This window comes from Ixodes scapularis, unplaced genomic scaffold (genome assembly GCF_016920785.2).
Source record: "Ixodes scapularis isolate PalLabHiFi unplaced genomic scaffold, ASM1692078v2 PGA_scaffold8__174_contigs__length_109621045, whole genome shotgun sequence".
In the NCBI taxonomy this organism is placed as follows: Eukaryota; Metazoa; Arthropoda; class Arachnida; order Ixodida; family Ixodidae; genus Ixodes; species Ixodes scapularis.
In genome coordinates this window covers 62,322,281-62,550,869 of record NW_024609883.1, presented here as the reverse complement: position 1 = coordinate 62,550,869, position 228,589 = coordinate 62,322,281, and the positions used below count along the sequence as shown (strand labels likewise).

General features: G+C 44.4%; 3 protein-coding genes and 1 pseudogene across 3 annotated transcripts; 1 reads left to right on the top strand and 3 right to left on the bottom strand.

The window, feature by feature from the left end:
* Positions 1–77,774: 77,774 nt before the first annotated feature.
* LOC115308909 lies at positions 77,775–81,592 on the top strand (annotated as a pseudogene).
* Positions 81,593–84,165: 2,573 nt separating this feature from the next.
* On the bottom strand, positions 84,166–119,813 carry LOC115318333 (4-coumarate--CoA ligase 1). Its single transcript, XM_029978043.4, has 10 exons — positions 119,685–119,813; positions 111,530–111,731; positions 105,474–105,577; positions 104,256–104,455; positions 102,292–102,300; positions 99,195–99,354; positions 95,037–95,306; positions 91,146–91,290; positions 85,121–85,372; positions 84,166–84,287 (listed from the first exon to the last, which is right to left on the bottom strand). The coding sequence occupies exons 1-10, from the start codon at positions 119,811–119,813 to the stop codon at positions 84,166–84,168; spliced, it is 1,593 nt and encodes a 530-aa protein (XP_029833903.2).
* Positions 119,814–140,482: 20,669 nt separating this feature from the next.
* LOC120840280 (multidrug resistance-associated protein 5) lies at positions 140,483–172,709 on the bottom strand. The gene is made up of 9 exons (XM_042287008.1): positions 172,550–172,709; positions 165,618–165,928; positions 160,153–160,476; positions 150,575–150,676; positions 149,350–149,541; positions 145,302–145,460; positions 141,845–142,011; positions 140,961–141,155; positions 140,483–140,612 (listed from the first exon to the last, which is right to left on the bottom strand). Exons 1-9 carry the CDS (start codon positions 172,707–172,709, stop codon positions 140,483–140,485), a joined length of 1,740 nt encoding a protein of 579 aa, XP_042142942.1.
* A 5,052-nt stretch (positions 172,710–177,761) lies between these two features.
* LOC115308988 (ATP-binding cassette sub-family C member 2) lies at positions 177,762–212,112 on the bottom strand. The gene is made up of 10 exons (XM_040210719.3): positions 211,915–212,112; positions 206,036–206,239; positions 203,931–204,077; positions 201,652–201,745; positions 193,805–194,007; positions 192,462–192,638; positions 191,058–191,225; positions 184,090–184,271; positions 177,903–177,978; positions 177,762–177,782 (listed from the first exon to the last, which is right to left on the bottom strand). The coding sequence occupies exons 1-10, from the start codon at positions 212,110–212,112 to the stop codon at positions 177,762–177,764; spliced, it is 1,470 nt and encodes a 489-aa protein (XP_040066653.3).
* Positions 212,113–228,589: the final 16,477 nt, after the last annotated feature.

Sequence of the window (228,589 nt, the reverse complement as noted above, 5' to 3'; positions counted from 1 at the left end):
AGGTGGTGTCGTTTAAGCATGCCTGCAAACAAACAAAAAAACTATGTCGACCGTGTTCCACGAAAGTGCTGCTATTTTTTGGTACGAGTGCATACTGACGCTACGCAAAGTATACTTCAGGTATCAGCTTTAGGAAAAATGCCCTGTTAGTATTTGCTGGCACTAAAGAAAAACAAAGCCGAAGGCGCTTTATGCACGTAATTCTTGCTGGTACTCGAAAGATTCCAGTGACACAGGGCGACGAAGAGTCCCAGTAATGGAATTTTGGTGCTATTGCAGCACGCTAACTCTTAAACCTTCACGCAATTCTAAAAAAAAAAAAAGGACTCAAAGAGCGAGAACGGCAGAGAGAGTCTTTCGAACGCCAAAACTCCAGCATGCGTTCCATGCCTTCCGCCGTGCTTTTGCTTCTCGCACGCGCTCGAGGTGCTCGAGACGCTGAAGAGTTGTCTAAGGTAGGAGGTTACGAAGATCACGCCTGAGGTTGGACACAACTGGAGTTCTTCCCGGAAGTTCTCAACCTGTCAGTAACCATAGCGTTTCTGGTATTTCTCGATCATATGTCTTACTGACACGGTCGAACAACAAACTACGACAACGAAAGTAGCTTCTACAACGACGAGATGATCACTGAAGTGCAAGAGACCAACAAAAAATATAAAGGTGGCTCGAGGCAGACGTGGGGGTGATCGTTTAGTTTGTTTTTATATCAGTTCAGATTTATTGCCTCGGTGCATGCAGCCGTCTTTAGTTTGAAGCGGTTGTGGTTTGGACTGGACTGGACTGGACTGGACTGGACTGGACTGGACTGGACTGGACTGGACTGAACTGAACTGAACTGGACTGGACTGGTTTCATGAGACCGCGGTGCGGTTCCAGCCCTGCTCTTTCGCTCCATTCGTGTGCTCGTTACGTCCTTTTTCCCTCATAGGTTAAAGCGCAAGTGTCTTTTCGCGCCCTTCCAATGACGCGCCACCCTTGACGTGTCATTGGATGGCACCAGACGTGGGCACGTAGTTTTCTTTTTCCCCTATGCGCAACGTAGGTGACCTCGTAAACACCGAGGCGCAGCGGCGACGCCGTTTGCGCGAAACGGCCCGCCATTAGGGATGAGAGATATGCTCTCTGATTTGATGTGCTTGCACGTTATTCAGCTATCTTGCGGCTGTTTCGTATACGGACCAGACAGAACCTTTTTTCGCAAAGTTCGGAATACTTGCTGTCGGGAACATGTGCGGATACCGTTGACTTTGTGCGATTTGTTTTTCATCTGAGGCATTTGCACATTTTGTGCATTATTTCAGGGCTCATAATGAACCAGTCATGTTAACACACGCCGTACAGAGATAGTGCTTCCTCAATCTCGCAGAAACTATAACTTTCAGTCACTATAAATTATAATGTACCATGCTTATTAAACAAGTGTGTTACAAACAACATTAACATAAGCCCGTTAAATAAAAAAGACCTCCATTTGTAGTGTGTGTAGCTTCGCGTAGTGGGATTTTGAATTATATGCTTATGTTGTGATCTTTTTTAATTGTTTTATTTTTACGTATTATGTGTTTTTCAATGTCAAAGCTGCTGCTAATGAAAAGGAATCCAAGACCCTGTCGAACTGTTTTTTTAACAAACTTTTGTCTGGCGATTCTTCCAGTTTTCTGGAAAATAAAGGTTTGATTTGATTTGATAGAGAAAAGAGTAAAATCTCTAGATCTTCAGAAAGTAGCGTCAAGCTCTAAGCTTGGCACGAACTATGATTTCCATTTTGTTTCATAGAATGAGCAATCTCTCGTTGATCTCTCCCTTCTCGGTTAGCCAATTCAAATTCAAGATGACAGGTTACTTTATGAGGACACTTCTTGAATACCGAAATTTTGTTATCCGCACACCGACGAAGCAAGCTTACACCTTCGCACCATCACCTCATGGCGTGTAAATGCCTGAAGGCATTGAGAAATAATTTGCTGGTGTTGAAGCACGTAATAGCAATACCATTACAATATATCTGTGGAGATAAGTATTATTTCTAAGTGGACTACATGTACAGTGCCAAAGACGTTTATATTAGCACGGAACGCTGATAGTGCGATGATGCCATTTGGCGATATTGGCGTGATTGGTTCAGAACGATCCTTTCCTCGCTTCGAAGATTTGAATGGGTCGAAATGGCGATTGTCATGGAAACTGAGACCAGTGTTTATTTTTCTGTATATTGGTATCGCTTGTGACAGGTGAGCAGTCAGGGAAGGCAATTGCGCTAATTTCTAAGTATCCAATGACTTCACAGAAGAGGGCTTTCAACACTGCACGTCCAAAAAGAAAGAAAAAAGAAACCGCTTCGGGGTTTGTCTTTCTAGTTTTCGCTTAGTTGGAGCCCCTCGTCTGAATTCTAACGCATTTCGGCGAGATTCAAAGTAGAGAGAGTAGCTGTTTTGGCATCATGTGTTTCATTTGTTTTTTATAGCACTGTTGTTTGTCTAGACGGTGGAGACGCTGTCGGCTTGGGCTGAGGCTACTCTGGCGCGCCAGTAGAACTTTACTTTGTTTGTGGATTTTTGTTGCCCCCGACTTCAATGGTGCTCTTGAGAGTCACAACTTTAGATTGTTCTCCTTTCCTGGTGTTTGTACATGCATTTTTTTATTGTATATTAGGCGTTGATTATGGAATGTTTATTATGCTGATGGCGTTCATATGTGTATATGTCGTTGTATAAGCAATATGTGTGGTTGCCATGTGTTCCTTGTTTCTCATATGTATAGTTTTGTTGTTTGTATGCACCCCACACCTGCAGGGGCCTGTTCAAGGCCTGAAGTATGTCTAAATAATAATAAAATTTTTTTTTTTTTTTCACTTCGGACAATATGCTTCTGCACCTCACCATTTAGGAGAAACTGCCGCCAAGCATTGACTGCCGACAACACATTCAGTTTCTTCTCTTTTTTTTTTTTTTTGATCGGGGCTACATTTGGATGTACGGCTTGTTGCCCAACATGTTTTTGTGCTTAGTTGGTGACGTGTGAGTGTAATAAACGTTAGTTAATTCTGCATTACTCCTGTTTGCGAATAGGGTCTGTTGTCTGTCGCTCCAGTGAGATCTGTGCAATGTGCCCTACTGAATTATGTAAGAAATCGTTACTGTTACTTGATGATCGAACTCAATCTGATTGTTAGCAATCTTGAATAACCTTGTGTAGTAAAAAACAAACAAAAATATGTCCACGTTCTTTTCCGCGTCCTACTAGGGATCTGCGGCGAGAGCCGCGACGGTGCATACTTCCGTAGACACTTAAGTATAATTCACAGGTAAGCGATTTGGCGAGCGAAGAGACAGTCGTCGGCAACGACTACCCGCTGTCGCTCGGTCAGTCGCGCGACAAGGAAAACCGCATGAACGCGACGGGAGAAACGACAAAGCCGATGAGCGACGTTTTCTAGAACTTCGAGAACCAAGCGAAGCAACGAGCGACTATGAAAAATCTCCGTCTTTCGGCGCTCACTCTCGTCGCATATTGCCGTCGCTTGTTTCGTCGCTGCCCAAATCGCTTACATGCGGTTCAGCCTCCATCCTGCTGTTTCTAAATTTAACGAACTTACGTCGCGCTACATTTAGTGAACGGCGTTCATGTGGCACGGTGACGCTTCATGACGCCATAAGATCACGTGACACTGTAACTTAACGTTGAACCATTAGATTACGGGACGCCATAACATGACGTGGCACTGTGTCATCACGTGATATCATGACGTCACGGGACAAAACATTACTGCTAAATCTACTGCACACATTTTTTGGTAAGTTTAGTGATCATCCTTCTTCCCACAAAATATAGCGGGAACGTTGTGAACTCATGTGACATGACGTCACGCGACACTGTGGCGTCACAATGTCATGACACTCTGGTTCTCCTCTGACTTTAGCAGGCCGCGACGTGTACGTACAGGAAGCACACACTGGATCCGCTGCAAAACCTCGCCAATATCAGCTGTTACCGTAAGATGCTCTTGAAATAATAAATGTATAAGAAGTAATTACTTAGTTTTCGTGACTAGCGAATAGAGTCTGTCCAACATTAGGGAGCATTGTAGGCGCTGGCTGAGTGTCGGAAGATCTTCATAAACGGTCTTGGAGATCACAATGATGTTCTTGATGTGCCTGCAGCGTGGAGAAACATCAAAACGAGCTACAATATTTTTGCTAATTAGTCTTGATTTTTGCTTATGCATTCTTGACCTTAAAGCCGGGGTTACACTTCTCATACACCCTACAAACGACAGTCTGCAAACACGAGTCATCACAATATCCGTGATTCGAATGCCGCGTGCCAAGTTTTGCCATTTGGCGTGCCAATTGCCACTTGGCATTCCAAGCACGGATCTCGCAGTGACTCGCGTTCGTATCCTTATGTGGGCTGTCTTTTGTATGGTGCTTGAGGAGTGTGATCCCGGCTTAAGGAGTATTCGCTTTGCTTTTTAAGTGTTCATTAACTCGCTGAGATCCAGTCATGAAGGTAGTGATAGGTTTAGCCATGGTGCCTGGAGCGCGTCGTTGACCGCTCTTTTTAATGCGTCCTCAAACGTTGACCCTCGATTCTTGCCTGATGGCACAATACACCTGTGAGGCTGTTGTTTGTCGCAATCCTCGTGATGGCAGAACAACGAAGGGGGGTGCGGCAGATGCCTATTCTGTTGCAGCTTAATCTGCAGCCAGAAAGTCTATGGACGCCAAAGCGAAAACGAGTTGGGACACCGCGATGACGTGACCCTTGCGTCCATTCTGCTTTTTCGCCAGCGCTTCTACAGACAACCCGGACGGGGTATCGACATCTAGCAGCATGACACGCCCGATTCTGTGATGCAGTTTGTTGGCACTTCGGGACCATTTTTGTCGCATGGGCGCGACAGAAGGATAAACACACCAGGCAAAAACGCGTTTCAGGCACCGTGACATTAGTAACGTCTCAGTGAACACGCTGGAAAAAACCCCGACTTGGCCCCAGTTTGGCGATGTTAGGGGCCTAAGTTGAGTCTGATATGGGTTACTTGTAAGATGTTAGGACGAAAGCACTTTTGCTTGGCCCGCCAGAAAAATGAAAGTCTGGCTTTTTCTCCGCTTCACGAAATAATAGCCAAGGTGATAGAAATAAGCGAAGGATGCCGCGTGGCACCCGATAAACCAGTGGTAAAGACTGAACCTGGCATTTTCTGGTACACTGAGGTTTCATTGATAACATGACAACCAAACAAGGGCAGTGAAGCCCTTGTTTGGTGATTTATGTTCAAGGAGTCCGAGTTGAAGCCAATGGTAAGCCGTCACAAGAGGCTTAAAAACCGGTCTTGCTCCAGTTGGTCATAGTCGAACAGAGGAGTGCGAACGGGCCTTAATTCACCAAAACAATCGTGCCTCCAATGTCGCGTGCAAGGCTATCTTCCTGAACCGGTAGGCATACTTAAAGGCTGACGTAGACTTCGCGCTCTCCACTCCTGCCCGGCTCCTCCTTTCCTATATTCTCTCCACTTTTTACCTTGCCCCCACATGACTCCCCTCGCAGCTTATGAGAGGGGAGCGCTAGTAGGACTATCTTCCCTGCAGAAAACCGAGGTTGCAAGTCGGCCTTTAATACTAAGCACATATAGACCGGAGACTCGTGGCGTAAGCAGTCGTAAGTGTTTCTAACGTAACGCAACTTAAGAAAAAGGGGCTGTGTGGACTCGCCTTTGTTCCCGCTCGTCAGCCAATAAAATTACGAAATTAAATAATAACAACGCCCAAGAACCAGTTCCGAAGCAACGAAACGTGAACGTTATAAATCCATGTTCGACGTTTAGCTACGCTGTGAGTGACCATAGCGAGGGATTGCGTTGTCACAAAATGATCCGCCGACTGGAAAATAATTACGGCAAAGAGTGAATTTTCACAGCTTTCTTACTTGTAGATAGATAATCCAATCAGGATTCCAAATGGCGACCGGTTACCCTCAGACGTCGACATTTCAAACTAAAAGAGACAATAAAAGAAAAATCGAAATTAAACATGTGGACGCTTTTAGGCGGCCGTGCATGTGCGCCTCAATAACTGGCGTTCAGTTTTCGTTTACTCCTATTCTATATACTTCAATTCATCATTACGATAGCGGGACAGATTATTTCCATTTTAGATTCCTCTCTGTCCTTCTCTCCTGCATTTGTCTTTCTAGAGGCTCGTCAACGCCCGTTTCAGTGGCTCGGTATCTCGGTAGGACAAGAGAAGGTCAGCAATGGCGGCTCTAATAAGGCGCGTGTTTAAAGCGTCTATATCTGGAGAAGCAGAAGGACAAAGCGAGAGAGGAAGAAAGAGGGGGAGCAGTCTTCACAAATACATGTTTCAACTCAAGAAGGTCGGGCGAAGAAAAGGAAGGCCGGGGAGGGGGAAGCAGATGAAACCATAATGAGAGAAGGATTCCCCACCTCCTCTCCAGCGTTCCGTCTGCTTCCTCCTCCGCGACCTTCCTTTCCCTCTCCCTACCTTCTTGAGTTGCGACGGACTATAGGCAATACATTTTACTCCAAAAAAATTCAGTGGTCTCGGAGCCGACAGCTGTTGCGTAGTTGGAACGGCTGGACGCTAGGCACGTTGGCGTGTTCCTCTTTTAATTGGAAAGGGCGGCTGCCGCCATCTATCCTGGATGAAACCCGCCGGAACAGCGAAAACAACCGTCTCTGCTGTCTTGGCAAATCTAGTATTTTGGTGCGTCGGCGACAGCCCACTCTCTCGGCACAGCACGAACGCGCGACAGCGTGGACAAAGAGATCCGCAAGCATTCTTTAGAACGCAAACTGTCCCCACGCTAGAGGAAGACTCGATGCTGCTGGCATGCTGTCGAATGAAAGTGATCGGGGTAGAATGCACTCTCCTGATAGAGTTTTCAGTTGACATCTTTGGGCATCAGAGCACTAAACAAGCCACCTGCGCGCTTGGTTTAGTACACTCTAAGAAAGTCATTGCGTCTAATTTCCCACAAAACGCTCAGAGAGTCAATCACCGCAACTTACGGAGGCAGCACAGCGCATGACAATGCCGGACATGTTTAGACCAAAAAAGGCACTTGGAGTCGTGACATTAAGCAATGCAAAACGTCACGCTTGCATTGCTTAATGTCACAACTCAGATTGCGTTTTTTGGTTTAAACTAACGTTTCGGCATCGTCATCGCTAAGCTGCCTCGGTAAGTTGCGGTGATTGGCTCTTCGATTGTTGTGTGGAAAAGTAGACACCACGAACTTTTCTTATAGTGAGTCGTGTATGCGCTTCGCTTCTCGGTTGATTTACATATATAGAAGATTCACTTCATAAAGGGTTGAAATGTATGGTTTATATTATGCACAAAAATGATTTTAAAAAAATCTTCAGTAAAATCGTACCTTTTTTGACTTGCTGTTGTAGACTGGCGTGTCTCGGAGTCCAGAAGCGAGGAAGCATCCCAGCGCAGCAATTGCAAGCACAGCGTTTATGGCCACAACATGCTTTTGCAAGTATAAGTCAGACACGACGATCTGGGAAGGAAGTCGACATGAATTGTTCTGGTTTAGCCAGAAAAATATACTGTACAATTTTGATCGCTTTTGAATATAAAATAAAATGTCAGGCGATGTGCCGCTATAGCTTATCAGCAAAGGACCTGCAAGAGCTGCTCAAGTAATTCTTTGAGTTCAAGTGCCCGTGAGATTTAAGTGCCATATTCCCTCAAAAGTCACCGAGTGCGTGCGACACTCTCACCGCACTTAATAGGGAGGGACAACTTGAGAAACGTCGAGCCTGGTGAGTTTTGGGCTTCTTATTATTGAGCAAGATTGCGCCATCAGCCAATCAGAATACACAAGATCAAATCACGAGACAATAAGCGGGAACATGTCGAGCCATCTCATGCGTTTCTGAAACCCTCAGGGACCCTAATAATAACCGATCTTCCTGAACCAGTTCAACAGCTAAAACAATGAGTATACATAACACGCCAACGACATTTCAATTTTAGTGAAAAAGGGACTAGAGCCTTCTTAATAATAAAAACAACAACAACAATACGAACTTGACGAGCGTGTTGCGGGCTGCGTATTCAAGGTATCTTTGCAGAGTGCAGGATTTTCTTTAAACTTTTTACCTGTGAAAGGTACTCGTCGAGACGTGATAATAAATTTTTATGGAACCGTTTGACATCTCCGATCGGTACGGATACCATTGATACGATCGCCAAACGACGTGTGTAAAAACGCGTCCTCGTTTTGATCACGAAAGCGCAATTTCGGTCTCCGAAACAGGAAGAAGGTGCTGGAAATAAAGCCTAAATCAATCGCCGTCGCGTATTTAAAGGGGCCCTTCAGGGACTTTTTTACTGGTTTTTAATTTGCACCGAACCTGAACGCACTGAACGTAGTAACTTAATTAAACTTTTCTTTTCTCGAATTTCGCTTTATTTTAAAAGTTATAGGCAAATTAAAATTACAAAAACAAGAAAAAATAACCTCCTTCATGACGCACTTTTCCGCTCGAGTGGCCGTGGACTAGAAAGGGGGGGAGGGGGGAGGGGGGATAATGAGCTCAACGAGCGCTCACGGCTGCCGCACTGCGTGTTGACGGCTCGAGAGGGCGCCACTAAAGCACGTTCTGGATAGGCTGTATTAAGCGGGCAGCCAGGGCGGCTCGCATTGCATTTGCTGCGCGATTAAACACTAATTCAGCATGACACTTCATCGGCCACAAATGACAGCAAACACGGGGTAAAAATCAGTTCGGAACGGAAGTTACTTTGCGCTGCCATATCTCCAAACGGCCAAACCGCAAGTTAAACTTTCTCGCCGAAGGCCTTCGGAACGATCGGAACCGGTCGGATCCTGGAACCCATATGCGATCGCAGCGCTGCCGCGTACATCCGGGACCTTTTTACGCTCGAAGCCCGTCGATGCCTGATCCCACACCTCTTTCTAGTATGCGCCGCCTTTTCCACCACTTACTGGGGTGTATGTCGACGGGTCATTTGTTGTTTCCGTACTTTATAAACTGCATTTGCTTCTTTTGTGATCTAGAATAGTGAACAAAAACTACTTTCGTAAATAACTGAAACGGTTCGCGCCTCTTATATTTTGTATTTCGACTAAAAAGAAGCTTCTAGCGGCTCTGACCAGTAGTAAGGCCAAGACCAAAGACTTCACATATCGCGCGCTTTCGGCACCGCGGGTCGCCCTCGTAGGTGGAGGAGGTTCCCGCGTCGTCCGGTTAATATATGACGCACTGATATTTAGTAACTCTCTCCGTGCTCGCTGGCTTGCCCGAACCCCAAAAGACGTGGAAACCACAAAAAAAAGTAGACGCTCAAATAGGATTGCAGGGCCCCTTTAAGGAGCGACACGCAAACTTTTGGCCGAGAAGTATCGTCATAAACAAAGATTATCGCCTACACAAAAAATGTCCAAGGTTTAAATTGGTGAAAGTCGTTTATTTGTACACTAAAGAGCCAGGGTTAAGTCTTATTTATCGCTTTCTTTTGTGTGTGTTTTAATGCTAACGCACAACCGCATACTTTAAATACTAATTCCCGTTCGGAAGCTTTTATATTTATTCTTTATATCTTCTTAGTGTTCTCAGTAACGCCTCGGTGATGCATACCTGATATGATCTACCGTACGTCCATATACGATTGGTCGCAGCGCCCAAAACCGGTTGGGTAAGGAAATGGAGCGGTGTTACAGCTTGGAAACGCTGATCTTCAGCTTATTTCGAACGACCATTCCTACTGTCATGACACGTTGTCTTAATTTTAGATTGAGGGAGCTACATATATATGATAGCAACAAAAACTGTGTTAGAAACTCCCCTCATGAAAGTGCTACTGCAAGCACTAAAGAGATACAGGTAATAAATATAAAAAGCTTTCGAAGGTGAATTCGTCTTTAAAGGAGCGGTGCAACGATTTTAACGTTGAAAGAATTGACATCTTCTACTTTTGAAATTGTTCATCTTGTCACAAAGGGAAGAAAACACACCTCCTTTCACCGGAATGTTGCGATTCCGCCGCGTAATCGCGAGGCAAAAATTAGAATATTCCCCGACCTGCAGCCGCGACCGGCGGCCATGAGAACAACGCGGCATGAAGTCAATGGGGGACTTGTAAGAATATAGCAAGTTGTGCGAATACCTGCTCGATAAAAGCTAACTTCTCTATAAATCTTGCCGTTCCAAGATAAATATAAATGCGTCAGAAACCTGGTATCATCGACAAAACGTTTATTATACGGAGTTTTGGTGGCGCCATCTATCCTAGGTCCACAAAACCGTCAGCTCTATCTGCTGCAGCGAACAGCCGTGAGAAGCCGGAGGGGGTCAGAGCCGGACGGGGTAAAGTCCTTGACGTTAGGACGGGGATGACCAGACCCGGATGTGACTTTCCTTCTTTCACCATATTGTTCGCGCTGCGGCAGCACGTGGTCACGCGGTCGCGAGCGGATGAGTTCTCCCTGCACACTGATGGCTCTAGAGAGAGATCTACACCGGAACTCCGCGCGACCCCCATTGACGTCACAGCACACGTGACTCGGAAGAGGGGGAGGAAGTTGAGAAGTGCCAAAATCCTCAATCTTTTCTATTTTTAAAATGAAAACTAGGACATGCCGGCAAAAGCGGTTTTTTCTTATTTACTTCAGAAAGATCGAGACACCAACTTCCAAATTATTTCAGCAAAGCACTAAAATTGTTGCACAGCTCCTTTAAAGTATGCGCATATGCGCTGGATAAAAAAGAAACAAACAACAACAACAAGATAGGCGGCCCTCGGCGGACTTAAACCTAAAACTACGCGTACATTAAATCGAGAAGGCGACGGCTCAGTCTATTAAACCGCGCGAGAGAGAAAGGGATTGAGAGATGACTTGCAAAGGAGGAAATACTAACATGCATGTCATAGCTATGGGTTTTTTTTTTTTTGTTAATCATTGTTTATTACTATCTTTCTTGTCTACAACCTTAGGCGTCGCTCCTCACGTACGCCAGACCTTTTAATTACGGTCCTATTTCCAGCCTCTTCGTCCTGTTTTGGAGGGCGAAATTGCATTTTTGTGATCAAAGCGTGGTCGCCTCTTTGCACAGGTCATTTGGCGATCGTGTGGATTGCATCCGTACCAATCGGAGATGCAAAACTGTAGTGAAAGATCATAACCTTACTGTATTTTCCGGACACCATAGCCCGCGGGCTATACATGTCGAAAAGCTGAAGTTTTAAGCGGAGCGGATTATTGACGTCAGGGCCGTACAATAGTTTTGTTTTTCAGTATCGCCATTACGACGAGACGGGACAAATTTCGTTAATAGCAGGTTATGTTGGTAACGCTCTCTGTAAAGTACAAGCTTTTTTGTGTTCAAATAAAGCGAGCGTTTTTCAAGGTATGCTCTGCAGAATGTTGTAATTTGAGCAATATATGCGCCAGGTTATGATGATAATTAAATTAATGTAAAGGTATAACCAAGCTGAACACGAATGACAATAGAGATTATTATCATCATGTACTAGGTGCGGGCAATGCACAGTGTGAGAACATTGTGCCAAGTGTTAATAACCTTACAGAATGTTTTTTTTTTATTTCGACATTTTGTTTTGCGGACTTCACATCGAGTGCGGGCTATAGCCCGGTAAATACTTCATATTCCTTGTTTATTTAATGTTTATGTAGTTCCTCAAGTTACTCCCAAACGCGTTTAAGAAAGTTTTTGTTTTACTGGAAGAACGCCTTTTTGAAAATGAGACCGCATCTCTGCTTTTCAGCAGAACTGGTAGCGTCTTCCACATTGACTACACCCATATCTGGATGATAAATGATTGGTGACCTGAACATTGCAACCCAGCAAATGTACATATGATATGTCGTGCTAAGTTTAAACCATGGTGTAAGGACAGCGTGAGAGAGAGAGGGAGAGAGGTGTCTGAACAAGACCATCCAAAAAGGCAAAAGTACGCTCGGTCTTCGCCAATAAACACTGTCTGCTTATCGGCGATCGCGCACCGCGCGGCCTCGCAAACGTGTGCACGAATAAGCACGAGTCCTTGAGTAGCTCTCATCGGCCTCCTAATGCCCATTACGATGCCCTTAGATATGTAGGCGGCCAAACGCCTCGAGATGGCGACGCATGCGCCATTCAGGCAGGTGCCTTTGCCATACTCGCACCAGATGATGCGGTGCCGTTCATGCTCATCCTTATTCTACCAACGTTCTTTATACTCAGTTTAACTTTAAGTCCCACCACAACCGACGCTACGATTCAATGGAGCTACTTAAGCAGCGCTAAAAGGGCACAGTCATGGCACTCAATGTCTTTATGCGTCGGGATGCTGCACTTTTTTTGTGTGCGTGATTGGTTTAGCCGATGATAGCAAACCTACAAAGGCAGCGAACGCCATGATTCACTTTCTGCGCTACTTGATTGGCTTAATTAGATATTAGCCTAGACTGCGGTCATATTTAAGGTGAAGCGAAGCATATACATTTGCAAGTACGGCCATTGGGCGCCGCCATCTTGCTGCTGGTGTGGGTAGATCGTCTGATAGTCGAACATTGCTGAGTCATTGAGTATGCCTAGGCAATGCTTGGCTCTCAGACGATTTGCCCACAGCAGCAGCAAGATGGCGCCGCCCAGAGGCCGTACTTGCGAACGTCTATAGACAAAGCAATTTTAGGCAACGCTCAGTTCTGACGACACATATATTTTTTTCATGGCATCACCAAGGGTCATGCAGCATAAAAAAGAGTTTGATAACAATATCTTCTTTTGAATAGATTACACTTCTTCACTTCCGTCAGAACAACGCACAGTATTCCTAAACAACACTGCCACAACTTTGCTGGTTGAATTCCGCAGTTTTACCTCATTCTTAAGCAGCTCCTCTTCTGACATGAGAAAATCTGCTGTCGACGTCGTGAACAAAATTCCAAGCACGACGCAGACAAAACCCGAAGGCATGAGACCTTTCCGTTGCCTGTGTAGGGAAATGAAGGCTACACCTAGCTGTAAAAAAGAAAACAAAAAAAAAACAAAAAAAGGACAGAATAATTATGTAGCGCAAAAAGTGTTGAGCAGCCTAACTTGTAAGGTCTCTACAAATGGCGTATGAATCAAATACTCACGAAAGCTATAACTACAGCGAAGCTGGCAAAAGCTTCTCTAATTATCGCTGGACAGCGAGGCGCCAACGTTTGCTTTTCACAAATTAGAAAGAATCCCTTGACGGAAGCACAAGTGGCGGCTCCAAGGGTCAGAATCTAGAATATCAGACGGGACAAACAAAAAACAGCATGAAGACCCATTTTCAAAGTATCTTTTGACAATGTTTGACCATAGGCGTTGTTCACTTGACGCTATCTATATTCGAGTGTATTCTTCACAGCGCATGCTCCAAACTGGCTTTCATTTAAAGTCTGTCAAGGAAAGCGATCCTGGTTGGGTGAAATGGCTGTTAAACGAGCATAAATGCTCATAGCATATAAAACGCTTCACTTCCTGCCCGAAAATAAGTGGGAGCTAGTACTGGGCAAGCGCTATGGCAACACACTCAGATATGGCATCCATACCAACACTAAGTTTTTGTTTCCCTATTTCACACCAAGTCCGAGATATTGAGACATCATCTCTCGATAGCTGCAGAAGGCAGTCAAGGGTGTGCGTGTTTCATCGCTGCTCCTTGTTGCAGATGGCAGCGAAAGTGACATTTGTCACTAACTTGGTCGTCTGCGAATCACGTTCGCGATTGTTTCGAAGATATCTTTGCACTAAAGTTTTGCAGGAAAAAAACTACGCCTGGAAATGTCGCAAAAAAGCGGACCACTTTAATACAAGTTCGATTAAAGTCTGAGTTTTCTACTCCCTAGCGTAAATTTTTCACGGCTTGTCTTACAGCAGAAGATTCACTGTAGCCTCCTTGTGTACATGAACGAAGTTCTCGGACAGTGCTTCTTACCTAATAATGGCATCAGATATTTCCCTTCTCCCCCGCTCCCCCGACCCCCACGTAAAAAAATGCCTATACTGGTCACAGTATTATTTCACTCCTCATAAAAAGAGAATTTGAAAGCTATGACTGATTCGATTTAAGCCTTCCCAAAATCAACATTTATCAGGAAGAGTACGAAAATATCAGAGTCAATGTGACAATATAAAGGCCAAGCTGCTGGTGTTTTTTTTTTTTTGTTTTGTTTTTCTTTCACTGCTTTTTCCCAATGCACTGTGAGTGAGAAAGCCACGTTTAATAACCGCCCGTCGCCACCCCACCGATTGGTGACTCTATTCTATTGTACAGTGCAGAACAAACTTATCCGCAATTCACGAACGGGTCTTATCTTATGAAGGCGCTATGGTGACAGCTGACGAACTTCTTCATAATCTAGCGCTTCATGAAACAGTCCGAGCAGGGGAGGACGCTCACTCAAGGCCAAAACCTTAGCTGGACTGCGGGCTACAGAATAATTATGCCTGTATTTACACTTTTCGTACACTTCACTAAAAACATCAAGCGCCTACTGGCTGAATCATCCAATCACTTACTTTTTGACCAGTCACCTATACGTTTTCGCGAGAAAAGGTTGCGATAAGTATACACTGGTCGGCCGGAAAAATACCTGCGATGTCCACGGTTCGTCAAGCGACCTTCCCTGTTCAGGCTGCGTCATTGAGGTCAATGACAAAAAGGAGTTCTTCAGCTGCCACCAGGGTTTCGGTCTCGTTAGATAGGGCACACCGCTCACGTATTCAGAATAAGTGTGGCTGCCACAATGCCTTCGGTTCGCGAAACTAAAAAAAGAGATTTTTAGACACACTGGAAGAGCATAGAAGGATAAGAACGCGTTTCAGCCACGCTGAGGACGGTTCAGATCATCGGTCTTTAAGTACAGCCGTGATCACTCACAGCAGCTTAAGTTACAATTTTAACAAAATGTGTTTTATGAGCCGAATTTAATGAGAAAATAATGACGAAGAACCGGTATATCAATTCCTCCGATGATCATAGCCTGAAGGATTATGGTCACGTGATGTCGATTCCCCGCTAAGTTGAGCGGGAAAATTGACGCGACACGACAACGTTGTGCTGCTTCCGGTCACGTGACGTCGATTACTGCGTGGTTCTATTTTGCGCTCGGCGCATGCCATGCTCTCAAGTCTTGGTCAGCGGGATGAAGCTTCTTCTATGACTGTTATTTACAGCTAGATGACCCGCTCAAAAATACTGTTCGGGTGAGCCGGGCTTACAAAAAATACGAGGTCCAGCAAAGTCCAGCATTGCCGCGGTCGAGCTGCGGTAATTTTCTTCTGCACCAATTCCAGGCATCCAATTGACAAGGAGCCCAGTGCCACCCACTTGAGGAGCTCCGAAGCCTCGGCAGGGAGACTGTCGCGACTCGCCTGCAAAGGAAACATTTTGCAGTCCTGTGTGAATACATAGTACAGTCACACTGATAGCTGTTACACGTCACAGGGAAGTCGTTGGGCATCGGCATCGTGTTACCGTACTCTGAAATGCATAAACAAAAAGCGTCAAAAAAAAAAAAAAGCATAGGCATCTGACTATTTTCTTCTGAAATTTTTGTTTTTCGTTCCTGAGCACGCAGTGCTGCGACGGCATTTTGTTGTCATCTATTTTTTTTTTTCTATTTTTCCTGATAGTACTTTAAGGGGGAATTACAATCAGCGAGATTTCGCATAAAGGGAAGTGTTCGAACGATAAAGAAAGTATAGATTATGCTTTTGTCGAACATTCTAAAGAACTGTCTAGTTACCACGCGCAGAAAAGTATTTTTTTTTTTTTTAATGTCGAAATCGGCAGACAACCAGAAAGAAAGGTTAGAAGAAACTATCATGCTCTGCGAAGTCGAAAACGCTATCGACAATTTGATGGTGGGTAAAGTGTCTGGACCCGATGGTTTAGGACCCGAGTTTTGAGAGGCATTTCAATGCCAGGTGGCCGGCCCCATTGTAGAGCGCAGCTCTTAGGCGCCCATTTTCGTGTTGAGCGGCGTCGCCGTCGGCGTAGCTGCGCGTTGCATTATAGGATGTTTCCCATAATGACGCTACAAGGAATAAATATTCCCACTAAATTTTGCGGGAAAATGTTTCGCTAAATTTGGCGGGAATTTTTTCCGTTTAATTTGCCGGAAAATATTTCCGCTAAATTAAGCGTGGAAACTTTTCCGCTAAATTTATTGAGGTAATTTCCTGCCAAATTTAGCGCAACATTCTTCCTCCAAACATAACGGGATAATTTTACCCTCGTGACGTTACACGTGACGCCACACGTGTGACGTTACGGGAAAGTGTAGGACATTTAGCAGGAAAATGTTTAATTTACCACTAAATTAAGCTAGATTGTTTCATCGCTAATTTTAGCGGGGAAATTTTCACTAAATTTAGCAGGAAATTTACCAACATTTTTTGCTCAATAGGAGGAGAGCAGGAGAGGAGGAGGGTAGGGGGTAGGGGGGCATACCCTCCCCTCCTCCTCCTCAAGAGCCACGCCATAATTCGGCGTTACAGAGAATTGTAAAAATTTTCATTTTTTTTCTCTGTATATTTTCAGAGGCGTACCAACATAAAGGCGTTCACAGAGTTCGTATTATCGGCCCCCAAAATTGAAAAGAAAAGAGAATTAAATGGGTACCGACACGAGCGCGCGTCCCTCTAGTTTCGGCACAGTATAAACATTGCGTGCTATATAGGATCGCGGAACGCCTCTAGGACGTTGAAACAAAAGTGGCACCGCCCGTCGGCAGACTCGAAGCACGTGCAGCTATCCGTTTACTCCATTTGAAAGGAAGCAATTCCAAGTCAAATTTGAAGGTTTTACGTGCCAAACGAACGACGGGCATCTGGCACGCCCCAGCGGAGGACTGAGGATTAATTTGGACCACCTGGGGATCTTTAGACGTGCAACCGAAAGCTCGGTTACACGGCGCTTTCTCCGCAACAAGCCTCCGTCAGATTACGGGCACCTCGGCCGGGATTCGAACCCGCCACATGGGGATCCGTAGGCCGGCGCTCTCACCTCGGAGCCACCAGGGCGGCTAAAGTAATCCCCAGGAGATTCATTCTGTGCTGGTGGCGGTGTTCGGGGACAACGCCTCAGTTTATGACATGGTGGATAAACGGCGCAGACGCTTCCAGTGTGGTCAAACAAGCTTGGACGACGAAGAACGGAGTGGACGACCGTCGCTCATTCATGAACCATAAATTGCAGCGCAAGTGGAGGCCCTAGTCCTCGCTGACCGGCGGATAACTATCGAGGAGATATCGCAGTAGGGTAACGTGAGTTTGGGATCAGTGCACAACATTCTTCACAAAAACCTGCGTACGACGAAGGTTTCCGTGCGCTGGGTTCCACGGCTGTTGACTCCTACACAAAAAGACCTCCGGAAGGAAGCGGCGCGAAAATATTGCATCTGTGCAAGAGCGACCCTTATAACTTTTTCGACTACTTCATCACTATGGACAAGTGTTGGGTCTACCACTATGATCCAGAGAAAAATCAAAAAGCAAACAGTGGCAGCTTGTGAACTCACCAGCGCCAAGAAAAGGCCACGAGAGTGCCGTCTTTGCGAAAGGTCATGCTGAGCGTGTGTTGGGACTGCCGTGGTGCTCTCTTAACAGATTATGCTCACAAAGGTCAAAGGATCACAAAAAACTAATATCCTGAACTCCTGACAAACTTGCGAGAAGCTATCAAGTCAAAGCACAGAGGGAAGCTCACGAAAGGCGTCCGTCTGCTTCGTGACAATGCTCCGTCTCACTCGGCGGAGGCGACGTTGTCACACGCCTCTTCTCCAGCTAACAAAATTTTGCGTCATCTCCTGTATTCACCCGACCTCGCCACCTAGTGACTTCTTCCTTTTCCCTCGCACGAAGACTCCACTGCGTGGAAAGCATTTCAAGGACGACGACGAAGTGATAGCTGAAATGGAACCATTCCTGAACACTCAAGACGAGGAGTTCTATAACAATCACCTCCGACAGCATGTTCATCGCTGGCGAAAGTATGTGACATCAGGAGGTGAATACGTAGAAAAAGACTAAACCGCCGAGTTTCATTGCTGAATCCCTATTCGTTCAAGACAACAATACGAACTTCACGAACGCCCCTCGTAATGCTTCGCCTCCGTCATTCTTGTGTACTAATTTTGTTTAGATTCCGAAGTGCGAGGATCAAGTGAGACTCCGCTCTGTTCGAACGTACCACCCAATTACTGTAAAGAAAGTCGGTTATAAAATATTTATGAAGGTTTTGGCACGATAGTACCTATTGTTACTATCGTGTATTTAGCGCGAAGTATATGAGAGTGCTGCGATGCCTTCTACCGAAGGGTTGAAGTATAAAAGGTCGACTCCGACAAGTCATCTGACCTTGTATCCCACCAAAAATAAATTTCTTCCATTTTAGAACATGTTAGTGTAAAATCAGCAATGTGCGACGGGTTGTGCATAGCTTACCGTAATTGTGCCAACAGTCTCGTAGGAAACAAGTGTGTTAGCTAGAGCATTTCCCTTTTTCTTCTGTGCAGCAAGTATGCCCGCTTTCGCAGTACCTCTTTCGTATTTTCCTTGAGCCTTTGTGTTTAAGTGTAATCCGAAGCAATCAAATACTCAGTTATATCTTAGAACTCAGCGAGGGGCGGTTTTTGGCGTACGCATATGATGTAGCTACTTTTTCTGTTGAACAAGAGACCTTAAAGAAGACCGTACAACTAACAGGGAACTTAAGCAAGCAAACGTGCCGTGTCGTGAACTGGCAAAAGTGTCTAGGTTTCTGGCACAGGGACTGGCCTTCAAAACCCAATTTTTTAACTCGTCGTGTGGTCTGATGTGCCGACGCGCCCTCTAAGAGTTCGGCTGAAAGATTATCGCGACTATGAGCAGTTTTGGAGCGAAGAAACTAAAACGTAGTGCGCAAATGTGGATAAGTGTGGGGGTAGGTTTTTATTTTTTTTATTTTTGCACGAGCAGCAGAAGGAACTTTCTGGCCGCGAATGTATGGAATGTGCTGCAGGTGTTTGCTGTTTTTGTGTGGAGCTCGGTTGCGAGAGGACCAGCCGAACCAACGTGTTTCGATGTGTGAAAGCCGGCGGTCGGAGTCTCTCACATCTGTTTGTTAAGCAGCTGGTAAATACGTGCATGTTTATAAGAGACTAAAAGGACCTATTTCTACGTGTCGTCATCCAGGTGCGGCTACGAACTGTATTGCCTGAGTTTATTGTTCCTACGTAAGGTTACTTCAGTTCTGATGTACAGGTTGTCTTAAAACAGGTTGTTGCTGCGAATCGTTTCTTGGTAGCGTGTTTTACTCTCGAGTGTTCATTCAAACGAGAACCTATCAAGTCTTTGGTCAAGCGCTTGAGCGGTACGCGGAAGCGCTTGACCAGACCCCTTGATACGCTCTCTTCTTTCTATCCCGCTCTACCGTCCACTGCACAATGCGGGACAAGGGCAAGTTGTTTTAAAGTGGGTTAAACGAATCATGTTCCCACTTACACCAAGACGTTCTCGATTTTTAATGTACACAATGAAGCCCTGGCGGTGAAGGTATGGTTGTAGGAAAAGGTATCCCTATCGCATGGTCCGTATATTGGCTACTATGCAAAATGCCAGAATCGATTGAACACGTGTGCCTAGGCTGCAGGCCACAGAGTTTTCTTTTTTTTTTTGACGTCCTTCAAAGGGAAGTAAAATAATACCTCCCGTTAAGGCCTCATGGTATTCGCTATTTGCTTCTGAATGAAGGGGACAATCTTTTGTTTTTCCTATGATATGACAATGCTTGTTGGGCTTCACAGTCTGCGGCGATGCCGTCTAGTTGTGAGGCACGCTGACATGGACGCTCGGCTGGTGTGGAAAGGCTTTGTTGAAAAAGTGTGTTATTTGAAAATATAGATTCCGCTTCGCCAAACTCCTCCTGACTGGTCGCCACTGCTTGAAACGCTGGCGATTCTTAAGAATCTGTAACTCGTTGTAAATGTTTTATGCTTCATTCTAAACATTAGCCACCTGATAAATTTTTGATGTTTCATTCAATACACTGGCCACGGCTGATGGCTTTAACCCTTTAGTATGTCTGTGTTTTTGCTTGTTTAACCTTAGTCAAAACCAGGCAATAAAGAAGAAGAAATAAACTCTGTGGCGTAGTTCTGCGATAACGTCTCCGCTTTGCACACTGCGGACCCATGTTCGATTCCCGCTGGCGGCCGGCTATCTTTTTCAAGGATTTGGTAACCCCAACGACGGACACCCTCCGCTCTGCTACGCCAAGTAGAACATTACCGACTACGGCAACTAAAATTAGAGCATCAATTATGGACATCATTTCCAGTTGTGAGGAGAGCCGATAACAGCTAACGCTTTAGAAGTCAGACTTTGAAGCATCCCTTACAAAAAATTTATATCTGGCCAGATCTGAAGATTTCAGATATGGCCATATCAAAAATTGGCCACATATAACCTGATATGGTATATCTGCAAGATATAGCCTTATAATGCCAGATATAGCCTGATAACCCTGGTCAGGTATGGAAATCCCAGATCTGGCTAAGTAAGGAAATCCCAGATCTGGCCAGGCATTTCAAAAGGACACAAGCCTGAAATCAGCACTTTATAACTTTTTATTGTCTACAATTCTCCCAAGTGCCCCCGCCCGCACTCGAGGAGTTATGGAAACGGTGATCCTTCCTTAGTGATCGCTAGTTTTGACAAATTCCATGGTTACACAGTTTAGAGTGTAATTCGTAATCACCCTGAACATGCGTCCCATAGGGCTCAAGTACCTGTCATATCACTTTTAAATTTTCTCGCCAATGGCAGCGTTTATGATACTGTGCATTCTGTCCAACCTTCAAACAGGCTGAGCCGCCGAAATCTCTTACCATATTATCATTCTCGTAATTGTTGTTTTAGCTGGAATTACTTAAAAGCCGAGAAATTACAACAAAAACCGGGATTTAGCTCGGATTCAGCGGAGCTGTTTATGACATTTTTAGCGTTTCTAACTTAATATAAGCGTCTTTGAAGTTGTACGAGAATGGTAATAATATAAGAGATATGTCTGCAGCTCATCCAGGTTGAAGTTTGGACAGAATGCACAGTACTGACATTGGCGGTACTTGGGTTCTGTACCGCACGTGTTCAGGGTGACCCCGAATTACACTCAAATCTGTGTAACCATAGAATTGCTCGAACTTTTCGATCACTAGGCAGCTGAAGAAACACCGTCCCCATGATTCCTCGAGTACCGGTCGAAGCGCTTGGGGGATTTAGGAAATCGTCTATTCGGGCGTAATGTTAACACTTTGAAATAAATAAACTACATTGAAATCCTCGTGAAAACTAGCACAAATAATCTCAAACTTAAGCTTGTCAAAGCTGAAGTTTGGGATTATTTGTGTTGATATTTAGCTCGCGAACAATGAGTCATTCAAAGTTTGCTAACAAAAAATTATTTTTTTACTTTTTTTTTACTTTTTGTTATATTGAAAACCGGCCGGCCAGATAAGTCTGTAAATACGCCAGATAAGTCTGTATGTACGGCATATCAGGCTGTATATACGCCAGATAAGTCTGTATATACGCCAGATATGTCTGTATATACGCCATATCAGGCTGTATATACGCCAGATAAGTCTGTGTATACGCCAGATAAGGCTGTATATAGGCCGTATATAATCAAATAATGTTTGATATGGCCAGATATGGCCCAGATATAGGATTTCCATGCGGGATAGAGCCGTAATGATCATTAGTCGCGACGGGTCGACGTGTTATTTGTCACATTTTGTCCCATATGCCTGCCACAGTTGAATAGCTGGTGACCATGATAAAACGTGTTTAAACAAATTCTCTTAACAACCGAACACACAAAAAAAGATTGAACTTCAAGAAACGATAAGAATTGGCATGCACCAGAGAGTGAAAGGTGGATACAGTGAGAAGAAATAATACAGTTCTCAACGTCCTCCAGGTTGAATGTCCTCCTGGTGGAATCGAACCAAACATCACGCAATTCTTAACTCGACGCTCAACCGACGCAGCGAGAAACATTTTTTTTTAAATTCTTTTTGAAGCAATGGTTATAAAATGCGATAACCTTCCTTTTGCCGACAGACAACGCGGAACATTGTGGCAGCGCGAGTGGGTAGTTTCGCTTTCTCTCCATTTACCCGAAGACTACTTTTCGAGGCGCAGTCGAATGCAAGAAGCTCGCGCTTGTGTCCTTTGTTGTACAGGAACACCACTGCTTCCAACACACGACAGACTTCGAAAAAATATATATATTTTCGATAGAAGTCGTAGGCTTGCTGGAAGTACACCGGTCGTCTCCACAATGCCTCAGAAAAAAAAAATGCGCGAATCGAAGAGGACATCGCTCAACAGAAGCGACGGCCAAAACTCTCAGCGTGTTCATCCTGCCAGTTAGACGCCAGAAAAAAACAACAAAAAAAAACAAAAAACACAGGGTTTGGTTAGGCAAAATGAAGCGAGTGCGTACAATTAGGAATTGCTTTATTCCGCTCCGCGAGTTTTAAAATCAACACTATCATTTTCCTAACGCGCATCATCATTTTCGTCACCCTTTACATGCTCATGTACTGACCGCGCTGTATTTCTAGCCGAATAAATAAATTGGAGCACACTGACCAGCGTAAGCGAGCAGGCGCACGGAAAATCCCGGAGAATCTATCCCGGTCATTTGCGCCATCTTGCCACTACCGCCCCACCGTTTATATGGCGGTGAGGTTAAGAATGGTGGGCGGGAAAGGTGTCCGTATTCTCTATATATGAACCGCAGTGTAACGGAACTAGGCATGGCAAGGAAATGTCCCCTCAGTCTCTTGGCCAGTAGGAAACGTAGTTAATGGCCGTCGCCATGGGAATAGGGGGCAAACAACCGCGTCGCCATGGCACTGCCATGGCAACACGGTGGTTTACCCCTCATTTACATGACTACGTTAACTCAATCGGTATTGAACAGGTGAGATTCGGAGCCAAACACTTGCCCGATCAGCATGAAGTCGGCGTGTAGCGTACGCTCTAGACAGGGTGCCGAGAGCGTCGTCTAGAGCGATTCCCTGTTGCGCGGCTTCGTAAAGTGAACATATCAGGTGCCGCAAACACGAACGCTGAGAATAGAGACTTTTAGAAAGCCGTTACCGTGATCCGCGTACCGCACTACTGGAGCCTTTGAAGCATGCCTTTATGCGCGCCCCGCAGTTATACGGTATCACTCAGGGCGCGCGCTTAAAATCATTCTTCATAGGATCCAGTAGTGCGGTACGCTGAACACGCAAACGTTTTGATAAAAGTCTCGAATGGCACCGTGTTGAGAATGCCGTAGAAGCGCCGCTTTTATAACGCGTTCGTTGCCTTCCGTCATGCAGTAAGTGCCCGTGCTCTTTGAGGCGTCTTTGGGAGTGCCGATCGTATCAAAGGCCAGCCGTGACAGCTTGCAGATGAAGCAGACCGCAGGCACGGCGCAAGCTTAACCTAAACCTAACGTATTCATATATATAATACAAAAGGCTCGAGGTACGCCTATGCACTTCTTATGAGTTGTGAATGCAAAAGCATGCACGCCGCTCTTCCGCTAACTTCTTTCGTCGACGGTCGAGCGCGCGCGCTGACCTTGGGCATGGAGCGGTGAAGCCGCTGTTTTGCGGACACGCAGCGCCAAGGGGTGGCCGGTAGTTGAAACTGGCGCGAAGCGGCCAATGGGAGCCTCGTCTAAGCGCTCCAGCCAATGGGACTTAAGCCGAAATCCATCAGCTTTGCTCCTCTCCTTTGGGACCGGGGAAACAACACTCTAACAAATGCCTGCGCGTCTACTTACCCGCAAAACAGTCGAGGAGTCAATCATTGCTATCTAGGAAATCAGCTCAGCGAATGGGGCAGAACATCTTTTTAGACCTTAAAATTAAGTCTGCGCTATGGCATATCACGCAAAGCAAGCATGACGCTTTGCATTGCGTAATGCCACAGCGCAGACTTCATTTTTGGATCTAAACAGATGTTCCGCCTCATCATTCGCTGATCTGATTTAGTATATCGTGATGATTGGCTCTTTGAGTGTTTGGTGGGTAAGCAGACGCGCAGGCATTCCTTAGAGTGTAGGGGCCGTTTTCTAGGCTTTTCTCGTGGTTTCATATCTGGGAGCTGGCTTCACTTGGAGAAAGGACTTAAGCTGCCGTTAGGCGCGGTTTTAAAGCTGATGACGTCGGCTCGCTCGATGGGACAGTTTGCGCTTTCGCATTAATAATCTAGAGGAAAAGGTTCAATGCATTCGTGCCGCTTCGAAACGGCGGGGCACAGACACTGACATCGGGGGTCCCGGTTGGCGGTGCCGATAGACTCATATCGCTGGCGACGTCTAAATATACACAAATCAGCAATATACCACGTGTATTGCCTGTACCGTGTACTTTTTTTATATTTTTTTGCAGAAAAGCACCGGAATCCCGCATTGATAAAACTAAATAGAGTTGACAATTGCGCTCGAGCAACTTCTACTCTTCGCACCAAAACGAACACGCCTAAAATTTCATCTGCTTTCTTTCTCTGTTCTTCCGACGCTCTCTTTCTCGTTCTTGACTTCGGGGTTTCCAAAGTTCTGCTCAGGATTTCCCAAGTTCTGCTCAGTCTTTACTTCCCTGAACGCAGCCTACTGATTCCATTGAGCGGCTGGCATTCAATCAGAGGAGCCTCGTCGCGCAAGGAAGTCTGGGATCGATTTATTTTGCCGTTGTCGCAGAGCGTGGCGTCGTGTCGGTCCTGGGGTATTTAAACGCGCTCAATTTCTCCGCTGCGACCGAGGGCCGAGTTAGAGTATGAGGTTTGTTGCAACTTAATCAGCGAAATGTGGGTTTCATAGAAAGAACGTGAAAATGCTGGCGATTCCGACGTAGGTTGGAGAAATTCAACGCGGGCGCAGCCCTTTTATTTAATTGTTTTTTTATAAATATTGTATAGATGCTATCTTCGATGTTCATAATATGTGGGATGTGCTAATTGTAGTTCGAAGCACTTTCTGTTACAGAAAACACCGCTTAAAGTTGAGCAACATTGATCGTGCTAAAATAAAAAATAAAAAAATAAAAAAAAACGCAGGGAAATCGATACTTTGGAACAGGAGGGGCGCTGACTGGCCACTAATATTTAGTGTGAAACAAGAAAGAAGGAGTCTAGTAACTTGGAAGTAATATTAAAGAAATAGTAAAGGAAAAGCTAAGAGAAAGGCATGGCTTTAATCAGATGCTTGATGAGCGTCATCAATTATCACTCGTTTTTAGAGGGACTCGAAGCACTAGGGAAGCGTGGAGACGCGCTAAAATTACTACTCCAACAACGGGCGGAAGGCTGGCGGTCCCAAAGCGCAACTGAGATTCATGTCACCGGCGTTTTCTGACCGACAGCCTTAAGACAGTCTTCTTCACGTGGTAACTCTAGCGATAGCCTCCTATATACTGACAAATCCTGGCAGATCGCCACGAGAAGCGGCCGTCGGAATGGAAAAGGTAGACCGGCAGACAACGGATAAGAGGAGAGCCACGTGATTGGCGCCCCTCTGTGGCAAGACGCCGAAACGCACTTCTCCCGAGCGTAGCCCTGTGCTTCCCACGTGCAGTTGAATACCTAGAGTGTGGAACGGAGGAGGGGAAGGTGGGGGGGGGGGGGGGGGGCGTTGAGCCGATGAGAAGGAATCCCCAAGTTTGGATGAGAAAAAAGACACGGCGGACTGAGAGCTAGGACAGCTAGTGCGGAGCGCAATCTCCTTGGTGCCAAAAGATGGCGGCCGCCCGGGCACCAAGGCCTAGGTATGCCAGGGCGCAACACTAGACGACAGCGCCCAGGGACGCTTTTACCTCTCTCTTTCTCTCTACTGTAGCGCATCCCTATCCGTAGCCATCCAAATATAAAATTTCGCGTCGCCATTCAGGTACTGCTAGCCATATCGATTTTCATTGCTGGTTGTAAGAAGTCGTTCAGCCAGTTTAAATTAAAGTATAAACAGCATGTAAGCGATTCGGTGAGTGGCGAGACAAGCGACGGCGACCCGCTTCGCTGTCGCTCCGTCAGTCGCGCGATGAAGCGAACCGCATGAAAGCGACGGGAGCGAACGACCAAGACGATGAGCGATGTTTTCTAGAACTCGAAAAACCGAGCGACGCGATGAGCGGCAGTGAGAAATCTCGGTCACTCGTCGCCGACTCTCGTCGCCGGTGCCGTCGCTCGTCTCGTCGCTCGCTAAATCGCTTACACGCGGTTGATACCTTAATACTTTCGTATTCGCCAGCTTCCAAGCGACAGGAAAAAACTGTGATCTTACTTTTGCTGAGTGTATAAAGAGAAGGAACTGAATAAACCAAGCTCGCTTCAGCGAAAGTATTAGTGTTTACGCAGCTCCCCGATGTGTTAATCTATTTTTTATACTTGTACTGTGAATAATTATAGGAGGTAATTAGATGTCAGAACCCCAAACAACAATGTTCTGCTGATATTATGTCTATAACATTATCTAAGCTTCTTCGTGATTTACCATACTTTTAACGTGCCCACTTCGTTTTCCCCTTCTGTGTGGTTCAAAAGTATTAAGAACCAGTTCAGTTGTTAAACGTCTAGTACCTTTTTCTTTTGCCTCAAAATATCGGCCCCAGGTGAGGAAGTGCTTTGACAGGAGCTTGTTGTTTTGTATCTTCATTCCATATGTATTGTGTACAATGCGATGGAATTGTTGTGCTGAGACCAGACTTGTACATAACTTAAATACTCTACTCAAGTTACTGTATCTTAAATACTTTTGTGAGTAACTTGGTATCTTGCAAATACTTTCGAACGTCAGTATTTAGTACTCTAACTTAAATGCTTTTTCCAAGTAACTTGTAGGCATTTTAAAGTTACTTTTAAGTTGCTTTCTATTTTTTTATTTTCTTAGAAGCGGGAAGCTTGGAAAATATTGAACTCCAGTTATTTTGGCTAGGCGCCCGGCCATTGCAGATACATTTTGTGCCAGGTAATACAGTGCACTTCCATCTGCTGAAAGAAGTGACACGAAGAAGCAGGTGTCGCAGCCTCAATCCGAGCGGACGTGTGTCGTGTCTTCTAACTGGGCAAAACGTCAAAGCACATGTTCTCACAATTTGTTTTTGGCCAAGTCCAAGAGCAACAGAGATTCCGAAGCAGAAGGGCATGCGGGTGAAAGCATAAGATGTGTACAAGGCTACAAGCCAGAGGGAGGGCACTTGTGTCGGAGAGAGGGTGGGTTCTACAAGTGTCTGGTAAGAGTCGACAGTAAACCGGAGTTTATTTTTCTATGTTATGGAGTGAGAGCATATAAAAGAAAGCCTTCCAGCTTCAGAAATGCCTTTGCATCCGCAAGCAGTCGCACACACCGCTCGTTCGTTTCATTATAGCCTCTCTTCGCACACAAGACTCGTAAGGCGCGACTACACGGCTCCAATCCGGCGGCCCGTCAGTGGCGGCGTACGCAGCATTAGCAAGTTTTAATAGACCGTGTTTCCCCTCCGCTAACCCTCCGCTACGAAGAAACTGCCACTGCGCCTGCGTGCCGATGGCCTTGGCTGTAGAGTTCCTGGTAGCAGAGGGGCTTAGCGGAGAGGGAAACACGGTCTACGAAAACTCGCTATTAGAGAGTTTTAGGGAACGTTTTTGCACATCGGATATGGTACGATGGGTCCTCCGGTACGAACTGCGCATGCGCTTGTCTTCTGCGATCTTACCGTAATGCCCTGGCCGAACCGTAAGGCACGACCGGCACGAACAATGGCCGACATGGACAGTCTCGCTTGGTTAGCAAAACGGCGATTTCGGTGGCGGAGAGAGCGTGCCGATGCTCCAAACATGAAGAAAATAAATCGTGGCAGTGCCTGGCAGGAGCGCCATGTGTGACAGCAAGTCCATAAAGTTTGAGTCAGCAAATAAGAAAAAGAATAAAGAACAAAACGCAATAGGAATTTCTCAATAGAAATAAATTCGTATTTATCGTGGTCAAAAATTGTCTTCTCGGTAGCTGAGTGGATTGGAGCGCCGATTTCTTGAGCTTGTGGGGAGCGGTAGTGGAGAGATCGAATCCCACTTGCCCATCCTTTTTTTGTTTTTTTTTTGTTTTACATATTATAATTTTTTTTTTTTTTTTATACAAACATTGAATGTGCATTTCGAGCACTTATCAACCGTTTTTTACAGCTGCTGTTATGACTGAGGATTATCGGTAGTGGCAACAGAGTGAGCAACAGCCTTCTGCATCAAGGCTCTGGATACTTTTTAGTTTAAAAATGTTGCATGAATTAAAAATTTCTGTACAAATGCTAATCACATATATCCTATAGGACGAGCCCTTTGAATATTGGGTGATAGCTTTAATAACTGCACAGCAGTAAAGTTACAGGTTTTCCTTTATATTTTATTCGAGGTCGTACCGTACACGGCGCAACGATCGGTACGCGGGCGTACGACCGTGATCGTCAGCTATCTGTACCGTAAGAGAGCAACATGAGCGCCGCATCTACCTCCGTCCCTCCGCCTCCTCCTCGCAAGCGGTTTACAGCAGAAGACAACATCTTTCTACTTCGGGAGGTGCTAGGCGCTACTCCTTTTTCACTCCAGCCCTTTGGAATGACCCAGTATTGAAAAAGAACTTCTCGTTGCGAGGAGCGAAGGAACGGATTGACCTCCTCGTAAATAAAAATAGAGATTTGAGACGCACTGAAAGACACGTCATTCTAAAAATATACACACTGTATGGAAAGAAAAACAGAAATCATTACATTCCTTCCTTATTTAACGAACTCCCAGAGTTCCTTATGAATATAGAATCCACTAGGGGTACTAAAAAGGAAACTAAGGAATTGGTGTCAAGCATCTGAGCTGTAGATATCGTAGCCTAACCGTTGGAGATATTTCGTACTTTTATTTCATGGTTGCGTGAGTAGACTTGGCTATAAACACCTATATTTCATGCTCTAAAGTGTTCCTTTCTGTATTTATTTGTGCTGCTAATTTTGTGTTCCTTTCATTTCTTTTTTTTTTTGTGCTGCGGAGTGTTATCTTTTTTTTTTTCTTTTTTTCTTTTTGTAACAACATATATTCTAGCATGGTCGCCGGGCCCCACATACAAGCAGAATGCTGCTTTTGTGGGCCAGCTCTTTATTTTGTATGTCTTGATCTGAAAATAAAAATTGAATTAAATTTAAAATTGAATTGAATTAACTTTGTACACGAAAAATAACCCCATCAACTTGATAAGGTGTGTATGTTTTGGTTATTTTTGTATTTTCTTCGAGATTTAATATTTCTAGTTTTATTTGTCCTTAGCTTTCTTAATACTCGATCCTGCATTGGGCCTCGAGGGAAAGAGACAGGATCGCTAGCAGACGACTTCGAATGTTGATGATAAGCGCGCGCGAGCGTGTTCTTGTGCCAAATCTAGTTTGCTTTCGGCAACGTTTCAGCATATCAGGACGTGGTTGGTGTAAACATCATATTTGGTTGATGTAAAACACCAAAGCTTGCCCGCTGAGAACGCATGATTTATTAGAAAACAAGCTACCATGTACGGTCTAGGCATTATTTTATTCCTTAAGTATATAAGTCTGGTAAACTGAAAGAAAAAAAAATACGCTGGCACATCATTCGTGGTATCCGCACATCATTCCTGGTATCACAACTTTTTTGTTTTCTCAAAAACTACGCCAGGTTGAACGTCCTATGCCTTGCCGCCAACAAGCGCCTTCTCTTAGTGTATCGGTGCTCGGTGGCATCCGAAAGAAATGCGACTGACTCCGTGTCACGGCAAACCAAAAAGAATGTTTATTCACTCATGCCCCTGCACAAGTCACGGGCACCACGGTACGCGCGTACGTGCCTCGCTTATAGAAAGCGGGAAGTTCAGAAGCGGCTGACGGCACAGTTAGTGCCCAGAGAGTCGTACAAAATCACTTTTTATAAATTGTTTTCACTGAATAGAGCCAACTCCAAGTCATGGTCAAAAAGATCGAGCACCATTGTTGTCAGAAAGCTCGTCTGCTTCTTTAGGAGACGAACATTTTAGAACTTCGCTGTGCTAGGGGCAACGTTACTAAAACACTCAGTTGGGAAACTCGCCGTCGAAACCTGGGCCGCTGGCGTCCACCGAGACCGAGCTAAATGCGACAACAGCGCCACTCTTTTTCGTTGGTCTGTACTGTGGTCACCTTGAGGTTTTTGAAAGCCTGTTTTTGCGTAAAAACAAACGAAACAGACTTTTTTTGTATGAAATTTATTGGAGTTTAGTACCAAAAGAGGGGCGCGTTATGTTTTTAAAACTTTTAGTTTGCAGGGTTTTGCGGCACAATTAATATTTTTTTTATACAACCATGCCTCAGCGGGCCTTTCAGGTAGCACGTCCCGCCCTAGGTGCTTTTTAACTTCGGTATCTCAACGCGGCGCGTCCGCCGGGGAGACGGGGGTGGCACCCCTGTAACCTCTACCTAGAAGTCACGTGCAGTTCTTCGAGTGGCCGCTGTGGGAGAAATGGTGGCGTTGCGTTCGTCATTAGCTCGGTGCTCGGAGACAGTTTAGGGACACTTTTTCAAAGCTGTCTCTATGGGAGTTTCCCAACTGAGTGTTTTAGTAACTTTGGCTAGGGGCGACACGCCGTGGTGCGCCAGGTTTTGTATTACGGAAGCGCATTCATTCCAGTAAAAAAACGAGACGAACTATGAGTAGGTATACAATATTTCAGGTTCTCTATATATTTAGGGTGCGATTTTTATTTACTTGAGTTTCTGCGATTTGTACAAACACGCTTAAATTTGTCTTTTCTCGATGAGGCGGATGCAGGTTTCCGTTGCCAGGGGGCGCGACCTGTACCGATCGTCTGCTATCGTCTGCAAATACGGTTCCCCCAAAGCCGTTTCAGGGCACACGATCGGTCCCCCGTCCGATCCAAGGTATCGATCATTTTTGTTTATCGATCGTATTTTGTTCCGGTTCCCTAAAACTCTCTATTGCCTTCGGTAGCACAAATGACCGCTGGCGCCCAGCACGGTGGAGCCCGCTCCCCAAACCTCGACTGCACGGCACCGCCAGTGCACTGACGGGGTAAGCGGAAATGAACACCTGACACAAAGGGAGCGTCGTAGGCGAGCTCCTGTGTAGAAACTCCCTCCGCATGGCGAACGGGTCCCGCACTGTCCTCGCCTATGTCCTCGCCATAGCAAGGGTATAAAAGAAAAAAATATCATTTTTATTTTTGTTTCATTCGTAATTACTTGGGATCTCCTAGAAGCCTGAGTGGCAGCCAAAGTCTAGCTAAGAGGTTTCCAGGCGATTCCATAGTAGCTGGGAGGAAGAATTTTTTCTGACTTTTGTTGTGCTTGACAATGCATTGCAGAGAAAATTGTAATTTGAGAGTATCTTGAAAGTAACGATTCACTTTTTTGGAGTATTTTGTACTTTACTCAATTACTTTACAAATTTGAGTATTTAGTACTCTACTCAATTTACTATTTTTCGTGGTACTCAATAACTGAACTTAAACACTTTTAGTGAGTATCTTGTACAAGCCTGGCTGAGACCGAGCCAGTTCGGTTTCGTGGACACACGGTATTTGACATAAAAATAACCACCACAACCATCATTACGATCATCATCGTCGTTGTCGTCGTCGTCAACATCATCATGATTATCATTCATCATGGGCACGAAAAAACAACTTTCCACATGGTGCCATCACCCCAATTTACGCCCACGGCTTGAAGAATATTAGTCTTTGACGACACTCAGAAAGATTCTTTGTTTGAGATACTGTGTATTAATAATAATAATAATGATAACAAAAGTGATGATATTAATCCCTTTATTTTTTAAACAAAAATTTGAAAGGTGACTAGAATGAAAAGCTGTAAAAACAGCTTCACTGGCCCCTAGCCATCCCAAACAAGCAGTCGCAAAGCAAGCATTAAGATAATTATACAATGAAATCTTACAAATTCATACCATGAGTGGAAAATCACCAGACAAAAGAACAACGTTTTACAAAGGAATAACATATTGAATCAACACGCACGCACCCAAGGCATACAGTGCATTCTAACTAAGCTCAACACAATCAGCGCTCATTGTTGATAATAAAGTTTGAAACAAAATATTCCTGTAAAGTGCTCACCGATGTGCTGCTGATATATACATCTCGCCAAGTCAGCTGATTAAGGTTAGTTGGTACGATATATGCTATATTTTGATTACCGTAATTATCTCTTGAAAAGGCTACTTGCCCAGGGTTTCTTAGTTTGTCTTGGATATCTATATACTTTTTGTTTTAGGTTCGCTAGGTTTTCATGGTGACGCTGGGGTATATTTGTTTTCTATAATATATTTTGCGCATAAACAATATTTATATAACTAAAAAAATTTTATTACACCAAGTTGACAAAAAATTTATAATTCATCTTCACCACTTAAAAAATAATAAAAGGAACTCACTTAATGCTTCAACTTATGGCGACGACGTTCCCCTTGCATTGTGTCCCCCTGGCCGTAAGTTCTCGCCTCCAAATACCGCGTTAATTACCTCTACCGAGCTTTTCTATATAAATTTTTGAATAAACATTAATCACATTGTATTTTCCGATGAACGAACCCTCTCAAGGTCGCTACACTCTGATAGAGAGATGTAATGGATGAAGCGCCAGACAACGTCCGGTAGGAACGCGCTGTCAGTTGTTGATTGTCTGCGTTACGGCAGGTCAATGTGCACAATGACTCACCACAAGCACACACACACAAAAACTGAGCTGATATTCGCAGCAAAACATAAAGACTTCCGGCAAATAAAAATCTCAGAATAAAATTAAGCTAAAAAAAGAAAAGAAAAATGGGGTTGCGTTTTTGTGGAGTTTCTCCACAGAATACGTCGAAATGCGAGAGAATTTTGTCGTTTCATGAATGAGGGCTGTATTCCGCCGATTAAATTGAGACGAACCTCGTTCTTTAACTCAGCTTTTGGTTTAGTAGAACGACCTAACCCTGCCTCTTTGTCTCTAGCGAGAACCTGTTTCTATCCTTCCCGCATTTCTCTGACACGACGAACATGCTGAGCATATGTAGGCCGCCGCTTTTCTTTGGCGATGCCCCGTTTCGTCTGCTCCTTTCTTTTCCGAGACATTGTGACGACAATAAGTGCACCTTCAGCAAGGGTGCGACTTCAGTTATGGACCTCTTTTGAAAGCATGCCCCCTGTTGGAAGCAGCGGAATCTCTGCACCTCGCCTACACGAGGCCTCGTGCAGAGGGAGCAAAAACAAGAACCATTCACTCGCTCACCATGCATGTTCAGTGGTGGTTGTTGGCAAACTAAATGTTTTCAAAAGTAACGAAGAAATAAATAAAGGTATCTGACTCAGCACAGCGGTTGCGTCGTGCTTACAACCACGGAATTTTGGGTTCGATTTTGCTTGAAGGACATTTAAAACTTTGTCCATTCTTCAACATTTACGCACCTTTCACTCTCCCTCTCATACACATTGCTTCCTTGCAGACTTGTACGTAACACATTACAATCTGCAAGTTACTTGCGTACGGTTACTCCTTTTGGTAAGGAGGTAACTATCTAGTTAATTTTCAAGAGGCGAAGCAAGTCACGCATATTTGTTAATTTCTGATGTAGTAACAAATAGCAGTAATTAGATACTTCTGCAGGGGAACGCGAAGAGCACACGTACACAGCCCAGTTCTGACCCCAGCTCGCGCGTGTAATTGGCACTACAATAAAACGTTAAATGAACTATAGAACGATTTTGACGAGGTATATGACATTGCCCTAGTCATTCCTGTATGAACTTTATTGAAAATGGCTCCTGCATTATTTAAAAAAAAAACCTTTTTAGCATAACGAGAAATAACGTTTTACCTTCACGCTGAACAAACGCGTTCCTTATGAATCACGCCAACGCCTAACCTACTTAGCTACTTTCTGAGTGAGTGAAGAGTCACTTTATTTAGTTGCATCATCTCACTAACTCGTACGTGTCTCATTATCTTGTAAAAAATGCGAACTTTTTTCGGGAAGGGCCAAATCAAGTTATCACATTTAAGATGCGAGGTACGCAGAGACGCGAAGAAATTGAAATGTCACGCTCATTGTCCTCATCGGTACTTTTTTAGTCAGATAGCATTTTTGAGCTACCTCATTTACTATTGGGTCTTGCCGATGCACCGGTGACCTAAACCGATAATAATCGCACTCCGATGGGCGTGTATTCACGGACGTCACACTGCCTCCTTTTCGGCGTGGGAGAGAGGTCTTCCATTTTTACCCAAGCCTCAAGTCGTGGAACCGAAATGAGCCGAAAGGAGAATGACTTATTCCACTAGTTTTCGCAAATGCGTGTCCCGGTGATCAACTACACACATGCCCATGCCGACAAATTCGTTCTGAGGTCTAGTTTACTTGACGTAGACTTTCCGAAACCTTTCGACGATATTTGCTGTGACTAGGACTGCTTTGTGCCCTCCCGTTGTTAACTCCTACGATTTCCGGCACGTGCATTGTTCGCACCCTGTCCTCTGTGAAAACATAAGGTGTGACCTGATTGGTCGGTGGCAATGATATTTACTATAGAAGCATGAATGGTGCACAGTCATTTTATGAGTCAAGCGTAAGCGAAACCACCGGATGATCGGAAGTTTGACGGCTGTCCCGGAAGTCGGGTGTTTACTGTTCTTCTCATTGCATTCAGTAAATCTTTTGTCGTACAATTTTTTTTTTTTGTGATTTGAATATACAATTTACGTGCTCATAGGGACAGTTGTGGTCGGTTGCAAGTCAGTTCACGTCCCTCCGCGCTTTGCAAGTGCTCGCGACAAGAAAGTGGGCTGGTCCGCCGATTGCTAATGGACCTAAGTTAGAGGCATCTTTATGCTGGGTACTGTTGGTTTTATTATTTAATCCCCTTAATAATTAATTCCTGAGAATAGGGCACTTGAACATGGGACATGTAAACTTGATCAAGTGTAGAGCGCTTCTACGACGCCATGATGCCATGATGCCACGCTGCTTCCGGCTTGAAATCGCCGGAATGCCTGTCGGTGACACGGTCGCCTGCTTTCGTTCTATGTCCGCCATGTCTTGTTATGCGCGGAAGCAGTATTTTCCAGATCGCTCGAGGTCTTTCGCGTCGTGATCCAGTGCGCCAGCCATAGTGATCAAGAACACAGAGGAGCATCGGGCGGTACTATGTTGTTAAACGTGCCTGTGTTTTTTTTTTTTTTTTTCATTCAACTGCCCACCTCGAACGACGATGAAGAATACGACGAAATCTGTGAACTTTGCTGCATCCCACTCATTTCGTGCAAAACAAGATCATCAAGGAGCACTTCACCACGAGCGAGAAGATTGCCGGCGGGTGATGGTGCTGGCTGGATCGCGGCCCTCACACCTGTTGACATCGAGGCCGCCCTCGTTATTGTCGGCCGGCTTGCCCCGAACGCCAACGCCAAACACTAAATTTACCACCAGAATTGGCTAACGTCAGGCTTAGCGGCCACGAGATGTAACCACCCGTTAAACTTTATACCCTCACAAGCAAAAAAAAAAAAAAAGACTCAAACGGTTCTGCTACGTCCACGTAGAAGCCATGGAATTCCGGCAACGATAGGCGGTTCTGAAAACGATGGTCAGCCACCACCCATCGCTAAGGCCTCAACGACCCCCCCCCCCCCCCCCCCCCCCCCACCGGCGAGTGGTGACCAAGAAAGCACGCCTGTCTTGGCCACCCTAGCATCACTTCCTGAGGCCACTGCTCCCAACACAACCTTATCGTCGATGGAGGCTGTGCAGTGACTGGGCACACGGTATCACTATGCTCCCTGCCAACAACTCCACAATCGTGACGTCTGCTTTGGGAAGTGACCAGTGAAAACCACCTGCAAAAAAAAAAAAATTCTTCTCTTCTCCCCCTCCCCCCCGCCCCCCCCCCCCCCCCCCTCCCGAGAGGGGAATGATGTGGGGATGTATCGAAAAGAAAATAATAAAGATGGTTGTGAGGCGGGTGAAGCTAGCTCGCGCTCATCACGAACGCAGTTCAGGACGGGTGTGGATACCAACGCAACGGTTGTCGGTTCTTGAGTCTCCACAAAATTCAGAGGATCAGGTGCTTGAGAAGTCGCTTTGTTCGTGGTGAACATTGGCCTTCGCAGACACGACCAAAAACACCGAAGAAGAGACAAAACTAAAGTAAGCTTGCGTTTAAGCGTACTAACCACGTTCCCGGTTTCACTCTGAGTTTCCTCGTTGACTGAGCCAGCTTCAGCGTTTTACCAACACAAATGTCGACGTTAACGAGGAATCGCTTACATGCATGCAAGTAGGGAAAGTGGCGGAAGGTCTCACCGGCAGGGCCACAACCGGCATTGCTCATTGACGGTGGATTCTGTTCTATTCGAACATGCTGCTTCGTAGAATGTCCAGAACGGACGTCAGATGCAGGAGCCCTGTAGTTGCCCCCAGCTTAAGAAAGGCAAGTATGGCTTAATATGCTTTCCTCTTTTGCTTTGTGAATCGTTGAAGTTTTTTTTTTTTTTTTTTTTTTTTTTTTTGTTATATCGGCTAATGACGCCATGTTGTTGGCTACGGAGGGAGTACAATACTCTAAAACCGTTTTTTTTCGAGGCCCTACTTTTAGCGAATCGGTCATGGAGGACATAATTGCCGCCACTAAATTTCTCGAGTTCCAGACGCCTGCATTGAAACTCGTAAGGATTGAAATTTTCGCGTGCCCATAAATATCGCGAATTTTTCAAGTCGCGAAATTCGCCAATATTAAGGGCTCAAGAACATTAAGGGTTTTACAGTATACTCCAGGTTCATCACGCACCGCGTTTGTTAAACTATCAGTGACTATTGGAATCTCCAATTCCTCATACGCGGTACGGCATTCAGAAGACTTCTCGGGTCTTTGTCTACTGTTTTTGCGCTACGAACAAAGTATCGTGGGATAAAAACAACAACAGCAACAACTAAAGTCTTAACCATTTTTCGGACTCACGCTCGGAACAGTTAAAAAGCTTGTCAGAACGCTCACGTTCAAAGAACCTGCTTACTTAGGGCGGCTTCGTAACCCGCGTGCTCAATCGAAGCCACTTTGAAGACAAGATGCATCTCTATGCTTCATTCCCTAAAGGCAAGCGAAATGCTTGGAAGGAAGACATAACCGACATTTCGCTCGTTTTCGGAACTTGCGAAACTTAGCACAGCACGATTGAATATTTTGAGCAAACTCGTATGAAGTTGGTGGAGCTTTTAATCGTGCAACGGTTGTTCAGATATTGCATCGCACACCGACCTTCACGCGGTGTGTGAACGCGAGGTAACGATTGCGTTGACGTCAAAGCTATCCAATTATTTCGTCAACAACGATGCGTTACGTGGAACATGACACCGCGGGATTCGGTTTGGATTCAGGGTGCTGCGGCACTGCTAGGGGTGCTTGATCTTTTCTAAAGACACAAGCCAATTGAACCCAAAGATTTTAAGTCGAATACTGTTTACTACGTGTATTTTTTCTTTGTGCGCTCTAAAAAATGCCTGCGCGTCTACTTATCCGTAAAACGCTCGAAGAGCGAATGTGTGTGATCTACGAAATCAGCTTAGCGAATGATGAGGCGGAACATCTGTTTTGACCTCAAAATTAAGTCTGCGTTGTGGGATTAAGCAATGCAAGCATGACGCTTTGCATTGCGTAATGCCACAGCGCAGACTTCATTTTTAGTTCTAAACGGATGTTCCCCCTCATAATTCGCTGAGCTGATTTCGTAGATCGCAGAGATTGGCTCTTTGAGTGTTTTGAGGGTAAGTACACGCACAGGCATTTTTGGAGTGCGCGGCTAGAAAAAGTTATTTTTTGGTTTCAATTTTGAGTAGGGTTTTAAGCTAACAAAGCATGCACCATGTTCTATAATTTTTGGAATCATGCGTAGCGCTTTTGTTGTAGGGCACATATGACGTGCAATTCAATTACTTGCGGTTACCTCATAAAAGCAAGCAAAGCGCCGCTCTAGCGATGTTTTATTTTTTGTGTTTTGCTGATACTGACCGCAGTCGCTCCAGTACGATATTGCGCTGTTCCGTATGCCAATATATCATGTTTTATGTAGACCTAGGCAGCACTTACGCTGCCTACTTGTTAGTTTCTTATTGGCGTGTTATTTTTCATAGGTTCATCGAGCGTTTAGGTACTTGGCAGTCTCAGTAGTAACAATAATTCAAATTCCTTGCGAACAGGCAAGAAGCTGTTGCTGCGTGGATTTTGACGCTTAGGAAACTCGACCTCGGCCATTCTTGAATGTGTTGCTTGACTACAAAACAATAAAGTTACGTTTGACTTTAATTGCAACGTTTGGTTTTCTGAGAGTTCAGTACGCTGTATAACAAGCAGATCTGCGCGAGTAACCTTTCATCAATAAGTTGCGATTCGCGGTTTACCACTTTAAATCCAAGATAATAAATATTTCTGAAGAAACCACTATTTGTCTATGAATTGCGACAACCTTCGTCCTGTTACGAGGCCTTTTGTTACAAGGCCTTGAACGATGTCAAGGACAGCATATCACATGCCATCAATTTTTCAGCTTAATTTGGCGGAGAAACTGAGCTTGTCTGTAGATCCAGGGACGTCAGGTCACGTGACATTGAAATTTATGCTAAATTTAGCGGGAAACCTTAATTAGATTGTAAGTCCCGTGACTTCAGGTCACGTGACATAAGCTTTTCCGCTAAATTTATCGGGAAAACTGAATCGGAGTGTTGGTCAAATGACGTCAATTTTTCCGGTAAATTTAGAGGGGAAACTGAATTGGTTTGTAGGTCACATGACGTCATTTCACGTTACACCGATTTAGTATTGGCTGTAGAGCTCTGCACAGGGCGTGGCCAACCGGAAAAGAATTCATTCCAGATAGCACGGATTGCTTCCGGGCCCAGGGCGGTCGCGGGCAATGATACAACAAACTTTCTAAAACGCCGAGAAGAAAATGCCAACGCGTAGATCGCTTAGATCTGAAAGAAACAAAAAATCCGAAGGGCAGACCAGGGTACGACGTCATTAAACCATCTTAGAAATAAAAGAGGCTGTATTAGACTGAGAAGCCAAGAAAGGCTCTGCATCCCAGCCAAGAGCGCCATCAGTGAAAGAAATCTCAGCGCAGCTGGATATGTCTTGAATGAAGACGAACCTGTCTGAAGCAAAAGTCTTTGGACCCACCTCTTGTTTCTACATAAAGCTACGTAAATGCTGAACTTTTCAAAGCCATCGTGACTTCATTTCTTACTAAACTGCGTAGAATCTGTGACTTCTATCTGCTCTATAATGTCTCGAAGCTTTTCTTCATATTTTGAACGAGTCCTATTAAAATCTCTGTGTTGTCGTTCGTATTTTTACTTCGGCACATCATGTTTTGACAGTGTATTTCATGTAAATTAGGCTTAACAAATCAAATGCACCAACAACTTCTTAAGGTACCTTTTAATTTAAGAGATGAGGTACGCCTTGGCATCTCGCCGGGACGGGCCCGGGCCAGGCGTTATCAGGCAGGCATCTGATTGGGCCGGGTCCGAGTCGAGTAAGACTAAGAGTGAGTGGGGACCTCAAAAAGTACACCCTAAAAAGCAAGGGCGTATACTTACTCCCTTTGTCCTATATAATACATCCAAAAACTTCAGTTCGACGTACAGAGCACTGCTGTCGATCGGGGGGTACTATGTTTCACGAAAGGTTTGATAGCCGTGTGGTACAACTTATTAAAATAGTTGATGTACGTAACATTCTTTACAAAAAAAAAAAATGATCGAGGTTTTCTTGGGCCTACTGCAAAACCTCAGTGTTTTCTTTCTCTGGTCTTTGATACTTATTTTAGCTACGTAATAAGTGATATCGCACCGTTTTCAAGTCCCTCATCTAATTTGGTCCGCCTGTTCGACCATATTGCGCTCTGCGTCGAACTAAAATTTTGCGGTGCATTATATGGGACAAAAGGGTGTAAGACGATATCCTTTTTTTTAGAGTGTAGGCCAGTGCAGGTGCTCTAATCGGGGGTTCAAATTGCAGGGACTAAGAATAGGGCCACGACGGTTGCTCCTTGCCCGTTAGTCCCCGAGGGGACAAATGATGGTGGTTTTCTCCCCGGAGGGACTACATTGAGCTCCCTTTTTCTTAGAGTGCACCTCTTTCGGAGTTGACGCTGCGTAACCGCTTACGCTCGGTAATGTTTAACCTCCTGAGAAATCAACTCCGCTTGACTGTTGTTTAAAGAACAACAACAACAACAACCACATTGCAGTCCTCTTTAGTATCTCCAAGGAAGACCACTCATCAGATATTAAGACCTACTTATGTCTAAATGTTTCTTAAACAAACTGGCAAACTTTTCAACTCGCCAAGTTGCCGAACTCGGCTCACTCGAGCGGGCGAATTGAGGCGTAACCAACAGCGCAGTCAAGGCTACGGCTTGGGGGCAGCCAACATTGAACTAAACGTCATCACAATTACCCCTTCTTGTTTTTTTTAACTTCTCCGGGCAAGCCGGGGAAAGCGTAATGGGTGACGTTAGCAATGTTCCTCTCCGAGATCAGCAGTGTCCACGCCATTGGAGTAACGCGCCTGAGCACCGCGCTTCCTGGGAGTCGTCCGGCCGACCCGCCGTTACCGCCGTTTCCAGCATGGTGGTCTCCCGCGTCACAGCCGCCGTCGTCGCCTCACCGTTTGTGATTATTACCGCTCGGAGTTTCGTTCACACTACGCGAGCAGACCGATGCTGGAGTTGTGCAGACGTCGTCGAATGTCGTAGACACCAAAACGTGGTAAAGATTACGGTGCAGACGAAACATGCGTTTGGCATATTGAGGATCGCGTGAAATCTCCTACCCGAGGCCAATGTTTCCAGAGGAAGCCCAAGTTTCGGTTTCAGGTTCTTTGAATATATAATTTAAGAAAAGAAATATATACCAGTTTTCATGAAGCAAATGACAAATCTTTTATTAGTGCTTATTAATGTAAAATCATTCATTATCCCGAAATTTTCGGAATTGAGCGGAGTTGCCCTTTAACTGGTTAATGTTACAAAAAAAGAGATAAATGACCCGACTTCCGTTTGACAAATCCCCCACTGCACTGCGGAGCGCGGTGTCACATCTGGATTCGCTCGCCATGTACCCTGTTTCCTTTTGTGCATCCTTTGCACCCTGGAAATGTTCCAAAAGACCATCATTCACTCTGTGCTATCTGTCTCTTTCTATAGCACCATCCAGTACCTACGAGGCATAGTGTGCCGTTTTAAATCGCCAGCTTATTCACTGTGTGCAAAACGAAGTTTTACACATTTTTCAAACATACACTATGGGATTTACGCGAAATTCATTTGTGCTCCTATGTTATGTTCTAAGGTTTGCACGGTAGTGCCACGACAATTGTAGAAGTCAATTATCTAATTACGTAACATTTATTACACATTTTCATGAATGTATTAGATATGTCTTTGTATTGGAAAACGTCAAGACAGTCGTATTTCAAGACTGTGAAGTTACTTTTTAAGAATTCTCGTAACCAGTTTATGGGCCAAGATATACGTCTTTCAATTTGCCATTCAATACGTTAAATGATGCATTCAAAATAGCAAAAGAAAAAAAAAGGCGCAAAATTTTCCTTTGGTGTAGCGGATGTCGTTGCGTATGATATTTGTGCATACCAAAGTGGCGCAGCTAACAACAGAATCGTTTTCATTTGGGGAAGAATTGTTATCAGCTCCAGCTTGTTTTCATAAGAGAGTTAAACGCAATGACATCCGGCATACCGACGAACGCTTTGCAACGTTCTTTGCGGTTTTGAACGCTTAACTAGTCGGATTGGCTGGCAAATGTGGTGACGCATGTCTTGGAACACGGACTGGTTACGAGAATTGAGCATAACCTATGAGCGAAAACGGACTTCGCGTACACCCAGCTTTTTTTTTTTTTCAATTTAACGCACAAAAGACAATTCTAAGTGCCCCGAAGAAAAAAGGAACTATTTTTAAGTTTAATTTCATGCATAGCATTCCACTGTTTGACACTTCGGCCACCAGGGCCCGCCGGGTTTTGCTACACACTTGTAGCTGTCGCCACTTTACTTCGCATTCTCTCCCCTGTCAGGCATAACCTACTTTGGGGTTATAAATATTGGTAACTGACTAATATAAAGTGTAACTTAATTTTAACACTCACCATTTTTTGTATAACTTGATACAAAATATCAAACGGACTGCAATTGCCTAGATTACATGGAAATAATATGTGAACAAATAGTAGTTTAACAAAATCAGGAGCTAATTAATTTTAGTTAATGAGTTTGAGGAAAGAAGAACCACGGGTGCAAGGATGCACTCCGATAGGAAACCGAAACCGAGAAATGGGCCCAAATTGCGCGATTTTATGGAGTGTCATAAAATGCTGCTTTCGGCATGTGTCTTTCTAAAAAGAGTCGATTTAGTGGACTTCGATGACGCTTCGAAAGTTTCTTACTGAAACCCTATGTTTATTTACACTAAATTATGTAATAATTAGTTAATTCTAGGTATATATTTTGATAATTGGCATGTTTTGCAATACTTGACGTCCGTCAAGGCTGGCGAAGAGAGGGGGAAAGAAGAAGAGGAGGCATGGTCATAGCTTAGAGCTCACACGCAAATATACAAAATTACGGGCTCCCAAACGAACGCACAGGAGGCAAGGCAACAGGAGACATCTGGTCGAAACAAGGTTGCAATACATAAATATAGAAAATAGTAACGACCTCCTTGCAAACTCATACCCTGAAACAAATCGTTTCCGGATGCCAACCGACTGCCAGCAGCGCAGCGCTCATCCGCGATACTCCAAGGCCAGCATCCCCTACAGTCGGGCGCACCGCTACAGGCGGATCGGCTCAAACGACGAAGACTTTAACTCGAACACAAATTCGATGCGTGACGTCCTTACTATGCAGATGTATCTAGAACAAGTGATTAATGACGCAATCCATCGGGCCGAAAATTGAGGTCGAGATGGCATTCTCACACCACATGACATTGACCATACTAGACCCCGCAAAACCAACCTGGTCCTTATCTTCTCGGCGAACCTCCCAGACATAAACAATATTCTGCGCAGGCACCGCGATATACTGAAGCAAAGGGATCGCATAAGAAAGGTGGTACCAAAAAAACCGCGAGCCGTCTTCCGACGAACGAGGAACATTGGCGATAGTGTAACCTCCTCAAAATTAGCAACTACTATCATAAATGGCTCCGGACCCTGTAGCAGACGTAGTTTGAAGGTATGTTCCCCATATGGTTCCCACCAGCACAGCGGTGAGCTGAAAATTAGATTTTGTTTATCACAATAAAGAATGACTTTATTTGCGACTCAATAACAAAAAAAGTCTTTTTTTTTTTTTTTTTTTACATTGTATGCTCAGCCGCGAGCAATACATCGGTCAGACAGAGACTCTTTTCCGACTGCGCTTCAACCATGATAGGTCACACATTACATATTTTCCGAGAATCTGATTCTCAAGCTTCCAGAGCACAAACACATAACGACCACCACCCTGCATTCAGGCTTTTCGCCACACGATGACCGCGAGGACCGCGATGTTTATAATATTTATAAATTTAAAACCCAATTCGATGGAAGGAATCGTTGCCGAGGAATATTTTCCATTCGCAGTGCTCACCCCATAGTTGATTATGGTACAGTGCCTGGACGCGTCTCCGACTGGTGTGTTTACCGGGTCCAAAAAAGTGGTCCCTCGATTTCCGCCTGATGACGTCATAGAAGTGTTATGCTGTCGCCGGTCGCGAACCTGGCGGCGTCCCAATAGCTGTGGTGTGTGTGGCAGACGCCTGTTCTGCTGCAGGTCGCTCTCCAATGCGGCAGTCCGCGGAAGCTAAAGCAGCCGGAAGTTGGGACGCCTGGAACCCCGTGACGACAGCGACACTCGCGTTCACCTGTGGTTTTCGCCAGCATTTCTACGACCAACCGCCAGGATCGCGACATGCAACAGCATGACACTCCGGCTTCTGTGACGTCATTTGTTGCCAATTTGGGACCACTTTTGATGTATGGGCGGGGTAGGACGCTAAACACACCAGTCGAAGACGCGATCCAGGCACCATAATTATGGGACACGGATATCATGTTTTATTGATAGTCATATATTTAATTCTATCTTTTAAACATTTTTTTAGGTATTTTCGAAATATTATTTTCTGGTGGCGCCCGTCCTCCCTCCTCCGCCAACCGCCTTCCCCCACGTTAAAAATATGCATACCTTATTCCCCCGTTTTTGTCTCTCCGACACACTTGCAGCGTTCCTAACTTCCTTTGTCGCGCCAGTCACCCTGAGGACCCCGAGGACCCCGAGGTACCTTGCTACCCATGTTGCGACGAGACTAGCGAAAGGCACCCGAAAGATATTTCTTGCTTAGCGTTTCTTGCCGCCGGTTTGCCGTTTAGATGGAGCTACCCTATTTTGTCGAGCTTTGTTTTCCAGCCCTAATGCGCCACAAACGTCTTCGTTCAAGCCTTTAAGACTGCTTGTCGCCGTCGCCTCCGATACCCTAAATTTGTCACGTCGGTTGTCTGAGGCGCCCCTCATACAGCACATGTCAACCAAAAAAAGGAAGACAACTGCTCGCGTACGAATGTCTCGTATGCTCCTTTTGTTTTGGCGTTGCTCGTCTGGGGCACTGGGAGAGCATCCGTTTAAGGTTCGCAAAAAGGTTTTTATTATTATTTTTTCGTTATTTAAATATTGCAATACTGTTTCGGCCATATGTGTCGTGTTGCCTTCCCTTCGGTGGGTTTGCTTGTTGAGTTATTGTTATGTGTGTGATTGTGTTATACGATACGCATTCTCTTCTCGACTTCCTTCTCTCTCCCGTCGCAGTGCGGCCATTGAACTCTCACTTTATGCCAAGCCCCTAAAAAAGCCCGGCCCTCCCGGCAAAACTATTGGAAATAAATTTTTTTAATGCCGTCTTAAGGTGACGCTTTTTATTCCATGAGTTATGCTGCGTCCGATATTGACTTTCTTTTCCTGTGTACAAACCAGGGTGCCGAACCGGAACCGAACCGAACCGAAAACCGGAACAGAACCGTTATTTTTAGCCGAACCTGAACCGAACCGAAACCTTCGCCGCCATCTTGGAACTGAATCGGAACCTAACCGAAAAAAATATAACGGTAACCGGTTCAAAACGGTTCAAGGTAATATTTTTTTTCTTTTTGTTAGTATCACAAAATGAACATATGGGTATAAAAAATTGGCGGCTGCAGTGTGTTTCTATCTATGGATCAAATCGTCATATACAGAATTGAAAAGTATGTTAAGTTGTGGGTTTTCATGGCACTATGATTAACCATGCGTCACGTTCTCACGTGACGTCATGGTGTCAATACATGACCTCGTGACGTCACGTGATCTCGTGACGTCATGTGACTCACTGCGTCAACTCGATTTAATTTGAGGAAGTCACTAGATATATTAACATTGTTGACAGCATGACGTCACATGACATCACGATTTCGCACCGAGAGTCACGTGACACCGTGATGTAAGCTATTTTCATAACCCCTAGTCGAGTGCTCGGGTTCATGACAATCAGCACCGCCAAACATTCAGGAGACTGCTCATGTCAATTACATATGATAATAGCCCAACTCTAACAATATCTGAAGCTGAGCCCAAGCTTTTTTTTTCCAAACCCTAGCCGCCTAGAGCATGACTGTGATGAAGACTGGCGGGACCAGATCACGTGGCCGCTTGTTTAAATTTCGAGTTCAGGAGATATCGACAACTGTCTCCTTCCTTTACTTTTTCTTCATCTGCTATTAGGGGAAAACTAATGGATGTTGCCGCAAGCTATCAACGTTAGGAGTTATTTCTTAAGCCTATTTATTAAAAGTACGAGAAAAAATGTTGCAAGACCCATTTTACTTTATTGGGGCACCCAAATATTTTTGCGTTGTTGCTGAACTGCATCCGAAAGATGTCCCTGAGAATAGAAGTACTGAAATTACTAAATGCGACTTATTAATGTGACGTTACAGAGAACTACAGGTGTGTACGGAAGGAATGCTGTGTTGTAAAGGTTCCTCTTTCCTGCATCTTTGGCGCAGACCAAAAAGCGTGACTCCGGAAACCACTTTGCTTGCAAAAACGCTCTCACCAAAAAGCACGTTTTTGTCGTGCCAGACGCTCGCGCCGTTCCTAGTGAAAAGCGTCTGACTCGCAACTAAAGTGTCGTGGGTTCGAATCCCGCCTGAAATTCTTAATTTTTTTTCTTTAAGGAAAAATAATTACTTTCAAAAGTGAAATCCTTTGAGACATACGGCGACCTTTAATTCACATTACATGTCATGCTTTACTCACTCTCATTCCACGCGTGATGTCACGTTTCACGTGAGCATTGTGGGTTGCTTGAAATTCTTGCGTATCTAGCTCTGACGTCATGAACCTATCGACCAATCAGGATTTTCCAGTCACGCCACCGACATTGGCTTTTCTGCGACATGAGCTCCTTAACGCTATCGAGTTAAAATCATCAGTTAGCAAAGGTGATGCTCATTTGCAAATTAAATTGACCGGCATCTTGTCAAGAACAATCATTCCTCAACAGCCAGGCGATGCCAGCTTATTCTGCATAAGAAAATGTTCACTAGGGCAAGCGCCTTTTTGGGCCAGATTCGATCTGAGTGCGAAGGTGCGTATAAATTAGAGTCAGGGATGGGCAGAATACATGCAAATATGTATCGAAATACAAATACAATATACTTCGTCAAAAATGTTTTAATTACAGATCTAATTACATTTCCAAAAAAGCATTTAAGTACAAGATACAAATACAACCAAATGCATTTGATCTCCTCCAAATACTTTTCCAAATACATTCCCCAAAATTTGCTTTAGCGACTTCAGGGCACCTGCAACGGGTTTCTGGGTATCTCATTTTAATTTTGCATTGCACACTTGGGAGTTAGTGTGCGAGGCTCTAGTAATGTGATAGAAATATAATCACAAAAAAAATGTAATCAGCTTGGGCGTAACAGGTGAAAAAAGTACAGAGCTTCAAGCAGCTTTTTTTGTCGATTACATTTTGGTATAGACCAGGGGTGGCCAAGCTGCGGCTCGCGAGCCGCATGCGGCTCTTCGCGTGTTAAAGTGCGGCTCGCGTCTCGCTCCCCAGAACCCCCCCCCCCCCCCTTTCCTCCCGGTCACACGAGCACTTCCCCCCCAAAAAAAATGGAACACGTTTTAAATTGAGAGACAGGTTGCGGTTTGGTAGTTGTGTTCTACTGCAATCTTACATACAGTTGGGCTACTTTTGACTAGGATAGATTGAAAGTGGTTCGAGTATCGTTTGTTGCTCTGGACGAAAATTTGCCCCCCCCCCCCCCTCCCCTCCCCTCCTTTCTTCCTTCCCCCCCCCCAGCGGCTCTTGGAAGTTTCGTGGTTTTGTTTGCGGCTCTTAGGCCAGGTCAGCCTGGCCACCCCTGGTATAGACCAACAAAGAACCGAGACGACCAAGACGCGCAGCACTAGGTAGAGAATTTTTTATTGTTGCAACTCGCACCAGTTACAAAAATTTGGACGACGCGCGCATTTAGAATGTTCCAGGCAAAATATATGGATGGAAATCAGGCTGGAAAGCATCACAGGTTGTCACAGGCACTTATTTAGCCAGTCTGCTTGTGAACGTCTATTTCGTCACTATTCTCGCCCTGGACTAGCACCGTAATCACAAAGTCACTAAACGCTTGTGCTTGATTTAGAGACACTTCATTCGGTGCAAAACGTAGTTTTCTTCCTGCTCTGCACAGTGACAATAAATTTGAGGGATGTATTTTCGCCCACAAAATTGTATTTAATTACAATTGCATTTGAAATACCCACGTTTCAGTATATAAATACACACGTCAAATACATTACCTAATTTGTAATTAAATATAAATGCAAAATACACAAACTATTTGAAATACATATTTCAAATACTTGTATTTGAAATACTGCCCATCCCTGATTAGAGTGAACAATTGCGATTACTTCTTGCTGCATGATTAGTGGCATGCATGCGGTGCTGAGTGTAAACAATGTTTGGTTAGAACAACAAGCATTGGGATTGCCGCTCGGTGCTTCTATAAAAAATACACTGAAAGGAATTATCCTAAAACTTTTGTTACATTCTGAAAATTTCATTGCTTTGAGCTCAGTTTTGTCGTCATCATATACATATATATATTGTGAAGAGTATTTCGTGAACCTGATTTCATAATTAGCATAAGCACCGAGGTGCTCATTTCATAATTTTATATGATGTATTAAATCCTTAGTTCAAGGACACAATCACGATTTCATTTTTAACACTGCGACACAAAGTTGTACCGATCACGGGTATATTAGGCGACCTACCACACCTACCACACCACACAATATTTTATACCGTGTAAATAGGTAAGCTTTAACTTTAGAATTTTACTTAAACACGAAGAAACCACAATAAAATACAGTATAGTTCTAAATTTGAAGCTGATCTATTTACAGGTATGTACCAAGAAGCTCAACTCTTTACTCCTGTACTTAAACATTTTGATTCAGGTAAAATATATGTTACTGGTAAACAAAAGGATGTGGAGTCGTATGAACACGACGTTATGTATGTTAATGTAGACTTTTTTCTACTCTTGCGTCGAAATTAAATAACTGAATTTAATATTTTTGGCACCTAAAAGCAAAAGTAAATTGCACGGACGATCGAAGAAACTATATAGTTAATCGTTTCACGGCGTAAATAGTGTATATTACCAGAACAACGCGAAAAATATATTCTCAATTTAGCGGTTCGAACCGGTTCGAACCGGTTCGAACCGGTTCGAACCGGTTCAAACCGCTAAATATTTGCTCCCCGGAACTGAACCGGAACTGAACCGAAAGCCATGAACCCGAACCAGAACCGAACCGATAAAAATTTCGGTTTGACGCTCTGGTATAGACCAACACGCGGCCCTGACGTCACTCCGCTGCGGTTGCGCTGTCGACGGCACTGCGCATGCGGAGACGCTTCACTTCATGCGAATTCGGTTTCTGTGCACGCGCAGTGCCCACACCTTGTGTGAGCGAACGCGGGCTTGTTTGTCAACAGCGTGTTGGTGTATATGTAACAGTGTGTTTCAACAAGCAACCGCAAATTGACAGTAGTTCAAGAAAGAAGCAGTGCAAACTTTTCAAACTTCTGCGCAGGGAAGATACATTTTTTAGAAGATACATTGAAATAGTCCATTGCTTGGCGGGTCTTGCTTAGAGGGAAGGGCAGCATATGCAAGCTGGCGGTGCCCTTAGCTATTTCCACCGTCGAGGAGCAGTGAGCAGTCATTAAATTTTTGTGCTCGGAGGGTGTTAAATTTCAGAAAGTAGAATGAATAGGGCTATAAGCGTATTTGTTATGTAATGTTACATCTCACCAAAAGAAATACACTCACGGGCAAGGGCACACTAACAAATAACACAGTCGCTCAGCGCTGAATCACAACTCTTGGTTTGTATGCGGAGCACAAGTTTGTCTGCTTCTTTTGCGGGGGTTGGGATGACGCGAGAACGCCGAGCTCTGATTGAAGGATAGTGGGTAGACATCAAGGCAGCCTGCTTTGAGGTCTACCCACTCTCCTTCAATCAAAGCCAATTGGCGCTCGGCGTTCAACAAGAAACCCTTTAAAAAAGAGCAGACAACACTGATTGAAGGATAGTGGGTAGACATCAAGTCAGCCTGCTTTGAGGTCTACCCACTCTCCTTTAATCAAAGCCAATTTGCGCTCGGCGTTCAACAAGAAACCCTTTAAAAAAGAGCAGACAAACTTGCGTTCCGCAATAATTAACTTCTTCTACTTACAATGAACAACTCTTCTTCTATGCAAAACAGAATACCAATAAAAAATTGAAGAAAAAAGAATTTAAAAATGTATAGAATTCACAAAACAAGATGACCAGTGGCAGTGCCGTAGATGCATAAGTTCTCTCATAGCCTTAAGAAAGCAGCGAATAGGTTTACCGTGGATGTAGTCGTTTCAGCCTCTAAAAAGCTGTATAACATGTGCAGAAAGGTAAACTCGCCATAGTTACGCAGTAAGCTCCTCCAAGAAGCACAAACCAAACGTTTTTTGTTTCATGTGTAGAAGGTCATCTTTATTGCTTCCCACTTTCCTGTGGGAGAGAGTACGTTGGGCAGACTGGACTGTGTCTAAATGACCGACTTCGAGAGCATGGCAACAGCATCATAAACAGCAGCTCGGGACATTTAAAAATACACTGTGGGAACTGCGGGCGTTCGGCTCTTTTAAATAATTTTACGGTACTCGGCACGGGTCTCAACTAACTCACCAGGAAAATTTTAGAAGCGGCAAGCATTGAAAGACGGAATGGCAAGTGCATCAGCAGCCCATCTATTACTCTTTCAAAAAGGGAACTATATTATTTTGCCAAAGGGACTCTCAGGCTGCAACAGTGAGAATTCTTTAGTATTTTTCAGATTTATTTAACATTTTTAGTTTTCATTTTTCAGCTTTAATTAATTTTTTATCTATCATGAAATTCTGTAATCTTTCAATTTTTTTAATTTTTGGATTGAAATTTTGCTTTGAGTGCATTAAAGAAGAGTTGTTCATTGTTAGCAGAAGAACGAAATATCTATGCAGACCAAGAGCTGTGAGTCAGCGCTGAGCGACTGCGTTATTATTTTTAGTGTGCCTGTGTCGGCGTGTGTTTTTCCTTTGGTGGGCTCTAACGTTAAATAACCCGAACCAACAACTCGCCCGGTCAGCAGTGCTACAAACGCATGGAGATGTCTGCGTTAACGAGAAAAAACGTGTATGAGTGGTTCTACACGCCTAAAAATGGGCGAATATTAGTCAGTGATAGGCAACGCTCAGTTCGTCTGACTTGTTCGTTGCTGATTGTAGACGGATATTAGCACCTGCTCGTAGATTCTTTAATGCTGGCATCTACCTACTACTATAGCGTCCTTCTATAAATTTCATGACGTTTTGCGCTCTCCGACCACGAAAATCCGACAACTGCTGAATACTCCTCCACGCTGTAAGCAGCTGAAGGCACCGCCATGTTTTATATGCTGCCCCTTCTATTAAGCAACCTATGCCACCTGTGTGCCAACGTCAAGATTGATTTTCTAAATCCATATTGTCCTTGGGGTGGAGCTTGAAATGCCTGTGTTGTTTGTACGTAAAGTAAAATGAATTTGCTGCTACTCTTTAATACACCATCGAATATAACAAATATAAAAAGCCATCTGTATTGTCTTTTAAACATTGACGATACAGGGCGGCAAAAAAGTGAGTACGAATGTCATGGCTCAGAATTCCATTCCTCCCTGCAAATTTCCACCTTTGTCGTGCGTTTCAGGAGTATTCCCAACCGTTCCGTTTTCATTATCCCGATATATAGCATCATCGTTTCTATGTTTCAATACTCTAGGGTCTACGATACGAAGAGCGTGTTCGTATAGTCATACTACTGAAGGATAGTTTTCTAGCGGTGAATGATTCGGACGTTATAGTCAAACTGATGAAACAACTGACCATACACTGCCAGTAAATGATATATTGCGATTATTAACGTGTCTGACCTCTCATATGTTGAGCTGAATCACCAACCAGCTATTGCGCAACCGTGCCACTCGTCTTTAAATGCGAAGTGTCGCATCGCCTGTTAATGATTATGTTTTGGCCTAGCGTGAAGGGCAGATACATCTAAATAGCCCTAAAGTAACTGATTTGCTTAAGAAACGCAGGGTGCGGATTACGATGTACAAGCTTCTTGCTTCGTGATTGGCTCTTTTGCGTTCTTATCCGCAATGATGGAATCTCATTGGCTATGGAGCAATGAAAAGACGTCCAGGACTAGCCACGTACCGCGCTTGTTACGATATCCATGACTAAAGGCAGCCAAAGACATTTTCTGAAAACGGGCACGTGACAGAGTTCTGAAAGGCTGTGCTCCTCAGTGGCCTTGTACACGTGCTTCGCTCTGACGCTCTTACTGGTTGACCAGGTGCGTTACTTCCGCCGTTTCCTAACAGGACGCAGCAAGTCGTTGCGATGGCAGTAGCCCCCCATAAGTATGTTCTGCGACGCCACTACGCTGACAGAGATAACACGAAGGTTTTGCAGTAGCGTATGCAATGCAACGTAACGTGTACTGTCCATACCAGCGTGCGCCAGAGAAACGCCAAACTAGACCCAAGTTTGGAAATCCCAGGGGACAAACTTGAAACATACAAGGGTTTGGCCCTATTGTAATTGTTAGTGCCAGAATAGGCTGTTTTGCATTTTTTATAGCTTTTGTCTGGTTCGTCACAAAACGGCCCAAGTGCCAGACAAGGGCAAACGTTGCTACGTATAAACCAAATACCTAGCAGTGAAGCCTAATACTGGAACTTCTCTAGCAATCGAGGGCCAAATTTTCCAGGTGAAAACCGATCAACCAAGCGTGAAGCCCCATTCCGGCATTTGTTCGGGAACTGAAGTCCTAAGAACCAAGGTGGCCACTGAGAAATCAGGCAGTAAATCCTAATTTTGGCCCTTGTTTGGTAATTAGGTGCCGAAATTTCCCGACTCTAGCCAAAGAATATCTAATTTTGTCATACTTTGACTTTTTTTTTAGCTTTCGGGGCCCTAAATGGCCAGCCATAAAGACGCGAAGAACTGTGCTGCTGGTAGATATTACCAGATCTCGTGATCGACATCAAGGTGACAAAGCGGGATTTGCGAAACGGCCATGCTGTCGTAAAATTGAGTAAAACAGAAAACCTACTGCTTCGCAGACGTCCATCGTCGTCTTCGTACGGCTTCTAGTCTCGCAGCAGTCGACTCACATTTCCATCACGACACGGACCATGGGGCGCTTCGATGTTCGCACTGAGCGTGTACGTCACACTTTCATGCGCTCTGAGGCAGCTGCAACGGTTGGAGTCAACAGCCACCTACACGAGGCTCAGGCTCGCAAAAAACGAAAGACAAAAGTAATGGAAAGGAAAAAGAACTGGGTGGCCTCAAAACTACAGCTGCTTGATTGAGGACTTGCAGCGCTGCTTCGCTCCGCCCTCTAGCATAGCGTATTAAATGCGTGGAAACATGAGAAATATGCTTACTCACAGTTCGATCTAACACCCTCGTTAAAAAAATTGCAAATAAAAACGAAACAAAAATCCTCTGGGGTTTAATAGGCATACACATTCAAATTTATCTCCCGTTGATTCTGCTAGCTTTTATAATATCATTGTTCGATCAATCGGTCAGTCAGTGCTTACTATAGTGTCCAAGAACAACCTACAGCAATTCTTCGTGCTGGCACAGTTCTATAAAAATACATAGCCAGACGCAAACAAAAACTGAAGTGCAGAGTAGAAGTGCAATCCACATGTCTGACAGAAACACGGGCATTTTCAAATGGCAGGTCAATCTAAAAAAAATAAAAAAAATAAGAAGAAATAATATTTCTATTTTTTATTTATGATGGATCGAGACCAACCAGACATTTCCACTATGCATCTGAACATGTGCTTAACCAACCTTAAAATTGAGCAACAGTGGCGCCAACAACACAAACAAAAACAGCAACATTAATGATTTTATCAGTTCGTAGGCACATCTACTTACGACACATAAACAATACAATATTTATTATCAGGGTTGCTTACATTCATTAACACTTGAACAAAAGTGAAGCAAATATCAGCTATAACAATAGTACGAATGACAAGTATGCGCCGTGAAAGTGAGAGAGAGGAGGAGAGGAGAGCGCGCGGGGATATCAGAACGCGCAGCTCTGATTGGAAAGATTAGTGGGTAGCCATAGGGAGCCTTCATGTGCGCATGAAGGCACCCTAGGTAGACATAAAGCTGGCTCTCTTCTACACTACAGTCGTCGAAAATAACCGAAGGCGGAACGCCGGCGTCCGGCGTTTGGTTTTTGCATTCGAACGAGTTCGACGAGTGCAGGAGAGGCAAAGGCACCTACCTAGCTTTAGGTCGAATCACTATTCTTTCCGATCAGGGCTTGTCGTTCTGACGTCCTCGCGCGCTTTCGTCTTTTCCTCTCTCTCTCTCTCACACACTTTCTCCGTGCATACATTCCCTCATCATTACGTGTAGAATATGCTCAAAAACAGAAAAAAGAAAAAAAAGCTTTTTTTTTGTTCGGAAATTTGGGTCATGTTCAAAAAAGATTCTCAGATTATTTTTTTGTTTGTTTTTGTAATGATGGTGTTGGAGGTTGCATGTTTTGAACGTTCACATGACAAAGAAAGTTCGGAAGCGCGTTCTCAAAACATACGCTCATCATAGGTTGTTTTAGAAATGAGACGTCTCAGTTCTTTTTGTACTTTGGCATGAGTGTGATTGTAATTTTTTTTTCGTTCAAGACTTCATCACTAACTTAAATCTTATTCATTTTCAACTTAATTTCATTTTGATTTTTTTTCATATTCACTATATAAATTACTTACATTCATCAAGTTCAAACTTGTAAAATGAGGTGATCATACGAAGATTTACGCATAATTTGGAGGGTTTTTTTTTTTTTTTGGGGGGGGGGGGGAGACACCAATATTTTGTTTAGATTACTTTTTATGTATTACACTAAAATTATGTTTTAAGCTAATTCTGTTTTACACTAAAATATCCTCGTATTTGACATAACTCAACGCTAAGTAAGCGCTTGGCATTTAGAGCCCAGGCTCATAAATAATCATATTTAATTATAATTTAGCGAGCTTTACCAAGTGGCGCAGTGACAACTGAACCCAGAACCGCCTGTTCCACAACCCGACGTCTTTGCTTTGCGTCACGAGGAAAAGTCGAACGGTGAACAGAACTTGCCTATGTATGACCCTATGACCATGGAGATCCTGCAGTAGGCGATTTTAAGCGCTCGCAGCTTGCTTAAAAAAAAAAAAAAACGATGCGTGGTACCCCACGTGATCTCATGACACCACGAGTACTGAGTGGATTTAAGTTTGTGTCTTGGTCATGCTAAAACGCCCTGGGATTGCATAATCGTGTCGTGCTTGCAGCGTATCCGGAACCACCTAACAACATTTCGTAACCGAACATAGCAATTTAGTGCACAGGCTTATTGCATGCACGATATATTATGCGGTCCTGGGTGTTATAAAAATAACTGGGACACATCTGTTTTTATGGTGCTGTGGGAAGACTGGACGCTGCTGAGTTCCACATATTTAGTCAGTCAACCCAGTTGTGAGTACAACATTTCGTTCATTTTCCTGAAGGGTGCTAGATGCCACAAAGTTCCTGAGCAACATGAGTTTCCTCGCGTGGCTGGACTGAGCAAAGACACTGACATACGATGGAAAACGTCTGAGAGACCAAACCAGGTAGCAGAGTGCTTTGGGCAAAAACGCTGTTTTTCTCTTGGAAGTTTGGACCTTAGAAAGCCTGAAGAAGCCAATGTAGAGCCCACACTTAACCAACTTTGACTAGAGCAAGTACCAATGTGAAACTTCTCTGTCTGTTAGTTTGGTTATCATCTCGCACCTTCGTGCCTATTGCCAAAATGAGTGGCAGAGTTACGATACACTTTTGTTTTGTTCTTCAATTTTCTCGAGTAAACTTCCGGGCAGAAGAGCCAAACACGTGCCATAATTAGGCTATTACTGCAGGCTGTTTGGTTGATACGTGACATTTTTAACCGGGGTCTAGAACTTTGGCAATTTTGTAGTGAACCAGTGTAAAGCCATAAAAAGTCAAAGAAAACTATTTTGGCACTAACTGCCGCTTTTTTGGCACCCTAATAGGGCCAAATTAGGCCCTCAGGATTGCCAAACTTGACTAAGTGAGACGTTTATCTGGAGCGCTACCTGAGCATGGAGGTAGGAAACCTCTGGAGGCGATTTGACACCCCCAGAGGTGAAGCCAGCATTGTTGAGGGATACACCCCAATGATAACCAAAACCGCTCCAGTTTTGCTCAACCTTAGGGGCGTGTCCCTCCAGACTATTGGATTTACCTCTGGTGGCGTCATGTCACCTTCAGAAAATTCCTATTTACACCCAAGTAGCACAGAGTTGGCCATTCATCGGCCAATGGCTGTAAATGATCCTTGGCCAAGTGGCCAGACAGTGGCCAGAGACTGGCCGGTGACTGGCTATTGAGGCAAACTTTCGTACAGAAACTTGGAGAAAGCCAGCATGCCCCACTCACCATACGCCGGCGACAGGAGGGTGACTGACACGAGGAGTTGCACTATCGCTTCTTTTATACAGCCGGTACGTTCAGGAGTGCGCTTAACCAGAACGCGCAATGACCGCAATGAATAGGCTGGAACGTTTAAGAAAAGCCATAATTATTGAAAGAGAGAACTGGGCCGGGGAAACTAAAGCTTGAACCTCCGCGTGTCAGCCGCGTGCACTGCAAACTCCGCCACGCACGCGGCATTACGCCCTATCTACGAGCAGTGCTGTGCCTGCTATCGGAAATAAGGAGAACAAGAAAAGCGTTGCTCGTTAGCTTGGTAAACGGTAATGCGTTACTGTGACTCGGTACCGTCCTTTGAACCTAACGAAATAACAATACCGCTACTTCGAGCATCTAGCGAACGTTACGTTTTCGTTACTTTAGCATTAAGTATAATGTGGCAACGGTAAGACGCCCAATACAAACTTCGAGAACAATTAAACTTTCTCCAGTCCATAGTTTGTAATATAGTTTTAATCAATATTGTGACAAGTATGTAGCGCCCCCCTCCAGTCCGCCCGTCTGCGGCCGCCTGGCTCGGCGGGCAACATTGTTCACCGCGCTAATAAACACCGTTGAGCACACGTGCTCCGGTCAGTCATCGTCCACCCTCACAACCAGGCTGCGTGTCGTCTCTCCTCGGCGGGTGCTTCGGCCCCTTTCGTCCGCGTTCGAGAAAGATCGTGACACTGGCGACGAGGAACCGTGGCACTGGAGCCCACCAACGTGCACGGTTCGGCCCACGCCGCCGAGAGAGTCGCAACACCACCCCCCGCTCCTGTCGCCATGCCGCTGTACGGGAGGCTCGAGCCGTACGAGGGAGATGGGTCCGCCTGGCCAGTCTACGAAGAACAGGTCCGCGTGTTCTTCCGGGCGAACGACACGCCCGAGGCAAAGCAACGGGACATCTTGGCCAGCTGCGGGACCCGCGTCTTCAGCCTCCTGCTCGACCTCCTCAAGCCGGCCACGCCGCACGTCAAAACGCTGGGTGAGCTGCTCGCCACGCTGCGCTCGCACTTCAGCCCGGCGCCGTCCACGCTTATGGAGCGGTTCCGCTTAAACAACCGGAGCCGCCGGGACGGGGAGACCCTCGGGCAGTTCGTCGCTGCGCTACGAGGGTTAGCGAACACCTGCGCCTTCGGCGACCAGTTGGACTCGCTACTCCGGGACCGGTTCGTCTGCGGCATCAACAACCCCGCCATGCAGACGCGACTCCTGGAGCTCCCCGACCCCTCGCTGGACGACGCGGTGAAGGCAGCGCTGGCGATAGAAGCCGCAGCAAACGACGCCAGCGAGATTGCGCGTGCGGCCGGCTCACCGTCGACGGAAGCGGCGGTGAACAAGATGGCGGCAAGGAGCGGTGCCTGCAGCCGCTGCGGTGCTGCCCACTCCCCCTCACAGTGCCAGTTCGTCCACGCACAATGTTTCCGTGCTGGAGAACTGGGCACCTCGCACGTGTCTGCCGAGGGGGGAGGACGAGCGACGGCCAGCAGCAGCAGCCTGGTTCAAGCCCGGGTTCCAGCCAAGCCCGCGGCCAGGGTGGTCGTCGCAAGAGAACGCGGCGGGGACGAGCGGCACCAGGTCCGGGTACCTCTTCAGCCAGGGTCCACGTCGTGGCCGAGGAACCGCAGATTTTCGACGTGTGGCACACCAACAGACTTTCATCGTCTGTGCCACCTTACATGGTGTCTGTCGAAATCTGCGGCCACCCCATCACCATTGAGCTGGACACAGGGGCCAGCGTGTCGGTCATGCCCGGGAAGCTGTTCAAGCGGACCTTCCCCGGCGTGTCCATCGAGGCGTCGGACGTCATGCTGCGCAGCTACTCCGGGCAGCTTTCCCAGGTCCAGGGTCGGGCCCAAGTCAGCGTTCGCCTTGGCGACAGGGAGGCAATCCTTCCCCTTTACTTAACCAAGGGGTCGTCGCCGACGCTGCTGGGCCGGAACTGGATTCACTCGCTGGGTGTTCGGCTGCCGGAGTACCAAGAAGCTGCGCTGTACGTGGTGAAGGACGTCCCGAGCCTCCTGACCGACTTCCAGTCTATGTTCCAGCCAGGGGTGGGCACCTTCGCCGGCACGACGGTCGGCATCCACGTTCCCGAGGGAGCCCGGCCTCGGTTCTTCAAGCCGCGTCCGCTGCCGTTCGCCCTGAAGGACGGGGTCACCCAGGCGCTGCAACGGCTGCAGCGAGAGGGAATCCTGGTGCCCGTCAAGTCTTCCGAGTGGGCCGCACCAATTGTCCCAGTCCTAAAGCGAGACGGCCGCGTCAGGATCTGCGGCGACTTCAAGGTCACCATCAACCCCGTCGCTACCGTCGAGAAGTACCCGCTGCCTCGGGTAGAAGATCTCTGGTCGGCTCTGTCCGGGGGACAGAAGTTCTCCAAGCTCGACCTTCGAGATGCCTACCAGCAGCTGGTGCTCCAGGATGCCGCCCGGAAGTATGTCACCATTTCGACTACCATGGGACTCTTCAAGTACACGCGCCTACCGTTCGGCGTGGCCTCCGCCCCAGCCATCTTCCAGAGAGAGATGGACAACCTCTTCAGGGGCATGAGGCACGTGGCGGTGTACTTGGACGCCATCCTGGTTACCGGTACCGACGACGGGGACCACCTGCAGAACCTGCGCAAAGTCCTGACACGACTACAGGACGCCGGTCTCAAGCTGTGGCTGGACAAGTGCGTGTTCCTGACCCCCAGCGTGGAGTACCTGGGACACATCATCTCCCAGGCTGGCCTGGCCCCGGCACCCCGCAAGATTGAGGCCGTGCTCAAGGCGCCGAAGCCCAAGAGCAAGAAGGAGCTTCAGAGCTACCTCGGCCTCGTCAACTTCTACAGGAGGTTCCTGCCCAACCTGTCGACGCATCTGGAGCCGCTGCATCGCCTGCTTCGTGATGGGCAGCAGTGGGCCTGGAAGAAGGAGCGGGACTTGGCCTTCCAGCGCAGCAAGGAGCTGGTCGTTAAGGCTCCAGTGCTGGTGCACTTCGATCCGGCCAAGCCTGTAGTCCTCACCGTTGATGCGTCACCGTACGGGGTAGGAGCCGTCCTGTCGCACCGGGGTCAGGATGGTCAGGAACGCCCTGTGGCGTTTGCTTCTCGTCGTCTCCATGCGGCGGAGCAACGCTACAGCCAGCTCGACAAGGAAGGCTTGGCCCTCGTCTTCGGGGTCCAGCGCTTCCATCAGTACCTGTGGGGCCGGCAGTTCGAGGCAGTCACGGACCACAAGCCGCTGCTGGGACTGCTGGGACCTGACAAGGCGGTCCCAGTGCAAGCATCGCCTCGTGTGGTACGCTGGGCCTTGACGCTGGCAGCCTACAGGTACAAGCTGGTCTACCGCCCTGGGAAGGACCTGGGACCTGCCGACGCCCTGAGCCGCCTGCCCCTGCCGGAGGTGTCTGCTGCCGTTAAGAGCCAGCTGACGTATTCCTGCTAGAGCGGGCCTACCCGGGGGTGCTCACCAGGACTGCGGTGGCGCAGGCGACCAGCCGGGATCCGGTCCTGTCTCAGGTGGTCAAGGCGGTTGCCCGAGGGGAGGAGCTGCGTCACCAGGCGTACAGCCACAAGACCGCCGAGCTGAGCTTGGAGCAGGGCTGCCTCCTGTGGGGTTCCAGGGTGGTGATTTCACAAAGTCTCCGGGCCAAGGTGCTGCAGTTGCTGCACGCGGGGCATCCTGGCATTGAAAAGACCAAAATGGTGGCACGGTCGCACGTTTGGTGGCCTGGCCTGGACCAGGACATCGTGCACCAGGTGCAAGGCTGCCAGGTCTGCCAGGAGAACCAGCGAGCCTCGCGCCACGTGGAGATCACCCCCTGGCCGTTCCCACAGAGGCCGTGGTCCCGCTTGCACGTGAACTATGCGGGACCCTTCAAGGGCCACTACTTCCTGGTGGTAGTGGACGCCTTCTCCAAGTGGGTGGAGGCACTGCCAGTCACCAGTCCATCGGCAAGCGCGACCATTGCGGCTCTGCGGCAGGTCTCTGCGGCGCAGGGATTGCCGGACATTATTGTGTCCGACAATGGTCCCGCTTTCGCTAGCGCCGAGTACCTGGACTGGCTGCAGAGGAATGGGATCCGCCGGATGCTGGTTCCGCCGTACCACCCCGCTTCCAATGGTGCAGCAGAGCGGGTGGTACAGACCCTCAAGAACAAGCTCAAGAAGAGCCAGCCCGGGGATTTCCGAACGCAGGTGGCCCGGGTACTATTCCAGTGCCGGACCACACCCCACGAGGTCACTGGCCGTGCCCCCTGCGAGCTTCTGCTGGGCCGGATGGTCAAGACACCCTTGGACGTCTTGCACCCAGACCTTCGGTCCACGGCGCTCCTGAAGCAGCTGAAGCAGAAGCTGGCTGCTGACCGAGGGTGCCGTCCCGGGCCTTTGCCGGAGCCGGGAGCGTCGGTGTACGCCAGGAACTTCCGTCCTGGCCCACCCTGGTCTGCCGGGCGTGTGGTTTCACCAGCGAGTGCCTCGTCGCTGCTCGTCCGCATGCCCGACGGGACCACCTGGCACCGGCACGCCGACCATGTCAGGCCTCGCTCCGGGACCTGGCTTCCACCCTCGGCCGTCGCTTCAGAGGACCAGCTTGCAGGGGGCCCAACAACAGCACCAGTAGCGGCCAGCGGAGCGCCATCCACCCCGGAGGCGACAAGCGTCGCCACTCCTGTGGCACCAGTTGGACCGGTGCCACTTCCCAATTCGGTCCCTGCAGCTCCACCGGGTGGAGCGCGAGCAATTCAGGCAGCGCCCGGCGTTGCCACACCTGGCCCGTCGACACCAGTGCCCAGGCGGAGTGCACGGCAGAGGAGGCCACCTGACCGCTACTCGCCGGGGTGACCTTCATCGTCGACAGGCCAGGACTTTGCATGACCAGACGCCGAGATGGTGTCGGCCGTGCGCGTTGTGTATTTAGTTATTTTGTTTTTTATAGAAACAAACTGGGGGGGGGGGGGGGGGGAGGAATGGGACAAGTATGTAGCGCCCCCCTCCAGTCCGCCCGTCTGCGGCCGCCTGGCTCGGCGGGCAACATTGTTCACGGCGCTAATAATCACCGTTGAGCACACGTGCTCCAGTCAGTCATCGTCCGCCCTCACAACCAGGCTGCGTGTCGTCTCTCCTCGGCGGGTGCTTCGGCCCCTTTCGTCCGCGTTCGAGAAAGATCGTGACAAATATGGTCGAATATATAGTACTTTCAGTCTATTTTGAATGTTAAAGCCGAAGGAAGAAAATATATTTATCCCGCATTTTGGCGCAGATTTACAGAAACCGGAATAGTTTGTTTAGGCTGCAGCTAAAATCATTAATAATCAAAATTAACGTGCCATAGCTTTAAAATAACAATATCGTAAAATATGAAACAAATTATTTACTGCTTAGTCAATGATTAACCTGCGGAGCACGTTACTTAATTAGCTGAAAAAAAGGAACACGATACTTTCATCACTGCTATGAAGCAGCGGCCATCTTATTAGTCAAAGACGAGCAACATGAAAGGACAATAAAGTTGCAAAAAACGGTCACACAAAATGTGGCCCAATTATTTGCTGCCCTGATTTTCGCTCGCCAGGTGGTTGTTCACGCACTACTCTTGATAAGCGGGATAGGCCCATGACAGGGACAAATATTTTCTTGTATTAAACAACACATCACACAAATATCAAATCAATATACTATTATAGCGTTTATTTATTGAGGCACATTCCGTTTAAAGGCCGACGACCAGACTCGAGATTCTGCAGGGCAGAAGATCCTCCTCACCATGGGGGAGGAGGAAACAGGCAATGGTGGACAGGGTAGGAGGGGGGAGAGGAAGGAGTGGGGGAAAAGTGGAAAGCGCGAACTGGTCGTCGGTCTTTAAGATGATTAGGTTCTTATTTAGGTTTGCACTCTAGGCTTTTTGGATTGTGCATCTAAAGAGAAAATTACAATTAACTTTTCTTCACATTATGACAGAAAAAAACTAAGTAAGTTATATTAGCAAATATTTAGAGCGCGTGCGCCATTGTTCTGGGTCGCGATGATGCAATTTGATAAACCCGGGAGGTTTTCCGTCACGCACCATTTGTTGTTTGTTACTTCTGCCTTGCGCGAGAGTTACACAACGGCAAATTTTGAGTAGTAAGATACCGAATTAATTAATGGTTTTTGATAACGCTGATTAAGTTTCTGGTTCTTACCATATCATTACTTGGCCTCAACAAAGTTTGAGTATACAAAACTATTTAAAATCCCTATTATAGCAAATTCGATGTAACCTGCGAGAAACCATTTGTGCGGAAACCACATAAACGTTCGCACATTACCTCAAGAACGTTCTGGCAGGCGTCAAAACGTGCTGCCTGGATTTGCTTAGGTTAGTTCATCACAACTGCTACATTTGATGATATCCCTTTTCATCATAAAGAAGACAAAAAAAAAACCTCCATCGCTTTTTTTTTAAACAGTGTTATTCCCAATTTACATGGTGTGATTTTAGTAGCAACGTCTGCGGCGGTGAGCACCGCAGCTTCTCCAGACTTTTTTTTACAGCACAAGCGACGTCGCAACGGCGAAATCACAAGTAAACTCGCACCATGTCAATCAGTGTTTACGCTGTACACCTCACACATGAAGCCGCTCTGGGAAATTGCTGTTTCAAAAGTGTCTGGTCTGAAAATACACCAGCTTGTTCTCAATCGAGCGCGGACACTATCTCAACCAATGAAGCTAGAACCTGGTGATTCCATAGACCTTTAGTGACCGCAATTGGGCTCACTGAAAGTCTTTTTGGGACTAATATGGCTTCTTCTTTGGCCACCAAGTTTGTTTTAAGGCACTTTTTGCCTGTCGTTCCAAGTATGGGCATTGCTTTATCATTTGAGTCATAGAACTCCGTCTTTCGACAGGTGGCGCAGGTTCTATCTAAAATTGTGGATTTACCACTGGGCTGTGACTAATGTAAGGTACGAATTGTTCTCTTTTTCGACGAGCAGTTTTTGGAGGGAACGTTTGAGTATGTTCGGTACACTTGGTATACTGGCATAGAGATCGTACATACTAACTCTAGAGGAAAAGGTCCGCCATTTTTCCATGCATTCTGGCTGCCGCAAGAGGCGGAGCATGCAGGCAGACCCTCGGGGTCCCACAAATTGTTACCAACTGCCTTCGATTTCACGAATATAATTATATCATCAGAGAAGTTTCACGAACTTCAACAATCCATGAACTTACCGGTGGAAAGATATTCGCGTTCCTTTCGAAGCTTTCATTTTGCATAGCGCGCAGATGTACGGCCTCCCATCAACGCTAAACTAAACCAGATAACTGTCCTCGTGGGCGGGGCGCGAGTGGGCGCGCCCCAGGAATACGAAAGCGAGCAAGCACCAGATTCCCGAGATTTCAACAGAAGAGAAATTAATGCAGCGTAATGAGTATACTGCTATTGTAAGCGTCAGAATAGCTCAGAATTCAGTTTACAACGTTAGATTATCACTGTTTATATTGCTAAGAGTTTTCAGTCTTCGCGATAACCATTGCGACTGCCGTCCTTCAGCTGGCAACATTGGTTTCTTTCTCTCGTGTTCTGTCGCTCTCTTTCGCGATCTTTCACTCGGGACCCAGGATGTCGGCGCGCGGGATTGGCCACTCCTCCTGACCCACCTTTACCCCCCTGTATTCCGGTGTCATCTGCGAACTACAGGCGGCGTTCCTTTCGCTACCGTCATCATCATCGTTTTATATCTGGACAACTAGATTCAACGTGCAGAGCTCCTGGCCTGCGAGTTCGCTTCATATGTCGTTTAGCACGCGCAACGATATGTTACACCCTTCAGGGTGTAAAAGGCATGTTTTAGAAACTTTCGCCCATAGCTAGACCCTCTCAGCGCCCTTATTTTTGGTTGTATACAGATATCCTAAAGGAGCACTGATAGGTTAAAATCACGTTTTTTCATTATTATTCGAAACGAATGAAAACGGTGCCTGGACATTAACCTCAACATTTGGAACTTGGGAACTCAGTATTTGAGAAGTAAAAAAGTTTTTTTTCGCAAAGCCTAATTTGAAGTTCTCGTGTTATCCGCGCCAGTACAGTGACGTCCAAGATTGAGTAGTCCTGCAACTCGAGTTTTTCTTACGTCTCCGAGTCATCCCGACCCAAATTGTCGTGCTCGCCAGCGTTCTGCAATCAAACGCTCTTCTTCGTGCCTGCCGCCTATGGCTGTGAGCAGACGACGCATCACTTTCCACATTGGAGTTTTTTTAGGGCCCTTTCAGGCGATCTCAAATTGTTTGAAACGGTGTAAGGTCGAAGAGAACACGCAGTGGACTTTTGTGGGTGACGCAAGAGACCACGCCGCGCCGGTTCTGCGTGAAAGGCTGCGCGGCGGAGTCACAACCGAAACTACGGTACACAGACAGCAAACCCCGCTGTCTTGACCGTTTGACAATTTACTTTCCGAAATCTGAGCGGTCGGCGGGCGCCTAAAAAAGATAATTTCTTTCGATTCCCCGGTTCACCGATCATCCTCAGTGCTACATGTGCCGAGCGCCGCCAGCGGCTTCATGTTCTCCGGGCCTGATAAAAAGCCAGGAGGCGACATCACTCCGGACTCCGATTTTCCGCACTACAGCGAAGCTGTTTATGGCTAGGGTTCCGTACATTTTTCGTGTGCGTCAACAAAAACTCAAGTCCCGAACTGGATGCAAAATGGCTTCATTCTATGCAAAAGCTTATACGTCTCATTCCTTGAATACGCATGTTCAGTAGATTAGTTATCAATAGGCACCCTTTTCAAGCTCAGTAGACCCTCAGGTAGATAATAAAGGTTTCTCGATGATTTGCCACTTTGCGACCCGCGTCGGCCATGTCTACGCTCGCACCAACCTCTCTTTGTCGTCGTTCCAACACTCTAAAAAAAAAGGGTGTCATGGGGTACACCCATAGGGGGTGTAAGTGCTTGTCACATATACTACACCCTTTGGGGGAATACAAGTGCACCCCAAATATGGCACATGTACACCCTTCTCTACAGAAACCTCACTCGAAGGGAACACAGGTGCACCCCATTCAATGGTGTACGGCTACACCTCTTTCTACACCCAATGAGATGAAAGGGAGCACAGATGCATCCCATTCGATGGTGTACCATTGCACCGCTTCATACACCCGCCTCACTCAAAGGGAACACAGATGCACCCCACTCAATAGTGTACCATTACTCCCCTTTCTACACCTACTGCTCTCAAAGGGAACACAGGAGCACCCCGTTCAGTAGTGTACTGTTGCACCTCTCTCTACACTCACTGAATTCGGAGAAAACACAGATGCACCCGATTCAAAGGTGCATGGTCGCAGCACTTTATGCACCCGTTTCATAACTTCATAAACCTATTTAAGACATCAAGGAAAACAGTAAAAAATGTATGGGCCCCGATAATTGCAAAAAGGCAGGAAAACGGACACACGGTATTGTTTTCAAATATCATAGAGGTTTATTAGACGGCCTATTTCGTAAACAAGTACAAACTTGCAAGCAATCTGTCATATCTGAAGACGTACAAAGAAGCTTTTACACAACTGAAATGATTACTAAGCAAACAAGAACCGGGGATGAGTCTTAGGTAGTGTCCATTCTGCCAGCAGCCGGTAAAATTATTTCCACAAAATTCCACCGGCAGTCACCATTAATTCATCGAACGACGTTTTGTCGACAGCTCAGATTAGCTTTTCTATATTAGCTTCTCTCCTTTCTTTTCTTGTAATGAGCCGCCCCAGAATGTATCCGCGAAGTGACGTGTATGGGTGGGACAGGTGGGCTAACATTTTCGTAATGAGCCGCCGCAGACTGTCGCCACGAAGTAGCGCGAACGGGTCGGCTGGGTCGGTGAGCACGCGCCTCAGAGATACACGCGCGACAAAATGTCCCTACAGCGTGCATTTTGCGCAGCGAGTGACGATGAAACGTTAAGGCCCGTTCACACTCTTGCGACCGAGTACGACTGAGAAATACCAGACCGGTTTTTAAGCCTCTTGCGATCTCTTAGGACCAGCTCGGCAGCATCGCTTCCGGTCCTAAGAAGTCGCAAAATGCTTAAAAGCTGGTCTGGTCTCTCTCGGTCTTACTTGGTCGTAAGAGTGTGAATGGCGACGTAGTGTCGATGAAACGTGTCTACAAAACGTGTATCGGCAAAAACGTGTTTTCACAAAACGCCAGGAGAATAAGAAAGTCAGTATTATACCTGCGGTTGTCACATGATTGTAGTCAGCTGATGGCAGGCGACTGCCGATAGAATTTCGGGGAAATTATTCTCCCGGCTGCTAGAAAATAGACACTGCCTAATTCTAGAAGTAATCCGGAACGGAACTGTCAATTGTTGCAAAGGAGTAGGTTGCAGAGCACTTACGATGAAAACGCCGGGCTCGAAATATGTAATCCGAAATATATGTCGACACGGGCACTGCAGAACAACACAAAAACGAAAGGAAAGGGGTCCGTGAAGATCCAACACAATGTAGCAGAAGCAGTAGTTCGCCGAACCGAACACTAAACTCATCAGAAGAATTCCTTGGGCTTTTCTGAAGAACTCGCTTGTTGCCGATATACTCGTAGGACTTTTCAAACACTAAAAATCTTGACACACTCGAATACATCGTCGCGGACGAAATCTACGGCAGCCCCGCTGGTCGCGGCACAGCGCACAAGAAACTAGGCCGGGAAGCACCGAGATAAAAAAAAAAGAAGATACTAAGTCGTCCATGAAACCTTTACCTTCTTCCGTGGTTTCAGCTTATGGAGAGAGAGAAAAAAGAAAGGAGTATGAAAATTGCAGCTCCTTCAAGGCCAAAAGGGGGTGCCCTCGCATAGGCTTATCTTCAGGAGCAACCCAACAATGAACACAACGAAAGGATTATTCGCTTATATCCTCTTGAAAGTTCGACCCAAAGTTAATAGTGCAGTGGATGCTATCCGTGGCCTTGGCCTTCAGGCAGGTGCCGTGCTCTGCCTTATCTCTAGCTTGGAGACTATAGTCATGTGATACTACCCGTAGACCCAATTGGCCTAAAACAAGCATAGCGCCCACTCTACTGTCTATACCGAGTGAATGGGATAGCTCCATACTTCCTAAGAAACTGCCAAACCCAACAAGTGACCCCCAAAGGGGAATCCAAGCACAAGCTGATCGGGACGCGCGGCTAGCGTGGGGGTGCACTGATACACCTAGAGGTTTTTAAGGGAGAGGAGGATGCTCATTGTCGGTGTACAAGTACACTGGCTGGGAAACGCAGGGTGCATCTTTTAGGAAAAGGGTGCATGTGCGCCCGATGCACCCGACTACACCCTTTTTTTCTTAGAGTGAAGAGTTTGCGTGCCTAGCTTCTTTTGCTTCCGCTCTCCCGATCAAGAGAATAATTGTGTTCGTACCTTCGTTCAAACTTCTGCGTCACGTCTTTGTCGTGCGCCAAACAGCCTTCGCTGGTCATCCCACTTCACAAAGTAGAATGGCTCATGATTTTTCAACAAAAAAAGAAGGGTCGTAGTGGGTTCGCAATTGCGTTAAGAAACATGGTTTACGAAGGCCGTTAATAAATTTTATAGAAATGTCGCTTACAAGGCTTCTAAACTTTATAATCGACTACGCCACAAATAAAAGAAGGGACGACGTTGGAAAAGGAAGAGAAAAGTCCCAAGAATAAAAAGGTGCGCGCGCGTAAGAAATCCTTTTTTTCGCGTTGGTATCTTTTTTGTGTGTGTCTATAAGTACAACTTGCATAGTTTTAGACAACAACAACCAAAAATACGCCATTTGGGTGTTTAGTGCTCCCTTAATTCTTGTATAGCATGTTGTTTCATGCAATACCCTCCATGTATTCAAGGGTGTTGGAAAATATGTTGCTGTAAAGTGAGTTCCCTAGCAAAAAAAATCATTTGTATGAGAAATTTCTTGTGTCCAATAAACACATATGAATCATAGAAGATATATAAGAACATATAAGAACCACATAAGAATTATGTGAGAACTATATAAGAATTATATAAGATATATAAGAACCCCATAAGAAACTTATAAGAAACTTCCCAGTAGTTTCTTATATGGAGCTTGTATGTTCTCATGTATCTTTTATAGTTCTTATATGGTTCTTATACGGTTCTTATATGTTCTTATATATCTCGTATGATCCATATGTGTTTATTGGACACATACATTTCTTATACAAATGAGAATTTTCAACAGGGTTCCAAACCCCCTTTAAAGGGAGTTCACCTTCAAGAACAGCTTCAGTAGAGGTTGTTTTTGTGACAATATCAAATACTTTTGGCTTCTACCAATTTTTTCTTGGAGATGCATTCCTTGAAGTTAGCTTTACGTAATATGCTGACCAGAATAAAGCAACTTACTTGTAAGCTTCGTAATTGCGGACAATCACCTGCAAATGAGTGTCTATGGATCGTCCAGTGTATAAGGCGGTAGAATGGTCAGCAGGGTTGTTATTCCTCTTTCGTGCAAAAGCTGCTGCATCTATATCGGCTATTTTTGTACATTTGACAACTGAATGTGGTGCTTGTTACTTTTTAACGTGGTGCTCGTAAATATGCATCTGTGGAGGGCTGCAAGCTCGCTACATCATATTTGTGTTGGTGTTCACCAGGAGTGTAAGGCTCTTCCCGTAACCAACTTAGGCTCTTAGCACAAGCTGATATGAACCCTTAAAAGAATAAGTGTGTTTAGTGCTCATGACAAAACTTGTTTCGCACATTGCATTTTTTCGACTAATACATGTGATTTTAGATTTCACAGCAGTTCCAATGCTTGACCGTACGCATATTATTGCTAAGGACATCCGGGCTTGTCCGATTTTCCTACATTGCCCACGCCACCTGACTGGTATTAAATTAATGAGCGTAGCCTATCTCAAAACACATACCGGAAGTGCACTGCCCTGAACATTTATTTGTCTACCGCGCGACACGTTTCTGTACAGGTGAATGATGGATCGTGTCGATGAACGCTTTATAGCGCTGAGTGTGGAATTTCTAAGATTGCGGTGTACTGTTGTGTGCCCTGTCCGAGACTTGTCTTGGTGAACAAGCTTTAAGTTTCTCTCATTACCCGAATGAGAGAGGACTGAAAAAGCAATCGCTTACCGAGCTTGAAATTGGAAAAGCTAAACTCAAGATACTACGTCTTTTGCAGTAACAACTTAGATGAAATCGATTTCATTTACACTAAGTATTCGAATGTGCTCAATAGTTGGAAGTTATTTTTTTTTACTTCGAGTTCACCCTTTTTTTTTTTTTTGTATCTTGCGAGCAAGTAAGGAAATGCATTCTCTAAACGGCTCGCTGTAAAACGTAGTGGCTGGCCCCCGAAGTCGCTCTAACTATACTTCCTTCAATATCGCGCGGTCGGCACGGAGCGTGCGAAACCCCCCCCCCCCCCCCCCCCGGGATTGAGTGTCCCAATAACTTGTTATGCACTTAATATAAATCACGACCGTTTGTGTGCTTTCATTTTTGCGAATCCAAATACTCGTAAAAAAGTGTAGTGCGCTCTTTTGCGATACCTTCTTAATTCAATATTAATTTCAATATATAGTTCATTTAATACAAAAACAATTTTTTTTCGCTATTCATAAAGATGTGCAAACTTCAGTCGCCGATGTGGTAATCTCTTTTTCAACATGTATATTGATGCTGGGGACGGCGAACTTTCACTGCAAAGATACAACACCTAGGAGATTATTTCCGGACAGTGCCGTTGCTGCTCGCCAGCAATGATGATACGACCACATTATACCTGTAACAACTTTTTGTCACAAAAATTACGCTAGATTTATAGTGGCGACAGGGATGGGGGGCACTTACTGTGTTGGAAAAGAGGTTGGCACGTGCTATGTTTGGCGTGACGTGGCGTGACGTCATAAGTTCATATGACTGGCATCACACGAAGTCAAGATGTCATGTGACGTCTCGGCGTTACATGATATTACGCCACGTGCATCACAAAGTCAGGATTCGTCATACACGAGCCATGGTTCAATGCAAGCCTTTGTCAGCGCCTGTCGATGTGCGGTAAAAAGCGACCACAGAAACTAAAAAAAAGTCAGAATAAATATGCAGTTGTTTCAGTTCTTATTTTATTTTTGTTGCACAACGTCCCGAGCAAGGTTGGTGAGCGTCATGAGGCACAATAAAAACGCAACCTAAACGTTTGGCTTTAGCACGCCAGGTACACTGCTCAAAACTTGAGAAGTACTGGCCTTCAGTAGGCGAAATGAAGGGAAACATACCTGGACAAACATGATGCGAGGCAAACGCCCGATTGCTTCCAGCGAAATAGCTCGCCATTTTTTACTGTGTACGTTACCTTTCAGTACTGACAGCATAGTAGTAATCATTGTGGTTGCACGATTCTCAGAGTGGTGGGGCCGTTTTTAAGCAACCCGGCACGTTTATTCGAATTCAAATTCAAAACACGCAAACTAACAATCAAATCAAGCCAAATAGTTGACGTGGGACGCTACGCTTACTCTCGTCGCGCTGCGAGAACTGACACCAGTGCAGCGCTTCCGAAGGCCTGTACATGCGATAGCTGTTTGCTGAAACTGCGTCGGTTGAGGTAATTTTCCTCTAAACACATGGCTGAACGGCAAACGACCCTCACTCATAAAAGCGGGCGACCTCAACGAGATTCGCGCTGCGTGAAACCTCTGGCCGGAAACGGCGGCAGCCATGTTTGTTATTTTGTGAAATCAAAGCACAAAAGCCGATCTCATGATGTTTTCGAAAACAGTGATGAATCCAGCTATATAGATTGTTTCTCAAGCATAAAAAAAGTACAATATAAAAGACCGCCATGAAACAAATGAACAATTTTCCAACGAACCTTCCACACGTCAATCATCTCTCAAACCAATAAGAGCCTAGAAATGGAGTGAAACTAACGCCCTAAATTTCGTCTAAAAGCATAAACATAGCGCAATTATTTTTTTAATTCTCCATGAAAAAATTAAAATAAGAAATATGTGTCCCCAATTAAGCCCTTTCATTGTTATTTTATTTTAGAGTTCCTTTACTTATGTTAATATATAGACTGACACCCAAAATTTGCAATACCAATACCTGAAATGTTTCATTATTTTAATTTTTCAGGTGTCTTGTTCACAGAGTATTTCGCCTTTGCCCAAAATGACAATCCTTGCCATTGCATTAGAGTTGATCGTGAGTTAAGGATGATTTAAACACAGCTAAGGTCTAATGGCTGGTCATCCGTGATGTAAAAACAAAGTTTTGAGGTTAGTGAGATATCACAAGAGCAGATTGTTCTGAATGAGGTGCATTGGAACAGAACTCGAGTTTTACTTTTGCTCGTTTTCAAAGGTATGCTGCTCTAGATGTGCTCTTTGTGGCTAAAATCAGATGCACCTGCAAACATTTTCAGTTTTTTGTTATTTGCTTCTGTTACCGTGTCTAGCAAAATCAAATCTATTTAATGACACTTAAAAATGCATTCTATCACATCATTATCAATGACAATTTTAGTCTTTTTGCAAATTTCACTAAATTATAACTTCTGGAGTTTCACTGGTGGTGAATTGTATACTGAGTTTTTCAGCTTAAGAAATGTTTTTTGAATCAAAATATTTTTTGCGGAACCCAGACAAAATGATGACAGAGGACGTAGTTGCAAACTTTGCTCACTATTGCAGAGATGCTTGACCATAATTGAGCATATCAACTTGAGTTCTGTAGAAAAAAAGTAAATTTTGTGGGCGAATAATATATTTTATGATCCAGTATATTACGCAGAAATAAACTCCACAGTACAATTGTATCATGCATCTCTAGAAGCCATGTTTGAGCGCCCGGGTGTTTAGGATCTGTGGATATAATTAAGCGTAATGGAAAATACCGGTGGCTTGCGGGAAGCATTTGTTCCATCGCGCATTTGTAAGCACATGCGAACATGTTAGAAGTAGTAGTATACACGATAATTCGCCTGTATTGCTAACGTAGGCTATGCCAATATTGTGAGACCTGATTTTCGACTGATCTCGCTGCACCGAAAAAGATCGCAAGAGTAGCTCGTGGTATCTCAGAGCAAGCTAAGGTTGTTGTTTTTACTAAAGGTATAGCGTTAAGCGACCTCCAAAGAAACTTTGGAGATGTGCCTGACGTTATGGTAAACACAGATTTCGTTCCCGCCCTCAATCACATTTAAACCCTTGTCAATGACGATACCGAACAGACTGAGCCTTTAAAGTAAGGATTTCGGTCGGTTTTTCGGTTTCCCATTCACGCGCGATAGATTTAAATTCTTTTGTTGAAACCAGTGTTAAGTCTGAAGTTGAATTTATTGGGGGCTAATTTCAATCCGTCGCGTGCGTAACTAAAACACACCGAAATCGACTGGCGGAGATGATATTCCTGCCGGTGGTTTGAAAAAATCGATTTAGTTTACTGTGCCTGATCTTCGGGGTCGTGCATGAAACGTTATTGTGGTGTCGTCATTATATTTAAATTTCAAGCTTGGTCGCAGAATACAAGTGCAAAAATCTTTCCGCAGGGAACTACCGACCAATGTTACCACGTCTGTGGCGAAGTTGATGACGCACGCGACTGCTCCAAGCAGGAGCGGAGTTCCCCACTCCTGTTAGCTCCCCTCGGCCCGATGAATATTTTTTTATCTATGAATATTTTATGGAAAGTTTTAGACCATTCTTAGCTGATACCGTGTGTTCTGGTTCTAAACGTTCCTGAACATACCACGTGTACAAAAACAGCGCTAACCTACTGCTTTGGGACAATCACCCTTCCGTTGCCGACGCAGCATGATCGATGCCTTTCGTTTTAATTTGTAGCACAAGTTCGCCTCATTAAACATTTACTTTCAGTTTTACTTTCTATTCCTTTTTTTCATCCGTAGAAATACCACTCACCAGAATTTTGTTCAAGACTATGGGGTACATCATTTATAGTATCATTATTACCCATGTTTTCGTATTTTAATTATTTGCATCGCTCACAACACGAGTTCTGTCCGAGTTTTATTTGTAGAGAGCATTTAGTTCAATTCTTTTATGTCTTTGCGATCAGTATCGACAAGCGACGGAGTGTTATTCTATTTTTTAGCACGAGTTTTATTACTCTTAATGATATTTCGACGTCTAAGTTCTGTGTATATAAAGTTGAGGAAAATGTTAAGAAATTAGTTTAAGAGGCGTTATACCTAAGAAAGCAGGATGTGGTTTCTAATGGCTTCCGATCGCAGCCTATGGTTGCTAGAGGGGAAAAGTGTGACAAGCGGGAGCGTGATAGCGAGTTCGTTTCACACGCACTGGCACCGTTTGAGTTCTCTCCCAGAATGCATCGCACCCGCAGAGTGTTGCACGGAGAACTGGACTCAAACGAACTCGTCAAATGCACCGAATGCAGAAAACTGATGCCGCCATCTATGTTGTAGAAAAGGTACCGACTTCAAACCGAAACTAGCGCCTTTCTGTTCGGAGTGATTGTTGTGAATGCGAGAGTGTAGTCGCTATTAACGTTTATCTACAAACGTTGGTCGCTGCAACCTGTAGCTTATAGGCGCGATGACTTCAAGTAACTTGGCTGTCGTAGAGATAGTTGCAGACGGCGTAAATTTCCGCAACTAGCTGTCTACAGAGAAGCTGATTGCAATCTTTCAATTCTTATAACCATTTACACGGAAGAAAACTGAGTATGCTGTCCGAGCAGAAGCTTGATCCGTTTGAGCATGCTATTATGTGTGAACCAGTGAAATGGTACTGCTTAAAACAAGTCTGTTGGAATATCCAGCAAAACTTTTCGTGGGACTTTCAATTTCGATCGTCATTACAGGTGGATCAAATATTAGCCTTGGTGAGGGCGTCGAGAATGAGAGCTTTCTCGAGCAAAATACGACGGGGCAAGTTAGCTGAGGTAGGTAAATGTTAAATATGATGATGTTGTCCAAGGCTCGGATAAAGTCATTATGTTTAGCTTTCTCTGATGCTTATTGGGCAGTCAAAGGTTTCTGCTGGGAAAGTTTCGTCGACCAAAAAAAAAAAAAAGTCAGGTTTGGAGGTTTTAAGTGCCAAACCAACGACGGGCATCTGGCACGCCCCAGCGGAGGACTGCGGATTAATTTGGACCACCTGGGGATCGTTTGACGTGCAACCGAAGGCTTGGTTACAGGGCGCCTCCTCCGCAATCAGCCTCCGTCAGATTGCGGGCGCCTCGGCCGGGATTCGAACCCGCCACATGGGGAGCCGTAGGCCACCACTCTCGCCTCGGAGCCACTGCGGCGGCTGTTTTGTCGACACATTTTCAATTTTTCAGCCGCACACGGAGGTGATAAATATCTCGCAGGCCGCTGATGCGTTTGTTCTGAGTATTTCTTGACACACTGGTATATTTCAGCGTCTGTACGGCAACAGAGCAACTTAAAACCTGCAAATAAAGCACGGATCACGAAATAGCAGAGGCTCACAGTTGAAGCTCGCGTTTGATTCCGTTGCCCCCTCGGGACGCGATTTCTATCAGAAAATCTAGATTTTTTCCCTTTCAGTTCCGCGACACATCATAGAAGACGAACCCCCGTCGTCTGCTCCCGCTCCTCGCCAGCCTTGAGGTCTACCAACTATTTTTTTTTTTCAATCAGCGAATAAGAGTTCGGTGTTCTGACATTTTCGCAACACCTTTGCTAGAAACAGACAAACTTACGCTCCGCATGTCTTGTGCTGCGTGATATTTTCTTTGCTTAAAAATACAACGGCTATTTCTTCTTTAAGTGGGCGGGGAGAGCTGCTTGTACTAAAGTTCAGTTACTCAACTGAAAGGGGAAAAATCCGCTTTCCATTTACATTAAGAAAATACTGTCTGTCCGCAATGCGTTTGTTGAAAGGTCACCTAACTTCATCTTTTGACTCAGGTTTCCGGAATAAAGTTCACGTTCTTGCATGTTCCTTTGGTGCCTAAACGTGTATGACTGCATATTTTTATTTGAGTCAACTACATGAATCGCGTTGTTTCACCTAAATAGATTGTGCGCCTAAATTCCGCTGCTTGACTGAAGGCTGCGATTAAGGAAAAATGCGAACACGGCACGTGACGTAGGGCTCACTTTTATTTATTTGCAAAGAAACAGCACCAATAACACAAAAATAAGTACGAAACCAGTAGCTTGAGAGTGTTTTCTGCTTCATCACTGCACACTTTTTGCGTGATAGCATGATGCGCAACTCTTTCCTGCTACTCCACAAAACTCGTCGGGGGTTGGTGACAGCGTTTGGTATTTTAATTTCAACAAAGTCTTTAACATCACTGCTGTCAGCATTTCCATTCAAGCAATACATGTAAAAAAAATTAACGTGAATAACAACCCAGAAACTATTTGGCCGTTTCCATTGTGACATCTGGTTTTGCACCAAGCTTCCTTAGGTATTGACAATGAATGCCCGGAAGCGTATTTTTACGCGTGAGTGTGCATCTAAAAGAAAAGTGAAATTCGGCGATTGATCATCATTTGCCAAATAATGATCATTCGCCACCCCAAGTCAAAGTGCGACATCAGATACTGCGCGCGCTTCGTCTGACGACAGCATAGCACACCCCAAGTGAAAGTTTCCCCTCGGGAACAAAGCAGACACTAGCCCCGGCTGCGTTATTAACCTGTTTAAATTTATTCAACTTTGACAGCAACGTATGGGTCACCTCCGCTTCCTTGTGCTAGCCAAGGTCCAAACACAAAGTACCCAATTTCGCAGAAAAATGGTACTTGCTTCAGCTGGTGTCTGGTAACATGCCAAGACGTCTTATCGACAAAACTTGTTTCAGTAGGGGTCTGGTGACATGTCGAAACGCCCTCGAAGGGGGGATCAGACTTCGAGCACGTGGGAAGCTCGTTGGGGCGTTCAACTTTGCACTCGTGCTACAGGTGCAAGTCTGCCGGTCCGGAAGCGCGTCCGAGCGGTTTTATTTTACCTATTATTATCTGCGTTGTGCATCACCAGCCTTACGTCTGTTGCCCGAATGGTAGCTTTAACAGATTACCGCGCTTCCTACGCACTCAAAGTCTTCATAAACTTTACTGACCAAGTGGTGTTCGATGACGCCCTATTGAAAATAGCTCTGATGGGACTTCAGGATTTGTTTAAAGGGTGTGAAGGGGACTTCAGGAATTTCTGAGATGTTTGAAGGGGGCACCGATATTTCCTGGTGGGTTCGCTTTCCCCGTCAGAGGCTTTCCTGAAATGTCTGAAGTGCCCTTTACAATGCCTTGAAATGTCTGAAAACCTGTCAAGAACATCTCTAATGGGGTCGGGAAAGCCTTCAGGCTTCTTGAGATGTCTGAGGGCAACGGCTTAGGTAAAGAAAACACATTTCGCAGAATTAGAACATAGCTGCTTATTGTACGCTACGCGGAAAAAGTATTTGGAGAATGCCGATCGTATGTGTGTACGGTCAGATTTTATTACTGCTCTTCTATCAAATACTAGTGGGCTCCTGGACCCATCTGTCACTGCCCGGTTGTTCGGTCGCCAAGGAGGCCACTGAGGGCGAACGCCCCATGTGGAGAATTGACGAGCCGCGGGCCGAGTGGTATTCGCCGAGCGGCGTTTTGATGCGAACGCAATCCTGTCCGCTCGAGGCGAAATCCGTGCAACCATAAATAAAAAAAAAAGGCCGAGAGCAGTGCGCGCTTTCCAGGAACAGGGACGCACGCGGGAGCGACTCGTTCCGGTAACCGGTTCCCCCACGGGGGACGGTCCCCAAAATCAAAACCACTCGGCGCCTCTCTCCGCCCGGCGATGGAGAGAGGGTGCAGGGCTGCATTCGGGGAGGCCAGCCGCCAGTATAGCCATTTTCTCTCTGTTCGTGGGCGGTTCGCAAATTTCTCAGAGTGCGATTTTTAAGATATTTCGCGGGCATGAATTTCTCGCATTACGAGTGGCATGATGATATTCAGCATCATGGGATTGTTATTCGAGGACTCAATCATTTGCGGTTATTTTAAAACCAGAAATAAGCAGGAGCTTTTCCATTGCTTAAGCCGAATAAAGCAGTCGATACGCGCCTACGCTGCTCGAAGCTCATATGGTTTCGCAGTTCGAGGCTGCAGTAATCCCCGGGGCGTCGTGCCGTCCGGGTACCGCCGAGGACTTGGACGAAGGTGGTCGAGTGTACGACCCGCATACCTAGATGACTACGCCGTATCCTGGAACACCTCGGTTCCGAAGGAGTCAAACACCAGGATGTCCTTTCACAAAGGCCTCGGTCACAGAACTGACCTTTTTAAAGCATACAAACAACGCATAAATACAAGACGGGCTGCAACGCCCTCTTTTGTCATGTCAGTCAATCATCATTCCGATCTTTTGACGAAAAACTACAGGCATTCGTTGATTGTTTCTTGAAATCTCTAAGGTTTGCAAGCATGCCCCCTCCTCTTAAAAGAACGTCCTTGGACGAGTGGTTGCAGGGCAATGCCGCGAAGAAAAGAAAACACAATGGGAATTCTTCGACAACAGTGCCATGTGACACTGAGCGCAGTGTGGGTGACAAGGACACGAGTACTGCACATTCACCGGGATCACGAACAGAAGTGGAGGAATCCCAAACCCCACAATCGTCTCGAATAGGTTCTGTTGCAAGCATCGTAACGAAGTTTCATCCAGCCAGCGACTATCGGTTTCCTAAAAACTCTCAAGGGAGAGCCTGTTTGCCTGAATGGTTCAAGAAGTTCAGATGGCTTCACTATTCGCAACTCCAACGCCCTATAGGTGGCGGGGCGGTAGTTCCAATATGGCGGAAGAGACGGGGATAGATTTTCCATAATACCCCGTGCGCCTGCTCGCTGACGCTGTTCAGCGCGCTAAAAACGATTTATTTGTGTACAAATGCGAAGCGGTTAGGGAGAGATCATATAACAGGTGACGGGGATGCTGATGCACGTTAAGAAAACTATCATGCTGTCATTTAAAATTTGCAGAAACCTCAAAGTGCGAAACTTTGTGGTGAGCGAGCACGTTTTAGGCACTGGCCACGGTACTGTTTGTGGAAGATTATTTTTGAGGGTGAGGAAGATGTGTTTGCGCTTTGCCTGGCCATTAGTGCTCTAAAAAGAGAGCCGCGAACGTTGACCGTCAAGCCTCGAAAGAGCAGCAATACGCAGTACTAGTGTCTTCGCGTCACAGCCTCACAACTCGCTGCTCACCGTCTCGGTTTTAGTGTATTGCAACACGTAATCAAACTGCTGTATGGTTATTGATAAAAAGTTTATTACCGCAGGCTGCCCTGCGGTGTAGCATTCCAACCGTAAGCTCGCCCTGCGCCTTTGAAGCACCATTTTCAGTGCGCGCCAGGGGCGTTGCCGTGCTCATCACTCTAAAAAAAAAAATGTTGTAGTCCTTACACCGCTTGTCACATATACGACACTCCAAAACTTCAGTTTGCCGTGCAGCCCACTGACGTCAAACTGACGTCCCCAACTTTTACGAGAGGCTTGATGACAGCACAGTATAAGATATTAAACAGCTAAAGTATGCATCAAAGGGTAACGAAAAACAAAACAAAAAATACCGAGGTTCTGCAGTAGGGCCGAAAAAACCCCGATTGCTTTTTTTTAGTCATTTACGCTATGCAAAAACTGCCTATTAATATAATCGGCGTGTTTAGAGATTTTATTTATTGCTCTATCATAAAAAAATATTTTAATATACCGTATATTTGTTGTACTGTGTTATTTGCTGCATTGCCGTCCCTCTGACCAAAACTGTGCGTTCGAAGCTCTCGTCACAAACGGCTGGCTAACACACGCGCTTAAAATGCTTCGAGCATTTTTTTATTTGCTTTGTAATTACCTGAAAGCAAGTACGAGTATTCTCTCTTTTTAAAGTGCTTGGAATAAAGGGTCATGTTCCTTGTAACGGCCTTAAAACGCGAATCCATTCCCGATTTGTATTGCTCGTCATACCGTTGCGCGACGAGTTTTCTCCTACTTATGGCAAAGAATAGACTTTCCTTAGACTGTACTGCAGAGTTCTTCATTATTAAGGGGAGCGTTTTCCGTCACGTTGGGCACATATTGAGCTGGCGGCCCTGCACTAGACCAGAAATTCGCAGCGTATGCGATACACGAAAAGTCCCTAAGGAAATTAGACCTCCCGGTCCTTTGTGCAAGGCTGTTGCAAGGCGGAGCACAAGAATTCCTTCTTTAACGCGCTCACTTTTTTCGTTAAAACGACTTCACGCATCAAGGCCGACAGTCCCTGCCACCGTTACCGCGCCGCCGTCGCCGCTGCCGTCCCCGCTCCTCTGGTTCTCCGTTCGTCCGCGGGAGGGCGAGCGGCGCGCTGGAGTTGCGAATAACTGCGATAGTGACAGTGTGCTGTGCTATGAATGTGTGGCATTGTGCACTATGAAATGCGAAAACAGTGTTCGTGGTACCGAGGTGACTTTCATTTCATCCGGTTTCAAAAACTGGAAGAAGGTCACTGAACTCATGAAAAAAGTGAATGCCACAGCCGGTCCCTGGATAGCTTGTTGCAGAGACTGCAGAGAGCACCAGTGATCAAGCTTCTCAGTGAGCAGAGCCTGAAGGAGCAGAATGAGGCGCGAACGGCACTCCGTGTTGTATTCAGTTCCATCAGATACCTTGCACGCTCGGGTCAGGCCCTGCGCGGACATTCCTACGAAGATGGAAACCTGTGGCTTCTACTCGACGAAAGATCTCAAGACCTCCCGGCCTTGGAGATGTTGATGAAAAGGCGGGACAAGTGGCTGAGCGCTGACGTTCAAAACGAAGTCATTGAAATCATGTCTCACGAGCTGCTGCGGGACATCATACAGGAGGTAAACCATTCAACCTTCTTCAGCATCATTGCCGATGGCACGACGGACGTTTCATCCTGTGAGCAGTTTTCGCTGTGCATCAGGTGCGTGGATCCAGACACTTTGCATGTAAAGGAGATTTTTGTTGGCTTGTACAACCCGAGTGACACCACAGCCGCAACTCTTTTTGCTGTGATCAAAGACATGATCATGCGGTTGGGTCTAGACTTTCAGAAATTTCGTGGACAGTGCTTTGATGGTGCTGCAAATATGTCGGGAAGGTGAAACGGGGTACAAAAAAAAGTGACCGAAGTGCAGCAAAAACCTGTGTACGTTCATTGCAGCAACCACGCCTTAGATCTTGTTCTGCAGGAGGTTGGACGAGGCTGCGAGCTGATTCGCGACGCGCTTGCCATCGTTAAGGACGTTTCGGGAATCATAATGGAGTCAGCGAAGCGAACGAAAGCATATAAGAATGTTGTGATATCTCTTGGCCACGAGAGCGAAGAAGGTACCATCGCCAGTGGAAAAGTATCCAAGCTGCTTCCCCTGTGCCCCACCCGGTGGGTTGTTCGAGTAAAAGCGATGATGTGCTTCGTCGAGAACTACGAAAGGGTGCAACTAACCCTGAAAGACATTTTGAATGACAGGGGGTATCCGCGAGACGATAAGAAGGCAGCAATACACGGCTTCTTGAAGAAAATGCAAAAGTTCGAGACCGTGTTTGGTCTCAACTGCGCCATCACAATATTTGGACCATGCGAAGAACTTGCAACATCGCTAAAAAAGCCAGATACTTCTGTGGGAGGAGCGCTGAAGGCGACAAAGGTCCTGGAAGCACACTTGACAAGGCAAAGAAAGGAGAGTGGGTTCCAAGAAGTGTACGAACGTACAAAGGGGGCAGCAAAGAAGCATAAGCTAAAGGCCCCTTCAAACAAGACCACGCGATGCGGTCCTCCAATAAGGTTCGAACACAGCAGCGAGCCCTGTCAACAAGCGTTTCTAGACGCGGTGACAGGCCTTCGGAAGGAGTTCTACGAAGCGTTAGATTGTGTTCGCGCCGAGCTTGCAAGACGATTCAAGCAACCAGGCATGCAAAGTCTCGCACAACTAGAGCAAATAATTTTGTGCGCTATTCAAGAGAAGCCACAAACTGCAGAAGAACTTGAAAGGAAGTTAGGATCCCAGGCTACTGATTTTCACCTGGAAAGCCTTTCAAGGCAGCTGGACATGGTTCACTCGCTCTCAAGCGGTCAGGTCGGCTCCGTACCCGAGTTGTGCCGTGCTCTGGGCGGACAAGTGCCAGAGGTCAAGAGGATGATGACTGAGGTGATGCGCCTTGCGGCACTTAAAATGACAGTGCCAGCGTCAGCGGCATCAGCTGAACGAAGTTTCAGCGCACTTCGGCGTATCAAGAATTAACTCAGAGCTACCATGTCACAAAAACGACTGACTCAGGTAATGCTGCTGCACGTAAATAGTGAGCGAGCAGCAAAACTTGATCTGAACTCTATCATCAGAAAGTTCGTGTCGAGGACGGCTGAACGACGAACCGTTTTCGGGCACCAGTGAGCTCTTTCTTATTTCACGCTGTTTGAAGACGTCAACATGGGCGAAAAACAAGATCACCACATTCCAAAAGAGGAAAAACATATATTCGTTCTAAATAAACGTTTGTGAGCGCTTCGATTTTATATATCCATATTGTTCTAGATGCTTCATCCCCCCCCCCCCCCCCCACCCCAATTCCGTTGCCCCCCCACCTCAGAAATACTTCCGACGCCACTGGTCGGGACAATCTAATCTTTCATGGGTTTGTTGATTGTCCTTCATAAAACTGGGCTCAGACTGAACAAAAAGTTATCGCTGCTCTTTCCACTTTGAATATCTCTGCCGCTCACATAATCAGCTATTTAAAGAAAGATAAATGTCGTCCGGTAATTGTAAAATTTGAATCTTTCAAAGCGAAATACAAGTTTCTGCAACCCAGACCTCTCATAAAAGGGAAATGTTTGTCTGTAAATGAAGATTTTTCACCTGCGACGCGACTTGCGAGATCAAAGCTGATTGATTTCTGAAAGTCACTGGGATCCGTGTTTTCCGAGCGTTATAATAAATTGCACGTTAACAACAAGGTATATTCTTACGATCCGAGGGAACACTTGGTTCACGAGGTTATTAATTCTGGCGTACGGCGTATTATTCGTAAGCATGGTGACAGCCATGATACGCTCGAAGGGACATCAAGCTAGGTAAGAGCGGGGTCGGGTCGCAGCGTTCCTTCGAAGCACGTAATATTTCAGTTCTTATTGGTAATGTTCGCAGCGTCACGCGCTGTCGAGAGGATCTGAGTTCCGCAATTGATTCTAGTTATTGCGACATAGTGGTTCTCACGGAAACGTGGTTATCCAGCGAAACTCAAAACAATAAAATATTTAACTGCCATAAACGGCTCAATGTATATCGATATGATAGGAGTGGTAGACTTGGCGGTGGAGTACTCATTGCCGTTGTGAATAACATTGCATCTTCAATCATCGGTGTATGTAGCCAAAATGAAACTGTCTGGATCGACCTATGTGTAAACCACAAGCGACTAATATTGGGTGTCTGTTACCGCCCTCCAAGTGCGAACAACGTTTTTTCTGAAGATTTACATGACTCACTCAATAAGATAATCACTGGCTTCCCTACTTCGCCCATCATTCTTATGGGCGATTTTGATTTCCCTATCATTGTGTGGACTGGAATTTCCCCAGTTGCTTAGCCACTTTCTGGGGAAAGTAATAATTTTGTAGATTTATGTTTTGATTATAGTCTTTCGCAATTGGTAGCCAAACCTACCCGCACAACCAGCTCATCAGCAAATATACTAGACCTTATCCCAACAACATGCCCGAAGTTAGTCTCGTCCTTATTACATTTACCGGGTCTAAGTGGTCATTGCCTATTACATTTTGATATAAAAATGCCGTCGGCGGCTGTACCTAATACCCTCAAACGTGTACGAGACTAAGGTAAAGCTAACTTTTGGGCAGTTAATAGGGACCTTTGCACTTTTAAGGAAACTTTTTACCCTGTTTTCATGAGCGTTCTGTTAATGAGAACTGAAACTTGTTCAAGATGGAACTTGATCGACTTTTAAATTTGCATATCCCTCTGAGGAAGGTGTATACCAATTCAAACGCGCCATGGTTTAATAGAGCGCTCAAGAGATTGCGTAACACGAAGAAGCGTTTATTTCTTTTCTGCGAAAAAAGATTTGACTGGTCGACGATGGGTCGCTTATTACACTGCTGCTGATTCAGACAAAACTGCTGTATATCAAACCAAAATATATTTTTAACTGCACCTTACCGTCTATGTTAATAAATAATCCTAAACAGTTTTGGAATGTCACGAAAGGAAACAGAAAAACTTCAGTGTCATTGAAGGCCGATGATGGTAGTCTCATTGCTAGTGTGGATTGCGCTAATATCCTCAATGATGTATTTGTAAGTTGTTCCTCGGTTCCTTCAAACTCTCCTACTTCTGACTGCATATCTTATGACTACCTGCCCAATGTATCCGCTAGCGGTTGATCCTGAGGGTATTGTTAAAATAATTGATTCCTTTAAACTTTCATCATCAGCAGGAATCGACGATATTAATACGAACTTCATAAAATACGCGAAGATGTATACGTCAATTTTTCTCTCTGCTATATTTACCCAATACCTACAGTTCGGTGTTTTACCTGACGACTGGAAGGTGGCCAGGGTGGTTCCTGTTCACAAGAGAGGTGATAAACATAGTCCTCTAAATTTCGCCCTATATCATTGACCAGTGTCCCACGCAAACAAATTTCACATGAAGCTTTTATTTGAACGACTGGCCTCGGCTCTTTAGTTTCGAGAATGTAAACTGTATTTTTTTATCAAATCTATCTATATGATCTTAATCCTTACCATCACAAGAGTTATAATAGTACGGGTGGCAGACAATGACGAGTGACATTAGTCGTCCACTTGAAGGAACTCTCGCAATTTCTTTCTGATGATTTTACCGAAGTCGTCCCTTGGTATTGCGTGAACAAACTTGACTCCTCCGTGAAGGTGCATGTTGCTTTCAAGTTGATCTGAGGAAACATAAGAAGGCACAAATTATCTGCTGGTTACACTTTCCAGGAAACATAATTACTGAAAACGACCCTGCATTACCACTTGAAAGCCACGGGACTACGGGAACACACTTTGCTCTATCTTCCTTAAATGCTATATAATTATGTATTTATATTTGACAGGCAGAATTGCCCAACAAACCTTACTGTTAGAGAAGGTAAAAAAATACGCCGAAAAGTTTCGTCAGACAGGGAAAAAAGGTAAAAGCTCAAAACGCTAACATCAATTCATAAGCAAACAGTGTTCAGTGCATATTTTTAATCCCCTCAGATTTATATTTAACGCGGCTATTGCTTATTTCATATTTCAATATACAGGGTGTCACAAAAGAAAATTTACACGGTCTTTTTTACCGCAAAAATAAACTAGGCATCGCCGAACGCTCATTCTCCGACCAAAGATAGCCCTAGAGGTCACAACCAGATGCCGAAGTTTCAGCCCGATCCGATAACTTAATCAAAAGTTATGTGATTTTCTGAAAATTTCAATGGGAAAATGGCGCTTGATGGAGTTTTCAAACACATGGGGCTCTATGGCACCAGAAACCGAAACCGGGCAGAAATGGGCTCCATTTTCCCATTGAAATTTTCAGAAAATCACATAACTTTTCAATAAGGTATCGGATCGGGCTGAAACTTTGGCATCAGGTTGTGACCTCAAGCTCTACCTTTGGGCGGAGAATGAGCGTTCGGCGATGCCTAGTTTATTTTTGTGGTAAAAAAGATCGTGTAAATTTTCTTTTGTGACACCCTGTACATCCAGTGTAAATGATATCACGATCGATATTTACCTGCAACGAAGTTCTGTATTTCTGCTTCGTTAAGTGTGCTATGAGATGTCTTCAATACGACACAGGCCATGGCTACTTCCTGATACCTTGGATGAAAAACACCAATTACCGCAGCGTCTACAATTCCTTCGTGGCTGAGCAACACACTCTCAATTGAGGATGGCGCCACGAGGATTCCATTGCATCGCAAGAGCAGGTTTATCCTCTCAACAAAGAAGAACTGTCCATCTTCGTCGTAATAGCAGATGTCCCCTGAAAGCACCCCTTACTGATTAGCTCTGAAGTGGGAATTCATGTAAATTGATGTAAGGCATAAACTATCGGCTGTTAACACTGCATTTAGTAAAACAAGGTCACATTGATTGCAAAATTTTTAATTGAAATATCGTGCGGGCAGCAACGATATGTGCTGGCGGTACGGTGACTTATTCATGAGCCATGTGCACACATCACTTTGATGTTTATTTTTGGCCGCCCAATGTTTTAGGGACAGCATTTTGCGAGGCGCATAAACTGACGTATTCAGTATGTTCGAACGAGACAATGAACTATAGATGTCATTGCACAACGAGCAGTTTGCGCCTCTTAATATTTTTGTTTTCCAATCGTAATACAGTAGCAGAGCGCACTCTGGATAGAAGGCGACTCCCTAGCTTTTTTTCCAGCGATCGCTTAAAGTATAAGCGCTGAAGCGCGCTCGAAGGAAGAGCTTTTCCTGGTTTATTTTTGTTTGTTTATTTATTACATTACAATCAGCACCTTGAGAACGTTAGAGAAAGCGTGGGTCCAATGTTCTAAAATGCATAAACAAAAAGTTCAACGATAAAAAAAAAAACGAAGCGAACTAACAGTTGCAGGATTAAAAGGGTGTTCAGTCATGGCGAACTTGAAGGATGAGACGTCTTCAGTGGAAGCGTCGAAGGGGAGAATATGGTTTCAATTATAGCTGGTCTTAAGTGCGAAGGTATAAAATGCAGGTTGTGTTGCAAAAAAAAAGTGGTAACTCAGGACGGGATGAAAATATGAAGGCTGAGAAACAAGTTAGTCTTGCAATGATACGTTATAGAAGATGATTTTATGAAAAAAAAGGAAAGGCGTGACATATTTCTGCAGGATTGCAGTTCAGGAACATTAATATTAGATTTCATCAGTGAAACGCTGGTGAAACGGACATAAAAAGTAAAGCGCGCTGATTGATTTTCCACAGATGCTATGGAGTCCCAGAGCTTAGTCATTGTCTATCGTTTGCTTGGTTTGCCTTTCCCGCGAGAAAACAAATAAGACAGAAGCGAAGATGAAGGGTTTGTTTCTTCGGGGCATTTCGGCGATAGGTTACATGCTTTAACTATGTGTCTCAAGGCCTCGGACGACAAACCTGAAGACCTCCATTGCGATGCTTAAAGGGGGAGGTGCGCTTTGCCTGCATCGATTGAATTTAGTGATCCAGGACGGAAGTAGATGGCGCAGTAATTGAATCTGATCAACATATTCCCCCAGAACCACGCGCCTTTTGCCTCGTCGCCGCATGTGCTGGTATTATCTGGTGTTGTAGCTATCAATAGTATTCAGTTGCATGCTGCCGCTCACCGCTTTTCCTCCAATTGCATTTTATATCAATTCATATAACGGTCTCTCGCTGCGTAACCCGTAAGGTTACGTGCCCGGGCTCTCAGAGTGGTGATGTCAACTAAAATGTATCTTTTTCTAGATGTCCGCTATCAGCGGAAGCGCGTTGTATTTCTTTATAAACGCATGGACTCCTACAGAACCTTTCGAAATGTTTTCGTTTTGTGTTTCAATTTGGTAATGGTTGAAGGAAAACCAATCGGATTTTGCAAACGTCTAAATACCAAGAGGTCTATCAGCCTCCGAGGTTCGGCGGCATGTTTCGACGCTGTGGAGGGGTAATTTATCGAGTGCAGACTGGGACTGTTAATCTGTTCCGTGCTGCTGTGATTTCATGACCAGATGTTTGCACGGCTCCTTTCCATGTCAAAACAATAATGGGTGTGGCTCGAGTAGGCGATATGACGTTTGCATCAGATTCAATCCCAGTGCCCCCCAGTCGTCTTTAAGCAGTTAATCATTTGTCTCAATATGGTGAAATTAAAGTGGGTTGGGTGGAAACATACGATCACAGCTGGCTGGGAATGGCTGGTCAATTCAAAGTGTTTATTGGCGTTTAGAGGAGAAAGAGAGTGGCAATGATATTGGTGGCTTACAAGCCTGAATCTATGGCTGGGGGGTGGGGGGGGGGGGGGGTGAGAAGGTTTACAGTAGGCAGGCAGTCATTCCTGATCGTGAATGAATTCCACAAGCATGTTCATAACAGTCGGATGTTTGTCGGCAGGGGCCCCGAGGGTGGGCCCATTCCTCCATAGTGGAGACGTTTCGTGGTGTGTGTCTTCGAAAAATCTCTTCCATTTGCGGGCAGCACCAAAGTACGTGACGTTTATCGGCAATAAGGATGGCGTCTTGGCAGGACCGGCAGTGGGGTGATATTGGTTGCGTGGTTCAATGCGCCCTGCGCGCCGGCATAATGAGGTATTACTGACTATCATCCGGCGCAGCACCGTGGATCTCCTCTCCATTCCACTCGAGAGAGGATTTACGCCGGGGGTCAGGGCCGCCCGAGGGGTTTTTCTTCAGGTTTGTTTGACGGGTTGTTTTCCATCCTCTGGGTCGTAGTCGAGTTCTCCGCTATGTTCGCCAAGCTCTGGCGTGAGCGAGTATCCGCGCTTTTGTAGATGGCTTGGCGCACTACTCGGCATGCCGCAAATTTAGCTGCGCACGGGCCATGCAGGGAGCTTGTACGTTTTCCTGGGTGTCTGCGTGGGCAGATATTCAGAACAATTTGATTGTTATGTCACCTGGAAGTAGGTCGGAGGCCACCCGTCACATTGTGTTAACGCGCTTGGGGAGTGGCGGGAGCGGCGTTCTGTTACAGCAGCCGTAGATTCAGTAAAAATCTGGAGGTGTCTTTTTTGAGCCCCATCCTTGATGATGGTGCGCAGCACTAGTTGGAGAGCTCCAAGTTCTTTTTTTTTTTTACTGACGTTCCGCCGGATAAGGCTACCACCATGAGGATTTTTAGGCGGGAAATCACAACCGCGAAGGAACAAGGCGGTCAGGGGATGATACGAAAGCCGCGTCAATGTATACCGCGAGCTTCTCATTGGTGTCCGTCCCGTCTTAGATGATTGTGCAGTGCTGTCGCACTTGGTAGGCTTGCATATCAGGGTGAGGGGGCTCGGCTCCCCTTGGGACCAATCGGTCGCCCATAATTCACATGTCATCGCTCCATGGAGACCAATCTCAGGGAGGGGGGAAAGACTCTGATATCCGAGCTGATCATCTACAGGATTTGTCGTCCGGGAGCTGAGTGTTGAATTGGCACTAGGTGAGCTCACGCCATTTCCTCTACGATTTCTCGAGCCGTGTTGAGCTTCGCGTGTGCATTGAGCACATGTCCAGCGGTGTGCATCGGGCAAGGCCGGTAACGATCCGAACTGCGTTGGTATTGAGGATCTCTAGTTGCTTTCAGTGTGTTGGGAGTTGGTTGTTGGGGGGCACCGTAGCAGGTGCGAAAGGCGATCAAGGTTTTTACCAAGCGGAAAGCACCCTCAACGTCATCTCCTCCTCTTGTACCGATACTCGTTTTAATGATATTAAAACAACTTCAACCTCCTATTTTATTTCTGGTACTAGAAAACAAAGTTTATAATAATCAATGCGTAAAACTGAGGCTTCCCTTGAGGTGAGTGTGCATTTTGTCAGCGAAGATTTTAGTTTCGGTTTCCTCCATCGGGCACCGGTCAGCCGCAAGCGGACAGCTGGGGCCTGCCCCAAACCCCTCAATGCAGCGTACCCAGCCGAATCTTCGAAGGTTGACCAAATATTAATGTGTTCTGTATATTTATACAGTCAGAAGTTAGTCAGCCTTAATGGGCGTCTGGTGTCTCACCTGTAAATATTTAGCCAGTGAATTACCACCGCTAGCCTGAGGTATTTTACGTGCACCGCGCAGTAGTGATCGATATACGACAGCACGCCATTATGATGCTCATCGAGATTGAAACGGGCGGGGGTGGCGATTGAACGTAGGTTGACCTACGTGTACATGTGATGCAGTAACCATACTTCTCGTGACTGTATCAGACGGTGACTTATTCAAGACCAAGTATGTGATTTCAGCGAAACTAAGCCTCATGTCAATCGGCGTACACTGCTCTACGCACTGCCTCCTTGTTTGTGTTTGTTTTCGTCTTGGACAGATTTGAGGAGAATCAGCGTTAAGATTAGCGTCTTGGTTTCACAATGTTTTTTTTTTTTTTCGTGTTTTATCTACGTTTTTAAGCTACCTTCTTTTTTCTCTTTCATTGCCTCGATTCATTTGGCCACTTGCTGCCACATCGTATAGCTCTTTCCCGAACATTATGAGAAACATAAAGTGATCAGGTGAAGGGAAGTATATTTACTTTACCGCATGCACACATAGGTCAACCTACGAAGATTCGTCAAGGCACGCTGCGTTGAGGGGCGTGGTGCAGGTCCGTGGTGACCGCTTACAGGTGGTCGCGCTCCGATGGAGGAAGCCGAAACTAAAATTTTCGTTGACAGGTGTTTCCCTATACGTATCTGAGCGGCTAGGGGCACCTCGGTTTTGCACACTGTTCATCGGCTAGAACAAGGTGTCTTGTAACACGCGTCATTTTACTGACACCATGAGCGCCGCCATCCGAACCCTGCACAGCAGTGTTTCTGCCACATTGCGGACAAGCAAAGAACACTCATACATTACTCCCAGCCTAGTTTGCCGGCAGGCAACGGGCGCTCTTCCCCTCCGGGCCACCATCACATTTATATTGTAGATAGCATCATCATCAACCTTGGCTTTCTCGTATTTGCGCGTCACATACCTCGCGCTAGTGAACAGATCACGGCTCACTGTTGATTACCAGTAAAACCGTCTTAGTTCGCCGTTCTCTTTTCAAATGTTACACTACACGGTTCTTGTGTACCTTTGTGAATAAATCTAAGGAGTAGAATCTTCCCTCTCCATTCGAAAGGAGGTTATATTACGGCAGCGTAAACTTGAAGCGATCCAAGACAACAGGATGCGTAAACAGCGTAAGCGGTATTCGTGATCTTGACCTTGATTTTGCTATTTCGGGCGTCTCAACTTATCGAAGATTTTGCTGGAGAACGGAGGTGTCGTATTAAAAAAACATAACTCTGCAATGTCACTGCGGCATGCACTGTCAGACGAAAGTTCGCCCACTGAAACTTGAAGGCGTTTTTCTTTACATGTAGCATCCTTGAGCAGTGACCCCACAAAGCTGAGGTAATATTGGAAGGGAATCAAAGCATCAAGCGTGTTTAGAGAAATAATAAGAGTCTGTATTGCTTATTCAAATAAAAAATAGGTAGAGAGAATATCTTGGTACTACTAACTAAGCAAGGATAACTAGTTGACTAAACATCGGCGCAAGGTTCAGCTAGCTATAAAACTACTCCAGGAGTTGCATCTTCCGCAGCCGGCGCCGAAAATATTCTGGGGCTCTGACCTGTACTCCTTGTATAAGACCAACACTAATTTTGATTTTATTTATTTCTACTGTCCCTTGTTTGGCGCCTGCTCCATTGCTCAGGTTTGTTACTGATTGAGTAAATTAGGTTCTGGGAACGTTTTCAGTACAGCTCATTGACCAACTGTCGTCAACCAGGGTGGTTTCTTTTCTACTTCAGTAAATAATAGTATTATTTCATTACTCGATGCACTGAAATTCACACTACGAAAAATCGTTGCCACCAACTGAAACACTAAAGCGAAAAATGCGAATAATAACCGCGAATTCACAGCGGTATTGTTTCGTCTATTTCCGAAGTTTCGAGGATTGTTAGTTCCTAGGCAAATGCATTTGATAAATGCTTTGTTAAGGTATACAAGCTCAACGCACAAATGTTGAATTAAGCACTTAGCTTTGTTTTGCAAAAATAACCAAACATATATGGCCTCAACTACCTGTTCGTACCCAGCCATCAGATGTGATGGCCTGCGATGTGGCTTCGGGGTTGCCGTAATATCCCCTCATGGAAGTCGGCGTCTTGACTAACGCCTCTCCTTGTTCGTTCGGTCCAAGCACGTTCCCACTCTTTATATCCACAATCTGACAAAAAAATTGTAGTTAAGGCTCTATTAAAAAAAATCTCAAAGTGGCATTTCAGCATAAGATCAAATGTGAATGTTTTTTACTTTTCTGAATTTGCGAGACGTTCTCGTTCATTTTAATACTCGTACAGTTTCGTTTAACGTAGACGAATAATATAGTTTTATATTTTAGTGTGGAAACACTTAACCATTATACATTACTATTTGAATTTTATGCTAGCAACTCTTGCGACATTATTAACCCTGTTTATTGTTACCTATCGCCAAGATAGGCAAGAATTGATAAATTCTGACACCGGTTTATGTTTGAAGTTGCTCCCGGAAATGTAGTTTTAAGTGCGTGCTGAAGGACGCAGCATTGGGACCCCGCAGAGGAAAAAGATTAGTCGAAACGTTCAAGTTTTGTGTGTTTTCTATTCAGCTGCAAAACTAATATCACTGATGAGATCTAAACCCTTTGACTTTTCAAAAACTAACCAGATAAAGGCAAGTTGACGTTATTTAGAATATAATCATGTATTAAAGAGTTCTTTACATTCTCGTTCAAATGAAGAGCGGAACCCTCGAGCAAGAGTGGGTAGTACATGGTTTATCCACAGAGTTATTTGCGAAAAGACCTAGGTACGTCACTAGCGGTGTACAGCTTCATCAGCATGCGCACCTAACAGGCCCGTCGATATATCTCTTTTGTACTTTTCATGCATTTTGTGAATCCGTTTTTTGTTGGTATGCAATTTTTCAGTCCTGCGTGTCACAATGTATTGCAAATTTGTTAGTTCTTTAGGGTATCATGTTTCGTTTTAAAAATGGTTTACGCATTTGCCTATATTACGATGTATGGCATTTTGTAGATGCGGTGAAAGAATTCTCATCTGTGTTAGGTTTTCTTGTCCAATATTCGTTTTGGTTTTGAGATTGTTTTCAGTAAAATACGAGAAACTGCAAAAATAATTATTGTATCTTGAATGAAAGTGTGATCAAATTATAATTCTGTAAAGAACTTTGTTGCACCGAGGTTCTGAGCCTAGTCCATCTTTTCTGAATAGGCTTCTCGCTTTCAAACAAATGTTTAGCTCAGGGGACTCGGTTCGCTTTAAACGAAGATTATTTTTTTTACTTCAGAGTTCCAGTAATCTAATCGATTGTTTCGCATTATTTTCCCCTAGGTAGATGACTACAGCCAACTAATTCCTTTCTACTTGGTCTCGGGCGGCATTAAAGAAGTATAGTTTGGAGACTTGTGCTGCTTGGGGAGAAAATAATTGAAGTCCTTTAAATACGCAAGGTTAAAACATAAAAAGAATTCCCAGGACACCTAAGCACTTCTTATGAGTTGTGAATACGAAAGCATAAATCTCGTTTTTCCGCTCCCTTAGTTTGAATGCGGTGTACTGGCGTGGACCGCCACGTTTCGCTACTACGGAGGTGGCGGCCGCCGACAATATAAATGCCTCAGGCGCCGCGATGTTCCTCGGCGCCGAAAGGAGCAGAAGCGGCCGCAGTTTCCCCCCTCCCCCTCCTGCAACGCTTGACGCAAGAGCGGCGCCGGAACGCACTTCACCCTCTCCCTTTCACCGGCGTGCGAGCCGCAGCGCCACTAAGAGGGCTTCTCTGCGGGGTGGCGTTCCTTAGTACTATGACGCGTCGCGACCAATATCTCAATAGGAGCTGCTTCGTTGGGAATTCCGTGCAGGTTTTCAAGGTTAAAGACACCGCAGGGATAATGAAAATTTCTTCCAGGTTATTCGCGGTTACACACGCCGCCTGCTCTACTCGATGTGATAGTTAATGAGGTCGCATTAATAAAATCGTTATGCGTTCGAAGTGAAAACGTCCAACAAAACAGGAGATATTAGGCTTGGAGTTTACCGATTTTTGGAGGCTCATAAATCACAAAAACCATTGAGTCTAGTTTAAAGACTACTGGTACAATCTACCTACCATAACAATTGACCATAAAAGGGCCGTTATCAGTACCTGAGTCTAGAGGTCTACATTTGCGGCTCAACTTACTCCTCACAGCAAGTACACAATAATGAGATAAGAACTCCTTCACCCTCACGACCACACTCAACTTCAAGTCATCACTCACGAGCTAATTAACTCAACGAAGTCACACTCTCGCCCCTCGCTGAACTCGTGAGCATTCTGTCACGCCCTTCACCGAATGCACGAACTCACTTAACTCATAAAATCACATAAATGAAACTTCCGAAGTCACGAACCCACAGACCTCACAAACTCACAGAACTCATGAGCTCACGCCATCACAGAAGTCACTGACTCACCGAAATCACGAGCTGACCCTCCCGAACGAGCTCATGAACTCACTGACTAACCGACCTCGCTCACTCAAAAGCAGTTTTCGACCACGCCGTAGCCGCGGCGCTGGCGCTCTTGCTGGGAATGTGTTCCGCGGCTTTTACAACCCCGCCATGGTTGCTGTCGTCGTCCGCCGCTCCGGCGCCAGTCGGCAAAACGCAAGTAAAGAAATGTTTTGTATTTTTGTTTGTTTCGCTTCAACTCCTTCCGTGCGCTTGCCGAGCGCTTGATAGAGACGCGCTTTGTTGGGTTAAAAAAAAAAGTATAATGGCGAGTCTCGTGATGAAGTATTCCCTACGTATACACTGTTCGCCTGAAACCTTTGCGACAACTTTGCTCAAGTATAAAGTGAGCGTCTGCATCGTTGTTAATTTCGGCGCGAGTTATAATAATTCAAATATGCACCACTGAGGTATGTATTTTGTATTTGCATGAACACAAACTTGCGAACTTCTCCTTAAAATAAGACGGTATGCTTGCTGAGTAGAACTATTCCGAAACGGCCTGTCTTTATATTTATCGTCGTTCACACAAAATATTTCGCCTAAAACAACTGCCTGGTGCTTATTTTTTTCTGAAGGAGTTTACGTGTAGAGCTCCTTATGTGTACCATATTATTGTATATTAAGTTTGAAAGCGTTCGAATTAGTGTGCTGGTGCATGCGCTGACCTTGGACTTCGTTGGGGAACACGTATTCGACGGGATGGCACCACAGCCCCCGGTAACAGCTTGCGTCCGAATATCCCCGGTGACGCCCCCTTTAGCCAATTTCGGCTCCACGCAGTCTGGGACGGCGGGTGAACTCACGAACAGACGCCCCTCACGAAACTCATGAAGTCAGCGAACTCATGAACTGTCCTACCTAGTGAGCTCATCGAACTACTGCCTCTCACTCAAGCTCAAACTCATGAGTTTACAAGACTAACGAACACACTCACTCTGGACTCGCGCATGATTGGTGAGGGTGAGTGTGTGCACTCATCAGTGAACTATGCCGAGGCATGCCCGAGTCCGAAAGGGCCAAAGGTTAAAGAAAGCATACGAGCTCCAATACACCTTTATATTTACATTTGATCGTTCGTGTAAGCATTAAGCGAACGTATTTATACAAACTGAAAAATAAACGACTATATTTCTTAACACGTTGGAGCAAAATAAAATTAGCTCTTATTTGTTTCAACTGAAACCTGATAGGTAACGCTCTAGTAATCTATCCAGGTTTCAAACATGTTACCATTTCTCTGCTGTGCCTAAAAATAACTTGCATTTTCATATCGTGGCTGGCTGCCACGCCAGGTAAAAGAAACTCAGAATCAAACTTTGTCAGGCTCCAATAAACAAAAATGAATTACAATTACAGCATACATTCTTAGAAGTAAAATATTAATATTGTAAATACCAATAGCATTGACTAACTTTACCTTAATTTGAGCCATTGGAGATGGAAATCCAATGCCATACCATTTGGAGACGCCCATTGGAGGTTGACAGATCCAGCCAATTTCGTTACTTGCATAAACGTTTTTCAGGGTGGATGAGTCGAACGAGGGTTCCAGTTCCTTTACTTTTCGAAGCGTGGTTTTTATGCCAGTAAAAATTACGTTCTTGACGAAATTTAGCCGAACTCCTTCTTGCTCAATTTTTTTGGAGAGCTCTAATATTGTTGTGTATCTTTCTACCACCGTCGTCACCTGTATCAGGACGAAATATGTTATTTCAATAATGGGATTCACAAGTTTTATTGTTGAAGCTATAATTTCTGCATGCAGAAAATGTACTAGTAATTCAACAAATGTATTTTTACAAGAACTCCAGAACAAGAATAAAAACAAAAACAAAAAATAAATACACGCAAGATGCCTGTAGTTTTCAGATGTTTTTCTAGCAATATATGTCAGAAAATATATCTGCATATTTTAGAGGTGCACATTTTTTTGTCGAAAATACGGCATATTTCAAGAGTTCTACGACTAAAAGAGAACATGATTCAAGGTATTTTGAGTGGTAATTTTTTTTATTAGCATCAACTATTTGAGAGCTCACAATCCTTGAGTTCTGCGGTTCTGCAAATAAATAGCACCGAGGTGCCTGCCCAAGTAGCACAAAGGGGGCTCTAAAAGGGGATCCACGGGGGTCCCGTGTATCTTGCAAGTCTTGCCCAAGCGGTGTCCACTTGAGCAACCCAACTAGGCTGCCCTAGAGGCACCTATAGGATCTCCCCTGTAATAATACATAGACCCACAGGAGCTCCCCTGTGAGAATCTCTAGACCCACAGGAGCTCCCCTGTGAGAATCCCTAGACGCACAGGAGCTCCCCTGTGAGAATCCCTAGACCCACAGGAGCTCCCCTGTAAGAATCCCTAGACCCACAGGAGCTCCCCTGTAAGAATCCCTAGACCCACAGGAGCTCCCCTGTGAGAGTCCCCAGACCAACATGAGCTCCCCTTGTGGTACCCGCTGCGAATCTACTTGGGCATCCTAATCGGGCCCCCCCCCCCCCCCCCCCCCCCCCCGTGGGGCCCATAGAGCGTCTAGGTGGGCAGCCCACATAAACTTCCTTCATGGGAACCAGCGTGGGCCTATTTTGGCAGCCCACATGAGGTTCCTTCTGGAACCTCAGCTTGTTCGGGGTCAGTTGATAATTCCGCGAAGGGTGAGGCATGTAACAAATAGGACATGTCTCACTTTCTGTGTTTGCCTACCGGAGAAATGATCACTATTATGGTACTTGTAAGAATCTCCATGCCTTGATGATCGATTAAACGTCTTGGAGAAGACAAAATATTTTCTCATTTTACGTGTGCTAAATAAAAGCCAAAACTGTGCAGAGTGGGTTTCGAAGAGGTGATCGGGTACACATAGCCAGCTTGAGCCGGCTACAACTACCGAATTTAAAGACAAATAACGACATTCCGAGAAACTGAAATTCAAAACCCTGAGTAAAATATTACACCCACGTGAAACGGCCTTCTCTACATACAGGCTGAGAAGTAATTGAGTAATAAAAAAATGCAAATAAGAAAAATATATTTCGCGTGTTATACTACACTTTTCGGTGATTTGGTAGCCCCTAAACAAAGCACCTATGTAAAACTTTCTGAATGTGCACTCAAGATCCAAGGGTTCCAGACCCAATCAACCTATCTCAACAACTTTTCCAGTGTTTCTGGAACATAAAGGTTCGATCAGGATTTGATTTGAAAGATCCGCAATGTCGCCGCGTGCATGACCGACAAGGAACGCTTCTTCGTTCATATAGATTCTAGAAGATTCGCGTATACTCTAACACCGAGCGTAAATGATAAGTAGTCCGTAATGGCCTCGCCTAGTCACTCTCGCCTTAGCTCATTACCAAAAAATCTGAGCCGAATTTTTGAGAAGCCTAGTTTAGTAGATAAGGAGCCCAGCCGCAGTTTTGCCCCGATCCATCCAATGATTCTCTTTCGCGCTGGCCAGCTGCCACGCTGATGCACCGTCGCTCACTGCTGCCGCCGTCAACGCTCGCTGCTGCTTTCTCGCAGTTTGTTCTTCCTTTTGTTTCTGGCAAACGTTCCCCGATTAAACCTGTACTTTCAGTTGAATAACCGTCGTGTTGTCGACTTCATTCGTTACAATATCATAAAAAGTTTAATTTCGGGAAATGCACAGGCAGTTGAGTTAGGCGTGTCCATGCTTTGCCCCCCCCCCCCTCCCCCCCCTTGAGCCAACTTTTTCGCAAACTCTGCCCTTGCAGAACCGAGGGGACCCACGGGGAATCGCACAAGCAGCGTAAGGTGGACATGCCTACGGGCTGCACCCGTGGAGCCCATTTAAGACATTTATGCTCACTCTGCCCCAGCTGGCTCGAGTGGGACCCACAGGGGTACTTCAAGGGCGATCCAAGTTAAGGCATGCCCTCTTGTCGCCGATTTGGGGCCTACAGGGGTACTGTGCCGGCAACCCAAGTGAGTGTGCCCTCGCTATGCCGCCAAACGGTCAGTATGCAAAATAGTAGCACCCCCAGAGGTTTGTGCGCACTCGGGATCAAGAGACTGTAAACGGGTAGTTTTTGGTTTCGGTTTTGCCGGCTTGTGCATCGGTCGTCTGCTACCGTATCCGCACAGCCATTGCTCACGTCGTCGTAAAGTGCTCCATACTTACGTGCGATGCAGTAAGTACCCATTCCTTCCAGCGAATAACGCAACAATTACGACTTTGCTGGCATGGAGAATGAGCGAAAACCCCGCAATGGCTAAGTGAAGTGAACGCAAAATGAGGTACGCCGAACTTCGTGACAACTCACTGCGTGCATTTGTTTGCAACATGGAGAACAGCCATAGAGACTAGTACTCCAGTTTTATGACACCCTTGCTTCGCCGATTGCTATTTTCAATCTGGCTAACGTGGTACATGACAAACCTCGCTTTAAAAGAATGCGTTCAAGCGAAAAAGAAAAAGGTAGTCACTGCTTCGCGCCTAAGTGTGGAGCAGTCCACGACGATGTGAGCAATGGGGGTACGCACACGATAGCAGACAAGAGATGAACTACCCGGAAAAAACTGAAACCGAAACTACCCGTTGAAAATCCCCTGCTCCCAGAGCGCACGCGAACCGCCAGGGGCGCTTCTGGTTTGCGTATTGCCGGCTCTGGCGTATTGCCCATTGGGCATGCCTATGTGGTACCGACGTGGGACCCAAGGGTGTATTGTAGGGGCTGCCCCATCCCACTTTGCCCACGTGGAGACCTACGTGGGCCCCTCTAGTGCTACCTGCTTTGGATCGACAGGTTTACTTTGCCCTCTCAAATATATACAATCAGCACAGCTCGGTATCTCCTTCGCATAGCTGGCATCAAAATTTGTGCCACTCCTACGTTCGAGTTAAATGTCAGATCAGGTTAATATAAAAGTTTTTTTAACATGTTAGGAATAATGATATAATATTTACAGAAAATGTGATACAATGTGACCCTTCATATTGCTATATTTTATTTTAGTATAAAAAGAGTGCAAATCGGGCCAGCTCGTAAACGTTGTAAACAATGGCAGGGAACAGGTCAAAGAACGCCGATGGAGAAAATACACCTGTCGTGTTTTTTCATACACTTTTAATAGTAGAATTTAACTTGGTTTGTTCGCTAATGCACGTGCTTGAAATCTGGGACTGTACATTTTCACAGTCGAATTATCATTATATCCCGTTTACCTCAGACCTCAAAATTGCCAACAATTACGTAAAAGCTGTCCGTGGTTCGGTTTTACATTGTGACAGTTAATGGCGGAAATAGCAACTTTGTTATTGTATCACACAAATAAAAAATATAACTTATCAAAATAAGTTAGAACAAAATAAATATCTTTGTGAGAAGTCTCACGACTAAATTACCTATATTTTGAAAGGTTCAGCATGTATTATTTTTATACTATTTTGCCATTGTATAGGCAACATTGAAAATTCCTCTTGGTTTCCAGCAAGATATGAATTGTTTAATTAACGGCACTGAGGTACCATTGGCAAAAAAAACAAAAAACGATAGGCTAAATTATGTTGTATATCACATACGATGATTGTTGCTACTGGGGATATTGTTTATGACATACCTTGTACTTTTGTATGGCGTTAATCATTTCTTCTGTACTTGCCGGTGAGGAGAACAGAACGGCCTTTGTTCCGGTGTAGGATGCGCTCAAGAAAATTCGAAAGCCCAACAACGATGCAATAGAAATTCGGGAAGCGACAATGTCCTCATCAGTGAAGAAGCTACGACACGGTAATCAGCAAAATAAAAAATTAAAATGTTAGATGCACTTTATTAGTTTGACGATTAATACTACTTTATCATTGACAGGTTAGAAGCACGCTCTCGACGTACATTTTAGGCGCGTCATCATGACTTTCTATGTCGTAAAAAACACAACGTTTTTGTGGGCATAGTGACACATAGTAGGTGTTTAGAAATTATCTATACAAACAAATACACCACAAATACTTAAAGAAACAAATGGAAGTTCGATGGCCGAGTGTGTTAACGCACCGGAGCTCAGAGCACACAAACGGAAAGCTCTCACTGCTGAAGCCAGGGGTCCTGAACTCTATCACCAACTCTGCCCGTTTTGATCTGAATGATCGTCGTTCTTGTATGTTCTCTCGTATCACTACTAACTGATGCCCGTTAAAGAACCCATGCTAACAGTTTTATTTATCCTGTTATATCTGGTATGTAGTGTTTAATAGTGTCGCCATACACTGACAGACTGAATTCGGTTTTGTAGAACCTTACGCCCTTTAAATAATGTTTATAATAATGTTTATTTTCCACCATAAGATGGTGGCGATCAGGGAAAAAAGCTGTCAGGTACAGCTTGACGGGTCCCTGACCGCCTACAGAAAGCAGCAACAGAGCCGGAAAAAACGATATTCAAGAGGAGAAAAGAAAAAAAAATTGTACAATGATTGTCGCTATCACACATTTTCAAACAAATTTTAGATTTCTTTTCCCTTTTTTTACATTGAGGCAGGACAGACAGCAGAGATAAAATTATGCAAAAACTAGTTACAAAGATCACAAAGAAAGAAAGGCAACTACCTTCAGCTGCTAGAGAAAAAAGATGATTTTACTTCTCTTAGGGATAGCTTATCCCAATCTATACTTTTAGTCCTATACGAATTGAGTAAATTGGGGAGAGTGTATTTAAGCATTTGTTTGCCATAGTTTGTTCTTGGTGTAGCCACCTCCTAACATTCAGCACCTCGGGTAGGGAAATTATGAACATTTTTTGATAAATTTCCAAGATCTGTTAAAAAAGTTGAGTCTTTAAGTTGCTCTATTTTAAGGCTAGTGCTAAGCCTGTAATCATATAATGCATGCGCGTTTAATACGCGAAATTTTTTAAATAAGCCAGCTGTGTGAAAATCATACGAGACGGCAACTATAGCCCTCAGTGCTTTTGTTTGCAATACATGTAACATTTCTAGGTTTGTTAAAGTTGTTGTTCCCCAAACAAAATGGCAATAATTTAAGTGAGAATAAAATAGAGAATTATATATTAATAATTTAACGCTTGTTGGTAAAATATAACGATGTCGATTTAACATGCCCACAGTTTGGGATAGCTGCGGAATAAGAGAGTTTATATGACTTTCCCACGACATATTTTCAGAAAACATGACACCTAAGAGTTTAAAACAATTCACAATCCCGATTTTGGTTGAATTCAAAACTATCTCCTTGGTAATGGTAACGAGTTTATTTTTAGGACGAAAAAGCACGGCTTTGGTTTTATTTACATTTATTTGTAATGCGTTGTAATGACTCCACGTTTGTAACCTAGACAGGGCCAGATTCGCCATATCGAATAATAGGTCAGGATCATCTGCGGAAAACAGTATGCTCGTGTCATCAGCATAGTTTACAAATTTTGCGCTTACATTAATATTGACTATATCATTCACGTACATGTTAAAGAGGAAGGGGCCCAATATACTACCCTGTGGTACACCAGAAAGAATAGGTTTTATAGTGGAAGAATTCCCATTGATATAAACATATTGTGCTCGATGCTTCAGATAAGATCTCATCAGCTGTAAAGCGTGCCCTCGAATTCCATAATTATCTAATTTAGATAGTAAAATTTTATGATTGAGGCAGTCAAACGCCTTGTGAAATCTATAAAGACTACAAGAACCATATTTTTGTTTTCAAAGCTTTGTAAAATAAATTCTTCTAAAACAAGTAAGGCAGAGTCTGTCGACTTGTGTTTTATAAATCCATACTGTGATGGAGTTATCAAGTTATACTTATTTGAAAATTTAGTCAAACGTGTATGAATAACCTTTTCGAGCGCCTTGGAAAACACTGGTAATATTGAAATTGGCCTGTAGTTTCCCATTTCATTTACATTTCCTTTTTTATGCAATACTGAAACTTTGGCAATCTGCATTCGCTTAGGAAAAATTCCAGTAGATAAAAAGATATTAAATATATGAGTTATTACAGGTTCTAACAGATGAATAACATGTTTTACCGGTCTTATCTGGATGCCATCGCCGTCACAACTAGAACTATTTTTAAGCTGAAGAAACACGCTTATAATTTCTGGTTCGACGACGGGATCTAAAAATATCGAATCACTGTTTCGTTCATCATTTAAAACCAAAGGAGTTTCGGTTTCAGTAGCACCCATAATATTTACAAAATGTTCGTTAAAAGCATTTGCCAGTGAACATCCAGTAAGTTCAGTACCATTGCACAGAATTTTTTTCAATTGAACTGAAGGGACGATTACGATAAAGAAGATAATTTAGGTAGTTCCAAATGATGTCAGTGCGTCCTTGTGTGGCCTTGAACAAATCAAAATGATAACGCGTTCTGGCGCGCTTTAGTTCTTTTGTCAGGTTGTTGCGATAGTTTTTAAATACTTTAAGGTCCTTCCGGTCCTTGGATTTTATGAATTTACCATATAAAGCGTCTTTTATCTTAATTTTACAGAGTAAATCTCTCGTTATCCAAGGCTTCTTTATGCGCTTGTTTGTTTTAATAGAAGTGAAAGGAAAATATGTCTTATACAGTCCAAGAAATAACTCTATAAAAGTGTTATAAGCCCCGTCAGCACTATCCTCACACAGTACCCGGCTCCAATTTGTATTTGAAAGAGCGGTCTGAAAAGCGTTGAGTCGATCTAAAGTTATTTTTTGTACTAATGTCCGCTCTGTCCTACAATTTTTTTTCGGGAAACTTTTGAGAGAAATGAATATTGGGAGGTGGTCACTCAGATCGCAAACAATGACGCCAGCTTTTATATAATCGACTGAGCTGTTTGAAATAAACAAATCAATTAATGTTTCAGATTGGAGAGTAACACGTGTAGGTCTATTAATAACATTTGCACAACCATATGTCCTGATTAGCGAATCTAAACTTTTTTTAGCTACGGTTTCCGCGCTCATATCAATATTAAAGTCCCCACCACAAATTACATTACATTTTTCTTCATTAACAAAAACCAAAAAAGACGCGAAAAATTTTAAAAACGATTCAATGTTGCCGTTTGGTGGTCGGTACACCACAGCAAAGATATTCTGGTTATTGCTTATACACATCATTTCGTAATCTTGAGTAATGCAACTATAATCACCTATTACTTCACCAGAAGCACTTTTTGTCAAAATGGCTAAGCCACCACCACGTTTCTCTTTACGATTTATGTAAAAAGAGTGGTATGTAGGGAGTTGTAGTACGTCAGTCTCTTCAGTGTACCAGGTTTCTGTAAGCATGATGACATCGAAAGAAAAACCAAATTGATCGAAAAGTAGCTCAAGATCTACAGCTTTGCTTTTCGCAGACCGAACATTTAAATGGAAACAGGTCATGTGTGAAATATAATCCGCACCAAGATAGGTTATCAAGTCTTGCGGAAGAACGAACGCGTCAATCGCCATAAAAAAACAAAAAGAACAGAGGATATTATCATTGACCGCCCTAAGATAGAAATTCGCGTATAAGATCCTGCAAAAATGCCCGTCTTTATCATCGTTAAAGTGACTTTTGAAGATAACGCCGTCGCAATAGCCGTACCCAGATTGTTTTTCTGCCACGCGGCAAGTAAACTTTCGGGTTTCATTTTGCAAGAACTAATAAAACAAAGATGTTTAGCGCTGGTAGTTCCTATTTAATTTTTTCAAGATCGCCTTCGTGCTCAATCCGAATTGTCGGTGCGCCTTCTTGTTTTCTCACGTATGAACAACCTTCCTTGTGCCAAATAAACTTGTAGCTGAGGTGCTTCGCCTTTGCTCTAACATCGTAGAACAACTTCCGGTTCGACGCCGTCATGTTCTCTTGCAGGTACACGTTGCCATCATCGGCTTCCGACCTTAACTTTTGCTTGTTTTGAAAGCATGCATTTCGCTCATTTCTGTTCACAAAGCGCACAATCACCATAGGCGTCTTCTTTGTCCTAGTTGGAACGCGGTGGATTGCCTCTACGCTATCTTTCGTTAGGGGCGGAACTTCTATAAAAAGAAACACTTTGACTTTTTTTTTGTTTTTAAAAGTAAACCCACTTTTAGAATAACAAGACTGCTTTTCTCTGCTTGCATCTAGCACTTCTCAATTAAACATAGCCACTGAGAAAAGGGCCAATGAAATGCCAAAACCAACATTCATGTTCATTAGCGCTGTCTAGTGGGTTTACGTCACATGTCGTAGAAATTGCAAGTCGAGCAAGCAATAAAAAAAAATACAGAATTTTGCTTATTTTCTTTTGCCTTGCTGACGTGAGTTTGTCCAAAATTCATTGCATGCCCTCAAACTTATTGTAGCTTGTCGGAAACAAGCTGCACTGCCCCCACATTACAACATCTGACCTCATGTTTTCAGTATTGACAGTAGATCTTCTCAACTTAACAAACGAAATGTAAAGATTAAAAAATTTCGCGGAAACAAAATACTGAGTTGCAAGTTATGTTATTAGTTCAGGTGTGTCTATCAATTTGTTTTAGTAATTTTAAGGCGAATCGGTGAAGATCAAAATTTCGCCATTATTGACATGCAAACCTCGGGATAATTTTGCTTCGTTTTCCATGTACGTCCACCTTATCACAAAACCGCCTGAGGGCGCCTAGAGGTTTGGTACGAGCGCATAACCACAAGTTTGAAAACTCACCAGGGAGGTAACCTGGCCACGATGCCGTAGTGCGTATGTTCGACGGCCTTCGGGCGACCCGTTGTCCCCGATGTGTAAAGTAGCATAATAACTTCGTTCTTCACGTCCTCCACCGGGAATTCCTTGTACATGTTTTCATTTAGCTTCTTGAACTCAGTGACGGAAACACACCCTTCGGCTGTGCCGACGGTGAAGTAACCCTGAAAGCAATGGTCATCCAACTGATCAAGAGACTCTCAAGCATGATCACCAATGCTTTGTTAAATAACCGCAAAACGATTTAACGTCTAGACCGAAACAAAGAGGGCCAGACAATTCCGTCCACGTGGACAATTGATGCATTCGTGCATGTATATTTTTTTCTCGTAAACAATATTTAAAAAAATCCTTTTTTTTTATTATGAGCGACATGAGTGAAAGAGGAATGTTTTCTACGTAATCGGAAAAGCCACTCTAAGCTGGGCTAACAAAATCATAAGAAAAACAACCTGAAAGTTAAAAGCTGATCATTGACATAGAACAACATTTTCGAAGATTTGCTAACACTGTATAAATTAACCGCCTCTACTGTGTTAAGGGTCCAAATTGACGCTGTGCCTTTTGTGTTGCTCAGTAAAAAATGTTTGCCAGCCAGCATTGCTTCTTCAGTTCATGTTTTGTATAAGGTGGAGAAGAAAAACTAGTGCACAATGTACGACGTGAAGTTAGTTTTTGTTTTGGCGCTAATTGCACAAAACACTACTGAATAATAAAAAAAGGCAAGAATAAAGACGCGTACTAATAGGCAGTTTTTGAAGGACTTCATTTATCTCTGCACAGTATCAAATATTTAACCGCTATAAATGCATCTTTAATGTCATAACGAGCTTTTAACACTTAGTACAACGTCCATTTTGCAACACCTACTTCACAATTTATGTTGAGAAACGTACGATATTTGCTATAATGTAAGCAATTTGGCCAATAGTTTGGTACGACTGTTTTCCCAGATGCGAATAGTTTATAGCGTGAGCGTTTCAAAGCTTCTTCCTCGCACTTTCTTCACAAATTTCCACTTCACATGATCACTTAAAAATAGGCGCCACGCTGGCATAACTTGTGTTTTTTTCGAATTCGTATTTTGCCCCGAAACACTGGATTATGTTCAGTTAAAGGTGCAACAATTAATTCCGGCGAAAATTCATATTTATTTTTCATGCGCACCTTAAGCCAACGTACCTTCATGTCCAGCTCCTGTAAGAAGTCCTTGAATCGATTAGCTTCGCTTGCTGTGGTGAGAATGTAGGTAGCGTTGCTGCTTCGGATTTTGTAGAGGAGATCCCCTTGAAAAGAATAAGATAGGTTTTAACCCCGAGTAATTTGAATGTTCAATTATAGGACCTCTTTTAATCTTCACTTTCCGATTTATTTAACGTCTCTTATATACCAAGAAACAAAAATTGCGCTCTTGCATATTTTATATAATTTTACGAAGATCTTAGAATCTAGATGTGAAGCTCGGGCTTCGTTTTCGTGTTGGCCTTTGAATTTTTCGCAACGCCATATACGTTCGACCCGGTTACCTTAAACGCAGAGTACAATTTTCACTGGCCTGACAAGGGCTAGACAAATAATGAGATGCACATTACACGAGACAAGACTGTAATCAGAAAATGCACAGAAGCAATCATAAAAAAAAAAACTACAAGTGAACTTAAGACTGCTAACGCGTTGGAATGCGAAAGCATTCGTATACGTAGCGTATTCCTACAAGCTGCGCGCCCTGCTGAGCTCTGCCATGCTGCCTCTCCGGAGTCTGCCCCGGGCGGGCTCTGCGGCGGCCGCTCTCTCTTACCGGCTTCACTCTAAGAAAAAAAGGGTGTAGTCGGGTGCATCAGGCGCTCATGCACCCTTTTCCTGAAAGACGCACCCTCCGTTGCCCAGCCAGTGTGCTTGTACACCGACAATGAGCATCCCCCTCTCCCTTAAAAACCTCTAGGTTCACCAGTGCACCGCCACGCTAGCCACGCGCCCCGATCAGCTTGTGCTTGGATTCTCCCATGGGGGTCATTTTTGGGTTGAGCAGTTTCTTGGGAAGTATGGAGCTATCCTGTTCCCTCGCTATTGACAGCAGAGTGGACGCTATGCTTGTTTTAGGCCAATCGGGTCTCCGGGTGGGATTCCGTGACTACAGTCTCCAAGCTAGAGATAAGGCAGAGCACGGCACTGAACGCCAAGGCACTGAAGGCCATTCCGTGAAGCTGCTCCATGGAGAGGGCTTCTCTGTGGGGCGGCGTTCCCTGGAACTACGCGACGCGCAATCCAAGGGGGTGGCTGCTACTGACTACAGGCTTCGCTCCATGAGACAGGGGAATTTAGGTGCCGTTTGGCGCGGCTTAAAAAGCTGATAACGCCAGTTCGCTTCATTGGACAGTTAATGCTTTCGCTTTCAAATGTTCGAAAATGCTTAAGCTTCGCCTTTAAGAGTGCAACGCGATAGCGTTAACAATCCTCGGCCCGCCCCTGCACGCCTAGCCTTTGTTTCCGCCTTGTTGACTTCAGTCTTACGTGGCCGACACCGTCGCCGAGCAGGAGCAGACGTAGATCCGGCATCCGCACGCGTAGAAGACGGCGACTTAGAAAAGCGCCCTGCAATGGTAGACGGGACCGCATCCATCGCACACGTGTTCTCTCCCAGCGCCCTACGGCGGCCCCGTAGCGGGGCACGCACTCCCCACAAACGAACGATGACGGTAGGATCGCAGCGCCACTGGGAGGACTCGGCAGCGGACGGAAACTGTACGCTCCTCCAGACAGACGAGCATAGGTCATGTTCCTATGACCCAGGCTCGTCACGCCTGCTTTCCTGGCACGGCACCGAGGCCGGCGCGCCACATGCTCTTTAAAGATAACGCCGTTAAAATACATTTTCTAAATACTCACATTAAAATATACTTCTGATAATAAGTTTGCGTGTAATCAATCGTTTAACTGTTATAATATTATTCACGATTTCTGGTATTGGAAGGAATGTCGTTTCGCAAAATGGACTAGTCTAATAAAGAAATATATGTGAGCCCCGGATTCGTCACTCAAGGAGTAAAAAAAAATATAGACCTGTATGAGCACACATAGAAAGTCTATTTTTGTGACCAGCTCGGGCTTTGGCTTGGCGTTCTTTCGCTTACATTCAGTTGCCCGGCATATTACCGCGAACAAGCGCGCGGTACTTGCAAGGAGCGTAAACATGGCCTCCAATCCCGGAGGTTAGCCCCTGATGTCCGACGTCTACACCGTACTTGGACCGAAATTGGCTGGTTTAGTTCCTGCGTACAAGGTACAAGTTTTCTACCGCCTACCTCAACGACCACTAACACGAAGAACACCACGTTGACGCGGCGTTTACAGAATGTCTTCATGAAAGACCACTTTTACTCACGCGGTGTACACAGAACGAATGTAATCCGCACTATAACGAAACTTCCAGAAAATAAAATGTTTCATCTCAGGAAGGAATCCCAGTCGGTGTCAGGGGCAGAAAACGTGTATGGGCGCATTGCCTTTCCCTGAATACCTGCACAGGCGGCACTGTACAATAAAAGTTCACTAAAATACAATACAATACAATACAATTCAAGAGGGAAACGTCAAACACGTGCCTGTCTGTAATCGTCTTCGATAGAGGGGACGTTAAAACGTCCCCTCTATCCTTTATTTACGCTAGTCGAGATTTCAAATGCCGTAATGTTAAACAAGCCAGTGAAAGAACGACCATTTGACGCAGAGAGCGGGAGAAAAGAAAGAAAACACACAAGACACACGAGTGCTGAAGTGATGCCCCGCTGGTCTGCGGTGAAAAGTTTCTGATTTAACAAAAATTATGTTGCATGACTGGAGCCTAACCGTTTCTGGTTAGGTGTCAGAAACTCTTATTTGTGACGAAACTCGTACTTCAGTGGCAGAACCAGGAAACACGAGCGCCATCCGAACGCTGACGCCGCGCTCGTCTCTTTTCTGAACGCCAGCCGCGCATCTTGCTCCAGTAGATCCGGGCTGCTATCGCGGGTCACGCGACGTCATACAGCATATAGAAACGCTAGCGACTACCTCTACTCCTAGTCCACACCAAAAGGAGCGAGCTCTTCCCGGTTAACTGCGCGCAAGTTCCTTTCACTTTTTGTCTTAGTATGTGTTTCCATTTTGGTCCGCTTTCTATACCACGGCCAAGCTAGACAGCGCCATTTTTTTTACGGACTTTGTTTTAGGTTTAAAAGCAACAGGAGTTTTTCTACCGCGTGGGGGCACGCCAGCGCCACCCCTCTGAGTGCTGCCTGAAACACTTTGAACAACTGTTCCGACCACCTTGATTCAAACTCGGTGTTAGTGTACTCATATGAAAAAAAAGTGCAGTGCGCTGACAAAAAAAGCAATTTTGGCTTCCGATAAATGGAAACACGTTTATAAAAATTAGTTTTTTTGAGAAGACGACCAAGAAAAGGTGTTCTGCATAAGTACCTGCAGGCAGGCGAACTCAAGATTAGTAGCACAAACTAGTCTGGACGTTCCTTCAGTTCAACCCCGGAGGCCAAGATGCCAACACGATGAGAATAGGGTGCCATGCTAGAACGAGTTAAAGCGCTGTAGGAGGGGCGTGCGCTGCCTATTTGGGCGATGCTGACACCGCGTAACGCTTCCGCCACGTTGGGGTGTGCTAGGAGCACGTCGTTGGGGTGCGCGCGTGAACCAAGCAGGAAATGCAGTAGCCATGCAGAGTTCTGTGACGTGTGGGCATGGGGAAGAGAAAGACGTTGACGCGGCCAACGACGCATGAGGGCTGGGCCCGGCAATGGATTGCTGGTCTTGCTCGGAGAAAGGTCTGTTTTATCTGTGTGCAGCCTTTCTTGTACTTCTTGCGTGTAAGCAATATACACCGATCCACCAAAAGGGCAGCGCAACGTGCACCTTGGTAGCGGACTATTTGCCATTTCGGAGGAACACTGGCTGGCGGCAATGCGGCATGGAAGGAATGTCTTGCGCATTCTAAAGAGCGCTTTTTAAGCTTCAGATATTTTAATAAATCTGCGGTTTGTTAGTAATTTCGTTGTTTTCATTAATTGTTTGTGCACGTTCGAGCTCTAAGACAACACTGCTTTATTTATCGTTTATGAGAGTCTCTCAACCGTGAGTGGCGACTAATTCAGCAAGAGACCCCTGGCAACACTATACGACAAGCAGCAAAGATCCCCGAACCGCACGCCTCACCCCGGCGCGCGGTTCGAGGTTAGGCCGGGATCTTACTTGCGTAAATGTATACATCGTATAAGTATACGTCTCTTTCCTTGGCACTTAATGCGTTTGTTTACCCTAAAAATTAGCCCACGGGCTGTTGTTTTCCCACGACTTCAATCCTTTCTATTCGTCGAAGACGGATTTGCGAACACATGCTCGGCTTATACGGTGAGCAAGTGTTTGAAAATTCGTCTATGGAGCATTATAACGAAATGAGGGCCAGGTCGATTAGTGGGACAACATAAAGAGCGTGAACGGTAAGCGCAGTGACGACGCATCCAATAGCGCGCTGTCGTGGGCTGAGCTTGAGGGAAACAAGAACATGCGGGCGCATTAGGAGAGTAAAGGCCCGTTCACACAGTTGCGTTCGGAGCGACCACTATGCTTACTAACGAATGCAACCGCTGCGACTTCAACGACCACTGTACGCGACGTGTACACACACATGCAACCGCATGCAACCACACGAATCACCAGCCAATGAGAAATGAGCTTCAGCTCTTTCTCCTAGCCAATAGTGAGCAACCCAGCTACGCTTACAAACATGGCGGACGGTTTCGTGCCCGACGCGGGGTCCTCACCGGAGCAGCCCGAGGTTTCGGCTACGGCGTACAGTCACGAAGATCTGTTGTGCGCCTACAATAGCTTTGTAAAGGCTGGTTCAGACCAGAGTTCAGACATCTGAACCGAACTCGTTATCCACGACTGCGTCCGTTGTGACCGGAACGACCGCTCTGCGCCGCGCGTACACTCCTGCTACCACTGCAACAAGCGCAGCGGGTAGGCAGCACGGCGACCGCCTCTCCGTTGCCGTCAGCTGTTTCAGCGGTGCCTCTAAAAAGAAAGGGACGCGCTGCCATTCACTTGCGTAACAGAAAATAGACAGAGTAATGACCTAAAGCTTCATTACTCTTTTTTGCAGGATACGCTTACAGGGTAGCGCATTAAGAAAAGAAAAAAGATGCAGTACGGCGTCTTGCACGATCACGACTTTAATACACGACTTCGCCAACAGTACAAATCTCGCCACACGCCTTTTCTACGATTAGAAGAGATGATGTAACCTTAGCAACGATATAGCAACGTAGAAATATAGTTTGACAGACGTAGCGAGCGTTCAGGATTGCTAACACTAATCACCTTTTTCGGGTGATGAAAACGCGTGAAAATTGGCATTCTTTATATGGTACGCACCAGTAATACCTTGAACTTGAGCACACGCATGCAATGCGCCAAAAAAGAAATCTGGGTGATGTTCGAGGACACAAATGCTAAGAAAGCACCACTGTAGTCGAAGTAAACAAACACGCCGGCACGGGCGTTTCTGCTGTCTTGAGAGTGCCGCCACGAGATCGCCGCACGAGTAGGTGGATCTTCCCTTCTAGTACGTGCTGGGTTATCATAACGCCACGCGACGAAAATTCACAATCAAGGATAGCGCTTTTACGGAGAACGATGAGCGCCCACCACGCCGTCCACGTCGACGATCACCACCGACGCCATGTTCGCAAATCGAACGCGCGCGACCGAGCCCTCTTCGACCTGTGATTGGTCTGTCGCTCCCGTCGTTCCCGAACGTAACGAAAAAGTTCAGCCCGGCTCAACTCCTTGCGTTGCGAACGAACACGAACGAAACGACCGTTTGGCGCTTCGTTGCTATGGTAACTCGTCGTTCCAAGCGGTTGCATTCGTTCGTAAGCGTAGTGGTCGCTCCGAACGCAACTGTGTGAACGGGCCTTAAACAAACGCACGAGGTGCTCACGGAGCTGACAAACTTCCAAGACGTAGAGACAGGGCCATTCACGAGAAAGAAGCAGCGCGGCGTAAGTCTTTCATCTTCTCGGTTCCGCAATGGCTCGCTTCCGGAGCTATGATGCCGGAGTTTCCGCTGCGCAAGAAACGGCGCGCGGCGCTGCAATTGCATCTCGCTCGACGGTGCATCACATTATTTGTTACCACTGCCTTTGGCACAATGGAGTTTACTGGTCACTATCGCAGCTCCTCACCTTTTGACACACCTGGGGAGGATAACACAGCCACTCCTCCGGCAAATATAACGCTGTATATGGCTATCAGGTTCTCCAGGGAATTGTCGAGATGCACCAAAACTTTGTCGCCTTTCTTGATGCCGTGCCCCTGGAACCCAGCTGCGTATCGCTGGCATGTCTTGAGAAGGTCCTCGAACGTGATCTCTTCATTTTCCCAGACCTGCGAAATGTTTATACAGTTTAGAACTAATGTCTTGTGGGGAAAACAGTTAGACTATAAATATTTGGGTAAAAGTAACACGATATTGAAACTAGCCGGTGTAAAAACAAATTGTCTAAATTTTACAGAAAGTTTTAGCAGAATCAAATAAAAATCTGTTCACGTAGTACAACTGTTAGGGCATACAGAAATTTATTTAGTAAAAAATATATATAATAAGAGAACTGTGAAACTTTCATGCTACTTTATGTTAAAAATACATCGTTTACAATGTTGCAAGAAATCCCAAAGCTGGTTGCACGACCACGCTCCGAACCACATTCATGTAGTGCAACAAAGCTGGTGTTGCCAGGCCCATCACTAATGTAACCAGCATAAAAGCTCTTTAGCAGGCGCTTGATCACATCGAAGAGCAATGTGTGACGCTCTCTTCCAAGGAATTATTGTTTGCTTTCCAAGAAATCCAGTTTGGCGGAAAAAATGCATAATTGTCAGAAAACGCAAGGACCACAAACAACTTCTTATAAAACGCACGAAACTGCCCATATGTGCGCAATTATGTGCGTTCCCCTACGAAGGAATATCGCCATTTCAACCAACGACGGCTCGAGGTAGCTTTCAGAGACGAATTTGTCGCTAAGCCACCGTTTGTTTTTGCTGTCGTTAGGACGGCACAGTACTTTTTTTTTTATCTATTTTATAAGGCTCTTGCATTTGATTTCATTGTCGAGGACACTAAGCAGTGTGTTCTAAAACTTCGACATCCAACGTTAATATGAATGCCGGTGACACATGGGGCCCTGCCGGTGACGCCTTCTGCTACCTTTCTTATTCCTATGCACGTAAACGATTCCTCGTTAGTGTCGTATTTGGTATTAAGCGCAGAAGAAAACAGACGGTTCAGTCAACGACAAAACTTAAGAAGTACAACGTGCCCCCCCCCCCCCCCCCCCAAGAAAAAAAGTGGTTCTTTTTACACGCAAAAATGAATTACTTATCCCCTCACGTTCATTCCCCGTGCAAATGTAGCGCCAGCACAGAGAAAGGGATGCCAAAATTCAGCACTTAGGGTTACTGTAAGGATCAGAGCGTATGTTTTCCTTAATTAGTTTTCTTTATCCTTCACCGCTTGCCGGCATTGCCGAGAGGGCTGGCGGTGCGCGGGAGCGAGCAAATGGGTCGTCCGCGAGCGTGCTCGGCGCCATCGCGCGGGGGGAATGTTTCTCCTTGGGGGACGGAGGCGGACCCCCGGTGGAGCACGGTCGGGGGAGTTTGAGCGGGAGAAGTCCCCAAGTTCGTCGCGGACATGTGTCGTCCGCCGGCCCTTTGTTAATAAATGTATAGTTAACAAGCATCAAATCGTCGTCGCTGCCACTGGCTCGCCATCGAAGTCACCTGCCGCGATCGGAGAGAGGATCCTCGACAACTGACGCCTCTCCCCACACAACAAGAATCTTACTGTTATCTTATTACAGAGTTTTACGTGATTTTCTGAACAGTTCAATGGAAAAATGAGGTCAATTTTTTTTTCCGTTTTCGGTAAATGCCGTTATAGAATTAGATATATTCGATAACTTTGCCGGGCTCCGGTTCCCCAGTAAAAATAAATATAAAATCAAACCTATTACTTTTAATTCATAAACGGTTGGTGCCGAAACTTCAGCATTTGGTTCTGATTACTAACACTATATTTCGGCGACGCGGAGTTTATTTTTGTGCGAAAAACACAGAGACTGAAAAATTACTTTTAAAAAGTAATTAAATCACATCACTCATCGCCTTTTTAAAACTGCAAAAATGGAATTAAATTGCATCGCAGGCTATTTAATGACATTACACTACAATTACTTTCCAAAATTAATGCAATTACTTTGACATTACTTTCCAATTCATTGAGACAGCCATTCGTGCTCATGTTAAATGTCTTATGTGCGTTGAAGTTAACAATACTGAACAGCCGTTTCGCTGGCATAGGAAACAGGTGTCAAACATGATGAATAGCTTCTTTAGATGTGACTCAAAGACAGTCGACTTAACGATTTCGCTATTCATTGAATAGTGAGTGTCCTCAGATAAAGGTTGATATGTCTCCGTCTTTCTGATCTTGAAATAGTCCGTGTGAGTAAGTTAAGTCGGGCCATGGGAGGCTCGATCTTACAAGAGATTGTCATCTGAAACGGTTCCCTACCAACTAGGACGCAACTCAATCCTATTCTCCTAAGCACACTAGTTGACGCCTTCCCGGTCATTGCTCTCAAGGAGTAAGGCTCACAAACGCACGAAGAGCTCAAAGTTATTGCGCGTTGCCACACAAGGATTTTTATTAATCGGAAGCGTTGCCAGTTGAAGAAAGGGATGGCGCGAGCTTCCTAAAATGTGTGCTTTCCCAACAAACAGGTGGCAGTGTCTGATCGCTTCCTTATTCGCGAATAAACTTCGCAAGGCAAGCCAGAGAGACATAGCGGGAGCGGTACCCGGTTTGCTCGATTCCCGTCTTTTCCGACTACGAAAACACACTTAGCAAAGCCAAAGAAAGCCGCACAAAATAGAGTGTCTTTATATTACTGTCATGTGTTGTTCATGCTAGTCAAAGCTTGCAGTTTGAAGTTGCATGACGAAAGAACAGGAAGGCTGGGGATCTGCGTGTCATTTCCGCTCGGGTTTTGAAGTCTGTTGACCTCACTGGGGATGTGCCTGCTGCCTTGTAGCCTATAAGCCGTTCACCCCAAATCTGACAGTGCGGCGGAGGGTACGTGCTCGTTGGAACAGCCACACGTCTACATTTCGTCACGTAACCATGCTCTCGTTCATACAGACACACAGAGGAGGGGTCGTGTCAAGTGATGATAGGAAGGTGGTTCATTGGTTCCGGTGTGCTTGTAGTGCCGACCCCACTGTCAGCTTAAAGATGAACGGGGGGAAATGCCTCTTCACGGCATTTCACCTTGCAAACTAATTTTTTTCTTAACGCTCGCGAACGAACTTTTTCACTCTGGACAAAGATAATTTAAAAAGTCATGAGTAATATTTTGGAAATTGGTGCCTGCAAGTAATTCATCACATTAATAAATCGCCGACCAATAAGAGTAACTCATCATTCCTCATTGCCACAAAACGTAAATTAATCACTTTATTTTTATTACAGTAATCTTATTACTGCCATGTCTGGAGAAAAAAAAAACTTTTTTCACACCTGGTACGATTGCGAACGTATTTTAGGCCGCAAACCCGGCGGTGTCTGCTGAGGAACTATTTTGTCCGCCAACGAACTTTCTTTTCGACCAAAGTCAGAAACTTAAATAAAAACCGGAATGTAAGACAAAAAGAAGAATTAGAACCAGTTGATGTTTCATTACGTTCCCCACCAACGACTCTGACACAATCGATTAGAAGGGAACAAAAGAATAAACTCTGGTGATCTGGAAAACACTACTTCCGGCAGAGAAGGACACAATAGACGTTTATTTATTTATTTGTTTACCTATTTATTTATTTACTTTGAAGATATTGCCGGTCCACTTTTGAAGGGAAAGGCATAGTGTAAGCAAAACAATAAAGATAATTATAAAAGCAAGTAAATACAGATAAACATCTAGTAAACAAAGAGTAAGCAGTTTAGACCTTGGTGTACATTCTTACGAAGAAAAGTTAATCAAGTTCACTAGAAAATGTACCAAAGAGACAATTCCCGTCACGATGTGGAGCAACTCGTTGCGCTCGTGACAAAACCAGACGAAAGAAGCTCGTTCCACATGAGACGAAAGCAGGTGAATGTCGGCGACATTGATTGCGGGAGCGATTTTGAGCTGGAAGCTATGTAGCACCAAGGTCTTGTGCAAGCACCTTATTGTTACTAATACGAAGTGACGGCTAACTGCTGCCAGAATTTGGCTCCGTTGATCGTAGGGGATGGTGTTACCTGCCCAGCCATCAGACTCGCTCTACGGTGAAGGCGAACATAGTCACGGGTGGCTGGAACGCGTTGAGATAGGGACAGGTCGTAGGCCTTCTAAAAACAGCTCTTTCATGAACAGAACGTCAAAGGTTGCGCCCGGTCGACCAGAAGAACTGCGATGGACGCTTGCATCTGTATTTTTTTAATGCCCGACGTCGCTCACCTAGACTATTACGAGAGAACAATTGTGTTCTTATTTTTTTTTTCTGAATGATATGGCTCGGAAGATGCTCCTCGCCTAACAGGACCTTGCTGGCAAGCCTCGGCAGCTTCTTACTGGAACAAACCAGCCAAGCGGGACGCCGTTTACCGCATCATGACCAGCGGTCAGCCCGCTAGCGCTAGGTTCCGTCTACTCGCGCAGCAAAAGAGCCATCGCACAGCAAGAGTTCCGGTTCACATGATCAAGATCGGCGCTGCTCGCCCATTCTCCAGTAGCTGTTCATCTCCCCTCCTCCTCGTCTCGAAAAACAAGCAGGCAATTGGCGACCCTGCGATGACTATCGCAACTCAAACTTGGTGAAACTTCTCGACCGCAGCCGATCTCTCCTACACTGTCATCGCGTCTGGTACCAACGTAAATTTTTATGAACTCGATATCTTGAAAGGAAAACGAAGAAGACACGCGGAAAAGAAGGTGCGCCGGGTCAACTCAGCCTAAAATGATGAAATTTTGTGCACAATAGTTTTGACGTAATCGAGAATGAAATCAAGATGAGACATTGATTGCTGCGTCATCCGAACGCTGCGTCATCCTTCGGTTAGGCCTCGTGTCCAATCAACGAGTCGAATGACATTTGGTGTCGGGCTCGCGTCCTATTGCATGGTTGGCGTCATCTTCCTGTGATGTCGTTTTATGAAATAAGAGGAACATGTTCATTGGCCTTGATTATTCTGGGTGGTGTTTGCCAGGCACCCTATTTTAATACTTACAGTAAGCAGAAGAGCTCAGCAGGTCTATCCAATAACTGTCCCGGTACCAAAGGGCTGCTAGTACGCACATTTTTGTGCTTGCATATACTGCTAATACGTATCTTTAAAGAAGCAAGGGTAAAAGCACAGGCGAGCTGGTGAAGAACTTCCATCGTAAACCGGAGACACGGAAAAATAAAAAAAAACGGACAAAACAACAACAAGTCTCAAACAAAGCTTCTAGTTTATTTGAACACCTCCGCTCTTATATATACACCACAACCCTCCTCTCCAAAGATCGACACACCTCCTCTCCACTCCATCAACGACATCTCAAACTGAACCAATGACACATGCTACCTCCCTTCCTTTCATACCAACCAAAAACTGACCCAGACGACCTCCTTTCCAATCCATGATAACAGGCACTCAAACAACAAACCCTGCTAACGATGAAAACACCCCACCCCCCCCAAAAAAAAAAAAAAAGAAGATAGATTTTTCGGAAACGACCAGCCACAGCCGATAACAGGCCTATCCAACAGACACGGTGTTAACATTCAAACACCCCTCAAAAAAAAAAATTTTTTTAGAGACACAGAAAGCGTTTCAGTTCACTTCCGAAAGCCAAGGACGGTGTGCTGACACAATTGCCACGCTCCAAAATACACAAAGTGTCCCTCACAACTCTCCTACCATTTTCTTTCTCTTTATGCAATACCTGGGTATCCTCCCACTCAGGCTGACAGTGATTGCAGTCTACAACATGTTTAGCTATTTCTGAATGCTGCGCCTTGTCTTTTACCGCCCTTTTATGTTCCAGCAACCTTTCATTCAAACAGCGACCAGTTTGACCTACATAAGACAATCCACACCGCAACGGAATGTCGTATACCACTCCTACTTGACAAGTTAAATCAGGGTTTTGGTGTATCTTTAGGCAACCCTGACGACCACCCGAAAAGGGGGTTAAGCTTTCCAATTTATGTTGTGCCTTGAAAACTAAATTTACTCCGAACCTCTTGGCCACTGACTTCAAATTGTGAGATATTCCATGATAGTAAGGCACACAAACCACATTTTTCACAACCGGTTTTGCCGGTTGTGAAAATCATGGATTATCTCACAATTTGAAGTCAGTGGCCAAGAGGTTCGGAGTAAATTTAGTTTTCAAGGCACAACATAAATTGGAAAGCTTAACCCCCTTTTCGGGTGGTCGTCAGGGTTGCCAGGTCTTTGAGCTCCAACCCGCCAAACGTCTACGAGATATAGCCCAAAAATAGCCAAAGGTCGATACAGCAAAATAGCCCAAAAATAGCCCAAAAAAACTTATCATTTGAAACGTTTCTTTTTAGCAGAAAAGACACATATTACATTTTATCCATCAAATTCCCCAGATATGACGTCCCTTGCACGTTCGGCGAACTTCTTGAAACGCTCGTACAAGCGCATGACAACATACCTTCCACTATATTGGGACGCTTTTTACTGTACACGTTTGCAAGTCCGGTCTCAGGGCGCCGCCATCGTTCTCCGTGGGGTGCGCTCTTGGGCGCTGCCATAATCCGATTACGACGCCTTAGCAAGGCTTCGTAATCGGGTTATGGCTCGTCCAGAGGCTCTGGGCTCGCCCAAGCACACCCCAGCCAAGCAAGATGGCAGCGCCCTGAAGCCGTACTTGCAAACGTGTATGGTGACCAGAATGACGTCACGGGAGAACCATGCAGAATTCAGACAACCTAAAGAATGCGCAAAACAGGTGCTGTTAAGGCCACAAGGAATCACGCCGTCACTTGTTGAGATGGAGTAATAACAGCACATGCTTGCATTCGGAAGGAAACAATTGCACAAGGCGCGCAAAAAGAAGACGAATTTGTTTGCTGTAGCAAACTTATCAGGGTTAAGGGACCGAAGCGCCAAATGTTCACGCAACTTACTCTAAAAATACATTCGAACCTATAAACCCAAGTGCTTTCAAGCATTTTTGTTCCAGCACAGGTCAGAAATTGCCCAATGCGCAGGTCAGAAATAGCCCAATGCACAGGCTAGAAATAGCCCAATACTAGCCAAATAGCCAACTACCATTTTTTCCCGCCAACTGCAAATAAAACTAGCCCAATTTGGCTATTTATAGCCCACCCTGGCAACCCTGGTGGTCGTCAGGGTTGTCTAAAGAAACACCAAAACCCTGATTTAACTTGTCAAGTAGGAGTGGTATACGACATTCCGTTGCGTTGCGGTCTTATGTAGGTCAAACTGGTCGCTGTTTGAATGAAAGGTTGCTGGAACATAAAAGGGCGGTCAAAAACAAGGCGCAGCATTCAGAAATAGCTAAACATGTTGTAGACTGCAATCACTGTCAGCCTGAGTGGGGGGATACCCAGGTATTGCATAAAGAGAAAGAAAATGGTAGGAGAGTTGTGAGGGACACTTTGTGTATTTTGGAGCGTGGCAATTGTGTCAGCACACCGTCCTTGGCTTTCGGAAGTGAACTGAAACGCTCTCTGTGTCTCTAAAAAAAAATTTTTTTTTGAGGGGTGTTTGAATGTTAACACCGTGTCTGTTGGATAGGCCTGTTATCGGCTGTGGCTGGTCGTTTCCAAAAAATCTATCTTCTTTTTTTTTTTTTTTTTGGGGGGGGGGGTGTTTTCATCGTTAGCAGGGTTTGTTGTTTGAGTGCCTGTTATCATGGATTGGAAAGGAGGTCGTCTGGGTCAGTTTTTGGTTGGTATGAAAGGAAGGGAGGTAGCATGTGTCATTGGTTCAGTTTGAGATGTTGATGGAGTGGAGAGGAGGTGTGTCGACCTTTGGAGAGGAGAATTGTGGTGTATATATAAGAGCGGAGGTGTTCAAATAAACTAGAAGCTGTGTTTGAGACTTGTTGTTGTTTTGTCCGTTTTTTTTTTATTTTTCCGTGTCTCCGGTTTACGATGGACGTATCTTTAATAGTTTTCTTTTATTTTTGGAGAAGCTATGTATTCCGACCAATTTTGCAACAAACGCGACTATATTGATGATCATCAATCCGATTTGAAGGTGGTCTAGATGAAGGAAACATATTCAGAAAAATCGGCATGAAACCTTACCACAGCAGTTCGGTTGCCATGTTGCTCGAGGTGCTGTTTTACAGCCTGGTACAGTGACATCTCTGGCACGGCTTCCGAAGGGTAAGGGGAATAGACGATTCCATTTTCAATCCTTGCCTTCAGTGTCATCTTTTTAAATAAGGGTTAGATTGACCTGGATCAAGAAAATACACATTTTTTGTTTAAATATTTAAGTGCTAATGAAACCCACAATTTTATCATTGATTGCGTCATGCGTGCGTGGCAAAGTCAGGACACATTCGCGGGCCTCAACTTATTCAATTATTGATTATGCTGAGGAATGCAAAGCCGGATGTTCACGTGAATCATTGAAACATTTACAGCTGTATTTCGGTGAATAACGTCATATCCAAAACTGCATTGTATACACAATTGCGTATTTTCGACACCTTTTTCTACTAGAAAACTCTGATAAATTAAGTCACGTGATGTGACCAGACTACATAAAACCTGGTCATGCGACGTCACTGCGGTAGATCGTAGTGTCACGCAACTTGATTACGTGACAGGGACGGTTTCAAGTTATATAGTCAAGTGACGTCATGTGGCTCAATGTCACGGGACACCTTGACGTCAAGTAACCTCACGGCACGCGGCGAGGTCGTTGCGTTAGGTCGTGGTGGCGCGTCACGTCGCATCACGTGGCACAGTGTCAGGTGACGTTCCAACGTCACTTTCACACCACAGCTTAACACTCAACATTACTAGATTAAAAAAAAAAATTTTGTTTGGTACCTTGACGTTTTATGACGTTACGGCTTCGAAACTGCGGGTCGCGTGAGGCCGCGACATGTCGCGCAGGCTGCGTAGTACGGATGAACATAAACTTTTAGCTAGCTGCAGCCAGAATCCAATTATACATTCATAAACAGTGAGTATCCCGTGCGCGCATGCCTAAAATACAGCACCTCCATGACCTCATGCAGGTAGCAGGATGGTCTAACTCAAACAACAGCGTATAGCGACTCGTCTCCAAAAACTACGATAGAGAGACCTCCACTAGACCCTTTTTCGAAACCCCATCGAGCAACATTGGCGGTCGCCATTTTATGCGTACCAAGCGTGTGATGTATGGACACCCTATGCAATACATGCACAGGGTGTCCATACAATGGCGGGCTCGTACAGTTGGCGCATCAGCTACTCGATGGAGCGCACCTTTCGAAAGGGTTCTATTCAAGAGCCCACCACCCATACTCTCGTTTCGAAAATAGCAAATGTCTCTATGCTAGATACCATACACGATGCTACGAATATACGTACCAGGAACTTCGTGCACTCTAGAAAGAATCTGGAATCGGAAAGATCCAGTCGATTCCGCCGACAAGCCAGCAAGCGCTAAAAAAGGGGGTAGTACGAACAAATGTTCATAAGTTGCGATCAAAAAATAACAGCTTTACTTTAACGCTCTTGTTTTCAAAGAACGCCATACAGCTGTTTAGAAAAAAAAAGTAGGGTGATATGGAGAGCTGCCATATCTGTCGTCCGTAATTGAAGTATATACCAAAAAAGAAGTTCGTACGAATGAAGTCGTATCACATGAACAAAAAATACCATCTGTATCATAAAATATACCTCGAGTGGGATATACGCATCTCCCTGTCGTTAACTTGCAAGCGATGTCAGCAAAAAAAAAAAAAAAGCCTAAATCGGTGTCCTCGGTCGTAGCTAGAATACCGATTTAGGCAGTATTGGCCAAGTGAATGACAGCCTTATATACATACTCTATACATAAAAGGCTGGCATCGGTATACCTAATGACCAAAATTCTCGGTGTAAGTTTTAATCAAAAAGTTATTATAGCCAGTGTTGGGTAAAGTACATCTAAAAGGTGCTTCAAGTAAAGTACAAAGTAAATGAGACGTGGTGCGCTTCAAGTGAAGTAGTAAGTGCACTCGGTGCAATGTATACTTGAAGTAAAGTGATATAAATACAATGGTACTTCCAAACAATCTTTCATGGTGCTCTTTCATTTCCATGTACAGTGATTTTGTAACTGGTATGCATTGCCAAAGGTTAATCAGGGGTGCATGACCTTATTTCCAAAACAGATGCGAATATTTGATAAAGCCAAATGGCCATAGAGTAGTTTTTCTCGGGATTAGATCCGAATACAGATGTCCCGCTTCTCAATTTGGCGCCGCTTGCACTGGCTAGTTGCACCCAAGGGGGTTAAATGTACTATGAGAGAGCATGACATCAGCCCCGTACCTTCCGCAAGCAATCTTCTTAAAGAGAAGTGTCCTCTCCTTAGTAAAAAAAAATAAAAAAATAAAAAAAGAGCAGTGAGTGTGCAAGCGAGCTGGTGATAATTCATCATATTGTGACACCTGAGATTGGGGTAGGAAAGATTAAGCAACTTTCAAGTCCAAGAGAAAGGAAAAAGGGAATGTCTCAAAACATTGTGGCGTTCTCTGTTGTCTTTTTCTTCGACTTAAGAGTTTAATTTCTCCGCACCACAGTCTCAAGTAGTACATTATAAATAATTATGCTCTCCTAATATTTTAAATCTCCTCGTTTGCGCTGACCTACCGAGAAGTAGCGAGAGTTCCGGAGCAGTGCCAGCAGCGCTACGTACACTGACTAAGATGGCCGTCATGGTCGTCTCCGGATTGCGGCACCCACGCCGAACTACAGTAGCGAAACCACGCGGAACTGTGTCGACGTTTTTAGCGTTATGGAAATCGCAGGAACTGCGTCCAACACAGGCAGGTTTTGTTGCCTGCTTCCTGGGTGCCTTCCGTGCTGAGTTCGGTTCTGTTTTCCAATGCCGAGTGCCAACCGGCGTTCAACGTGGTTCTGTATTTCTGCGTGTCAGCAACATAGCACCAACATCGTGATGGCAGTGTTGTGGGTTGTGAACAGAAGACTGGAATTATCGGCGATGTTACCGTATGTTCTCGTGTCAGTGGTGTAACAAGAAGATGAGATGACGTAAACTGTCGGGCATTGATGACGCTGGTCGGGACGTGATCGGGGGGGAGGGGGGGGGGGGCGGGGTGTCGCAGGTTGACATTCCGCTTTCCATTAAAAAGTTTAAGACCACTCGAGGGATTAGGCACGTGCGATCGATCGACTTAGGGATAGTCATGTTGGAACGCTGGTCTGAACAGTAAGCTCCTATCGTACAGTGGCCAATGGGACTGTCAGTTGTCTCCTCGCCGAGGGCGATTGCGCTCTGGGGAAAGGACTTAACAGTACAAAATTATGACGGAAAGTACATATATTTACAGTGTGGAATTTTAGCAATAAAAAAGAATAGTAAGGAAAAATCCAAAAAAAAAGCTACCCTTTATTTTGCTGTTTAAATACACTACTGTTCCTCGAGAAGCTGCCTTTTAAGTGGCGCGCTGGGATGAGCGCTTGAAGTTTTCGAGCTCGCCACGGCGTAGCTCCGTACACTAAACACCTGCCGCAAGTCGCGGCTTTGATTGCATTTATGTTGATCAAAAAGCGATTTCTCTGCCCGTGAAGCATCACTTCCAGCTGAGTGAATATTCGCTCTGCAGAAATTAATTAAAGACGGCAATTGCAGCCAAATAGAAAAAAACACACACTACAATAGAAATACAGGCTATATACGGCGTGCCGTATGGGGAAACAAACTGGCTTCGAACCGCACTGGAGCGGCTTGATTTATATGCTTTCAAATAATTACGGCATGATCGAGCGTTTACTTTTTAATAAGAAATTCTTCCCTTGAGCAATTCAAAATACTCTCAGAGGTATGACATTCCTGGAAAAAAATGAACATGCTGGGAATATTGTTTATTGCTTAGGGAGTCATCGAGAAATTTCGTACGTTTAAAACGAGCAGTATAAAAGACGGAAACGTAGAGCTCGGGTCTAGTGTTCGGGTTAGCGTGCCGTTGTATTGATGTTTGTATGTGCCTTGTATGTGTGTGCGCTCAATGTATATTCACCTGATGCTTGTAGTATGCGTAATGTGTCTACACGTGTGTATAGGAGGGGTTCCTGAAGATCCCGATGCGCTATGGTGGCCTGAGGAAATAAAAATATTTTCGGTGGTACCTAGTGCCACCTAGCTAGCTACTTGCAATTACTCTGCTTGACCCTGCCATCTGGTGGCAAGCGATTTAACCTTCTTTCACGCTACGCGATCAACAGCGGCTTCGAGTTTGTTCTTTTGAGAGCGGCTTTAGGTTCCGCGGATTGGTTTTCCATTCCTCCGTGATGTGCGGTTGACGAAGGATTTGTGACTCGAGGAACAGCTAAGGTAAGACTTAAAGGGCGCGAAGTAACTAGGTATCGGTTGTCTCCGTTTAACATCGCAGCGCTGACGACGAGAAGACTTAGTAACTGCTTTCGAAACGGAAGTTTCTGTACCTGCGGGGGGAATCTGGCTTCGGAAATAAACACAGCTCGCGGACAGCTCGTGTTACGGTCTTATTTGCTGCTCCTCTCGTCCCGTACAAGAGACGTAGCGTCCTCGTTAAGCCTCACTGAGCTAGATTTGCTCGATTCAGGGCCGCCATAATGAGATGCAGGGAACGGAGGAACTAAGTTTCTCCCTTTCTAAAGGAACACAGGTTAAGACCGTTCGTGCCCTTAGGGAGGACTATCGATACCCTTTTTTCTAAGAGTGAGGGGCGTTGCCTTTTGTATCCCTTGGGCGCCGCCGGCCAGTGTTTATTCTGCCCAGTGGCGGCTGTTCGAGGGGGGGCAAAACACATCCCTTGCCCCCTCCCCCCCCTACCCTAAGAACTGGGAGGGGGGGGGGGGCGATCAAGCGCCCCCCTTGCCCCCTTTGGTTGGTACGCCCATGTCCGTCGGGCATCACCTCGTAGTTCAGATCCCCAAGTCGACGAAGCATTTTGTAGGCGCCGATGTACCGCTTTAATAGCTTTTCGCTGGGACCACGGCGGCGGATAGGTCTCAGCGCCCACACTCTGTCTCCGGGCTGAAAGTGGAGGTCGCGACGACGAAGGTTGTAGCGGCCATCGTCGACACGTTGCTGGTCATGTGTCCGGAGTCGGGCGAGCGGGCGGACTTCTTCGGCCCTTTGCGCAACAACCTGGGCGTCGTCGATCCCAGCGTCAGCTGGCTCGTGGAGCCGCATCGCGTCGATCATCGTCGTTAACTTGCAACCATGTACCAGCTGGAGTGGAAGGTGTTACACCGGTTGTTTCTAGAACAGAAGTGTTGTAGGTGAACGCGACGTAGGGAAACACCTCGTCCCATGTTTTGGGCTCTACGTCGACATACGTGGATATCATGATTATGATGCACTGAAATGCAAAGGTGCAAGCGATTGCCGCGCTAAGCCGCTACGTCAGCCCGTTCGTCTGCGGGTGGTATTCCGTGGTGCGACGATGACTGGTGTGGCTGAAATGAAGAATTTCTTGAGTTAGCTGCGCCCCGAACAATGATTACCGATCTGTAATGAGGACTTGAGGAGTACCCCGTCGTAGGACGACGGACTTGACGAAGAGCTTGGCTACTTCTGCAGCAGTCCCCAAGGGAAGGGTTTTGTCTTGGCGTATCGAGGTAGATAATTAGTGGCAACGATTATCCAACGGTTTCCAGGGTTGACTGAGGAAAAGGACCATGCAAGTAGATCCATTCCGATCTGCTAGAACGGTGCATTTGGCAGAGGATTCGGCTGCAGGAGACCTGACGGCTTCGTCGGCGGTTTCTTGCGTCGCTGGCACTCGCGACATGATTGTGTCTAGAGGCGGTCGGTTTTGGGGAGCTTGGGCCAGTAATACATATGCGAATACGGGCCAGTGTCCGGCTATAACCAAGATGTTCGGACGTCGGGTTGTCGTGGCAGGCTTGAAAGATCTCCTCTCGAAAGTCGGTTGGGATTACCAGCTGCCACGGCGAGTTGTTGTCCCTGAAGTTCTTCTTATGAAGTGCACCTTGGCAAATGGCGGAAGTCGGCAGGGCTCTCGAGAAGACACGGGGGATAGTAGCCCCTCGTCCTTCGAGGTGCTTGATTAGCGCGCGCAGCTCAGGATCGTCTCTTTGGAGTCCTGCCATGTCGTCGGTGATCACTGCGCCTAGGAAGCACTCATCATCATCGTCGTCGCCGCTGCCGGGAGGTGTCTACAGGTGCTGTGAAGAGGCAGTCGGCGTCGCTTTGTTTGCGGCCTGACTTGTAGACCAAAGTCCTGTTGAACCCCTGCAATCGGAGACTCCATTAAGCAAGTTGTCCTGAAGGGTCTTTGGGGTTCGCCAGCAAGCAGAGCGGGTTGTGGTCCGTGACTACGTGGAACGGGCTCCCATAGGAGTGCGGACAAAGCTTCGTGATTGCCCAGATGACCGGAAGACATTTTTTTTTCAGTTGTGGATTAAATTTTCTCCACCTTGGATAGTGCCCGACTTCCCTAGGCGATGACTCGCTCGGTGCCTTCTTGCACTTGAACCAGTATTGCTCCAAGTCTTGCGTTACTAACGTCCGTGTGAATCTCGGTTCCCTCATCCTGATCGAAGTGTCCAAGAACACGAGGAAGGTGGAGTCGTCTCTTCAGGAGGTGCTGAAACATCGTGCCGTGTTGCCCGTTCCGGCGACATGGCGCTGATCTGTGGTAAAGTCGGAGATGTACGAGTAGTGGCGAATTTTTGAGGTGGAATAGGAATTGTGATTTCCCGCGAATGCGTAGGTCAGGGGCTTGTGGTCAGTTAGCAGGTGCTAAACTCGTGTTTCCAAGAAGTACCGGAAGTGCCGAACGGTCGCATAAATTGCGAAGAGCTCGCGTCTAAACGTGCTGTAGTCTGTCACCGCAAGTTCGAGCTTCTGCGAGAAAAATCCAAGCGGATTCCACCCATTTTCGCCGTACTGCTGTAATACAGCCCCAACAGCAACATCGTACGCGTTTACCATGACACGCGTGCTGCATTTGGCGTAGCATGCACGAAAAGCGTGGCATCGGCAAGGGCTTTCTTGGCCGCGATGAAAGTCTCCACTGCGTTGGTGGTCCATGATACTTGTGTCGAAGACTTGCTCGGAGCAGGTCTGTGAGAGGCGGAACGATTTGTGCGCAATGTGGAATAAAACGCCGATGAAAATTAATAAGGTCTGGAAATTCCCGCAGCTTACGTAAAGATGTGGGTAGTGGGAAGTCTCGTATATCTTCCACCTTACATTGGAGAGTTTCGATTCCATCGGGAGTGATGCGGTGCCCTAAATATTCCAAGGCCATCGTACCAAAGGTACATTTCGCCACATTCGTTGTAAGTCCGTAATCGCGGAGGCGTTCGAAGAGCAGACGCAGGTGTGTTGTGTGTTACTCGTTGGATTTGCTCGCGATCAACAAGTCATCCATGTAGGCAAATACGTAAAGAACTTCGTGGATGAATCTCTGAAAGGTTTGCGCATCGTTTCTCAATCCAAAATGCTTGCGTGCTACCCTTGAAAAATTGGCAAGCTGAACTTTGCGTGACACGATAAAAATAAGTACAAGTAAAACTAAAACCGTCCCCCCCCAAAAAAAAAAAAATATATATATATCTGCGTTTATGAAGATATTAATTTGTTTGATTCAAAAATATAATTGGTCAGTGCCTTCAAAGCGCATGACGTATTCTTCATGGAACGGATGACTTGGGAAGAACAAACAAAATACGTCGTGTCGAAACTATGAAGTATCGTAGGCTTAACTTATATTCATCGGCAGATCTTAACTACCAGAATTAAACTTCTCGTGCACAAGAGATGATCATATTTGCGTATAAATTACTGCCATTCAGTAGGAGGAAACACGACCCTCCCAATTTTGAAGAAGATTTACTTACTGCTGAAGAAAATGGTAATACATATAGGTAACGTTCCGTATAATCACCGTTCTGCACCACTTTTTCAAACACATGACATAATGAACATACATAACATGTATGCATTTTGTTTATGTATAATGTATAAACAGGAAGCTAAAAACAAAACGAATTCAGTTAGCTTGCTCATGTAAAAGAACAATCACACATTCCAAACGTCACATTGACATATGGAAAATTTATTCGTGTAAAACGAGTTATGGGGAGCAAATGATGAAACGCAAATTTCCAGAATTGCTCAATGTCTCTAATAATTGAAATATACAACTAGATTCTACATAAAAATATATGAAGATTTTCATTTCTAGCATGAGTATGAATTCATGAGTATCGAGGTGTTATGATTGTGGAGTGTTTATAATCAGTCCCTTGAAAAAACAAAAAACAAAAAAACACCTTGTTGGTATGATTGATAGAGTGTTTTATTTTTGTGCGATGAGCTGTATTGTCTCCCTTTTTGATCTCAACAATGTATAATTCCTGGGAAGGAGGGAGCTCGTCAGGTTGATTTCTTCAGCTTTTTTCCCCCAACCTCCAACATCGCTCGGATGGAAAATAAAGGCATTACATTTGTATACCCCGTTTATGCTCTAGCACGTGCTTTAACAAGCCAAACTATGCCGAGGAGAAACACTTAAAATTAACTTCAACGCAAATAAAACGAGCTAAAGTTGAACAATAGGAGAAACTACTCGGACTCCCGTGAAAATGAATTGTATCAAACAGATCATTAATCCGAACAAAAAGCTGATATATGAATTAGAACTTTCCCTTTTACCCGAGGGCCACTACCACGGCGTACCCTCTTCTCATCACCGCAAAGTCCATGCTAACCGACACCCCGTTTCTTCTTTGTGCCACTGAAACTCTTTAAATCCTTCCGACTGGTCTGAGTCTTGACTTGAAGCCGAAGACTTGGAGGTCTGACTTGATTTTTGGATCTGACGTGGGGACTGGCGGTGAGATGTTTCCGACGCCCGATGTACCTGTAGAAGATCAATGACTGGCCTCGCACTGCTCCAGCGTCCCAAGAATTATTTCCCTCTTTTCGGGTGGTAGAAGTTTGAGCCAAGTCTGATGACCCTCTGTGGATTCGCCTTCACCTTGGACGACTTCTTGGAGCTGTGGCGTCTGCTTTCAGGGTGCCTTTATCTCGATTCTGCTCAATCCGTTTTGGATTCATCGGTGTCCCCTCCAGCTCTTTTGATCGTCGCACTCATGGCTTGAGACCGATGGTTCCCGGCGATGAATATATTTGCGTTCTCCGTTTCTCAGCCAGAACGACAGCTTCTTCTTGTGCGTGTGCTTTTCGAGCTTTCGTGACGCTTTTTGCCGGAAGCGTCGTTGTGAGCTCACAGGACGCAATGGCCAGCGCGGTGCACGAGCAATATAGTAAAAACAAATTGCTAGGATTTTCTACTGGCTCCGAAGATGGAACCAATTTCGAACCATTCAAACGATCTTGTGAACACACTATTTGCTCGTATTGTTGTGCGTTGGTTCGTACACGAGTTTTCAACGTTCGCAAGTCCGTCACTTGTGTGCAGATGAAGTCGCTCACGTAACTGACGCCTTGACATCATGTATTGGCTTTGGTTGCGCTCACCGCTTGTTTGTCCCATGGATTTTGGCTTCCGACGAATACGCAGGGGCGTGTTGTAATAGATGTTTTCAGCGCGATTTTTGCTATTATTGTTCGCTCCACTGAGTTCAGCCATTAGATCCGTGCCTGTATTGACAAGCGTCAAATTATGCACGAGTAACGATAGCAGGTAGAAAAAAACTTCTGACCGAGGTGGCATTTTCAGTGCCTATACGTACCATGCGTGCTTTGCTCGCTTTCGGAATCGACGAACACGTTCGTGTTGAGCTGTGAAGAACTCACGCTGAGCAGCGCGATCTTAACAGCCCAACATTTTGTAAGCAAAAAGCTTCTGGCCGGTGCGATCTTTAGCGTTCGTGCGTATAGCCTGTGCTTTTTCTCACTTTTCGAAACGACGAAAGATCATAGCACTCTGGGCTGTGATTTTGTAAACGTAAAAACGGTTTATAAGAATCTTTCAACATCTTCTCATAATCGTTAATGAAGTGTAAAAAAATAAAAATAAACATAGTGCACCATTTTAGACAAAACCCCGAGACTGGGGGAAGGAAAGGACATCACAACACAAGGTGTTGTCCTTTGTTTTGTGTTGCCCTCTTTTTCCCCCCAGTCTCGGGGTTTCGTCTAAAATGTTAAACCTTCACCAGCTTGTTTGCGCCATAACTTTTTATTCACAGTGCACGACATTTCGCCTTTTCTGAAAACGCTAATAATTTTTCCTTTGCTTTTTCTTTTTAATTCCAAGTTTTATTTGGCGTTGACTGCTCGCATGAAATGTGAGCGAGCGGGCTGAAGCGAGGGGCATCTCCGAAGAAGTGAACAGCGCGCGTGTACAGCTTTGCGCGACGCTCAAAGTTGCGCGATTACGCGGGCACCTGTAGCATTGGCGTCATAGCCAGGAAAAGTTGTGCTACATTTGTGCCAAGCGAATGGTGCACAGCATGCGCCGTTTACCTTAACACCGCGGACGCGGGCGAGTTCGTTTTTGCCGGATAGCTGCAAGATGTTATTGCCGTCTAGAAAATGCGTCTAAAATTCTGAATAAACCTCCCGAAAACAATCAAAACCTCTGCTTTCGAATTCTGATGTCATCACAATGAAACCGAGCGCAGACACAAATTGGACTCGAGCGGAGCCTCAATAGTGAGTTTTAGTATCGTATCCAAGCAAACGCAAGCCCTGTGCGTTTGCGTTAGCGTTGCGTGTTCCCCACTGCGCGTGCGCGGAGCACGAACCGCGGCCTTGGATTGGCTCATGGCGCCTTCCCCCATGCGCAGAGCGAAACACACAACACTTTTAAGCAACCCGGCACGTTTATTCAAATTCAAATTGAAAACACGCAAACTAACAAATCAAATCGAGCGCAATAGTTGACGTGGGACGCTAGGCTCGCTCATGTCGGGCTGTGAGAACAGGTACCAGCGCAGCGCTTTCGAAGGCCTGTACACGTGATAGCTGTTTGCTGCAAACTACGTCGGTTGAGGTAATTGCCCTCTAAACACATCGCTGTACGGCAAACGACCCTCACTCATAAAAACGGACGAGCTCAACGAGCTTCGCGCTGCGTGAAACCTCTGGCCGGAAACGGCGGCAGCCATGTTTCTTATTATGTGAAATCAAAGCACAAGAGCCGATCTCATGATATTTTCGAAAACAGTGATGAATCCAACTATATAGATTTTTTATCAAGCATAAAAAAATACCATATAAAAGACCACCATGGAACGGATAAACAATTTTCCAACGAACATTCCACACGTCAATCATCTCTCAAACCAATAAGAGCCTAGAAATGGAGTGAAACTAGCTTCCTACATTGCGTCGAAAAGCATAAATATAGCGTATCCATTTTTGTATTCTCCATGAAAAATTAAAATAAGGTATATGTGTCCCCAATTAAGCCCTATCATTGTTATTTTATTTTAGAGTTCCTTTACTTATGTTAATATATAGACTGACACAAAATTCGCAATACCAATACCTGAAATGTTTCAGATATTTGATTTTTCAGGTGTCTTGTTCACAGAGTATTTCACCTTTGGCCACAATGACACACCTTGCCATTGCATTAAAGTTAATTGTGAGTGAAGGGTGATTTAAAGACAGTTAAGGTCTAATGGCCGGTCACCCGCGATGTAAATACTTAAGGTTTTCAGGTTAGTGAGATAAGACAAGGAGCAGAGAATTCTGAAAGAGCTGCGTTGGAACAGAACCCGAGTTTTACGTTTGCCCGTTTCCAAAGGTATGTTGCTCTAGTTGTGCTGTTTGTGTTTAAAATAAGATGCACCTGCAGACATTTCTAGTTTTTGTTATTTGCTTCTGTTACCGTGTCTAGCGACATCTAATCTATTGAATTCAACTTAAAAAATTCATTCCATCACATCATTATCAATGAAAATTTTAGTCTTTCTGCAATTTCACTAAATTATAACTTATGGAGTTTCACTGGTGGTGAATTGAATACTGAGTTTTTCATCTTAAGGAATGTTTTTTCAACCAAAATATTTTTTGCAGAACCCAGACAAAATGATGACACAGGACGTAGTTGCAAACTTTGCTCACTATTGCAGAGATGCTTGACTACAATTGAGTATATCAACTTGAGTTCGGTAGGAAAAAGTAAATTTTGTGAGCGAATAATATATCGTATGATCGAGCATATTATGCAAAAATAAACTTCACACTACAATTGCATCATGCATCTCTAGAAGCCATGTTTGAGTGCCCGGGCGTTTAAAATCTGTGGATATAATGATGTGTCATGAAAAATACCGTTGGCTTGCGGGAAGCATTTGATCCATCGCGCATTTTTAAGCGCAAGCGAACATGTTGGAAGTAGTAGTATACATGATAATTCGCCTGTATTGCTAAAGTAGGCTATGTCAATATTGTGAGACCTGACTTTCGACTGATTTCGCTGCACCGAAAAAGATCGCAAGAGTGGCTCGGGATAACTCAGAGCAAGCTAACGTTGTTGTTTTTACTGAAGGCATAGCGTTAAGCGACCTCCAAAGGAACCTTGGAGATGTGCCTGACGTTATGGAAAACACAGATTCCGTTCTCACCCTCAATCATCTCTAAACCCTTGTCAATGACGATACTGAAAAGACTGAACCTTTGAAGTAAGGATTTCGGTCACTTTTTCGGCTTCCCATTCACGCGCGGTAGATTTAAACTCTTTAGTTGAAACCAGTGTTATGTCTGAAGTTGAATTTATTGGGGGCTAATATTCAATCCGTCGCGTGCGTACCTAAAACACACCGAAATCGACTGGTGGAGACGATATTCCTGCCGGTGGTTTGAAAAAAAATTATTTAGTTTATTGTGTCCGTACTTCGGGGTCGTGCATGAAACATTATTGTGATGTCGTCTTCATATCCAGATTTCCAGCTTGCTCGCAGAATACAAGTGCAAAAATCTTTCCGCAGAGAACTACCGACCAATATTACCACGCCTGTGGCGGAGTTGACGACGCACCCGACTGCCCCTAGCAGGAACGGAGTTCCCCGCTCCTGCTAGCTCCGCTCGGCCCGATTAATATTTTTTTATCTGTGAATATTTTATGGAAAGTTTTAGACTATTCCTAGTTGATACCGTGTGTTCTGGTTCTAAACGTCCCTGAACATACCATGTGTACAAAATCAGCGCTAACCTACTGCTTCGGGACAATCACCCTTCCGTCGCCGACGTAGGATGCTCGGTGCCCTTCGTTTTAATTTGTAGTACGAGTTCGCCTCATTAAACATTTACTTTAAGTTTTACCTTCTATTTCTTTTTTCCATCCGTAAAAAAACCACTTACCAGAATTTTGTTCAAGATTATGGGACACATCCTTTATAGTATCATTATTACTCGTATTATCGTATTTTAATTCTTTGCATCGCTCGCAACATGAGTTCCGTCCGAGTTTTATTTGTAGAGAGCATTTAGTTCAGTTCTTTTATGACTTTGCGATTAGTATCGACAAGCGACGGAGTGTTATTCTATTTTTTAGCACGACTTGTATCACTCTTAACGATATTTAGATATCTAAGTTCTGTGTATGTAAAGTTGCGGAAAATGTTAAGAAATTAGTTCACGAGGAGTTATACCTAACAAAGCAGGATGTGGTTTCTAATGGCTTCCGATCGCAGGCTATGGTGGCTACAGGGGAAGTGTGTCATGCGGGAGCGTGAGTCTGCAGAGTATTGCAGGGTGATTTCAGATAAGATCGACCAAAGGATGGCTAGTCGACATTTTCAAATCAACTGATGTTTTTATATGTTATTGTCTAGTGTCTGGTATGAACGAATCCAAACTTAGTTTTGACTAGAAAAAATACTTGGGGACAGGAAAAATCGTAAGGCATGAGGTGGTGGACAGTTGCATTAACGCGCACTGATGGAGGGGGCCCGTTTGAGAGTGAATAACTAAAGCGATAACATTAGTAGAACTCTAATACGTTTTAGGCGCAAACTATGGGTATAGCGTGCTTGTAATATAAAGTAATCATATTTATTTAAAATTTATTTATTTTTCTAAAAATTGACAAACATGCCTGCTCGAACGACAAATGGCAAATTTTGGAGGTCTGTATCTCATGAAATAATTTAATCATTATGATATAATTTGCAGATATTATTCTACTAATATATAGCTAATATTTAAAAAATAACTAAGGTATCTGTGTGATACAATAGTTAGGATATATTTAGTCAAACATGGAAAAAAAATCAAACAAAGAAAAATTCCGATGCGCATAAAAAAAAAAAAAAACACCACCCTCGATTTTTTTAAAATTTAGGTAACCTGTTATACTCTATTTTGGCATTCATTTCCATTAAAACATGTTGCATCATTTTATTGAGAAAGAAGATACAACTCCCCAAAGTAGGGTCCTTTTTCAAAGCCTACACTTAGCAGTGTTTTATACAAGAACTGACTCTGAGTTCCAGTTTCATGAAACCAACACACATCTTTTATATATTTTTATTCAGATGAGGCCAATGATAACTAAATTAATCGTTCACACACTTAAATTAAGAAGAAACTACTGTGTACAAAGAGGTATCATATTACGGACTAGTGGTCCGAGAAAAGATCATGCAGCCATCGGCCACTAGGAACTTTGTTTACTTTATTCTCCTGCGACACTATATGCTATTCCCTCTTCCGCTCTACCTTCATCTCTCTCTCTCTCTCTCTCTCTCATATATATCCCTGATATATATCCAGAACAAAAACATGTTCAAGCATTCCCTTTCTGCGTGGTAGTGTTCTGTGGCTAGCAAAAATCATTTCCTCGCTAAGCTCACGATTATGGCAAAATAGTTGCCGGAAACCGCAGACGACACTCGTCGCTAGTTCTGGCAAAACGGCCGATACAATCTTTTTTTCGCATTTCCCCGCTCGCTGTCAAGGACAAGGGGGTTCGCTTCAACCAGCAAAACATGGCCGCCGACGCCTGTTTACTGAGCAGTCATGCCTGTCGCCATCTCACTCGCTGGCGTCACGGGCGATAATATCAGGCACAAAGGGGCACACCAACCGGCAGCATTATCCCCAAATACTCGAGCCTCGCGTAAATACATAGAGTGTAAACGCTGTCGCCATGTTATCGTAGTAAGACCGCCCCCCCCCCCCCCTCCCCCAACGGGGGACTGCAGTACGCGACGGCGTACTAACACAACGGCGACGATATCGACATCGCGGGCTCCGAATTTTCCCATAGTTCTACTCCACGGGCATTTCTCGAAACGCTTGATATTGTGTACGCCCGCCTGGAAGGATTTCAGGCGCGTAGTTAAGATAAGGCGGTTCTCCGCGGCAAAAGAAAGCAATTTCACAAAAGCTTAAAAGCGGCGGCGACGCGTGTGCGGTGAACGCTTGTAGTTTTGGTGTAGACAGGGTGTGTGTGTTCTCGTTGTTGACACCAGCCGGCGATAAGGCACTGCAGGCGGTAGCTCAGTACAGCAAGGGCTAATCCGAGTGACCATCAACGTAACCCCACCGCCAACCCCTCGCGAACCGGTCACCGACATGGCTCAGGCTGTGTCATGAACCACGTGGTAGAAGCTCGGGTGCTTTCATATCAGCGCGTGGAGGGACGACAGTGCGATTCCGGAAAGTCTTTTTCGAAGGCCGCTGACCACAATTTTTTGTCTGGAGACTTTCCCTCTTTCTTCCTTTGACGTGGATCAAGCTTTGCCGACAGCCTCAGTTGTGACCTCTCTTTTCAAATGTACGTTTGCAGTGAGTGAGCTCCTCAGCCTCGGACTTGTCACTTGTGCACCCAGTAGTTCTTTCACTTGGCAATTATATGCCATCAGTTGGGGTTTAATTTCTATTATTTATGTATACATTATGAAGACGTCCTGGAGCTCCGAACGAGTGTTTTGTGCAGATTACTTTTGCAAACACAAAAAGACTATACCAAAGCAGCGGAATTTTCGAAGTGTTGGCGAGTTGGACCTAAACTCGTTGAAGCAAATTCTTCCGCCTGACTGTTCCACCAAAGTGAGTGCGACGGACTACCTGTGCTACCATTGCTTCATGCACATCACTAAGGAGATCTCGATGCGAAGCTCAGAGCAGTGCCCTGACATATTTGTGCCAGCTGAAGAAGCAATTGAAGATCTAAATCGCAGCATACTACCTACAGATGTGTCGCCGCTGAGACAACCAAGCGTCGTAAGAAGTCGGGACAGGCCTGCCTATGTCAAGAGAAAGCAGACAGAACTGGAGCAGGTTGCTGTCAAGAATATACGCTCAAGGCTACGTATTGCGTACGACAGGGACGCACCATCGGGGTCGCCCGAACCAACATGCTCCACATGTACTGAGTGGGTGGACAACTTTCGGCAGGCCTTTGAAACCGCCACCTCTCTCCGGGAACGTTGGCAACTGCTTACACTCCTGCCGTCAACACTGACGAAGAATGAGGTTCAAAAGATGATTCCACAGGCCTCAATGTACCTCATCAGTAAATCCCGAAAACTCAAGGAAAAGCATGGCGTGTGGTATGAGCCGGATCCTTACACGAGGTGCAAGGTGAGCCCTGAGAACCTGTCTGCTGCCCTAGAGTACTTCACGAAAGACGAGCTACAATGTTCGCGCCTAAGTCCCAACCAGAAGGACGTCATCTCTGTCGTGCTCAACGGAGAGAAAACGTTCGTGCGAAAGCGCTTCATGACACGCTCAATACGAGAGGCCTTCCGTATATACAAAGACCAGCATCCCGATTCCGGCGTTGGGCTAACGAAATTTTATTCGTTGCGCCCTAGATGGGTCCAATGTATTCCACACCAGGAAGTGTGCGTTTGTGTGCGCTGCGCCAATTATTATCTTTGTATTGCCGCTCTAGAGAACGTTACAGGCTCAACATTCAACACTGGTGAAATGAACTCGGCATTTCTGTGCGACCCAGCAACAGAACTGTGCCTTCAAGGAGACTGTGATCACTGCCCAAAAGGCCAGTTTCTTACACTCCAGGAACTTGATATCCCGGAGGATGAAGAGATTGTGCTTGCAACATGGGAGTCCGGCGACCTTGTGAATTTACATGTGTAGTGACGACAAGAAAATCTACAAACAGCTTTGCCATCATCAGTGAGGACCTGTGTCACGACGCCGCTCACGCTTGCTTGGCTCTAGAAAAAGTGAAGGAGTGGGTTGAAGACAACGTTGCGGTATACTCGTACGTGACGTACGTAAGTGACGGCGCCGCCAGTCATTTCAAGAATCGCTACCAGCTTCACCAATTTGCAAATGACGATTGCCCACAAGCCCAGTGGTTATTTTCTGCATCTGGACATGGGAAAAATGCATGTGACGGAGTTGGCGGACTCGTGAAGCACCAGGCCACGCTGAACAACCTGAGAGAACGTTCAGTAAGCGCAATTCAGACGGCCAGGACAATGGTGAGCGTTCTATCAAAGAAACTGAAAGGCGTGCATCTTGTAAATCTGGACGAAAATGAGGTTGTTCGGTATCGTGAACAAAAAAAAGAAGAGTGGCTGACGGTGCGCGCCTTCCCTGGCATTCAGTCTTGGCACGCGTGGCGGCTCAGCAAGTAATCAACAGAAGGGACCTGTGACGTATATGTAGCACGGACAGTCGGATCTGCTTGGAAGCAACTTTATTAAATGGGTACAGCGAGGAAAACCTTAGCGTAAAGTGCCGAATTTGATTTCCCAAGGACTGCTCATTTTGAATGCAGGGACATCTTATTTATCACATTTTTCTTCACGGGGTATTTAACCTACTGTTTTTGTTGGTGGTTACTAATAATTTGTATCTGATCACTATAAAAAAAATCCCAAAATGTTATCATCGAGCAGGATAAAATATATCGGCTTGCCACGATTCATTCATACACCGAGAGCATCGAAGCTGCTCCAGTTAGGCACTATGGCATCCGTCACCTGAAATTGTTTGTAATCGTAAATACACAGCCAACCTAAATATCTTACTATTATATCTTTGTTTTTGTTTGTGGAAGTAAAGTTATTTATTTTACTCTAGATGTAAAATATACGGGAAGGTACAACTTCACACTGCATCATCTTTTCTCAAATCATTAGTCTCTAATATGATACCACTTTGTACGCTTATGTAAAATGCTGTATATAGTTTCTCCTCCCTTTTACTGTGTGACCGATCGCTCTTTTTATCAATGACCTCATCTGAATAAATGTATATAAAAGATTTGTGCAAGTTTCATGAAACTGGAACTCAGAGTCACTTCTTGTATAGGACACTGCTAAGTGTAGGCTTTGAAAAAGGACCCTACTTTGGGGAGTTGTTTCTTCTTTCACAGTGCAATGATGCAACATGTTTTTAATAGAAATGAATGCCGAAATAGAGTATAACAGGGTACCCAAATTTAAAAAAAATCGAAGGTGGTGTTTTTTTTTTATTCGCATTGGAATTTTTCTTTGTTTGATTTTTTTCCCATGTTTGCCTAAATATATTGTAACTATTATGTCACTCAGATACCTTATTTATTTTTTCAATTATAGCCATATATTAGTAAAATAATGTCTACAAGTTATGTAATAATGATTAAATTATTTCATGAGATACAGATTTCCAAAGTTTGCCATTTGTCGTTCGAGCAGGCATGTTTGGCAATTTTTAGAAAACTAAATAAATTTTTAATAAATATTATTACTTTATATTACAAGCACGTTGTACCCATAGTTTGTTTGTAAAAAGTGTTAAAATTCTCCTAATTTTATTGTTTTAATTATTCACTTTCAAACTTGCCCCCTCCATCAGTGCGCGTTATTGCAACTGTCCACCTCTCCCTGCCTTACGATTTTTCTTGTCTCCAAATTTTTTTTCTGGTCAAAACTAATTGTGGATTCGTTCATACCAGACACTAGACAATGTCATATAAAAACATCAGTTGATTTAAAAATGTCGACCAGCCACCCTTTGGTCGATCTTATCTGAAATCACACTGCAATGAACACGATAGATGGCGCCACGCGAGGCAGGCGAGCAATCGCCGGCCAGGGGCCCTAATCTGGACACATTGCGAAAACGACGGCGAGAAATCTGGCGGCCGTGATTGGCCGACGCCGCACTTGACCTTGGCGCCGGCCAATCACAGCCGCCGTATTTCTCGCCGACTTTTTCGCCAAGTGTCCAGATTAGGGCCCCAAGAGTGCGTAGGAATGCGGAGAGCAAGTCGTCTGCTTCCCGCGCAGGGTTACGGAGACGCCAGAATGACGCCGGTCTCGGATTGGCTTGACTTGGAATGGTAGTGGGTAGTCTTCAAAGTTAGATGCCTAGAGGTCTACCAACTATTTCTTTTTTTAATCAGCGAATGAGAGCTCGGTGTTCTGACATTTTCGCAACACCTGTGCTAGAAACAGACAAACTTATGCTCCGCATGTCTTTTGCTGCGTGATATTTTCTTTTCTTATAAATATAAACGGCTATTTCTTCTTTAAGTGGGCGGGGAGAGCTGCTTGTACTAAAGTTCAGTTACTCAACTGAAAGGGGAAAAATCCGCTTTCCATTTACATTAAGAAAATACTATCTGTCCGCAATGCGTTTGTTGAAAGGTCACAAACTTCACATTTTGACTCAGGTTTCCGGAATAAAGTTCACGTTCTTGCATGTTTCTTTGGTGCCTAAACGTGTATGACTGCATTTTTTATTTGGGTCACCTACATGAATCGCGTTGTTTCACCTAAATGGATCGTGCGCCTAAATTCCGCTGCTCGATTGGAGGCTGCGGCTGACGAAAAATGCGAACACTCCACGTACGTAAGGCACACTTTTATTTAGTCGCAAAAAACAGCATCAGTAATACAAAAAGAAGTGAGAAACCAGTAGCTTGAGAGTGTTTTCTGCTTCATCACCGTGCACGTTTTGCGTGATACCATAATGCGTAGCTCTTTCCTGCTACTCGACAAAACTCGTCGGGCGTTGGTGACAGCGTTTGGTATTTCAATTTCAACAAAGTCTTTAACATCACTGCTGTATCAGCCTTTCCAATCAAGCAATTTGGTAAAACACCGATGACTTAAGCTCCACCGAACATGTATGTTTCACCGCACTGTCATCGTCTCAGTGATCGGAGTGTAACTGGTTAGTTGTTTTTCACAATAAGTGAAGGTGAACACAGTGAACACAACTTGAAAAAATGATTACACGAAACTTAATGAAGCCTGCAACATGAGCTCTGCACATCTGTACGGGAGCACCAAACCAACTTGGTTGTAATACTACCCGTAGAGTTCACTCCACTGGAGGGTCATTTCTGAAGAAACTACAGATCATTGTCGCCCTTTCCAAATAATAATTTCTAGTGGCACCTTTTAAAACTTAGATATATAGCACCAATGTCGGGAGCACTGGGTACACCCAATGGGGTCTCACGCTGTTAATTAGTAATTAATTTTCACCGCGGTAGTACGTCGCCGAAGTTTATACTTCCACCGCTGCCTCAAAAACCGAAAAAAAAACGAAAAAAAAAAAAAAAAGTGCGTCGCTTAAAACTTTTTGACTACTGACTTTCAAATTCTGGGGGGATCAACCATTTAGACATTGACACTACTTACCACGAGCCTAAAGCGGCCATACAGGAGTCCGGAAACACTGTTGTAATACATCGATAAGTACGGAGCAGGACTCTATCAGAGACATTTCGCAGAAACCAAAATTGACATCCGCAACCATCGCAAGAAACCACCTGAATTTATAAATGCAGACTGAAACACAAGGGGCACATCTATTAGATTGTTCCCCAAACACCAGAAGTGAGTTGTATTCTGCGATCAAAAAATGTAAGTTAGGAAATCTTGAGCATATCGACACATTGTGGGCTGTTCCGTAGTTTCGCTATCCGGGAAAGACGTTTAAAGTTTTTTGATGACCGCTTAATTTAGAAATGTGTGATATTTTTTATGGCCCCTGCTTTTCTTGCCATTTCTTTGAACAGCGAATTATCGTTGCCTAGAAGCTGGTCCACCGGGCCGTATTCGAGAACTCCCCCGTCCCCCATCACCAGGATCCTGAAAAATATGCGACAAATTTGTGTTTTGGCAGGGTACAGGCTGCGTCTACTAACGATCTAGAGTCACTGGCAGAATGAAAACGCCTGGGGTGCTTCTTTCGAAGGCCCGACATCTTGCACGCGTAGTTATTTGTATGATTTCAACCTTACTTTGGGTGCGGGCGCGCTCAAAATGCACGAGACGCTGAAAGGTCGTGGAAGGTTGGAAGCTTGGGCTTGACGAAGGACAAATGAGGCTCCCAACAGTCATTTTCACTTGTCCAGTGACTGAAGTAAAACATCACTTCGGGACATTTTGCTTAAAATACGGAGAGCTGCGTATATATAGACTGTAAAAATCACGCACTTGTCGTAGTCCAGAACGGTGTTGATACGGTGTGCTATAGCCAGGAGGGTGCATCCGGCAAAGCTTTCTCTCAGCGTCGCCTGGATCAAGCGGTCTGTGTCCCCGTCCATCTGGGACGTGGCTTCGTCCAAGAGGAGCACCTTCGGCATCCGGATTAGCGCCCTGGCCAGGCACACTAGTTGCCTCTGTCCAGCACTGCAGAATAGTTGGCAAGACTCTCGTCATGCATCACAGAGGGTAATGTTGGTGACTAAAACCACAATTATTCATCCGCTTGTCACCAAGCAAATATAACGACTTCCTGTCCACCACCTCAAAGTCCTTGAAGTCTATTTCAGCGTCGTGTGACCAGCATACTAGACCAACGTTCTTGAAGACGTAATTGAAGTCAGGCGTAGTGCAAGCCAAACTAAACCTATCCATTAACGCCTGGGGTTTAAAGTACTTGATGGTTTGTTTGAGGTCATCAATGTCGGGACATAGTTACTAACGCGAGAAACAGATACCTAGAACAAAATATCGTAGCGGTTGGCATTGTTTCAGAAACAACTCGGTTGTGAAGACAACTTACCAACGAATTGAAATAGCTAACACTTTAGAAGCATAAATCGGGAAACCCTCCGGACTCAACGTTGAACAGCTCGACGTCAGTGAACAGAACGACGAAATGTAGTTTTGGAAAGTTACATATGGGACAAGGGGAGTACCCGTGTACACCCCCTTTTTCTTAGAGTGTAGCAACGGTGACATGAATTCCAAGTTTATTTTAAACGTTCCTTCTACAAAAGTATAAAATAAATAAAAGCAACGGGCACATTCGCATGATCACAGAGCCACGAGAAAGTGTCCATATGTCATCTATAATCAAAATGTGACGGACTGACCTGAGATTTGAGCCTCCGTCGCCCACTTCGAGGGAAAGCCCCTTGGGCTGCGAGGTGACGAAATCCGCCAGGTGAGCTTCTCGTAGAACTCCCCAAAGTTCTTCGTCTGTGTGGCTCCCAGTACGATCCAGGTTGTCTCGAAGGCTGCCTCGCACTAGGCTTGGGTCCTGTTTTAAGACGTAAAAAAAACAAAAAAAAAACAAAACCTTATTTAGGAGGCAGGAACTAGGCAAGCGGCTTTTTGGTTTAGAAGCGAAATCAGAAAAGGCCGAAAATCAAACAAACACGCACATAGACATACAGACGACATACACGTTTTTAGGTCACTGCAAATAATAACGTTTTCAAGTCAGTGCAAATAAAGTATTTATTTCAGATGAAATTATGGCAACAAGTTACTTCAAGTAGAAAGTGTAAAATCGTGATCAAAACTAATCACGAACTATTTGAGAAATCACATTGGAAATGATTTATTTTAATTTAGTTTATTTTACGTGCCAAAAAACAACTATGCAGGTCTCCTATTTGGTGCGCAAATATATAAATATGAACAGAAAACGAAAAAGAAAAACACAATTGCAGGTTTCAAACACAAAGGAACAAACACATAATATTTACAGTTCGGCTACAAGCACTTTCACCTGGTTCCTGAACACCTTAATGTCACTGTATATATCAAGGTCTGCATTTTCAATATTGATAAACATAGATTGTATCCGTGACAGAGGAGATGGTTTACAGATGGTGTGAATGCTGAAAGTAGTGCGGGTCCTTGTGGAACGAGGGGGGACATGAATATTTACATCACGTAAAAGCTAAGCACTGTCAAATACCCTATTTACAATTTTGTGCAAAAAAAACCAAGTCGCGCTCTGCTCTTCTATTGGTCAACGGTTTCAACGAAATCTTATTACGCAGAAAAGTGTAGTCAAAATATAAACGGCGTTGGAAATAGCGATCATAAACAATACGTATTAGTTTGTGTTGCACATTTTCAATGGTCATTGGTTGTGTTCTTGAAAACGCATTCCAGGTCACAGAACTGAACTCAAGCCTAGACCTAACTAGGGCATAAAATAAACGAATAATCGAGGCCGGGTTTTTGAATGTCTTAGTAATGCGGCATATGAACTTAACATTTTCGTCGCCCTACCAACAATAAAAGACACGTGAGCAGTAAACTGGAATGCATTACCCAGATGCACGCCAAGGTGTTTTACAACAGATGCACGCTTTACTGTCACTCCATCTAAAATGTAATCATAATGTACTATATACTGCGACGCCTGCAGAAAGTGAATACATTTGTTTTCAAGAGAGTCAGTGTTAAGCTATTCGCTGACCACCACTGGACGACACGTACGACATCATGTTGCAGAACACTTCAGTCAACCAGATCCTTTACACTCATAAAAAGCTTGATGTCATCAGCAAATATCAGTAACTCAGCACTATCTACACAGGCCGCTAGATAGAATTACCTGCACATTTCATTTAGAATTTTTTCCCGCGGTTAAAATACGCCAGGAATATATTTAGAATTCAGACAACTAAATTCACCTCAACAACTAATCGATGGTAAATTTCACCAAACTAGAACCAACCACAGCGAAACTGTTACAAAACAAAAAAAAAAAAACCCAAAGTGGCGTACTATGGAGAGCAGCACGGCCTCTCTGCGACCGCGCGATCCAAACAAACCCCGATGCTGTCATATCGACTTGGGATGACTCGCTATTGACGCTTCCTTGTCGCTTGCGGGTCTCCGACGGTCTCCGGCGTAAATTTTCGGCACCTCACTCTTATCACGGCTTACATTTGCCAAAGAATAGCCCTCAGCGAGTTTAGTTCTCAAAATACTAATAAACCAAAGGCGTATTTTTACTCAAAATAACATATCTCTCATTGAATTGTGCCAGCTAACGTGAAATATTATTCCTAAAGTTAAATAGTATATCTAGGCAATTATTTATATTCCTAATTTACACTTCCTATCGGCCGCTCCTCGGGACGGTCAAGTTATTCAGAAAAAAATCAATTTTTTTTTTTTTAATTTTAAGTGTTTCCAAGTTTAATTATAGTTAGTCGCTGATGAAACATCCTGTTTCTGCAGGTGTTTTAATAATTTAGCAATTCTCAACACGCTCTTATGTGTTAGAATCAGTGAGGACAGATTACCTTAAACGCTGGATTCTCCCAATTGGAATGTTTGACACTTCCTTGCATCGATGTATAATATAGAGCCACCATTACTCGGTCCACTACTATATCGTATTTATATTAATGACCTCCCTACCCGTGTCGCCTTATCTATTAGCCTTTTTGCTGACGAGTGTGTTATTTACAAAGAAATCCTTAACGACTCTGACATCTCTGCTCTTCAGACCGATATTAATAATAGAACCCAATGGTGCAACGACTGGCTTAAGGAACTTAATATCTCTTAATGTAAATCCACGTGTGTCTCTCATCAAATTAACATTTGCCCGTCCTACTCCCATCAATAACTCTACCCTCCTTCCTGTGTCCTCCTATAAAGTTCACGGTGTTCACATTTCAAATTATCTGTCCTGGAACATTCATGCCGACTAGTCACGAAAAACGATATCCAATTATTAGGAAACAGCAAAAGAAACTTTTTTCTTGCCCCAACTTTCATTAACGCTTCTTATTTACAAAACCTTAATTCGCCCTAAGCTTGAATATGCCGACTCGATCTGGACCCCTCTTATCACCCTTTCATCGGCCGTAGAATCAATTCAACACCACCCCGCCCGACATCCTAACTATCACCGCACAGCTAGTACCACTTAAATGAAAGCATCTCTATATTTGCCCACTCTTTCTCTTCGTCGATACATATTCCATCTAAGCTTTTTCATGATATTTATCACTCTAACCCTACAGTCCGCCAAGCACTATTTTCTGAACCATTTTACGTATCATCACGCATCGATCATCAATTAAAAGTTGGGATCCCTCATTGCAGCACATCTTCGTTTAATGCCTCCGTTTTGCCTCAAACCTCGATTGACTGGAACCGCCTCTCCGCAGCCATTGTCACAATCACTGCCTCGGATAAATTTAAGATTGCCGTTACTAACCTGTTACATAATATCTAGTAGTAAATTTTTTTGTATTTTTGCCTTTTTACTGATATTTGTTTTATGCCATGTACTGTGCCATTACTAACGTGTTAAATGATGTTTTAGTAGTTGTTTTGTGTATTTTTCGCCTTTTCATTGTTATTTGCTTTGTGCCATTTAATGTGCCCCACTCCTCTCTGTAATGCCTTCGAGCCCTGAGAAACATAATAAATGAAATGAAGAAGGCACGTTTTCCACGAATAGAAAGACATGTGGCAACAGTTCATCTCCATGGAGTCCGGCAACATATCCAACCCGAAGTACGCCAACTGAAACCTCTCGCGCCACTAGAGGACACCTGGACACTTTACCTGAGGTATCACGGTGACCGCGTTCCTGAGCCTCCTCAGCGGCACCGCGTTGATGTCGACGCCGTCGATGCGGATGCTTCCCCGCGTGCTCTTCAGTACCCGGAGGAGCGCGAGCACCAGGGACGACTTGCCAGCTCCTGTTCTTCCTACAACGCCCACCTTCAAAGAAAGAAAAAAAAAAAACAATTACGCAAAGCAAGATTGCATGTAGAGTCACTCAGAGGCCTGGAAAGCGGCCCCGACATCCTTGTTATCTCAGCTTGCTTGAGGTGTTTGCTTTGGCTTGCAGTTCGCTTGCAGCAGAATGAAGACTTGCACCGCATATAATGACGCTGCATATTGTATTGCTGGGGAGAGTGACCAGACGAAATTTCCGCAAATATAGCTGGACAAAAATGTTTTATTTTTATTTTTTTATTTTTAGGACGAAACGGCTTTTGCAACGTTGGGCAAGCGAAGATAAGCCAGAGCCACCAAATCCAATATATATTTTTAGAACGAAATGTGACGATCCCGTAGAACTGAAAAACTAAAACATGACTTCGTTTTTTTTTTTTTCTACTTCACTATTTTCTTTTGTATGATCTGTACCTCACGCGCTTCGTTCTTTAGAAAAATAACAGGGGGGATATAATCTGAGAAGACGAAACGAATCCCGCTTGGTTTCTAACAGTATTGGGGAGTAAACGCTTCTATCTTATCCCAACACTATTTTGGGGAAGTGGAGCTTTTAATATGTCAATTGCTTCCAGCTCATAAGAATAGAGACACTATCCCCACTAGTGGAATGGCAGAACCTCCTGATTTTGTTTTCTCCAATTCTTGAACGTGAAAAATTGCTTTGGGCAGCTACACCATGTTGCCGGCGAAAGCAGCGTGAAGCTGACATTAACAAGGGCATAAACAACTGCAAAATTATGGGGACAGGTCGCCAGACAACTTTATTCCGGGTAAAAGGTATCTAATTTCATTCCCCTTTCCATTCCTACGACCACTACAGCCATTTCGTTTTCCTGACACTGAGAGGTCGCGGAGCTAGAAATGGTTTCGGAATTATTCTATCGTGACTGTCAACTCCGTAAAGCCGGTGTCTAAGCCTCCGTTGGCACGAAGAAACGCAAGAGGAAGAACTTGCAGTGAGACGCAAAATGTTAAAAATAGTGCTGCGTTTGCTTGTCTTCAGTGAAGACAAGTACCTGTCTACTAGCTTATTATACGATCGCAAACGTGTATAACAGAACAGGTAAAACTGGTCTGTTTCGCGACGTTAAATAAGCGCATTAAACTTCAGAAAAAATACAGCTCCAAATGCAGCGAAAAGGACATGTGCACAAAACTGGTATAATGAAGTTGAAAAAATAAAAAAAATAGCGAACACATTAAAACAGAACTGAAACCCTTAATTCAGTTCAAAAGGTTTGCGTGAGTCTTTCCATCAAAGAGCCTGCTGTGTATGTCATATATTTTTCAAACGTCTGGGCATCCTAGTGTTACAAACGTTATTAGAATAATCATGGTCACCTCATAATTTTGGATATACACTGAGGAGACCTGTAAAATGCGTGTAATACGGGTCTACATGCAAAACAAAACATGAGAAAACCGTGTTTTTTTCGATTACTACAGCACTATGTTGAGTGGAACACATTTATGCTTATTTGGGGGCATTTTATTTGTGTATGCAATGCAGTGGGTAAACTGCCAACTAAGACACCCTTCAATCGGAGAGCCGGAGTGCTTAATAACTTATACAGCAGTCCGAGGGACACAACAAAGGTCTTCCGAACTAACTCTTTTAAAGAATCGGTGAATCAGGTAGCGGTCTTGCGCTTTTCGGCGTGCGCTGGTTGGCCGACCCTTTAAAGAAATTTGTTCTTAAGGCCGTTAATGTGCCCGCCTGATCCAGGCATGAACGCTTTATAACAATTTAAAAAATCTGGCGCAGCAGGAAAACACGAGAGCAGAAACGCAGTTTTACTTACATTGGGGCCCTAGTCTTGTGCGACTTTAGATAGAAATAACCTACAGGGTGTTTATTTAAGCTTAAGAGATTTGTTGAAAAGGCTGTGAAATTGACATTGATAAGGTTTGTAAAAGAAAGCAGAGAGATACAGTGAGTAGGAATAATCGTAACAATCAGCTGGCTAGTTTAGTAAAATCGGTTATATTTACTTTCTAATTAGTGAAAATAGTCGTATGATTACAATTACAAACTTGCTGAGCGTTATCAAAAACCCCGCAATCAATCGTTTAGATACACTTTCAGTGCGTGGGGTGCAGAGTAGTGCGCTAGAGGTACAACTCGTGGAACAGGCACAAGGCTGGGGCTATGATAAGCGACAAGAAAATCGTGCGGGCGCGTTATCACAGCCGTAACCTTGCCCCTGCTGTGCGAGTGGTAACCTTAGGGCACTACTACAGGTTATCACGCGCTCAAAGTTTTTCTAATAAATACTGATGCAATGGATTTCGATCAGTCTAGGAAAATTTCTACTCTAAAGCAAATGTCCATTTTTGCTAATTAAAAGGTTAATTAACAATTTATAGTAGATTAGCCGACTGATCGTTACAATTAGAGACCTATACTATGTTTCCCAAGCCGTATAACTCACCAGAACGCACCGCATAAATGTAGCCTTTACGGCTTTCTTTTTTTTCAACAAATTTGTTAACCTAAAAAGGGGGACTCTGTATATCAAGGCAGAGACACGCAAACCAAGTGGAACCGAAAAGTTTTATGTTACGTTCTCTTTTCTTGCCTCGCGATACGAATTTGTGAGTACTTATCGGCTGATGTCGCATTCTTATTAGAGAGTTTTAGGGAACCGTCTTTGCACGTCCGCTGGGTGGGATGGGCCCTCCGATATGAAGTGTGCATATGCGGGTCTTCTGTGGTAGCGTATGCTCACTTCTTACAAGTGGGCCCATGGTACCGTATCGGATGTGCAAAGACGGTTCCCCAAAGGCCAAAACTCTCTATTGGCTACGAATCGATAATCAGTTGTTCGGGAGTTGACACGCCATGCTTTTCTTATGCTGTCCGTGTCAGTTGTTGCGGTCGCACTGGGCAAAGTAAGGAAGAACAAAGGAAAGCTTCCGTTGGGAACTGTAGAAATTCAGTTTTAGTTTGTTGAGAGATAAAACTTTTAACACATAATGTGTTATATGGCTGGCACCTAACCATAGAATCAGGTTAAGTGCAAGCAACAGAAGTCGACGGGCCGACTGTCGTCCGAACGCCGACGCAACGCTCGTGTCTTCGCTGGTTGGGCACCAGTGCCAGCCAAAACACTCCCTCTAGTCTCTTCCGTGTTTTTTCCTGCTGGGGTAAAATATCACGTGTTCAGAGATGCGGGGAGCTCTTCTCCCTGATATGACCACGCTGGAAGCTTTTCCAAAGAAAGAACGTAAAAGAGACTGAAAGAAAAACAGAAAAAAACAGATTCCTTTCGCCGCAACAACTTGAGGTAGTTCGGAGTGCTTGGTTTTTATTTGCAGCGAGCTTGTACTAGGGCTGTGCTCGGCTCTGCCGCCTTCTGATGGTTCTGTTTTCTAACAGTCCAGCAGGCTCTGAGAAAGTCGTATCTACACCGCAACCGAAGGGAGATGGCGCCCACAAGTCAGACACCCATAAAACGGTCATGTGTTTACATTGCACGACACAGTGAGTCTTCCCACCATCCAGTCTCCAGATGTGTACACGGTTTCTCCACACTAGCACATCCCATTCAGTGTTACCACGACCCTTGCCACGCTGATACGGAGAAGGGCCGACTTTTGCCAAAGCCGATTAACACTCTTACATTCCTGATTATAGAGGTGACAAGTAGTTCCGTTGAGAAGCGGCAATATTTTAAGAAAGGAGTTAAAGCGCGGTCCATAGAAATTACAATAATTTATAAATACTATACCGAAAGAAAAGAATGATCATAAAGTATATAACTAACCTCCTAAAAAAAGGAAAAATAATTCTTACGCAACACTGGGATAGGGGTTTGTTGACTTCAAAGTCTGGTAAACAAAAGAAACATGCACGACAAAAACACACCTTCTCTTGTGGCTGAACAACAAACGTAACACCCTTTAGGACATCGGGTAAAATGCCTGGACGGTAAGACGCTGCGTAGTCCTGGAACTCCAGCCTGCCTTCCGTGGGCCATTCCTGATCCACCGGCAGAACCGAAAGGACCTCCGATCTCTTCTTGCTCTCCTGGTACGTTTCTTGGATCTCCACATCAGGCTGATACGCATGAGAAGAACAAACATTATTTTCTTTATTTACCGAGCTTCATTTACGTTTTAGGACAATCAAAGCAATCAGTTGGAATGGTCCTAAGTGCCTAGCCACGTGGCTCGCTTCCCACGAGTGGCATAAACGCTGGTTCATATATTTGCGTTTGAATACTCTAGAGTGCAATGCTTTTCCTTGTACCTGTTTTCCATGAGAGAACACAAGAAAAACCGGGTGCCATTTATTACTTAGCCCGTGGGACACTCCCCGCAAGAGCATATATTTTTATGATTTTTTATTTATAATTCTTACATCGTGCTCTTCTAATATTTCTGACAACGTAATAAGCGACGACTTCTCAAAGATGAAGGTAGATTCGATCTCGCCGAAACTGCGTGAACATTCAGTCCAGTTATTCACATTGCATCAGTTTTACAAGGCTATCTGGTAGATCGCAGCAGAGTCGCTGTGTATTTTCTTGTCGTAGGTTCTTACAAGGAGACGCAACAAACTATAGCACATCCAAATGCAAAGTCGCGAACTGCTTTAAACACCGTAAACTAAAAAAATCTAGGTAACACAAAGTATAAAACAGAGATAGGACAAAAGACAGACGAGTACATAGTCCTCTCTCTATTTTATACTTTCTGTTATCTAGTACATCTTAGCAACACGCTCGTTAGGAATATAAAAAAAATCAGTGTGGCGCTCATGAACCATGACGGGAGGTCACGGGTTGCAGGAGCACGTGCGGAATGACCGATTGCTTGTGCGTCTGCACAGATGTGCAAGTGCCTTAAATATGCCCACCTAGATTGAGTATGAAGCAGGATGCATAAAGCCAGCGCGAAGGAGGTTGAAATAATTTGAGGGCTTCAATCAAGAAAAAAAAAAGCAACAGTCAGTGGATACTTGCTAACAATATTTACTCTAACTACCATCGAGCCAAAATATCAATTAGTGTATAACAAGAAGCTCCATATACTAGTATGAAAATCGATAACGACACGATTATGCAATCTCTCTCTTACGCATCTCGTACCTCTTGTGGCAGTTCCGTGTACTCCAGAGCACGCTCGAAAGCCGCCATTTGTTGCAAGCAGCCGAACAGCGCCAAAAACAGAGACGTCAGAATCATGGGGATCTGTGTCAAAAATATTAATTAAAAAAAAAAGAAGGGTTTGAATAACCATGTTAATATTAGCTGCACTTCGTTCGAATATTTTTGTGTCTGCACGAAATTGAGCGGGGACCTCACGTTCCTGGTGAACATATTTTATGCTGAAGTCGCCATCACTCAAATACTTTAACTTGTTGCATTTAATGTCGTGAATACGCTATAACAGAAATAACTCCTAGACAAAAGGAATACGCCCGAGGGTACAATACGCACTAGACACATATACTCTTTATTCTGCACCTTAAAAGCTAATTAAACCGTATATCCGCCCAGCTTTTTTATACTCCGTTTGGCTTGAAGTCCGCTCGGAGCCGACACCACGATTCGGCGGAGTTAATCTAGCAGCGTCAAAAGTGAATCGTAAGTGAGCTGTCTTTGTAGGTTTGCCATTTACGGGCTAAACCATCACCCCTTCGATATATTTCAGGAAGTATAGAGAAATACTACCCACGTTATAACGACTCTTTCGACTTCCTATCTAGTCACGGTGTATTGACTATTTTAAATAGATTTTTCATGGACTCGCTTTTTTCAACCGAAGCTTGTAGAATGCAGATTTTAGAAGTTATACAAAACTTAAATCGACGCTTCTTTACAGAATATCTGTCACCATAATTATATTTACTTTTTAATTGACTAGAGTCGATAAAAAAAACAACTTCGGAAAGACACTGAAGAATACTTACGTGTAGGAATGCGAAAACATTCCTACACGCTGCGCATTCCTACCATCTGCGCGCCACGTCTTCCTTTTTCATACGGCGCTCCGGCGATGCCTTCACGCTCTCCCACTGCGCATGCGCGGCAAACCCCGCCGGCTCCACGACATCCGTGACGATGCATCTGCGTTGCCCTGCTTTTCTTTGTGTTGTATTTCTGAGGCGCGTTCGCTTTGACCTTGAACGGCCCCGTCGGCTTCACTGAAAGCATCTGATATGTGCGTCGCAGCCAATGGGAATTTAAGGCTCGTTTTGCTGCTGCAAAGAACGCAGTCTTCGCTTCATGGGACAGTTATCGCTTTCGCAATAATATCAACATGCAGTGCGGACAAGCGGCGTCAGACCCAATTTGTACCGGGATCCAGTGGGAAAGGTGCATTTTTCCACTGCGTCAAATAGTTTTCGATTCTTGCAGTGTTCCTTAGTTCGATATACAGTCAGTATATTCACTAACTCTAAGAAAGCGCATTTTCTAAAAATTATTGCGGAAAAACAAAGCAACGCACTGATGATATTTTCATTTTCTGGGATGGTCCTCGTTCATTTATTGCCTCTCAAGCATAGGGCACATATGTAGATGGAGAAGTTAAACACAACTGAATTACTAGAGTTATGGTGCTCTGTGGCGAGTGTATTTGTGATATCTCCGTACCCGGTAAAGGCAAGTGGCGATTGCGTATCGCTATAGATGTATCGTGACAAACCTAAAATTAGTATTCATGATTTATTTATGTTTTCGCGGAAAACTGATTAATTTTTTATATGAAGGGGATAAAAAAGGTGTTGGAATTGCTATCTGTGTTGTATATATTTTATACAATTTCCATGAACGCTCTTTGCACTAAGTTACATAGCGCGTCAACCGAAAAAGCGGCCGAAAAGCCGTAGATATAAAAGATGGAAACATTTTCTTTAGAATATCCAGAACCTCGGCACACTATTTTTCATAGAAATATGTTGGGAAGTAAATATACAATACATACAGGGTGTTTTCTTCATTCTTTCAGATTTGTTAAAAAAAAAAGTGAAAGCTACACTTCTGCGGTTTGTGCAGGTGAGTTATACGTCAAGCGGGACATAGTATAGGAAATAGTCGGAACTATAAATCGGCTAATTAAGTAATATTTGTGAATTAAATTTTAAATTAGTGCAAATAGATATATAGTTCCAATTAAAAACTTGCCCAGCATCACCAAAAACCACTAATTCAACTCTTTTTAGAAGAATATAACGCCGGGGCAGCATTTTACAGCGTTTTGTAAAAACGCTCTATTTGGACGAGTTTCTAGATTTCGGTTTCTTAGCGGAGCCCATCTACTCGCCCGCGGTCCTGCGTCCCAGCGGCTGAGACGCGCACCACACAAGCGCACTACTTCCCTCCATTCTAAAAGGGAAGCGATGGATTGGCTTCACACCGCGACCACCGGGGAGCAGGACCGCGGGCGCGAAGATGCGCTCCGATAAGTAACCGAAATCTAGAAACTCGTCCAAATGGAGCGTTTCTACAAAACTCCGTAAAACGCTGCCCCCGCGTTATATCCTTTTAAAAGAGTTGATTTAGTGGTTTTCTATGTTAGTAAGCAAGTTTCTAGTTGAAACTGTGTGTCTATTTGCACTAGTTTTTTTTATTATTATTATTATTATTTATTTATTTCCGAACGAAAACATACAGATACGTACGGGCCCGCAAAAGCACGAGGGTGCTTGTGGGCGGGTCCCGACAGCCAACAGAAGTCAAAATTATACAATATCAAAATGCAACTGCACATGCAACCGCACACATATTAAAACATAACAAAGTCTGCACTGAGACGCACGCACTGAACAGGTTAGTATGAGTAAGACACCAATATTTTAGGCATCTTTTAACAACACTGAATGACTGTAAACAAAATAGATCGTCAGGTAATTTATTAAAAAAAGTGTGGGACATAAAATGATCTTACTCTTTTTCCGTAATTCGTAAAAATCCTAGGCTGAACAAACCGCTCTGTTTTCCTTAGTGTTCTTTGCTTTTTTAATGGTACCTTGAATGTGTCGTTATAATAATGTTTTAGACAAACTACATAGATGTACAGTCGTTCAATTGAAAGAATTTGAAGAGACCTCATTCTTAAATCAGGATCTACACCGCTCCACCTTGTTCTGTACGCAATATTTTTGGACACATTGTGTAGAATATTATCTAATTTTGTTTTCTTGTAATTTGAACATGCTCCATATATCGTTATACCATAACGGAGCACCGATTCACCTAACGCTTGGTACACCTTCATCCGTAAACTTACGTCAGATACCATACGCAGATGAAACAAGTATGCGGAAACCACGCGAAGACGCTTCGCAAGGTAGTCTATGTGAGTGCCCCAGTTTAAAAATTTGTCGAAAAAAAAGACCTAAATACTTTACAGATGACACATATTCTAAAGGTGTGCATTCGCAGTCTCTGCAGTCAGACTCATGTAGCATTAAAGGCGTAGACAAATTTAATACTTTGTGAGGATTATAAAAATGCATTAGTTTCGTTTTGTCCGCGTTAACTAAGATTTGGTTAGCTCTGAACCAAGCCATCAACCCATGTATATCGCGTTGAAAATACGATAACGCTGTGGCTTCGTCATTACTTGCAAAAACCAGAACAGTGTCATCCGCGTACTGATATACCGTCGAAGAAAATGGTAGACTGCCAAGGTCATTTACATAAATATTAAAAAGAAGAGGACCGAGAATGGAACCTTGAGGGACGCCCGTACTAATTGGCAATAAATCGCTTTTAACGTCACAAATGCTTACCATTTGGTGACGGGCCGAGAGGTAGTCAGTTAAAAATTCAATAAAAGGGCCCCTAAAGCCAATGCGTAGTAATTTCTTTATCAGTATTTTGTGGTTAATTGAATCAAATGCCTTTGTTAGATCCAGAAAGAGAGCTAACACAAAGTTGTTGTTATCTATGTTCTTGTGGATATGGTCAGAGAGATCTTCCAATAACGTAATTGTTCCTCTATTTTTTCTAAACCCATACTGGGACGGGTATAACAGGGAGTATTTCTCACAGAATGAAGTCATTATGTTGAAAACGAACTTTTCCGGTATCAATGAAATCACGGGCAGGATAGAAATTGGTCTGTAGTTCGATATGACTTTACGGCTACCTTTCTTATAGATGGGCCGCACGACCGCGATCTTCAGGCCGTTGGGGATCTGACCAGTAGAAAGGCACGAATTGATTATCTTCAGAAGTACGTGCTTTAGGTGCTCAAAATTTGCCGATATATCTCTTAGGCGAATCCTATCAGCTCCTGGCGATTTGCCTGGAGCCATATTCTTGATAATCTTCACTAAGTCATCCTCTGTCTTCTGTGTTAAATAAGCCGAGTTTCCGCACCCACTAACGGGGCTGGATGCAAAGTCCGGAACACCCCTCATTTGGGAATGAAGATCTGACACGCTACGCACAAAAGTAGTATTAAATTTGTTACTTAGTGAATTCAAATCAGTATCACTAAACGCTTTCTTAATTGTTTCATCTATGCTTTCTTTTTTCTTGTGGCCAGTTAGTTCCTGCACAGTTTGCCACGTTTTCTTCTGATTTTTTTGGTTTTGCTGCAAACGAGTGCTATAGTGCCTTTTCTTTGCTAGCCTTATTTCAGCAGTTATTTTATTCCGTAAGGTTCTAAACTCCGCTTTCAGTGCGCTGTTTGCTGGGTTAGCTTTCACTCGATTTCATAGTATATTCTTTTCATGGCACAATTCCATTATTTCTACAGTAATCCACGCATTTCTGCTTTTTCTTTGTTTTATTTTTATTTTTTTCTTACTGTTGTTATATATATATTCAAATTGAGCCACCATTGTTTGATATGCAGTGATATGATCCATGGTGAGTAAACTACTCCAGTCAAATTGCTTAATAAAATTATCTAGTTTTCTTCTGTCTAGAATCACGCTGTATTGATCAACCATGTCATCTTGCGGCGCGCCACAAAATGCTATAAAGGATACAAAATAGTGGTCTGCAATTTTTTGCTTAATTACTCCAGAGGCAAATTTTGCTTTATTTAGTCTCACAACTACATGATCAATCGCCGTACGTGTAAACCGATTACCAAGAAACTCTTGTGAAATTCGTGGTCAAGTTTTCTAATCCAAAACCTGATAACAGGCTCAGATAATTTGCAACTTCATTGTTCGCAACTTTCATTACATCGATGTTAAAATCGCCCGCGAACACTAGCTGGCTATCATTGCCAAACGTGTTTAGTAATCCTGCTAACTCGTCAAAAAATAAGGTAATATTCGAACTTGGCGGCCTGTAAAAAGCGCCAATGACGAATGAAATGTCCTGTCTTGAGATAGCAGTGACCAGCACTTCAGCTTGAGTGAGAGATGTGGTTACTGGTTCACAGAACCAAGAACTTTTAACAAACATAAGTATTCCGCCCCCTCTTCTATTTTCTCTGCACAGTGAAAACGATTGAAACCCATCTAGAGAGTACAAGGAGACGTTTGATATGGTAGTATTGATTTCTGTTAAAATTAAAATATCCAAACTGTCAACATGATCGGCCAGGGAAACTAATAAATGATTCCAGTGTTTTTGTATACTTCTGATATTGATGTGTAACATATTTAGGGTTACCTCGGTGCTAGGAGATGCCACGACGGCTTCCTTCCAGTGGGTTTCCCACTCTCAAAACGTTTCAAACGACACTGCCATTTCAAGCGATTTTCAATAAATCTTCCTGACGGTTAATACGAATGACTGCCCTATTTTCGCTCTGACGAACGAAAATTTTCCCGTTTTTGACCCATACATACTTGTAGTTTTTCTCTTTCGCACACTGCCTCACACTCCAAAGCAGTTCCCTGACGGACTTAGTCAAGTTCTCATTAATGAATATTTTTTCTTGCCGGAGTGCCACTCGCTTCGTCAGCCACTGGTCCCTGGCAGAACGCTCGTTGAAACGTACAGTCGGGAGCAAAAGTTTGCGGGGCACGGGAGCGCCAGCCGAAAAGACTGGCTGCGCCTTCTCACGGCGCGTTGCAGCTCTCAAGACTCACGCTTTGCGCATGCGCTTCCTTTCTTGTTCGCAGTCATGCTTTTTTCGCTCGCTTCCGTTCGACGCCCACGAGATAACAGGGACTGGCGCAAGGTGCCGCGAAACGTTATCTGTAGCAGTCCCGAGCTCCGTCACCCATTACGGTGGCTGAGGCCGACGCGCGGAATGATGACTGTCATAGCGGCACCTTGCGCCGGTCCCGGTTATCTCGTGCCCGTCGGGCGGAAGAGACCAAAAGAGACAAGACTTCAAGCACGAAAGGAAGCACATTCTCGAAGCGTAATTCTTGAGAGCGGTCGCGCGCCGTCAGAAGGCGCAACCAGTCGTTTCGGCTGACGCTCCCGCGCCCCGCAAACTTTTGCCGCCGACTGTACGATAATAGGTGGAATTTTTCCTTCTCGAGCACTTAACCTATGTACAGCCTCGACATCCTCCGTCGCAGGTACAGGCAGTTGCAGTTTATTGGCGAGACACTGGATCATTTCAAGTAGATTCTCATTTTCATTCTTTTGGATGCCGTGGATTTCTACATTTTTTCGTCTTGAGTACTGTTCCATGTTATCTACGGTTGTTTTAAGTTCACGGATTTCCATTTCTTGCTTCGACATTGCGGATTCCATCTTACTCACTTTTTTGTTTAGTTCCAAAGTGGTGTCCTCTTGAGTTTTTACTTTTTTAAGAATTTCATCGTACTGTGACCCCAACATTTCCCTTGATTCTTCCATTCCTTCTATTGTTTTTTCCTGCTGCGTAAGTTTTGCAATCACAGCATCGTGCCTGGCTGATTGCACCGCGATCGACTTCTCCATCAAATCAAGACGACCAAGTACTTCCGTCAGCTTTGAGATCATGTCCAAAATCAGTTTTGCAATGTCCGGTTCATTCGGATTGCTCTGTTTTTGAGTAGGCTCTTGATCAGTTGAAGATTGCCGAGCGAAGTGCAATTTGCATGTAGAGCATTGCCAAGCAAGCATTTGCTCCTGAGAAAGCCCCTTCAGAGCAGTCTTATAAATCCCCGCACATTTCCCAATGTGATACCAGTGGTTACAGACGGAGCATTTCAGCCCCTGACCATCCAAACCTAGAGATTTTAGACACACAATACACTCTCGATTCTCCGCGTCGTTAGGCATGTTGAAAAAGTGGGGCAGTCCAGCAGAGTATAAAATCACAGAAGTTATTTAACAAATTTTACTAAATTAGCAGACTGATAGTTGCGAGTATCTCTCTATACTATGTTGCCCTGGTCGTATAACTCATTTCCACAAACCGCATAAGTGTAGCTTTCACTGCTTTTTTAAAACAAATCTAAAAGAATAATAATAAAGAAAAGAGCCTGTATATATTTTTAGGGCGACCACACTAAAATCACCGCAATCATAAGCTTTTTTTCTTTCTTGTTTTTCTCTTTGTGATTTGTTTAGTCGGAGAAAGCGAAAACCGCAAAGACCATTAGCGCCGTCCCGATGCACGTTTGGGGCGGTTTGGCATTCCCAATGTTGCAAATATTTTGACCTAGATGGCGGAATAAGTCACATCAAAGTTGATTGGGCTGAGGGTATACCCCCGATAACGATAACCACTAATGATACGATGTATAGAAAAAGGCGTCATCGGAGTATCGGAATTTCTGATTGAAATTATAGGAACGGTCTAATAAAACTCTTCATAGTTATAATAAAATTACAGGTTGGGAATGGTTGGGAAAAAGAGAAACACGGTCACTATCACGTATTTCTTCAGCTCATTTTAACCCTTGTCGTTGCGAAAACCTCGGATGTTATCCCCTTGACAAGCAGCAGGCCATGGTTCGACTGTATGACGGAGTTCTAAAGACTATTATATAAACTTCAGTAACGTCAGACAGGAAAAGCGGCGTGTCTAAAGGCGTCTCTAAAACAAACATAAAATTTCGTGCTGGCAATTCAACTTTAGCCTTCGGCCCGCAGCCATTGGCGCAGAGCAACGCGTGATGACTGCGGCAGACGCCGCTTTGTTAATGACTGACGTCGTAAAGAAATGGGTCACTGATGTCATTTTGTGCTGCCAACCAGACGTCATTGCTGGAGTCATGGACTAGTGCACGGACTAAGACATTTTTTAACAATTTAATTATCCTTGACAGGGGTCATTGGTGCATTGTACTCGCCTTCAGTTTGCGATTCCTGAAAGCGTTCCCACCCAAGGAGGGTGCTGTCTATTAGGTCGCTGCAGTGAAGTGATAAAGGAGAGGTGAAAAGGCTTTCATGTGGTACTACACCTTTCTAATGCTTACATATTCAAAGAGGAGCGTGTAATCTGCACAACCCAGAAGGCGCATGTTCGTAGCTATGTAACGTGAGGACGTCAGGCTCCATACCCATGAACCCTGAAGATGCAGCCTAGCAGAATCGTTTCCTTCGAATAGTTTCTAATGGGAATCAACTTTCTTGTGCCTCGTTTTCAAGGTCAGCGCGGTCTCCACTGCACTCCCATGCTGCAAAAGCTACTTGCAGGTGTTTGTGACTTGGTTTGGCGTCTCCTCAACACGAAAGCGCGTGTAGATCAGAGGCAATGCCGTCGACAATACCACTGAAACATCATGTGATAAGAATGTTATAAATTTAAAACGTCAAAAGCAGACGCGTACCGTTTGACTAGTGCAGCCATCGAAACTGCAGATTTGACTACTTTGACATTTATCCAGGAGACGCTAAGCTCGATCATCAATAAGTTACGTTAAATGAACGCCATGGTATTAGATTACGCCTCTAATGGGTACCTTGTCAATGAATACACCTCAGTGAAGTCAAAAACCAGGGCTAGGTTACGCGAATATTAGCATGCACTAGGGTTAAGTGTCTACTTTCTGACAAAAAAAAACAAACAACAACGTCAGCGATGACGAGGCAAATTGACAACTCTTAACAGAAAAAGAGCTCCCCACTTGTGGAGTATAGGTTCGAAAACTCTAGCTAAAGCGCGTACATGGCGACATTGGCAATTGACATAACGTCTGGAAACAGTTCTCTGGAGAAATATTTGAGAACAAACGCGTCCCGCGATTTAAGACATTTTACTATTTCTGGACTTTCGTTAACGAACATGCGGCCGCAGAAATCGCACGTCTACAGGTCACAGACAGCTGGTCCGATTACGAGCTTCAAAATGTTTCTCGGAGGCAGAAGACACTTGGGATAAGATCGTTTGGCGAAACTACGAACGCTGCCGTCAATATTATTGTCAAACACCTCCAAATATCTCCGCCGGGTGTGCTACTACGTTCAAGTTAGCAACCGATGATGGAATATTTCTCTTATGAAAACGGGATTGTGAGTTGTATAAAATCACCAGCCACCTTGATCGAGCATCGTTGGTATTGTACTCTCTCACTGTTTGAAGTAAGAACTGCTGCTTGGATACATCCTATATACAAATTTTTAGTAGACATTTGTGAACAAAGATTCACAACCTAGCCACAAATGCACAAGTGGCGTCTGACTGTTTCGCCGCCGGATGAACTTTGGTGATTTTAAATTTACTATATTGATACTACGGTCTCATAATACCTCCTCAGGCAAACGCCCATTCAGTATGTTTCAGGTTATTTGAGCCTACAAACAGTAAAATTGACACTAAATCATCTGAGGCTTATTTCGCGAAAGCCTGTTTGTACACTCACGGACAGTGAAGAGCTGAGAGCCAAGCCGACACCACTGGGGCCGCTCGTGGCAGTGAAGATGGCCATTAGGAGTGTGGCAAACACGACTGCAAAGCCCACTGCACCAACCAGGGCCTTGCCGACCCTGAGGCAACAGACGAACGCGTTGTAGGGCACCATGTTTTCGTCCACGAGTCGACAGAAGCAGCCGCAAAAGCGCTCCACCACCCCATATGACCGGATGGTGCTGAGGGAGTCCACCGTCTCCGTGAGGTGCTGGAGCACTCGAGACGAGAATGCGCCTTCGACGAAGCGAGCCTCGTTGGCTGCCCGAACGATGAGACGCTGCACCAAACCAGCGCACAGTTGCAAAGCAAAACAACATAGTTTCTGTGCGCGTGCGAGCCTTAGGGTATGCGAAATTCACAGCTTTTTGTTATCGCTCTGTTAGGTATGAGACTATGGCATTAGCCGACACGAACTCCAAAGTGCAAAATACAAAGCAAAGCGCTACAGACATAAGCCATACATTGTTTTTTTATAAAGTGAATGTGACTACTGTTGCATGTCGCAACTTACATGCCAGGGGGTCATTTCAAACGGACAGCAGTGTTAGTCCAAAGGAGGTGCGGCGTTTGCACAAAGGAGGAGTTATTTGCATGCTTCGGCCCACAGAGTGACAAGTTTATCTGTTGTCAGTGACATGGGTTGGTGCATGAGGATGTAATCAGCAAGAGAGCTGTGTTAAATGCTGGTGCGTCATATGGCTCACAATGCATCTGCACCTTCTTTGTCTTCGGCACGATGGAGTCAAATTTATCTGAGGAGTGTGTCTGTAATCAACACTAGTTACAGTAAATATTAGCACGTATTAAATACTAAAAAATACCCTAAAAAAGCAAAACAGTTCGGAAAGCGTGGTGGCGGCTTTGCTTGGTATCATGGGGGAGAGCGTTTCAAGCACTGTTGACCAAGAAACTCGACATAAGAATTGAATATAAGTTACTAAATACCTGATTTACAAAGAACATAGTCTATACTACGTAAGTTGCTCCCCCTACACAATATCTCGAGCAAAGTACAAATACTTCAAAAGGTATATAACTTAATTTCAAAGGTACCTCCGCTTTCACTAGTTTGTATCAACTTCAGAAACAACATAGTGCTCTATCTGCAATCGACATAAGAGAACACGAAATGGCACTGATAGTATGCAGCCCCAGTTCAAGAAGCAGCATCACTAATATATTATATTTTCAAAACAAATTAGTAAAAATAGTACATGCAGCCACATCGCGGACAATCACATTTGTGGTAATTTAATATCGCGTACCTTGGACTTACGTTGTTACTGATCGCTGTCTCTCTATATTCAAAATTAATGTTTAAAGAAAATGAACAAAACTTGGGATGAGCTAAAGAATCAGCGCGCTTTGCTCAAGTATGCTACTTAAACAATATATTAAAGGTGACTAGACTTCGAAAAGAAGCGCTGCTATCTTCCTGTCGGTTGCTGAATTCTTTATTTTCTCCCTATAATAATCTTTACAAGATCTTTTAGAAAGGTGCGAAACTTCGGATGACCTTTTTCTTGTACTTTGAGTGCTCATCCTGCCCGCAGCTTGTGCCCTGAATTTTGTCTTCCCTCATGAAAGCGTGGAGCTATCTCCGTTCCCCCACAGACCGTTTTCCGCGGAGTGTACCAGACTGGCGAAAGAAATCGTCATTTATGCCGTAGACTGGTCAAACATAAGAACGCAAATAATGAAGCATGATGTGTCTTCTTCGGTACCTTTCCTCATATGCTATTCCCATCTTTCAGTTATTTTTTGTTTGCATTCTGAGTTCATATTTGTTCCAGGCTTTTCCTTTTCTGTTTCGTCATCGGTTGTTTCCGTTTCAAGTTCTCAAGGACCTGCCGATTCCTATTCCCGTAAAAAATTCAAGTGGCAGATTCGTTTTCGAAGGTTGGCAATTATATATAAAATAATGAATGCAATATTCTGTGGGGGTAATTAAAATAGAGTAGCGAATACCTTTGATCAAAATCACGACCATAGGTGGGCTGGTTGGTTGACCATTATGTGGAATTAACAGCACAAATACAACAAGGAAGGATAGACAAGGGAGACAGGATAGAGCGCTGTACTGGCTTCCTTGTCTATCCTTCCTTGTTGTATTTGCGCTGTTAATTCCCCATAATGACCTTTCATCAAATGTATTTGCAAGATCCTAAATTATTACACTGCTATTAAAAACATCATCCTACGCGAAAGTGCAGAATAGAACATGTACTTATTATGGCATTGAATCCAATGTACTGTTTTCGTACCCAACGGCAATTATACCGTAGAAACGAAAATGAGCAATTTAGGTAATGGGCATCAACTTTCACCCGTGAAAAAAAAAAAAAAAAAAAGTACCTGAGAGAGTAATTTTCATTTGTTTGTTGCCGATTTTCGGCACATTGAGGGTGTATCCGACTGTCAAGAACGTTTCTTTCCTAACTAGCTGTATCACTCCGTGAGCACATCGCCACACAAGCGCGTCAGACAGCGCGCCGCGCGCAGTGTGCGGAGCGAAGAGCACGGAGGACGATAGCACATCACGCCACTCAAGTGAATTGAGCCAATTCGTGCCGTTCGCTGATAAATGAGTTGAGTTACGGCGTGCGCCAACTTCAAGTCTTCAACCATTGTTTATCAACGTGGGTGTACATTTAATCCACTATTTTCACAAGACCGCACAGTGCTTGTGCAGCTGTTAAGCGCCGTTCACACTCTTGCGACCGAGTAAGAACGAGAGAGACCAGACCGGTTTTTAAGCTTTTTGCAACTTCTTAGGACCAGATGCGATGCAGCGGAACTGGTCCTAAGAGATCGCAAAAGGCTTAAAAACCGGTCTGGTCTCTCTCGGTCGTACTCGGTTGCAAGAGTGTGAACGGGCCTTTAAGGCCCGTTCACACTCTTGCAACACTAGAAAAGATAACACTAGTCACTGTAACCCAAGTTTTTTTTTTTCAGGTTTTTTCGAATCCTAGTACATTTATATGTTGTATTTTTTCCGTTGTAGAAAGTTGAACACAGATTATTCACATATTCAGCTGGTACTATAAAACTTTAAAATAAATGTTACGATTATTTTAGCAGTGAGCTCTTGTCTGTCCTTGACAAATTCTCCACTGTATTGGTATAATTCCATCAGAAACAAATCACGTATATTTTAGCTTTCTTTAAATCTTTATAAAATTGGAAGTACAGTTTATCCCTAATACATGCCTAAATTGTAGACAACCACCAAAGCTGCTTTCACAGGGGATTTCGCGTCAGTACCCTGAGGAACTTTGTCTTCATCAGCTACCTGTGCACGTATGTGTGACACAAGTGGAGTATAGACATACTTTCATAAAATAGTTCAAGCTACACAACTGGACTTAAAAAACTTGTTCAAAAGTACACCGCGTCCTTCCCCCAAATAGTCTTTTTTAAGAGCAATAATAAGTTGTTTATTGTCAAATGTTCAGTCTGAACTGCCATTTAGCGCGAACAGTTCGGAACAGATAACAATGTTTTACGGGTTCCAATATTATTCTAAATTTTTCTGTGATTGGCGGAAATATCCAGTGGGAAACTGAGGCTTTTTCTCGTAAGCTCTTGCAGTTCATATCCATGAGTCATTGCCCGTATAAAAGTTTCCGAATGTTCCTGATCACGTTTTACCAGATAACGACAAGGTCTGAAACTGGCGTTCTGTGCCGACTGTTTGCGGTAAATGTGGGACCAGACCGAGCACTCGGCAATGCATAGCTCATTTTTGCACAAAAACAATTTTTTTTTTTGGGGGGAGGACATTTTCTGAAAAATGGTGAGAATGCAGTGTGATGGAAAAATGAAAAATGTGGTGTCATACGGTTTCCACCAGATCATATGTTGTATTTGAACATCAGGCATACCTCCCGCAGCCAGCAGCAAACAGCACGTTACCACCAGAGTGGTGTGCGGTACACGTGTATGCTAACTTTGTTGCCACAACATGTCCCGTACTAAGGAGTCATGGAACATGTTCTGCAATGGGCCCTGTTCACAAGTCTGCGTCAACGCCTATTCGACATTGTTTCCTGATATATATACTCTGACTAGATATTGGACACGAAAGCTGCGTCAGAGTTCGGCGTTAACTAGGCTCAGCTCGTATTAAAGACGAGTCCTGACGTCAGCATGCGAAAGGGACTCGGTTCCAATCATGTGCTTCGTGTCCAAGCAATGGCGACCGTCAATGTTGCTCGGTGGACTTAGGAAAAGGATATATTCAGGGGTATGGAACATGTTATGGCAACAAGGTTAGCATGCCTACGTCCTAGACGTGCACGTTATATTGTCTTTAGTGAACCAAACGTATTTGAAATATAGTATCTGGAGTTGAATATTTGAGATAGATAAAGTTTGGTTTCAACTAATACAAATAGTATGATGCTAGCCTTCAGGACTTATTTAATGTATAAGCGGTGTCGATGTATGAGAAAGACTCATTTATAGTTTGAGGATGCCCTTATACTGCGAATTGAGCTAGCTTGACTATATGAGCTAGTTTAAAACAACGAAAAGAGATGAGAAGCAATCTAAGAAAGCTGTACGTCAGAAAGACGTTATCTAAACACCACCGTTTGCATGACACAAGCCTAAGGCATGGCACCATCTGTACCAGGTTTTCCCACTTCTTGCTATTCAGAGCTCTTATTTAAAAACATTCTTTAGACCTCAAGGTCAAGAAATGTCAATGTTTCTCTGCACACATTTATTTTTCTTAAAATAAAAAAAATGACGCTGAAGATATCATTCAAAGTATGTACTCAATAAGTTTGCTGCAAGTATGCACTTGCATTATCACTTGATTGATTGATTGATTGATTGATTGATAACATTTATTTAAGACATAACTGTACAGAGATGTCCCAGGTGACATGGCAAAAGGCATAAATGCCTGACGGGGCCATGCCACCCTTTTGGCAGCAACGGTAGCAAAACAAATAAATGAGGAATGACACAATTTCACTCCAAACTAAGAATCTATACAAAACAAAACAAATACATCACAAAACATGACGTGAAAGGTCAATTGCTACTTATCATTCCAAGCATTTTGCTTAAAACACATACGGTTTTATTCCCCTGTGAGTAAGTATTCTTTTACAAGACGTGTGGTCATGAAAGACATGTTCTAATTATAATATACATAGTAGCAGTAGTAGTAGGCTGGTGTTTTATGGCACAATAGCAGCTAAGGCTATGATGCTCCAGGAGAGATAATTCACATAATGCCGTGTACGTTATTATATTATCATGGGCCACAACTCATGTCTCACCGAGAACGGTCAAATATTTGAGTATTTGCGATGAAAATAAAAAAGGCAATGTTAAACCGTATATTTAAATCAAGAAAATTATTCACTATTGAGCTGTCAATTAGCTTACAGTGTGTCTACATACCATTCCGAAGACCAGAATGACAAAGCCCACGCCCCCTACTCCAAGGATAATGGGACTCTGGGTTGCGATGACGGAGAGCTTGGACATCGCCAGAAGGACGTTCTGAGCGCAGGCCTTGTACGAGAGGTAGAAACGGACGTCGATCGCGTCGAGGTCCAGCGAGAACCTGTTCAGCACCCTTCCCCGGGGCGTCGCGTCGAAGAAGCTTACGGGGCTGGACAACACGTGGCTCAGCATCTCGTAGTGCAGGGACTGGGACAGTTGTCGCATGCTTGCTGTCAGAAGGACACCGCCCACGCACCGGAGGAGCACTGGGACGACGAAGCAGTGTCAGGATATTTTAGGTATACACCCTAGTATAAACGGATTAAGGTCGGCGAGTTATAACTGAATGAAACCCGAAGCCATTCGAAGATGAAGCGTACAAACACGCAAATGATTCTCCGGTAGGGAACTTAGAACAGTATGTCGGCTCTTATTTTGAAGGGTGCGAGGCCACAATCATGTATGCCCAGGTGGACAGAGTTAGCTCTGGTGCTATTGTTTTTGTGTTCACGGAGCCTATCATTAAGGCATCGTCCAGTCTGCCCTATGTACTTTTTCCCGCACGAAAGGGGAAATGAATACACCACTTGGCCCCTCGCACTCGACGAACTGCAAAGTGGAAAATTGGGCCAGTTGGTTCATGGCTCTTTAAATAATTAAAAGCGCCGAAAAAGACAAGGACAAAGAAGTGGAACGAATCTCGCCATTCATTGCCATTCAAGTGGAATCTCGCCATTCATTGTAATAGATGCCCGTGTACGCCAGTGCTACATGACATTAAGATTTTGGCTCGTTATCGCGACCGAACAAGCAGAGAGGTGCACGAGGCGTATAAAATTAGGGATAAGGGCGTTGAGTGTATAATAGCGAGTTCGCTTCACGGCACTCGTGCCCACGCGTGCCCACTCGCAGCGGGGAACGGGTTCGTTTCGGCCGGCGCTCCACGAGTGGTTGCACTCTCCGAGTTCGTTTCAGCGCTGACACCCCACGCGTGCATGCACTCGCTGCACCGAGAAAATCGGGAGTGCGCCAAAATGTAATCTCGTCATGCCTCGCTCCGGCGGGGCCGGCGTGGAGAGGGAGCAGACGACGAGGGTTCGTCTGCTACGATGTGTCGCGGAACTGATCGGAAAAAAAAGTAGATTTTCTGATAGAAATCGCGTCCCGCGGGCAACGAAATCAAACGCGAGCTTGAATTGTGAGCGTCTGCTATTTCACGAAGGAAGCAATTGACAACCCGTGATTTATTTGCAGGTTTTAAATCGCTCTGTTGCCGTACAAACGCTGAAATATACCAGTGTGTAAAGAAATGCCCAGAACAAACGCAACAGCGGCCCCCGAGATGTCTATCACCATCCGTGTGCGGGTAAAAAATTTAACATTTGTCGATAAAACTCCCCCAGCATAAACCTCTGACTTCCCAATAAGCATCACAGAAAGCTAAAGATGGTGACTTTACCCGAGGATTGGGCAGCATAATCATGTTTAACATTTACCTACGCAGCGAACTTGCCCCGTCGTATTTTGTTTGAGAAAGCTCTCGTTCTCGACGCCCTCTCCAAGGCTAATATCTAATCCACCTATAATGACGATCCAAATCGAAAGTCCCAGTTTTGCTGGATATTCCAACAGGCTAGTTTTAAGCCGTACACTTTCAGTGGATCACGCATAATACCATGCTCAAACGGATCAAGCTTCTGCTCGGACAGCATCATCAGTTTTCTTCAGTGAAAACGGTTACAAGGATTGAAAGATCGCAACCAGCTGCTTTGTAGACAGCTGGTCGCGGAAATTTACACCGTCTGTAACTATCTCTACGGCAGCCGAGCTGCTTGAAGACATCGCAACTATAAACTGTATAAACTACAGGTTGCGGTTGCCAACGGTTGTAGATAAACGTTGGTAGCGACTGCATTCTCGCATTCCCACGCATAACTCGGAACAAAAAGGCGCTAGTTTCGGTTTGAAGTCGGTACCTTTTCTACAACATAGATGGCGGCAGCATCTGTCTTCTGCACTCGGTGCATTTGGCGAGTTCGTTTGAGTCCAGTTTTCCGTGCAAAACTCTGTGAGTGCGATGCATTCTGGGAGAGAACTCGAACGGTGCCAGTGCGTGTGAAACGAACTCGCTATAAGTGAAGCGTCACTCGCCCTGTCAAAGGGTGAGTTTGAATATTTGAGAGAAGCATTGCGAGGGACACGCAGATGACTAACAGGGTTCTGGGGCCTATAAATGTACGTACTTTTCGAAATAAACAGCAGTTGGGAGTGCGCCTTGCGTCGTTCCACTTCTTTGTCCTTGTCTTTTTCGGCGCTTTTAATTATTTAAAGAACTCGACGAAGCTGTTCTGATCTTTCTTGGTACAGCTTGCTGTTCGGTGGGAATATGATGAGTTGACTTGTTTTCACAGGTTGGCAAGCTTTTAAGAGCACAGAAGACGACGTCGATGTTGAACATATGAGCGATTTTTTGATGTCATGCGAGAACCTGTGTATGTAGGGAATAACGACTGGTCTCGTGGTTCCATCTCTGGCTCGTGGTGTGACAGATGTTCCTTTATTTTTCGCTTTCAGGATGCTCTCCGCAATCGATGTTAATAAAGAGATTGGATATCCGGCAGAAGTTAATCTTAAAATTTGCGCATCAAAGCTTATTGAAATGGAGGCTCGCAAGATTTTTGAAGAGAGTTGTTTACACATCATTTTACGATTCTTCTTCTTACCAGCTTAGAATGTGCCGAATTGAAAGGAAGAATTGATTTTTTACCCCTTGGTTCATATGTCCAGCATATATGAGTCTGTCGGAAATGGAGCCTGAGATCTAAGAATCGGGTAGATCTTTCTTCGAGAAGCTCATGGGTAATAATATCCAATGGTTCCAGCCATTTTTTTCGAAAGTTGACAGAACACTGGCCACAGTGGTTAGAAAATTGCTCTTCTCGATGTCAAGAACTATTTAATAATCGTCAACATACCGAAATACTCTGGCAAGTCTGGGGGACTCAGGGCTATTATTCAATAGTCTGTCTTGGTGGGCAAGGTAGAGATCACTTAGCACTGGAGCTATGCGCGACCCAATGCTAATGCCTTTCTTCTGTAGATAAGTTTTCTCTTCCCAGGTAATAAAGGTCGAGTGTAGTTAGACTGACACTAGATGAGAGTAGACTCCGTGAACACAAAAACAATAGCACCAGAGCTAACTCTGGCCGCCTGGGCATACACTGCCGTAAATGCGGGTTCGAGGTTCACCTGCCATCTTGTACAATTTTAGGTACACACAGTGATCAATTATCGAGAGAAATTATTGAAGCCGAACACATCGTCAGGAATTATGGAAACTGTATCAGTGCCATCTTTGAACCTGACAAAGAAAAAAAATCTAGGCCTCTAGGAGATTGGTGCACGTGATTCGGGAAATTCGGTAGTTCTAGACGTATATCAGTTTGGATATAATATATTCATATCACAACTGACCATCCATCTGCATTTGCACTAATAGCAAAGTCAACTCGTGTTTATAGAAATGTTTTATTTGGGTATTTTTCTGTTTCATCAGCTGTTTTTCCCTAAAAATGTTTTAAATATTTTTTTCCTGTTTTTGCTGATTTATAACTATGTTTTCCAGCATGTAAACCACTATTTTGTTGGTTCGTTTATATAACGTTTCTTCAGCAGTTCCTTCCGCTTTGTGTAATGCCAGCAATGGCCTTCAAGGTTTAATAAATGATGATGATGATGATGAGAAGAAGACAAGGTATATAAACCGCGCTGACTGTCAGTCAGCGCGGTTCGTTTGAATTTTCCTCTTTTTCGTGTGTACGGAGTGAGTGTATGGTGTGAGTGTACGTTTGCAGTGTGCGCTGTAGTGTGTGCAGGTTTCTGCGCTGCGTTTAGCATTGATGAAGCCGCAAAAACGAAGTAACTCGAAAACGTCAACTGCGCAGGCAACACTGAACGCAAAATTGCGCATGCGGGGGGTCTTGTTGCTTCTGGAGGCTTCTCCATTTGTTGAATGCAGTTCGAAAAATGCAAGGATTAGTATTCCACTTTCTTGAGGTCGAAATTGGAGGAGCAGATAATTAGTCTTAACGTGAATACAAAATAAAAAAGAAAAATCTAAGATGCAAATGCTGAGTGGTTCGATATTATGACATTTTCAGTCACTTATAGTATTAAGAAACGCAGGTCTTGGCCAGTCCCGATCGAGGCTTTATCGCTCAGCCGTCAGTGACATTGGGTTATTACCCACATAAAAGGCCAATTAACAAACAAAAAAAATCATGAAGCGCAATAATCTCCGTCCTGCGTTTTTAAAGGTGTGAGTGAGAGATAGTGGTGCCGTTGATTGGCGTTCGGTGAATGCGAAATAGCAGCGAATAAAACCGCAGCGAATAAAAGTCATTTACCGTGCAATAATTCAAATAAGCTCACGTCATGTGACCGCAGCGCAGCGCCCTCTGTCGGATACAGCACGAACCCTGTGTGACATCACGTGAGCGCCCTCTGTCGGACTCAACTCGAACCCGAAGAATCACGTGGGTGTCATCACGTGACGAGAGCGGTGGTAATGACATCTCTGATACGTGTCTTTCCCACGCTTCTGGCACGCACCGCGTACGTGACTGATGACAGCGGCTGTCAACACCTGGTGATTCCATGCTAAGTTCCACGCTTCTGGCACACTGCTGGCACGTGCCGCGCACGGACTTCACACCTGTGCGCACGGACTTCACACGTGACTCGAGGGCGGGGCCTCGGTGAGCTCGGATTGGTCACTGGCCACCGCCCATGGCCTGTCATTGGTTTCGGAGATGGGAGAGAGGGAAGAGGCCCCGCCCTGCTGCTCTGTGACTGATCGGGATTGGCCCCGCCCACTTGGGGCTGTGATTGACAGGTGGCCGAATCCGCACACGATTCCTACTACTAACGTAGCGTCTTCGTTAAGCTTCATTTATCAGGGACGAAAGTTTCTACATTTCTAAAGGAACACACGTTACAAGATCGTTCCTCCCCTTAGGGAGGACTATGATATCCTTTTTCTAAGAGTATAGTGATACACGACCGAACGCCGGAACGATGCTCATCCAGATGGAAATGGGCAGGGATGGGGATTGAGCCCAGGATCCCTGGGTTCTGCAGCGCGAGCTTTCGCTCCACGTGCTCCGAGCTGGTGTGCGCTAGCCCACTCGGCCACCGATCCCCCGCCAAATATGCGTGCGATGGGTGAAGACACCCATTATTGTATTGAAAACTGCCTGCGCGTGCCAACTGGGCCTTAAAATGGCGCCAAACCACCGGGCGGAGCAAAGCACTCGCTCCGAACGAGATCGAAGCGCGTGCATTCTGGGCACAGAAATGGCCGAGGTGCCGCCACCCGGAGACAGACTTGGCGAAAGTGTATGAAGGCTCCCTAGTGTGCGCGGCTGCTGAGCGCGTGCTAGCGGCGAGCTTCCGAAGTTCTTTTGTAACGTGCATTCCGCAACATCAAGATTGCCGGACTCCGGAGACGCTGTACGGCCGAGCTCAGCGTGGCGCGCAGCTTGTAGGAATACGCTATGTATAGACCTTTCCAATGTTTACAAATCCACAGCTCAGCGAGCGATCTCCACAGCTCAGCACGCGCGTGTGCGTCGCTTCGGAAAGCGAGCAAATCACGCGCGATACGCACGAACACTGAAAATGAAACCGGCCAGCAGCCCTTTTCTGGAAAGGTCTATACGAATTCTTTCTCATTCCGACATGTCAGCCATCTTTAGAGTTTTTTTTTTTTTTTAATTTATGCTTTATTGTTCTAGGGTGAGAGGGAATGAAGTCTGACAGGACTATAAGTGCACATTTCTAGAAGATAGCTTGTATATCTGATTCCGAAAATACTGCGAAACTCGCTATCTAGTTCAGAGTCGGAGTTGGTTGGGGGCAATTGGCACACTGACGTCACCACGTTTCAACTCACGCAAGAAAGAGCGAATAGACGATTCCAAAATCGCATACGGTGGCGGAAATGTTCCTCCCCGTGTGAGCAAGCACGAGCCGTTGCATGCCTGCCAAAGCTATCTTCACGCATTATTGTACGTGCTTGCACACGCGGGGCACAATTACGGACGCCGTGGTTGCAAACGTCTACATACAACGCATCGATAGTGGTCTTCACCGGTGCATTACCGCCCCACCGTTCTTAAGGAGACACTACAGCGGATATTGATATCCCCTTTTTATTGCGCAAATTTGTTTTTTCTGCCTTAAGTCAAATAGAACACCATCGAGCCTGGCCCGGTTCGCCCTTTAATCTCGACCAAACACCGCGACACGCCCCTTTTTACTTAACAATCTAAAAAACGGGGTCTTTCGCGGTGTTAGTTTGCGTTGTTAGGGTCAGAAAAGGCCATGCGTGATTGCCTTCTTGGTTTCATAGGATGCTTAGCGTGCGTTGATTGAGTTCGCATCACGAAAATACAATCTGAATTTCCACTATAGTTTCCCTTCGAGCGTTCTATCAGCACGGGGATGTCAATCTCAGCGTCATATAAACCTGTCATTCATCGCACTTACAATAATTGTATCGGTATCTCATATCACCGTGTTCCTTTTTTCCTTTACCATAACCCCACTGAAGCGTAGCCGGTTATAGCTAACGTTCGGGTTAAATTCATGGTCATTTATTCGGTAAAATAAATCAGTTATTGACGAGACTTGTTTAGCTAGGGCTGTATGCGCTGCCGCGTCATGACGTTTACAATGACTGCGGATCCAGGGATGCACCTTTGCTCCGCTTTAATATATACGGGCTCGGGCGTAGGCGTACTGCTTGCTTGCTGCTACCGTGGGAAAATATTACTTTGGCATAAAAAACACTTTGTTGGCACGTAGTAGCAGTAATGGCAACGTACCGTCACCCACGCAGAGGCCCGCCAGTCCTTTCACCCAGCTCGGGTCGTAGGGGTCATCGCGGTTGTCCGGAGAGTTGGCATCGGTCCACTCTTTGATCCAAAGCTGCTGCCAGGCGAGCGCTATAGCGCTGGCGATGAAAAATACCAACGCCGCTGGCATGAACGTGCCGGAAAACCTGAAAAGGGCCCGCGTGACCTCCCAGGGTCCCTGAAAAAACGGAAGTCGCTTTTTATTTTGCCACTGACGGGTTTGCCATTTTACCAAGGAAGAACAAGTGCCTCAAAGACAGGGAAAAAGAACAAACCGGCACCGAGTGCTTACGACTACCTCAATAAAAAAACATGTGACCCCACTACCGATTTATCTCATAATATCATATTAAGGAACCATTTAACAGAGTGTAGTTATTTTTTCATTGAAGAAGGTTCAGTCAGGTAGCATCTGTAGCCATGGTTGTCTGCAATAATTTGTGGATAAGATGGCCCATGTAAGGTTCCGCGTTTGGGAAGCTTATATTTCGTTCAATTCGAAGGGTATTTTTTTGCAGTTTATTCTTGGCCCACATATTCGGCGTTTATCGTTTATCGGAGTGTATCTTTGTTTGATTACCAATTATTCGAAATTTGAAGTTTAATTTCGCTGTGTTTTCAATTAAAATAAATAAACAAATATATAATATCCGAGTGCAAACTTAGTGCTAGATAAAAGTAAAACGCGCTTGTACCAATTAATATTTCTTCAGTTGGTTTCATTGCCGTTGTAAATACTAATTTGTCCCAGAACAAAAGTTGCGCACAATTGTTGCTTCGATAAACGTCGATACCTAAAATCGATAAACTCCTGGAGGTAGAAGCTGGAAAATTCGTATTCGACACATTCTATTCCATTAATCTACACACGGCCGCACTAGGGGGACTTGAAAAGTAACCTTTGTAGGTCCACAGCTGCTAATATTACAAAAACACAACATCATCCTTAATCTTAAAGCACAAATAGAATGGCTCAAACTGGGAACCAAAACAGTCGCTTTTGTCGTAACCCGAGAGTACAATGAGCTGTTGTCCTGGATGAACCTTGACGAAATAAGCGACACCTTTACACAATGGTCCAAGATTTCCCATACAAGAGGAGCATTTTCCCAGTGTCATTGACTCTGTGTGCTGATAAAACTTAATTGTAAAACATCGTGCTTTTCTTCTTTTTTTTTTTTCTTTTTTGAGGGAGGGGTGCATGGCACATTCCAAATCGAATTTTATTAGATAAATCCAAATGGACGAAAATTCTTCCTGTAGGTGCTTTTTTTTATTTTTCCGAAAGCACGGAACTCCTACTATAAATTATATATTCTTTCTTTTTCAGAACTTTTTGCGGCGCAAGTCAGCCGATAACAAGTTGTATTTGTATAACACGTGTAAATGATAAGGGAGATGAGCCACTTAAAAATTTAAAGTTCAAAAATATTTTTTTTTGTTTTCAGATTTTTTTTTGCGTGCAAATGATAATATAGTATATGAACCGTGTAACTGCATATGGGGTTTCTCAGCAGGGTAAGATTTTTTATTATTCTTTTAAGGGTGATACCCATTTTTGTTCTAGCCGATACGTACATCACGCAAAACACACAAGGTGCGATCAAAAAGTTCCTGGACTGATTTCGTAGCTTAAAAGGAGAAGGCGGCACAGTGATGAGCGCGCAGCAGTTGAATGAAGGGACCTTTCTGCCTTGTTATACCAAAACGTGTCACTCTGTGAACTTTCGGAGCTGCGCTACATGAGTTTTTCTGACCACGTGTACGGCACAATGACGATTTTACAATAGACTGCAAACCAGAGAAGGAGCAAACACGAATTCTGCGTGAAACTCGTCAAATATGAAACAGTGATCTTTGATAAGATTAAGCACGCTTGTGTAAAAAAGCAGTGAGTTTTACGAAGTGCTCTAAGTGGCGCACGCGCTTCTGGAACGGCATAACATCGACGGAAGACGAAGGGCGAAGACGAAGGCTAGATTATTCGACCTCTCCTCGACCTCAGGGACGTTCTGCTAGTCTTGAGGCGCGAGAGCCAGTCAAAACACCTAGCACACCTTACTGGTTTTTTGACATAAGCCTTCTAAATTATTTCAGAGGTCTCTGCTCTAGATATGCCAAGTTTGACGTAAAATTGACGTTCGCACTCCCTTTGGTTTGCAGCCTATCGACAGATCGTCATTATGTTCGGGCATGTGGTCAAACACACTCGTGTAGCGCAGCTCCACCAGTTCACAGAGCGACGTCCTTTGGTATAACGAAACATGAAGTTCCCGTCCTTCGACTGCTGCACGGGCATCACTGAGCTGTCGTCTCTTTTGACGGAACAAAATTAAATTACGTCTTTTAAGTGACCCAACAGCAAAGGCCAGAACGACTTGGAACCGAAAACACTTTATCGAAATTCGGGATTAAAAACAGAGAAGATGATGAAGGGCCAGACAAAGAAGTAACACGGAAACATCAAAATCATAAAAAGAAACACCAGGAGAACCTCAAACCTTTAGACCGGCAGTTTTTTTTTTTCTTTTTGCCTGATGCGTTTTAAAGAGATCAGATGCACAGTCATACTGCACTAGCTAAGTTATCTACCAACCAAGGGATTAGCAGACGCAACTTTCAACAGGGTCAGGCTGGAGACACTTAATTGTGTGCGCAAACCGATACGAGCACAACAAAGTGGACACGATCTTCTTCCCGTTCTCCTGTGTTGGCCATAAACGTTTCTCAGGTGTCAATCCTTAACTAAAGTAATTCACAACTTAAAAAAGGGAGGATGTTGCGAGTCCCAATTATCTTCTATTCACTCTGTCGCCAGTTAGATTATGGTATTTTAGCGCGATAGCGTTAAAGACCTCGTCAGGGCGACGCAGCCGTAGCCTTGGCTATTGTACCGTGCTCCGGGCGTACAAGTGAGCGAAGAAGTGAGAGAAAGAGCAACCGATGAAAGGAAAAAGAGAGAAACGTAGGGTGACGTCACAACGACGTCAAATACGTTAATAACCCACTACGGCCTTTAGGACGGGTAGAGCCGTTACAATCCATGTTTCCCCGGGGCTCTTTTTCTGCGCTCAAGCGTAGGGTTCTTGTTTCCGTCGCATCAAAACATGGCGCTGGAATCGCCGTCTCTACTGCTGCCGCGCTGCCCCTATTTACCCCTAGATGGCGCAAGTTGTACTGCTACGTTCAAGGCGGACCTCGCCGCCCTCCCCCCCCCCCCCCCCCCCCACCCTGGATTTCTTGCCTGATTTTATTTCTCTTGGATTTCCTTATCATCTTCTGGGGCTTTTATTTTATATCTCTTTTTTAAGAAGTCACTCGAAAGCAACTTCAGAGAAGCTGCTCCTCAAGGGGGTATGAGGCAAGGAGCACACATTTACTTTTCATGCATTCTTTAATATTCATACAGATCTTGTACATGAAATAGAAGATGTATACAGACAATAAAATTTACGGAACAATAAAGCCGATAACACGAGAAGCACGTAAGAACACAATTAAATAAATATACATTTAAAAAGATATCGGACCACGACAGTTTTGATCAGCGGAAACCTAAGTGTTTTCTGCAGACCAAAAAATTTGTTTTGTTTTACTCAGCTGATGGATCACCCGCGTCATGGCTTCTGTGCTTACCTATTAGCTGCAGACCTTTTAAAATTAGGTTTTTGCTGATCTCTTCTTTTTAAAGGCGTAAATGCCCCAGGGTTCATAGCAGAACATCTGGAGGAACTTCTAGCAGATTGCTGGACAGAGAAGCTTCTCCGACTGTTCTGCCATGAAAGCACAAAGATTCTTCATCACATCATTCTTGTATACCAGACTGAGAATGCTCGCCAGAAAACACTCTTCAAGCTTGCCCATGACAAGGCAAGGGTCCGTGAGCAAAAAGAAAGCACGAAAATGCCTGTGTCGTCCTGTGCGCTTAGCACGTGGTGCGGCTCGATCTGCTAGCGAATTTCAAGTGCAACGTCGCTCCTATATAACGGAAACAAAATCGAAAACAAACATGGGCGGAGGCTGAGGTGCTGTGTTCACAGGGTTTCTGGCGCGCGAGACTGAAAGTCGCAACCAGGATCGCACCACATGAAACAGGCTCGACACGAAACCGACGAAAAACGAAACTGTATTTCTCGCTTCTGAACTCCTTTGGTAATAGAAAGTACGACAAAACTTTCGACTCGCTGGAGTTCCCGCACCATTTCGCAGCGCAGTAGCACCAAGGGCATCCTCTTCCGAGAGCACAAGAACTTTCGAAGTCAAATTATCGCGGACCGAGCGAACACCACGTTTTCTGCAGAACACCCGGAACACAGGGTCACGCTCATCGGATGTCGGCAAACGTTGTACCGGTTGCGCCGTTGCCACGGTTGCCACAGACGGCGGCGCTCGACGGCCCCGTAGCCCGGCGCCAATGTCGATCGTAACGCCGTGTTTTGAAGCGTTGGAAACAAGAACCCTACGCTTGAGCGCAGAAAGAGCGCCCCAAAGTAACACGGATGCTAACGGCTGTGCCCGTCCTAATGGCCGGAGTGCGTGATTAACATATTTGACGTCATCGTGACGTCACCCTGTCTCTTGGCGGCCTCTACCGAGGTTTCCTTGAAGCTGCGTTAGCCTGACCTCGTCTCGCAAAAAAGCCGGCGTCTGGTGGCGTGACGGAAAAATCCTGCTTGGTCGATAGGGTTATGACGTCACAACCACACGACCTCCCGCGAGAATTTCAAACAATTAGCAACGCCGACGTGAACGTGACGCCAGGGATGAAATGAAAGCGATTAAAACATGACATGCAATACGAATTAAATTTCACCGTATTTCCCGAATGATCTCGCTTTATAAATTAATTCAACTGCCTTAAAGAAAACCAATTGAAGGATGCTGGGCGAGATTCGAAACCACGACACTTCGGTGACGAGCCAGGCATGCTACTGTCTAGGCCACGCAAGGCACGCTTCAACGATGAATGAGAAGGAGCTGCAAACGGGGCCCGATAACGGTATCGCGTTCCACTGTTAAAGGATCCAAGTGTTTTTGATAAGTATGTCAAAGAACCAATTACAAAGCGTTCACATTATATGCCACGTCCTGCATGTTTTCAAGCTGTCAGTGCCCCAATTACATGTCCTGTTAAACACAGCTGTCTCGCGTACCCCAGTCTGCATGTTCCATTCGGCATCCTCTACTTTTTTTGTACCCTTAACTGCATTCGGTCTCAATGACATTGAATTATCTAGGCAGCTGTAGCAAATTTTCTTGTGTTCTCCAAACTACAGCCTGTAAACATTGACACGGAACCTGGTTTAAAACAAAAAGGGGTTACCTTAGAGGATGTGGATGACTCCAACTGCGTAACTTTTCCGTTCGATTCATCTTGCTCCGATAGCACTGCTTCACTGCTAAAAACCAAAAAAAAAAAAATTACTGGTATTTTTCTATAATTAATTTAGTATTAAGTGGCAATAATTTGTGGCCAGCGCTACACTCGCCAAATTTCTTTTCTACAAAGGAAACACCACACTCCCTTTAAGGTTGACTGAATTCTTGCTGTTCCAGCTGCCGAAATATACACACAACATGAACACTTTTTTTTTTACTTCCGGCGCAGTCATTAAAAAATCAACGTATAATAACTTATAGTTGGTATTCCTGATTCATCTTATCAATATTTATGGATAATCGTGAAGTCCACGATGCACCGATCAGAAATAATCAAAATACTTGTAATCATCTACATGTTTTCGTAATTTTGTAAGCCGTTGAATAATTGTATTTTGCAGTAATCCCAAGACTAAATTTATTACTTTTGGAAGTAATAAAATTACTTGTAATCGTTATAATATTAACCTACCCCTTCCCTTCCCCCTTAGTTTCCGAGTTTAGGACTATGTAGTTACCATATTTAGAGCAACAAATGGTGGGATATGTCAACCTAATGGGCGTCCAAATCTTGCTACATGAGACAAAGAAAAAACAATATAAAAAAAACGAAATACGGTGCCGCGCGTGCGAGCGGAAGAAAAAGGAATAAAAATAAGAGGAAAGAGAGGAGTTCTACATGGGAACTTCTTAACGACCACAACCAATCATCACATATGGCGCCCGAATGGGGACCAGGGTCTTCGGAAATTTCACGTTAACAACCTATATGGGAGCGGCGCTCCCTTCGACCAGGTGTCCACCAACCACTATTGCCTGGACGGCTAAGGATTCAAGGTAACTCCAAGACGGCGGAACGTTCCATCGAAGTTTTGCGAAGGCTGGATAACGACGCCAAGGACCTTGCTTACCAATCAGTCGTCAGTGACACGTAGTTCCTTAAGGCCGAGATGGAGCAGCAACGCCTACAGGTAGTAGAGGTCAAGAACGCGACCACTGTGCAACCGATCGATCGGCTGCAGGATATATCGCGCCCTTTCGACGACGCTACCAACAGACAGCTACAGGCAACAGATAATTTAAGCTGCGGAGTGCTGGCGCCTGTCGTGGATTGTCTTGATGAGCTCGAGGACACTGTCGGCAGTGTCGCTGTGCAGCGCGATCTCTTTTGAGGACGTTCCCGAGAGCAAGTTCGCCGAGAAAAGGACGCCCAAGGCACCCAAGAAAAAAGCTCCTGTTCAAGCTGAGTCAGCCGCGGACACTGCAGTCGCAACAAATCGGATTAAAAGGTCGCTGACCAGCGTGGCTGTCCAGCTCGGTTCCTTAGCTAGCAATAACATCCTCGTCTAATTTCACCAGATATACTTCAGGTTCCAGACGCTTAAATTCGAACCCAGTAGGGCCATCCCATTTATTGTATTCCAGCTACCATCTAAGGGCTTCATGTGGGTCAGGTACCACATAAAGACAACCAAGGTAACGACGTTAGAGCAAATGAAAACCGCTTTCCGTCGTTGTTACAGCCTGGACAACAAAGTTGCAGCGAAACAGAAGATGTTTGGCACAAGTCAGCGTTCGGGAGAGCCCTGCACAGACTTCGCCTTCCGCAAACTGGAGCTCATGGACGAGTGCAACTACCCGGATACGGAAGCGACGAAATGCATGGTTATTCTTTTAATACTCTCTGACAAAGCACGAAGGCACTACTTCTACAGACTGCTTCGTTAGATTAGTTGCTGGACTCATTCCTATACTTTGACCAGGAAGTCTTCAGCCAACCAAAGACACAGGCATTGACTGTAGCTGCACAGCCAGTTCTAGCTGCGCAGGTAACCAAGAAAACGCCCTCCTTCCCCCTCTCGAAGCAGGACCGGTCGCCGCCTCGTCGTCAGAACGCGGACGGAAGCCATTGTCACAGCCTCTTTCTTCACGCGAGAAACAAGAGAAGCAGCACGTGTCGGCAATCTTCGTTTCGTCACCCGGAATTTCGGCCGCTGTGCTTCAATTGTTAGAAGAGTGGCCACTTCGCCACGCGGTGTCAGCCGGAGTTCACACCAAAATCTTTGAAGTGGCAACAGCGCTTTGAGTCCGCTGCAGCACCCGGCACCGGCACCGGGAAACTGCAAAATGATGCCTCTGAGGCCTGCGAGAGGTCATTACTAGTTCGGCGCATCCCTTGTGGTGCAGCAGTAAGCACCGAAACAATTCAGGTTCAACTGAACGGACAGCCTTTGACAAATTTCCTGGGTTGGGGGCAATGAGGAGTCTTATCAACGTTTCCATCGCCAACCAGTTGCACCTTCTGATTCAACCTTCTTCTATCCGTCTCCATGGTGCAAGTGGTAAATTCCTCACAAACCTCAGCGAAGTCACTGCCACAATGACAGCTGATGGACAGACGCTCGACCAGGCATCCATCGCAGTCCCACATTTGAAGGAAGGAAAGTTCATTATGGGTGACAGCATCCTGACAGCGTGCAAGGCCATGATCGATTGGGGTCCAAATAGCCTCCCGATTCCTTCGCCTACGACATGTCATAATGTCATCTCGGCTACGGAGCAGCTGATACCTCCACGGTGCCGAAACCTTGTTGAAGCACCCCTGAATTATCCTGTCCGAGGAAAATCAACGAAGATAGAGGGAAGCGGCACAAAGTTGCTCTACGACTGCCACTGCCTTCTAGTTGAACCCATGGTTATGGATAAGACCGAGAGCACATTTTATGTAATCGCGACCAACATGAGGATTCATAATGCCAGGAGATTTTCACACTTCTGGACGGAGGTACTGACACACGTAAACAGCAGAGGCGAGCACAGCACAAGATCGTCGTCCATGACGAAGTCCTTTACATTAGGGATGAAGGTCCTATCAAGCAACATTTCTTGGTCTGCCTTCCTGACTCGAAGAGAGTCGAAGGTTTGCGCGAATTCCACGGAGGAAAGTACGGCGCACACGTGGGAGTCAGAAGCACCTTCGAAGCTATTCGCAGAAAATTTTCTGGAGACGTAAAGACATTTATCACGCATTGCGATCTCTGCCAACATATTTAGATGTCATCTGCGGCAACCCTTGTAGGGATGCAACCAATTGAAGTCCGTTCCCGGTTTCAAACGGTAGAGCTAGATATTTTTGGACCATCTAAGACATCTCGAAGCTACGACTAAACCATCGTCGTCATCGACTACCTCACGAAACTTGTTGAGGCCAAGCCTGTGCGGAAGATTGAAGTGGTTATGGTACAGAAATTCATCGAGCGTTGATTCGTTCCAAAGCACGGTTGCCCATCCGTGATTATCACTGATCGCGGCACTCAGATGATGGCACGCTCAATTTTGGTGTACCTTCAGCAACGTGGCATCTAGCAATCGCCTACGACAGCGTACCGTCCTGCTGCGAACGGCCTCTGCGAACGGGCGAACGAGACGCTCAAGTAGATTATCAATCTGACTACAGTCGGACACGACAAGTGGGCTGACGTCCTTTGCTACGTTGTCTTCTGCTGTAGTACCGGCCTCCAATGCACCGTTCGTCAGCCATTTTTCTTCATTGTCTACGGCCGTGACCCTGTGCTTGCCCTTAATATCGTTTATGGCAGCCACGAGCTCGCTGAACTACTTGATGCATCGGACTATTCAGTCTTTGTTCACGAGGGACTGAACCTTGCTTGAAACTGGCCGCCAAGCACATCAAGGTCACTCAACAGAAACGAAAGAGCTACTTTGACAGGGGACGCAAGGACGTCATCTTCGAGAAGGGTCAGCTCGTGTTGTTAAAGACACCACCCGTGAAGCTCAAGGCAAAACGACGGTTCACTGGCCCCCACCGAATTGTGAACCGGCTCACTCCTGTGAACTAAGGGATTGATTTCATGGACTGTAAAGGCTGCGAGGTAGTGCACGTGGAAAAACTGAAGTCGTATCCTACACCAATCGCTGAATTTGCAGAGCCTTCACCCGATGGCTGAACTTTTGGAATTTATAGTGTGTGCACTTGTTTATAAGGTTCCTTCTCATTTAGCATCTTGTATGTGCATATTTATTCACTCACTTGCATATCCCAGAGTGCGGTATTTGTTTAATGTTGTTTTAACTTTGTCTCACGAAAGCGAACTGTCGGGCCGACATTTCTTAAAACACCGGCATGTGACGAGCCGCAAACGACGGCTCGTGCAACTTGTGCGAGCTCCGTGGCCGCGCGTGCGAGCGCGAGGAAAATAAATAAAAATAAAAGGAGAGAAAGAAGCTCTGGATGGAAGTATGGAGGCTGACGCGTCTTTCCTGAGCTCGGAGCCCAGTTCTCTTGACGACCACAACCAATCGTCACACATTTACATGTTGTAGTAATTTTGTAAGCAGTTGAATAATTGTATTTGGCAGTAATTCCAAGAGTAAATTTATTACTTTGGAAGTAATAAAATTACCTTGTAACTGTTATAATATTAACCTACCTTCTCCCTTCCCCTCGCTTTCCGAGTTTATGATTATATAGTCATCATATTTAGAACAACGAATGATGCGATATGTCAACTTCATTAGGGCCCAAATCTTGCGACTAACAAAAATAAAACGATTGGAAGCGAACTGTGCAAAACGAGGTCAAGGTCTTTACCAGGTCTGTTTATAGAGTGGCTTGTGTTTCAAGCTGGAAGGATGATGTCTGAATTCTCCGCAATAAGCTTTCAATGCGAAGTTTGGTGAATAGTGAAGCGCCTGTGTATTCAATAACCACGAAAACAGTCGTCCCCTTCCTTCTTACAAATCTAAATTCGAATCTAGCACCTCTACACACTGGTGTCTCCAAGGTATGCAAAACCAGGTGATGACAAAACATAGGCTACGGTCAAAGCTAGGTTATTACAAAACCGCTATCCTTTTGTTACATGTAATAGGAGTGGTCGGCATTCTACAAGAATGCACCATTTTTCGAATTAAAGCTTTTTAATTTTTTTTTTGTGGGTGTGAAGTTGCGTGGGCGTGGCCCAAGGAAATGTGAACTTTCCTTCAGGCGGGGTAGCTACATTCTGCTTTTTATATTTAGCTACTGTGACCTATGTTAAGCTCTGGAAAAATTGCTTATCTACCCAGTGGCTTACCTTTCGCCCCTTAGTTCATAAAAAGAAGTCTTCCCCTCCCTTTTATAACGGCGCAAAGTGTTTCCACAAGTTTGCAACTAAGGAATCGTCGGACCAAGCCTTCCACAAAAGGGCGGGCTGCCAGAACTGGTGGATTTGAAAAGAATGAGTAATTGGAATGCAAAAACAGTCACAAAAAGTTTTCAAACTGGCAGAATAAAATATCGTTTTAAAAAATCTGAAGTAATCGGGAAAGAACAGTTAGTTTTCAGATAATGATACATTAATTTTTTTCAACTAATCAGATAAACAAAATAATACTTTTAACGACGAATAATTGTAAGTACAATTGAATTCTTGTAGCAACGTGTACAAACTGAGCTTGACTGTCTTTACAGGCTTCGAAGTATTCCACTACCAAGCATGCCGGCGCGAAAACACATTCATGAACGTCGACACCGAGAACGTTGGCACCTGTTGCCCTGCAGAGAAGATTGGCCCCCTAAACGCTGCAATTGATGTACCAATTAGATGCAGGTTTTTATTCATTCTGTCATAGATTTAATTCAACTTGGAGATTTGTTTCCAAGAAATTGCTTGTAATCATCCTTATTATTCTTTTGGTTTCTGTTTGAATTACTTTTAAATTAGTTCTAATTATAAAACTCCGTGTTCTATACTGCAGAGAGGAGTTGCAGGCTAAGCGAACGCCACCTAGAAGAATTAAGGCCCGTGAACATCATTCTCTTTTCCCATGGAATGTCATCATAATCGGCTCGCGGCAACTCAAAGAGAACCCCAGCATGACGCCGAGTGTCCTTCGATGCGTGGAATGAACTCGAGTCCCAGACCAAAGCCGGCACAGAACTCGGGTTTAATCTGTCTTCGCTCGATCTCGTTGGGATTACGTCAAACTTCTAGTTCACGGGCTTTGGCTATTCTAGGTGGTGTTGGTGAAGCTTACCCTCTCTCGTACTTCTTTTCTTGCTCGATGCGGTTACTTAAGTCAATTTCGTTAATTAAGATGCACTCATATATATATCTGAATGTCATTACTCGGATTTGGCAGGTCTCCTCTGCCCCTGACCCGCAATCCCGATGCTTAGTGTCTTAGGAGCACGTTCGTCTTGAAGCAGTTCTTCGAGGCTGTGGTAGACGCTCAGGGTGTTATTTTCCATCAATATCAACAGACTCATGTGCTTCAACTGGTTGCCCTGGTTGCTCACAAGGATCCGGGTCTGAAGAACAAATATAGTGGGCAATTAAATTAAGAGTAAAAACAAAATGAAAATGCAAAAAAACGCAAGAACACAACTAAACGCTGAGACGTATTGTAAGGCAGACTAATAAATAAACGAACTTGCTGGGAAAAACTTAATACAACAAAAACAAATGCAAAGGAGACGCTCAAAAATGCGAGAATTCAAAGAAGCAGACGACGGCACCGACACACACACACAGAGAGATACACCTTAAACAGATGTACAAACAATTAAAAAAGAAAAGAGAAAAAATAAAGCTAAAGTACAAATCAGTAAACAAACAAACAAACCTTCACAAAGCCACAAGCCGATTTTTGCTAAAACTAAGCTGGAGGAACTGCAAAGACGTTCTTTCACCAACAAGAGCGCATACGAATGAGTTCTAGCGCTCTCCCAAATCGGTGCACTCTAATGAACTACAACTGATCACCACCGATTTGGCTTAAACACTTAAGGAAACAAAAGAACCGAAAGACCGGCTACCAGTTTGCGCCTTCCAATTTTTCCTTGTTTCCTCCTTTCCCACTTTTTCCCTGTCCAATGTTGCGTGTTTCCTTCTCCCCCATGGTTAGAAGGATATTCTGCCTTGCAGATACTTCAGTCTGGTCGTCGGCCTTTAAGCGAACACATGACGATTCTAAACTAACCTTGTGAAAGCCTCAGTGTGGCGACCAACATTTCGCGAAGGGGCTTTGCTCTATTGAGGTGGAACAAATAGTTTAACAAAATTAACGCTGATACACATATTTGCGTTTCAATGCGTTGCGGTCACATGCGGCCGGAGCCTGCAGACCGTTGTGGAGAATATTTGTGCAAAGCTTGTGCACAGTATAAAAGCTGTTGTTCGCAGTTACGAATATAGACCGCGCTCTCGTCAGTTGGGGCTTTCCAATAGAAAGCGAAATTCATGGCAACGGGGTGGCGCCCGTCGACAGCGCCAATTGGGCCGATCTTGGGATGATTTTGAAAGCTTTCACGACTTCTCTCATCGCAGTTTTGAAGATATTTGCTCCCGTGGTTCCAAACGCTCCAAAACAAGAAAAATCAAGATCTGTCTCCGAACGGGGAACCGAATGAACGTCACTGACTTGCGCAGGCGAGCACGTGACCCTCGCCATATTCTCTTCGCTTCTGATAAGACCTGAATAAGCGCAGCCACATTGAGACTTGATGAGAAATCTAGATAGATATTTTGAGAAAAAAGAACCGTGTTTTTCGGCCTGGCAAAATGGACTATACACTGCAAAATGCCCAAATTCTGTGAGGAATTTACGCAGGCCGTTGGGGACATAACGCGGATGTTAACGTCATGTCCTGAAACACGACGTTGCCTGCATCAGAATATAATTGTGAAAGACACAGTTTCAACATGAGCCTACGTGCACCTAAGGCTAATGTTGTCAAAAAAAGAACATACATGGTGAATACTTGTGGGATTTACACCAGAGAAAACAGGAGTGAGCAAGAAAGATAATAGTTGTTTTCTCTTTCGTTGACAAGTGTTTTTTTTTACTGAAATATATTCTACAAGCACACCAATTATCAGCTCGTGTATTGAAAACTATTAGGCTTAAGTGGACGTCGGCTCCATGCAGAGTAATATCAAATACCTTGGAAACTAATGTACAGGAAGCTCCGGAGTGAAATGGGAGACGGAACTGGAAAGCGACCCTGGCGTCAGGGAGTGGCGAATTAACCATTTTCACGGAAATCTAGCAAGTGGGTCTGACTTAGTAGATATATTGCTGATCTATTACATATATCTTTATTGGATAAGTTATAAGCTCGTGATATTGGACGTCTTGGTCTTTTGATGTTGAAATGCAGTGTGCTGTTAGTGGTGTTAGGATTTGCATAGGGCTTGTCTACAATCCAAACAAATAATTACCAGTTTTCAACATGGTAATTTTTTTGTATTATTTATACCGAGACATAAATTATTAGATGGCATTGGCTTTAAGTGAACGTAATCGGTAATGAGCATAGAGTTTTGATAAGGTCGACATAAAATGGCTGTAAATGTCACCAAGTCTGCCAATGGCCATTGATAAGATAATTGCCGATCATGTGCTTGCTCCGTCTTTCTGAATGAGTTTGGCTTAAATTGACTATTCTTGGCTACAAGCATCTAGTTTTTGTACATATATATTTTTGATATGGCTGCAAATGGCTATTAATATCTAGTTTTGGAAAACTATGAACTGCTTTCTTTCTATCAACTGGAATGGCTTCAAGTGGCAATGGTTGTAGCATCTATTTCTGACCAGATATGATTTAAATGACTAGCAAAGGCAATTAGTGAGTGTAATTGACAATTAGGTGCTATTTCAGTGTTTATAACTGAGAATGACTTCAAGTGGCTATTATTAGCTATAAGCTTTAATTTTATTATAAGACTGGCTTGAGATGGCAACAAATGACTCTTTTGAACTTGTGTTGGTAGTTATGGGCTATTTTGAGTTTAGGAGCTGGAATGACACTAGGTTGCTATTCATGGCTATTAGCATATATTTCTAAACAGATTAGCTTCAAATGGCTAGCATGGCTATTACTGATTATAGCTGACAATTCTGTTCCCTTTCAGTGTTTATGGATGAGAATGATTTGATTGGCTATTATTGGCTGTACGCAACTTTTTTTATTAGATTGGCTTGAAATGGCTACAGATGACTATTAGGAACAAGTATTATTATTTATAAACCATTTCCGTGTTTAGTTACTGGAATGGCTTGAAGTGGCTATTATTTGCTGCTAGCATCTCTCTATTACCTGGATGGGCGTTAAATGGCAACTAATAGCTACTGGTGGGAATACTTGACAAGCATATGCTATTTCAATGTTTACGCGTTCCAATAGCTCCAAGTGGCTTTATTGGCTATGAGCATATATTTATAATTATATCGGTTCGAAATGACAGCCTATAGCTATTAGTGAAGAGGATTCGTAAATATATGATAATTTTGTTTTTACAGATGGGAAGGACTTTAAGTGGCTGTTACTCCCTATTAGCACCTAACGTGTGCAATAGTCGTTTCAAATGGCTATCAATGGTTATGGGCATTGGCAGCCGGTATTGTGAATGATAGTCACTAGTAGTCATAATGTAAAATTTCAAGCTGATTTATTTCATAACAAATGACAATAGCCAACAATATCACTCTAAGTCGTTCTCTGCCATCAGTATGAAATAAGGGAACATTGCGGCTAATATGCAGTAATGGCCTTTGCAGCCAATTCAAGACACTCAGGTCAAAGATAGAAGCTTATGGTCGATCACAGCTAGTTGAACTCAAATCTATAAGCAAACCAACCACATAAATTGTCAGCAAATAGTCACAATTTCCCACATGAACTCACTTCAAGCAAATCTGGCGAGGAACAGCGATCAAAAACCAAACATAACCACTTTAAATGAATCCAAAAATATTTGAATAGGACAACATGATCATTATTAGTCACTAATGGCCAGTCTGAACCAATTTAATCCACATTTGTTAAGATAACACAACAACCAAGATTGCTCAAGCCAATGGTAGCCACTTCAAGCCAAACTCATTAAGAAGATCCGAAATATTGTAGAATTAATTATACTCACAAACCGCCGTTGATAGCCATTTAAAGCCGATCGGTATAAGATATATGCTAATAACCAACAGTAGTTACTGGAAGTAATTCGAATTCCGCAACATAGAAATTATTTGAAATTTTCAATTACTAGTCACTAATAGCTTTTTTAGCCGTTTCGAGCAAGTGTAATAAAACTAGATGCTTACAGCCAATAATTGCCAGCTGAAGTCATTTTCATTTATAAACATCGAATATGGTCCACAATCGACAACTATATTCATCAATAGCCATTCACAGCAATATGAACCCAAACTGTTTAAGATAGATGCTAATAACAAACAATATACATACGAATGAGTTGAAGTTCTTAAACATAGAAATAGCTCGTAATTTTTAATACTAGTCACCAATACGAATGTTTAGCCATTTCAACCCAATCTAATAAACATAGATGATAATAGCCAAAGATACCTATCTGAAATGATTTTCATCCATAAACACCAAAATCTCACATAATTGTACACTTTATTCCCGAGAGTCGTTGAATTGAATTGAATTGAAGTTCATTTGACATATGAAATGTCTGGGAGGGAGGAGCAAAAGGTTGCCGAAGCTACCTGACGAGGCTCCATTCCCCTTTTCGGCGCTACAGCAGTAGCAGCAGCGGTGTGGAAGTCATACATAAAAAATGCAGGCTGAAAATATTTTACAGACACTGTTTTGACTTAAATTAAACACAAACAAAACACAAACTGAACACAAACCAGACACAAACTGGGATGATTTGCCTTAAATCGATTCATAAATTAATGCATAAAAAAGTAATCATCTGAATCTGGAGAGCATGAAGTAGCGGCCCAATATTTAAGCCGAGGCATTTAAAGGCATAGGCATTTAAAGCGAATCTGTTAAAAAATAGATGCCAATAGAAAAAAAATAGCCACATGAAGTCCTTCATGTTTGTATTCACGTAAATATCTAATTATTATCAATACTAGCCACTTACAACCATTTTGTAGCCAATTCAAGCCAACCGGGTCGGGACATGTGCTTAGAATCAATAATTGCCAATTCAAGCCAACCAGGTCAAGATATGTGCGTATAGTCGATAATAGCCAATTGACGCTAATAAAGTCAAAAGCCTGAAGTGAATATTAGTAATTTAAAGTCAATGAAATCCAAACACACTACAATTGCATACACTTTAAATTGTCTAACCCCTGGTACCAGTACTCAGTACCAGGGGTTAGTAATCTAGTACTAACCCCGTCAGTACTTGATTTTAAGGTTATGATTATAATGCAATCAAATGCAAAAGTGCAAGCGAGCTGGATAAGAATGACAAAAATAATCCCTGGAGAAGGGGAACCAGAGGGACAAAGGACAAACACATATCTCCAAACACAGCTAGGTGTCTGGTGCGCGACCGATCTATAGTCATCTCCAAGCCTATTCGGCCAAAAACTGCAAATAGACAATACCAGCCACTTGAGTTCGTTTATATTCAAAAAGTCATGAACGTCAGATTATCATCAATAGGACATTTTCATTAATCTTCATTCTGAAGCGATTTAAGGCGATTTTGTAAAGTACCGATACCAATTGCAAACAATATAGCCACTCGAAGATATTTTCATTCAAAAGTATGGAAATAGCGGATCATTGCGACAAATTAGCACTACTAGCCATTTGTTGCCGATTCAAGCCAGTCAGGTTAGGAATGGATGCTAGCAGGCAATAATAGTCAAGAATAGCCAATAATACCCAACTCAAGCTATCCAGGTAAATAATAAATGCCTATAGCCAATAATATTGTCTATAATAGCAACTGCAGTCATGTATACCCATTTCAAGTCAATATGACCAAGAACATATTCCAATAGGAAAAAGTGGTCCACCTGAAGTTAATCCCACCCCTAAAACACCTATGCCTCAGGGGTGGGAACAATTGTTACTATTAGTTACTCATAGTCAAGTGGAGCTCATCTGGTCAAGGACAGCTTCCAAAAACCAGTATGAGCCACTTGAAGACAATCTCACCCGTAAAAACACTGATAACACAATATAGTTAAATTTGACCAAATAATGACTTGAATGCAGATGAATAGTAAAATAACTAGGACATAATTAATAGGCTGAAATTGGCATATAACTACACAGGATCGTTCGCAAACAAGTTTACAGACTAGCATATGAACTTTCTCGAACAGATCAATTAAAACAAATGTGCCACAACCAAGTGTTTCCTAATTTCAATCAGTGGCTATGTATTTTTTAACGATAGTGTAAGGGGGAAAAAGAGTGGGGCACGTGAGTGATACGAAGATAATTTTCGACACCAAGCTGACCACTCGTCGCCAAGAGATGGCACCACTTCTGCGTATCCCGCCAACCCCATTTATTCTTTGTTCCATTTTCTGTATGATTTTGAATGGTATTTTGCTCATTTCGTTTTCAATTATCTTTTTTTTTTTTTTCTAACTTTCGCGTGATATTAGAGCCGCTAGCTTCACATTCTTACGGAGTTTGAGTTTTCTGCAACGCATAATTTATTCACGCGGGGCAGAAAAACACGGTTCTTTTTTTCTCCGGAACACCTGGTACCTTGTCGCGGTACGTTAAGGTAGGCTACGCGACGGCGCACGTCGTAGCGCAAGCAATTGAACACAGCCGCAAGGACGCAGTTCCGCACTCAAACACGTTGGCCACGCACATGTATGTATGGACACAATGGCGCTCCGTTGCCCGATGTTATTGTGGGCGCCGCCATTTTTGGTGCCTAACGAAGAACTGGCGCGATTAGCCATGGTTAGAGTTTCTAAATTACGACTTCCTGAGGTTTCGACACTGTGCCTGGAAGCTCAATGAGGTATTGATTTGCTTTGTCCCGAACTATTTCAGGAATTCTGGAGGACACAATACCGTTTGCAACCATTTTAAATTAAGCTTCAAGTAACTGGAAACAATTATTTTAAGCGCAAAGGTGTCTGCAGTTAATAGGCTGGTTCCATTGAGCTGAAGACGTCTAGTCTCTTTTGGGCGATGTCTAAGTACTGTTGATACCAGAAGAAGGTAAGTGGACTAATATTCTTCCAGTAGGGACTTTCTACTGGTTATCTTAAAAGTTTTAACAATTCCTAAAGCTGATGTAGCTAGAGAGACGTCGGGTGCAAGTTCATCTAAACGCGACCATACCGTGTCCTTCAGAAGGCCGTTACTCCCCAGCACTTGCTTGAATACTTTGTCTGCGACGGTTGGGTCCAGGGCGCTGAGCGGGTCGTCCAAAAGGTAGATGTGGCTGCGACTGTAGGCTGCTCTGGCCAGTGAGATTCTTTGCTTCTGACCTCCACTCAACGTTTCTCCCTGCAAGATTCAGAATTTTCGCCATGAGAAGTTGAGAGGAAAAAGGCGTCGTTGATGAGTTTTAGTAACATCCATGTTGAATCCAAAATGAAAACCGCATATGAACACCAGAATTCCGAGAATATCTTGATCGATGCCTTCGGTTTCAGAGCCATCTGTATTTTTTTACGTATTTTTTTAGGACTTTTATGTTTGGATAGCTTTGGGATTTCTTTTCTAATGCATTTTACGCATGCTGCCGCAAAAACGAATTTTGAATGAATAGACTAGAGTGTACCGTATATAGTTTAAGTCCGATGCTCATGCACGAGAAGGTTTCAACCTTGATGTAGACTTTCTCACCTTTTTTTTGAAGAGTTCAAGAATAGTATAATGCTAAGGATTGCTGCGTAGTATGTAAATACTTGTGTTGTCTTATTTCGTGCCAGTGTAACCCCATAAGGGCCTAAAGCTGTTTGAGACCCAATAAAGCTCGGATTGATCGGCTAAACTAAACAATCAATATAAAACAAACAATTTGCTAGAGAAAACGATCCCTGGATAAGGGGAACAAAGGACAAACACAAACCTCCGTACTCAGCTAGGTGACTGGTGCGCGACCGAAAAAAACCCTCTTCGTCCGGGTATCGAACCCGGGACCTCTCCATTTCCAGTGGAGCGGTCTACCAACTGAGCTAACCAGGGGTTAGACGTCAGTAGAGCAAACAAGTTTTATCAGCGGCTACCAGTCTACCACCAACAAGGGTGAAACTACTAGATTTTAAAGTTATGATTATAATGCAATCAAATGCAAAAGTGCAAGCGAGCTGGATAAAAATGACAAAAACAAGAGGGACAAAGGACAAACATATACTCCCAACACAGCTAGGTGACTGGTGCGCGACCGAAAAAATTTGCCTGGTTCGGGTATCGAACCCGGGACCCTCCATTTTCAGTGGAGCGCACTACGAACGGAGCTTACCACGGGTTAGACGTCAGTAGAGCAAGCAGGTGCTTTTGTGTGTTTTTATGTCTAACATTTCAGTTAGATATCCAGACGAAGAGTAAATTTTCAGCGAAAAAATTGACACCTATTTTTTAAAAATTTTGAAGTGTTTTCCACCAACGGGTAGACCATAATGGGCACTACGAGGGAGTTTACTCATTCAAGATTTTGACGGAGGTTTGAAGTGAAAGATTGCACACGATATAAACGTTGACTTACAAAATGTTTTGCTCCGTGCTGTTTTTACTTACCTTTTCCCCAACTTCGGTGAGGTCACCAGCAGGGAATGTGTTGATGTCGGTAAAAAGTTCACAGGCCCGGAGCACGCTGCTATAGCGGGCAGGTTCGAAAGACTGACCAAACACTATATTGTCACGGACAGTCATGTTGTAAATACAAGCCACCTGAGGAACGTACGCCACCTTGCCCTGTAACCAAATTAAGGATTGCACTTAATGTGACTTGCGTAAGGCAATATTTGTTTACAGAATTTACAAAAGCCAAGTGAAAATTACACGCCTTATAATCCTCAATCTCCTTTTTTTTTATAAGTAGGGTTTTAGCTACTAAACTCATCGTTTTCATATTATGGACGCCCTGTACATACAAAAAATGCGTGTTAGGCCCACATGGGGAAGACGGCAACGAACCTAAATGATTAAGGTAAAACAAACTAATTTTCTCCTGGGAACCATTCAGTGCAATGAACAGCAAAAATATTGTGTGTGATTCCTCTTTTATTTTAGAGCAATTGAAAATAAAAACAAAGTATTTCCAAAAGGCTGCCAAATATGTTTTTTTATTAAATATAAATGCTTTTTTGGAACGAAACCTCAAATGTCGGAATGTATATATCTTAAAGCATATAGTGCCAAATCTGGTTTTGACGGGACAATATTAAGTACAATCTTTGTTGCGCACAAACTGCAAAATTTGCACACAAAAAAATAAGTAAAAAAAAACGCGTTTGAAAATGTGTGTATGTTTGTACAGCCGGAAGTTCGTCAGCCCCAATGGGTGTCTGGTGTCTCAGCTGGAGATGAAAAATTCAGCCGGTGCAGTAGATTCGCTACACGTTAACGTGCGCCACGCAGTAGTGATACACGTCCGCATGCAGGGTAGGAATCGAACCCAAGATCCCTGGGATCTGCCGTGCGAGCTTTCTCTACACGTGCTCCGATCTAATTCGTTTGACTAATACCAAAGGTATGTAGAGACGGTTTCGAGGGGGGAAAACTCTTTTAGTTTAATAAGATTAAGCGCTGAAAACCTAAAACCGAGAGAAGCCACAAGTCCAAGAGAAGATGGGGCGTTCCGCAGTGCTCGGGTCAGAGCTATACTCAATTTCCCTTTACAGATCCAACTTCAGCCGACGTTACGAGCCACCCCAGCGAACTCAGCTCTGTGGACGTAGCACGTGATACCCCTTTCGCTTCTCAGTGAACTCTCTCCACGGTCACGCAAAAACTTCAAAGGCCCTGGATTAGCTCCGGTGGCCCGTATCATCCTCTGAGGTCGACCGTAAGTTGAAACGGAGTATAGACGTCATATCCGTCCCCAAATGACCTAATGGCATGGAATTCTTTGTTCGTACGTTGATATTGACAGTTCCATCGAGACGGTGCATGTCTCCCAAGATGGCCGCCAGCAGAGATGACTTGCCGCTTCCCACAAACCCTGTGATGCCAACGAGGGCACCTGGTTTGACGTCCAATGAGATTCCAGAGAGAACTGCCTTGGGTTTTTGTCCCTGTCCATTAGTCCAGGCGAACGAGCACTTTTCCAATGCAACTGCGCCTGTGAAAAGTACGTGGATAGGGTTAGTGCGGAAAGAGAAAATCTGATTGCTGCAGAAGGTGACTGAAACAGCGGTAAAACAAAATGTGTTGTACATTCCCTCACTAGGTTAGCGATAACAGTCACGTTTTTGTTTTTATTTTTGCTGGGTATTAACGATCTGTCATGTAGAACATGGACTCAAACCCTTACCATAACACGAACTTAAAATCGATTGCGAGCGAAACCGTTTTTCGGTAAACGCAACAGGAACGGAACCCGTGTTTGCCATTGCCATTAACCTTAAGCGGATTTCTAGCCGTTAGTAATTAACCGGTAACAGATATACTTTATATTTGGTTCGACGAAACTTTCATAAATAACAAATGTAAACCTTTAGACGGATTACTCATCTAACATAAAATTTGCAGACGTGCAGATGGCGTCGGCGAGAGGCACTTCCCGTTATAAATTCAAGTTAGCGTCAATGGTTGTACTGTAAAATTAATAAGCAGTTTAGTTTACGTGAATATGCAATTGACTTTATAGGGGATCTTGTGAAGTAAGGTTAATGCCTGCTTAGCCTAGAGGGTTTTTTGGCGCTTGAGCTTCAAAGTTACAATCTGGAAATGCAAGGCAATATTTTTCCTCTAAACTGCCAACGTTCTGGACGCAACCTATTGAGGATCGAGATAAATTAATAGTTTGGGGTCTGGTGCACAATAAGATATAGCATTAGCTAGGTCTTACTCTAACATAAAATAGCGAGCTAGAATAAAAATAGAGGAATAATATTTTAAAGAAAAAACGCTCAAAATAAATGTCGTTACCAATACACTAGGGAGATTGAGTTCGACTTTTGTTCTTGTGCATTTGCATAGCCGAAAAACGCCGCGTCCGTATTATTTACACAACGTTCCTCGCGAACGTAGCTAGTGAAAAAGTTTCAATACGTGAACAACATTGTGTGGGTATTAGGTCGAAGGTGCAGGCCGTGGGTATGAACTCCAATTAAGGAGTTCAAACACACCCACTCCACTCGTCGAAGAGGCCACACAAATTTGCCAATGGGTTTAGCGGGTATGACGAGGGTAACTTGAAAGAGTATGATCACCAGGTCACAACAAACAAGCAGAAAAAGCGAACCACTCCTGGTCTATTCATGTATCCAACTTGTTCTCCGCGTGTTGGTGGTGCTCTATTTTCCCGTTCAACTGGTGTAAGTGCCAAGTGCCACACAGTCGTTCGAAAATGGCATACGAAGTCTATTCTGACAGGCTCGGGGGGCAAGCTTCACCGGCTCTTTTTCAACATAACTTGGCAAGCACAAGATGCTGCGGGGACAGTGGGTATGAGCACCGGTGTGAGGCATAAGGCAACACACCGAAGAAGTCAACCCCTCTGGGGTGATGACACGTGTTTCTCTTTGAAGCTGGTATTGCATCAAATAAGGCCACACTCCATATCTTCGGAGTTTACCGAGATAATATAGGCGCCGTACGAACCCTGTTCTCGCTGCTATAAATGGTCAGATGCATCTAATCGTAGTAATACTGCCGCGAGCGCAGCTGGGCAAGGAGGCAGCGCGCGCGTAGCCTAACGGTTATCGTGCCTGGCTCCCATGCGAAAAGCCAGGTTCGATCCCTGGGAGCGACGCATCTTTTGTTATTCCTGCAATTTAGTTGTCTGGTAGATTCCAGAATCCTGTTGGGTGTGTTCGAGGTCCGAATGTTCTTCGCGTCGAACATTGTACGCTGATTATTCCAGAAGCGCACGCATGTAGATAAGGGGCTCCGCGTGGCGAATTAAAGTCAGTTTCGTCCCAGCGTTCGGCTCTGCTGTCACGCCGACTTCGACGCCCGCGACGCTCTGCTTTCTTCTGTTCCCTTTTAATTTTTGGGCACAAGGTCGCCCGATTAAACGCTTAGTTTCTTCAGTTATTATCGCCTCACCACTTGTCATTCATGACAATACAAGTCGGCTTCGACGACTTAGCTGCTTCAAATACAAGCTATTGAAAGTAAGCCTCGCAAGTGACTTCATGCACAAGTGCACATCATCGACGCCATTTTGACATCGAACTAATGGAGAGCTACGAAAGCATACAAACGCATATCTGCAGTGGTCGAAGCGATCGGGGGTATTAAGTATTTTTAGTGCGACTGCCAAGCGATTTTGCAGGCGACAAATGGTATCAACACGTTGTTGTTTCTGACTGGAGACCAATGCGGAAGTTCGGTGTTTTCTTATGATTTCTGGCGTTTTGCATTCCACGTGATATTTTATCCGACAATACATGTAAATGGCGCTAATTTAAACTATAAATAGGAAATAAAGAAAGACGGAATCACTAAAAACAACGAACTGGTATTTGTATTGTAAGTTCACAAATGCCGTCACACAGAAAGATGCATATACTGCTTTTTAAAGCATGAACTACGTTTTATCGCTATCTCCCTCAACAAAACATTCTGTCCGTCCACCGTCCGTCTGTTTATTTGCCGCTAAATTTTGCAGTGAAATTGATATCACCAGACGTAAACACAAATTCAGCTCGTCAGCTAAACTTAGCGAGAAAATTGATGTCAAAAGACTTGACGCCCCGGAAATAAAGGGCTACTCAATTTCCCCAATAAATAAAGGGGAAAAAATTACGTCCCGAGACCTATACGACAATTCGGTTTCCCCGCTAAATTTGCGGGAAAGTGGCATCACGTGACAATACCTGACGTCACGTGACCTGTACTATATACACCTTGGGGAAATTCACGGCATGTGACCTATACGTCAACTTAGTTTTCCCGCAGAATTTAGCGCGAAAATTAACGTCTTGTGATTTAGGCACCAATCCAGTTTTCCTGCTAAATTTACCAAAAACAATTGTCATCACGTGACCTAGCATCACGTAACCTTTACAACCTTTCAGTTTTCTTGCTAAATTTAGTGGGAAAATATACGTCACGTGACACAACAATTGCCTATAAGGCACTGTATGCATTGTAAAAGTTTGAAGGTAAACCTTGCTCAAGTTCTTTTTATATAGGAAGACGGTGTTTCTAGAATGTTGTATTGTGTGTAGCCTAATCCTTCGTAAACAAAACAGAGCAAAACTATATCTTTGAATAAATTTAGATTACAAGCGCCTTGAAGTTAAAATATTTAATATTTCTAGCCAATAGAGAGAGGCGAATACATATTCTAATTCTTCTCGAATATAACAAACCACACAAAAGAAAGCTGGGTTGAAGTAAGAGTAACATCTTTATTGGTGTCCAGCAAGTTTCTACCAACCGTTTTCATCTTTTTTCACAAAGAAAGAAAAAACTGTCTTCTTAAAAGCTTAAGCGGTAACCGCAATATGTAGCAAAACCGAAACGCAAAGGAAACGAAACGAAACCGGTTTCATAAATGTAGCGGTTACCGTAAGTGAAGTGCCATTATTTTCGGTTTAAGATCCTGATTAGGGTCTTAAACCACAAGTATAGAAAACTATACAAGTGGAAAGATCTCAATTTGGGTCCTAACCTGAAGAGTAAATTTTGATTTCCAAGTACTCTTTTGAAGAATAATGTAAAAAAGTGCGGACGACGTGTTCACGCTAACAGTATCGCGCAATGTACATATATGGTTGCATAATACAATACGACACGATAAAGTATAGCACAATCTAAAACAACCCTGGTCGTTTCAGGTAACTTCGACTTTATAGAAGCTGGTACTCTTTACGGCGCCTGAAAAATCGCAGTATCTTGCGCAGTTCTATTGAGAAAATCATCCTCCATGTTCGAAAACGAAAAACTGGCCGATTAGTAACAGTTATTTACCTAACTTTAAAAAAAAAAGTGTGCGCGAACTCTTTGATTCGAAAGGAGAGCGTCTTGGGAGCACCACCTATACATGTATAAAACTTCTAGCTGCACCCATGTAGTAAATAAATATCAGCCCGGTACATTGAGAAATATATTTTTGCGGACCGAAAATTCGGGATCGAAGCGTTAGTGTACAAGCGGTACAATAACCAGCTGTCCTGAATAAAACTTTACGAAATAGACGGTGAACACCCTATTGTCAGTGGTCCAAGATTTGGAAAGAAACTGCGGATACGTCTCCTCAGGACGACTGCCCCAATCTCATTCGTTAAATATCGTGTTCTTGGAAACACCTGTCTGTGACCTGTTTCCTTCTTTATATCAATTTTCGGTATAGTCCGTTTCATACATAGCGTGCAACGCTGGGAAAGGTACTGAAGTAGTATGCATGAAAAAATACAAAAAATGTGTTACTCCGCGCGTTTCGTTGACGAGCGGTGCAAGGCGCTGCTCTTGCGATACCGACGTCTCGGACGTCTCGGTGGCGGTGGTTCGAAGCCACCTGAAGCGGAAAGTTCTCTTTTTTTTTTTAGACGTGTTTTTTTGTGCAAGGTTGTGCGCATTGCGGAAGTGCATATTTTATTTCCTCTTTTCTTGTTGCTTTGGTAAACTATGGGCTGGTGTTCCGCTTGAACCCCGCGCCGGCCCCGTCACTACGGAAGAACGGTCAAGATTCATGCAGGGCGTTTTTAAAGCCGTTTATTTACATGGTGGCGTGAAAATCGGAGAGTACCTTGAGAGTGCGGTCGACGTGCCTTTATATTACGAATACTGGGATTAGGGGACCGCACTGCCATTGGTCAGACGGCTTGGTATTCCCTCGCGTGATGTGACTTCATGGAAGTTTCCTTCAGAGTCGGAATACTCGCCGGTGTATGGAAGTCATCCAGACTGCAGTATCTCGCTGCTCTGGTGCCAGCGCCTCAATGAACCCAGAGTGATTTACAATAGACGCGTACACAATACACGGCACTCGAGGTCAGGATCGAGTGTTGTTTTCTTTTCGAGGAAAGCAGGGTCCTCGGAAAACAGCCACGGGCATGTGCGTCGTCCACTTAGCCGACCAAGGTTAAGGTGCGTCAGGCAGACGGAGCCGACCAAGGTTACGGTCCCGGAGGCAGAAGAAACCAGACGTGTCGGAATGCAGCAACGGGCATCGTCCACCTAGCCGACCAAGGTTAAGGTACCGCAAGCAGATGGAGCCGTAGATACGATTCATCACCGGCACTGTTCCTTCTTGAGGCTTGTTTCATTTTGAAGCCAAAAGGTTGATTATAACACCAGACATGGCAGAAGGCAGTTCACAACACGGTCCGCGTGCTCGAAACTTTCAGGTTGCGAGGTCTTCGCTTCGGGGATGCCAACTTGCCAGATAAACGCTGCGCCTTGTACTTCGCGACAGTACGGGCCCGCACTCCGGTGTCGTTACTGACCGTCTCCAGGACTTCAGGGACCGACGTCTCCGGGAAACACGTTCTTGAACTCGCGTACACGTTGGCGGTCACCTGCTTGCGCTCTTTCGAGATCTTCGTACAACGAATACCCGAAAATATCCGAGCAGGAGATGAAAGCTTCCTGTGTAAGACGCCATCTTCTCAAAACCGGCGGGGAAACGGCAGCAAAGGCGGCAAAGGAAGGCAGCCGCACAACCCGAAAACCCAAAGCGGCTGCCGCACGGACGAAAACGGAAAACAATTTACAGTCGTTTACATTATCGTATCCTTTTTAATTGAAAAAAAAAAAGAAAAATCGGCTTTCCGTCGAAATAATAACGCAACTATCAGTTACTAGCTCCGAAGATTCATATTTTTCTACTTTTTTGGTTTTTTTGCAGGGGCAGCACTATTTTATGGGGCGAACGTAGGCGGCCGGCAGTGCAAAGCGGTGCGCTAGCTTTGACTCCGTTGTACGCTATGTATGAAACGGAGTATAGTCAACGCAGTCTCGGGTATTTTTAGTATGGTGGTTTCTTGTGACCGTGACATGCAAATTCTGAGTGTTTGATAAGTGCGAATTCGCAAATATTTTACCAGCACGCATTCTTCGCATGTTAGCGGATTTATTCAAAAACACGAAAGCCTAAATATTAATCACGTGGTTATATTTTAATACTTCGCTAAATACAATTTAAAATCACGGCCTAACGTCTTTAACTGAATAAACTTGTCTTAATGTTTCTTTCTAGGCAATGACAACCGCAAAAAAAAAAATCGAGAATTATGATTATTGTTCATCCGAACTCAGAACCGGAACAAGCGGCCACGTCGCCTGGTGTCTATCCTATGCCGCTAACGTTAATCATAGCTACGCGCTGGGTTACCCAAAGTAGAAAACGAGTGCTGAGGTTCAGAAATTGCTAGAGTTCGGGTATTCTCTTCACCGCAGTAATTGGCCGCGAGCCAGTACACGAATGTCCGCCGAAGCGTAGATTGTTACGAGATGAAGACAAATGCTCAAACAGGTCTTGTGTCCAATCCATGAGCTGCGCTCGACTGCCATCAGGCGGGTGGTTTCGATCACGAAATTACGTCATCAAGATTTGCGAAGGAGAGACTGAAAGAAATCGTCTCCTTTTACCCTCGTAATTTTACCGAGTCAAAGAAGTTTCTCAATCAATTGCAGTCTCTGCGAGTGTATTTGGTCCAGGATAGGACCAGCAGGCCTCTGCAAAGTCATGAGCATTCCAACCTGATACCGTTCATGTCCCATCTAATGTGGTATAGTCCAACAATTTTCAGCTATCCTTATTAGATGTATTTACCGAATACCCGGCCTTTGCCCTTTCTATTATGCTAATTAGCATCGCGAAATTTAGAATAATTATAGTCAAATCGGCAAATGAAAATGACGCAAAACACCATCCTTCAAATATATCCGCACATTTCATTGTCGTGACGTCGTTGGCAGGCAGGCACGCCAATCGAGCAGGCAGCTTAAGAATAGACTATGCCAAGAAGGGTTTGCATGCTGGGTCGCGGATGCTGAAGGGAGCTTCTTATGCACTTGTTTCTCAGCATGAAACTGTTTACAATCAGTTTGAAACAAATTCTACAGTCCAAAGTGTGAATCTTTTTCGTATCTTTTTCAATATTGCCAGCAAATACTTTCACTTTGAAAGGCAGTGCAAGAACGGGAACTGTGAAATCAATAACTTCTCGCAAAATTGTATTTTACCATAGTACTGGGAATAGCATTTCAGCGATGTTTGTTGGTATATTTAGCATATTTTCATGCATTTGGGGGTCCACGAAGAAGACACCGGAGTACTACTTTATTGACAACGACTCGTTGAGATATTACTGAACACGATCTAAAACTTTCGTAATGGAGTGTTCGCGCACAAAAACATTATTTTTAAAGTTGCATAAAAACGTTTGTTAATTATAAAGGTTTGCGCGTCGCAAAACACGACTTCGATTCGCTCATTAAGAATGTGAACACTAATATGTTTCTTGAAGAGCCCTAGCGTGCACAAGCGTTTCTAAAGTTTTCGCATGATTGGCATGAAATAGCCTTTAAATTTTACGTCGTAGCCCCCGAAAAACAACTCTTCGAGTACCAGGTTGAAAAAAATAATGCTTTAAAGGTGTGGTTTTGGGCCTGTTCATACACGTTTTATATAGTGATGTAATGTAATATATTAATTGTATGAATTTCGGAAGAAATAATCCTTAACCAGACAAAAAAAAGAAAGCCATTAGGAGAACCTCAGGGTTTGGAGTATGATGGTACGGACATATCTTTTTTTATGTATGAAGGAGGAGTTGTTTGTTTCTTGTTTGTCATCTATTCTTACCTTTCCTTCGGGTGAGATTGTTGCTGCAGGTTTGTCGATTCTCCTGTTCTTCGGCATTGCAGAAATCCTTGATCCTTCGCATACTCAGCACCGCCTTAAGTGAACAGATTGGTTAGCATGTTTATAATAAATCTCGTATCCTTCTTTGTTGCCGAACGTTTGGGAATATATGTATATACGGTACTTATCTAAAGCTTTTACGATTTCACTGCGGCGATGCGCATAAGATCTTTGTTGTCAAACTTTATTAGCGTAGCAGATGAAGGTGCAAACTGATAGCATAAAAAGTATATATTTATTTATTTATGCATTTGCGTCTATTTCTTTATTTGCTCCTCCACGTGTCTATATATTTATATGATTATTTGTTCTTTTAGTTAAGCAAAGCGATGAAACTTACTTATATTAGGCGTTCTACAAGGTGCCTCATAAACTCCTTGTTTTTTTTGTTTTTTTTTTAAGCTCGGCAATCTTAAGATTGAACCTAGTGTACTTTTGTAACTCTTTCGTTTCTGACTTTTCGATCACAATTTGTATATTGTACTTTTACTGACTCATCACAAATTCCGGTCGCATCTGGAGTACTTCAGGGATCCGTGCTTGGTTTTCTGTTTTTTTTCTCGTTTATACCAATGACTTACCTATGCATATTTCCTCTTCCATTCCTTTATTTGCAGACGACTGTGCTGTATACCGTGAATCGCTAACAGTTCTGGCATATAACTTCGTGAAAATGGCCTCGATTTTGCCATGTTCGTATAACATTTGGCTCATGGCTATAAACGTTAAATAGTGCTCTGATAACATGGCCTTGCAACTCGCTCACACAAATATCTGGGCGGTTACATGCCATCTCACCTGACTTTGGACTCAGATGTTCAGCACGTCATTTACAAGGATAACATCATGCTTGTCTACTAAAAACGAAAGTTTTTCTAGGCACCATCAACTCTGAAGTTCTCATTTAAAACACTAGTCACGCTAAAACTGCAGTACGCTTCTGCTGTCTGGGACCCTAATATTGAGAAGCTTTTCGAAGCCTTGACCGGTGTGCAGAATAGATCCGTGTACTTTATTCTTTCTGATTTTCATCGTATATAAAATAGAACATCTCTAAAATTAGCTTCCCTTTGCCTAGCGTTTGTTTAGGGCGAATGGCTCTCGTTTATGTTTCTTTGAGAAAATATTGTTATCACAACATAGTTCCGAAATCTCAACATCATCTGGACTCATTCGACATATCACCACGCAGCGATCACGCACATAAAGTCGGCATTTCCCAGCTCCGAACTATTACCTACTTTAAATCACTCCTACCTCGAACGCCTACTCAACGTATTCATCTTCATACACTCATCGCTACAATTCTTAATCTTTTTAGTTTCAGAAGGGACGTAACCACTACTATTTACTGTTTCATGATTTTTTGTCTTGTACTTTTTGAGCATTGTAAACTCACCCCTTCTTTAACGCCTCCAGGTACTGATGGCGCAACAAAATAAATAAATAAATAAATAAATAAATAGTTGGATGGTTAAAAAGTTGTGAATTCCGAGGTTGGTCATGCACTTCAAGGACAAACAATAAAAGCGATTTTTTTTTTCTTTGGGGGGAGGGGCAATTTACACACAAATAAATAGGAAACTAACAATAAATAATATATTCCGCGCTGGTATTGGAACCGTGGTCATTTCGTACCTTAATTCAGGTCCCGGTCGCGACAATAGCTTGGTTTGTTTTATTTATACTCTTAGCCGACTTTCAGTACCTTTGTAAGTACGATTGCAGAAACATAAGTCACAAAACGCAAGAAAGAGTGCACATAGCAACCGAACTGAACGTGCTGCCACAATAGAATTTTAATAAATAAAACAAATATTTAGCTCGCTCCAGAAAACACAACAAAACTTATTTATGTATTTAATTATAAGTATTATATGCCCCTATCCGGTTCGGTAAAAAGAATTTGACAGGTGCTGTTTTAAAAATTGAAATATTTCCTGTGCAGCAAATACAATGCATGATGAGGTGATGCAAGTTGTACCATTGAGCGTAGTTTGAATCCCCGCATTTTTCTTTTGCTGTTTTAATATTTCTTCTCTATCGGTATACATTTAGTCGTCTGCGCATTTGGAATATTCATAGAGTCTCCAAAGTTTATCTATCGTTGCTATGCGGCGCGAGGGTCGACCTGACATCAACGCAAACCCCCCCAAACGCTTACAATCTCCATGGCGGTAGAGTGCCATGCAATATATTCATAAAATTAGTATGCTTACCAGACTGAGCATCCTAAGAGTCAAGGGGGCCGAGTTTGTTACCATGTCCGTCATAGACAACATGTAGACGCAGGAGAAGGAGAGCTCGGGACTGAGGATTCGTTTGGGGTCCATAGCAGCCAAGGTTCCGAAAAGTATGATGGTCATCTGTAGGTACATATGTTATCAAAATATAGCTCGACTTGTTTTACCTGAAACGTATTGGTCTTTCTTGGTATAGCCCTCAATAACACGCTTTTAGCCAAAATCTAAGCACAATAATATATTCTGCACTGCTCAAGACCCAAATTCTTACACAGAATGTCTAAGGCAAATGACAATGCCTTAGAAATATATTTAGTTTGTCTTTATATACTGCTGGCGCGGTGACGTGACAAGCACCATCAGAAAGAACGCTGTCGCATAACAAGTTGAAATTAGATGCGTGTCACATACTAGTTGTTGTTAAAATGTGCAGTCGACAATATTCTTAATTATTTTCCCACACTGTAACAGCTATATCTTGAGTTACCGGCTAGCGAAAAGAGTGTAAATAGAAACTAAGGGAGAGGGGGAGAGCAGAGCATGGCATTAGAGCGCCTAGGGCTGATTGTAGGTATCAATGGGTAGGCGGAAAGGCAAGCTGCATTTGTCCCTACTACCTGTTTCATTCGAGTAAAAGCGAGGTTCGTCTGACGTCCGGCCAGTGTCTGGCATCGAATGCCGGAAACTGGAAAAGGCGTTCCACCGCCACATCCTGCACGAGGAGCAGATGGCAACCTTGTTTGCTCTAATTGAGGGGAGACAGCGAATAGACAAAAAAGGTATTCGTGTCTACTCACTAATCTTTACAATGAGAGATCTTCGATCTGACGTCGCAGCACACGGTAATTTTCTCTGCTTTGTCAATTTCTACAAATATAACCAGATTGTAGCCTCAAATACTGCAACGGCAACCCACACCGAGAAGGTAATGTGGCCCATTAAACATCCTGAAACTGAAGATACAAAGGTTGGGCAAAAATACAAGAGAATACGAGATCCGATACGAGATTTTGCCGCACGAAGTGGGCATCACTTGAGTCCCACTTGGGCAGCCCACTTGCGTCCCACGTCGGTTTCGCAAGTCGGGCCCACGTGGGACTGGGACCGACTTGGGCAGCCTACCTGGGATGCCCATCGGGGGACCTAGAGGAGAGCTATATCCCCACGGGGCCATTGCGCGGGCAGCCCAAGATGGGCATGCCCACGAGGCACTCCGTGCAGCCTACAGTTGTCCTGTCCCTCCCCACGTAACCGAGATGGGACTCATGAGGGCGTTGCACGGGAAGCACGAATTGGGCTTGCCCACGCGGTCCCTTCATGGAGCCCACACAGGTGCAACTATGTCCCAGTATAGCCGAGGGGAGAACGAGACGTGCATTGAGCGGATGTCCATGGTAAACATGTCTACGCGGTGCCCCCATGTAGCCCACCCCTCTGCTACTTCTACCCCTAAATAGCAGTGGTGGAACCCAGGGAGGCATTGCAGGCGCAGCCTAGGTTGGACCTTCCCGTGTGGTGCCACTAATAAAGTTCACCTCTCTGCTAACTTTCTCCGTATAGCCGAAGTAGAACGCCCGGGTACATTGCGCTGGCAGCCCAAGTTGTCCATGCCCACGCAGTGCCCCCGTTTAGCCCAACACTGTGCTAGCTCTGCCCCGCATAACCGATGTGGGACCCACGGGGGCATCGAAAGTGCAGCCGAAGTTGGGCGTACCAGCGCGGAGCCTCTATGGAGCCCAAATCTATGCTGAAGGTGTGCCCGTACTGCCGAGATGAGATCCAAGGTCTCATTGCGTAGGTGGCCTAAGTGGGAAATGCCCACGCAACGTCGCAGGGCGATGCGACGTTGCTACTGATAAATCGCGAGTATCATCACACAGGGGAAATCAGGCAGAAGAGCATGTTTTGCTCGCCTTTATCGTTAACTAACCTGAATAAATAACAACCGTTGATAGTAGTTCGAGTGCATGTCGGGGCATTTAAGACGCAAGAGCTTCTGAGATAATTTAATGGGGAGAGTGAGAAGTCTCTTGAACCCACGTAATGAACATGCTGCAGAAGACAACGCTCTATTTACACACCACAGAGGTCGATGCGCCGTAAATGGAATCGAGAAGGCCATCCAGCAAGTTGACACGGAATATAGAAGTCATTTCTTTTTCGCGGACTTCTTTCATGGCCTTCATGTAGGCCTCTTCCCATGCGTACATCTTCACCAATCTCACCGAAGACAGTAGGTCCGTCATGCGCTTGAGCCTCTCGTCCCGAGCTTGCATAATCTTGCGCTTAAAAAATCAGATGGCAGTATTAAAACTAACGAAAACGTTAGAAACACGTGACCTATTATTATATAGTGTTTATACTTTCTTATTGGAGTATTTGTTTCTCGTGGTTGCAACCTCGCTAGGGAAATCATTCAGTATTTTGAGTGAAAGTATATTTAAACACGGCGGAACAATTTGTCTTCTGACGTGACTAACTTAACAAAATTATTAGCGACCTTTAACTTCTAATTCATATGTGCATGAAACGCAGTATTTTGAAGTGACTCTTTCACAGTAAAAAAAAAAAAAGCAACAACCGAACAGGATTGACACCAGGGATAAAAACCAGGGCAACACATTACCGTCTCAAACAAGCAAACATGAGACGGTTTTATGTTGTCCCAATTTTTGTTTCTAGTCTCAAGGCTGTTTTTTCCCCACAATGATCGTTTATAAACTCTACTGCAATGTAACCCTTATTTCAATGATTGTTTCAATCATTTGGTAGACATTAACCCGTCGTTCCAGGAGTGAAGACTAAAATATATTCATACATTTTGGGAAAACTGAATCTGTGTGTCGGGTGACCATGGAGGGGAGGGATGGGGAAGGGCACCTCCCGCCCCCTTGGTGGCTGGGGCGGGGGAGGTAACATTGTAAAACGGTGGTTAGATGGATTAGAGAACAGGGGAGAGGGAAGGGAGGAGAGAAGAATGTAGAAACTGAATTAGTGTGTCACATGACTAAGGAAGAGGAAAGCGGAGGGAGAAGGAAAGATTGAAGGGCGAAAGAAGGCATTGTAGGAGATTGGCGGGTACAGGGGTAGGAGGAAGGGTGAGGGATGGGGAGGAAGGGAGAGCAGTGTGTCGGCGGGAGGTGGAGAGAGAAGAGAAAGAAATAAAGAGGGAGGGAAAAATAGGTATGGGGAGGACACCCTAGGAGTGGGAGTAGGAAGGAATGAAAGAGAAGGGAACAGAGGATGCGCCACCTGATATCTATTTCTTAGCTAAATTTTGAAAAGGAACTAAATTGTTGTATAGGTCACATGACATCAGGATACGTGACGTTGATTTCACCCGCTAAAGTTAGTGGGAAATCGAGATTCGTATATAAGTCAAAAGAACTAATTTTTCCGGCTAAAATTAGCGGGGAAACTGGAGTGACGCACAGGTTACGTGACGTCGATTTCTCCGCTTGGTGTATATATCTTGTTTCGTCATTTCACAAGACGTGAATTTCCCTGCTACAATTTGCGGGAAACTCACGAACGGATGAAGGGACAGAATTGAAAAATTGGGCTTTCTGTTGAAACGCAATTCATGTTATAATATAGTTTAATATATCAGTTACTTTGTCTGATTGATTGGAAGGATGTACCCCATGCTTTGTTTATCACGTATTGGGCACAATTTCTTGCTAAAAACAGATTTACACGACGGACCGAGTAGTGATTTTTGTCCGCAGTCCGCGTACCATGTTATGTCCCGTCACCGATTCCTGCGATCCGCACCTCGTTCGCTGACGCGTGGACTGATAGAGTCCAGCACTTTTTCACAGCGGAATTTTGGCGCGCGACTGATTTCAAACGCCTTTATTCTGGCAGCGGTAACTGCTTTTTTTTTGTTTTTTTGCGAATAAAACAAAATGTTGCATCTTCCTGTCAAGTGCATTCGTTGGTTCCTTTTATCGCGCGATTCTTGGTTCCACGCGTGAAAGTAACCGCGGAAACTTTGCCCGGCTTACGCGACGCAGGTTCCGGTACTCGTCCGGGTCCGTGTTTAGAAGCTTCTGTCAAAACTCCTCCAGCTCGCCGCAAGAATTCTTGCAACTACGATCAACCTTTCCCCGAGCAAGGCCTTTCTAAAGGCTCTGGTGTAGTTAAGTGCTGTGCACCAGCGCGGAGTGCCTGAAGGAATCTCCAAATGCGCCTCCACAAGCACAGCACTTCGTCGCTTCCACACCGAAGTCTTCTCGAGTAGGACAATGCCTGCGTCACTGTCAAGCCTTGTGTAAGTAAAGCTAGTGGCGCTTCGAGCGAAGCCTGCCATAGTGTTCTGTCTCGCTCTGTACGTAACAGGTGTGTAGGATTCTTTATCACTGTAGCAAACATCCACTTATTTCTTGCTCAACGGAGACACAGTGAGATGTTCGAGTTTCGCAGCACTGTGGGGTGGCGAACACTCTAAAAAAAGGGGGTGTAGACGTTACACCCCTTGTCACATATACGACACCACAAAACTTCAGTTGGATGTACAGCGCGCTGACGTCGAACTGACTGTCCCAACTTTTGCGAGAGCATTGATGACGGTGAGATATTACATATTAAACAGCTGAAGTACTTATCAAAGTCTACAGGAAGAAAACACAGAGGTTTTGCAGTTGAGCCTAGAAAACTTCGATAAGTTTTTTTGCAGACCGTCACACTTACATTAACTATTTTATTGAGTTGTACAACTCGGCTATCGAGCCGCTTGTGAAATTTGGTAGCGTCGGTACAACGCCAGTGCGCTGTACATCCAACTGAAGTTTTGGAATGTCGTATATGTGACAAGGGGTGTAGCGCCTACACCCCCTTTTTTTTTTTAGAGTGAAACTGCCGTTTTCAAGTTACCACTCAAAGACAGTAAAAGCAGGCATCGCAAAAAGTCTCATCTCCTCCACCCGCACAAAGTCCTGCCAACACCTCTCCCCATCTAGCCTGAAGGGACAGCTCAGCCGCCTCACAAACGCCGGATACCCGCGCGACCTGCTGGCCCTCCACGCTCAGAAAACTTATAATTGAAAAAGCCGCTGCACGGAAGCCTGGCCGGCAAAGGTACAGTACACTGTCATCCCCTATTTCCACAACACCGCCCACCGATTAAAAACAGTGGCTAGACGCTTCGACATGGACGTTGCGTTTTTGTGCCCCTTCAAGTTGAGCGCAATGTGCCGCCTGGTGACTCTCCCCCTCCTCCCAAGATCGACTGCGCCAAGAGGCACGCGGCCGCCTTTGTTTTCTGCGCAGTCGGACGGGTGTATTCCGTGCCCTTCTCGTGCGGGGCGGAGTACATCGGGCAGACGGGCCGCTGCCTCAACGACCGCCTGCGCGAGCATGAAAGAGAAATAGCAAGAAGCGACGAGGACTCCCAACACCCCATGGTCCATCAACTCAAGGTTTGCGCTCCCTGTGCCCCCGAGTTCCCGTCCGCGCGTGTTCTGGGGGCCAACAAAAACCGCTACGGGCGCGAGATCGGGGAGGCGTACGCCATAAAAGAGGCGCCGAAGAACATTTCGTCGGCCTCGTTGTCGCTGTCGGAGAGAGAGGTGACATTTCTGAGACCCGAGTTGACGACCTTTGCAGGCCGGGCGAGTGGTCCTTGCTCCTGAGAGGGAAATCGGGACGCCTCCTCCCTTCCTCTCCTTCCCACTGTCTCTGCGGTTTCCTTTCCCCCAGGTTTTCTCCCGGGGCCTTGTCTTGCCCCCCTCCTTCCCGTTCTCCCTCCTTTTAAATTTTTCTTTCCTATTGTGGAGTTCCGAAGGCGAAGCGCCCGGCAATAAATCATTTGTTTGTTGAAAGAGTAAAGATGTGTTGTGCCGTCCCCTGTCTTTACGTATATAATTCTTTCTAAACTTAAATGATTACCAACGCGCTCATTAACAAGTATAACAAGCAAGCCAATGCCGATTCTTGGCGTTTTTTTTTTCCAGGCCTCTTAATGGGCATCCACAGAGAGCAGCCAACAAAGCATGCAGTATTATATTCAGCTACGGGGACATTATAGTTTCAATTCACTAAATCGAAGACCCCTGCAATGTGTCGGAGTCGCCAGTGTGCGCTTAAGGCCTGCCGAAGGGGGGCGGGCTTACCAAGAGTGTAGCCCAATGCGTTTCCTGTGTACTTTAAGAAGAATATGAATACAGTACCTCGTTGCGTCAAAAAGAAACACTTTACGTGAGACAATGTTTCAACACTTACCTCATGGAGCCAAACCTGCGCGAGCAGGTGCGTAAGGCGCTTAGGTGATATTATATTCGAGTATATTTCTACCCTCCGTTAGGATCTTGCTTCCAAGTACGCAAGAGGTACATTGTTTTTATTAATGAAAGAAAATATTAACTCCGTCTATACGTTATTGTTAAACATGCCAGACATTTTAGCAAGAGCTCCGAGGAATGGCCCCCCGAGTGTCGTCTGCTCTCGTGGTTTCCCTCTGCATTCTGCACGGACGCTGAACTGACTTCGAAGCCGGTGGAATATTTTGAGGAACAGAGTCTCCATTCGTTAGGGACTGGGATGAATGTAACGCGCCACTGCTGCGGCCGCGCAACTTCCGATTGAATCAGAAGCGTCAGATACTGCGCTGCTGAACTAGTTCATCCAGTTTAGCAGAGTCGATCAGACCTACAGTTACACATACGTAAAGCAACGGGCTAAGAATAATAATTCTGTTGATGACAATGTTTAATCAATATTATAGCGAGGTATCCTGTATTACGTTGCATTTTACCTCGTTGTTGCCGGTATCTTCGTGTGCGCATTTGAAGCGCGTCGCGGCGCCGTTTTGATTGCGTGCTCTCTTGCAACGCTAGCAGCGGGTCTGCTGGAAGCGAGCCGCGGGCTGGATATCAATGGAAAGACTGCAGGCAGCCGCGGGCCGGACGGAAGACATTCGCGACCCGGGTGTGGCCCGCGGTCAGGGATTTTGGAGACCCCTTCTTTAAACGAAGTGAAAGTGTCGTTTAAGACAACACGCTGGTGTCTCTATCGTCAACAAGTTTGACTTTATGGGAAACAGGAAAAGCTTTCCGGCGACGGAGCTGACGCCCAAGAGAAATATAAAACACTCTCCACGCGGTTGCGCCTTAATCGTGTCCCCTTCCCCAGAGAGAAATAACGACGAGAAATCCGCACGACGGCAGCAACAGCGCTCTGCATCCACCCCTCGCCACCTTGGCCGTCGTTATGGCCGCTGCCACGTCGTGCGTTTTCCCACATTCCCAGACGTGCTCGTAATATTTTTTAAAACGTTCGAGGCTAGAAATAATGATAGAAATCTGTAAATTAAACTAGAATTCTATCATAATGGCAGAAATATGTTGTGTTATAAATAATAGGGCTCCACTGCGCCAGGTAGCGAACGTCCTGAGTCCTAACAGGTGAACCGCCGACAAGGCATCATTTACCACTCTTTACGTGTCACTATATTAGTATATGATACAATCTTACAGAGCGCAGCACAATTTGTATGCGTGTAGTGACGTCATCTTGCACTTCAGCACTAGAAGGGTGCTAGAAAGAAAGAAGATGCTAAACATACTCAAATTGTAGGGTATACAGAGCATGTTTTGAATATCTGCAAGCGTGATCTTCAGTCGTTAATGAGACCGAAACCTTAACGTGCTTTCATAGCTTCCTGTAAGCCTCTTTTTATTAAGACTGCAATTTCTCAAACTTCAGCCAGTGTTTGCCAGTCTGGTGCTGCTGCCAGTTTACATGGTGATTGTGACACTTTAGTCATGAAGCATTGGACGTACTCCTTTCGGCCGCTGGGAGAATCATATGTTCACCACACCCTGCAGTCGATTTCATGATAAGTTGATTTTTTTTTTCCGTTTCGTTAACACTAGGAATTCAGTTAATCACTATATCAAATATTGTATATTCTTTTTTTGTAGAAAAGCTTAGCTGGCTTTATTTGTGCTGTGTTGCTTACCCACTGCGCGTTTTGTATCTTCGATGTCAGAAAGGGCAACAGGAGGACGAAAAGAAGCCAGGTGGCGCACGAGACGGTGGGTCCAACTCCCACACGCGTCGAGAGCATGAAGAAGATGAGCGGCAAGCAGATGGTTCCGACGATGGGCATAGGAAGCTGTAGGATGCCGAACGCAACCATCATAGTGTCCAAACCCATCATGGACAATAGTTGTCCTGCAGTAAACTCGGCCCGTGAGGTCGGCGACAGTCGAGTAGTCTGGGAGGAAACATTGAAGATAACATGCGCTTTCTTTATGAGATGTGCAGGCTTACTAAAAGTACATTCAAAAACTAAGGTTGCCTAATAACATGTACAACCTAGTATAAGCAACATCCCTGAAAGCACGGTATTTTAACAAAAATTTGGGTTTGTCTGGAACATTTAGGGCCCTGAAAACCTATGATCGAATGTCAAGGTGCAACCTATCTTTAAATTATCTCCCGTGAGTTTGGTTATTTCGGCCCTAAATTTCCAAACAAGGGCAATAGTTATGCTTCACAGCCTGGTTTTTTTTTTTTTCGTTTTCGCCTATATTTCGACCCCATGTTAACGGGTAAACGCCACAATAAGGATTCTTTTTAGTTTTTTTGTGGTCACCTAGAAACTTCGTGCCAATATTGCATCGAAAAGGCCAGAGTTGGGCTGAGCCAAGCGTTGTTTGAATGATGCGTGGTGTTTCTTGCTACAACTGGCACATCGGCAATCATGTGGTGAACTAAACTAGCGAAAAGCCATAAAGAAACCAAAGAAAACATACCTTGCTACTTAATAACGCTTTGGAGCAAAACCTTACATGCCCCAGTTAGTCCTTTACGATTGTCAGGCGTGGGCCAAGTTAAGCATTTCTATGGCGTTCTGCCTGGGATTGGTCTGCGCAATAGCTCAGGCCCAAAATATGCTTTAAAACCTTAGCAACTCACAGTGGAAGTCTGCTACACATGCATATCACGGATCAACGTGTGTATTTCTGATTCTTGTCACAGAACATCCGAGGAAGTAACTTTGAGCGCTATGTTTAATCCCTCAAAACAAACGCTATTCTAAACCATCTGTTTTTGAAGCTTTTAATAAATAAAAAAAAGCACACACACTAGGACCAAGATAAACAAAAAACAAAACTATGTTAAAAAAAAAAAAAGCGAAACGCAGTCAAATGAACGTCCAACCTTTTGGAACAGCGCAGCCTGGAGCAATGATCGCAGTTGCTCTCCAAGCCGCATAGACAGATGCATCTGGTAGCATGATAGAAGTGTTTCTCCAACGCAGGTCGCCATGAAAAGAACAGAAAGAGTGCCCATCTGCGAACTGGTGCTGTCGCTTATCAGGCCCCTGCAGAAAAATAAAGAGGGTTTACTGATGCCTGACATGTATACAACGCAGCCAATCATAAAAATACTCAAATCTATATAAACCAAAATAGCGGGAATTGAAATCTTGAGAGCCACAGCTCTTCTGTGTAATTTAGTTGTAAACATTTCTTTTTTTTATTTTAGCTATGCCCTCAAAGTTAAGTTCGCACTGGTGCTCGTGTACCGTGAGCGCCAATCGAGGCTATGCACGCTCACTTGTCCCTACGTTTGAAATGCTATAGATAGTTGTCCACAAGAGTTGGTGACTCTAGAGCAACTAACGGCACCTAGCGTCTAGAAAAGAAAGCTGTGGCGGCAGGTTCGCTCGTCAGCGTTCTTGAGCGAATCAAATGTTCACAGCACCTGGTCGCCTAAGACGAAGCCATGAAATTAGGTTGGAAAACACCCGGTGAAAATCGAAAATTTCAGCCTCGATGAACCGAACGCGTAAAGTCGTTGGTAACTCAAAGATCAAGCACAGAGAAAACTGCAGAGTTAAAAACTTCTTTCTTGATGGGGTTTCTTAGTATCGATTTTTTTTTTTGTCATGGAATAAATAAAGATAAGAGAAAAAAAATTTCCGTTTTTTTTTTTTTTTTTTTGCATCGCAACCCACACTATCCTCCCACTCGCTATAGCAGAGCAAACCGAGCAAACTTAAGTGCGCCAGTCAAATTCTACGCAACAAATTGTGGGATGGTAGTTTCATATAACGCTTTCCAATAGTTTTCTTCATGTCATCAAAGTGGGCCCTCGCTTGTGGGAGCAGAAAGATTCCCTTTGCCGTCTTAAAAAAAAAACAAAAAAAACAACAAAACATAAACAAAAAAAACAAAGCAAGACCGCCGAAACATTTTATCTAGAATATGCCACTAGCACAGCATGAACGTTTTTTTTGTGTTTTCCTCGTTATGATTATACCAGATTGATCAACTATTATGCTAAAGAATAGAGGAGTATAAGTCAAGTACCTTGTCGTCAATTTAAAAGAGCAGTACATTGAGAATAGCGCGTCAGCATAATGGCGACTTGCTATCAAAATTTTCTGGGAAAACTTTAAAGCATATGTCAGGGTCACGAGTTCATTAAAATACGAAAAGCTACCTCAAAAGTTTTACAGAAAAAACACAGTATGAGAAGCTTTAAAAAGAAGAGGTAAATAAAATTATCCGTTTATGCATAGCTAGCGCCGTGCTAATCTTAAGCCAACATCGTTACACAGAAAAGCCCCGTGCTATCGAAGCTCTCATAAAAGTATCTGAAATAACATAAATATTAGAAGCGAAAACAAATTTCCTATGCTCCTTTCACCCGTAAGCTGAGACTGCAGCCAAAGTTACAAGCGCAAGCTAGCGCGCGCTCCTGGCTTCAAAACGTGTATTTCTAGTGCAAGTGCTCGTACTGGGGAAGAACTCTTCAAACCAGCAACCTCGAGTTCTCGCGCTTGTGGAATTGGTCGCAGTCTAAGCTAAATGGGGCACTGGCACCCCAAAGTCCTGTCGGTTTGGTAGCCAAAAATCATGCAAATCGTACTCATAAACACGCAAAAAAAAAGGGGCCAGAACGCAAAAAATTGTTTTCACCGCGCGCGTCTTTTTTTTTTTTTTTATTCTTCGCAGTCTTCTTTCGCGTTCCTCATCTCCTCGCTTCTTTTTATTTGTGACGTAAACGGTAAGCCCTCATTTCTATAATATTTAATAATCTCATTCAAAAAACATGTCTTTGAATGGAACTGCGAATGGAACTGCGAATTGGATACCTGAGTGATGTCGTCTTCTGGATTTTTATACTACCTCGAAAAACATGGTGACACTCGACGCATGTAGCACTAAGGATAATCGGTGATCCGGGTAATTTGACGGAGTTATCTTTTTTAGGTCCCCGACGACCTCTCAAACTTCGAAGAGAAAATCGCCAAATTGTCGAAACAACTGGGTTTCTTGTCTGTGTAACGTAGTTTCGGATCTGACTCCGCCGGGACAGCCTTTCACGCAGAGCCGGCGTGACGTGGCCCTTCACGTCGCTCCCAAAAGTCCACTGAGCGTCCTCTTTGACCTCACGCAGTTTCAAAGAATTTAAGGTCGCTGAAGGAGCCCCAAAAGAACTTCAAACTCGGAAGTGATGGCCGTCTGCTCGCAGCGATTGGCGGCACGCACGGAGCTGTTGGTCACGGGACGCGGGCGAACACGACACGGAGGCATGCGAGAAACTCGAGATGCAGGCCGACTCAATCTTTGGCGTCAGTGCACTGGCGCGGATCCCGCCGGAACTTCAAATCGGACTTTTGAAAATTGTTTTTTTTTTTTTTACTTGAAAATACTGAATTTCCAAGCTTCAAATTTTGAGGGTAAGGCACAGGCATCTTTTTTGAATCGTTTCGGATAATTAAAAAAAAAATGTTTTGCCCGTCAGTGCTTCTTTAAGGGTGAATGGAGTTTGGGAAAAGAGCACGCCGGCGGTGTCGCCTATTGTTCGTAGAGAGCCTAGATTGCAGAGAGGGTTCAACTCAGACCATGGGGACCGTTTGGAGTTTAATGGGGGACGCCTCCATCGCAGATTGGTCTGAAGTGCGCATTCGTCGTCTGTAGCTCGCATTGGAAACGCGGTTCATAAACCATGTGACCAGATCAAGCAGTTGGAAATTCTGTGTAATAAAGGCTCTCTGAAAAAAATTAGCGGTTGTCGCCGCCTACTCGTCGGGAAGAAATGGGGGCGAATTGCGCGGGCCTAGTATGCACGTCGTTATTACGATGGGAGCCAAGGTTCTTACAAATTCAGCGTTTTTTTTCCTTGGCGCGAATCTTAAGTGAACGTAATCTGGATGCAGCAGCTAAAAAGGACCTACAAATGAAATGGATATGTTTGGCGCTAGGGGCGCCCAGGTCGGGGCTTGAGTTATGTCCGCTCCTTTCCTATAATGTTATGCAAGGCGATGCTTCGATAAAATAATATATATATATATATAGAAACTTACGTCACAAGTCATTTTTTTAAACAAAATAATCAAAACCCAGCTTGAAAATATTAAGTTAACACCAGCGCAAGATTCGCACGATCACCGCAGCGCTACGTCGAGTGTTATCCAGAATTTCGGCAACTTACTCCAAAATGGGTATCTTCACAACGAGGCAGCCGTAGTAGGCGAAGGTCACCACCAACACCCAGAAAAGTTCGATCCCGAGAGCGCGGAGTACGGCCATGACGAAAGGGGTCCGGTTGGAGGTCCCTTGGCTAAAGGAACAGTCGAGTGTGTTAGCGCACTGCAGCTGCCAAGAAATGCATCAATAGCTATCAGGGACCAAAGGCGCTCACACTGCACCATTTGAAAATGGATAGGCTCCGCGCAGGTTTCTGGCCGTGGGCTACTACTCCATGATGATGGTTAAACACCACCCAAAGTTAGCAACAATTTCTATTCTGGCTAAATTGCTCCTTTACAAAGTTGAAGCAGCGTCACGATCGAGACATGAAGAGTTGACTGACGTCTCGCCTGTGTAACATTATTAATAGAGTTTCGTGTTTTGAATTTTCATTCTGGGGTTTCATTGAGGGCAGCAAATAAAATACTCACCAGACAAAAGCTCACCGGACGTAGGGTTTATTGGACAAAACGTCTTCCGACAAAAGCTCCCTTTTTTCACAAACCCGGACAAAAGCTCAGCTCTTTTTTTTTTATTGGGGGGGGGGGGGGGCTGTCCGGGGGAAGCACGGACTGGGCTAAAAGTGCGGACGCGATGAACATTGTGCTATTTTTAGGAAAACTGGTACCCCAGCCCATGAAACGGAGTCGACGGATAAGCCGTAAGAGACACAAAAGCATCGATTTGGGACCACAATGTGGGTCACGAAAATTGAGTGGAGCTGATAAGATCAAGCTTGGTTGACTCAAGGTATTAATGTTGCGATTTGGGCCAGTTGTATCACGGTCGTAGACACGCGCCGAAAAAATATGCAGGGACAAGAAGTTTACGTCAGCTTCTTGTCCCTGGCTATTTGTTCGGCGCTTGTCTCTCACCCAGGGAATGCCAAACAACACCTAGATCTTCCAAAACTGCTGGAGGAAGTAGGGGACTCCCTTCGCTTCTAACCAATCGATAAAAAAAACCTGTTTCCACTCTAATCAAGAAACCATGCCCATGTCATATTTAATTTGATGTTGCATTTTAGTGTCACACGCATGCACCTGTGTTGTCCGCGCTCGTATTAATTGAGTCCAGCTTGAAATTTACTCGTGGTGAGCTGTTGTCCAGTGAGCTTTTGTCCGGTGAGCTTCTGTCCGGAGAGCTTTTGGCCACTGAATTTTCGTCCTGGATTCCATTGTTTGTTTTTTTTGTTTTTAGAGCGCAGCTCTTAACCAAGGTCATCCCAAGGTCACGTGACCCCGAGGCCACCACAAGGTCACGTGTCCCTCAAGGTCACCCCAAGGTCACGTGACCCCCAGAGGTCACGTGACACCGAAAGACACGTGACTCCCCAAGTCACGTGACCCCCGAGGTCACGTGACCCCTCTCCCAGGGTCACGTGACCCCCAAGGTCACGTGACACCCAAAGTCACGTGACCCCCCCAAGGTCACGTGACAACCCCGAGGTCACGTGACCCCCCTCCCCCCGAGGTCACGTGACCCCCCCCTCCAGTAGGCTTCCCTACTCCTCCTCAAGAGCTGCGATCCTATTCGGCGTTACAGGGATTTGTAAATGGCTTTCACTTTTTTACCATATTCAATGTTTTACGTTATCAATGTATTGACACCGAAAAACCCATGAGATGAAGAATGGAGTTAATGGGTGCTGTGTCAAGAAAGAAGCATCTTGCTGGCAGTTCATTGTGTGCAGTGTTCCTGTACAAAATGAAAAAAAACAGATAAAGTTCTTTTATTTTCTTTTGTGGAGCTTGTTTCTTGTACTGGTGGTTTCTCTTCGTTTTTTTCTCAAAGATTTAATTGTTAGAGGATCATTTTTGAGGTTTCTCTATAGATTTACCAAAAACACAGGACCTAACTTATAATGACAAGTTGTGAAGTATGAGCAACAATAAAGGGAGTAATTTGAAATATCAATACAAAAAATTAACATGAGTTTTATAAGCACAAAATGCTGACACGCGTATTTAAGTTTGCATGTCCAAAATATACACAACAAACAAAAATCATTACGTCATCAAATGCGCATGCTGTATCTATTTTTTTATTAAGTGTAAACATTTTGAAAAAAAAAAAACTAGAAACGTTTTTAAGATGGCGCCTTTACGTAAAATGATTCGAGAGCATTATTTGGGTAAATGAAAGCGACACGAAAAAAAAAGTAATATTCATGTCCCGAAAACCCGGCTTTTTAGGAAAACAATGCTGGGTTGCCAATGCAAGGTTTTAGAGAGAGACACTTATTAAGTGCTTACAAGATTGGACTACCATTGTGATACCTTGAGATGGATGGTTACTATCATTGTCGCATTTCATAAGATATCTTCAAAGTTCAGGAACATATTTTGTAATTTTTCAAGGGGTGTGCAGAACCCAGGGATCCCAGTTGAATACCCACCCCCACCAGTTTCAGTCTCGCTGAGCATCGTACGGGCGTGGGGTTGTGTATCGCTACTGAGTGATGCACGTTAAGAACCCCAGGTAAGCGGTGGTGCTGGAATGAATAAATTTTACGTCTCCAGCGGACACACCAGAGGCACATCGAAGTTGACTGACTTTCCACTCTATAATCATACACACATCACGCCAGTATTTTGTAAGTGGTTTTTGGAAAAATATAGTTTTTTGGAAAAATAAAGGTTTTAGGGGGTATTATTTTGTCTTGCTTTTTGCAGGGTGGATACATATGTTCAACCGAGCAATTTATATCAATACACCTTTCTTGTCAAACTAATATATTTATTTTTCTGAAATTCACTGGAACTTCGCTTTCTGACTAGCTTTTTAGTAAAAGCAAGTGCAGCTATCGATAATTCGTAATTTTTATTTGTGGCTCTACAACATGAATTCTGCGATGATATCATAACTATTTCTTGAGCAAATAATTCGCTGGGAAATTATTATGATCAAGAAAGCACAAAGAAGTATCGAAAGGTCTTACCTTGCGCCAACCAGAAAAGAGTGTAATTTAGCCGCCAATAACGAGCTTGCCAGGCGCTTGCTAATTGCAGGTAGGTCACTGACGACCGTCTTTGAGAGCAGAAAGACGTTCTTCAAATGTCTGAAACGTAGGTTTGCCGAGCAAGAAAAACTTACAGGACGGCGAGAGACAAAAAAAAAGCGAGGTTTTTCAGTCTCCATAATTATTCTGCAGAATGCTGAATGTTGGAACTCCTTCAGGTTATGATTTTAGAGGTGAGAATGGGTGAAGAAATTTTGTTAACTTGAAATTACGATTACAAAATAAATACTTTTCTTGTTTTACTCTTTGAGGCCAGGTTACATAACTATGAAGTCAGTCGACATAAGAAATGTTCTCATACCCCGTGAAAATATTTCAGTGAAAACGCTTCTGAGCAAGAAAACCAATGTAGGTTTTTTTTTTCTTGCTCAGAATCATTTTCTATTCAAATAGACGCCACAGGTGTCCGCAATGGCATTTTTTTTCTCTATTTCACGAATATTAGGCGTTTGTGAACTTCGGCTCATAGAGACGATTTGTGTTTGTGCTTCATATTTTGACCCAAATAACAGCATGTTCTCGAATGTTGACATCCTATCCCCATTGCTAGCCAAATATTCTGACGGGGCTTCAGCTTTGTGCAATGCGCACTTTAAATTATTTTTGCGGTTCAAAAAATTGCGTTGGAATTTCTCCCGCACACATGGTATAGATTATTTCTAAGAGTGCTCTAGAAGTTCTAGTTACTTTATGCTTATGATCTTGGAATAACCAAATAAATTCTATACAAAGTGACTGGGAGGAGGCATATGCGTTCCATTTTCTACCCCGTCTGTAAAGGTGATCTTCACTGAGTCTTAATCGTGGAGTGTCTTAATCGTCACTGACAAATCGCGACAACTCGCATGCATGAATAAGCAAAATATTGATAATAAAATGTGCTCCGTTTTGTCTGCCAGGTTTACTCCTTTTCCTTATCACGGGCTTTGAATAATTTTGGCATGAAAAACTTGACCATCTTCCTCGCTAGTCCAATACTGCCTAAAACAGTCTAAGACTATAAAGGGTCTCGCGCGGCACACAAGCCACGTCACAGGGGACGGTGTGTCATGCGGTGGAATGCCGCGATCGTGACGGTTGGTCGCAAAATTCGTGGAAAAGCTACGAGCGAACGCGATCGTCGCTCTCGTAGCGGTGTATCAACCTCTGTCTCGTTAATCGTTCACTATAAGGCTGGAAAGGGACCTACGGCAAAACCGGCGTGTTTCGTATACAGAATCATTCCTGTGCCACCACCTGCATCCGGCAAGCAACAGCATGACACGAATGGTTCTAGTGTTATTGACGCAAATTGTGGAACTCAAAAATAAGGACTCTTCAAACACAGCAGCTGCAGACATGTTCGATGAAGAATGTCGCATCAGCGGACGCTGTGTACACGAAACACGTCATGCGATCGCCCGCGCAATTTTTTTTTTTTTTATTTCTTGAAAGTTTTAGACAAACACTATTGTATGATTTTTGGCCATAACATAGTGCAGAGACGCTATTCGCGTTCACTTTATTTTTTTTTAAATATTATATTTATATTAAGTTTATTTCGAAATATTTCGAGTAAAGCAATTCATGCTAAACTATTAATAGCCATTAATTCCTCCGCCAGCAAAGGATTTGTTTTTGTGCCTTGCTAGGACAGGTATTATTTTGGTGTAGTGAAAGCTGTCAAATGTTGCATGCTGCTCCTTTTTTTTTTTTTTTGCGCGGTGCTAACTCCGTTTTTTCAACTTGCAGATTGTCTTTAATACGCATTTGCGATAATCTCCTATTTTGGTAAGATAAGTGCATGCTTGTTAACTAAATTGCATTAAATAAATTGCACTTTGTAACCGCGATGAAAAAACTTTAACGGGTTGGATACAAAACAGCCCCTGTCGCTAGCCCTACACAAAACACGCCATGGCATGAGTACGAACATAGATTACAAGCAGAACAACCATGGGAACAAACTATAATTGAGTTAAACATTTGCAGGCACGCAAAACTCACTTGTAGATGACGAACACTATCAGTATACTGAATGGCGAGTGGGTATCTTCATCCGTGGATTTTCGTGTCTGTGCAAAATGATATGAATAGCTTTTTTTTTTTTGTGAGAGTGATAGTTTTACAGAGCATAATAGGATACGCAGGTAATAATCAGCTCATTTTCTTGTATTCGTATCAAAGCTAATGAAATCTTAACATAAACATATTACACCTTTCCAGAATATTATCGGCTAAAACTAGTTCCCAATGATTTCGTATATTTCGGAGTCTATTTTGTAACCAGAGTAAAATACATGAAAATCCAAATGCTAAAACGTAGAAGGAAAGAAAAAATTCCTAAAGTGCTCTCTGCATATACTGTATTCTGCTGCACAAGAGAGCAGTAGCGCCTAGTCTGTATCCCTAATACCTCTTCTCGAAACGGCACTTGCTTTCACCTTTCATGAAAATAAATTTTCAGTCCCTACGATTTCCAAGTCTTAGGAATAATTTTAACTTGGTTCGGCGGTGCAAATGAAGCTTGAAGTTAAGAAGCTTTAGGAAAAAAAGATTATTTAGAACCCGGAGGCACACAGAAGTGCCAATGGAAGTTTAATCTGCATTATTTGTTTTTAGGCGCGCTAAAAAGAAGCTATAGCTTTCAATGAAGCTACAAATAAGCGTAATTTGTGACGAGAGTGACAGACATAAAACGTGAAAAGAGACCTTGAGCACGAATATGTTTGTAACTTTAAAGCAACAACCTGATGAACAAATGAACAAAATTTTGTCAATGCCCAGCTTCTTGCCTGCCCGTAAGTAATGGCTCTTTATTTACCGTTAAGTGGCCAGTTAGACTCAGCTGGTCGACGAAAAGAATTGGCTTCAATTCCGTAACTGGCAGATTTTTGACGTTTTGTATTGATATGTTTTCATGGTTATGGTCACTTAGTTGTTAATCTGCATTGTATGTTTTAGAGCGCAGCCCTTAGGCGCCCGTCTCCGGCTTGAGCGGCGCCGACGTCGGCGTCAGCGTCGGCGTCGACGAAACCGCGCGTTGCATTAGGGGACGCTTCTCATAATGACGTCACACGTGACCTCACGTGTGACGTCCCGAGGGTCACGAGTGACGTCACAAAAGCCACGAAGGAGGAGGAGGTGGTGGAGGTGGACATTTTTTCTGCTAAGTTTACGGCAAAAATTCCCCGCTAAATTCATAAAAAAAATCCCCACTACATTTAATGATAGAATTTTCCCGCTATATTTAGCGCGAAACATTTCCCACTGAATTTTGCAAAAATATTGCCCCTCGAAATTTAGCAGGAAAATTTACCCGCTAAATTTAGTGGAAACATTTTCCCGCTAAATTTACCGGAAAAATTTCCCCTCTAAATTCAGCGGAAAAATTTCCTCAGTAAATGTATCGGAAAAAAATTCCTCGCTAAATTTAGCGCAAACACTTTCCGCTAAATGTAGCGGAAAATATTTCGTACTAAGTTTAGCGGAAAGATGTCTCCGCTAAATTTAGCGAAATATTTCCCTGCTAAATTCAGCGGGAAAATTTCTCCGCTAAATTTAGCAAGGAATTCTTCCCGCTGAGTATAGCGGGGAAATTTTTCCGCTAAATTTGGGGGAAAAAAATTCGCGCTAAGATTAGCGAGAAAATTTCCCCGCTAAATTTAGCAGAAAAAATTTTCACTAAATTTAGTAAAAAAAAAAAAAATTCCCCGCTACCGGAAAAATTCCCCGCTAAATTTAGCAGGTAATATTTTCTGATGAATTTAGCAGGAAATGTAACGAAAATATGCCGCTAAATGGTAGGGGGGAAAGAGATGAGGAGGAGAGGGGAGGAGGGGGAGGGGGAGGAAGGGCATACTCTCCCCTCCGTACCCCCCTCTCCTCCTGCCCAAGAGCTGCGCTTTAATTGGGCATTACAGGGAGCACTAAACTTTTTAATTTTTTTTTTACACTTGTAAGCAATGAGGAACATGAGTATAGATGTCACCTTCAATGTACGCCTGTCGTAAACCACGACGTCACGAAGTCCAGAAAATATGAAGCAACCCAACGTAAAACAGGCCAATAACCCAGTTAGGAGCACGATGGGTCTTTGATAATGCAAATCTGAAAGAGCAACTTCCTGTGGAAAGAAAAGCCTCAATAACAAAGATGAGCTTACTAGCAAAATAATTCGATGGCCTAGTTGGTTGAACATAGTACACACAATTAGTGCGACAGGGGACGAACAAAGGAAAAAAAAAAGAAGACAGGACAGAGCGCTTCTGTCCTGTCTTCTCTTTCTTTCCTGTGTTCGTCCCCTGTCGCGCTAATTGTACGAGCTTATTAGAGTCATATTTATAGTGCTGCATAATATTTTTGTGGGTCGCACATTTAATATCATATCGGCGCTATTTATAAGTACAGTATTTGTAGGGCAACAACGCCAACGGTTCTTCAAGCCACTTTGGTGGCTCCAAGGCAAAGCGCCGACCTACAAATACCCAGCTGGGGGTCAGAATCCCGTCCGAAGTGTCCCGCATTAAGTCAGAAAACTATTCCGGAGAAGGCGCCGTGTATCCGGGAATTTAGTTGCACGTCAGTACATCTGCAAGTCGTTTAAATCAATTCGCAATACTTGAATGGCGTTTCAGTCTCACTCTGTTGGGTTAGTGCGAAAAACCCTCAATTTTGTTTAAGTATTCAGTATATTGCCGTTACAGTAGTACCCCATTAAATTTTCAGACCCCTGTGTTTAGTTTTGATACGAGATATAATGAATTCTTCTTGATGAGCCTGATTCTCCTTTAGCCACTGAAACTTGAGAACAAAAAAGTATGAGCTTTTGAGGCACCTCCTTTCGCTCGACAATTAGTTCGCCATATTTTTACTTACTGCGCGGAGGGCACTTCTTCCTCCGAAAAATAGGCCGCATAAAATATCCCCGAACGTGAACATCAAAACGTGAATCAGAGGGAAAAAATTAAATAATATATAGGAACACATCATTCGCGTGGTTTTGAAATACGATTATTTTAGCGTGGTGTGCTGCCCATTGCTAAAACTAAACGTCAAAAACGCAGCATTGAACGAACTAAGACGAAATATCAGCGTTGTATGCTGGGAAACTACGCGACGTGCGAAATGCGGTCAAATAAGTTTTTTTTTGGTCATTTCCTCATTATTTATATAAAACAAACACATATATTTTTATATCTCACTCTTGGCTTTTTCTTTTAATGGAGTAATTTCAATAATTTTTCACTGCTCTTTATTTTATATTTGGTGGCAACAAAGTGCCCAATTCTACAAGAAGAGAGGGCATATGCAATCGAATCCCAATCGTGCTGGACCGAGTAAGCAAAACATTCAGTTTCGTTTTTTTTTTTTTTTTTTTTTTTTTAAATGAGAATACAGCAATTTATTGGTAGTGGGGTCGAGCTCGTCGGACAGCTGCTATGAGTATAACGGGCTACGCCCTGACGTTTTCAAACTGTCACTCAAAATAGCGATGTTTTTAGTACTTCATACCACATTATATAACAGCGGGGTTATTGTACGATTAAGGTTTAGTTCTGAAATTAGAGTTGCAAATTTGAAGTTTCACTTGGTTCGTTAGGAGGCTCTGCTGAAGTGTCAGTAGGTCCACCACGGACGCCGTGAATATCATGCCCATCACAAAACAGGTCAGGCCTGAGCCGCCAAGTCCCCGTCTCCGCCTCAGCGATGAGATGACGCTGAGGCCCGCCTGAAAACAGAATATTTATTCGTTAGTTTAAAAAAAAATAACTCGACAAGAAACACTCAGGCTGCACAAACCAGCCTGCATGCGTGTGTATAAGTTTTGAGAATGCTTACAAGACCAATGCCGGTTGCAATGTGTGCCGAGGCTTCTCTCAGCATTGAGGGGCAGTGTCCCATGAAAATGATTTGGTCGTGGAGCACATAGACCCCCTTTCGAATGGCGGAGGCAGACGCAGCAATGCTGAGGAGCTGAAACATGGACACCATTCATCATGTAGTTTGTTCTTGGAACAAAAAGCGCGTTATGCTTCTTAGAAAAAAAGTATATTTCTTTAGGCCGTGAGACCATTGAAGGGGCAGGCAATACGAGACGTTGGTTTTTACTTTTCCAGCACTTTTCAATGCTTACATATGGAAAAACACATTCATGAAGGCTATGATGGTATATCATCTACACGTATGACATATGTGTACGCACTGTGCGTTTTACTCGCCTTTGTGTAACGTTTTGTGGGACTTAGGTGCCTAAGTATTGATAAAGAACTTGCCCAACGTCCTAAGTTATTGTTCAAAGCATACAACACCAGCAAGCCTGCAAGCCTCTTTCATGCCTGGCTGCTCTTCGTGTATTACTTCTAGTTTTTTCTTCTAGTGTGAAGATTTGTAAGAAACCGGTAACAAAAAAAAATTAAAGGGAGGCTTCAACAAAAGTTTATATATACCCGTCATTTTTACAAATAAGGTGAATTTGATCAACTACATCCATAAATGACAATTGCACGTTTGTAATTTGAGCCTGATGGCTGTATATTTTTTTTTAATCTGCACATTCTGGAAAGCGCTCGGAGAGCAGCCAGTGAAGGGCACGTAACATTCATCGAAATCGTGACCTAGATTGTCTCGGAACGAGTAAAGCTGCGGTGAGTCTGACGTCGACAGGATGTTTTAGCCGTTCCAGCCACCGAAGCGGCCGGATCACGCCAGCGACCAGGCCACCGCAATTCACCGCAAAGCAGGTTTTCAATGAATTTTGAATGACGCTTTATAATCTTGTAGAGAGACAATAGCAAATGTGGAACACACAAAAGGGAGTTCCGGTATGAGGGGTCGTTCCTCCTTCTCTTCTTCTCTAGTAAGGGCCGGAGAGCTGGCGGGATCACGTCAGGTTCAAGGCGTGTATAGTTCTAGGCAAGACAGGTATCGTCACTACTTGTCAAGGTTCCTAGACATGCATTGCAAACGAGACTTTAGCGACATTCAGCAGGTTTCCATGCTGATTCTAAACAAGAGATTGGTGCCTTCTATGTGATACTGCTCCCTTTAACACGTATAGACCGAGAAATAAGCGCCGAAGGTTTGTTGTAGCATCCCTTTAAGGCATCACACTTTGTTCTAAAGATATACCAGATGACTTATCATTCGAAAACTTTGCGGTTGTAGGTGAATGCTTACAAGGCAGGCAATGTCTCTGAGTGTCCATGGTGCTGGGCGCTTGAAGCGGGTCTCGTTCTTTTGTGTAGCTTCCAGCCAGCCAATCAGGAATGAGCCGACGACTCCCCACTTGAGCAGTTCAGAGGCTACTGAGGCCACCCCCTCGTGAAAGCCCTGAGTTGAGGCGAATAAGAAATAATCCATAACTTGCCAAATAAAGTGTCTCTTATTTGATGATTCATATCTTTGTGAGTTACATTACGCCTCATTTTGTGAACTGAAAGAGTAAGTACTTTAGTAAATGTTTGCCCACACTCTAGAAACCTAAAAACCTCAATCATTAAAAAAAAAAAAATTTGATAGGGGGACAAAATGTGATAAAATGTGACGGGAAGACAATCTTCTTTTTCATTGTCAGGATTGATGTTTCTGGTTTCGTCGTCCCAGTCTAGGGAAATACGTCAAGATAGTGAATGTACAACAGCTGCCCTGCGCTCTCATTTTGATTTTGAAAACTCAGCTGGAGTTTAGTGTTTCAGTGGCTGTAAGCATCTGTTATGCATCGAATTGAAAACGTGGACGAGACGAATAAATTAGGAACTGTTTTTATGTACAGCCTGGTACAAAAGAAATCAGAACAGAGGATAGCGTGTCTTCCAGAGTCTGCAAAACTTTCTGTCGCAATTCGCTGTTACTTTTTTTGGCCACGCCGTGGCATTATCCTCTCTGTTGGCTAAACGGGCGCGATACTTGCCGTTTTGGTGACACGCGCCCCCTTGAGCTACTGCTCTTCATGATCAAAGGGCCATCAGTGATTGCGTAGAAACGAGAGCGCGCAAAATCGATAATGGTCACATGCAATGCAGAGTGGTTTGACCGCGGGTTTTTTGTTCGATCCAATGAAGGCCTTTTATTGAAGCATATTGATTAAATTGATAGCACATAAACTACTTTGCCAATTGATGTTTGCATAACTACGCACCTTCTAAATATAATTAGAATGGCTTCAATCAGATGACTAAACAGAAACAAATATGCGATTCCTGCGGCTACGCGAAGTTACCATGGTGTGACAAATGGCTAAGAAGGAGCGGCATAATTCGCTTAGCCCGCCACGGGCAGAGACTTTGTCAGGCTTCACGCCTTTATCTCTGCCCCCTGGGCGGAAAAAGACCCGCCAAACAAATAAAGAAAAAAAAAAATAGAAAAAGGTAAAGACATGCAGCGCCGATGTTAGTGAGTCACATTAAATTAATTTGTCGCTATAGAAAAAAAAATGAACGAGTTTGTTGTTTCTCACACTGCCCGAGTCAGCTGCTAAGAGCCACTCTTTTTATCATTCCGTTGCAGCGTCGTTTTTGGAGTTATTTTACTATGACTCTATCGGCTGTTTACTGGCGCAATTATCACATTGTGGAGTATTTTAGCACAGCCAAAGTATTAGGTCTAACTATCTTCCTAGAATAAAAATATGTGGGCACCATGGGCGACAACGTCGTCAAAGCGCGTATCAGTGGTGCGCAAAGAAAACCCCCCGTCACCCTCAAGGTTTTCCTTTTATTTTCGTAATCATATGTGAAGGGTCCTGTCTCGTTCAAGCCGCTTATAACCCGAAATCCGCAAACTTATTTGAAGTGAAGTGACCGGTGAGAAAGGTGTCTTAGTGTGGTTATTGAGTTTCGCTCATCTTGTCCACGTGGTAACGAAGTGCAGGGAATAAGTTATTGGTGCCTGGTGCAGAGAACTATTTTTAACTGAGAATGATATGCTAAGGGTGCGGATTCGGCCCCTGAGATGTAGGCAGAGCGGTAAGAATCACAAAAATAAGTTTTTGTTTGTGGTTTTTTCCTTTATACCTAAAATACTTGGTTAAACTGTTGTTCACTACGCGAGTTTTCGCGCACTCTAACATTAGCCTAATATTGATCGCATTCGATCTTCTAATTTTTTTAGAAGGAAAGAAAGCTTAAATGGGCAAGAAGAAA

Bases quoted from the DNA above. Each gene is read 5' to 3' on its own strand.
- LOC115308988 (XM_040210719.3), bottom strand. From the start codon at position 212,112: ATGGGTTTGGACACTATGATGGTTGCGTTCGGCATCCTACAGCTTCCT. The intron at 192,639-193,804 runs GTACGAACAAAG...ATTTGGTTACAG, and splicing joins ATGGAACTGTCAATATCAAC to GGCAAGGTGGCGTACGTTCC. The intron at 177,783-177,902 runs GTAACCCCTTTT...GACCGAATGCAG, and splicing joins AGTCATCCACATCCTCTAAG to TTAAGGGTACAAAAAAAGTA.
- LOC120840280 (XM_042287008.1), bottom strand. From the start codon at position 172,709: ATGCCAGCGGCGTTGGTATTTTTCATCGCCAGCGCTATAGCGCTCGCC. The intron at 145,461-149,349 runs GTGTGTTTTTGT...CTTTCTTTGAAG, and splicing joins TTGTTCAGCCACAAGAGAAG to GTGGGCGTTGTAGGAAGAAC. The intron at 142,012-145,301 runs GTAAAGTGTCCA...GTCTTAAAACAG, and splicing joins CGGTCACCGTGATACCTCAG to GACCCAAGCCTAGTGCGAGG.
- LOC115318333 (XM_029978043.4), bottom strand. From the start codon at position 119,813: ATGACACTGAAGGCAAGGATTGAAAATGGAATCGTCTATTCCCCTTAC. The intron at 111,732-119,684 runs GTAAGGTTTCAT...AACATTTCGCAG, and splicing joins ATGGCAACCGAACTGCTGTG to GTCTGGGAAAATGAAGAGAT. The intron at 104,456-105,473 runs GTACGTTGGCTT...CATTGCTTTCAG, and splicing joins TACAGGAGCTGGACATGAAG to GGTTACTTCACCGTCGGCAC.